The 243,793-nt window shown below is 42.8% G+C and overlaps 1 protein-coding gene and 1 pseudogene across 11 annotated transcripts; one reads left to right on the forward strand and one right to left on the reverse strand.

Annotated features, from left to right (window-relative positions):
- Positions 1 to 84,033: 84,033 nt before the first annotated feature.
- SH3BGRL2 (SH3 domain binding glutamate rich protein like 2) lies at positions 84,034 to 243,526 on the reverse strand. Of its 11 annotated transcripts, none has more exons than XM_070073841.1 (5): positions 203,888 to 204,035; positions 203,555 to 203,740; positions 200,656 to 200,816; positions 182,915 to 182,995; positions 117,544 to 117,933 (listed from the first exon to the last, which is right to left on the reverse strand). In XM_070073841.1, the coding sequence occupies exons 1-4, from the start codon at positions 203,981 to 203,983 to the stop codon at positions 182,941 to 182,943; spliced, it is 498 nt and encodes a 165-aa protein (XP_069929942.1). In that variant the 5' UTR covers positions 203,984 to 204,035; the 3' UTR covers positions 117,544 to 117,933; positions 182,915 to 182,940. The 11 variants fall into 11 exon arrangements, with proteins under 11 accessions (XP_069929943.1, XP_069929942.1, XP_069929947.1 ...); XM_051854527.2 differs by lacking the exons at positions 117,544 to 117,933; positions 203,888 to 204,035 and adding exons at positions 176,479 to 179,416; positions 242,992 to 243,526; XM_051854525.2 differs by lacking the exons at positions 117,544 to 117,933; positions 203,888 to 204,035 and adding exons at positions 176,479 to 179,416; positions 204,047 to 205,768.
- LOC127493296 (U2 spliceosomal RNA) lies at positions 187,072 to 187,251 on the forward strand (annotated as a pseudogene).
- Positions 243,527 to 243,793: the final 267 nt, after the last annotated feature.

Consider the following 243,793-nt stretch of genomic DNA (forward strand, 5'->3'; position numbering starts at 1 on the left):
TCCCTTTATCTGGGAGGACACTATTTCCAAGAACCTCCCAGTGAACTCCATTTATATCACAAGGCCAGAAAGTCGACCATTCCACCCTCTAAACCCTCCAGCAGCAGGTGGTTAACATGATTTATCACTTAGAGTTAGAGATCCAAGCAAAATGAAGGTTAGGTAGAATGGAAGCAAGAGAAAGTGGTGCTGGAAGGCAGTCCACAGCCTCTGCTACAAGTTGGGAATCCGATCACTCTGAACTGCTCTCAACAGCTCTGTGGCAGCTCTGAAGAGGACTGAGGTCAAACACCTCGGTTCATTCCAAATTCCTTCACCTTCTGCCCCTGCCCTGTGGATCTTGAGGTTTAGAGGGAAGGAGGGCATCAGAGAAAGGATGGTGATGTTCTAATGTAAAAGAGAAACAGGATGATGTAACACCATGCGCAACTCTTCCTCAAAAGCTGTCTATGTTTTTAAAAATTTTTACATGAATTTCTTCTGCAGAACATCTTTTTCTTTCAATTTTACTTACAAATTTGTTAGGAAAAAATTTGGGGGAGGGGTTAGACTTACTCTCCTGAAAAATGGTCCAAAGATAATTGCATTCAATTATACTTATTAATTTAAATCTCCATTTATCAAATGCTAGCATGCTAAGAAAACAGATAATTGACCTAAGACTTCTTTCACTGTGTGCAGGGTAATGTTTTAAACATCATGCAAAGATTTGAGTTGCAATTTTAAAATTACTATTTTCACAGCTGGCCTTGGTGTATCATGAAAATGCTCAAACTCATCTTCAGGGGAAAATAAATTTTTATGAGGTGAGAGTTAATGCAAGAAAAAGAAATATGCTTAAAGGATGCACTTTTTTGAATCAAAATAAAAATAGTTTTATTAATTCCATTGGAGAAAAATGTCTTCATTTGCAGAACATATAGTAATTATTGCACTCAACGGAGGGATGCCATTTTTTAAGTTTCACTCCTTTTTTAGTTGTTAAAATATTGATATCATGGTATCTTTGAAAAGAAGTATGCTTAGAAGTATGCTTTTTTTGGCCAGGAAAATCCGACTTTTATTTCATAAATAAAATTTCTTCCTGTGAAGGAAGAGGGGGGAGATGGACCCCTGGTAAGGAAGGGCCACAGAGCAAAGAGCTAGGCATCATCGGCAAAGGTCCCATGGGCATTAGGGAAGCGCTGGGGGCTGTAGTTGGGGTCTTCCTGAAGGCGTTTTTTTTTTATGTCAGACTGGAGCTGCAGCCTGTAGCTCTCCTTCCTCTTCTTTCATCTTTCACAGTTGAAATCATAGTACAGATTGCTGCAGTTCAGGAAATTTGTTCACACACATTATTTTATGTTATCTTTCAAGTAATGGGTCAAAAATTATTATTCCCATTAATAGATGGGAAAACTGAGGTTCAAAATGAATAAAATGACTTACCTTGGAGTGTTAGCTATGCAGTTAGGACAAACATTCAGATTGTGATATTCATTGTGACAGTTACTGGTGCCTGTCCTATTGTCAGGCACTGTTCTGACACTGGAAATACTAAGCTAATGGAAATCAGATGTGACATTTGTTAAGCACTAGGTGCTAGGCACTGTCCTAAACAATTATATGCATTACTTACTTAATCCCCTCGACAAAGCAATGAAATAGGGAACTACTGAAATCCTCATTTTCGGATGTGGAAACTGAGATTTCCAGATTGCGTGAAGTCATGGTACCAAATACAGGCAGCCATTGGCTTCTAACCATGTAACAAGTATAGGGCTTATGTTTATCTCCTCCCTGCCTGAGCTGGTCAGGAGGCTGATCTGTGCAAGGCGGAGCCACACCTTGAGGCACTGGCTGCTCTTGGCAGTGCTGCTGCAGTTTTTCATGATTCTCAAGTTACCACCCTGGAATCCAAGAGAGGGCTGAGCAGCCAGAGCACCTACCCATTACAAAGGCAGAGATGCTGAGGTATTTGGCACCACTGCCATTTCTTGCTTTTGCTTCCTTGTGCATGCTGGTTTAATTTTTTCTCACCGCAGACAGCGTTTTTCCAAGGGTAGGCATCTCAGTCACAATAATAGTTTCTGGGTTTTTTACTAATAGAGATCTGTCTTTTGTGGTTCTTGTCAGAAGAAATTACATGGAAGGATTCTGACTGGCCTGGCCTATATAAGAAGCCACCCTACGACCAATCAAATATGGCTAAGGAGACAGATGATGTAACACATGAGAGCTGATTATATGCAATTTGTGCACTTGACAAAGTGCCCAGCTGGAGGGCATGTGGGGTTTGGACACAAGCCCCAACTTTGCTCACCAAGTCATGAAGCAAGGAGTAGGGTTCTTTCCAGAGACAGGGATTCCCTTTGCTTTTCTTAGACACTGGGGCTTGCAACACTGGGCCCCCATAGGGCTGAGCCCTCTTTTTCACCTGAAGGCCCCCATTAACACGAAGTAGACCAATGGAAATTACGACTACTTCTGAGGGAATAATACATGTGTAGCATGTGGAAGAAAAGTTAAGTAATAATTTCGGAAGAAGGGGAGATACTGAACAGAGCAGAGAGAGGGAATTTAAGTCACTGACTACACTCTATTCTCTTACTTTGTAACATTCTCTTCAGAAAACCATTTCTATTGCATATGCAAATTTTAAAAAAATTTCCACAATCCAATCATGAAAAGATGATAAATGGAGACTGTAGTGTGAGCGAAACCCACTGCCGTCTCAAGGTCTGAACAGCACCTTGGAGAGCAGCTTGCTACTCCCCCAGCCAAATGCCATCTCTGTGGATAATTCAGAAGCTCCCTCACAGTGGATTTCAATTAAACAATGTCATGGTTTTCATGTAAAAAGACAGCCCAATATTTAATAGAGATGCCTGTTAGTCTCCACTGGAAAAGAGCTACTAAAAGCAGCTCTAGGTACATTAAAATGATATTTTTAGCACTAGGCTTGTGGAGCTGTAAAAACAAACTTGAGTGATTTCTCCTGGGTCAGAGCAAGCTTTTCTCTGGAATACAGAGAAATATGCGCATCCAGCATATTCTGCAAAGCTGTGGGCTGAGTGGCACTGGTCAGGCTGAGTGCAAGTAAAGATGAGTGGACAGAGGCCAGATTTGGGCTTGACCATCTGGGTGCTATCGCAATGCAGGCCATTGCTCATGCCAAGATGTAAAGGCCCTTAAAGTAGCTGTTCTGGGATATCCAGTTCCAAATGGCAGTGCTGGGTCTCATGTACACATAGAACTCTCAGGTGAGCTTTGCCATCCTCAACAGGTTCAGTACAGCACAGGAGAATCAGACACCTCAAGGCTGAAAAGACAAATTTGAGCAGTTTCATGTTGCAACATCTTCCCAAGTTTAAGAGGTGGTTGAGTTGGAGGCTTGCAGAGCTTGGCTTTCATTTCCCTCTCATACTCTCTCCAGCCACCCTTGTTCAAGAACCCAGGCCCATGTTCTGATTTAGAGCCTTTTTCTGCTCTTCCCTTTTGCCCCTTCTCCCTGGGAGTCTCTCTTTATGCAGTGAACCAGTCAGGACCTACAGTGGTGGAGAATGAAGGCAAATCAGCGGAGCAGAAAGGCCACAGCAAAGCCACGCAGGGCACAGACAGGAACGTGCGCCTTCAGGGTCCTCTCGCTTGTTTTCATTTCTCCTATTGCTGTTTTCCCATTCATCATCTACTTTCCAGTTTGCCTCTCTCTCTGCTTCATTACCCATGACCAAACCCTCCTTACGGAGTTTCTCTTGTCACAAAAGCCAAGAGTTTGTACAACATAGTTTAAATTTGATCATAATTTACCCAATTAAAACAACATACTCTTCAGCAAGGGCCTCAGGGGGTTCATGGGCAGTGTGCAGTGTGTGTTGGGGGGGAATCAGCAGGCTACACAAACCCACTGACGCTGCCCTGCCTGTCACCGTGTGGGGAACTTGTGCTGTGGTAAGCAGGAGTCATGTGTGTCACTGTAGGTGGGTGCTGTCAGAACCAGCACATGTTTTGCTGTGTTCTCTTTCCCTCTGCCACAGGAAGTAGTCACATTGTGGATGTGGCTGCACCCTTGGCGTGGATCCGAGAAAGACAATGTCTTGAAGGAAGACCACAGTGGACCTGCAGCAGGCTTGTAGTGTAGAGATATGAACCCTTCTTGCTTTATGCTACTCAGACTCTGGGGCTATTGGTTGCTGCACCCAAAGGCCACATCTTCACCACTGCAGTGTGGTGACACCAGTGTGGCCCAGCTGATACACTTCCTATGGAGTAGCCCTTATGGAAAACTTACAATGACTGCATAAAGTTGCAACTTACAATTCACTGAGATGGGGAAAGTAGGCCAGGAACAGAATATCTGGACTCAGCATTTTTGTTTTACTTATGTTCCAGACATGAAAGAACGACACCAAGTCAGTTACAGCGCTTCCCTGCAGGCTCTTCTTTTCCCTCGGGGACAGGAGTTGGCTAGTAATACTTTTTTAGTGATCTCTGGGGACAGGAACAATGCTCTCTCATTTTTTTGGTGTGTTGTATGCAAGAGCAAGTCTTTTCCTATTTGCCTGCAGCACAGCTGAAACAAAACTGCATCTTGAAGTTGACACGCTGAACGATTTGAGGGAAATGGAAGGGAAATGCATCACTCAGAAAATGGGACGACATTGGCTGGGCACAATCCTGGTCTAGTGTTTCCTGGCTCTCTCCCTCTCTCCTGAACAGGTGCAGGCTCTCTGCCCCTGTTCCACTCCCCACCCTTATACTCATGCCAATATCAGAAACGTCCCAGCAATCTCTCCACCTTAGACCTCTGGCCCTAAGGAGAAGGAAAATGTTTATGTTCCAGGTTGCTTACAAAATCTGAATTTTTAACATCTCAGGCCTGATCATTTGCCAAGATGCCCGATTTGGGAAGCATGTCTTCCCTTTGAGGGCGTTCCATCCTCATCTTCATATGATCTGATCCTGTGGCTCCAGTAAGACAATCACACAATTGTACTAGAAAGAGTAAATGGGCCCTGCCCTTGCAACAGATGCTCCAACACCTCAGAAGCAACCCGTGTAAAGGTTCCATTCTCACTGATGGGAAACCTAACCTGCACTGAGTAGTCCTCCCACACAGTGCACTTTAGCATCTCATTACCTCCAGGATTGCTACTGCAGACAAGCGAGGGTTGGAAGTTTGTGGGGAATCCTGGGGCCTATTGTACTCCTCACCAAGACCCTGCTGGCCAGAACCTCACAGCTCCATCCAAGCCCAGGGGAACCTGGGAAATGAACATTCCTTGTGAGCCCCAGAGGAAGATATGCCTTAGAGAACATGAAGCCGCATCTTTGCCATAGGACATTTTTAAACGTTTTAGCTAATCAGTCTGCAGCTATACCCCAGTAAGAAATATTAATAGCCCAGCCCAGGTGGGGTTATACTAAGCTCAGTCTGATTACTTTTCAGACTCTCAGAATTAAGGTCTTACATTCCTACTTTTATACGTAATGAATATAGGTCAAAATTGAGATTGTTAACCCAAAGAAATAGATCACTTATTTCTCAAGTAGGACATACTAAATAGCCCCAAGAAATGAATGAAATACAAAATATATTGAATGAAAGATCTGTTTCTCTAAGTGTTCTAAGAGAACAAACAGCATAGAATTTGCTTTCAGTGGTGTAAGAAAACATTACTATATCCCATTAAAAGATACATAATGTGGGGCCTGCATTGTGGTGCAGTGGATTAAAGCCCCAGCCTGCGGTGCCGGCATCCCATATAGGTGCCGGTTTGAGTCCCAGCTGTTCCACTTCTGATCCAGCTCTCTGCTATGGCCTAAGAAAACAGTAGAAGATGGCCCAAGTCCTTGGGTCCCTGCACCTGCTTGGGAGACTCAGAAGAAGCTCCTTGCTCCTGGCTTTGGATCAGCTCAGCTCTGGCTGTTGTGATCATTTGGGGTATGAACCAGCGGATGGAAGACCTTTCTTTCTCTCTTGCTCTACCTTTCTCTGTAACTCTTTCAGATAAATAAATCTTTTTTAAAAAGGCACATAATGTAAGAAATCATAGGTTTAAACTCTCACAGTATAATCTACAATATTAGGAAAGGAAGAATTTAATCTATGCATGAATTTGCCAATGAACTAGGAACAACTAAGAAATACGGAAGAAATGGACTCTTCTCCCAAGGCCAGACATTTTTGAAGCGTGCCTCATGGTTCAGAAAGGTCTTTGACATGGTACATGGTATCTGGGAAGGTTTTTATGGTGTTCCTTTTTTAGAATGACTTGAAATTTATTAATTGCAGATTTTTTTTCTGCCATACCCTATTCCTTTAATTGTCAATTCTATGTGAAGTTTTTCTTGATTCTGGGCAGAGTGAGTCCCTCCAGTCTGGGTAATTCTGCAGCATTGTGCTCTACTCTCTTTATCTTACCATGTTGCAATTTGTCTTTTCGTCTTTCTCCATCCATCGGCAGATATATAGTATGCAAGGACAGGCACTGGGTATTATTCATGTGTCTCTCCCAGTGGCCAACATGGCACCTGGCACATTGGTGCTATGCAATGTATACATCAATGGCATGGCATCTAAAGGCATCATTTCCCCATCATCCTCAGATTGTGCCTGTGTGCTTATGTGTTGTGGAAGGATGGGTTACAGTTACATCTGTGTAGCATAACATATGAAGGGATGTGCCAAAATGATACCTAACCTTTCAAAGTAGTTCATGGATTGAAATATAGAAATGGTTGCAGAGTGATCTGTGTAGGTAATGACACCAAGAAGAGGAAGCTTGAGGCTCTTATTTGTCAAGTAAGACTTCCCCTCCACATAGCAGGAGCCCCATAAATACCTCTGAGCCATTCCATTTAAAAACTTTTTTTCACTTTTTAGGTGAACAAGTTTCATGTATTTCATATGCACTTTTTTTAAGATTTATTTTATTTATTTGAAAGACAGAGTTACAGAGAGAGGTAGAGCCAGAGGGAGAGAGAGTCTTTTCATTCTGCTGGTTCACTCCCCAGATGACCGCAATGGCCAGAGCTGAGCTGATCCGAAGCCAGGAGCCAGGAGCTTCTTCTGGGTCTCTCACGTGGGTGCAGGGGCCCAAGGACTTGGGCCATCTTCTACTGCTTTCTCAGGCCATGCAGAGAGCTGGATCAGAAGTGGAGCAGTTGGGACTCATACTGGCGCCCATATGGGATGCCAGTGCTGCAAGCTGGAGTTTTAACCTGCTGCGCCACAGCATTGGCCCCTCATATACACTAATTTAAGAGCATAATAATACCTCCCACTCTATCCTCCCTCCTTCCCACATTCCCACTCTTCCCAGTCCTTTTTTTGTTTATTTGTTTCGTTATGGATAGTAGAATTTAATTTATTCTGAGCCTTTTAAAGCATTTTTGATGTTTTTCTTCTACTCACTCAACTATATCCACTTAATATGAGACAACTGAATTAAAAATTTAAAAATTAACACAGTAGATATTCTCAAATTTACAGAACATGGGATTCTGCTAATAAAATATTTAAGGAAAATTAATCTTTAAGAAACTTACACAAAACTCATTGCTTGGTACAACATGTTTTGTTTTATTGCTTTTTTCATTTTATTTTTTTAGAAATTAAGGTATATAAATCTTATGTATTTCATATACACAGGCTTAGAAACAAACTACCCAGCCTACCCTTCCTCCCACCCACACTCCTATCCTTCCTCCTCCTTCCTCTCTTTTTCCTTCTCTTAATTTGTACAATGATCTACTTCCAGTTTATTTTTAAAAAGAATTATTTATTTATTTGAAAAAGTTAGAGTAGGAGAAGCAGAGAGAGAGAGAGAGGTCTTCCATTTGCTGGTTCACTCCTCAAATGACCGTAATGACAGGAACTGGGCCAATCTGAAGCCAGGAGCTAGGAGCTTCCTCCAGGTCTCCCATGTGGGTGCAGGGGCCCAAGGACTAGAGCCTTCTTCCACTGCTTTCCCAGGCTGTAGCAGAGAGCTGGATTGGAAATGCAGCATATGGGACTCGAACAGGCACCCATATGGAATGCTGGAACCACAGGTGGTGGCTTTTCCTGCTACACCACAGTGCTGGCCCCTCAGTTTACTTCATAGTCATAAGATTAACCCTACACTAAATAAATAATTCAACAAACAGTAAGAAGAAGAAAAAAACACTGTTTCTCAACAGTAGAGACAAGGGCTGTAAACAATCATTGCATTTCAAAATGTGAGTTTCATTCCTAAACATTACATTTTTTGGTACTCTATTGGTTACTGCAGATGAGGGAAAACATATGGTATTTGTCTGTGGGGTACTGGCTTATTTCACGAAGTATAATGGTTTCCAGTGTATCCATTTGGTTGCAAAGGGCAGGATTTCATTCTTTATCACTGAGTAGTAGTCCATAGTGTATATAAGCCACAATTTCTTCATCCAGTCATCAGTTGATGACATCTGGGTTGATGCCATATCTTAGCTATTGTGACTTGAGCTGCAGTGAACAGAGGGGTGCAGATAACTCTCTCATGTGCTGATTTCATTTTGTTAGGGTAAATTCCCAAGAATGGGATTGCTGGGTCATATGGTAGATTTATTTTTAGCTTCCTAGGTATTTCCATACCGTCTTCCACAGTGGCTGCACCAGTTTACCTTCCCACCAACAGTGGATTAGGGTACCTTTTCCCCCACATCCTCACCAACATTTATTGTATGAGAACCATTTTGACTAGGTTGAGGTGAAACCTCATTGTGAAAACATTTTAATTTTTTCCTTAAAAGCACATGACATATTATACTCTCGAGTGGCTGGTCTATAACACTTAGGTATTTTTTTTTTTTTTTTTGCAGTTAAGATTTTTATTGATGAGAAGCACAGCAAAGTCTCAAGCAAATGCGAGCCCTCAGGCAGCTCAGCTTGCACACTGAGGCAGGTTACCTGGGGGCCACCTTTCGGCTGCGGGGGCCAGGGCCTCTGGCTGGGGCTGGCAGGCAGCAGGCACGCAGGAGGAATCTCATGATCCTCGGGCCAATCCTCCTGCCCAGCCCCTGCCGGCCCAGACTCCGGCTCCGACTCGGACTCCAGCTCTGCCTTGGAATCCGACTCTGCCTCGGACTTAGACCCGGACTCAGGCTCCGCGTGGACTCCCTGTGTCCCTGCTCCAGGATCCGGGAGTCCGGCTGCAGGGACATCTGGCTGGATCCCCCAGGGCCAGATGGCCCCGAGGCTCCAGCGTCCGGAAGCAGACCCAGGCCCACCAGGTACTCCTGGGCCTCTGGGTCCTCGGGAACCCCCAGGGGCTGCACCAGGGTCACCTCCTCGCCCTCGGCTCCTTCTAAAAGAGGGTCAAACCCCCATTGCTGGTGGGCGATTTCGCTGTGGGTCTGTCCCACGGGCCATGCTGAGGAGTGAGCTCAGGAGCTCCTCTAGGGCCAGGCTGGCCGCACACGGAAGCTCGTAGCCCCCCCTGGATGCAGTCACACAGCTCCACCAAGTCCTTTGCGCTGAAGGGTATGGCCCCCGCCAGCATGGCGAAGAGGATGACCCCCAGGCTCCACATGTCCGAAGCAAAGGGGTCGTAGGGCTCCTGTTGGAACATCTCCGGGGCACTGCACTCCGGGGTCCCGCGGAAGCCCTGCACCAGCACGTCCACGGGCAGATAGCTGCTGAGCCCAAAGTCCACCAGCTTCACACTGAGCTGAGAGTCCAGCAGCAGGTTCCCCAGCTTGAGGTCCCTGTGCGCCACCCGCTGCGCATGGCAGTGGCCCACAGCCACCAGGACTTGGTCAAACATGAGCATGGCCTCACACTCCGGCAGGCCGCCCCAGCCCATCACGTGCTGGTAGAGGTCTCCCCCATCCACCAGCTTCATCACCAGGCAGTGGTAATGGCCGACCCAGCCCACCTCCAGCAGCTCCACGATATTTGGATGCCTCAGGAGCTGCATGATGCTGGCCTCTTGCATCACTCGCCTGGTGCCGAAGGGGTCGCTGGAGTCTTCAAGGAATATCTTCACGGCCACCTGCAGCTGGCTGGACGCCTGGAGGACCAACACCACCGTGCGGAAGTTGCCCCGGCCCAGGACCGACAGCAACTGGAGACCAAGCTGATGCCCGGCGATGGCATCCAGACCCTCACGGCCTTCCAGGCTGGTGCCCCTAACTACACTCTCTGCACTGCTCTGCACTACTCTGTCCAATATTGCTGTCCATAAACACTAAGGAGCTAACCCTAACTACAATAACTAAGAAAATAAAGGGAAAACAAGGGGACTAACTTCTTTTTTTTATTTTATTTTTTGACAGGCAGACTGGATAGTGAGAGAGAGAAAGAGACAGAGAGAAAGGTCTTCCTTTGCCGTTGGTTCACCCTCCAATGGCCAGCACACCGCGCTGATCCGAAGGCAGGAGCCAGGTACTTGTCCTGGTCTCCCATGGGGTACAGGACCCAAGCACTTGGGCCATCCTCCACTGCACTCCCTGGCCACAGCAGAGAGCTGGCCTGGAAGAGGGGCAACCGGGACAGAATCTGGCGCCCCGACCGGGACTAGAACCCGGTGTGCCGGCGCCGCAAGGCAGAGGATTAGCCTAGGGAGCCGCGGCACCAACCCGGGGACTAACTTCTGATCTGACTATGGTGCCACACTACCTATACTAACTACACTAATCAAATACGGTGGCAAGACTAAGTCCTATCTAACCAAAACAGAACACAAAAACTAGAAAAACTCCAAAATAACAAACACTAAATAGCTACACTAACACTCAGAAATCTAGCCACGCTGTCTAGCTAAAGATAGGGAAAGCCAAAAATGAAAAAAACTGCCAAAAAAAAAAAAAGACACAATGGGCCAAAAAAGAAATAGGAGGGGAAAAAAAACCAACTAAATCCAAATGGGGGAAAGAAAAAACCAAATAGAACAAGAAACAAACAAACAAAATAGCACACCAACACCAACCAGCACAAGCGCACGCAAAGATGGGTCCAAGTCACACAGGTCACCGAAATAGCTCCCTGGTAAAGCAGACAAAAACCTGGGCCGCGCAGCCGCTTATATAGACATGTGGAATCCTGTCATCATAGGGCTGCTTATGAAGTCAGAGCGAGAAATGGACCAATGGCAGTCCGGCAAGGACTTGCACGAATTTGTATTTCATGACAGTTTGTCCTTATGAAGTCAGAGACGGGCGGGGACCAATCACAGCCACAGCTAATCCTCGGGGGTTTTCTCAACAAACTTCCTCCTAAACAAAATCAAAGACACCAAGAGCTTTTGGATTAGATTGGTGATATAGATTAATGTTTAAATTTGACCATTAAAAATGTAGGATGTACCTATGGCCTCTTCATTTCTGGTTTAAAGAGTGATAACAACTGTTGAGTCTTTAAGACCCTCAATTGTCTACAATCTAGATACACGTCATTGCCTTGAACCTCTGAATGACAGGTCTCAGAATGATGTGACAGCTTCTCTGGCATCATGATATCCTTGACAAAGTGTTCTGTTGCCCATGACACCATCAGACACAATATTCACATCAACAGGGCTGAGAGGAAGGGATCCGTCATAATCCTTTCCCCCCAAGACCATCACCAGATTTCTTGTTAGAAACCCTGGGGGGCCAGAATGTAGCTGTGTTGCTATAGTCCAGGTATGGAAGGCCAACCAAGTATCAGCTGCAATTTGAGCTGTAGCCTCCAAATTGTCCCTAGAATCGCAGGGAGAAATGGAGGCATTTCCAGAAGTCTCAGGGTTCCTGGGCTATTCTAAGAAAATGCCTTGAACTGAGTCATTGAAAAAGAACAGAAATTTATTCCTCAGTGTTTTTTCTGAGTGCTGGAAGATGAAGATCAGGGCTCCAGCAGACTTGATGTTGAGAAAGAACTCCCTTTCTGCTGCTGGCATGACTTCTTCAAGAGAAATGGTAAGATGGAAAGGCTGGTGGTTTGCTGTGGTTGATTGAAGCTAAGTACATGTATGGAGAGTGGCGTTGTAGTCCTTAAAAAAGTACCGCACCTTAAACAAACTCAGCAGTAAATTTTAAGGAAAGATCATGGCTTCCTGGGTGTCCTCAGATGGTGAAAGCACAGATCTCACCCAGTCAAGCCCTTGAGACAGACAGGTAGCCTATGGCTGACACTGGGGTCCAGAGGTTAAACCCTGCTGCACTATATGGTCATATGTTTGGAGCATCCTATATCGGCGCTTATTGGAGGCCTGGGTGCTCCACTTATAATCCAGCTCCTTACTATTGTGCCTGGGAAGCAGCGGAAGGTGGTGCAAGTATTTGAGTCTCTGCCACCCATGTGGGAGACCTGGATGGAGTTCTAGGATCCTCCCCTTAGCCTGATCCAGAGGTGGAAATTGTTGCTATCTGGGGAGTGAACCAGCAGTTAGAAGATATCTCTTTCTTATTCTCATTCTCTTTTTTTTAAAACTTTTATTTAGTAAATATAAATTTCCAAAGTACAGTTTATGGGTTACAATGGCTTTTCCCCCCCATAACTTTCCTCCTACCCGCAACCCTCCCATCTCCCACTCCCTCTCCCATAACATTCAAATCAAGATTCATTTTCAATTCTCTTTATATACAGAAGATCGATTTAGTATATATTAAGTAAAGATTTCATCAGTTTGCACCCACACAGAACATAAGGTGTAAAATACTGTTTGAATACTAGTTATAGCATTAATTCACATTGGACAACACATTGACAGAGATCCTACATGAGGAGTAAGTACACAGTGACTCCTCTTGTTGACTTAACAATTTGACACTCTTGTTTATGGCGTCAGTAATCTCCCTAGGCTCTTGTCATGAGTTGCCAAGGCTATGGAAGTCTTTTGAGTCCACCGACTTCGATCTTATTCAGACAAGATAATAGTCAAAGTGGAAGTTCTCTCCTCCCTTCAGAGAAGAGTACCTCCTTCTTTGATGGCCCATTCTTTCTGTGGGGAGCAGCCCGGACTGGACTGAGTTACTGGAATTAAGACTTATTCTATGCATCTGCTCTCCCACAATATGGCGCTGGGAGAGAAGTGAACAGCTTCCGCACAGCTGCCTCCAGTTCAACCAATAAACTGTAGGACTTGCTACTGATTGGAGGAGAGCAGCGTACTCGGCGTGTGGGCAGCCGAGTTAGGATTGGCGGAGGAGGACTATAAAGGAGGAGAGAGACGGCATGCACGAGGGAACATCTATGGGGAACATCTAAGGGGAACATCTGAAGGAACGCCTGTGCAGCCCCCAGAAAGCCGGCCGGCGGTGTGCCGCTCCCCTGCGGAAGTGGGGAATGTGGCCAGGGGGAACTGCCCTTCCACGGAGGTGGAAGGGATAGTAGCCAACCCGGGAAGAACCAGCAGCAAACCCGGGGAGGGCCGAGCAGACAAAAGAACAGCGCAGGGTCCTGTGTCGTTCCTCCACAAAGAGGGGGAGCGACACTTTCTACTGGGATCTCACTCGCAGAGATCTTTCATTTAGGTCCTCTTTTTTTTTTTGCCAGAGTGTCTTGGCTTTCCATGTCTGAAATACTCTCATGGGCTCTTCAGCCAGATCCAAATGCCTTAAGGGCTGATTCTGAGGCCAGAGTGCTATTTAGGACATCTGCCATTCTATGAGTCTGCTGTATGTCCCACCTCCCATGTTGGATCATTCTTTCCTTCTTAATTCTATCAGATAGTATTAGCAGACACTAGTCTTGTTTGTGTGATCCCTTTGACTCTTAGACCTATCAGTATGATCAATTGTGAACTGAAATTGATCACTTGGACTAGTGAGATGGCGTTGGCACATGCAACCTTGATGGGATTGTATTGGAATCCCCTGGCACATTTCTAACTCCACCATTTGGGGCAAGTCCAGTTGAGCATGTCCCAAATTGTACATCTCCTCCCTCTCTTATTCCGACTCTTATATTTAACAGGGATCACTTTTCAGTTAAAATTTAAACACTTAAGAATAATTGTGTGTTATTTACAGAGTTCAGCCAGTAGTATTAACTAAAACAAAAAAAATACTAAAAGGGATAAAGTATTAAATTGCACATCACCAGTCAGGACAAGGGCTGATCAAATCACTGTTTCTCATAGTGTCCATTTCATTTCAACAGGTTTCCTTTTTGGTGCTTGGTTAGTTGTCAGCGATCAGGGAGAACATATGATATTTGTCCTTTTGGGACTGGCTTAATTCACTCAGCATGATGTTTTCCAGATTCCTCCATTTTGTTGCAGATGACCAGATTTCATTGTTTTTGACTGCTGTATAGTATTCTATAGAGTACATGTCCCATAATTTCTTACCCAGTGTACCATTGATGGGCATTTGTTAATTATCCCTTTTTTCAAGGGAGAGAATGATCCACCATGGAAAGCAAGATACACAGCAGGCTCATAGAATGGCAGATGTCCTAAACAGCACTCTGGCCTCAGAATCAGCCCTTAAGGCATGTGGATCCAGCTGAAAAGCCCATGAGAGTATTTCAGGCATGGAAAGCCAAGACACTCTGGCAAAAAAAAAATGACCTAAATGAAAGATCTCTGCAAGTGAGATCCCAGTGGAAAGAACAGGTCATCAAAGAAAGAGGTACCTTTCTCTGAAGGGAGGAGAGAACTTCCATTCTGACTATGACCTTGTCTAAATATGATCAGAGTCGGTGAACTCATAGCCTTGGCAATTCATGACAAGAGCCTAGGGAGATTACTGATGCCATAAACAAGAGTGTCAAATTGTTAAGTCAACAACAGGAGTCACTGTGCACTTATTCCTCATGTAGGATCTCTGTCCTTAATGTGCTGTACATTGTGATTTAATGCTACAAATAGTACTCACACAGTATTTTTCACTTTGTGTTTCTATGTGGGTGCAAACTGTTGAAATCTCTACTTAATGTATGCTAAACTGATCTTCTGTATATAAAGGGAATTGAAAATGAATCTTGATGTGAATGGAAGGGGGGAGGGAGCGGGAAAGGGGAGGGTTGTGGGTGGGAGGGAAGTTATGGAGGGGAATCCATTGTAATCCATAAGCTGGACTTTGGAAATTTATATTCATTAAATAAAAGTTAAAAAATTATCCCTTTTTTCTTGTTATGGCTTTTCAATTCCATATGATAAATCAGTATTTCAAATAAAAGTATTTAAGTTCTCTTTTTCTCATTTACATGAGCACAGTAAACATTGCTGAAAAGTGAAATGGGGGGGGTTTATTGGTAACCTTTAATAGAATTATTGCAATTGTACTGTTCCATTTTCCCCTCTGTTATTGCAATGGTGTTTTGTCTTTGGCGAATTCCTTGTAAATATATTTTTCTTTGTTCTGTAAGTCAAGAAAGTCTTCTTCAGGGCATACAGGATAAGTTGGGATAACACATTTGAAAGCTCTAAGTAATTCTCTTTTATCAATGTGCACAGTGAATACTATTAATGCAAACTTTTGCATGGGCCCTGAAAATAGCCAATAACTCAACTTGTCAGCATTTTGATAACTACAGGTTTCAATTCAATATAAAGAAATATACGATTCGGTTTAGCAACTTCAAAAGCAATGAATACAAATGATGAACTCTCTTTTTCAGGCAAAGAGACTGCAGATCGCTACACACAGACACTTATTTCTAATAACGTCATTTCAATTTATGTCTCAGTTGCCTTATATTAGAAGTATTTGTCCAAGAACTCAACGAGAATTTAATCATCAATTCAGAGCTCCAGGCCCAACCTCAGGGACCAACTGAAAACCTTATCAGTAACTGGGTGGCAATGTTTCTCATCCTTGCCCTGTGTCTTCTTGTCTTCTTTCTCCACCTTCCTTCCAAGTTTATTTCTAAACAACCCAGAAATAGCTCTTTAGAAGAGAATTAACCATTTTTTAAATTTTTTTTTATTTGACAGGCAGAATTATAGACAGTGAGAGAGAGAGACAGAAAGAAAGGTCTTCCTTCCGTTGGTTCACTCCCCAAATGGCTGCCATGGCTGGCACTGTGCCAATCCGAAGCCAGGAGCCAGGTGCCCCTCCTGGTCTCCCATGCGGGTGCAGGGGCCCAAGCACTTGGGCCATCCTCCATTGCCTTCCCGGTCCACAGCAGAGAGCTGGACTGGAAGAGGAGCAATCGGGACTAGAACCCAGTGCCCATATGGGATGCTGGCACCGCAGGCAGAGGATTAATCAAGTGAGCCATGGTGCCAGCCCCGAGAATTAACTATGACGTTAGGGTGGTTGTCACTTGGGAGTAGTTTCCATCTCTTTTTTTAAAGATTTATTTTATTTATTTGAAAGATGGAGTTATATATAGAGAGAGAGAGGTCTTCCATCTGTCGGCTTACTCCCCAGATGACCGCAACAGCCAGAGCTGAGCTGATCCAAAGCCAGAAGGCAGGAGCTTCTTCCGGGTCTCCCACATGGGTGCAGGGACCCAAGGACTTGGGCCATCTTCTACTGCTTTCCCAGGCCACAGCAGAGAGCTGGATTGAAATAGGAGTAGCTAGGACTCGAACCAGTGCCCATATGGGATGCTGGCACCGCAAGCTGGGGCTTTAACCTGCTGTGCCACAGCACCGGCCCCTAGTAGCTTCCATCTTAACCTTCCTTCCCCGACCCTCTTCCCTCTTGAGAACTCAACCTAGTCCTCTTTTTTCCCAATTCCTTTCATCCTCCCCCAAACACCCTTATTCTGGGTGAAGAAGAACAGATGTCCTCAGACGGCCTAGCGCAGAGCTGCTGGCAGGAGGACTGCAGAGTTGCCAATGGAGTGTAAATCTTCTATTATTAGGCTGCTCTTCTGATTAGCAGGGCTGGTACTTTGGCTGCAGAGCCTTCCAGTTCTCATTGTTATGTCACTGGCAGGTATTACCTGCTCTCTCCCAACTACACCCAGCTGCAAAGGATGTGGGTCCCACTCCCAGGATACAGCCCACATTTTTCCAAGACATTATTAGAGTTAAGGGACTACATGCATTTTATGCTTTGTTCCTATGAGCTTCCCCGACAATCTACTTTAGCTGGATCAAGTGTTGTACTGCTTATGTGTTAGTCCCACAGCTGCCTCAATGCTTAACGTTTCCTTTCTCTGTGCTCCCATGCACATTGTGTTTCCTCCCCAATCTCTATTGTAATCATCTATGTACTCCTTGGATAGTGTATTAGGCTACAGGCTCCTTAAGGGCAGATATTTCATTTTATACTTCACTGTATCTAGACAGCCAAGCTAACATGGTGCTAGAAAATGCTCAATACATTCCATTGGGCTCATGCTTGAATAATCAAAAACTATAAATAGAAAGATCAGAGAAATGTTAGCTTGAGTATATCTCTTCTACATTTATAGATTTCTTGCATCTACTTTCTAAGGGGAATTTGTTTTGCATGTAGAATTAGCTCTGGGGCAGGTGTTGTGTTACAGCTGGCTAAGCTGTCATTTGGGTCACAAACATCACATATTGGCATGCTAGTTTGAGAACCAGGATATTCTGCTTCCAACCTAGCTTCCTGCTGATGTGTATTCTGAGAGGTAGCAGGTGATGGTTCAATAATTTGAGTGTCTGCCACCAGCCACATATGACATCCAGATGGAGCTCTAGGCTCCTGGCTTTGGCTTGACCCAACCTTAACTATTGTGAACATCTGAAAAGTGAGCAAGTATATGGAAACATTTTCTCTCTCTTTCTCTTTCTCTCTCTCTCTCTCTCTATCCCCCCTCCCTTTTAAGAAAATAAATAAATATTTTTACAAATTAAAATTATCGTAAGACTCTTGATCATAGCAAAATGTATCAAGAATAATTAGGAAGTGGAGATGGTTGAGTATTTGTTACTTTTTAAAATATAATGTACTTAATTGATTCAAATATAATTGTAATAATATCTAATTATAGCAACAGTTGACATAAAGTTCCTAAGAATTTCATAATTTCCCTTCCTGATACTGGAGGAGCTATCTTAAAAGATTCTTCTCAACTTGCCTTCAGTCCCCAAACTCTCCATCCAGCCTTGATTCTAGGACCACTGCAACCACGCCTTGCTAGCATGCTAACCAGGACTATTTGCTGTTTGAGAGAAACAACTAGCTGTGTTTGTTACAAAGAAAGTATAGAGAGAACATAAAGGAGTTGGGGACACCCTTTCACCCTATAAAACTTATAGGCTTTCATGAAACAGGTTGAGCTGCAGGTGAAGAACCTGCTCCACAATATTTCATACTTTGCAGCACAGAGCATTTCTGTACCTCACTGCCTTCAAAGTCCAACTTGGTTTCGGTCGTCCATTTTCTGTTCAACTGTATTTTCTGTCTTGTGGATGTTTTCGTTTCTCCTTCTCAATCCTCTAGATTGCACAAAGCTTTGAAATCCCACTTACAGATTCCTATCAGAATTGTCTCTTGACTACTAGATGAAAGGTGATTCCACCAACACTACTCTGCCCCTCCTATCCTACTGCACCACACCAAATTACTCTTCTTTTTAAAAAACTATCTCAAAATACTTCTATTTGGCCTTGGTTTTATGGATATTTTAATGAATATTGAATTTTGTCATTGTCCTTTTCTTTCATATACTTTTTCTTTACAATTATGTACTTTCAGTTTATTTTATACCCATAAAATTACCCTTACACTAAGAAATGTTTTAAGATTAATTAGTTTATTAATGAATTTATTTTGAAAATCAGAGTTATAGAGATAGAGGGAGTTACCAAGAGAGATCTTCCATCCACTGGTTCACTCCCCATATGGCCTCAGTGGCCTGGGCTGGGCCAGGCTTAAGCTGGGTGCCAGGAGCTTCATCTAGGTCTCCCACATGGGTGCAGGGGCCCAAGGACTTGGGCTGTGTCTGCTGATTTCCCAGCACATTATCAGGGAGTTGGATTGGAAGTGGAATAGCCGGGACTTGAACCAGCACCCATATGGGATGTTGGCATCACAGCAGAGGCTTTACCTACTAAGCCACAATGCTGGCCCCAAAATAACTAATCTTGATGGGTGGTGCTCAGGTACCCTACCCATTTAGCTTTCTTTACATTTCACCCAGTATGTAATCAAACAAAGCTTTAGCAATGGTGATATTCATGATGAATTAACTGACAGATGTAGAATCACATATGTGTGAACAACATATGAAAAGATCACTCTGTCTTAAAGCATAAGAGTAAGTAATGATGAAGACAAAGCTTTCATATTTCTGGCATTGTGTCTGTGTCTTAGCACATTACTCATGCATGATAGCCTATGCAGAAATTGTGCCAGATCTACTCTCAAAAATCTGTAATTATCACGTTTTTTCTTATATTTCTGTTAAGTTATGGATACATGGAGTGTAAACAGATTCTATTTTGTTCATTCAGAGAAATGAAACAGTTTTCCAGTTGCCTTATCCTTGAAAACAGAAACAACGATTTGATTTGATTTCTAAATGTTTAATTCATTGCCACAATCATCATCGTGTGGACTACAGATGGCAGACATACTTTCTAAAATTCGATTTCTAAGTCAACAGCATTTCCTTGAGGAGCTCTGTAGAGAGAACATGCAATATTTACATTCTTCTCTGTTCCTTGCGTTTTGCCCATGTTTACAAGAACATTTGGGAGGAGCCTAGATGAATGCAGGTGCATTCTCTCAAATGTGTTTAAGGAAAAAAACCAAACCAAAATACAGTCAAGGAAAACTCCTTTCTGAGAGAATCCTTTTATTAGATTTCTTTTTTAAAAATTGCATGTAGCTTACTCAGTCTTTTTGTAAGGACATGCTTATTATTTCCATTCCTAGTTTCTCTGTTCATAAATACCTAACCAAATACAGCTCACTTAATTAACAGCTCTCTAAATAGATCAACTTTGGTGCCTTAAGGAATTAGGCACTGGGGGATAGAAACTCCTGAGTTGTCTGGCAAAGCTCCAGGAGCAATGCATCGCATGCCTGTGCTGAAACAGGAGAACAAAACCAAATGCACACAACGGAGTACAGACAGAGACTACTGAGCACAAGAGAATCAGTGTAGAGAGCTGGCAAATGCCCTCTTCCTCTAGGTCTGAAAGGCTGGCTGAAGGCACAGTGTTGATGACTTCCAATGATGTGCACAGATTCAATTAGCTCAAAAAGCAGGCTGGGCACATATTAATAAAACCATCTTGCCAAAATGTCTGGGGACAATGATTTCAGCCATTGGACTCATAAGTGTATATACTATGACAATTGGAAGTGTTAAACAAAGAAACAAAATTTTAAAAAGTAACAAAGCAGATAAAAAAATCATGGAAACCATCAAGTTAATGAGTTTACTGGACATACAGTAATTTATACCTGCTTATAGCATGAGTAATATAGTCACATTTCTGTGGTTTGCTTCTAGCAACACTGATTCCTGGGCAGAAGGATACTGGGGCAAATGTTGTTGGAGAATCCTGTAGCATTATCTAGCTGTTATGCTTTTGGAATACACTTGTATATTTTGTACAGCCAAGAGTAAAGTGGAACAGATAAATGGGGAGTTTGAAATGTTTGTGAGAATAAATCACAGATTTTGTTCAGCCATTTATGTCCTCTGAATTTATTTACTCCTATGTTGAGCTGATATTTAACCAACAAGGATCAATTGGAGGGAAAAAGAATATATTTTTAAAGATAAATTGTGCTAAAAATATTATGGAAGTTGGATCAAGATGGCAGAGTAGGGAGGGAGCTTGCCGCTCCGGTCTAGGAGAAGATAGTTTTAAAAAAAGTAGAAAGGCCGGCGCCGTGGCTCACTAGGCTAATCCTCCGCCTAGCGGCGCCGGCACACCGGGTTCTAGTCCCGGTCGGGGCGCCGGATTCTGTCCCGGTTGCCCCTCTTCCAGGCCAACTCTCTGCTGTGGCCAGGGAGTGCAGTGGAGGATGGCCCAGGTGCTTGGGCCCTGCACCCCATGGGAGACCAGGAAAAGCACCTGGCTCCTGGCTCCTGCCATTGGATCAGCGCGGTGCGCCGGCCGCAGCGCGCCGGCCGCGGCGGCCATTGGAGGGTGAACCAACGGCAAAGGAAGACCTTTCTCTCTGTCTCTCTCTCTCACTGTCCACTCTGCCTGTCAAAAAAAAAAAAAAAAAGTAGAAAGAGTGCAGTCTCAGGGAAGAGTTAGGGAGAAAACAGTAGAGGAAAGTCTACACAAATTGGAGGAACACAGCAAACCTACATGGAGAGTGAGGACGTGCACAACTTAGGAAAAGATGCAACAGAAAAAGAAAACTACAGACCAATTTCCCTGATGAACACAGATGCAAAAATCCTCAACAAAATTCTGGTCAATCGAATCCAACAACATAAAGAAAGATCATTCACCCAAACCAAGTGAGATTTATCCCTGGTATGCAGGGATGGCTCGACATGTGATACATCACATTAGCAAACTGAAGAACAAAAACCATATGATTATCTCAATAGATGCAAAGAAAATGTATGATAAAATACAAAACCATTTCATGATGAAAACTCCAAGCAAATTGGGTATAGAAGAAACATTCCTTAGCACAATCAAGGCAACCTATGACAAAACCATGGCCAGCATCTTACTGAATTTAGAAAAGTTGGAAGTATTGCCCCTGAGATTCAAACTGGACAAGGATGCCCGCTCTCCCATTGCTATTCAATATAGTCCTGGAAGTTTTATCTAGAGCCATTAGGCAAGAAAAAGAAATCAAAAGGATACAAACTATTCCTATTTGCAGAAGACATGATTCTATATATATGGGATCCTAAGAGACTATTGGAACTCACAGAAGAGTTTGGTAAAGTAGCAGGATACAAAGTCAGTACACAAAAATCAACAGCCTTTGCATACACAGACAATGCTATGGCTAAGAAAGAACTTCCAAGATCACTTCCATTCACAATTGCTACCCCCCCAAAAAAAAACCTTAGAATAAATTTAACCAAGGATGTCAAAGATCTCTATGATGTGAATTACAAAACATAAAAGAAATAGAAGAAGATACAAAAAATGGAAAAATCTTCCATGTTCATGGATTGGAAGAATCAATATCAAAATGTCCACTCTTCCAAAAGCAATTTATAGATTCAATGCAATACCAATCAAAATACCAAAGACATTCTTCTCAGATCTGGAAAAAATGATGTTGAAATTTATATGGAATCACAGGAGACTCCAAATAGCCAAAGCAATCTTATACAACAAAAACAAAACTGGAGGCATCACAATACCAGATTTCAAGACATACTACAAGGCAGTTATAATCAAAGCAGCCTGGTACTGGAACAAAAACAGATGGATAGATCAATGGAACATAATAGAAATACCAGAAATCAATCCAAGCATCTATAACTAACTTATATCTGACCAAGGAACTAAAACTAATCCCTGGGACAAGGACAGTCTCTTTAACAAATGGTGCTGGGAAAACTGGATTTCCACATGCAGTTTGAAGCAGGATCCCTACCTTACACCTTACACAAAAATCCATTAAAAATGGATTAAAGACCTAAATCTACAACCTGATAATATCAAATTATTAGAGAACAGTGGGGAAAACCTGCAAGGCATTGGCACAATCAAAGAGTTTGTGTTTAAGAACTCAGAGGCACAGACAATCCAAGCCAAAATTAACAAATAGTATTACATCAAATTGAGACACTTTTGTACTGCAAAAGAAACACTCAGGAAAGTGAAGAAGCAACAAACAGAATGGGAGAAATTATTTGTAAACTATGCAACTGATAAAGGATTAATAACCAGAATATATAAGGAGATCAAGAAACTCAACAACAACAAAACAAACAACCCAGCTAAGATATGGGACAAGTACTTAAACAGATATTTTTCAAAAGAGGAAATTCAAATGGCCAACAGACACATGAAAAAATATTCAGGAACACTAGCCCTCAAGGAAATGCAAATCAAAACCACAATGAGGTTTCACCACAGTTAGAATGGCTTTCATACAGACATCACAAACAATAAATGTTGGTGAGGATGTGGGGGAAAAGGTACCCTAATCCACTGTTGGTGGGAATGTAAACTGGTAAAACCACTATGGAAGTTAGTTTGCAGATACCTCAGAAATCTGAATATAGTCTTACCATATGACCCAGCCATCCCACTCCTGGGAACTTATCCAAAGGAAATGAAATCAGCAAATAGCAGTCATCTGTACCTCCATGTTAATTGCAACTCTATCTAAGACATGGAATCAGCCTAAATACTTGTCAACTGAAGACTGGATAAATAAAGTATGATATATGTACTCTATGAAATGCTACACAGTGATTAAAATGAAATCCAGTCATTTGCAACAAAATGGATGAGTCTAGAAAACATCATACTTAGTGAAATAAGCTAGTGCCAAAGAGACAAATACCATATGTTCTCTGTGGCCTGTGAGAACTAATAGAGCACCTAAAAGGAAATCTGGAGAAGCGAAATTGACATTTTGAGAAGGAATGACTTGAAGGAATAACCTTCGTTTTGACTGTTGAGCAACAATTTTTTTTTCTTAATGTAGAATGCGACTAGGAATGGGTGGGGTAGGTGGCTATGGGGTGAGAGTGGGGATGGAAGGGCAGATATGGTGGGAGGAATCACTATATTCCTAAAGTTGTACTTATGAAATTTGTACTCATTTAATAAAAGGTTCCTTTGGGGGGAAAAAAAGATAAGTGGTGCTACTTAACTTCTTGCCTGAAACAAGCTGTTAAATGTTGCTGCATGGAGGCTGGCGTTGTGGTGTAATGGGTAAAGCCACCACCTGAAATGCCAGCATCCCGAATGAGTGCAAGTTTGAGTTTCAGCTGCTCCACTTTCAACCCAGCTCTCTGCTAATGGCCTGGGAAAGCAGCGAAAGATGGCCCAAGGGCGTGAACCACCGCACCTACGTGGGTGACCTGGAAGAAGCTCCTTGCTACTGGCTTAAGTCTGGCCTAGCTCTGGCTGTTGCAGCCATATGGGCAATGAATAAATCCTTTAAAAATGTTGTTGCATGATTGCTTATTCTGGTTGGTCCCCAAAAGCATCCTGGTCAGGGAGTTCAAGCTCTGTGCCTGACTTAGGAAAAACTCAAGGCCTGGCTACATTTATTCAGCAAATAATAATTTACTAAACACCTGCTCTGAGACAAACATTAACTTAGTATGTGTTTCCATCTAAAACAATGAACATGGGATTTTGCATGGAAATTTGGGAAAAAAGTGCAGAGAAAAAAATTATACTTTGCAGTTTTGCAAAGAAGTGATTGTCGCTGAAGTGTGCTGGCTTTAAAACAGGGCCAAGAACTAGAACCATGACCTACTCATTGCTTCTATTTTTTAGCTAGGTCCATATTTTAAATTTAAGAGATGCACAAGAAAAATCCGTATTTCTGTAATCTCTTGGAAAAAATCAGAGCCAGTGTTTCTGCAGGACTACACCCCATTGGGTCTGAATCATGACTTTCAAACAGGACTTGCGTTCTCTAATTCAGGACAGTCTCCCCATCCCCATAGTGAATCCCTGGTGCACTTACACCAAGAGCTTCACACATTCATTCTGCTTGCCTGTCAGGCCAAAGAGGCATTTAAGACATGTGTCTCAGAATTCCACATGACATTGTGTTAGGTCCTTTCTTTTTTTTTTTTTTTTTTTTTTTTTTTCTTTGACAGGCAGAGTGGACAGTGAGAGAGATAGACAGAGAGAAAGGTCTTCCTTTTTCCGTTGGTTCACCCTCCAATGGCCGCTGTGGCCAGCCTGAAGCCAGAACCCAGGTGCTTCTCCTGGTCTCCCATGCGGGTGCAGGGCCCAAGGACTTGGGTCATCCTCCACTGCCTTCCCAGGCCACAGCAGAGAGCTGGACTGGAAGAGGAGCAACCGGGACAGAACCCGGTGCCCCGACCGGAACTAGAACCCAGGACTAGAACCGCAGGCGGAGGATTAGCTTATTGAGTCGCAGCACCAGCCCAGGTCCTTTCTTAAAATCTGTGTGGTGAATCACCCACTTTGTCCTCTCTGTACCTGTTTCCTCATCTCTAGAATGGGCATAATAATAGAATACCTACCTCAGTGTTGATGTGAAGATTAAGCAACCTTGACAAAGTGCCTGCAACGTAAGAAGTGCTAGCAATGTACAAGTTATTGTTATTAATTAAATAGTTATGTTAAACAGGGTGAGGATCTCTTACCTGAAATGCTTGGGACCAGATGTGTTTCAGATTTCTAAGTTTTTTGTTTGTTTCTTTTGGAATATTTACATAAACACAATGAGATCTCTTGGGGATAGAACTTGAGTCTAAATGTGAAATTCATTTATATTTTGTATCACTTTATACACATTGCCTGAGGGTAACTTTATACAGTATTTTGAACACACCAAAGTTTTGAATGTTGACCATTCACCCGAGGTTGAGTGTGGTAGTTTTCACTTGTGGCACTATGTTCATGTCCAAGAAGTTCTGAATTCTGGTGAATTTCAGATAATAGGTGTCTGCATTAAGGATGTTCAACCTCCATAATTACACAAATGCATGTGGATTGACATGAGTTGATATAAAATCTTAAAAATGCAGAATTATTAATCTATCTGATATTTCATGATAAATTATTATAAGTAGTATAAGAGTGATCAGTAAGTCTTGATTTACAATGGTGTATCTTGCTGGTGTTCATCAGGAGCAGATACTGTGAAACTAATCAAGCTTAAGAGCCCCTCATTTTCAGGGGCCATTTCCAAAGGACTGAGAAAGACCCTAGAAATGTGTTCACATAATGTTTTTGTAAAAGTTGCCACAGAAAGACATTTTCCCTGATTGAAAAAATTGTCTCTTTCCATTCCAATATTTCCCTGGTCCTGCCTTTGGGTGTCAGAGACTTTAAAATAGCATGGGCTTGAGAAGATATGGCCAAATGGAGTTGAGCTCAGGAAATATGTATGTTTAAAGGAGCATAGCTATGTAGCTTGTAATCATTTCTGGTATCATTATTTACTGTTAGCCATCAGATACAGGAATGACTTTCAGGAATGCCACTGTTGTCCATGGTGCTGACTTACACAAAAGCAAACACGAAGTGTTCGGCTAGAGATTAAGCTGCAGTGTGAACATGTACTACCTATGTGGCTTTGGAAGTGGGAGAGCTGTGCAGGACACACAAGGCTTGATACCTGTGGACCCAAAGCTAGTCTGTTGAAATATCTTCCAACTACCAGGCAAGCGAAAGTATTACTAGAAGATTTGGCTGTCTATAATGACTAGCCAAAATCAAAGTTCTCACAGGGATAACCCAAATAATTCCAAACACACAATTTGAAATATTTGGTACATTGCTTTCTTTTTAAATGGGAGTTATGTAAGAGGAAACTTATGTAAGAATTACTGTGTTTATAAAACAAAACTGTGGCAGTGACACATGTACCTGGAATGTCTGTGTGCAGAGGTACATGTTTTATGCATTCTGGTGAATGGGATCACATATTAGCCTAGCCAATAAATATATATTATCCTGCAGTATTTCAGATGAAGTAACATATGATGTTGACACTGATATAGAAAAACCAACAAATATGGCAAAACCACACACAGATCACTCCCATCAGCTGTAAGATGGCATGAATAAAAGAGTGTTTCTGCCATAAAAAATTCCTACACTTATCCATTAGCAAGTCAAAGTGTACATTATAGGAGTAATTTGATTATTAATTTATGTAGCTTGATAAAATATGGAAGTAATTTTTAAATTTATTTGAATTATACTTTTATGTATTTTAAATTCAGGTTTGTACATTTGCTCAAATAATTGATTATATAAAAGTTTAAATAAAATGGAGAAAAGTGTTTTACTGGAAGTCACAAACCTATTCAGGAAGAAAGAAGACTTGCCTCAACTTCAGTATGTCAAAATTCTTTTGTTGTACCATAAATAAACTGAAATCTCTTATGGACAAAATCATGAAGATAAAGAAAAGCATCAAAGTAGCCAAAATTTTAAAAGATAATTTAAATTAAAAAATTAAAAAGGACAACTGAAGAAATAAACGTGTTGTGCAAGTTATAACCCTTTCGAAAAGAAAAAAAATGGATGAAGAAAGAAGACAGTAAGAAGAAAGGAACTGTACGTTCGATAAAGCACTCCAGATGGCCAACAGCAGCTCCATTTTGGTGAATAAACTGAGTACCATGCTGTCTTTTTTCTGTTCAGTTACAAAAGGCAATGATTTTTTTGAACACTGTAAAGTGAATGACAGATTTTTTTCAAAATTGTGATCCTAATAATATGTATGGAGGGCTAAACAGAACACAAAATATACAAAAAGACACAATCACAGACACTGTGGAAGAAAACAACTGTAAGTGGTTGGATTAGGCGTCCCTTGGGATCTTGAGTAGTCTAGACTGACACTAAAGGCTGTACTAATTGTCTGTAGACAGCTTTCAATGAGACAGACACAACTTACATAAGACAAATGCTCAGACTGAATGGCTGTGTGGGGAATTCTTTGAAGTTATGAATACACGGAGAACAAGGAGGCTGGGCTTATCTGCAAACCAAACAAAACACACCGGCTCAATGTCTAAAAGAATAAAGACAACTCAGTATTATCTCTGGAGTGCAAAAGATATTTATAGTTGTTAAATTTAAGTGAAAGAAAATTTACCTTTCAGAGTCATGATGAAAAATGAGGTTCTTAAATAATAGAAATTTTATGAGAATCATCTAATTGTAACCAAACCCAATACAGCCTTCTTTTCCCTTGCATATCCTGATGAACAGAAGCCATCTATTGAGCCTATGAGTTACTAAAGTCTCTACTCAAACAGATAAATAATACTTGCTTGTAAATTCCAGCAAATGGCCTTGAGAGAGCCAGCTGCATTTGCAAAGTCAGGATGATCAGGGGTTCGAATTTGCTGTAACAAAAAGCAAAGGGGTAAGAATAACTATGGGCATGATATGTATGGGCTCCAGGCTAGGTGGGCTTCACCCTGTTTAATGAAACACTAGAATCTCTTAACAGGATACTCAGCCTCTTTCAGATCTCAAACAAATAATGTTTTGTAGCTGCTTAGTTTTGCAGGACCTCCTGCTATTCCCTCTTATGACAAAGTCAAGCCATCAAGCAAATTCCCCAAGGCACTGTGCTGAAGTCTGAGATACTTTGTTATCAGACTCAGAACTGGCTTCAGCACCTGGCTAAGCAGCCCAGCTTCCTTTGCAGCCTCTTAAAAACCCCAGACTCTCCTCACTAAGCAGGACAATAGTTCTTTCTTTTTTAAATTAATTAATGGCAGAGTTAAGGAGAGGGGTAAGGGGAGAGAGAGAGAGAGAATGAGAGAGAGAGAGAGAGATTTTCCATCTGTTGGCTCACTCTCCAAATGGCCCAATGGCCAAGGCTAGACCAGGCCAAAGTGGCACTGTGGGTTAAGTTGCCACCTGAGATGCTGCCACCCCACTGAATGCTGGTTTGAGACCCTGCTGCTCCACTTCCAATTCAGCTCCTTGCTAATGTGCCTAAGAAAGCAGTGGAAGATGGGAAGGTGGGAAGATGGCCCAAGGATAGTAGTTCTTAAGTTGTCAATATACTATCATCCCCAGCTATCAATAGATTAAACCTTCTTTTTCCCTTACTCTCAAACCTTGTCCTCATTATTTTGAGTTGGCACCGGGGACATGGGCCAAGCTTTTTGTAATAATTATTAAATTCAATCCATTGTAGTACAAGGCTTTTTAAAAACATGAAAGTGAAAAAACAAATATGACTTACCTATCTGAATATTTTACAAAAAAATAGTGGAAATAATGGGTGACATGTGCAAAATGAAGTAGTAAACTAAACACCAAATATTACTCTACTAACAAAGATTATAGACTGAGTGTTACAAACTGAACATTCAATAGTAAATGTGCAAATTTGTTTCAAAGAAAAAATCTTGTGAATGGTTTTAAAATAAGAATCATCTAAGGTATTTTTTCAATCAATGAAATATGTACAAGTCAATGATAGCCTATGTTGAACCAAAGTAAATTTGGCCTAAACCAGCTTTCATAACTGAAAGATAAATTTGGTCAAGTGCAGCAACAAAGGGAGAAGAAAGGAAGAAGGGTGAGAGGGAGAGGGAGAGGGAAGGAGCAAGGGAATATCATAACATTCTTAGAATTGCACCTACAAACCGTACTGAATCTGTTAAAAAATAATTAAAATTTTTTTAATAAATTATTAAAAATAAGCCAGTAATCCCACTTTAAGGCAAAAAAAAAATGGTCAAGTGGCCTCCGTATAGCAAATTGCCACCTAGTTTGATGTGCAAGCAGGTGGCAACTTAAGAGTGTGCCCCTGTAGTCAAGCAATCATAGCCACTGAACTTCCAGCCAATCAGAGGCCAAAACTGCCATCAGGTTATTTCTGTAGATCAGTTCTTTTTCTCTGGCTATACATAAAACCTGTATGTGGTAGGGTGGGGCATTCTGAACCAACTTTGGTCTAGAATGCTGCCTGATTCCAGAACTTTTTCTTGTTCACATTAACTGTTAAATTGAACTGGTCTCAGTTTTTACTTTAACACCTGCCATCTGAAAACATTTGCCATCAGCTATGTGATCACATGGCCCTTATGAGAGATGAGGATTAAGCTGTGTGAACTCTTTAAAAGCATGAATGTGTAATATGTGTTGTTCCTTTCCTGTATTTTATCAGATTAAAAGTGGCATTTCAGGACCAGAAGGTTATTAATTACCCCATTATTTTGCAATGGTTTTCTAACACAGATTTTATTTTTAGGAATAGTTTTAGGTTCATGGGAAAATTGAGCAGGAGATACAGAGCTTTCCCATATACACCCTGCTCCTACCAATGCATAGCCTCTCTTAAGATCAACATCTCTACCTGAGTGATCCATTTGTTAAAACTGTTAACCTTAGTTGACACATAATTATCACCAGAGTCTATTGTTTACATTAGACTCACTCTTGGTGTTGTACCCACTATGGGCTTGGATAAATTTATAACAATGTGCATCCACCATTAATAGTGCCACTAGGAGGAGTTTCATTGCCCTAAGAATCCTCTGGGTTCTTCCTATTCAGACTTCCCCCGGCTTCTTGAAATCACTGGTATTTTTAAATCTTCCATAGTTTTTCTTTCTCCAGAATGTCATATAGTTGGAATCACACAGGGTATGGCCTTTTCAGATTGGCTTCTTCCATTTAGTAAACTAATTTCAGTGTTGGATGATAACTGGCTATCTGGGTATATCACAGTCTATTCAGGATTGAGGAGTATTTGGCCCATGGCCATATAAGGCCTGCAAAATCATTCGGTCTGTCCCTACCAAGGCAACCGCAGGCAGAACTCAAAAGTCAATGAGTGCACAGCAGGCTGATTTTTAAGTTGGTAATTCTGTATGGCTTATGAATGATGTTGTAATATCCAAATGGCCCTTGGTGGAAAGAAAAGTATCCCCACCTCTGAATCTGTACACACACTGAAGGGTATCTTGGGAACTTTCAAGTTTTGGCATTTATCAGCAAAGTTGCTATAAATATCCATGCTTGGGCTTTTGTATGAACCTAAGTTTTCAGTACCTTTGGGTTAATATCAGTTATCATGATTTCTCTGCTTAATGGTTAAGAATATTGTTTAGTTTTTTTAAGAAATTTCCAAGCTGTCTTCCAAGGTAGCTTCTGGTGCTGTCTGTTGTAGAATTTGGACCTTCTAATAGATATGCGGTTGTATTTCATCACTGTTTTAATGTGCATTTCACTAATAACATGATGGGTAACATCTTTGCATATTCTTTGGTGAGATGTTTTTAATGTCCAGTCCATTTTTAAATCAATTTGTCCATTTTCTATTGTTGAATTTTAAGAGTTCTTTGTATATTTTGAATAACAGTTCTTTATCAGAACACATCTTTTTTTTTTTTTTTTTTTTTTTTTTGACACAGTTATAGACAGTGAGAGAGAGAGAGAGACAGAGAGAAAGGTCTTCCTTCCATTGGTTCACTCACCAGATGGCCGCCACGGTCACGCGCTGCGCCCATCCGAAGCCAGGAGCCAGGTGCTTCTTCCTGATCTCCCACGCAGGTACAGGGGCCCAAGCACCTGGGCCATCCTCCACTGCCTTCCTGGACCACAGCAGAGAGCTGGACTGGAAGAGGAGCAACCAGAACTAGAACCTGGTGTCCATATGGGATGCCAGCGCTGCAGGCGGAGGATTAACCAAATGAGCCATGGCGATGGCCCTGAAAAAACTTTATAACAGGTAAACAGAAAGTCAAGAAACAGAAGTTAGCATTTTGGCATAGCAAGTTGAGCTTCCACATGCGGCACCGGTATCCCAAATGGGTGCCGGCTGCTTCATTTCTCCAGGTCTCTGCTAATGTGCCTGGGAAGAGCAGTAGAAGATAGCCCAAATGCTTGGGCCCCTGCACCCATGTAGGAGACTTACAAGAAGCCCTGGGCTCCTGGCTTCAGCCTGGCCCAGCCCTAGCTGTTTCTGTCTTTTGGGGAATGAACCAGTGGATGGACGATCTCTCTTTGTCTCTCTTCCTCTCTCTATAGTTCTGCCAGTCAAATAAAAAAGAAAGAAGAAGGAAGGAAGGAAGGAAGGAAGGAAGGAAGGAAGGAAGGAAGGAAGGAAGGAAGGAAGGAAGGAAGGAAGGAAGGACCAGAAAACAGGTTGGTTTTCTTAGTAAAACAAACAGAAAAAAAAAACCCTTCATATAGATCTTATAAATAATAGACTGCATAAAGCATGTGATAATTATGTAAAAAGTATTCACATTCTATAATTGCACTCACTGTCTCTATTTTATAGCCTTTTTCCTTATCATTAATGAATAAAAACTTAGAACATTATTAATCATTCAGAATTTAATCACTCAGACATAACGAAATTTGATGCTTTGATGCATTTTCTTTGATTGTTCAAAAAGAAATGCTCTCAGAAATCTGAATATAGCTCTACCACATGATCTAGCCATCTCACTCCTGGGAATTTACCCAAATCAAAAGAAACAGCACATGAAAGAGTTATCTGTACCTCCATGTTCACTGCAGCTCAATTCACAATAACTAAGATGTTGGAATCAACCTGATGTCCATCAACTGTTGACTGGATGAAGAAAGTATGATATACATACATATGGAATACTACTCAGCTGTAAACAAGAAGGAAGGAGGGAAGGAAGGAAGGAAGGAAGGAAGGAAGGAAGGAAGGAAGGAAGGAAGGAAGGGAAGAAGGAAGGAAGGGAGGGAGGAAGGAAGGAAGGGAGGGAGGGAGGGAGGGAGGAAGGAAGGAAGGGAAGAAGGAAGGAAGGGAGGGAGAGAAGAAGGAAGGGAGGGAGGGAGGGAGGGAGGAAGGAAGGAAGGGAGGGAGGGAGGGAGGGAGGAAGGAAGGAAGGGAAGAAGGAAGGAAGGGAGGGAGAGAAGAAGGAAGGGAGGGAGGGAGGGAGGGAGGAAGGAAGGAAGGGAGGGAGGGAGGGAGGGAGGAAGGAAGGAAGGGAGGGAGGGAGGAAGGGAGGGAGGGAGGAAGGGAGGAAGGGAGGGAGGAAGGGAGAGGAGGGAGGAAGGGAGGGAGGAAGGGAGGGAGGAGGGAGGGAGGAAGGGAGGGAGGGAAGAAGGAAGGGAGGGAGGGAGGGAGGAAGGAAGAAATTGTTTTTTGCAACAAAATGGATGCAACTGGAAACCACTACACTTAGTGAAATAAGCCAGTCCCAAAAAGACCTATACCATATGTTTTCCCTGCTCCAAGATAACTAATAGAGTACCTAAAATGTTGGAGTAAAATGGACTTTAGATTTGATGATTGTTTACAGCCTTTGTCTCTTCTGTTGAGGAACACTTTTTTTTCTTCATACTATTTGTTGAAATCTTTTACTTAGAGTAGAGTTAACTTTACAATCATTAAACTGAAAGTAGATCTTTGTAAAAATTGAGTGGGAATGGGAGAAGGAGGAGAAAGAAGGATCATCCAGGAGAGAGGGTAGGGTGGAAAGTGTTACTATGTTCCTAAATTTGTGTATATGAAATACATAAAACTTGTATAACTTAGAAAAAAAGAAATGCTATTTGCAAACATATTCAATTCTACATACAGCTAATTTTTTTTTTACATAGGTTTTGCATTTTGGATTTTTACAGTTACAATGAAAACAAAGCTTTTCCCAAATGGTTTTTAAAACACTTTTAGTGAAGGTATAGTATCTGCTTTGGGAGCCAGCTCTGTGGCACAGTGGGTAAAGCCACCGTCTGCAACACCAGAATCCCATATAGGTGCCTGTTTGAGTCTCATATGCTCCACTTCCAATCCAGCTTCTTGCCAATTGCCTGAGAAAGCACTGGAGGATTGCCCAGGGTTTGGGTCCCTGCCACCCATGTGGGAGAGCCAGATGAAGCTCCTGGCTCCTGGCTTTGGCTTGATTCAACCCTGGCTGTTGTGACCACGTTAGGAATGAATCAGTAGATGGAAGATCTCTCTGTTATTCTTTCAAATAAATAAATAAATCTCTTAAAATAATAATAATCTGCTTTAAATTTTATTTAAAGCTTGATTTGATAAATTTTAAAAATTCTCTATCATTGTATTTAAAGTTTTCCCATAATACTATGACACTGTGATAAACATCTTGAGACACACTGGCATATGCAGTAATTGATTTAACCTTGTTTGGTTATTTCTTGTCGCTCCCTGTCTTCGTGGAGGAACGACACAGGACCCTGCGCTGTTCTTTTGTCTGCTCGGCCCTCCCCGGGTTTGCTGCTGGTTCTTCCCGGGTTGGCTACTGACCCTTCCACCTCCGTGGAAGGGCGGTTCCCCCTGCCACATTCCCCACTTCCGCGGGGGAGCGGCACACCGCCGGCCGGCTCTCTTGGGGGCTGCACAGGTGTTCCTTCAGATAGATGTTCCCCTTAGATGTTCCTGGTGCATGTTGTCTCTCTCCTCCTTTATAGTCCTCTTCACCAATCCCAACTCTGCTACCCACACGCCGAGTACGCTGCTCTCCTCCAATCAGGAGCAGGTCCCACAGTTTATTGGTTGAACTGGAGGCAGCTGTGTAGAAGCTGTTTCCCTTCTCAGCGCCATATTGTGGGAGAGCAGATGCATAGAATAAGTCTTAATTCCAGTAACTTAGTCTAGTCCGAGTTGCTCCCAGTTGCTCCCCACAATTTCTTAGGATAGATGACTGGAAGTGGAATAACTGGACCTTGAGATAAAACAAATTTAAGATTGTTCATACATACTGCCAAAGTCTTAAAATGATTGCATTTTTATAATTGGGTTATTATGCAATTTCATAGACCAAAAGGAACAGTTCCTTGAGTAAAAGGATAAAATCAAAATTTAAGAGAGAAGTGAAAATATGCAGCCTGATGGCAGTGATGTGGGATGCATGAGTCAGCCAAGATGTGACAAAGGATCTTTACAAGTCCTGTTTCTTCAGCCAGAGTCACGCCCTCACATGTCCAGAGATGGGCTGTTCTGGTCTCAGGTGTGCCCTGCTGCTCAGCTCTTCACTCACTCATAAATGGCAACATGGGCTCCACTGGGCAGTTTCCCAAGAGTGCGGCACTTCCTGTCTCAACAGCTTTTAGAATGACAAGTGCCATTAACTCAAGACAGTGAAAATTTTAAGTTAAAAATTTTGGATGCATTTTAAACAGACCATCCTTCTTTTTACCACTACAATCACAAATCACCCTTCTCACTGTCTCTGGCAGGGTTTTGTAGCATATTAAGCCTTTCGAGTTTAAAATAATGGTTTAGTTTGATGGATGAACAGGAGTAGTATGGAAAAAAAAACAAGGTTGAAGGTATTATTTATTGCTAGACATATTTTTGTTTTGTCAACAGAAATGCAAGTGAACTTCATGTTCCGTGTACCTGGGGTGCAGATGAGTCATTAATCACAGCTGTCTTCCTAGGGCCAGGAGTTCCCAGCAGGTGCCAGCATTCCAGGGCTGCATAGTCCCCAAACGATCCCTCAGACAATAAGAACATCATTCTCAGCTCATGCTGATTAAAACCCAAGCTATTTTCATTTAGCTAGTCTCCTGGAGAAGAATTTTTTTTACCATTTCCTTAGTGCAATTTTCTTTATTGTTGGCCACCAGGCTTCCTTCTTAGCTTAATGAAAAACAGAAAAATAAGCTGAAAAGTTAACTTTTCCAGTAAGGAATAGCCCAGAAGCATATATGAATGGAAGCAATTGAGACCATATCCTTTTCTGAATTTTGAGTGAAGACCTGGAAGGCCCAGGTTACCACCTCTCTAGCTGCTTCCTCCTTCTTCTTCATGGTTTGTTTCTCACATGAAGTCAAATGGAATTGAAATGGAATGAATATTACTGCCTGAATCACCCAGTTCAGGACTGCCTCCTGAGGGTTATACTTTTTTTTTAATTTATTTTTTATTTTTTGACAGGCAGAGTGGACAGTGAGAGAGAGAGAGAGACAGAGAGAAAAGCCTTCCTTTTCCATTGGTTAACCCCCCAATGGCCGCTGCGGAGCCAGGTGCTTCTCCTGGTCTCCCATGGGGTGCAGGGCCCAAGTACTTGAGCCATCCTCCACTGCCTTCCCCGGCCACAGCAGAGAGCTGGACAGGAAGAGGAGCGACCGGGACAGAATCCGGTGCCCCGACCGGGACTAGAACCCGGGGTGCCGGCGCCGCAAGGCGGAGGATTAGCCTATTGAGCCGCGGTGCCTGCCAAGGGTTGTGCTTTTCATGTTACTTTGTCCTATAAAAGAACAGTAATCAAACTGTCCCACAGCTTCTCAGCTAATGTCTAATTTGTTCCCGGAACGTACCTTACACAGAAATCAAAGTAGTTTGCTAGTTCCTAAACTCCTGGTGGTCAGCAAAACTTAGTGGTAATGTTACGTATTTTTAACACATATGTATTTCTTGAGTAACCTTTTTACACATCACTTTAGGGATTTATTTTTCCCTTTTCACTCTTCTAGGCCCAACATGATCCGTGACTCACCCAACTCGAAAAAGTATTATTTGTCCTCTCAATGAAGACCATATGTTGCAAATACAAAGAACCCCAAGACTTAATGAAGTAGGAGTCATTATTGTGCTAGCATTTGAAGAGTGAATAGAGGTATTTTGTTTTAAGGGTAATGCTAAAAACTTGTAATTGAATATTAAAATACAAATAAAACACCAGAAAAGTTAAAAGGAAAAGGAAAAGAAAAAATTTAGAGGTCAATCTTTTTTAGAAAAAAAGATTTATTGGGGCCGGCACTGTGGCACAGCTGGTTAAATCCCCAGCTTGAAGCACCAGCATCCCAGTTCCGGCTGCTCCATTTCCCATCCAGCTCACTGGTAATGCGCCTGGGAAAGCAGCAGAAGATAACCCAAGTCCTGGATCCCCCGCACCCACATGGGACACCAGTAAGAATCTCCTGGCTCCTGACTTCAGATCAGCCAGCTCCAGCCGCTGCAGCCATCTGAGGAGTGAACCAGTAGATGGAAGATCTTTCTCTCTGTCTCTACCTCTCTTTGTAACTCTCTTTCAGATAAATAAAATAAACCTTTACAAAATAAAATAAAAATAAAAAGAGAGTATTTGTTTGAAAGGCAGAGTTACTGAGAGGGAGGGAAAGAGGGAGAGAGAGACTCTTCATCCTATGGTTCACTCCCCCAGTAGCTGCAAATAACAAGGTGTTAAACACTGAGATAGAATTAGGCTTGGGAGTTGAAGGCCATGCCCCCACCCCTTCATGATTTCACACCCCTACTTGATCCCACCTGTATACGCCCACCTTTTAATCACTTTTTTTTTTTTTTTTAATTTGAAAGAGTTACAGAGAGAGTGAAAGAGAGAGAGGTCTTCCATCCGCTGGTTTATTCCCCAGATGGCTGCAACGACCAGAGCTGTGCCATTCCAAAACCAGGAGCCAGGAGCTTCTTCCAGGTCTCTCACATGGGTGCAGAGGTCCAAGGACTTGGGCCATCTTCTATTGCTTTCCCAGGCCATAGCAGAGAGCTGGATCAGAAGTGGAGCAGCCGGGACTAGAACCGGCACCCTTATGAGATGCCGGTGCTTCAGGCCAGGGCTTTAACCCGCTGCACCACAGAGTGGGCCCCCTGTAAGAGGCTGGGGAGTGCACTGGGCCTGCCCCTACTCTCCTGTGTGCCATTTGGCCGCTTCCCACCCCTATTTGCTCACACGCAGTGCTATTTTGTGGTTCATTCCTGCCTGCACGGTTCTCTCCAGCTTATGAATTCTTGCACATGGCTGCTGATCTGCTCTGAGCCTGGTATGGAACCCCTGGTTCACCTTTCTGAAACCCCTCTCCCTTAAATAAAGCTCTCACATTCCCATGTATTTCACTCACTTCCCCAAATAAATTCTTAACTTTTACCACATCACCTGTGTTGTATATGTTTAAATTTAGAATGCCTCTCTAAGCTTGAGACAAGAACCCGAAATATTAATTTTAAAATATGCTCCCTGATATTATAAAGGCCAAATGTAGGCCCCACAGAAGTCAGGAGCCAAGAGCTTCATCTGGCTTTCCCAGGTGGGTAGCAGGGGCTGAAGCACTTGGATAATCTTCCACTGCCTTCCTAAGTGCCTTAGCAGGGCTGGAGGGGAAGTGGAGCAGCTGGGACTCAAACCGTTGCTCATGTGGGATGTAGCATCTCAGGCAGCGGCTTACCTCACCTCACCTTGGCAGCCTGGAAGTTTCCTCTTCTGCCTTCCAGAGGCCACGTGCCTCCAGAAGTAAGTCGGGCTCGTTTTCATTTAGAAAGAAGTAGTTTCTGCATGAAAATTGCATCTTGCCTCCACACCAAAAAGAGTTCTTGTAATCTCTGCAAGTATTGTTCACGTTGCCACCAATTAGTACAAGAGTGCAGACTTGAGTATGACTTGCTCCATTTCATTTGGATGTTAGAAAACAAATATTATTTGAGGTGGCAAATGATAAGAAAATGTAGCACTTTTTACATAAACACGGTGTGAATGTTTTCTAGGGCTGAACAATAAAATAATGTTAAGTTCTGAAACTCTTAATTAATGGTAGTTTATTTATTACATAGCATAATATCCTTACTGAAAATGCAAAAAATTTCAAAACAATACAGGGAAAATAAAAATTACTTTTAATATCATATCTGAAGTTTACAACTTGAAATATTATAGGGTTGTCTCATTACATTTGTAGCACTTATTTATAATTTTCAAACATTGTGATCATACAATACATATTATTTTGTAGTTTCATTGACAAGTCAACATCTTCCCACAATATTCTCCTAGGACATGACTATGAACAGTTACATAATAACCTGTCATGTTTTTGTATCACTGTTTAACAATCCCCTACTGATAGTTTCATGGAAGAAATAGAAAATATGAACTTTTCTATACCTTATTCTGAGAAAAGGTGTTACATAATCATGTAGGTTAGGACATTTGGAATATGTTCAGTTCTAATTCTTGATATTTAATATCAAAACTATCTCTTGTCTATAATTTCTTTAAGTCTATTACACTAATATTTTACAATGTATGTGGCTGGATTTACTGCAAGTGCTTCTATACATAACTTTACTGTGGAATTGGTATGTATGAAATACATTTCAACACATATACTTAATGTTTTTATTTTTGTTAGGTTTTGTTGTGGTTTTTCTCTTCTTTCTTTTTCTCTCCCTTCCTTTTCGTCTTTTGAAAAGGAAGAAGATCTGCCTTTTAAAGTTGGTAGGTGCATTTCTGCCCACATTAGATGGTAGCAGTCACCTGGATACACTTTAGGAAGATCACTTGCTAACGTAAGTACAGTTGATTCTCATTATCCACAGTTGCTTATGTTTTCCAACAGAGTCAGTGGTGAAACAAGTAGTTGGGACTGGCACTTTCTGATCTAACCACCCAGGTATTGTGCATTCTGTGGGAATGACCACTAAGAGAATATAAATGATATTCACGGAGACATAGCTGTGCACCGAAGATTAGGGAATCTTTTTTTTCTGCAGCATAGCATTTAAGGAATGAGATTGCTCTCCCACAATTCGCTATTGTAATCCTCATAGACTTTTTAAAAGCTGTGGGATTCTTTGAATTCTTTTGATTTCCTTCTTGTTGCTGCCCAAGGATTCCTGCCTCTTCCCAGCAGTGATTTTGCTGTCCTCCTGAGGCGTGGTGCTGAGAACACTCAATGGTACTCCTGCATATTTCTTTTCTCCAGTGGTGTGGGAGTCGTTTGTTTCATAGCAGAATCCCTCACCTTTCCCACGTGTGCATCCTGCCTTTCCTCCCCTGTTTCTGTTAAAACTTTTATTACTTGAGTGCCTGGAACGCGATCTTGGGCCTGTTTCTTGGTGATCTCTTTCACCCCAATGATTTAGATCTATGATTTTTAAAATTAGATCTCCAGGGCTTTATCTCCTGTCTCCAAATGAAATTTGAACTGTAAACCAAAACTATCCAAAAGAAAACTTTTTCTACATTCTCCACTCACGTTTATATCCCTTTCTTAGCTCAATAAAGAACATCATCATCCATCTAACTATTCAAAACCAAAAAAAGTGAGAGTCAACCTTGATTCCATTCTTCGCTTCATCCATTGTATACAGATCTGCAGCAAGTTCTAAAACTTCCCAAATATGCCCCCAAAGTTTTCCCTTCTCCCCATCTCCACTGATACTGTTGCCAAACACCCCAAACTGGTTGGAGGAATAGCTATGGAACCCCCAAACTGGGTCCACCTGCCCAACGTGCAGAAAACCAATCACTGACATCACGGTGGCGGAAGAAATTAAATATTTATTACAAAAGGCAGAGCCAGGAGCTGGGCAGCTATTGCTTAACTCCTGGGCTCCCTGAAGAGTTAGGGGTGAAGGTTCTTATACATTGAAATTGGGCCTGAAATGTGCCCAGTCAGCTCATGTCCAAGTTCCTGGTTGGTCAGTGGAGGTCATAACCTTCCTTTGATTGGTCAGTGATGCTGTGCTTTTTAGGGAATTCATGATGGCCAGGTGGGCTCCAGTTGGACTGGGGGTTACATGAAGGTGGCAGTTACATTCTGCCCAGATCTGGAATTCTACACAAACCACCCCAGGACAACACTGGCCATCAAGTTCTTATCTATTGGAGAAGCAAATGACTCCTTGAGTCCAGTGATTCGAACCTTGCAAGGTCAGCTAGATTACTCCCTCAGGTTCATGAATTCCTTTTGATAAAGGGCAGGCAAGGACACCTTGGGCTAAGAGAGACATGCAAGAGGCTGGGTCCTGCTTTTACATCATGGGGGTTCGGTTCCACTACTCCTTTGATCTTTGCCACCATAATTTCTTAGCATGATTATCCCAATTGACTCTCCCTGGCCACTTTGATTTCACCCACTTTTGCCTTCTTCTACCAAGCACACAGAAATGCTTGTTTGAAAATTTGGATCCTATCCCACACAGGCTTAACTTTCAAATGGCTCAAATACACCACTCACATAGCACCGCCTGCTTGAGGCATTTCCTCACATTTCTGATGATATCTGCCTGTTTCAGCCCTCCCCACACCCCCACACACGCTGCCACTTCATTCTCTTGATCACACTCACTCCCATCTGTATTGTTGTGTTTCTTCTCTTGTTTGCTTGTGTGTTGTCTGTAGGGCGCTTGACTCTCTTGTTCATTGGAGTATCATAGGATCTCAGCGCAAGTTGGGGGAGACAGTTGCTTTACAACAGACAATTGTTGAACAAACGAAAGGAAACCTTTTCAGGAAGCCCAAGCATAAAAAAGAGCTCAGAGCTACATTGCTGGAGTTGAACAGGAGGAGATGGGTGGGAACAAGGTGATGACAGAAGATGGCCCCCACCTGTCTCTCTTTTTTTCCAGCTATTCTAGGAGAAAAGCATAGAAACCAGGAGCAGTATGGGGAGCCAGGAGGCCAGCAGGTGAGAGCTGCCTTGATCAATAATCTGAAAATAGTCCTAAAACATTAATGAAATAAATCAGCAAAAATAGTAGCACTGAACTCCAGTGTCTATTCATGATTTCCCAGTTGCAAAATGTCTTTATCCCATTGACAGCCTCTTCAAATAGTAACAAGCAGAAACAATAACTTCTTTTGCTGCAGCCAAAGCATCTTTGTTGGATAGTTTTGTGAGAAGTGTTTGAATATTGCACAGGGCAGTCATTAGGCAGGCCAATCTGCCCTGAATCACTTACAAACAGCCTCCTACAGTGAGCAGTCATAATATTGGGAAGACAAATTGTATGCATGTCTTCTGGGATCAAGTTATTTATGTTATTCCTGAAACTGTAAACAGTTCACCTCCCAAGAAGTTACACTATTCAGAAAATTACATGTTATAAATTTCTTATTCTGAACATTAAGCATGGTATAATTTTAAAAATTAATTTCTCCTATTATCCAAAAATAGATAACAGAGTTTTCCTTTAAAATGTTATTTGTAAGGCCATCTTTCCCAAAATATGCATATGTCTTAATCCTGTCTTGAATAAATGCATGGCATTCTCAAGGGAATATGTCTCATTTGATAAAACCCATCTCACTGCTCCACACCACAACGACACATGAATCCTGGACAGCTGGCTACAGTCTCAGAAGACCCAAAGCTCTCTTTAACTTAATCTTTGCTTAATGAAAGAGTAATTGCTTTAGATCGTAACTTCCTTAGTTGTTCTTGAGATGCTTATAGTTAAGATGAGAAATTAAAGATTTTCCAGGTATTTTGTATTTTTGAATTTATGTAGAAACTTCATTATAAAATATAGATTTCAACTTTATCAAGTGATATTCTTACTTAAGTTCAGTACCTGCGAGCATCAAAGATAGGTTTCAGAAAACAGATCCTTGCCTTGTAAGGATAGGCACAATGCAAATATTGATTTGTTGACAGTTGAAAGTAAGAAAAAGAAGGAACTGAGAAAGGGCAAACTCTGGGTATTATATACGACTTTGCAGTCCAAGATACTGAAAACTCATCTCAAACTGGCTTAATCCTTAAAGGGGCGTTTACTGACTTAGAACTGAAACACCCAGGGGTAGAGCTGGCTTCAAATACAGCTGGAATTGGGGGCACAAGGGGTGTCACTGGGTTCATATTCTCTCCATCTCTTAGCTTTTCCTGCACCGTGGTGGCTTGATTGTCAGCTCTATTTTGCAGAACCTGCAACAACTTCCAGGCTTACTCTGTTTCTATCACTGGATAACACACGCCTCGCCCTCATCTGTCCTCGTGTCCGTGGGTCTTGTTGGCTCTCCATGAGGTGACTGTCACAGAGCAGAGGGGACTGCTAAGAGCCAGGGGAAATCCAGCCATCTGCAGGCCAAAGTTATAGGACAGGGACTCAGCTCCAGGGAAGGAGAACGTGACCCAGCTACTGCACCTGGGAGCAAGGCTGCGGGAATTTGGGCAAGCCTCCTTCGTCTCTCTGAGGCTCCTATATTTGTAAATAAAAACGTTTCATTTGCAGTGTGTTAATTATTGGATAAGATAGCATCAATAAAGCGCCTAACAGAACAGTGGTATTTTAATTAATGTTAAAGATGAGCTAATTCTATTCTATTTTCCTTCTGGCCTTGTAAGCCTACGCATTGCATAAGCAGCAATGACCACTGTCACCACTAGGTGGCAATCACGTGAAGGAAGGTAATGGACTGGCTTTCTGAGCGTGGAAAATTAAGAACTGGCTGAAAGGGCCAACTGGCTGTTGCAAGACAGGGTGGGGGACGGTGAGTCGATTCCTGCTGCACTGCAGCCAGGCTGTGTGACCTTGCTCAAGGTCCGAATTGATCTGTGGCCTGGGTTTCCTCAAGTGAAACTTGAAGGCAGATTCTCCATTTGGCTTTTAAATTGTTTTTGATTCTACAAAAAGCGAATCTTACATTTTATAGTATTAACTGTGACTATAATCTCAGAAGCCAAAGGCTGCTCCGAAATCTCAGCTGCTAATATACACTGTTAAAATATATGACTGTATGAGGCATAATCTATTCATTTATTCCTAAATTGTAGCTACCCCGGGGCACCTGAAAGGGTTGGTGTAATTTTGTGAGGTGACTGACTAATGGGCCCACAGAGATGCTCTCAAGTTATACTCAGCTCAGAAAATCATCCTTTGAGGCATGCAATCCGGAAACCTCACTATTAAAAAAAGTCACACTGAGCAGGCTTCAAAAGTATTTTTCAGTCATGTAATTACGTCTTAATGCCAGGTTCTTAAAATGACTTAGGAAAGAAGAAGCGGCTCAGAAAATCTCGGGTTTGAAATGTGTTGGAAGAATCTGGGGCAGCAGGAGGATGAATCAGGAAACAGTGACATTTAATTGGACTTAACGATGGAAAGGAATCTCCACTTTTGCATGATTCAAACCTTCATAACAAAGTTGAAATATGATGATGTGATAAAGACTAGCATTTGTCTGGTGTATCTGGGGGGGGGGGGGTAATTGTATTTTCTTAACACTGAATTGTGAAGTGCAAGGAAGTTGTGTGCTGGTTCCATCCTGATCAGTAGAAAATCCTTGTCAAAGGAGACACAATTGAAATTCCAGAGGTGTTCCCGCGGATCCTCGGTCCATGGAGATGTGGAACAGCCTCGTCTGAATACTTGACCTTTATTTCTCAGCATGCTCTCTTTTCAGGATAAAGCCTCCTGAATTCTTAAACATGGAAAGCAAGGCTGAGGATTTGTCGCTGAGTGTGGATCAGATGAGCTTTCAGGTTTCCTTTATGCTGTATGAACCCAGACTGTGTGCTTGATAAGGGGCAGGGATAATTAATTACCTGAGCTATTTCACTCTTGTTTGTGAGGTTTTTTTTTTTGTTGTTGTTGCTGTTGTTACTCTTGGGGGATCGAAAAGATTGAGAGCTGTTCTGGTTTCCGGTTTTTAAAAACTATGTTTATCTAATTGAAAGGTGGAGGGGCGGAGAGAAAGCCAGAGAGGTCCTCCATCCTCTGGTTCATTCCCCAAATACCTGGAACAGCAGGGCTGGGCTAGGCAGAAGCCAGGAGCCTGGAACTCCAGCTGGGCCTCCCATGGAAATACAAAGAACCCCAGCACTTGGGCCCACTCCCACCCTCCCACCGCCTCCTAGACTGTGCAATAGCAGGAAGCTGGATCAGGAACAGAGCTGGGATGCCACCCCAGAGATTCCGTTACAGGATGTGGGCATCCTAAACCAAGCCTTGACCTCCCTGCCGGATGTTTTGACCTCTCTGGTTTGCCTGCCTTTTTTACAGGCAGTAGCCGGGACTTGGAGATCCCTTGCCTCTGAGGGTTTGGCTGTGAGATCAGAGCAGAAAGCCCAAATTTCTTTAGGACATGAGAGAGCTTAAGAGACAGCATGGTGAACCCCGCTCCCAGAGTCTCCAATTCAAGTCTAGGGCAGAGTCCAGGAATGAGCATTTTAACTGTAAATATCCCCTTTAACACTGGCGCTGCTGCCTGGGCCCTGCACACTGAGAACTGCTGCGTTCAGATAACCTGCGAATGTCCCTTCTCTCTCAGCAGCTGACACCTGAGTCATGGACAGGGCTGAGCTGGAGAGTGTCTGTGTGCGCTGGGGACAGATGAACGCCTTTGTTCGGAGAACAGCGAAGCTGTTGGAAGGGTCACTCTCAGGGCCGGCATCAGGACACCCTCAGCTGAGCGCAGGTGAGAACGGGGCGAAGGAAAGCAGTTTGGCCCAGAGCCAGGAGAGCCAACCTCCTCTGGAGCTTTGCAGCACCGGTGACACACAGGGACCGCGGGATGTCCTGGGCACCCAAGAGATCCTCCAGACTTTTTGTACACACAGGCAGGAGGAAAGGAGCCCAAGAATTCAGGGAGAGGTTCTTGCCAACTCAGTGACACAGGACATGGAAGTCCTATGATTTGATTTGAAGACAGTCATGTGCCCTCCTGGGCCACAGCAGAGAGCTGGACTGGGAGAGGAGCAACCGGGACTAGAACCCGGTGCCCATATAGGATGTCGGCACTGCAGGTGGAGGATTAACCAAGTGAGCCATGGCGCCGGCCCCCGTTGTTGACTATCAAATTGCTTCTACTTTTCTCTGCCATAACTAATATCCTTTTACACTTCTCCTATACACAAGAGCAATTTAAAAAATGTATGGGAAATGGACTTAAAAGGTAAGTTTATTTAGATGCAGAGAAAATGGAAAACCACTGAATTTTTTCAGAGTATTCACTTTCCCTGAGGTTTTTTTGAAGACCCTAAAAATACACACACACAATTCCAAAAATTTTTGCACCAAAATAAACTTGTCTTTTCATTCTATTTCCATAAACCTTCAGAAGCACCCTTGTATGAAGACACTTTTGAATTCCACATCTGGAATGTTTGCTTGATGTTTTTTCACAGAAATTTGGAATTTTTTTAAATCTATTTTCATTTTGCTTGAAAGGCAGCCAGGGAAGGCCAGGGTGAAGCCAAGAGCCTGGAACTCCATCCAGGTCTCCCATGTGGATGGCAGGGACTGAAGTTTGAGCCCTCATCTGTCTCCCAAATGTGCACAATAGTGAGAAACTGGATTGGAAGTTCAGGAGCCAGGACTAGAACCAGGTGCTCTATTTATGGGATGTGTCTTAACGCAGTGTCTTAACCATTACATCAAATACCTGCCAATCTCACAGAAATTCTATCAGTTGGAGATGCATGTAAAACGGTTTTTTTTTTAGTATACAAGGACTTCTGAGAGTCTTCAGACAATCACCCAAGGATGTTAATTAGCCCTGTGGGTTGCTTTCCTCTAATTTCTAACTGAAATACACTGTTCTGAGAAAATGCAAGAAAAATGAGAGGAGAATGAATGATGAATTACTAATGCTGGTACATTCAGAATGAGTAGGGGCGGAGATGGGGTGAAAGGCCCAGTGACTTAAATCACTTAAAAGCACTCATTTTCTGAGGGTTGAGCATAGGGATGGAAGAGATAGAAGATGATCAAGGCTTTGGTTGAATCATGAAAGTATAGCTCATTGCAATCCCACTTCCCACTAGGATAGAGCAACAATATTCGTTGTCTTCTCCTTCTTCCTCTCTCTTATATTGGCCATTGGCTCCTGTCCCACTGACACTGTTGAGTTTGTGTCTGGGTTTAATAGGCTTTGTGGCGGATCACATGGAAGCTTAAATGCCATTGAAACACTATGTCTAGACGGAATAGACTTCTCTTTCCAAACAGGTGATTTAAATACCTGCTTTTGGTACCTAAGTACTGACCAGGAAGACCCTGGGTGTGGCTATAGACCTCAGATTGGAAAGATTCCAGCTATCTGACTTCAGTAAGCATAACTGAAACGGCTGAGCTTGAAGAGCAACTATGTTCTAAAATTTTGAAGAAATGCAGCAATATATCTATATTTACTGAAGTTCCTATGTCGGGGTGGTTTGATGACATGTTAAAAGGTGGGCTGCAACACTGTATTGTGCCCTGTCTTCTTTTGCCCTGTGAAACAAGGTGAGCCCCAGGGCAGCTCCTAGACAGGCGGAAGAGACAGCTAGAAGGCTCAGGCCATCCGAGATGGCAGGAGGCCAAGGGAGGGGGCTGGCACCACGAGCTGCAGGCAACTGTTAAATTCCTGACCTGGTTTTTGAAAATATTCAAGGAGAAAGCAGGGACACAAATGCCAGCTCTAGCACAGTTCAATAAGACCACGTTCCTCTTTTCATTTCTCTGTAGCTGTGTTCGTTTGAGCAGCAGGTGAAGTGCCTTTCCAAAGACTGTCATCTCCAAGGGAAGTCATCTGTTTTACATTAATTGTCCATTAGTCTCCAGGCCTCCATCCATTAAAATCCTCAGCCACTCATTACGTATATTGTGCCCGAGTCCTGCTGTCAGCTTTTCAATGCGGAGCTGTTTTTCTGCATCTGACTTAATTGCTCTAAGTGCCTGTTCCTTTGAGCACACCAATTAATGCTAACTTTCTTTCCTTGCTACGTTGTACAGATAAGCCAAGGTGAGGAGAGTTCAGCTGCTATTTACTCTAATTTATTAGGGACCTTTCTGATGTAGACTCACACGGTGGGTGTTTTGCTTCCATACTGCCCTGTTTGCCTGATGATTTCTGGATATATTTTGAAAAGACTTCGTTTACTGTTATGAAAATGCTCCATAAATTTACAATCCGTCCATGTTATTGTGATAAGGGGTTTAAATGCCGTTCGCTCCTGATTAAACATGTAATTTTTAAATGCATGTGGCACTCTGAAAAACAGCTTGGATGAAATTGACTTTACTGATGGAAAAATTAAGCTTTCATCTTTTCAAATTACGGCTCAAGGGGTGGCGGTACAATAATTTAATTACTGTTGCTCCCTTAAGAGAACTGATTTGCCTACCTTTAGACCCGTGGCTGTTGTTCTGGAAAACACACACACATTTAAAATGGATGAAGAACAACAATCATTAAGATAGCTAATCTTAGAGAAGCATTTAGAAATTTGTGATGAGCATGGAAGCAAATGAATCTATTATGAGGGACTCAGAAAGAAATAGATTAACTTAGTATCTTCAGCTATTTTATAAAAGAACTAGAAAATGGTTATGGTTTATTCCTTTCAAAAATTGTACCATGTCTAGAATTTTATATACTTTATTAATGCTAAAGCAGCCAATTAGTATAAATTCCTTTTAAGGTATCATCTAATATATCTGTGAATTCAGGTTATAAATAATGACTGTTGACATAAACTTAATTTGTTACAGATTTTAAAAAGCTTTACCAGAGTTTGGTTCCATCTTACAATTGTCTTTGTTAATAAATGCCCATGTTAATATCTGGTAAGAAACTGTATATTGATTTGCTTGACTAAATGTAAACAATACCCCACTCAAAAGCATCCAGACTGATTTAAGCTACTAGATACACTGAAAATTGAAGCCAGAATTTTGTGCTCCTTATTTCCTGTGGATCACTTTTACCATGAGCAAACTATTTAGAACAAAAATTAGCAACTGCCCCGGGAAACATTTAAAATAGGTGATGTCTGCATCTGAGACCCTCTGCGTCTTTCCAAGAGGGTCCCAATCTGGCAGTGGCCTCTCTGAACTCTTGTTACCCACCTGAGGGCCAGGCCTGTTTCCACTATCAAATGCTCCTGCTCCAGATAGGTATGAAGGTAACAGGATTTTGACAACTTCTGCGGTTATCTTTTTCATCTTCATCATCTTCATCCTCATCTTGATCCACATTTTTGAGAACAGATTTTGTACAGAGCAAGGGGAGGCTATCAGGGTCGTCCCACTCAAAATGTTGGCCTTGGCCTTGTGGATGGGTAACTTCCCTGAATAATTCTACGGGCTTTGTTTTCACATCATGGGCCTCGTGACCTCACCCAGCCCCACAGAGGGCTACTCTTCACAGTTCCACTTACAGACGAATTTGTCTCTGGAAAATGTGTTCAATATGCTACTCTACCTGTAGGCTGTTCCTCTAAAACTCCTATTTTTTTTTCTGAACCGTTTTCAGGAAAAAGAGCTCAGAAAAACACAATAATACCACTTAACAATTCAAAGACGGGGTTAGGGACTATAAAACCTGACACACATCCCTACGTTAATCTGATTGTGCTACTTCAATCTGATTGTTCGCTTTTACAGGATGATTTGTACTTGCCAATGGTGATTGTACTGGAGGCGCCAATTCACCAGGCCCACTAGAAACAGAATCTTGGAGGCTGCCTTATGCTGATTCTGAGCCATAGTCTATTACATCATCTTCGTTGTCATGGTTTCATTTGTCTGGGGTAGCAATGCTTCTGTCTGTCTGTGTGCCTCATTTTGACCTCACTGTTTTGATTGAATGACTGGAATGTTGTTCACACAGGTGAGATCATGCCTGAAAGGAAATTCTTTCTGAGACATTTACTCATCCACTTGCACGAATTCCCAGGTGCCTTTGTATCGTCACTCTGCCTTTCAAACAAATAAATCTTAAAAAAAAAAAAAAAAAAAAGCTAAGAGAAACCCTTATAAATGGCTGAACCTGAACCCTACTTGAGGAACACACACCATGAGCATGATGAATCATTACCCTAATCCCCTTCCTGTGACCTTGAGTGGAAACTGGGTCCTGTTGAACTGAAAGAATATGGTAAAGGTGATGATCTCTAACTCCTATATTCATGTTATGTTTCATGCCAAAGGTGAAGGAATTTTTCAGGAGTAATTAAGATGCCTAATCAGTTGGTTTTTGGGAAAAATTTATTTATTTGAAAGGCAGATTAAGAGGGGGAGAGAGAGAGAGAGATTCCATCTGCTGGTGCACTCCCCAAATGGCCACAATATCCAGGTCTCCCACATGGGACTACTTGAGCTATCTTCCGTTGCTTTCCTAGGCACATTAGTAAGGAGCTGGATCAGAAGTGGAGCTGCAAGCCTGGTGCTGTGGCATAGTTGGTCAAGCATCAGCCTGTGTGCTGGCATCCCATGTGGGTGCCTAAGTGTTCCACTTCCAATCCAGCTCCCTGCTAATACACATGGGAAAGCAATGGAAGATGGCCCAACAGCTTAGGCCCCTGTACCCACATGGGAGACCCAGAAGAAGCTCCTGTCTCCTGGCTTCAGAATGGCCCAACTTTGGCCATTGCAGCCATTTTGGACAGTAAACTAGTATATGGAAGACCTCTCTCTCTCTCTAACTCTACCTCTCAAATAAATAAATAAATCTTAAAAAAAAAAAAAAAAAAGAAGTGGAGCAGCTGATGCTCACAAAGGGTTCCAGTGTTACAGGTGACAGCTTAACCCACCGTAACAAGACTGGCCCCAGCAGTTGCCTTTAAGTTAAACTAACGGTAGTTTATCCAGGGAGGACCTTCCATGAAGTTAGAGACTTAAAACAGTATGGACTCTCCCTCTCCATCGCTGACCTGGCTGAAGCAAGCTTCATGAATTCTGCAGTCACAGGACAGGGCTTTTGCCAGCAGCCTGAATAAGCCTAGAAACAGATTTCTCCCTAGTCAACCCTCCAGGTGCGAATGCAGCTCCCCAATTTCTTGCTCAAGAGACCCTGTGCTACTGTAATTCTGACTTTCAAATAAATAAATAATTTTTTTAAAAAATAATCCTTTTCATATACCTTGGTCGTATCTGCTTTCTCTGCTACCTTTACATAAGTGGCTCTCTATCATCAAAAACTATTGAGAACTTCAAAGTGATCTTATTTATGTGAGTAGTGTTTATCATCTACCATATGAGAAATCAAAAATGAGCAATTTTTTATTTGAAAATGCACAAATACACATTCTATTAGAATGATGACATTATGATGAAGCCTCTAGAAAACCCTATTGTATGCTTGTGAGAGAGTGAAAGTAAAAGGTTAAATAACATTATAAGATGATTCTAAATGGAACTTGTAGGGAAGAAAGGATCTTAAGGACCTCTAGAAATCCCTAGACCACACACTGAGAACAAGTGCTCTTTGTGTCAGATTTTACCCCTTTTCTGTTTCATGATGCATGAGTTTTATTAATCCAATTCAAATGCATTTATGAAATGTATTTATGAAATGTATGGGAGAAAATTGGCTGCATTTGGCATTCCTTGTCTTGGGGATACTTCATTGCCCTGCTCTGCTCACCTCTGTGCCAGCCGTCCTACTGGAGCGCCTCGCTCTCTACCTCTGGCTTCCAGAAAGATTTGGCCAATGGGTGGCACCAATGGCAAGTGGGAGGAAAGGAGGAGAGCAAGATTGAGTTCATGTATTATCCTTCTCTTCCCTGCACTTAACAGTTTGGCGGGCGGCTCCGATCTTCCGTGGTCTAGCTCTCAGTTGGGCTCCAGCAACAAGGTTCCTTCTTTTTCCCTTTTAGACTGGAGATGGCACTAGTTTCTCGCTACTTTAACCTCCCAAGTATCTCCACACTATGTTGGCTCCTCTAATCCCATCCACATTAAATTTATCATGTTATGTCCTTTACTTTAACCCATTAAGTCTTAAGTTTTCAATTCAGTAAATACTTTAACACCAGTATTTCTTTCAAAGTTATCATGAATAGTATATTTATTGTTCAACTTAAGTTTTGATATGTGTCCTATAAATAGCATGATGGGACGTAATGGGTTAAGCTCTGTTTGACTCTCAGTTCCATCTGTTTTCTGAGGTATCCTCAGGGATCGACCTCAGACAAGTCCCCTCCACTTACTTAGCTGTCAGAATGAAGTGCCTGGGCAGCATGTCCAAAGTGGGTTCTGCAGCCCAGTCCCACTGTATTACATTGTGTATCCTGTGGCCAAATACGTTTGGGAAATGCTGAATATGATGTTCCCTCTTGGAAATCTACAATGTATGGTACCAAAGCAAATGCTCTGATATCTCTGGAAGGAAATAAACCTGTTGAACCCAGGCTTGTAAGTGAATAAGCCTTGTTTAACCCAGCTTTTCTCTAACACATGTAACTATGGAACCACGGTGTGTGTGTGTGTGTGTGTGTGTGTGTGTGTGTGTGTGTTGAAGGAAACCTGGTAACATCTAGAAAAATCTAGACCAGATCATCTCCAGATCCCCCAGGACTGCCATTGTCTCTTTCCATAGAGAGATATTTATTGCAAGTATTGGCAGCAGAAATATTTTCTAATGGTTTCTCAATTCTGAAACCCAACAACCCCCACACATGGGACTCAATTTATGCTGAGCACAATAATGAAATTCTGTTTCTCTGATCTCAGTACAATGTTGAGTTTCTCTTCTGACCTTGTTCTTGTTGTGGTAAAGTATTCTTCTCATTGAAATCAGGATTTAAGAAAGAATTTTGGAAATAGCTGAATGCAAATTTACATAAAGTACAATTATGAATCTGAGCACAGTTGCATCTTGTGGTGCAAAACTAGGTGGGGCACACCGAAACTTCCCAAAGGTTGCGGTTTGAATGCTCAGCATGACTGGAAGTCCTGGGGTCCCTCCTGTTTCCTGTTACAAAAAGCTGCCTTTTTCCAATTTTCAGTTTAATTAAATTTTAACAAATTCATTGTGACCTGTAGATGCAATTTTTTTGACAGGCAGAGTTAGACAGACAGAGAGAAAGGTCTTCCTTTTCCATTGGTTCACCCCCCAAAATAGCCGCTACGACCGGCACACCGCGTGGATCCAAAGCCAGAAGCCAGGTGCTTCCTCCTGGTCTCCCATGGGGTGCAGGGGCCCAAGCACTTGGGCCATCCTCCACTGCCTTCCCAGGTCACAGCTGAGAGCTCCTCTTTCAAGAGGAGCAACCAGGACAGAATCCAGTGCCCCAACCGGGACTAGAACCCGAGGTGCTGGCACTGCAGGCCGAGGATTAGCCAAGTGAGCCACGGCGCCAGCCGTTGTAGATGCAATTCTAAGAACATAATGATATTCCCTTCCTTCCTCCCTCCCTCCAGCCCATCCTCCTTCTGTCTTCGTGCACCTGGAGGAGACCTGGAGGAAGCTCCTGCCTTCTGGCTCCAGATGGGCACAGCTCTGACCGTTGCAGCCTTTTGGGGAGAACCAGCAGATGGAAGACCTCTCTCTCTCTCTCTCTCTCTCTCTGTGTGTGTGTGTGTGTGTGTGTGTGTCTGCCTCTCTGTAACTCTACCTTTCAAATAAGTAAATAAATCTTTTTTAAAAATAAAATAAACATCATAAATCACATCAGTAGAATGAAGAACAAAAACTATACGGTCATCTCAATAAATGCAGAGAAAGCTTTTGATAAGATTCAACACCCCTTCATAAAAAATAAAAAATAAATAAATAAAAAAACTCCACAACTAGGTATAGAAGGAACTGGGTGTAGAAGGAACATTCCTCAAAGTTGTAAAGGCTATATATTACAAACCAACAGCCAATATCATGTTGAATGGGGAAGAACTAAAACTGCCTTTTTTGATCCATTTCCAGGATAACCAATATGTATTCCCTCGTTTATTTTTATTGCCAAAGTCCCAGTATCAAGCACCCATCCCACCTTAATATGTCACAAAGGAGGGGATGCTATTCCCAGTTCCAAGCTCAAATCCTGGCAATTTTCTTTCCATTGATAAGTTTAAGGGTAGACTTGGGACCTACTTTTAGCCAATGGAATTGGTATGAAGGGTGGCTTGCTGAAAGTCTCACTTTCTCCAAACACCAGACCCACAACTCCCTTTTAGGTACTCGAGCTGGTTCCGTTCTCCATGTCTCTGTTGGGACTGCTGCATCCATTTTGCTTCCACAAGGTGAAGAGCTCGGAATAGACCAGATGCTGAGGACACGGAGCAGAGGATGGAGAGAAGACAGTGGAAAGCCTCTGGTTGCCTACCTCCCATTCTACACTGCTCAAGCCACTGGGAGTCTATATTTTACGTTTCTCTAAACCCAAATCTTGGGGCTAGTGCTGTGGCATAGTAGATTAAACCATACCCTGTGACATCGGCATCCCATGGGGTATTGGTTTGAGTCCTGGCTACTCTGCTTTTGACCCAGATCCCTGCTAATGTGCTTGGGAAAGCAGTGGAAGATGGCCCAAGTGCTTGGTCTCCTGCCACCCACGTGGGAGACCTAGATGAAGCCCCTGGCTCCTGGCCTGTCTCAGACCTGGCTGTTGTGACCACTTTATGAGTCAACCAGTGGATGGAAGATCTCTCTCTCTCTCTCTCCAATTCTACTTTTTAAATAAATAAATAATACTTTAAAAGGAAACAAATCTTTCTAACAGATGACTCCCCATTGTTTGCATTATTTTTATACAATTGCAAATGGAGTTGTTTTCTTTTTTCAAATATTTTTTTAGTTGATACATCATAAGTACATACTTATGGGGTTCAATGTCACATTTCAATACACATACACAATGTATAATGATCAGATCAGTGCAGTTGGCTAATCCTTCACCTTAGATACCTTTTCTTCATATCGGGAACATTCAGAATCCTCTCTACTAGCTAGTTTGAAATATAGAACTGGTTGCTGCCAACTACAGTTATTCTACTGTGCTATAGAACATAAGAAGTTATTCCTGCCACCCCACTGCACCCCTGTAGATGTCGCTTTCAATGGAACTATTCATGGCCTTTATTTTCCCCTACAGATTCTTCCCAGGGATATTCTGCGAATGTGCAGGAAGTAGCAGAAAGTGAAACCCTTTATTTCCTCACTCGCAAGCCTCCCATGTCCTGTGCCCTAGGCATGCTGTGCCGGTGCTGCCCTGGTGGAGCAGCGTGTTGGAGCAGCTCAGAATGCCGTCATGGATGACAGCACATGTCTCAGAAAGCCACCTACTGAGAACTGGCCTGGAAGACTTTGGAATGAAGACAGATACACGCACAGGGAACATTACCTCTGAAAGATTCCCTGGTCCGGTACCCCTTTGGCATTCACTTTTAGTTATTATGTTTACCTATACAGCTTATGTAAGTCTGGTCATTGTTGTATCTCTGTTTTCTCTGTTACTGTTGGAAGGTGGGGCCTTTATCTCTGACCTCTGTGTTCATACCTAACCGTGCAGTGTGAGCTATGTGCATTTAAGAAGTACTCTTACTTTCTCCCTGGTTAATATCCTTCCCTTTTGTGCTATAAGTAGAGAGGGGCAAGAGAAGATGAATTGCTTGCCCTCTTATCAGTCAGGATTCAATCAGAAAGCAGAAATCATCCTGGATTGTTTTGGTTAGAGAGAGTAGATGGAGGAATTGAAGTTCAGACAACGGTGAGAAGTGCTGGGTAAGTAAAGGTCGGAAAGTTGCTTTTAAGATGTCTGGAAATGCACAGATCTCCAAGGAAATCGCACCTGCTAGTGTGTACAAGTTGCCCCCAGTGGGTGTTTCTCAGGAGCACTCCAGGAAGCCAAAGATCTGAGTAACCGGTAATTAGCAACAAAGCAAAAACTGCTTTTTCTTCTATGTGCCTGGAACAGCTCAGGGGATGCTTCTCACGGGCCAAGTCTAACTTGGAGACATACGGGGAACAAACTGGGAAATAAGGCTGCTGGTTTTCCTCTGAGATTCAGAGAAGAATGAAGCATGGGTATCACAAGGAGGCCAATCTGTCAACAGACTGTCTCCCAGAGGCCCTGTCCCTCTCCGTTGTATTAACAGAAAATAAAACCAAAGAGCTAGTGGCAAATGACTATCTCTATGTCCAGGAGAAGATCACTCTGGCAAAAAGCATTTGATATTCAGTTAATTAGTGGAGTGTCTGCTATGCAGAAATGGAGTCTTTTCTTCTATTAAATTATTTCTTGTTCAAAATACAAGCAGGCGCCTGTGCTATGACACTTGAGCCGGATATATAGCAGCATTGACTGCATCAATGGTTTATTTGGAAGTCTGAGATCTGGAGCTTTCTTAAATCTTCAGCTCTAAACCTCACTACAGTTCACTAGAAACCTACACATATTCCTGCAGAGGTCTCAAGTACATATCAAAATGACAGAAACAATTTCAGCCAAGAAATTAGCAATTTCCTTCTTGATTTAAGCAGGAATTGATAGCTTTGGAGAAAAGTGACAATTCTTCTGAATTTACACACACATCCACACCAATGAAGTTTGCCCCGAATGCTCATCACATTTAGAGCTCGTCTAGTTTTCTGAGACAGACCTGGGATGAAAGCAAGAAAAAAAAAAAAAAAAAAAAAGGCGAATTGACCAGAAGCTAAATGCAGCAAGACAACATCTTGTGGGCTCTAGTTCAAGACTGTGATGTTCTCAGGAAAAGCCAGCTGCTTTCAGTAAGAAGAGAGTCCCAGGTATGGACCCAATTTCTGGAGACCCTGAGAGAAACCTGCGTATCTCTTTGATGCAGGGATCCTAGGAATCTCATCGCATCTTAGAATCCCTGCAGCCAACACATGAACACAAGAAAGCACTGGAGGTCAGAGGCCCACGGAAGCACATTTGGGTACATCCTAGGTTACAATTTGCTGGAAGCTGCAGTATGATTGAGGACTGACAGGACACAGACAGTGTTAAAGAAGTATTGATGCTTGGGGTCAATTATTCATTATTTTCCCTATCTCTCACACACCTTAGCAAAGATAACTGAAACAAGAGCATCCATGTGTCTTTGCAGGCAGGGTGATAGGCTTAGAGGCTGCTAATGACATTCCCCTTGGTAAATGAGGCCAGGCACAGCAGCCAGGTCACCTCAAAGCTGAGCTCTGCCTCTCAGGACCTGGCGTTTTGCAGCACACCTCCGCGTCTTTGAGCAAGGCTGTTGCCCAAATCCATGCCTTCTACCCCACTTCTGTACTGCTTCCCACACTGAGGCGCCTCTGCTGCCCTCTTCAGGAGTGTGGGCAAGCTACCTCGACCTTGACCCTTGAGCCTGCGTTTGCACCTGTGTCCTCTCCTAATTTGGCTCACAAAAGAGACTGAGGCATCTTGCAGCACCCCTTATTCTTGTTTATGGGCCCGTGGAAGTGAGCAGAGTCCACACAGCCAAATGCACCTACCGTCTTCAAAGTCCACTGTGAACTGGTGCTCATGCTGTAAGGTGATACAGGTTGAAATGAGTACTTTAGGGTTTTGAGTTAAGTGCTTTCTGCTTGTGAAATTGTTTTCTATATTTTTAAAGTGGAAGGAAACAGTATATGGAAACATATACTTCAGGACTTAAGGATTTGAAAAAACAGTCTGATTTTGGTAAATAGACTCCTTATAAGGGAAAATTAGTGTAATGATAAGCTTGACTGCACGGTATATTCAGTTTTGATGTGTGATAAATCATGCATGTCCTTCTTTGAAATTGTAAATGTTAAGGCTTCTTGTGCTAAAAGAGGCAACAGATATGTTCATCTGGGACTCATTAAGAGATCTGCCAAAAAAAGAGATTTTATTTTGAACAAAAGAATAGCAATACAGTAGCAACTATGCTATGGTGTTTGCAAATATTCTTATAGTGATTATCGATTCTTTGTATTAACGTTATTGGCTTGACTTTTAAAGATGCTGTTTTGAAAATAGTCATGAACATGTGTTTTGGGGGTTCTATTTCATTTTTGGTTTTCACATCTGCAATTGTGCTGCATCGTGTGCTCTGCAATGCTGTTAAGCCAGGATTATTGGTTAAGGCTCCAAATGAGTGGCAAATCTAACAGCACAAAGATTTTTCGGTGAGCGTGGGATGCCCTCCCAGTTCTGTCCCGCCCTCTCAGTCATGGGCCATCATCCATGAAAAGCATAATAAGAAAATGACAGCAAGTGAATAGCACAGCACAAAGTCAGCTGAACTATTTGTGAAGCAAGTCTATACTTGTATTTTATAAGCCTCACTTCTACATGCACAGAATTGTGCAAAAGGCATTGGACAAAGTAAAAAGAGCGCCACAAAAGGCAGACTGTGCTTGTTCAGCTCCCTCAGTAACCACATGGGGATCATCCCTGCTTTCCGAGACTATGGCCACCATTGCAGGGGACTCTCGATGCCACGTGTGAGGTGCTTTGCCAGGTGCTTTTCCTCAGGTGCCTCGGGACACCACGCAACAAACTAGGTAGTGCTCAAAAAGAATTTGTGTACCCAGGGTTTCGATCCTGGTTCCACCCTGTGCTGCTGTGCAACTTTGGGCAAGTTGTGTGCCCTCTCTGCCATTTTCTTCACATGTTAAAGGAAGGAAATGATAGCATCTCATGGGTTAATGTAAATACAATGGGTAGCACAAAGCTTCACATATGGAGATCACGCACCATGGTATCATTACTATTTTGTGAGTAGTTCCTGCATACAGAGTTTAAAATATACTTGAAGAGAAGAAGCCCTGTGAATCAGATAGAGAACAGTTCAGATTTGCTACAAACCACAGAAACCAGAGGCATTCATGAAAACGTGCTAGCCTCCATCTCAGAGCTTCTGGAAAAATCTATGGTTCTCAACATGTGGTCCTGGATCAGCAGGATCAACATCATATTATAATTTGTTAGAAATTAAAATTTTCAAACTCTTTTCAGGGGTTCCAAGATGGTGGAATAGGGAACAACATACTGTGCTAGGCTAGGGATAAATTTTTTTTTTAAAAGTGTAGGAAGTACATTCTCAGGGGATAATTAGAGAGAAAACAGCAGTGGACATTCTATCGAAGGAAGAGGAACACCATGGACTTGTGTGGAAGGTGAGGACAAGTAGCACAAACATTGACAAAACACACAACTCCAGCAGCCATGAGCTGGAGCGGGTGGCAACTTGGAGATGGAGGTGAGATCAAACTGCAGCAGCCCATGTTGATATAGCAGGAGGGAGAACGCAGCATGAGTCCAGCCGGGAGCCCTCAGGGCTGACAGGTACCTGAAGATGCAGCGGAAGTAAAAGGTGCATGTTTCTGTCACCCCATCCTTCCCACAACAACATTTGGCACCCAGGTGAGAGAGGGCAAGTGCCATTTTGGGTTTGGGTGGCAGCTGCCGAAGCTCTTGGGCATATGCACAGTAACTGGCTGAGATATGACATCTTCTCAGCAGTAGTAGTGACAGTGGCGGGGAAGGGCAATATTTGGCCAGTGGCTGTTATGTACACTTGTGGTCCAGAGATTCTTGAGGAGGTAAAAATTTGTGGTCCCCACTGACTTTGAGCCTGGCTGGGAGGATAGACAGAGGGCTAGGCACCCACGTAGGACTGTGAGGTGCCCCCCATTTTTGCAACATACCACAAGCTCTGGGTCTCAAGGTTCCTAGGCAGAGAACCTACAGACAGCTGGTTTGGGGAAACATCTGCCTCTCCGTGGACCAGACAGGTTGGTGGGGCAGAACGGAGCCTCTGTACCCAGAAACTGTTTGGAGCCTTGTATGCTGAGACTGTGGGGACTCAGTGGCTGCATGAAAGAGTGCAGGATGTAGCTGGGTATTTGGGCAATCACTGTGTGCAGCTCCATACACCCAGAGATCTCTGGTTACCTGGTTGCAGTAGGATCCATGCTCGGGGTAAGGACTGCACAGATCATTTGTGTGGTTCATACGATGGTATGGATGAGCGTTGAACCCACTAGGGGCTAAAACCCAAGTATTGCTCAGCTTGGAGGAGAGGAGGTGAGAGGGTGATCACACCAACAGAGGTGACTATGCCCCTCCTTATGTTGACAAGAGGTGATCTCCCATGACCAACTTGAGCATTATCCTGGATACTCTCCCAACCGTGGAGCACTGACCAGAGCTCCTTGGCCACACCCAGTACACACCTCTTGGTATTTACTGAACATGAAGACATTCCAATAAGCCAAAGAAGCATAGTTCACAGATAAAAACCATCGGAGGAAAAAACCAACAAGTATTTCCACAAATACCTAAGAATAATAGCAGGAATTCAATAAGCAAGAATAAGAAAGACATCATGACTCCCAAAAGGAGCACAACAACATTTAAATTTTAGAATGTGAAGATGTAGATGTTGATGAAATGCTTGAAATGGAATTCAAAAGTTTAATCATAGGATTACTCAAAAGGAATCAAAAGCAAATCCATGAACTAAAGAAATCCACACACGACATGAAGGAAAATTTTTCCCATGAAATTGAGATTTTAAATGCAATGGAAAGCCTTAGCAACAAGTGAGGCAGAAGTAAGAATATCCAAGCTAAGAGACAAGTCTTTGAAAAATTTTCAGTCAAACCAAAAATAATAATAATAAAAGAAGAAATTAGAAAAAGGAAATGCTGGAGATTTATGGGATATTATCATATGATCCAAAATATGGGTCTTAGGAGTTCCTGAAGGTATAGAAAGAGAGAATGGACTAGAAGACCTATATTGTGAAATAATTACAGAAAACTTCAGCAATTTGGTGTCCAAGTACAGGAAGCACATAGAACTCCTAATAGCTATGACCAGAAAAGAACTGCACAACACATTGTAGTCAAATATTCAACAGTAAAGCATAAAGAAAAGATCCTAAAATGTACTTGAGAGAAACACCAGATTAATTTCAAAGGAGCTTTCATTTATTAATGAAGGTGAAATAAAGACCTTGCATAATGAACAGAAGTTGAAAGAATTTGTCACCACTAGTCCAGTCTTACAAAAGATGCTTAAGGATGTGCTACACACAGAAACACAGAAGCATAGTCATCACTGTAAAAGAATATGAAGGCACAAAATTTTTCAGTAAAAGTACAAAAGAAATCCAAAGAAAAAAACGGGAATATTTATGGAAAAATGGCAGGGCCAAGTTGTTACTTATCAATAATCACCTTGAACGTAAGTGGCCTCAACTCTCCAGTTAAAAGCTACAGACTGGCTGAATGGATTAAAAAAAACAAGACCCATCTATTTTCTGCCTACAAGAAACACATCTCACCAACAAAGATACCCACAGACTGAAAGGATGAAAAAAGATATTCCACGCTAATGGAAAGCAAAAAAAAGGTCAGATGTAGATATCCTACTATCAGACAAAACACACTTTAAATCAAAAACTGTTAAAAGAGACAAAGAAGGACACTATGTAATGGTTAAGGTATCAACAGAACAGGAAGATGTAACTATATCAAATGTATATGCATGCAATCATAGGGTACCTGTCTATTTAAAAGAAATGTCAATAGATCTAAAGGGAGACATAGATTCCAATACAATAGTAACAGAGGACTTCAACATCCTACTTTCATCAATCAGCAGATCAACCAGACAGAAAACCAACAAAGAAACAACAGAACCAATCAATGTTATGGACCAAGTGGACCTAACTGATAGCTACAGAACTTTCCACCCCATAGTTGCAAAATACACATTTTTCTCATCAGTGCATGGAACTTCCTCAAGAATAGACAATATGCCAGGCCTAAAGCAAGTCTCAGCAAATTAAAAAAAATATCCAAATCATACCATGCATCTTCTTGGACCACGATTTAATGAAGCTTGAAATCAACAACTCAAGAATCTCTAGATCATATGCAAACACATGGAAACTGAACAACATGTTTCTGAATGAACAGTGAGTTATAGAAGGAATCGAAAGAGAAATCAAAAAATTTCTGTAAATGAATGAAGACAATGATGCACCGTATCAAAATTTATGGGAGACAGCAAAAACAATGTTAAGAGTGAAGCTTATAGCAATCGGTGCCTACATGAAGGAATTAAAAATGCACCAAATAAATGAGCTACCAATGTATCTCAGGGACCTAGAAAAACCAAACACAAGATTTGTAGAGGAAAGAAATAACTAAAATTAGAGAAGAAATTAAAAATTTAAATAAAAATACAAAAGATCAGTGAAATAAAAGCCTGGGTTTTTTTTTTTAAATAAAAAAAAAAAGATACACCATTGGACAATTAAGCAAAAAAAAAAAAAAGAGGCAGAGACATAAATAAATAAAAATCATAGATTATTTATTTATTAAAAGGAAATGTAACAACAGATACCACAGAAATCAAAAGAGGGGCCGGCGCTGTGGTGTAGCAGGTAAAGCCGCCTCTTGCAGTGCCGTCATCCCATATGGGCTCTGATTTGAGTCCTGGCTGCTCCACTTCTGACCCAGCTCTCTGCTATGGCCTGAGAAAGCAACAGACGATGGCCCAAGTGCTTGGGCCCCTGCACCTGTGTGGGACACCTGGAAGAAATTCCTGGCTCCTGGCTTCAGATTGGAACAGTTCCAGCCATTATGGCCATCTGGGGAGTGAACCAGGGGATGGAAGACCTCTCTCTCTCTGTCTCTGTCTCTGCCTCTCTATAGCTTATCTTTCAAATAAGTAAATAAATCTTTTTTAAAAAAAGAAATCAAGGCCGGAGCCACAGCTCACTAGGCTAATCCTCCACCTGCAGCGCCGGCACCCTGGGTTCTAGTCCCGGTCTGGGTGCCGGATTCTGTCCCAGTTGCTCCTCTTCCAGTCCAGCTCACTGCTGTGGCCCGGGGATGCAGTGGAGGATGGCCCAAATGCTTGGGCCCTGCACCCACGTGGGAGACCAGGAGGAAGTACCTGGCTTCTGGCTTTGGATCCATGCGGTGTGCCGGTCGTAACAGCCATTTTGGGGGTTAACCAATGGAAAAGGAAGACCTTTCTCTCTATCTCTCTCTCTCACTGCCTAACTTTGCCTGTCAAAAAAAAAAAAAAAAGAAATCAAAAGAATAATCAGGAATTACTACAAAGAGCTGTATGCCAACAAATTGGGAAACCTAGAAGAAATGGATAGATTCCTGGGCACATAAAATCTGCCAATATTGAGTCATGAAGGCATAGAAAATCTAAACAGACCAGTAACCAAAAAAGGATATTTAATCTATAATAAAGACCTGTCAACATAGAAAAGCCCAGGACTGGATGGCTTCACTGGTGAATTCTACCAGACATTTGAAGAAGAATTAATTCCAATTCTTCTCAAGCTATTCAGAAGAAATGAAAGGCAGGAATCCTCCCAAAGTCCTTCAATGAGGTTGGCATCACCTTAATTCCTAATTCAGAAAAAAATGCCACAGAGAATGATAGACCAATAGTCCTGATGAGTATAAATGTAAAAATCCTCAATGAAATGTTAGCTAATCGAATTCAACAACCCATCAGGAAGATCATTCACCCAGACCAAGTGGGATTTATCCCTGGTGTGCAGGGATGGTCCAATGTTCATAAATCAATAAATATGAAGCATCATGTTAGCAAACTGAAGAATAAAAATCATATGATTATCTCAATAGATGCAGAGAAGGTATTTGATCAAATACAACATCCTTTCATGATGAAAACCTTAATTAAATTTGGTATAAAAGGAACATTCCTCAATTAAATCCAGACAATTTATGACAGACCCAAACAGGGGAGTCAGCAATACTTGGAATCTTAAATTTCTATTCCCATCCCTTGTGTAGGTGAAAAAAGTATTGTATTATATTTAACTGCAAAATATTCTCCCCAAAGCTTGGAAGGAGTTGCAGGCAGCCCTGTATTCTCCACCTAGCAGTCATCGCTTTTCCTGCAGCATTGGAAGCTATAGAAACTGACAAATCAGCAACTAAAGCAGTGATATGAAACTGGCCTCTGAAAGTCCTCTCTCCTCTCTTTTAACAGAAATTCATTGCCTTACGGATGGAACAGAATGGAAAATCATCATCTGTTGGTTAATAAAAATCCCAACCAATGTCATGGAATCTGAAGCTCATTAGCCAGGACATATTTTTCTTCTCAGAACTGAGATGATGAAGGAGAGGAGAAAAGGAAGAAAAAGCTTTTTGAGTGGAGTGGTGTTCACGCACATTCATCAACTCCAATCCAATGCCTGATCTGTCATGTCTACCTTGGCACTGACATTCATGATCATGGTGATGATTTTTCTTCCAGTGTCTTGACATAATCCTGGCCTAGAGTCTCCTCAACCACTTCAAGGTGATTGCAGCAGTCAACTAACCAGTCTTGTCTTGGCCCCATTTCATGCTCCTACTGTTACCTGATTGGCTTTTCTGACAATCTCAGTGATTCCTTGCTGTTTGGAGCTTGAATGGCTGTGCATAAGAGGATGTATGTAATAGTTGTATGTATGATGTACACTCTCCACAGGTTTTTGAAGACCCATCATGAAAAGACCTCACTCTAATGCTAACTCTCATTTACATTGCTGCCCTTCAAATTGGCTAAAAATAATTTTTCAGAATGAAACCATACTTAGTCTGAGTGTCACATCTCTTAACTGTGAATCCTCTTCCTCACCTGACAGACTATGAGTGAACCAAACCAGAAGACTTAGTGTTCAAACGGAGCTTCTAGAATACGCTTTACACAACGTTGTTCTCAATTGTCATCTCTCTCATGCAAGTGTCAGACTGGAAAATGCCATCTTCTGTTTTACAGCTTATTCAGACAGATAGAGGGGGAACAATGTCTCTTCTTTGTGCTCTTTTAGGTCATGGCTTGGGTCCCTATAACAGATAAACAGGAGAAAAGCATTCAAGTTTATTTAATACGTTTTACCTGACATAGGGGCTTTCATAAGGAAGAAACAGTTAGAGCTGGGTGTTATAGCAGATTTGATGAAGTGCAGGCAGTTGTGGAGAAATGCGATAGGGCAAAGAGTAGCAGGCAAGCACAGCAAGCTGGGGGAAGCTTAGCAAGGCCTGTGCATTTGGATTCCTCTCTATGTCCCTTCATCATCAGAGACAAGGATGCTCTTTTCCTCTGGGGAGAGGGTGGGCGCTTCTCACACAAGAATCCTATGACCGCCTTCAGGGGAGGGTGAGAAAATCCCCCCTAGGTTTTCTGACTTGTTTAGGCAAGAACAGACAGGGAGAGTCAGAGATAACATCCTGCTTCTTCAGGCATTTTCTCAAATTCCTTCTGCTTAAAATATTCAGTATGTCAAGGTGCCACAGTTGGGAGCTGCATGTCCCCAACTCCATCTGGTGTGACCTCCTCTGAGTGTATTTCCAAGTTCCTAAGTTCAGGAGCTGCTTTGGTTTTTGTTCCCATAAATCTACAGCTCTCAATAGCCCTATCACTCTTTTTTTGTGATTTAGTTTATATGGTTACTATCCCCCACTAATGTGTAAGATCACTGCGGTCATGTGGTCTGCATTTCTAAGGCCTGGCCACTTTCTAGTATATGATGAATTCTCAATACTGTCTGCTGAAATGCAATGGAGGGAGAGTCGCACCAAACCCAGTATTTGATATTTAGGAAAAGAGATAGCCTTCAGGCCCTGACAGCCATAAGAACTGCATTCAAAATAGTCTTTGCCATGCAGTAAAATAAAATAACTGAGGAAGAAGATTTGGGGTAGCATGGAAGATAGCTTCTACACTGGATCATCCTGGAACCCTGGGAGCTACAGGTCTGAGATGTGAGTACAGGGGGCAAAGCAGGATTCAGCTCCAAGTCATCCTCCCTCAGTGGGCTTCATGGCGCAGCACATTCCATATGGCAGTTCCTGGGTTTGAATCCCTTCTTTGTTTTTGGTTTTGTTTTTGGTTTTGTTTTTGTTTTTGACAGGCAGAGTGGACAGTGAGAGAGAGAGAGAGAGAGAGAGAGAGAGAGAAAGGTCTTCCTTTGCCGTTGGTTCACCCTTCAATGGCCGCCGCAGCCAGCACACCGCACTGATCCAAAGGCAGGAGCCAGGTGCTTCTCCTGGTCTCCCATGGGGTGCAGGGCCCAAGGACTTGGGCCATCCTCCACTGCACTCCCTGGCCACAGCAGAGAGCTGGCCCGGAAGAGGGGCAACCGGGACAGAATCCAGCACCCAGGCCAGGACTAGAACCCGGTGTGCCAGCACCGCAGGCAGAGGATTAGCCTAGTGAGCCGTGGCGCCAGCCCCTTCTCTGTTTTTGATCCAGCTTCCTGCTAATGCATATCCTTGGAGGTAGTAGATGATGGCTCATGGACTTGGTTCTCTGCACCCACCTTGGAGACTCAATTGGAGTCCCAGATTCCTGGCTTTCACAGGCATTTGGGGAGTGAAGTGGTGGGTGGAAGATTTCTCTCTCTCTCTCTCTCTTTCTCTCTCTCTCTCTCTCTCAGTGCCACTCTGCCTTTCAAATACATTTTTTAAAGAGACCTCTTGACTGGCCTCTCTAAATATTACTCCTTCCCTGTCTCTCAAGCTCCTTATATTGCTTTGTTTGTCATCATGGTTCTCGTCAAAATCTGACTCTTATTATGCATCATCAGTCTATTGTCTGGTCCCCACTGGCATGTAAGATCCACAAGACCAGAATTCTATGGAATTCACATAATCTATAACAGCACCAGGCACATGGTAGTCTCTCGATAAATATTTGTTAAAATATAAAGAAAGCAATCACTTTTTCAGGAATCAATGAATCTAATTGCTGCTTGTTTCTACTTCTAAGGCTTTAATACGTGATGTTCTTAGTTCTTGAGCCAATAGTAGGAAATGAGATGAAACTAACAGCGACTGAAAACACAGCTGCCTGGGTCTTGAAGGGATGAGACCACCCTAAAGTCGAGCACTGGTGTTTGTCACAGTGACTTAGATCAAGACCTCTCTGTTCATTTATGTTCATTCTCCACTGATTCATCATTTACTCATGTGTTTATTAAACTGCTAAACTAATGTGACTTGAGCAGCTACCATGTGTCAGACTGTGCTGGGTGTACTGAGGCCACAATGCTTCCTTCAGGCCACACATCCACAGAACGTAAAGTGACAAGTGCTGTGGCAGACCTGGGACAAAGAGCTAAGTGATTGTAGCTGTGGGATAATTAATTCTTAGATAAGAAGGAGTTGCCAGGAAATATTTCACAAGTAGCTGTTTAAACCGTGACATGAAGGACCATGGGAATATTTCTTAACTTAATGGCTTAGTTTTCTCATTTGAAAAATGAGAAGTTTAAAATGGATAGTCTTTAAAATACTTTCTAGTCCTAGAATTCCTTGAATGATGTCTTGTAAGATGTGCCAAGCACCTCCAGGCATGCTCTGTGAATATGAAAATTAGGGTTGTGGCAGAAGAATGTCCTCATGCTTCCCAAAATACGTAGTCTTAGATAATACCAGTTTACCTGGTAAAATGTAGAAAATTATGGAAAACTTACGCTCAGTTTTCATTTAAGTGTTTTTTCCTAAATATTTCATTAACTTTAAATATAAATGGCACAATTCATTGGGATCTACCCTAGTTCATTTCTAAAGATTGTTAAAACGAATGTGCTTAACTCTCCCACACCAGGGAAGAAGACAATAGGAGCCGGTTAATTTCAACAGATTGCTCAGATCTGGCTAGGCCACCTACAGGGAACTCTAAGAAGATAACTCCATGCCACTTCCCGAGTATGTGTAAGTGGGGCAGCTCCCAACATTCCCAGGGCTGCACTGTGAACAATGCTATGTCCAGTGGCCTGTCAATGCTCAACAGACTGGTTATCATGAAATGTGGGCTGAGGGCTTCTTCAGAACAAGGGCATGCTGTGGTACTGTGTCTTTTTCCAAGTATTTAGGACACAGATCAAATGGCCTGAAATTCCCATAATCATTGGGACGGACTGGTTTTGTTTTTTGTATTCTAAACTTACATCTTTTTTTTCCAGGCGAAATGAAATTAAGTACCAACAATTAACGATTGATTTGACAACTGTTCTAGTCAAAACAGACTGTTCATGTGTTGTTTTTCTTGTCCCATTAAAAATTAACACTGGCTATTACTTTTGATTAAATTTCTGACTAAAAATGCGCTTCTGGACCTCGATTTGTTTATTAAACAGCAGAAAATATGTTATATATCTGAGGGACTTTCATTGCTTTATACAGTTTGGTGTTTGCTATTTTTTAATTTTTAAATTTTAATTGTTAGTTTTTAACAGATTTGTTGTGATTTGTAAGCACAATTCTAAAACCATAATGAAATTTCCTTACTCCCTCCCTTCTCCCTCTCTCCCTCCCACCCTCTTCCCTTCTCCCTTTCTTTTTTTATTGTTCTTGAGATAGTATATTTTAGATTTACATTATAGTAAAAAGACTTAATACTTCACCAAATAAGAAATTGAACAAGTAAAAAGCAAAAAGACCCTAGTCTAGTGGGAATATAGACAACAGCTATAAGCAGTAATTGAATGAAAAAATGGCCATTTCACCCACATACAGTAAATTTTAAAATAGCCACCAATCATTAAAACTATATTAGTATAACACTCTTAACCATTGGTTTGACAAAGGTATAAAACAAAATTTTACAAAACCACATTTGCAGCAATACTGACACACACAGATATTTCTTTCTTCTTTTTCTCTCTTTCCTTTTGATTTATTTTTTAAACTTTTACTTCCCTCGTATAAGGGAGGACATGTGGTATTTGTCTTTCCGGGTTTGGCTTAAGTGGAGCAGACAGGACTTAAACCAGTGCCCATATTGTATGTCTGTGCAGGAGGCGGTTTAACCTACTATGCCACAGCACTAGTCCTGAGAACCATTTTCAGTTTATCTTATAAGATTAACCCTACACTAAGTTAAGAATTCAGTAAATCATAATAAGAAAAAACACTGTCAGTCAACAGTAGAGACAAGTGCTGTAAATGATCACTGAATCTCAAGATGTCAATTTCACTCCTATACATTACATTTTAGGTACTCTGTTAATTACACAAGTCAGGGAGAACATATGGTATTTACCTTTTGGGGACTGGTTTATTTCACTGAGCACTGCAGTTTCCAATTGCATCAATTTTGTTGTGAAAGACAGGATTTCTTTTTTTTAACCACTGAGTAGTATTCCACAGTGTATATATACCATAATTTCTTGATCCAGTCATTGGTTGATTCACAGTATTTTGGCTATTGTGAATTGAGATGCAATGAACATGGGAGTACAGATAACTCTTTCATATGCTGAGCTCATTTTGTTAGGATAAATTCCTAGGAGCTTTGCTTTTGTTGTATAAGATTGCTTTAGCTATTTGAGCTCTTTTGTGTTTCCCTATGTATTTTAGCATCAGTTTTTCTAGCTCTGAAAAGAGTCATTGGTATTTTGATTGGGATTGCATTGAATTTACAAATTCCAATCATGAACATGGAAGATTTTTCCATTTTTTATGTCTTTTTCTTTCTTTAATGTTTGTAATTTTCATCGTGGGGATTTTTGTTCTCCTCGGTTTAATTCATTCCAATGTATTTAATATTTTGTAGCTATTGTACGTGAGATTTATTTTAGAAGTTCTTTCTCAGCCATGACATTGTTTGTATATACAAAAGCTATTGGTTTTTTGTGTTAACTCTATATCCTACAACTTTACCAAACTCTTTTATGAGTCCCAATATTCTTTAAGTGTAGTCTTTTGGTTCCCCTCTATATATTATCATGTTATCTACAAACAGTGATAGTTTGACTTCCTCCTTCCCAATTTGTATCCCTTTGATTAATTTTTCTTGTCCAATGGCTCTGGTTAAAATGTCCAGGACTATATTGAATAGTAATGGTGAAAGCGAGCATCCTTGTGTGAATCTGGATCTTAGTGTAAATGCTTTCAACCTTTCCCCATTCAATATGATGGAGGTTTTGGGTGTGTCATAAATTCCCTTAATTGTGTTCAGGAATGTTCCTAACTTAAGCAAATGTGCCCAATTTGCTTAAGGCTTTCATCATGAAAGGGTGTTGTATTTTATCAAATGCTTTCTCTGTATCTATTGTGAAAATCATATGGTTTTTGTTCTTAGTTTGTTCATGTGATGTATCACGTTTATTTATTTGCAAATGTTGAAACATACCTGCATACCAGGGATAAATTCCATTTGGTCCATTCTATTAGCTAGGGTTTTGTTTAGGATTTTTGCATCTATGTTCATCAGTGATATTGGTCTATACTTTATCTTTGTTGTGTCTTTTTTTTTGTTTTGGAATTAAGCTGATGCTAACCTCTTCAAAGGAGTTTGCAAGGATTACTCCCTTTGATTAGTTTTGAATTGCTTGAGAGGAATTGGAATTAGTTCTTTAAATGTCTGTCAGACTTCAGCAATGAAGCCTTCTGGTCTTGGGCTTTTCTTTGTTGGAAGGATGTTCATTACTGGCTCAATCTCCTTCTTGCTTATTGGTCTGTAGGTTTTCTATGTCTTCATGACTCAATTTTGGTGGGCTGTATGTGTAGGCTTTCTGATGAAAAATCAGCTGGGAGTCTAACTGAACATTATCTGAAAGTAATTTTGTATTTCTTTTGTGCACATTTTGAAATATTTTCTTTATAATTTATTGCTGAAAATTTGACTACAATGTGTTGTGGTTAATATCTTTTGTGGTTGTGTCTATAAAAAAATTCTATGTGTCTTGCATACTTGGATGTCACTTTCTTTCTCCAAATTAGGGAAGTTTTCTGTAATTACTGAATATGCCTTCTAATCCATTTTCTCTTTCCACACCTTCAGGAATTCCTGACTGAAAATTTTCAAAAGATTTCACTTCTAGCTTGGATATTCTTTCTTCTGCTTTACCAAGTCTGATGTTAAGGCTTTCCACTGTATTTTTTATTTGACATATTGATTCTTCATTTCTAATATTTCATTTTGATTTCTCTCAATTTCATAAGAAAATTTTTCATCCATGTCATGTATGGATTTCTTTACCTCTTGAATTTGTTTCTCATTGTTTCTGAGTAATCCTACAACTAATTTTTTGAATTCCAATGTAAGCATTACATCAATCTCTTCTTCTTCACATTCCAATATTGAAGTGTTGCTGTGTTCCTTTGTTGGGGTCATGTCGTCTTCCTCCTTCTTGTTTCTTGAATTTCTGCATCTATTTTTAGGCATTCATGAAAATATTTGTTGTTGTTTTTTCCTCTGATGAATTTTATTGTTGAACTATGCCTCTGTGGCTTAGAGGAGTGTCTGCTCCTTCAGCGAATACCCAGAGGCATGTGCTGGTGTGGCCAGGGAACACTGTTCAGTGCTCCAGGGTGGGGCATGTACTCAGGGTGAAACACAAGTTGGGCATGTAGATCTCCTCTCTTGTCAGCATGGGAGAGGGTATGATCACCTCTATTGGCATAATCACACCCTCACCTCCTTGCTTCAAAAATAATCAGTGCCTGGTGTTAGTCCCCATTGGGTGCAATACTCATGTGTGCTGCTGCATGAGCCACACAAAGGATCTGTCCAGTCCTCAGGATGAGTGCAGATCCTGCTGCAATGACCTGCTCCCGGCAAGCAGGGAGCTCTGAGCAGGTGGAGCCTCACACAGTGGTTTCCCTGAGACTCAGCTACACACTGTGCCCTTTTGTGCAGTCACAGAGTCCCCACGGTCTCAGCACACAAGTTTCCCACAGTCATGGGGTGCCAAGGATCCACTCCACCCTCTCAGCCTATCCCATCCATCGAGAAGCAGAGATGGTCCCAGAGCCAGCTGCCTGTGGGTGCTCTGCCTAGACAGTTTGAACCCCTGAGTCTGTGATATGTGGAGAGGTGGGGTCACCTCACAGTCCTACATGGATGCCCAGACCCCTGTCAATCCTCCCAGCCAGACTCAAAGTCAGTGTTGAACATAGATATTTTTCCCCCCTCTGGTAAAATCCCTGGATCAGATGTGTGCACATTTATTTATTTCTGTTCTGAGCCTTAGTATTTCTTGCCTCCTGCTGATTGTGGGTTTGGTTGGTTCTCATTTTTCTAAGTTTTCAAGATGCATCATTAAATCTTTAATTTGAGACATTTCTTTTTTTTAGTGTAAGCACTTAATGCTATAAACTTCCTTCTTAAAATTGCTTTTGCTTTATCCAAGAAATGTAATATGCTGTGCTTCCATTTTCCTTTATTTATTTCAAGAAAGTTTTTTATTTCCTTTTTAATTTCTTCAATTGATCATTCAGTACCATGTTGTTTAATTTCTGAGTATTTATGAGTATTCCATTCTTCTTCTTCTTGTTGATTTCTCATTTTATTCCTTTATGATCTGAGAAGATACATAGTATGATATCAATGTTTTTAAATTTGTTGATATTTGATTTGTGGCCTAATATGTGATCTATCCTAGAAAGTGTTCCATGTGAAGAATGTGTATCCTGTAGCTGTTGGATGAAATGTCCTGTAAATGTCTGGTAGGTCCAGTTGCTCAATAGTATGTTTCAACACTGATGTATCTTTATTGATTTTTCTGTCTGGATGATCTGTCCATTGATGAAGTGGGTGTTGAAGTCACCCACTATTATTGTATTGGAGCCTATCTCTCCCTTTAGTTCAAATAGTATTTGCTATATATGAGTGGTCTTGTGTTGGATGCATATATATGATTGTTATGTCTTTTTGCTGAATTTAACCTTTTATAAACTATAATGTCCTTCTTTATCTCTTTTTACAGTTTTTGATTTAAAGTCTGTTTTTTCTGATATCAGGATAGCTATGCTGCTCACTTTTCATTTCCATTTGCCTGATATATCTTTATCCAACCCTTCACTTTCAGTCCGTATTTATCTGTTTGTGCAGTGAGTTTCTTGTAGGCAACATATAGTGGGATTATGGCTCTTTACCCATTCAGCCAACCTAGGTCTTTTGGATGGTGAATTTAATCCACTTACATTCAAGGTTGGTATTGATAGATAAGAAGTAAGACCTGTCATTTTGTTGATTGGATAATGATTCTACCTGCTCTGTTAGTGAATTTGGTGATGTCATGTGGGATTTCAGTTGGTAGAATCTCTTTGAATGTCAATTTGACAAAATTCTCCAAAGTTGAAAACTTACAGAGCATTAGGTGAGATTGAGCAGAGCCTTACTGGGTGGGGGTAGAGGTGAGGGAGCTGGGGTAGCCCTAGCAGGGTAAGAAAGTACCCACACTAAAGTAAGAGTAGGCACAGGGGGTCAAAGGGTAAGTAGGGTGAGCTTTCTCATGTGGATGGGTGGCAGGAACATCAGTCCACTGTAGTGCATCAGAGTCCAAATGAGATGAGAATTACATCTGCACAATGTGGTGGCAACTTGGCACAGAGTGTCAGAGAGCAAGTGGGGGATGGCCCTAGGGCTGGGGTGGCCTAGAATAAGTCATCTAAAACCCAGTGGAAGCCCAGTGCAGGGATTCAGAGCCCTAATGAAGTGAGATGGGTGTCCACACACTGAGGGTTGGGAGAGGGGAGCCACAGGATATGAAGAATATCACATAGGAGGAATGATCAAATTCATCAATATCACATAGGAGGATTGATCAAATTCATCAATATCACATAGGAGGATTGATCAAATTCATCAATCCTTGCATATTGAGGATAATGTGATACAGAATTTTCACTATTGGAGACTGGAGTTATAGATGTAGAAAGAGAGAAGACTAGAATGAGCCTCATAATGTTAGTTTGGAAATTGAGATACTGATGTGAATTCATAGTTTTTAGTAGGCAGAGATAGATATAGAAAAATATGATGTAAAGTATATAAGTATATACATGTAAGTGTGTGTGTGTGTGTGTGTGTGTGTTATACACATATTTGCTAGCTCTGTCTACTGAAAAGGCATAGGAAGAATGACATTTCTAATGCAACGAGCACTTGTTGTACCTGTATATTGGTTTCTAAATACTTTTCTGTAAAATTAAAAAGAACCAAAAATCCTTAAATGGTTGATACTAGGGCTGAGACAGGGAAAGTAAAAGCCTATTCTTAACATCTTGTTACCAAGAAAACAAGGAAGTACTCATATAAAGATGAACAAAGCCAGCTTGAACTGACCAAATATGGGATAATTTGAGCATCAAAATAAATAATGATACTGATGGATTATAACCTATTGAATAAATTAGGAATTATGAGTTCATAATGATACATAAGTATAAATAAATTGAAAGGTTGAAGAAGGGGCCTGTGCTGTGGTGCAGTGGGTTAAAGCCCTGACCTGCAGTGCTAGCATCCCATATAGGACCTGGTTCAAGTCCCAGAAGCTCCACTTCAGATCCAGCTCTCTACTAATGTTCCTTGGAAAGCAGCGGAGGATGGCTTAAGTCCTTGGGCCCCTGCAACCATGTGGGAGACCCAGAAGAAGCTCCTGGCTTCAGATTGGCTCAGTTCCAGCCGTTGCTGCCATTTGGGGAGTGAGCCAGCGGATGGAAGACCTCTTTCTCTATCTGTCTCTACCTCTCTCTGTAACTCTGTACTTCAAACAAATAAAATAAATCTTTTTAAAAAATTATTGAAGAAGTGGATAAATACATGATTTCCAAAAACTTTCTCACAAAATCCTTATTAATTATAAGGGGTAAAGAGTCCGTGTAGAAATGAAATCAAACAAAGTTAACACCAACAGTAATCGGACAAATGGAAATCCTGCACCACGTAGTATGGTGTACAGAGAATACCATAGTCAAACTCCTGGGATGGCTGTCTAGGTGCACACATCAATCAGATCACGAGGGAACTTCAGACTAACTGCAACTGAGAGACATCTACCAAATAACTAGTCTTTAATCTTCAAAATTAGGAAGAAAAGCCAAGGAAATTGTCCAGATAAACAGAACTAAAGAGAAAGCTAAATGCAACATTTGATCCTGGATCGACTCCTGTTACAAAACTGGTGATATTTGAATGGAATTGAAGATGAATAATTAATCCATTTTAATTTTGACAGCTATATTTGTGGATGAATAGGAAAATGAACCTGTTTGTAGGCAATATGTAACAAAGTATGTTGAACTGGGGCATCAAGTCAGCAACTCATTCTCATATGGTTCAGGAAATAAAAGTCTTTGCAACTTTTCCATATGTTTGAGATTGTTTCAAAATAAAAAGATAAAAATGCACATAAAAATACCACTTTATTTTTATAAGGAAGATATATATATGTATATATATATATACACATAAACATACACAAGAAGGTTTTTATTCTATAGATAGTTACTTCCATATGGAAAAAATGTTATTATATGCATGTTAATGTCTATGGATGCCTTGCAGCAAAAGATAACATGCAGTAAGAACTCCATAAATGGAAGCTTGTTACTTTACTGCTATCATTCTTCATTACATAGAATCCAGCAAGATAACAGAGCCCAAATGAGCTGAAGAGGATGTTCCCAAGGGGTAGGTCAGCTTGGCTTTAGCAGGACATCAGTACGGGGACTGGGGTCCCACAACAAAGAGTCACAACTGAGTTCAGTACTCAAAATCAATTGCACAGATGCACAGTGCCTTCTTCTTCAGTCTATCAACCCAGCTTTTCTTAGAATATGTGTCTCAGGGAGCCAGCGCTATGGTGTAGTGGGTAAAGCTGCCACCTGCAGTGCCCACATCCAATACGGGTGCCAGTTCAAGTCCCAGCTGCTCCACTTCCAATCCAGCTCTTTCCTATGGCCTGGGAAACAGTAGAAGATGGCCCAAGTCCTTGGGCCCCTGCACCCACATGGGAGACCCAGAAGAAGCTCCTGGCTCCTGGCTTTGGATCGGCACAGCTCCAGCTGTTGTAGCCAATTGGGGAGTGAACCAATTGGGATGGAAGACCTCTCTCTCTCTCTCTCTCTCTCTGCCTCTCCTTCTCTCTGTGTGTAACTGTGACTTTCAAAAAAATAAATAAATCTTTAAAAAAAAGATATATGTCTCAGAAGTCAGTTCTGGAACTCATTGTGAAGGGAAAGGTGATCTAGTACCAATAGTTCCCCACCTTGAGTAGACATTACAATCATTTGGGGAACTCCAAAGATGCCCAATCTTGGCTCCAGACTTAGAGATTCTGACTTAGATCAATCTGAAATGGGGTCTAGGCATCGGCATTTTTTAGAAATTCCCTACATAATTCTAGTGTGCAGCAGGGTTAAGAACCACCTTGACAGTGGAAGATGCACATTTGGTCTGAGGAACCCCAGAAATGGACTCTTGAAATGGCTAAATCAGTGCTTCCCAAATACTATTCATTTACAGTCTAATTTCATGAGTTCTCACCACATCAGTGTTCCATGCATGCTATTAAATATTTCTCTTCTAATTTATCACATTTATTATAAAAATAATTTTTAGTACTATAAGTTATGGCTTTATATGCAAAATCAAGATTTCTTACCATAAAGAGAAGATAAAATACCAAAATTCTTCCCAAAATACCAAAATTCTTCCCAAATGCTATGACACTAAAAATCTAATTTTTTAGAAAAAAGCAATAGAATAGGAATAATAAGCCTCATCCATTAACACAGAGTGAATACTTGAACATTGGTTCTCCCATGGGATTAAAACTGTGGTGAGTCATTTATAAGTGGCACCATTGGTTTGGATCTCACCTATATGGAGGGGAAAGTGAAGTTCTAGGCCAGCAAGATGGTAGGACTAACATGTTGTACAAAAATGAAAAGGTCATAGGAATTATTTAGTATTTCTAATCAAAATATAGTTTGGGCTGGACTTTGTGGTGCAGCGGGTTAAGCTGCAACCTGCAGTGCCAGCATCCTATGTGGGCACCAGTTCAAGTACCAGCACACTACGTCCAGTCCAGCTCCCTGCTAATATGCAAGGGAAGATGGTTCGAGTGCTTGTACCGCTCCACCTACACGGGAGACCCAAATGAAACTCCTCGCTCCTGGCTTCAGCCTGGCCCAGTCCTGGCCATTGTGACCACTTGGTGAGTGAACCAGCAGATGGAAAATCTGTCTCTGCCTCTCCCTCTCTGACTCTGTAACTCTGTCTTTCAAATAAATAACATAAAATTTCTTTAAAGATGTATTTATTTATTTGAAAGTCAGAGTTACACAAAGAGAAGGAGAGGCAGAGAGAGAGAGATTCAATCTGCCAATTGCCCGCAATGGCTGGAGCTGAGCTGATACAAAGCCAGGAGCCAGGAGCTTCCTCCAGGTCTTCCCACATGGGTGCAGGGGCCCAAGGACCTGAGCCATCTTCCATTGCTTTCCCAGGTCACAGCAGAGAGCTGGAATGGAAGTGGAGAAGCTGGAACTTGAACCGGCACCCATATGGGATGCTGGCAATGTATGCGGCGGCTTTACCTGCTATGCCACAGCGCCGGCCACAAGGTAAATCTTTAAAAAATAAATAAAATAAATAAATAAATTTGAGGGCCAGCAATGTGGCTTAGTGGGTAAGGCTGCCGTCTGCAATGCTGGCACCGTACTGATCCAAAGCCAGAAGCTAGGTTCCTCTCCTGGTCTCCCATGCAGATGCATGGCCTGAGGACCTGGGCCATCCTCCACTGCACTCCTGGGCCACAGCAGAGAGCTGGACTGGAAAAGGAGCAACCAGGACAGAATCCAGCACCCCAACCGGGACTAGAACCCCGTGTGCCGGCACCACAGGCAGAGGACTAGCCTAGTGAGCCACGGCACCGGCCACTCCACTTCCAATCTAACTCCCTATTAATGGCCTGAGAAAAGCATTGGAAGATGGCTGAAGAGCTTTGTCCCCTGCTCCCCATGTGGGAGACCTGAAAGAAGTTCCTGGCTCCTGGCTTCAGAACCCCATCTAGGGAGTGGACCAGTGGATCCATGTCTCCTTCTCTTTGTGTAACTCTGACTTCCAAATACATAAGTAAATATTTTTAAAAATAGTGTAGAGGCTTTTGTTCAGTAAAATATGTCTTTGGCATATGGTTTTGTTCAGCATAAAGTGGTTTTAGCAAGTAACTGTGAATGGGTTCCTGGTACCACTGTGAACTAAAGGTAGAAAAATCAGCTGTGGTCATCGGTTCAGCTGCTGGGCTGTCACCTACTCGGCCTTCCATTTTGCCCCAGTCACACCCACATCCCCAGTCCCTAGCTACCTCTACTTGAAATCAGCAGGACATGCCAACAGTCTGGAAAGCTCTGACCAAACAGTTCCTGTTAGGCAGTTTTCACACAGGGGTGCCCACTTCAAGCCTACCTCTACCTCTTCCTTCTTTCTCCTTGGTTTTTAAGGAACTCCTACTTCTGGAATTCTAAGACTCTCCTGAACTCAGAATCCAAGGAGACAGCTTTCCCAGGCAATATTTTAAAACAGGATAGGCTTTCTCTCCCTCTTTCTATTCCCTTGGCCCTCTTCCCAACCCTACCTCTGTACCTAGGAGCTGAGTGTCTCATACTAGCCAAAGCTACCCCCGCCTCATCGGTGCACCGCGGGAAGGACCTATGAAAACAACTAGCCTGGGAAAAGCTGTTGACCCCTGTGGGATAAAAATAATCACTGAACTTGAAGTCAGAGAAAAATTCCTAACCTTTCTGATTTTGGTGTGCTAACCAACAACTCTTGTCTGGTCCAGCTTCAAGACTTGGGTAAGGAGAGTGGTGAAATAGAGTGGATGAAAGCCCTTTTAAAACTGTAAAGTGGCATGCACATATTAAGGATCACTATGAAAATGAGGCATACAGTATTTACATCAAACCAAGACTCATGTATTACAAATAGGACATGTTTCTAGCTTAAAACAAAGGTTCCCAACTTCAGCCATATGACATTCTGGGCTGGATGATTATCCATTGTGACAAGCTGTCCCATGCATTGCAGGTTGTTTAGCAACATGCCTGGCTTCTCTTTGCTAGATGCTAGCAGCACCTACTTCCCAGTTGTGACAACCCAAAGTGTTTCCATACTGCCAAATGCCCCCAGGAAGAAAATTGCCTCCAGTAGAGAACCATTGCTTTGAAAGTCAGGAAGCCCCTTCTGGAAGGCAATGTATTTCTAGAGAACTATACTAAGGTACTTCAAAAAGTTTATGTAAAAACTAATTAAAAGGTAAGTTTATGTTAGTGAAAAAATTTTTTTGAAATCATGCTTAGTGTTTTCATAATACGCATTTTCCCTAAACCTTTTGAAGACCCTTTGTACTAAAATAACCAGAAATCTGCATGAATCATTGGGGATTTTCCCCCTAAAAGCAGGACATTATAACTCGTAAAAGCTGAAAATTACCATAATGTCCAACAATAAAGAATTGGTTAAAATCATGATGGTGCAGCCATTAGACAGGGTGCTACACCAGAGTTAGGTTGCAGAGGCGTGGAGACTCAGAGTGTTCAGCATTCACTCTGTATTTTCAGCTTCACTGACAGGTAGAGGCTGGCTTGCCAGCCAACTCATTGATAACAGAGTGGGATCAAGTAGATTATTTATAGGTCAAAACAGTTATAAGTGCATGCGTCATCTTTCCTGTCCTTTTCGCAGCAACCATGGAGACAGTGTGTTGAAGCACCCTGGATCTCTGAGTCACTACTTGGAGGAGAGCTGCCCTGGTCAGCTATCTTGCCCATCGTGGCATTTGAATTATCAAGAAAAACAGAAATTGAGACCCTAAGTTGCCAGAATTTCTTTGTTAAGCATGTGTAGCTTCTTCCAACTAGCACAAATAGTCATAGAAGATTGAACTACAGAAAACAAAAAGGAAACAGTGGCTACATTTCAGTGGTGGACTAACCAAGGATTTATTCATTCATTCATTTCAGTAGGGATTTACCAAGTCCATGGATATCAGCACTGTGAGAGATACTGGGGTTTAATGATGAACATGATACTAGGTACACCTTGGAGAAGCTCACAATTGTTCCATATATTAGAAGAAAATGCATATGGGCTGTCTTCATATAAAAGCTGACAAAAATGAAGGCAAGGGAAGGGAAGGGAAGGGAAAGGGAGGGGACGGGGGAGGGGGAGGGAAGGTCCTAAATACCAATAGAAGAAAATTCTGCTTTTGTGGCCTGAAGTAATAGAAATAACTGGGCACGTCCTCCATTTCCCTTTGATGGTGCATATTTTGTACAATTTTGTACAATCTAAGGTTAAAAACACAGAGCTCCAGGATGTCCTGTCATGACTGCACAAACACATGAACATGGTTTGTAGAGGAGATTTCATTAGATTCTATAAAAATGTCACCTCTGTTTAGAACTAGATGCCTGTAATCTTTCTGCCCTATTTGCTGCATGAACATTGATTATTTTAGATCAAAGAAAACAGAGGAAGCCACTCACACTTCCCTAGTGTCTCTCTCATTAAAATTAATTATTTTCCCAGTTCAGTCCTCTTTGTTCACAATCATGTCCAGTGAGAGAAACAGGTCTTAAGAAACCCAATTATGTCGGAGGCAGTTTCAGAATCAGATAAAAGGGCTGGGTGCTGGGGCTTAAGAAAGATTTGGCTGGAAGTAACTTCCCGTTTCCCATAACCTGCCACATTAAGCATTCTCTTCTTTGGGATTCATTTTGAAAGCATGCTGTATTAAACACAGATATTTTCCAGTCTTAAGCTCTGAGATTGGAAAGAATGAGTATGATTCAAGAAAGAATGAAGCCATTTTCTGTATTACGTTCGAGCACATGATTTAATTACTGAATCAGCCAATAAAGGAATAACACTCCATCCAGTGAAGTATTGTGGTAATAGCGGGCAGCTGCTGGCTTCACTTGCTTTTATTTAATGAACTTATAAAATACATAGAAGTAAGAGCTTCAAACAGAAGCATTTGATTCTCGGGTCACTGGGGAAAGAATATTGATTATTATCAATGCATAAATCATGCCCAATTTAATGCTTCAGTAGAAATTATTTCACAGAAAGGACCTTGACAGCACAGCTTAATGTAATTTATTTTCATTTCCATTTGTTAATAGAAAATAAGAACTTTGTGTTTCAGAGACAAAAATAATGTCTTTAAAGTTTCAAAGGGGTGGTAACAATGAAAAATTAGTGCCATCTCTCACTCACAGGCTCATCCTGACAGAACAGGAGAGCAGTGATTTCACACAAATCCGAGAGGGAGCTGGATAACGGGTGCCAAGCCACAGTCAGATAGCAGGAGGGCTCCTTAGCATTGCAGAGCACAGTGGGGCGACTGCAGTTCATGGCCACCGATTACATCTCTGCCGAACAAATAGAAGACAGGAGCTAAGGCTCCGATCACAAAGCAATGACGCAGAGGGAACCATCAGCCTGATCGGATCAGAACACATTGTATGTATGTATTGGAATGCCACACTCTGCCCCTAACTATGTATAATTATTGTTAAAAAATGGTTTAACTTTTGAAGTATGGTAAATAATAAATATTTGAAAAAATAGAAAGAACTTGAGCCTCAAGACGCCTCTAGAGATCCAACGCTCCCTGTCCCTGACTTGGAACTTTCCTGCTTGTTCACCATGGGCTTGATGGTGCTGTTCATTTGTACCTGGAAAACAATGACAATCTCTCGACCCCACCCCCCGAGAGATGCAGAGCTGATGGTGCCCTTGCTGCGACTGAGGCCGTGGGAGAGGCACAGGAGGGTCTTTCCCAGGGACAGGGGAATGGTCTGTGTCTGACTTTTGAAGGATCAGGCAGCTGGGCAAGACCTCAGGACACTGGGGACTGACAATGAGATGGGAGCTCACCATGCCTTCATGCTGAAGGCATGAACAACTTGAATAATATGCAAAGTTTTTATTACTATAATTTTTACTTTCCAGGGAAGCATTGCCTAATATTTGCTGTACAATTCTGTATGCTCATTATAGAAAATACAGATCACATGAATTCAGCAGAATAAAGAAAAGTTTTAAACATACATATTCCCAACCCTGCAAAGAAATGATCATTGTTAATACTTTTAAGTCTGGCATTCTAGACTTTTTTTCTTGTTTATATATTTAATGCTTTATTCAAGGTATACATTTTAATTATTTTCAATTTAATTTTAAAATTTCAGTAGTATTTTTTTTTGACAGGCAGAGTGGACAGTGAGAGAGAGAGACAGAGAGAAAGGTCTTCCTTTTCCGTTGGTTCACCCTCCGATGGCCGCGCTGATCGAAGGCAGGAGCCAGGTGCTTCTCCTGGTCTCCCATGCGGGTGCAGGGCCCAAGCACCTGGGCCATCCTCCACTGCACTCCCTGGCCACAGGAGAGAGCTGGCCTGGAAGAGGGGCAACTGGAACAGGATCCAACACCCCGACTGGGACTAGAACCCCAGGGTGCTGGCGCCGCAGGCAGAGGATTAGCCTATTGAGACGCAGCACCGGCCAAAATTTCAGTAGTATCTTTTTATATCACTATGTAATATTAGATTGCTGTGCACTGTGCTATTGTGTAGCTATGTTCCTGTTGAATGAAATAAGACTATTTGTACTCTGTTATCATTTTATTCCATTATATGTTATCCCATAAAAAAATCTTCCACCCCTATCTTTATGCACTTCTTAAATTCCTTACTCAAAATAAATATGAGAATTAGAACTGATGTGCCAAAGAAATATGTTTTTCCTGCTTTTTATCCATATGGCCAAATATTCTCTAGGGGTGAAGCAGCCTGTAAAATGCCCCCAATGTCCTCACCTGTATTTACGGCCTCAAAAGCAGATGCTTGAGGTGGGATAGACTGATATCTCTACTCTGTAGTCACAAAAAGCTAAAGACATGTCAACAGCCCAGAAGTGAGCTGGAAACTTCAGCTTTGGGATGACTGTGGCCTTAGCCAACCCCTTCCGTTGTAGCATTGAGAAAGACTAATCCCTGGACTCAGCTAAGCTGCACCCAGATTCCTAACCCAAAGAACTTGTGATGTAATAAATGTTTATTGTTTTAACTTGCATAAATGTGCTCTCCAAAAGATTATCCTAAATATGTTTCTACAGTAGACTATCCTGATAATATCTCAAAAATGACATACAGGGCTGGTGCTGTGGTGTAACAGGTAAAGCTGCCACCTGCAGTGCCCGCATCCCACATGGGCACCGGTTCAAGTCCCAGCTGCTCCACTTCCAATCCAGCTCTCTGCTATGGCCTGGAAAACCAGTAAAAGATGGCCCAAGTGCTTGGGACCCTGTACCAATGTGGGAGACCTGGAAGAAGCTCCTGGCTCCTGGCTTCAGATTGGCCCAGCTCTGGCCATTGCAGCCAATTGAGGAGTGAACCAGCGGATGGAAGACTGACCTCTCTCTTTCTCTCCTTCTCTCTCTCTTTCTGCCTCTCCTTCTCTCTCTGTGTAACTCTAACTTTCAAATAAATAAATATTGAAAAAATTACATACATATGATTTCATTTCTCCCACATGCTCATCAACAATGTGCTTTTAAATCTTCTCTAGGCTGTTTGCATTTCTTTTGTTATTACCAGATCTTAATATTCCTTTTTTTAATTGAATTGCTATTTCACCTTCTTTGCCCATTTTCCTAGGTAGAGTTTATCTTTTTTCTTGCAAATATAAAGGTGCTTTATACATCAGAGATAGTTCAATGTCCAGTTCCACCCCCTAAATACACACACATGTACTCACAACACAAGCACATTAACTTTCTATATTTCTATTTCCATTTTCTGTATTTATTGAAAAGATCTTTTCCATTGGGGCCAACATGGTGGCTCAGGGGGCTAAGTCACTTCTTGCAACACTAGCATTCCTATCATTGTACCATCTTAAGACCCAGCTACTTCACTTTTGATCCAGCTAATGTGCCTAGAAGGCAGCTGAGATTGATCCAAGTACTAGGGCTCCTGCCATCTATGTGGGAGACCACATGGGAGTTCCTGGCTCCTAGCTTTGGCCTGGCTCTGACCTGGCTGCTGTGGGCATTTGGAGAGTGAAGTAGTGGAAAGAAGATCTCCCACTTCCCTCTTTCTTTCTGTCTCCCCACAAACCTGTTACTCTGCCTTTCAAACAAATACTTAAACTTTTTTTTACAGAGTATGTTTTGTTTTTCTGTCTTTGATATTGTACCTTTAAACTTTTCTTGCTTTTAAGGCACATTAATATTCTCATATTTTCCTCTAGTGTTTTTATAATTTCAATATCTATAAAAAACAGTTTTGCAGAATTAAATTTGATGCAAAATGTAATTTTCTGTTTTATTTTTCTTCCATGACAATCTGATGGCCTAATTCCATTTATTTAATGGTTTTTTCACAATAAGTTCAGGTATACCAAACACATTATATTACTTTTATGGTCTACAGCCACTTCTCCTTTTGTTGCTCTTTCAGTGAAATTTTTCTTAGGCATTTTTATATACTTCTTATAGGTATTTTATCATGGCCTCCCAACTCCAATTAATATCTTTGCAAGAGTAGCCATGGCTAAATATTACAGTTTTCTTTATAAAGATTCTGCCTACTTCATTTTGCATTTGTTCCTGAAAATGGTTGGTTTTTTTTTTTTTTAACTTTGATTTATTATGGTTGTGGCAATGGTGGCTGCTTTGTTGATGGATTTTAAGCTCCATCTGGTGAGAAAGTAGTTAGTTTTGCTTATCATCACCAGTACCTGGTATTGTTCTTGACTTGACATTCACTTCTTGAACAAATAAGTGGGAAATTGCCAATTTTCCATTATAGTTTTTAACATGTCATTGATAGCATTTGGCAAGCAAAGGGAATGTATATAATTGCACTTATAATGTTATGTTTCTATACACATCTAAAATATCATTAGAAAGTCTATAATCTGAGAAAAAATCCTTTGAGCCTATATAGAAAGAATAATCTTTATTAAAAAAAAAAGGGCTCTTTCAAATCAGAAGATACCTCAAGAAGAAGTAAGCAAAGTACATTTGTAGATGATTCTTAAAAGAGAAATGCAAATGGCCAGTATTAGGAGAAAATAAAGACAAACAAATAACAGTAGTATGGGAAATTACTTGTATCCATTAGATTGGAAAAGACTTTAATGTTTGACCAAAGTTAGTGTTGTCACAAGCAGAGAAACAGGTAGTTTGTCGCCGTATCAATAGATGGGATTCTCAACTTGGCTCTAAACTTTCCCTCTGTGAACAACAGTCTAGAAACGCGTGTGAAAATTTAAACTGCTGATTAGTAGGTGACTCCATCCTGCTTTCAGTAATTTAGCCTTTATTTTACCTTCATCAAAATTTAAACCTTTAATCTTGAAATAATTACATAAGAATGTTCCTCTAGAAGAAATTAATAAAACCAGCCATTAGGGAGCCATCTGCCTGGCTTAATCATTTTGTGTTGTTTTCGCATGAATCCAAGTCACTGTGAAGTTTTTATTCTTCTCCTCGATTTTTTTCTCCTCTTTTCTTCCCTTTTGAACACAAATAAAATAAGAGTGTTAGTTTAAAATGTTAACAAATGGTGATCAAGAGTACTGAAGGGTTGGTTATTATTTGTGTGTTCAGACATTTATATTTCTTTAATCATGATTGTGATTCATAATTCATGTTTGTTTTCCCTCCTTTTTTAGGGAAATTGAATCTGCTGTGCTTTGCTGTCATTTGTGCACATTTGAGATCACTCCTTTCAGAACCTAAGCTGGAACCCACGCCAGTGGATGGCCTGGAGGTCGTGCCCAGGCTTACCCAGAGCATTCCAGATTGATGTGACGCCTGTTCACCCTCGGTGGCCCTTTTAGCACTTTGAAGCTGCAGCTGCCGATTTCCTTTCCCTCAGAAGCTAGGGTGGGACACCCTAGGAGACCCAGATCCAGGAGAACTCTCTTCTGTACACAACCACCCCAGAATGGATGCTCCTTCTTTTATGTTACCTGGAGACGATGCCAACTTACAAAGTGACTGGAGATGACTTCAGCTCAGTTCTTCAAGGTAGATAATTAATGAATCTCACAAAGAAGAGCAACATTCATAGATCCCTTCAATCATTCCTCTACACTGTATGCGTGGTGTGGCTTGTCAGTCATGGCACTGCTGCCATCTTTGATTCTAACTACATAGGTTTCTTCATGGTTCTTCTAATTGGAACCATGTTCCAGAACTGATGCGGAGCAAGTTCTGGGGATGTTTGTTCTGTTCTTCATTAGAGATATAGAATATTCCCCATTGACTCCATATTCCTTTCTTCCTCTCCCTCCACAGTAGGGTTTTTCAACCTTAGCACTGTTCATGGTTAGGGCGCGATAATTTTTGTTGTGTGTTGGGGATGGGCCTGTCCTGAGCATTGTATGTTGTTTAGTAAGTATCCCTGATCCCTAGCAGTTAAATGCTATCAGCGTTTTCTCCCTAGTTGTAATGAAAATATCTCCAGGTATTGCTGAATGCTCCCTGGAGGACATCTCTACCAAAGCACCAGGATTCAGTGCCCAGTGACTTGCTGAATACATTTGTGTACAAAGCATAACCTGGCATTATTAAAAAAAAAAAAAAGAAAAATGGAGACAAGGAAGTAGAAAGAAAGGATAGGAAAGGAAAGCAAAGAGAGGAAGAAAGAAAGAGGGAAAAATGAAAAATGTAGGAAAGAAGACCTAGCCCAATATCTCAAGGTACCCACATTTCAAATAATATACCATACTGACATAAAAAAAGATCAAATACTTACATTACAGAATTGCACTTCACAGTCAAAAGAAAAGAAAGGTCAACTTTCAATTCCTCTTAGCCCAACACACCACAGTGCCAGCCCTATTTGATCTAGATTTCTAATGGTTCAGCATATATATTTGGAAAGCTCTACTTTTATCTGAGAGCATACAAAGAAGTAAGTCCCATTTTCAAGTGGCCAGTGAAGAAGAGGAGCCAGTGAGGAAGGTCTTTGCGATTTGGCAGGGCGGTACCATGGCTTGTGATGCTAGGGCATGATTGAATAGTGCCACCAATGCCATTTGGTTTGGCTCATAACCTGTAGTCCACAGGCACCAAGAGCCCCTTGGCTCAGCGCAGCTGAATTAAGAGTGAGGCATTCTGATGAACTGGGTTTGATTTCTGGCTCTGGTTGTTGACTCCAGCTTCCTGACAACGCAGACCCTGGCGGCAGCACTGAAAACTCCAGTAATTGGGTTCCATGGGAGCCCTGAGTAGAGTTACTGACTCCTAGCATTGGCCTTAGCCCAACTCCAGCCTTTGCAACCATTTGGGAAGTAAAGGATAGGATGAGAGTTCTGTGTGTGTGTGTGTATGTGTGTGTGTCTGTCTGCCTTTTAAATAAATTAATAAATGAATATATTTTTAAACTGAGTGCAGTTCTGTCTCACCTCTTTCTGATGGCTTCCCATTTCATTCAAAATGAAGTCCTTTTGTGTGTGTAGCCTGCATTGTCCTACATGATGTGGTCTCACCTCCCCCACCTGCTCCCCCTTGCTTACTCTGCTCAAACCTCATTGGACTTGTACTTATTTCTCAGAGGAAAACAAAACCTCCAGAAACTTTACTCTCCATAGACCCACACAGTGGACTCAGTCCCTCATTCCTTCAAGTCTCTCTGCTCAGATGTTTCCCTACCAGAAGGGCCTTTGCTGACAACGCGTCTGTATGGGAACACCCCACCCCCATCGGGCATGCAGTGCCCTGACCTGCTTTTTTTCTGCTTGGCATCTATGTTTATAAATGATCTCCTTGTATTGGCCACTAGGTTATTTTCTCACTGAAAGCTGAGACTCAAAAGCCTTTTTAAATATCACTACTTTTCAAAACAGCCTAAACAGATTTTTTGCCCGTTAGACTGCCTACATTGCATACCCTGTGAAACCTCAGCTGACAGCTGTCGCTCATTTAAAAGACAGGGCCTTTCAGTTGGAAGGCCCAGAGCTGCAGCGAAGTGTCTGAGCCTTCTGAGCCTAGCACCTGTCTACACTGCTGAGTGATGTCACTGAGTCCTCTGATCCCCTGCCTCCCTTCCGCTTTCCCTTGGTCTCCTGGGCCTGTTCTTCTGGCCAGTGATACCGTCACCCTGCATCTCTCCGGGCTGTCTCTTGCCATGAAAGCCTTCCCCTTTCCTGCACCCTATCCAAGCACCCCCATAAAGCTTATGAGAAATGGCCTCGCCTAGTCTCATCTTTTTCCCTCATCAGCTCCCAAACAACACCTTTTCAACCCCAAGACCATAGCCCCTTTATGCATTTTTTCTCTCAGCTCAATGTAAGTTTTGTTTACTGATGCATCCTCAATACCTGGGACACACCTCCATCTTACAAGATTGTAGGAAAGTGAGACACATTCATTAGAAACCATACTCCGGGGGCTGGCATTGTGGCACAGCAGGTTAAAGCATCACTTGTGATGCTGTGTCCCGTAAGGACACTGGTTCGATTCCAGGCTGTTCCACTTGTGATCCATCTCCCTGCTAACATGCGTGGGAAAGCAGCAGAAGATGGCCCAAGTGCTTGGGCCCCTGAATCCATGTTGGAGATCCAGAAGAAGTTCCTGGATCCTGTCTTTGGCCTGGCCCAGTCCCAGCCATTGCGGCCAACTGGGGAGTGAACAAAAAGATAGGAGATCTCTATCTCTCTCCCTTCTCTTTCTCTGTAATTCTACCTTTCAAATAAATAGAAAGAGAGAAAAAGAGAGAAAGAAAGAAAGAAAGGGTGACAGAGAACCACATTGCCTTTTTTCCTGGACTTGTGAAAGGGAAGCTATAGATGTCCTACAGTCTTCTGCATTCAATAAATTATATGAAATAGTCAACACTTTATTATAAAACAAGCCGTCTGTTGTATGAATTTGCCCAAATGTAAGTGGCTAATGCACTTACATTTCTGAGCACATTTAAGGTAGGCTAGGCCAAGCTCTGGTGTTCAGTAGATGAGTTGTTTTAATATCTTTTATACTTATACTGATATTTCCAACTCGTGATGGTTTTATTGAGGGACAGACTCATTGTAAGTCAAGCAGCACCTGCATGTGTATTGTTGAAACAGCAAATGAAAGAATGGGCTGTCGCTGTTCTTCATTTCCCTTCCTCCTGGTACCATTCCTTTACCCTTCTGCCTCATTACCTCCCAGTGATTAATCCTCTTTCACAAGACAGCAGCAGATTATGCAGTCAGCATTATAGTGGGGCAGATAAGAGGTCTTGCAACAGAGAAGCCACTCCCAGATAAGGAAGAGAGATCCAAGTCTCAGTACTCACAGATTTAGGAGACATTTCTATTCTCCAGTCACACGCCCGGCCAGCCTTTCCTTTCTTCCCTAAAGTCATGAGTCAGGGAGAGGAGGGGAAGCTGGAGGGCAGGACACCCACCCTGCTGTCCTACTTCTTCCTGCTGCTCCTCTCTGTGGCTTGCTTCTCACCAAGATTTACATCGAGGCCTCACCCTCTTAGAAGAGAGCAAAACCGTCCGCCTGTCTTATGGACAATGGCTGTACTGGAGAGGAAATCAGTCTCTATCCTCTGGGGGCCCACCTCTGCATGCCCTGTGATATTTGCTGGCAGCTTTTCGTGTGTCTCCTCTTTGGGGAGAATGCTGAGCTGTGCATTCATTGATAAAACCTGAGGGGAATTTCAGTTCATGCGGCTTAGCCCTTCCCTGTGTTACTCAGTACATTCTAAACCCCTCTGAGAACTCACAGGGGTGGCTGTGGTTTACCTGGGTGTGTACTGTGCACCAGCCCACATGCTCTTTTCAACAGTTCATTCCCAAGGCCACACCCTTGACTTTGTCTTCTCTTTGAACTGTTCTCACAGTGACAGCTGAGATTCTAGCCCAGGTACCCTCTGTTCTCCACAGCGTCTTCCTGCTCTGACAGCTGCTGCTGAGCCCCTGGCCTCCTTGTGAGGACCTCCCAGATCCTCCTGATGTAGGCAGGCAGATAGGAGAAATTAATTAGATTTGTGATTTTCTTAGGCGGAAGACCACGCCTTCACCACGCTCCTGTGTGATCTCATGCCCCTACCTGACTCCACCTGTATGCCCACCTACCAATCAGGCTACGTGACCACGTCCCTTTGGAAGTGGATAAAAGGCCTGGAACACGGTGGGCCCAGCCCTTCTTTCGCCATTATTGACCTTTGTTGCCTTTTGCTGCCCCACGCCTTTAGGGTGCATGGCCTTTGGGGTGCGTGGCCTTCAGGCTGCCCGCCCTCTCTGCCTTCGCCTCGCTGGCTCCTGCTAAGTTGCTTGTGACTGTTCATAACCAAATGCTCGCTGCTCATAGCTCTTGGCCTGCTCTCTGCTTGATATAGGCCCCCACTTAATTTCTGGACTTTTCTTTCTCCCTTAAAGCCCTCACTCCCCTATACATTTCTCTCACTAGAAACTTACCATGCTGCCTGGTCTATTTGAGCCAGGACTCAGAATTCTTCTCTTAATTTGTAGCAAGAACCCACACAACTGATTAATTTCAGAAATATTGATAAGCAAAACGATTTCACCCTCACCCTCCTGGTGCACCTGGACCGCAGGATCGCCTCCTTGAATCACACCACCCGCACCTCTTGCCCTTTCTTCCCTAAATCGCTCCTCTGCCATACCTGTGCTTCCTGTCGCACCCAAACAGCCTCATTTTCTCTCTGTCCCTACTCCAGCATCGCGCACGTTCTAGATGGCACACTGCTGCCTCACCTCTACACTGCTGCTGTCTCTGCTGGTCTGCTCATCCCCTTGCAGCAGGGTGGTAAACGCTCTCATCTCCTTTGACTCTAAGGTCAACCAGTCTACCCGCAGACCAGTGGAGGCTGCACCCTAGAGGAAGCACCATCTATGAAATAAGAAGAAAGGATTCCCTACACTAGAGAAATAGGGCATAGAAAGAGGACAGTAGGAAGGTGGCTCAGGTGTGGGCAGTGGAGCGCAGGACCTTCAGAGTCAGCCACAGTGATTCTGAAGCGGCGCAAAGGTTGCAACGTGCAGGTAGCTGAATGATTGAGTGTGAGGAACCCCAGCCTTAGAGAGAGAGAGACACCATCATAAGGCAAACACCCTGGGAACAAGAAAGAGCTCTGAACAGAGTGGGTCAAGGCCAGGCTCCAAGGGAAGAAGAGGGACCTAAATCTCCAAATATCTTTTCTTTCTATGGTGACTGCCACACAAAAACCTGGTTAAAGGCAGAACCCCACCAGCAACTTCAATACAATGTGGTGTCCTTTCTGCCTCTCCTCGCCTGCACCCCTCTTCCTGAGGTCGGGAACAGCCAAGGCCGTCAGACCATCAGAGCCACCTGGTGGCTGCAACAGCAACTACAATTGCCGAGCCTGCAATGCCCCATTGGTTCCTTCCTACAGGTGTACACAACCTTGGGTAAACCTGAGCTTGAGTAACCCACGCAGTGCACAGTTTGATCACCTGGCAGTGGAATATGGAAGGGGAGAAACTTGGAAGGAAGGAAAACATTATTAAATGGAGACTTCCACTATTTTTAATACTAAAGGACAGGTGACATTTTATACATGTCATTCTGGTGAAAAAATGGACATATTATTTAACACTCCTCTCTTGGACTTCAGTTCCTTTTTTTTCCTCATCAAATCCTTCCATCTTTCCCATCATGAACATAAGTGAACTCCCATTCTAAAAAAAAGAAGTAAAATTTAAATGGTTATTCCTTGACATCACTCTCTTGTCTTTACAAAAAAAAATTTTTTAGGAGCTGGCACTGTGGCACAGTGGGTTACACCACCTGCAATGCTGCATCTCATATAAGCACACGTTTGAGTCCTGGCTGCTCCACTTCTGATCTAGCTCCTTGCTAATGCACCCAGTAAAGCAGCAAAGGATGGTGCAAGTCTTTGGACCCCTCCTCTGTATGGGAGACCAGATGAAGCTCCTGGTCCTGACTTTGGCCTGGCCCAGCTCTGGCTGTTGCAGCCATTCAAGGAGTGAACCAGTGGATGGGAGATATTCTCTCTCTCTCTCTCTCTCTCTCTTTCTGTCTCTCTCTCCCACCTCCCTCCCCAAGTAACTCTGACGTGCAAATAAATAAAATAATATATAATGTTTTTTAAATCCTGATATATTTATTTGAGAGGGAGAAGGAAAGGGAGGCAGGAAGGAGAGGGAGAGAGAGAGCTCCCATTTGCTAATTCACTCCCCTAATGCCAGTAAACAGCTGGGCCTGGGTAAGACTAAAGTCAAGAACCAGGAACTCAATCCAGCTCTCCCATGTGGATTTCAGGAATCCAATCACTTGAGCCAGTGCTTGCTACCTGGCACTAGGAACAGAGGCAAGCAACAAACCCCAGCATTCTAATGTGAGATGTGAACATCTTAACTACTAGGCCAAACACCACCCATCCTTTTGAAAAATTGTGGGAAAATATATGTAACAAAAATTCACCATTTTAATCATTTTAAAGGTATAGTTCAGTGAAATTAAACACATTCACACTGGTGTGAGCAACCGTCACTGCCACCCATCTCCAGAGCATTGCTTCTTCCCAACTCTGCCCCAAATGACCGGTAACCCCCAACTCTCCTCCCTTGGCCTTGGATAGCTGTCCTACTTTCCTTCTCTGGGACTATTCTCTTCCCACCTCTGGGCTTTGCTGGAGAGCCAGGGTAGGGGGATTTGCTCATTTCTAGGCAGTGGTAGAATATTTAGGGAATCTTCATTTCTTCTTTATAATTCTCTGATTTTTTTGCAATAAAATATGCTAATTTCATTTTTTAAAAAGAAGAAAACATTGATGATCTTTTGGAAAAATAGATGGGTAGGTGTTTCCTAAGCAGACAGCTTGGGGTGTGGGAGAGGACACTCCAGGAAAAGGGAGTAGCAGAGGTAGATACGAGTGGGAGGGAGAGTGACCAGGGCCATGTGAAGTGAAGTGCAATGTGATCCATGTGAAAGGGTTTAGGGGTGACAATGAGGAGCGAGGGGTGGAGAAGTAAGGCTGTGGGAAAGATGGGCAGAGTAAAGATTGGGGAAACTTGGCTTGTCATGCTAAGCAGTCTGCCTTTGTAGGCAACAAAGATTTAAACCAGGGGAAATGCTTGAAAAGAGATTGCATAGAAATGAAACTTGGGTGTATGGATTGTGGGAAATTTGGAAGGAGAGGGAGAAGGAGTGGGGAAGGAGGAAGAGAGAGGGAAGGAAAGCGATGCGAGGTAGGAGACTACCAGGACAGCCCAGGTGAAGGGCGCCCATGGACCGAGATGGGGATGAGGGATAGAGAGAAGTAAATGGAAAAGAGGGGCATTAGGAACGGGAACTGGGAGGACTGAGCAACCCCTGGCCAACTGAGAAGGGAGGATGGAGGAGGTGTGTGGCTTGAGTGAGTGACTGAGCAGATGGTGGTGTCCACCACTGAGTTAGAGAATGAAGGAACTGGATCAGGCTGGGGGAGAAAGTCTGCAAGCTCATTTTGGGATATGTGGAGTTCTGCATTCCTGGGAACCTTTCAAGAGAAGGGAGCAGTTAGGTAGGTAGATGTTCAGGGAGAGAGCTTGAAGTAACACCCTGACAGTAGGGACTCCATTTTGGAGCACCTGAGACTCTATTCTGGGAAGGCTCACCTCCCCCACCACCACCATGGTGAGACTCTGGTCTGAAACTCTGATCTAAAACTGCATCACACTTGGCAGAGCATAAAAACCCCCTAGCATGATTGTTCAAGCTCAAAAGCAGATAGGCTGCACCTGGGTTAACGATAAAAATGTAATTTGTCTATGTCCTACATATGATTAAAACCAATATTTGGATTAATGTCAAGACTATAATTGATATTGTTAAGATTGTAACTGGTATTGTCAAGATTATAATTGATACTAATTTCGCATAGGTTTTAGGTCAGCTTGACCCCAGTAACCATGTATTCCCCCTTGATCCTAGCAACCATGTATTCCTCTCCCAATTTTGAGATTTTTGCCTTTAAAAACCCTGCTCCTTTGGGCTTTGGAGTCAAGAGTTCTTTAGGGCATGAGCCCACTCTCCACCACTGGCAATAAAGGACCATCAAATTTTATCAGTGTGTGGGGCTCCTCTGTTTGCACTCGCTCAGGTACAACAAGCTAATGAGGGACTTGGAGATGAAAGACATAAATGAAGATTGGAGGGACTGGCACTGTGGCATAATGGGAAAAGCTGCTGCCTACAGTGCCAGCATCTGACATACGGGCTGCCAGTTCAAATCCCGGCTGTTCTATTTCTAATCCATCTCCTTGATAATGGCCTGGGAAAACAACAAAGGAAGGCCCAAGTGCTTGGGCTCTGCACCCACCTGGAAGAAGCTCCTGTCTCCTGGCTTTGGATCAGCGCAGTTCCAGCCATTGGTACCATTTGGGCAGTAAATTAGCAGATGGAAAATTTCTCTCTGTGTGTGTCTGTCTCTCTGTCTCTCTCTAATTCTGCTCTTCAAATAAATAAATAAATCTTAAGCCTGCTGTGGAGATCAAGGAATCAACAGCTCAATAATCAGGCTTCAGACAGAACAGAAAGAAGAGAGATCCCAGGTCCCTTGTCAGGTAAGGTGACCCCCTGCCTGCCTGCCTGTCCTCCCCATGTGTCCTCAGCCCACATCTGAATTCCTGGGCATGATTGTCTGACTGTGCAGCCTGTTTCACATACCGCGTCTTAAGGGGCGGGGAGGGGGGGGGTGTCAGCACCTCCGCCAAAGTCCCAGGGTTTCTGAAAGCAGCCTCTGAGGGCAACTGAGAAGCAACAATCAAGGTGGCGAGCACATGGGAGAGAACTTCAGTCCAGGAGAGAACTTCAGTCCGGGAGCCTGGGAAGGAAGTTTTAAGAAGGGAGGGACAAGTAGTGCCAAATGCCACACACAGGGCCAGATCCAGCGAGATGAATGAACTTGGTGACTAGGAAATCCTGGGTAAGTTTTGGTACTAGCATATCTGGGGAGTAGAAGGGATCGCCAAGTGCAGCAGGGGTGGGGGGTGGGGGTGAATGGGGAGGGAATAAATGGACTGAGTACTCATCACTTATATCCTGCTTAAGTCCTGTCTTCAAGAGAAACCTACTCCTTGCTCTGTGTCTCCCAACCAGGGAACTCGGTGGTGTCACAGTGGGAAAATGGTGATGGCTCTGGGCCCTACATGGTGGGGACAGGGACTGGCCAGGGTCAGAACATGGAAAGCAGAGAAAAAGGGTCAAGAGGGAAACCGTGCTGCAGTGAGGTGCCAGAGCGGGAGATCACAATCTGTGGTGCGGCAGGTGAGGCTGCCACCTGCAGTGCCAGCATCCAGTGTGAGTGCCGGTTCGATTCCCCTCTGCTCTACTTCTGGTCCAGCTCCATGCTAATGTGCCTGGGAAATCAGGGGAAGTTGGGCCAAGTCCTTGCACCCCTGCACCCATGCGAGATACCTGAGAGAAGCTTCTGGCTCCTGGCTTCAGATCAGCCCAGCTCCAGCTGTTGTGGCCATTTGGGGAGTGAACCAGTGTACAGGAAGACCTCTCCTCTCTCTGCCTCTGTCTCTCTGTAACTCTGCCTTTCAAATAAATAGATAAATATTTTTAAATGATTTATCTATTTATTCGAAAGGGAACGTGACACACATACACAGAGAGAGACACACGCAAAGAGGGGGACGAGGGAGGGAGAGAGAGAAAGAGATTCTCCATCTGCTGGTTCACTCCCCAAATGGCCACAACATCCAGGTGTGGGCTGGCCAGAAGCCAGGAGCCAGGAACTCTATCTGCGTCTCCCACATGGGTGCTGGGGCCCATATTCTTGGGACAGCTTCCAATGCTTTCCCAGGCACATTCGCAGAGAGCTGGATCAGAAGCAGAATAGCCAGGACTCAAAGTGGCACTCCAGTGTGGGATGTTGGCATCACAAGCTGCAGCTTAAACCTCTGTGTCACAACACCTCTGTTTTTAAAAAATGTATTTGTGAGTGTGTGCCTATGCATAGAATCAGCCATATTAGATTCTATATTGATTGTCATGTGACTAGACCTAGCACAGCGAGTTCTGAGGAAGTTCGTTCTGGAAACTGACTTCCACTGTTTTCTTTAGTAGGACCCACAGTCATCTGTGGAAGTGGAGTAGTGGGTTGAGGTCACGAACAAGCAGCCAGGTGACAAGCGGCTTGCAGAAAAAAGCTTTTCTGTTTTGATGTTTATTTAGAAGTTATATACTGCTGGTTTTTCACAGTGACTACATTTCAGAGAAGTGTACGGAAGCATTATGTAACTTGCAGTGACACTGAGCAAAAAAAAGTGTAATCATCTAGGAATTTGGCCATTGCTAAGAATAAATGGAAAACAAATGACACTTCCAGGATTCAGGATCCAGAGAGTAATTATGGGGAACTTTTATCTAAGTGACTTCCTCTGGTTCAGAGGAAGTCAAGGAAAGTTCTAAAAGGCCTGGTTAGAGGAGCATGAGCTAGGACAGGGTATACCAGATGCCTGCAGGGTGCTGGGAGAGGATGTATGTGAACAAGGCAGCTGTGCCTGCCATATTGAATCCTTCACACAACAGATGGCAGGAACCGTATAGTAAGGACTAAGGTGTGGTTTACTACCCTGAGAGCTTGTGGACACAAGGTGGCCAGAGCTTCCGGGTTTTATGTTATCTGTTTTTATGCAAAATCTCTTAATTTCAAAATAATTATAGTTTCATTTCTAAAACTACTTTTCAAGACTGTATTGTGGGGCTGGTGCTGTAGCATAGCAGGTAAAGCTGCCCCCTGCAGTGTCAGCATCTCATATGGAAACCAGTTGAGTTCTGGCTGCGCCATTTCCCATCCAGCTCTCTGCTATGGCTGGGAAAGCAGTAAAAGATGGCCCAAAAGCTTGGACCCCTGCACCCTCATGGGAGACAGAGAAGAAGCTCCAGGCTCCTGGCTTCCAATCGGCGCAGCTCCAGCAGCACCGGCCAACTGGGGAGTGAACCAGCAGACGGAAGACCTCTCTCTGCCTCTCTCTCTGCCTCTCCTCTCTCTATAACTCTTTCAAATAAATAAATAAATATTTTTTAAAAAAATATTCCAAGTCGAGCTCACACCAAATACACAGAATTTGGCACTTGGATCACCATTTCCCACCCTGATTCTCTGTAGACATTGCTTATAAATGGGATTCGATGGTCTGAATGTTTGTGTCCCTCCCAAATGCATATGTTGAAATCCTACCCCCAAGGTGGTGACACCAGGAGGTGGGGCCTTCAGAATATGATTGGGTCGTGAAATCTCTAACCTCATTAGGGTATAGAAGAGGGACCAGAGCGCTGCCCTGTCCTGCCCATTCCACCAGGTGAGGGCACACTTAGAAGGTGCCAGTGGTCAGTAAGATACGGAATCTGTCAGCACCTTGCTACAGAACTTCCTGGCCTCCCGAACTGTGAAAAACTAATTTCCCTTTATAATGTGCCAGACCATTGTATTTTCTTACAGCAGCCTGATGACACTAAGACAAGTATTAAAGATATTGCAATAAGGCCGGTGCTGTGGCTCACTAGGCTAATCCTCCACCTTGCAGCACTGGCACACCGGGTTCTAGTCCCGGTCGGGGCGCCAGATTCTGTCCCGGTTGCCCCTCTTCCAGGCCAGCTCTCTGCTGTGGCCAGGGAGTGCAGTGGAGGATGGCCCAAGTCCTTGAGCCCTGCACCCCATGGGAGACCAGGAGAAGTACCTGGCTCCTGCCATTGGATCAGCGAGGTGCGCCGGCCACAACATGCCGGCCGTGGTGGCCATTGGAGGGTGAACCAACAGCAAAGGAAGACCTTTCTCTCTGTCTCTCTCTCTCACTATCCACTCTGCCTGTAAAAAAAAAAAAAAGATATTGCAATAATCCAGATTTATCTGGAACTATGACACAAGAGTTCCTTTGCCATTTACAAGTGTGTCTTGCCCTTACATTGTTTCCTTGAGAGAAGCCTACTGCTTGCTCTTGTCCTTTCTTCCTCCTAGATTATTTCTCTCTCATCTGGAGCCTGTTCAAATGGCACCTTTATGTCCAGTCTCCTTGAGGAGTCCCAAGCCCAACACACGCACCAGCACATGTATTCTTGTTTCGGTTGTTGTTTTGTTTCTTTCTTTTTTTTTTTTTTTTTTTTTTTTTTTTTTTTTTAATTTTTGACAGGCAGAGTGGACAGTGAGAGAGAGAGACAGAGAGAGAAAGGTCTTCCTTTTGCCGTTGGTTCACCCTCCAATGGCCGCCGCTGCAGCCGGCGCACCGCGCTGATCCGATGGCAGGAGCCAGGATCCAGGTGCTTTTCCTGGTCTCCCATGGGGTGCAGGGCCCAAGCACCTGGGCCATCCTCCACTGCACTCCCTGGCCATAGCAGAGAGCTGGCCTGGAAGAGGGGCAACCGGGACAGAATCCGGCGCCCCGACCGGGACTAGAACCCGGTGTGCCGGCGCCGCAAGGTGGAGGATTAGCCTATTGAGCCACGGCGCCGGCTGTTTTGTTTCGTTTGTAAGTTGTTTCAGGAATCCCACTGTAGGAGAATTAGCCACCAAAGGTAGAAGGTACCCTGAGACCAAAGAAAGAGGCAGACAAACCCAGGTTTACACAAGTGGTATTTATTAGAGACTTCTCCACAGAAGTGTGTCTTGGCTGCAAGACAGAGGATCCCTGGTCCACAAAATAAGAACAAAGGTATGCTGTGGCTAACTGGAATGCTCATGGATTTTCTCCGGAAATGTTAACATTCCAAACATTAGCTAAGGAAAATTCCAGGCATCATTATGCAGCACGAATGCTCCTCAGGTTATTTTAATGATTGTGCTTATCCCATAGAGTTGGAGATGACTATCACAGTCACCTCACCTCAAGGTCAGGAGGCAGCTAGGACTCAGATGGCTGGAATCGTGGCAGCCCATAGCCTAACAACATGAAGACTGCTCTCACTGCTAGGCGCTTCACACACATTGTCCTACACATTTAATATCTTACGGGATGCAGAACGGAAGATCATAGTGTATTAGGAGGTTTATCACAAGGACTTAACTCAACTAGTCCCAAATCCGTAGGGCAGGGGTTAGGACTAGGAGGCTGGGACTCTCCTGCACAGGCTACGTCTGCTGACCACAGGCAGCAGCTGACTTTCCCCAGATGAAATCAGACCCACCCTGATTACTCAGGACAGCCATCCTAGTTTAAAGTCACATTTACAAAACACCTTCACTAGAACAGTTGAATAACTGGGACTACAGCATAACCAAGGCTATAAAAACACAACCCCCAGAAAGATATTTTAAATATTTAGCGTACTCTAAGCACTATCTTGCATATTTTAACCAGGACACTCTTGGACTTCTATGGTTGTGCCTCGCTTGTAGATGAAGAAATTAGAATTCAGAATGTGTAAATGATTTCCTAACATTTTGCAACTAGTAAGTGGTAGAGGTGGAGTTTGACCTAAATAATCAGACTCCAAACCCAGCCAGCTGAGCCATCTGCCCTGCTACCTCCTTGGAGCAGAGCAGGATTGAATGCCTTGAAAGCTGTAGCCAGCTGCATTTACTTTTATATTCTTAACACCTAGCCTGACATCTAATAGGGATCCAATTGAATTAGCTAGCTGATGTATAAAACTTAAAATATTCTGTGTTCCCTCAAGGAAAGATCAATGAAATCCATTTAGTGGGTTCCTCAAACTGAAGACTCCTAAAAACAATTGTCTTAATTTCTATTAAAGTGTTCTTTGGTAATTTAAAGGAACTAAGCAGTTATTTAGTTCAGAGCTGAAGATTTTAGCTAAAATATCACAAGCTAGATTTTTTTTTTGCTAAATTGCCTCTCTAATTTTCCACAATGTGACTTTATCCCTTTATGTATAATATTAAGCCAAATTTCATATTTAATTAAAATTCAATATCTTTATGAGAACATAGATGCTATTTTCTTTATGAGTTCTTAGCAAATTAGATAGAACATGCTTAAAGTTGTTTCGTGACAAAAAAACAAAATTGGGTACTGTATTAAACTATTTTAATGCATATGGTACAATAAAAAGTAGATTTGTGGGGCTGGCAGCATGGCTCACTTGGTTAATCCTCTGCCTGCAGCGCCAGCATCCCATATGGGTGCCGGGTTCTAGTCCCACTGCTCCTCTTCCAGTCCAGCTCTCTGCTGTGGCCCGGGAAGGCAGTGGAGGATGGCCCAGGTGCTTGGGCCCCTGCACCCACATCAGAAACCAGGAAGAAGCACCTGGCTCCTTGCTTCTGATTGGTGCAGCGCAGGCCATAGCGGCCATTTGGGGGATGAACCAACGGAAGGAAGACCTTTCTGTCTCTCTCTCTCTCTCTCTCTCTCTCTCACTGTCTATAACTCTGTCAAGTGAAAAAAATTTTTTTAAAAAATTAAAGATTTGGTCCTTGTCCTGTGCTCCTGGTATACAACTCCAAAAACCTTTCCAATCTTCAGAATAATAGGTATGTTTTGCATAATGAGATCATTAGTGGCTGGAAGCCCTTGAGTAGTTTCAGGATGGAGACTGATCACCAGAAAAAAACAAGTTTTGATTAGAAGGTTGGAACTTTCAGCTCTATCCCAGTTTCTGTGGAGGAGAGAGGAGCTACCAATTGAGTTCATCTCCATTAGCGTATGATTTAGCCAGTCACGCTGAATGCTGAAACCATTATGACAACCCTGAACAACCAGGCTCCGAGGGCTTCCACTCAATACCTAGCCCTGTGCATCTCTTCCATTTGGTTGTTCTTGAGTTCTAGCCTTTGTAACAAACCAGCTATATCAAATTAAGTGCTTTCCTGGGTTATGGAAGTCTTTCTAGTGAATTACAGAACTTGAAGGGTTTTTGGGGAACCCTCAAGTAAAAACTGGTCTGTCCAAAGTGAGGGTGGCCAGTGACTTCTGATTGGCATCTGATATGGAGGCATCTTGTGAAACTGAGCCCCTAAATTTGTAGGATCTGATGCTAACTCAGGGTAAATCTTATTATAAAGGAATTGAACTGTTAAACATCCATTTAATATCAGGGGTATTATGAGTAAAAATGGTTCACTGACAATAAATCTAAACATAATTAAACAGCAAAACACATTCTATGCAGCTCATAAAATTTCTTTCAATTAAAAAAATATAAAAGTGCAATTAGTTGTATTCTGGATAATCCAAGTAGGAAAGGATCTCACAAAAGAAGCTAAAAATATCGTATTTTATATAAAAAGCTTGGTTGCAAACTCAATGGCAATTGCTCCTCTATAAGAGCAAAAATTTGAAAGACATTTTAAGAAGACTTGAGAAAACCCCCAAACCCTAGAATCTTAGAACTGGAAAGAGACCTTTCCCTTTCCCTAGGTCCCTAGTACATGGGACAGAGAATACCTAGAGGGCCAAGAGGATAAATTAAGTATGCTGCCTGCCAAAAGGCTTGAGTGAGAGCTCCCTGAGTAGTACAATTGTGTACCCCACCCCCAGTCCTGCCCTGTCAGTCTTCCTGCCCACCCAGGACGACTCTTAAAGAGAAAAGTTGTTGCAGGGGAGTGCCTATGACCCTCCCTCACCTCATACACACACACACCAACCAACCATTTGTTCTTGACTCATTTACAGTTGCTCTTTCCTGCCTCACTCCCTCATTCCCAGATGTATCCCAGTCCTCCAGAGACCCCCTGCTGAATTTGGGACTCTGGTTACAGGATTACATTCTGCTCTGTTTTCTCTCTTTTTTGTTGCGGTTGTTGTTTTTAGGAATTTGGGAAGTTCAGTATGCACTACCACAAAATATGGCACTTGGACTATTCCCAGATGTGCCAATCAAATCCAACAACACATCAGAAAGATCATCCACCCAGACCACGTGGGATTTATCCCAGGTATGCAAGGATGGTTCAACATTTGCAAATCAATCAATGTGATACATCACATTAACAAACTGAAGAACAAAAACCATATGATTATCTCAATAGATGCGAGAAAACATTTCATAAAATACAACACCATTTCATGATGAAAACTAAGCAAATTGGGTATAGAAGGAACATTCTTCAACACAATCAAAGCAGTTTTTGACAAAACCATGGCCAACATCTTATTGAATGGGGAAAAGTTGGAAGCATTGCCATTAAGATCTGGAAGCAGACAAGGATGTTCACTCTCACTATTGCTATTCAATATAGTCCTGGAAGTTTTAGCCAGAGATGTTAGGCAAGAAAGAGATATTAAAGGGATATAAATTGGGAAGGAGGAAGTGAAACTGTCCCTATTTGCAGATGACATGATTCTATACAAAGGGGATCCAAAAGACTCCACTAAAAGACTACTAGAACACATAAAAGAGTTTGGTAAAGTGGCAGGATAATAAATTAACACATAAAAATCAATAGCTTTTGTATACATAGACAATGCCATGGCTGAGAAAGAACTTATAAGATCAAATTCATTCACAATAACTACAAAAAAATTAAATACCTTGGAATAAATTTAACCAAGGACATCAAAGATCTCTATGATGAAAATCAGAAAAAATTAAAGAAAGAAATAAAAGAAGACCCCCCAAAATGGAAAAATCTTCCATGTTCATGGATTGGAAGAATCAGCATCATCACTGGGGAGTGAACCAGCTAATGGAAGACCTCTCTGTCTCTGCCTCTCTGTAACTCTGCCTTTCAAATAAATAATTAAAATCTTAAAAAAAATGAAATCCTGTCTTTTGCAACAACATGGATGCAACTAGAAAACATTATGTTTATGGAATAAGCCAGTATCAAAAAGAAAATACCATATATTCTCCCCAATCTGTGGTAACTAATAGAGTAACTAAAGGTAATCTATGGAAGTGAAATTTATACTTTGTGATGTGATGACTTTGAACAGCCTTGTCTCAACTATTGAGGAACAATTTTGGTTTTTTTTCATCCTATTTGTTTACTTAGTATAGGGTTAATCTTATGTGTATAAATTTAATTGAAAATAGATGTTATTTAAAAATTAGAATGAGAATAGGAGAGGAAGGAGGAAGAAGGGTGGGAGTATAGGTTGGAGCGTGGGCCCCTGCACCCATGTGGGAGACCCAGATGAAGCTTTGGGCTCCTGGCTTCAGCCTGACAGCCCTGGCCTTTGCAGCCATTTGGGGAGTAAACCAGCAGATGGAAGACCTCTCTCTTTCTGCCTCTGCCTCTGCCTCTCTCTGTGGCTCTGACTTTCAAACAAATAAATAAATCTTACAAAAAAAAAAAAAAAAAACTCTTGCTCCTCATTGGCTTCTTCTGTGACATCTCAGTGGACTTGTCTCCATGGCACATAGGATTTCCCTAGCCATCCTGTAGCTGGAGTAGGCCTTCCTTCCTACCATGAGACCTGTTCGTCTCACCATTCTGTCTCACTTCTCATAGCAGGGATGATTTTCTAAACCTTTCTTATATATTTATATTTGCATTATAGATTGTAAGCTTCATCAAGGCAGGAACCTTTCAAAACTCAGAACCTAGGAAATGAGCCATTGCAGAAATAAATTAAGCTCATATGAAATTTTGGAGGCCTTGCACCTCTAATACCCCATAGCATTTCCCACCAGCACTGTTGCTAATAAACTTATCTCTGCCTGCTTGCCAACCAAGTCAGAGCTGTACTGCTTTCTAATCTATGTACAACATTGAAGGCGGTCATTTGGAAGCCACATAGAGACCATTCCCCGAATGATCTAATTTTTAAAAATGTGTGAGAACAGAGAAAGCACCTGTATATTCACACATGATATTGTTTATCAGTTAGGTGTCTAATATGACAGGTGCTATGTTAGGCACTGGGTAACATAGGATATACATTTCTGTGTCCAGATATGTGTGAAGATGTAGTAATGAGAAATGTAGACAAAGACCTCTATCTCCATCTAGACATAAGTACGCAGATATTCTTCAGAATCAACAAAAGGACTGGAGTCTCAAACAAATTGAACAAACTCACAAACTTAGGAATGAGAAGAAAATGTGGGAGAAACAAATTCTAATCTTTTTTTTAAAAAAAAAAGAGATTTGCTTATATATTTGAAAGTCAGAGTTACAAAGAGGCAGAGGCAGAGACAGAGAGAGAGCTCTTCCATCCACTGGTTCACTTCCCAAATGGCCACAATGGCCGGAGCTGAGCCGATCCAAAGCCAGGAACCAGGAGCTTCTTCCAGGTTCCCATGCAAGTGCAGGATCCCAAGGACTTGGGCCATCTTCTACTGCTTTCCCAGCCCGTAGCAGAGAGCTGGATCAGATGTGGAGCAGCCAGGACTCGAATTGTCATCCATATGGGATGCCAGCACTTCAGACAGTGGGTTTACCTGCTATGCCATGGTGCTGGCCCCAAATTCTAATCTTGATTGCTAACTCCTCAGCCCTAATGCATAGGGTTTTCATAAGTAGTGGGTAACATGATCGTATAAAGCTTTGCCCACAGAGCCTGACATAGAATATGTTCAGTAAAAGCTGTTTCTGGTGATAGTTTCTACTCATTGTATGATGTATCTTATCTGACATTGTGGCCGGGATGGCCTATATTTAGGGGCAACTTCCCTACAACTTCCTACACTTCCCTACACTATAGCTTCCACCTACTTCAGGGTCCTGCATCCCAGTCCTTTCCCAGTCCCTGAATAGACTAAAGAATTTAGAAGAAAAGGGTTAAGGTGCCTAACGTGTTACTAGTTTGGGGAGCTAATCTGGACTATTTGTCAGTGTCACCCACACTGCTCACTCTTAGCCACTTTCAGAGTGTACACGAAGGACTTTGCATAAATCAACATTTTTCATTTTATTTATTTATGAGGGGAATGAGACAGAGAGTGAGAGAGAATTCCCCTCTACTGGTTCAGTCCCCAGATGCTCACAGAGGTTGAGGCTGGGGCACCTGGGAACCAGGAGCTCAAGCCAGGTTCTGCCATGTGAGTGGCAGGAACTCAACTACTTGAGTCACCGTCCCTGCCTCCCAGAGTCTGCATTAGCTTGAAGCTGGAGTCAAGAGCCAGAGCTGGAGGTTAAACACAGGAACTCGCACGTAGATGAAGGCCAAATCCGCACACCCAACCAACTCTTATAATCTTCAAGGTAATCCTATCTGTGGCAGCCGCTCTGTTCAGTTTCACAAGCTGTACACTGCACAACTCTTGGGAGTTCTATTCACATAGAAAATCAAGATATGAAAGCAACTTCTATCAGGCAAAAACAACAAAAACAAAGGCTCTAAGAGACTAAATGGCAAACCTAACTTAGACATCACCTACTCTTGGAAGCTTAGCTGGTGGCCATAATACAATATATGAACATGCATACCCATATATTATTCTCAAATATTTTTAAAAATTAGGCTTTCAGCGAGTGTACTCCATTTGGCTTTGCAAACTGACTTCCTTCGTGAGTGTTACACATACATTAGAAGGCAGAGCAGCTCTACTTGCCTAGCAAACAAATGTATAAATTAACTGCCATCTATGCTAGTGAAAGCTGGAGTTTAAGACCTAGCCTTATGGAAAGCTACTAGGAAAAACTGTCAATTTAATAAAACCTCAGGGGGCCAGCGCTTTGGCGTATCAGGTAAAGCTGCTGTCTTGCATTGCCAGCATCCCATATGGTTGCTAGTTCAAGACCCAGCTGCTCCATTTCTGAGCAGCTCTGTGCTATGGCCTGGGAAAGTAGTAGAAGATGGCCCCGGTGCTTGGGCCCCTGCACCCGCGTGGGAGACCTGGAAGAAGCCCCTGGCTCCTGGCTTCAGATTGGCACAGCTCCTGCTGATATGAACATTTGGGGATTGAGCCATCAGATGGAAGATTCTCTCTCTCTCTCTCTCTCTCTCTCTCTCTGCCAATGCTTCTGCCTCTGTAACTTTGCCTTTCAAATAAGTAAAGAAATCTTTTTTTTAAATCCCTTAATAAAATAGAACCTTAGTTACAGCAGAACTGAAAAGTTTGTCAGTTCTTCTATGCAACCTTGAATCTTGCAGCTCTTGCACAAGTTATTGGCATTTAGAAACTAGATCATAACCCTCAGTGCAGAAGAAGTATCTTGTCTCTCTCCGTATCCCTGGTTCATTGAAAAGTGTTTGTCATATATTAGATGCTCAATAAATCTTTGGATTGAATGATAATAAAGGTAACACATTAGTAAAGCTGGCTTTATTGAATTTCAAATCCCCAGATTGGTTGGATTTCTACTCCCCACTGTACCACAGTAACTTTTAACCTGGTGTAACAAAGTTTACTAATGTCACAGATATGTCAATGTGACCTTCCAGAAATTGCATTCAAAATTTTATGCATGTCTATATTTGTGACTTTTTTTCACTAGTTAATACCCGTAGTTTTTGCCACATCTCTACATGCTTCCATGACCCAAACAGACTAAGAGTCACCATCCAGTTGTGTCTAACTTTTGTCTGTGACAGTTCCCCAGGGCTCTGTTAGCAGTCAGTCGTCCCATGGTCAGCCCCGTCAGTCCTCCTATTGCTCTGACCTTGATGTACATCATTTACCCAGCGAACAATGCGCCAACACATGATTTGTCCCTTCCCCATCTGGTGGTGATTCCTGCCCTTTCACCTTTGCTTCTCAGTGCCTGAGACTTGAATCTGTTACTGCATTTCTGGATGAATGGATTTTTTTCAGCTTTTGTTGTTTTTAATTAAGGAAAATTCCCATAATATAAATTAATTGCTTTAAGGTGTTCAGTTAAGTGCCATTTTAGCACTTTCGCAAGGCTGTGCAAGCATCATCTCTGTCTAGTTCCAAAACATTTGCATAATCCCGGAAGGAAATTAGATACCCATTAGGTGTTCTTTATTATTTCCTCACTCTGTCACCTGGCAACCACTAATCTGTTTTGTCTATGTGGATTTACTTACTCTGGATATATATTTTATGTGAATAGAATCATACAACATGTGGGCTTTTATGACTGGCTTCTCTCGATGAATGTACTATTTCCTGGGTTCATCCGCGTTGCAGTATGTGTTAGTGTGAGAACTTCATTACTGTTCCCATGGCTGGTGCCTACCACACTTTGTTTGGCTCCTCTGCAGTTGACAGATACTCGGTTGTTTCCATTTCTGAGCTGTTGTGAACAGTGAACATTTGTGCTGTTGTGCTTATTTGAATACTTGCCTTCAATTCTTTGGTATACATACGAGGGTGCTTCAAAAAGTTTGTGGAAAAAATAGAATGAAAAGCCAAGTTCATTTTAGTGCAAAGAATTTTTGAACTCCACATACAATTTTTCCATAAATTTGCATTTCCTATAAATTTTTTGAAGACCTCTAACACTTGGGAGTAGAAACACTGGGGCATAAGATGCATCTGAAGGCTTCATTCTTTACAGTGCTTTAACAGCATTTTCAAATATTTATTTTTTAAAATGTCTCTATCCTTTTAAGCAGCAAAAGAAAGAGCCACTAATTAGGTATGCTGAAAGAAAATTCAATTCACTACAAATTATCTAGGAACTGTATGCACCATTCCGGCCATGGAGAATCAATCCTGCTCAGGGAACTAATGAGCCCTAGCTTCTCCATTAAATTGGTGCCTGTCATTTAAAATTATACACGGATGTATACATACCTGCATGTGGGGTGATTTATGTATGTATAAATAGAACACGTACCCAGTATTTTTAAAGCAACTCATGCACTATAAACTACAGACTTCAAATCTGTCTTCTTTACTTACACCTTTTATATTTTATTACAGCCCTGATTTACAACTCTTTCATTAATCACCAACGGCAATAGCATGCAAATCCTTGAAGTGATAATCCACACCAGAAACAGGAGTAATTAAATCATATCTGCACTTCTGAAATCAAGCTTATACCTGTCTCTCAATAGCAAGAGCCCTCCAACACTCCACCCCCAGAGGATATTAACATGTTCGATTCTTCTTCCACTCTCCCTCCTCAGTGTTGACATACTGCTTCCATTGCAGCTATTAAGGCTACTAAGCATAGCCACGGGACAGGATGCTAGACTCCCAGTGGCTCAGATGAGAAGAAAAGCACAGATGAAAGGAATGGGCCACGATCTCTGTAGGCAAGTCTGGTGGCGTGTGCAAGCGAAGGCAAGCTGCCTCCATGGGAACACTTGGATGAGCAAGCTCGTTGATATCAAGATCCCAGTCCCAGCACACAGGGAGATCTAGACGTCTCCAGAACGGTCGTTTGCTTTTGTTTGTTTTTATGTTCTATTCCACTGTGTGTTAAAAATGCAACTTCCTCTCCTGACCAGATTTTTAAAACAACATAAGAGTGCTTAAAAAATATAGGGAGAAAACACTGGCCAGAGGCAAGGGGTTAGGGAGGGGGGGAAGGGAGGTCTGCACACTGGCGATGGCAGTCGTGTCCAGTGTTCAGGGGCACTGCCACAGGACCGACCTCATCACATATGGTGTGTCGGCTCAAATTTCCAGTCAAATGTTAATTCCCATAATTACAATGTTAGAAATATGGAAGCTTAAGAATGATGGTCAATAGAGATATTTATTATAATGCCTCGAAAGATATAGATGTTGAAAATTTTTAGAAGAAAAATGTATGGGGTGATTTTAGAGGTACCAAAAATTTCTCACAAAGGTCCAGTTTAATTTAACACAGATTTTAAGGTCATTACTGCTTTAATTTTTAAATTTTCTTTGGGAGTTCAGAGTGGCAGATTAAGTGGCTCTGTCCTACACAAAATTTTGAGGAACATAAGTTTACCTTGGGGGCTCCAGCCTCTGTATTTGACAAATCTTTTCTCTGCACTCCTGTAATGTCCTCTGTCTTCAAGCTTTATCTATTTTCTTAAGAAAAGCTAATCTTAGAAAGGAGCTGATAAAGTCAATCCTGCTAAGATATTAATGACTGGAAATTGACTCCCAGGGGTTAGTTAAGCCTTAAGCCAACACTAAAAAAAAAAAAAAAAATTCTGATAGTACAATTTTAATCCAAATCACTTAAACTTAAAAATATAGTATTTGAAAGAGACTGGCAGTTTTTCCCCAAAGCCTGAGTTCCACAAGTGAAATATCATGACTAAATTCTGTATTTATAAATGAATGTCTCTAAAATCTTTTTATCCTCAGTGAGATACATATGATAAAATACCAATGTGTGTTTACATTTATTACAGTACAATTTATAATAACAAAGCAAAAATGAGGAAATAAATGTTCATCCACAGGAGAACAGGTAAATGATTGAAATACAGTGAATTATCATGCAAGCTTTATTTTTTGTTTTGATGAGCTAAAAATGATCAAATGAGGTTGATATTTGTTTGTTAAAATGATAAAGCTCTCCCAAAACATTGTTAAATGGACACAATACATTTAAATGGTAGCTGTGACAGTACAAGTGAATCTACCAGTTCTTTTTTGTTTTTAATTTTTTTATTTGAAATGCATTTTAACATAAGTAGTGCTCCCAAAATAATGTATTCCCGTGAACCCATTCCCAGCCTTGGCAGTTCTTACCATTGGCCTTATTTCCTTCAGCATATGTTTATATAGTATATATTAACAAAAATCCGGGTAAATTTGGATTCCCTGTGCCCTTTATCTCCTTTTCCTTGTACCTTATTCAACTCTTGGGAAGCATGAGTCAAGAGCGTCCGGAGCATGTTTGTTTTTATACTTTTTTACCCATGTACCTGTATGTGTAACATGGAAGCAGTGTTCTTGCTTTTGTGTCTTCTGAAATTTGCATAAACTCAATGACTTCGCTGACTTTTCTTACTCCTCTATTACTCTGAAGCTGGTTTTCGTCACTCTGCATTCTTTTTGAGTGTGACTGCAGTTGTGTTTTTTTTCAGAAGGTAGATGCTCGCTTCTGCATGGCAGCTTCCTGGTGGCAGCCACAGGCTGCTGTTCATCACATTGACATCCGGAAGGAAGAACTAGGAACCAGCGGGGGCAGGCAGGATATTTGCTTTTTCTTTTACTTCCTCTAAGGAATTTGAAATTTCACTTTCGCTGTCATTTTGGTAATCAAATTGTTTTCTGAATGAGAAAATTTCTTTCCAGTTGATGTGGCAAGGGAAGTGCCTATATTGTGGCAGGTTAAATGCTTTTCCCCTGGCAACATGATATGTCATGTTACCAAGGTGGACTGTGACTCTGAGGGACCTCATGTCTTATGAGAGCAGCAGAACTTTTAGAGAAGTTCCAGGTTCTAAGGCCTGCAGAGGAGGTGGGGGCAAGAGATTGCAAAGAGGAGGGGGGCAGCTAATTGCTTTTTGGAAAACTGCCCAGTGGTAGTGCCATTAACAGGGACAGGGAAGATGACTGAGTGGGCTGCATATTACATGTACAGAGCAGAAACGTTGGAAAGGAAGTGAATATATCTCGTTTCAAGTCCTAGTTCTGCCACTGATAACCACATGTTTGATCCATTCGCATAACCCTCTGGTTTAAGTTCTTTCTGTCAATAAAATGAGAAGATCAGACTTCTTCATTCATTCATAAATTTGGTAAATGTTTGTTGAACCTCTAGTAGACGCTGGGTATGCCAGGCACTACATAGGTCCTGGCAATATAAAAGAGAACAAGATGGAGTCTCCTTCCTCCAGAGCTGCCAGCCTTGAACTAGAGACTGGCTCACATTCTGGGAACTGAGCCACCAACAGCTAGAAATAGGAAGAGTGCCAACCAACAAAGGAGTGCTGGGAATTTTCCTGGGAAGATTGGATGGGGCTAAGTCAAAGATCAGATGACAGAAAAAAGAATAATTACTCTGTCTCTGCAAGGGTCCTGGTCCCCGCACAGAAAAGATCCCCACTTTCTCGGAACTTGGGGGGCATGGTTTCAGCTAAGGAGCAACAGATGTTTCAGAAGCACCGCCAGAAGAGGAACACCACTTGATAATATGCAGGAGATGTGTAATGTTTGGATCAAGTTCAACAAAGATAGGAAATTTCATTTGTGTCTTAATCATGTATGCCTTGATAATCGCTTTAATTGTTTTTAAATGTATGAAATTTAAAATGACTGACACATAAACTGAATTACAATGGATCAAATGGGGGGTGGAGTGGCTTTTGGATGAGAACGCTCCCCTTTCATGTTGGAAGCGCCAGTTGGCTTTGCAGTGATGACATGAGTGACACAGAGGAGGTGTCTGTGTGCAGGGGCTGAGGGTTGTCTTGGGAGTCAGTTCTCAGACCTGTCAAGGAGGGACTTCCCTACCAGCAGTAGAGCCAAAGTTGAGGATAAACAGAGAAGCACTGATGGACCTCCTGGGACGCAGCTTGGAGGCCCATGAGATTGAGAGAGTTAATGAATATCTTATAAAACAGTGATAATAATAACCAATTCCCAGGTTTGCCATGAGGGAGAATTAGTTTTAAAATGTGTAAAAACATAGTATAATCTACCAGGGGCTTTAATAATTATTATTTGATTGGGGGATTTTGGAAGATATATGTAATGCACTTTCTAGAAGTTCTTTCATTCCTTGGGCTTGTGAAAAGGCGCCACAAGCCAATTGGCCATATCCATTTCAAGTCTTTTGTGAATAACCACCTTGCCTATTGGTTTGTGAGAAAGACTGTCACTCCCAGAGTGAGTAACACATGATCTAGTATGGCAGAAGTCTGGAGGTATTTAGCAAACTATGAACTTTACTAAATCTAGGTAGGGAATTCAGATGGGTGTTTAAATTAGGAACATAAACACACACACACATAAATCCCAGAGCCTTAAAAGCCCTTATGGGATGTGGCCTATGATGAGAAGTTTGGAATTGTAATCTTTATTTTTCTTAGCTCTTTTTCTATTATCCCTTATTTTAGCAAATACATTGTCACATCTGAAGCTTAAAAAACTATGTCCAAACTCTTCCAAGCTAATAACAGCTATGGCAAAATTGCACAGAATCTTTTTTTTTTTTAGCACTCTTACATCCTTTGTCACAGAAAACACATTCTTTGTCACAGAAAACACAATCTTAGTAGCTAGATGTTTAGAGATAAATGGGCCCCAAATTAAAACACTTTTGAAATAACATGGTTCTTTTTTTCTGTAAACACGGTCAAGAAAAACAATTTTCTAGCCCAAAATAATCAATAGCCTCAAAAGATTTTCCAATATTCTAATAATGGAATGGCTTCTGCATACATTACTCAAATTTAACAATTTGCAGTCATTATTTAAATGAGAGACTTGAGGATGTTGGCAATTTAGGAGATGTCTGAATAAAAGAAGCCATTTGGACTTTATAATTATTCATCCCAAAAGAAAATTATGGGGTGCTTCTCTGTGTTTCTCAGAGCAAATGGAATAGAGAAATGAGAAAGAAACAATATGAAGAAATTCAGAAAATAAAAAGAGGAAATCTCAACTGAAGATAACAAGTTTGCCGTGGTTTGGGCAATAGGTTTTGGCTAGTGTTTGAGAAGAGGTAGTTTTTTTTTTTGTTTTTTGTTTTTTTTGTTTTTTTTTTTGTTTTTTTTTGCATGTTGTTGGAGGCACACACATATCTTGAGAGAAAGTTCCAGAATGAAATGGATCTCCTTTGGAATTATTGAAACCTGAGGTGATGTGGGAATAAACTCAAAACCCAAATGCTGTATCAATGTGATAGCATTTCTGGAAGAAGGTCATGGACCAGAGCAGCACAAATCCTAAAACAAAGAGCAACTGGAACAGGGTCCAGTTAGGAACCGGCTGTCCGGGTTCCCAACCAGCGCAGGGAGGAGACAGAGGAGAAATGACATACAGCAGCTATTCAATGGCCCAATGGAGCAACTTCGCTTATCCAAGCACAAAAATGAAAGTTTCTGAGTTTTCCCCCCAAGAACTACTACTCTATTGACAACCAATGGGCATGGCTTTGTTCCCAGTGAGCAGTAAACTTCCTCGAAGACACAGCAAACTGTTTCCATAACTTGCCCGCACGCTTGTTTATTAAACCAGGGTGATTTTCTTTGCTAGGAGTTAATTTTCCCCTATTAAAAGTTTCCATCTCGGCCAGCGCCGCAGCTCACTAGGCTAATCCTCCGCCTGCAGCGCCGGCACACCGGGTTCTAGTCCCAGTTGGGGCGCCGGATTCTGTCCCGGTTGCCCCTCTTCCAGGCCAGCTCTCTGCTGTGGCCTGGAAAGGAAGTGGAGGATGGCTCAGGTGCTTGGGCCCTGCACCCACATGGGAGACCAGGGGAAGCACCTGGCTCTTGGCTTCGGATCGGCGCGGTGCACCGGCCACAGCGGCCATTGGGGAGGTGAACCAACGGAAAAGGAAGACCTTTCTCTCTGTCTCTCTCTCTCTCTCTCTCACTGTCTAACTCTGCCTATCAAAAAAAAAAAGTTTCCATCTCACAATCAGTTTAAAGATTCCTTCCCACGCACCTCCCCACCATTGTCTACACAGGTTGGCTTGAGACTTCAGAAGCTTGGACAGGAGGACAGGAGAGGGTGTTGGCTGAGGGAGGATGCAAAGGGAAACAAAACTGTGTCCTTATGAGCTCCACAGAGAAAATGGTTTCCCTTTTATAGGTATCCTCCAGGGCAGCCTTTCACCCACGGGAATAGGTTGCCTTGCTTCTGCTGCAGATATACCTTCATTCTCTAGACTCTTCCCAGGCACACCCTTGGTGCTTTGGGGACAGTCTTCTTGTTCTTCACCATTGCAGAAAATGAAAGCTTCGCCATGCCAGCTTTCTTTTTCCCATTTGGAAACACCAAGGCAAGTCATCAAGCAAACACTCAACCAGTAAGTAAGAAGCCATTTCTCCTTTCCATACAAGTCTGTAGACCTTAAAAACAATGCTCTCGGCTAGAGAATCATTTGAGACCAGTGTGTACCAAATGCAGGGTGGAGGGAAGTGTCCACTCATTGCAGAGAATAAGGTAGTGCATTGCCTTTGGAGAAATATTTAAAACTAGTAAAGCCAACTATAAATACGTCTGTTTTTCTGTTATCACTATACATCAACAATTTTGAGAAATGTCAGTGATAAAACATTTCTCCCCACAAATATCTCTTGCTGGTCTAAGTTCTAAATAATTACTGATTATTTATGTGTATGTGCTTTAAGTCAGTACATTTTCATTCCTTATTATTTAATAAATAATTATATTCCACATGGAAATTAATTTGGAGAAATACCCATTAATCAGTTGGATCCTAACACACATAGAGTTTTAGTAACTTAAAGAGTAAGTTCATAAAGAGTAAGGTTTGAGCCGGCGCCGTGGCTTACTAGGCTAATCCTCCACCTTGCGGCGCCGGCACACCGGGTTCTAGTCCCGGTCGGGGCGCCGGATTCTGTCCCAGTTGCCCCTCTTCCAGGCCAGCTCTTTGCTGTGGCCAGGGAGTGCAGTGGAGGATGGCCCAAGTACTTGGGCCCTGCACCCCATGGGAGACCAGGAGAAGTACCTGGCTCCTGCCATCGGATCAGCGCGGTGCGCTGGCTGCAGCGCGCCGGCCGTGGCGGCCATTGGAGGGTGAACTAACGGCAAAAGGAAGACCTTTCTCTCTGTCTCTCTCTCTCACTGTCCACTCTGCCTGTCAAAAAAAAAAAAAAAAAAAGAGTAAGGTTTGATGTGGATCCAAACATTATAGTACTCCATATTCTTACTTTTAAGGGGCAATTCAAAATTATGATGATAGCATGTAGAGAGAGAATAAATAGAAAGAAATATAATTATTTCTTCAAACTTCAAACCTGCTATACTTTTTGGCCCCTTGGAGTCTTTGTGTCTAAAATGTAAAGGACATAGGCAGTGTAAAATGTGAAGTTTGGCATAGCTGGTTTGTACACTCAAATCTAAGTTTCTATATGCAATATTTTCCTGAATTTCAATAATATCTTTTAAGGGTTTAAATATAGTCCTATTTTAAATTGCAGGATAAAGAATAAATCCAGTCTATTAGGAATCAAGTCAGTGGTGCCAGCTAGTAGTGGCAGATATCTTTAAAAGGGCAGTACTGGGCCCGGCGCCGCAGCTCACTTGGCTAATCCTCCACCTGCGGCACCGGCATCCCAGATGGGCACCGGGTTCTAGTCCCGGTTGCTCCTCTTCCAGTCCAGCTCTCTGCTGTGGCCCGGGAGTGCAGTGGAGGATGGCCCAAGTGGGCCCTGCACCTGCATGGGAGACCAGGAGGAAGCACCTGGCTCCTGGTTTCGGATCAGTGCAGCGCCGGCCGTAGCGGTCATTTGGGGGGATGAACCAACGGAAGGAAGACCTTTCTCTCTGTCTTTCTCTCACTGTCTATAACTCTACCTGTCAAATAAATAAATAAAAATCTTAAAAAATAAATAAAAGGACAGTACTTTGGAATTATTGTTCCAGCATTCTGCGTGTTTCTTCACACACTGATCAAATGTGAAAAGCTATCAACTGCGTTCATATGAAGATGACAAAGTTGAAATAAAAGAACCATTCTGAGGCTTCTTTGCTGTTGCAGGAAGATCTGCTGAGCCCACAGAAGAGATGTGTTGATATCAGCCTCCATTGTGGCCAATGTTACAGCGGAGTTGAAACTATGAAAGACACAGTGGAGTTAAGGCCCTTTGTGGGTCAAAGGAATTACTCCTGATGTTTATGCATATTTTATGTAAATAATCCTTTAATTTTTGCAGAGCTCATTCTTTTGGAAGTGGCCATTTATGGATGGCTCATTTGACAACTTTGGAAAAAATTGGTTCATTCGTTTAATTCTCACCTCAATGATAGAACACAGTACAGAATGGATCTCTAATAGTGAGAATACCCTTTCCAGATTAGAGGTCATGCTCATTATGGAACTGCATGGTCCAAACAAGTCTGAAAAGTCGATTTCAACCTTCAATGTGTTATGCAATCCAAAAACAAAGCGGACCCAGGAGGATTAATTAAAAATTTCTCTCTGTTACATGCAATTTTTCTTTCCTGAATTATTTTTCTTTCTGGTATGAAGTTTGAGGTGAGTTTCATAGGACTCCAGAATATTTTCAGACAGCCAAAATAAGCCTTGAACAATGGGCAATGAAACAACAAGCTTTAAAAGCATTCCTTAAAGATCAAAATACAGAAATTCTTAAGAACATTGTAATTATGCCACATAATATTAAAGGGCCACAAATTCACTAAAAAATGGCATATAAATGAAAAATTCTGAACTATTGCAAATTCAGAGAGAAATCTTATCTGAGCTTCTCTTATCTGACTGTAGCTATTTTTCTAGAGTCAGCTGCCACAAATGCCCAAACTCCAAAGGAGGTCTCCAGCCAGAAAGGTAACTGACTTGGACAGTGGGACATTGTCAAGTCTCATTAGAATTTTCCACACTTTGAAGCCCTAATCCCACTACCCCACCTGCCTGTTAAGCCAGTTTATAAACCTGTATCTCTAGATGTTCGGGAAACTACTCTGTAGAGGAGTCCACAAGTATGTTTGGTGTATCTCCTATTCATCTATTATTAATGAATTCTGAAGTTGCTTATCACTCAGACTTAAATTTGTAGAGGAAAAACTTTTCTTCTTAAAAATATATAAGCAAATGGATGCTTACATAGAAAAAATCTCATTTTAAATAATTCTGGGGCCGACACTGTGGCATAGTAGATAAAGCCTCCACCTGCGGGGCTGACATCACTTGTGGGAGCTGATTGAGTCCTGGCTGCTCCACTTCTGATCCAGCTCCCTGCTAATGGCCTGGGAAGTCAGTGAAAAATGGCCTAAGTGGTTGGGCCCCTGCACCCATGTGGGAGACCCGGAAGAAGCTCCTGGCCCCTGGTTTCAGATCAGCTCAGCTCTGGCTGTTGCAATCACTTGGAGAGTGAACCAGCAAATGTAAGATTTCTCTCTCTGTCTCTCCCTCTGTCTGTAACTCTGTCTCTCAGATAAATAAATCTTTTTTAAAAATAAAGGATAATACCAGGAGAAATGATAAGAGATCATATTTTGCTAGCACATACTAAAAGTATTAGGATTTAACCATTTCATTGTTCTTACCAGAAACTATACATTGCATGAAAGAAAAGGGTCAAATAATGTCTCTGATGTTTTCTGAAGGATTTATTTATTTTATTTGAAAGTGAGAATTATAGAGAGACAGAGACAGACAGGGTTCACTCTCCAAATGGCCACAAGGGCCAGGGTCAGGCCAGGCTAAAGCTAAGAGCCAAGATCTTCTTGCAAGTCTCTCACATGGATGCAGGTGCCCAAGCACTTAGACCATCTTGCACTGCTTTCCCAGGCTCATTAGCAGGAAACTGGATCAGAAATGGAGCAGCCACCAGCACCTATATGGGATACCAGTGCTATAAGCAGAGGCTTAACCCACTGTGCCACAGCCCCAGCTCCAGTGTCTCTAATTTTTGTGCCAGAAGAGAAATTTCAAAAGTATTTACAAAATAAGATTTAAATATACCTGAATTTACTAATAAAGATAAATTGTGGGGGGAAAATTGACTGGGGATATTTGAAAGGTGCTAGAGAGATTCTAAAGAATAAATTACATGTTCACTATTGTAATTTCTAGAATTTATTGTAAAATGAGATTTTTATGTGACTCTGATCAACTGACACTTAGACTTAAGACTTTTCCCTACTGTTTGTATGAGTTTACTTTGAAGAGTTTATGGCAGGGCCAATGTTGAGCATATGAGAATTGGTTCAAGTCCCAGATGCTCTATTTTTAATCCAGCTCCCTGTTAATGCATCTGGGAAAGCAGTAGATGGTGTCCCAAGTACTTGAGCCATGGCTACTAACGTGGGAGAACCTGATGCAGTTCCAGGCTCCTGGCTTCAGCTTAGCTTCTTAAGCTTTTTCCACTAGAACAAAGTCATGCAACACTACACATTATACATTATATGACAGTAACTTACAGATGTTGTCAATAGAATCAGAAGGAGAACACATTTAATCTTTAAGGAACCCAAATAACTTAAAATTCTATATAATACCATAGAAAAATTCAATATCCAAGGGGCATAAGTAGAATTAACTAAGATTTAACAAGTATTGATTTCTTCATTTAATGTAATAATTTTGCCATGTAGAGGAGGAGGGTACAAAATAATGATCCATACTGGTGTCTATCCTGTAGGAGATACCCTAGGTGTGCCAGAGCTGAGGCTGGCTCCTTCCTCTGCAGCCTTTTCCCCCAGACTCTCCGCTTTCCCCGTCTGGACCAGCTTATTCCGTTCAGGGAGACTGAGGTGGAAATGGAGGCTTAGTAGATGTAGAATAAAGCAATAAGCCTTTACACGCCTCTAATCATTCTTTGTACCAGAATATGAGAATACTGAGCAACTTTTGTTCTCAGAATTGGCTTTTTTCTCAATTCTGAAAACAGAAACTATTTTGACCAGCCCCTCAAACCACCACACAGTTTAAAACAAGGAGATCAGCTCTTGAATCACTTTTTTTTTTTTTTTTTTTTTTTTTTTTTTTTGTTATTGAGAAGCAAAGAGAGAAACAGATGAATAGACACAATAATGGGGCCTGGGCCAGGGTCACCACAAGTTGGAAATGCAATCCAGTTCTCCCGTGTGGATGACAGGAACCTCTGCCTCCAAAGTATATGTTAGCAACAAGTTGGGATCAGGAGTTTGTGCTGGGTATTGAACCCAGATACTCTGATGTGGAACCTGTACGTTTTAGCCAGTGTCTTAACTGCCAAGCTGAACACAACTCCAATTGTTTTTTTGTTTGTTTGTTTGTTTGTTTAACCTGATTGTACCAGAGTGGCATTGTTTAATATGAAACATTGATTTTTGTTTAATGGCACAATTTTGAGTCTTTCCCTAATAATGTTTTTTCAGTTCTCAGCATTTTGCACATCACTTCAATTTGTAGTTGTAAAATAGAATGGCAGAGAATTTTAAAACATGTGAAAACATAACCTTAGTACACAGAAGAAAAAATAGGGTGAATTAACTCTTCTTTCCCGCACCTTCAGTATCAACAGAATTTTCCGGCAGTGGAAAACTTGCTTCTATTTCCTGTTGAAATAGAAATGTTGCTGATATGCACAGTGCTATTTTTGCAAAGATATGTATTTATTAAATTAGGTTTAGAAACTTGAGACTACATAATATAAATGCTGTCTGAAATGGTTCAGAGTTGCTCTCAGGCAAGTCATATTCCAATTTCTTCATCTGCTTTTTGCTTCCCCAGGTCAGAAGTGTGCAAGTTTGAGGGTGAATGATTTTCTCTGTGGCTCCCTCCTGGGGAGAAGTCATCAAAGCAGCCTGCAAACGAGCAGCCTGTGTTCCCTGGTCGATGAACCAGAAGGCTGGGCAAATGGAAGCCAGCTTCTATTGTTCTCTTTTCCTCCTGCCACTGGTTGGTAATTTAGGGACTTGAGATCAGTGTGTATTTGATTTTCTCTGGGTAAGCTAACCCATCAGGTGGAGCCCTTGGAACAGCACTGCAGAAAAGAGAAAGAAAAACAAGATAATGAAACTTAGGTGTCTTTTGATTTGGAAGGAGGCTTGCACTTTGTTTAATGGTTTCTTTTTAACACACACTGTGGAAAAAGAAAATTAAGGTTTCTGTATGTCTGCTCTCCACTAAAAGAGAATACTGGTTCTAGTTCAGTGACACAGAGGCAGGAAGCTTAGTAAGCCGAATTTAATCAATGTTGATATCTTCCTAAGAAATATTTTTAAAATTATGAATCTTTTCTTTGTTTAACAAAGGCTATCTGGATTTGTTTTCTTCTATTTTTGTTCAATCCCCAAATGTTTAAACACTGAAAATTCAAAGGGAAAAAAATCTCAATCATAAAGGGGATAGAGAATGGTCTTGATCTACATAATGAGATCTTTTTAACTTGGGTTATATCAACAATTCTAGGTCATTTCCCTTATATTTCTTGAAATATCAATACTTCAATGAAATATACTGGCCTGAAATAAACATTTTCACAATTAATTAAGAGTGGCTTACAGTTCTACAAGTCACAGACTATTTGGAGTGAATGGCTCAAGATCTTTTTTTAATGCGTTAAACATGGCTTTCTAGTCTATGTTTGCCATTATAAAGAAACAACTGAAGTCTCTCCCTCTCTCTGTCTATAACTCTACCTCTCAAATAAATTAAAAAGAAACAACTGGGGCCGGTGCTGTGGCGCAGCAGGTTAAAGCTCTGGCCTGAAGTGCCAGCATCCCATATGGGTGCCGGTTCAAGAGCCGGCTGCTCCACTTCCAATCCAGCTCTCTGCTATGGCCTTGGAAAACAGTAGAGGATGGCCCAGGTCCTTGGGCCCCAGCACCCATGTGGGAGACCTGGGGGAAGCTCCTGGCTCCTGGCTCCTGGCTTTGGATCGGCGCAGCTCCGGCCATTGCGGCCAACTGGGGAATGAGCCATTGGATGGAAGACCTCTCTCTCTCTCTCTGCCTCTCCTCTCTGTAACTCTGACTTTCAAATAAATAAATAAATAAATAAAAATCTTTCAAAAAAAAAAAAAAAAGAGAGAATCTTGGGCCCAGTGACCTCCAGATCTCCTCTCTCAGGACTGTTTCCTGAAGTCCTGGATTCATCACCAACCCCAGTATCACTTCCAGCTACCTGAGCACTGGTCCTCTTTTTTCAGCTTAAAAATCATTTTAACGTTTGCAACTTACAGCCACAATATGCAGACCAATAATATATGTGCCATCTTTATAGGACTTATTTTGTAAATTTATTTATATACATACAAAAAAAGACACTTCTTTTGTTTGGATGTGCAATTGAAACAGTCCTGTTAGCTTTGGCAAATGCAGAGACCTGTTAGAATCACCATAATCAAGGCAGAAAGTGCCATAATATTTTAAAGTGCCCTTTGTGTTGCCTTTCATAGTCAATGCCTGCCTCCAAACCCAAGCCTTGGGGACCAGCGATCTGTCCTCCCTACCAACAGCTTTGCCTTTTTCCAGAATGTTATATAAATAGAACCACAATGTAGGTGGATTTTGTATCTGGCTTCCTTCACTTAGCACGGATATTGGCAAACTTTCTCTGTAAAAAGACAGGTAGTAAATATTTTCAGCTTTGCAGGCCTTGCTGTCTCTGTTACAATTATTCAACTCTGACATTGCAGCATGAAAGCTGCCACAGACAGACATAAATAGATGGGTGGGGCTGGAGCTAGCCTGCAAACCAGCGAGTTTGCTGACCCCTGACTTAGCATAATGCATTTGAGGTTTTTCCATCTTATTGCCTCTATTAATTGTTTGGTCCTCTGATTTCTGAGTAATAATATTCCATTGTGTGGATAGATCACAGAGCATTTATCCATGCAACAGGGGACATTTGGGTTACTTCTATTTTTTGGCAATTATGAATTAAATTGTGCTATGGCCACCAAGTGTCTCCCAAAATCCATATACTGAAACTTAATCACCAATATAATTGTATGAAGAAGTGGGGCCTCCAAGAGGTGATTAGTCAGGAGTGTCTCACCTTTATAAATGAAATGAAGGACCTTACGAAAGAGGTTTGTTGCAGGATTTGGTGCTTACTCTCCCACCAAAGAGGACACAGAGGTCATCCCCTCTAGGAGATGCAACAAAATGCTACCCTACAATCAGATAGATTAGGCCCTCACCCCACACCAGACCTACCAGAGCCTTACTCTTGCATGTCACGGTTTCCAGAAATGTGACAAGTGAATTTCTATTTATAAATTGCCCAGCATCGGGTATTTTGTTACTGCAGCACAAATAAAACTAAGACAAACTGCTCTCAACTCTCATTTACAGGCTTTTGTTTAAACTTAAAATACCCAGAAGTAGGATTACTGGACTATATGGTTTAGTTTTATAAGAAACTGACAGGGGTCAGCACTGTGGCATAGTGGGGAAAGGGGCCATCTGCAGTGCCGGCATCCCATATGGGCACTGGTTCATATCCCAACTGCTCTATTTCGATCCAGATCTCTGCTATGGCCTGGGAAAGCAGCAGGAGATGGTCCAAGTCATTGGGCCCCTGCACCTGCATGGGAGACCAGGAAGAAGCTCCTGGCTTTGGATCAGCACAGCTCCGGCCATTGCAGCCATCTGGGGAGTGAACCAGCATATGGAAGACCTCTCTCTCACTGCCTCTGCCTCTCTGTAATTCTGCCTTTCAAATAAATAAATCTTTAAAAAAAGAAAGAAACTGATAAACTGTTTTCCAGAGTGATTGTACATTTTGCATGCCCACCAGTGATATATGACAACTCTGCTTCTCCTTTTTCTTGCTGGCACTTGATATTGTCAGGTTAAAAAAAAATAACATTTTATTTAGATAAGGCAATAGTCAAAGTGGAAGTTCTCTCCTCCCTTCAGAGAAAGGTACTTCCTTCTTTGATGGCCCATTCTTTCTGCTGGGATCTCACTCACAGAGATCTTTCATTTAGGTCATTTTTCTTTGCCACAGTGTCTTGGCTTTTCATGCCTGAGAAACTCTCATGGGCTTTTTAGCCGGATCCGAATGCCTTAAGGGCTGGTTGTGAGGCCAGAGTGCTGTTTAGGACATCTGCCATTCTATGAGTCTGCTGTGTATCCCGCTTTCCATGTTGGACCGTTCTCTCCTTTTTAATTCTATCAGTTATTATTAGCAGACACTAGTCTTGTTTATGTGATCCCTTTGACATTTAATCCTATAATTATGAACAATTATTAACTTAAACTGATCAATTTGACTAGTAAGATGGCATTGGTACATGCCATCTTGATAGGACTGAATTGGAAGTTCCACTTTGACTATGGCCTTATCTGAATAAGATTGGAGTTTGTGAACTCAAGAGGCTTCCATAGCCTTGGCAATTCATGACAAGATCCTCAGGTGATTACTGACATCATAAATAAGAGTGTCAATTGTTAAATCAGCAACGGGAGTCACTGTGAAACTATTCCCCATGTAGGATCTCTGTCCTTAATGCATTGTACTATGCGTATTAATGGTATAACTAGTAATCAAACAGTACTTGATATTTTGTGTATCTGTGTGGATGCAAACTGTTGAAATCTTTACTTCGTGTATATACTAAGTTGATCTTCTGTATATAAAGATAATTGAAAATGAATCTTGCTGTGAATGGGATGGGAGAGGGAGTGGGAGATGGCATGGTTTCAGGTGGGAGGGAGGTTATGGGGGGAAAAGCCGCTATAATCCAAAAGTTGAACTTTGGAAATTTATATTTATTAAATAAAAGTTTAAAAATAGCATTTTAATAGGATTATGATAGTGTGCTTTTAATTTGAATTTCCCTAATGAATAGTGAAGTTAAGTGTCTTTTCAGATGCTGTTTGTCTTCTGAAGTGAAGTGTCTATTCAATTCTGTTGCCCCCCACCCTTTTTTACTGGATTATTTGCTTTCTTTTGGTGAAAATTAGGTTTTTTTTAACATATTCTAGATACAATTTTTTGTCATATGTCTGATTTTAAATATTTTCTTTCCATCTGTGGCCTGTCTTCTCATTCTCTTAATAATACCACCGAAAGACTCCACCTCCTAGTACCATCACTTTGGGGGCTAGAATTTCAACATAAGAATTTGAAAGGGACATAACCATTCTGTCCATAGCAAAGAAAATGACAAAGAATTTCTTTGTTTTACAGAGCAAAAGTTTTTAAACCTTGATGGAGTTTGATCAGTTTTTTTCCTTTACTGTCATGATTGTGGAAGGATATTTAAGATCTCTTTATCAATTCAAGGTCACACAGAGTTTTCCTTATGTTTTCTACTGCAAGTTTTATAGTTTCATATTTTACATTTAGGCTTATGATACCTTTTAGGTTAATTTTTATATGAGTTGTATAACATCATTGTCCTTCTTTTTCCATATTTTTGCCAATTGTCCTGGCTAAAAGACTATTGTTTGTTGAATTATCTTTACATTACTTACAAAAATAAATTGATCATATTTCATTGAGTCTATTTATGAGCTCTGTCTTCTGTTCCATCATCGTGCATTTTGATGGTATTACACAATCTTGATTTCTGCCACTGTAATAAATCTTGAAATCAGATCATATGGATAGAATCAGACAGGCAGCTCTGTTTTACCATGTGTGGATGGTGATTCTCACAGTCAACTTTTTTTTTTTTTGTCTCGAAGATTTAATTTATTTGAAATGCAAAGTGAAAGAGAGAGGGAGAAACAGAAAGAGAGAGAGAGAGAGAGAAACTTTCATCTGCTGGTTCACTCCCCAAATGTTCATAATGGCTGGAGCTGAGCCAGGCATAAGCCAGGAGCAGAACTCCATTCGGGTCTCCCACATAGGAACCCAAGCTCCTGGGCCATCCTCTGCTGCTTTCCCAGGTGCATTAATAAGAAGCTAGTTTGGAAGCAGAGCACCTGGGACTTGAACTGGATCTCCAATATGGATTGTTGGTGTCACAAGTGGCAGCTTAACCTTCTACGCCACAAAGCTGGCCACCACATTCAGTTCTCAAAGCCTCTGTGCACTAGCCATTGAGGGGTGAGACTGAGGCTTGGGCAGTAAGGATGTCTTATAGTTTGAGTAGAATATGGTTCCCAAAGTTGTGCAGACATTTAATCCCCAAAGCCATAAACTAACGGTATTAAGAGGATGGAAACCCAATTCAAATATGGTCTTCAGGAGGAGGGCCAGTGGGAGGTCCTTAGGTCCTTGGGGGTGCGTCCTTAGAAGTGAGTTCTCACAAGAGAGTTGGTTACATAAACCCAACTTGGACCCTGCTCCCTGGCTCTCCATGTGATCTTTCCTCCGCACATACCCTTCCATTACCAGCCTCTGGCCTCACCAGACAGCCAAAGCCAAACCAAGGCCCACTCAATCTTGTGCTGTGAATTTACAAAACCATTGAGCCAGAATAAATCCACTTCCTTCATAAGTAGCTTAGTTATTTCATGGTAGTAACAGAAAGCTGACTGTTGGAAGGCGGATCATAGTTTGTCTTCAGCTCTTCACTAAGCTACTTTAGCTTTGCTCTGCACATGTACAATTTGCTGGTGGGCCTGGGATGCGTAAACACAGAGAATTAGGGAATCCCTTGATTATAAATCATAGCAACCGGGGCTGTCACTCAGTTCTGTCAACCAGTGATAGCCTTGAGTGAACTGAAGAGAGAAAAGGACCATAGGACTAGCATTTTCTGAGTCCTTTGACTAAAGACCTGAGTTTCTCTGGGATCTTTACTGCTGCAGCAAGGCCCCTTCACAAATTGGGTTGGCCAGAAGGCAAAGGGAGAAAATGATGGGGCGTGGAGGTGGGGACAAAGGGTGTTTCAGTCTCTTTGAGCTCCTATGACAAATGAGCATAGAGCAGGGGGCTTGCAAACAACAGAAACCCATTCCTTCCAGTTCTGGGGTGCAGGTGTCAGATCAGGGTTAGTGTGGTCGGGGTCTGGTGGGGCTGTCTTCTGAGCCGCAGACTACAGACCTCTCTGTGCATCTTCACGTGGTAGAAGCCGCAAGGCAGCTCTCAGGGTCTCTGTTGAAAGGCACTTAACGGCACCTAATCACCTCCACACCTCCTAACACCATCTCTTTAGGAGTGAGGATTCAAACTCGTGGATTTCAGGGCACAGGACAAAGGAGTAGAGAACTTGCCCTATACTATTCCCCTGGATCCTATTTCTAGTCCTCTGGCTGGAAAGAGGAAGTCTCTCTTGTAGTTTTGGCTGGCAGCACCCACTGTGCTGATTTCAGATTTGACTCACCCTCAGGTCACTGCTGGATGACAAAGGAAACAGCACTGTGCTGTGCTTCAGGTGTGACTCCTCTCCCCAGTCTGCCTGCTCTTAGTGATTTGTCAGAGTCCTCAATAGTTACTTTCTACATTCTGCCCATTTGGTTATAATTGTGAAAGACGGATTGTAGCGGACTAAATCTTGGCCAGCACTGGAAGTTCACATTGCTTATTTGTTTTTAAGATTTTCTTATTTATTTATTATTTGAAAGTCAAAGTTACACAGAGAGAGGATAGGGAGAGAGAGAGAGAGAGAGAAGGTGGAAGAGAGAGAGGTCTTCCATCCACTGGTTCACTCCGCAATTGGCCACAGTGGAAGGAGCTGCGCCCATCCAAAGCCAGGAGCCAGGAGCTTCTTCCAGGTCTCCCACATGGGTGCAGGGTCCAAGGCCTTGAGCCATCTTCCACTGCTTTCCCAGGCCATAGCAGAGAGCTGGATTGGAAGTGGAGCAGCCGGGGCTAGAACCAGCGCCCATACAGGATGTTGGAGACTCAGGCCAAGGCATTAACTCACTGCACCACAGTGCCGGCCCCTCACATTACTTATTTTTAAGGTTAGTCCTTAAACTTATTACATCATACTAGAAATTACTAAGTAAATGTTTCCCCACTTTTCATTTGGAAACTCTCATTTTTATGTCCCCTTTCCCTGCTTCTCATGTCCCATTTGATCAGTTCCTGTGCCCTACTCAGATTGAGCACTTAATCATTGCACCTGTAGCCCGAGCAATCTTTATTGCCTTTCTGTGTTTGATTTGGATAGTAGAATAGAGTGCTAAGTTTGAATGAGAAAGCACTAGATTATTAAAAATAAAGATCTTCTGTGGACTTTGTATTTCTTCAGGAAATCTGATTGCTTGAAAACTAGCAAACGTTCAGTTTTGCTTCATTTTCCAGCTGTTATTGGTGTTCTTCCGGCATGAAACGTGGAAGGACACACCAGAGGAGAAGGCAGGTAAGCTGATCCATGATTGCATAGTCTACTTTCCCATCACGCATGTTCCCAAAGCCTCTAACACATCCACAACGGACTGTGCTCCAAATTCCCCACCCCTAAAAGTGTAAATCAAGATGGGTGAACTTTAGTCATTTATGGGTTGTTTGACCTTTGATAATTTACTTAATTTCTTGTGCTTAATTTACCCATTTGTCAAATGAACTCACTGAACTACAAATCTCTTAACCCTCTCTTTTGCAGTTCTGACAGTCTACGAATTTACAAGAGTAATTGGAAATAGACCGTGCCAAATGTGAAACCCCAGTTAGATAATCACTCATCAGTTACACCTTTGCGTGCACTGCGGAGGTAGGTAATCAATATGATTCCCATTTTTAAGAAGAGCAACCATGAATGGGTAAGTAATACAATATTTCTGGAGAGTGAGTGGCAGTCCAAATTAGATAGTGATTTGAAAATGTGTGATCCGCAGTTAAGCTAAAGCCTGGGCCTGACTGAGTCTGGATTCATCACTGCCTTGGGGTCTCACTACTGGGTTCATAGTGAGACTGTGAAAAGTCGAAAGACTAAAGATGATTGGCTAGAGACAGCATTCCCTGGAAAGTGGAATAATTAGAAAGTTAAATGCAGCCGTTTCCTCCCCTTGATAGGAGCTCAGGAGAAGAGAGAATGAAATTTTACAATGTACTGAGCAAAGCTGATCAATTTGGCTAAAAAGAATTTGAAATTAAAAAGAAAATTGATTGGGGAAAAACATCAAATAAGCACATGAAGAATTGAAAAATCATCTAAGCTTTCATAAAGACAATCAGAAAGTCTGAGAAATTATGACAAAAATTAACAATACATGAAAATATTAATTTTAGACAAGCTTGTTAGGTTTTGGCCAACATTAGCTGCTCCTCTCTCCTTTCCCTCCTATGTTTTTGTACTACAGAAATTCAGGTAAGCGATATTATCGTAAGCGTATTCCCGGCAACTTACTTTTTCCACAACTTAACTCATTGCTCTAGTTCATTGCCAGGACCTGCTGGACTATTTGCTGTTGAACAATTATGTATACATTCTCTTTTTGGTAATCACTGTTTACTGACTTATGCTATTGCAAACACTGATGTCTTGTTTCTATCAACTTATTTGCATTTTGTTTACCCTTGGCTAACCTCTTGCTCTACTTTATCTCTTTTTATGATGAATTTTGTTCTTATTCAGGCCTTATGGATCCATTTCTCTTTGCATAGTAAATCTTTACTAATTCAATGAGGATTTATGGGTTGTAAACTTTCTTGTTGTGGGTCTGAAAATATCATTTTTAAAAATCTCTCTTTGGGGGGCTGGCGGTATGGAGTAGTGGGTAAAGCTGCCACCTGCAGTGCCAGCATCCCATATGGGAGCCAGTTAGTGTCCCGGCTGCTCCACTTCCGATCCAGCTCTCTGCTATGGCCTGGGAAAACAGTAGAAGATGGCCCAAGTCCTTGGGCCCCTGCACCTGCATGGGAGACTCGGAAGAAGCTCCTGGCTTCTGGCTTCAGATCAACCGAGCTCCAACCATTGTGGCCATCTGGGGAGTGAACCATCGGTTGGAAGACCTCTCTCTGTCTACCCCTCCTTCTCTCTCTGTGTAACTCTGACTTTCAAGTAAAATAAATAAATCTTTTTTAAAAAATCTCTCTTTTGGAGGCAGGCTTTGTGACATATCCAGTTAAGTGACTGCTTGAGATGCCCTCATTTTGTATCAGAGAGCCCATTAGAATCGCAGCATCTACACTTCTGATCCAGCTCCCTGATGATGTGCCTGAGAAAGTAACAGATGACAGTACAAATACTTGGCACCCTGTCACCCATATGGGATACCTGAATGAAGTTCTGGGCTCCTGTCTTCAGCCTGGCTCAGTACTGGCTGCTGTGGACATTTGGACAGTGAACCAGAGAATTATTTCTCTCTGTCTCTCTCCCTTTCTCTCTGTCACTCTGCCTTTCAAATACATTTTTAAAAATCTCACTTTTGAATAATAATTTATCTAAACAATAAAATTCCATATTGACAGCTATTGTCATTTTAGTACTTTAATACTATGAATTCTGTTCAGTTTCATTGTTGCAAGTGACACCATGCTGTCAGTCTAATTGTCTTTCCTTTATCATCATAGCTAATGCTTGTGGAATGCCTACTCTGTCCCAGTCACTTGCACTTCACAATGACTCTTTGAGAAAATATTTCCATGTGAAACATAAGGGACCAGAGCATGTAGAACTGATGTGTCTTGGTCAATGTCCACAGGCACTAGAGGTAGAGCTGGGGGTGTCTGTCTTTGTAGTAGTAGTACTCTGAGTGTGCCTTTGGATCAGTAAATCATGTCCTTCACCTTTGGTCAATTCTGAGCTCAAATCTCATCACATTCTATTTTGAAGGTAGGTGTTATTCCTACCTCACTCTTGTCAAACTCCTTATGGATGGTTGTGTAGATGACACACCACACAACTCTGGGGGCACTGTTCACAGCAGAGGCTATGAGTCCTTATTTTCAGCCAATTTACCTATGAAAATTTCCTCAATTTCCAAAGAATCTATGATTAAATAAGGACATTTCCACATCTTGGTGAATTAGCTGTTATACCTCCAGTGCTCCTAGGAAAGGAGTGTTTCTGATGACTAACTGCCAAGTTATTCAGGTTGATCTCAGTTTCTCAAACAATAAAAATGTTAATGATGATAAGAATGGGCTTGCTTCACGTGTCATGCTCTACTGTCTTAAAAATGCTTTATGTACATTATTTAACCTGATTCTTCTCACAATCTTGTGAGATATATCGTGTCATAATACCTTGCTTAATAGATAAGGAGGCCAGATCTCACAGAAATCAAACAGCCTATGCATAGTTACAAAGCTATTCAATGTCAGGTGGACCCATGCCTTCTGAGTCTAAAACTGCTTAGAACTGCTATGTGCATAGCAAGGCCCAAGAGCCAAGGAAGACCTTTGGCAATCAGTGAGGTCCATTGTTCTCCCTGATTTGTCATCATTATGATTAATCTTACCATACAACAAACAGAATCACGTTGACACAAAATCCCTGGTACAAGTGTTGATTTGATTTGCAATTGTTTTCCATAAACATCACCAGTGGATTCATCTGACTGAAAGAAAAGTCTAGGCACCATAGCAAGGCATACATAGCCTTTCACATTGTCCCAGTCAATTTTCATGTGAACCCTGCTCTGGGTACTATAAATTTCCACATTCCTGAATAACCTGAACCATTTCGGAGCTGACATTTCTCTTGTCTGGTTTCTGCCCCTCCCTGGAGCCCGTGGTGCAGGAGCCAGCTATGAGATGGCCATGGGTGAAATAACGTCAACTGTGACTTCTCCATCGATTTTCCCCTTTTCTGTGTCTGCTTTTTTGTTCCCCGTGATGAGCTCCTAGAGAATGCGCAGTTCTCATTGCCTGTGAACCCACAGTTCTTACCAGGACTGGAGCCACACATACTAAGTGCCTAACATTTTGTGAGTGAATACATTAATCGGAACAAAATACTTTCAGATATAATATGTTAAAGAAGCTTTGTAATTTGAAAGCACTTTTGTATGTCAGTATCAATCTGTTTATTTTCAATCTGTTTATTATCAGTCTGCTCTCTGAAAAGTGCTAAGTACTGCAATAATACATGTCGACTGAATAATGATCAAATTCATCCAGAATGAGTTAGTGGATCAGAACAGTGAAATCATGCAGTATCTCCATGGGAGGGGTATAATAATACCTAATCTCACTATAAGGCTTAACGCCATCCGTTTCATGGACAAATAACGCTTAGCTTTACTGACATTTATATCTGTAAGCTCACAAACTTAATCCTTAAAAAATGTAATGGAAAATGTTCAAAATTTGTCAGGGAATCTGAACGAAAACATACACACAAATATAACCTGCCATGTTAGGTATTAATTTCATCACTTCCGATCAGGGAAAATAAAAATCAATGTTTATCATGGCAACCAATGAGGAATGGTGGGGGTAAATGGGCTCCCTGTGTGCATTCGTTCTGAGGAGAAATGAAACAAAAGGGATCCACCAGGAATTACAGCTGTGGCGAAGTTGATTAACCTGCATGCACTGTCACAGTGTGACTGAAAAATAGCATCAGATCCGTGAGGAGCTGCCCTTCCGGATGCTGTGCGCCTTGCAGGACCAGCAGGCAGACAGCGCTGCCGCAGCTCAGCGATTTCATTGCATATATACAATGTCAGCCAAATGCAACAGAAAAGACTCAGAATAAGGGCTGCACTCAAAAGACAACCAAGCCATAAATGACAGAATGGCAGTTTGGGAGAGCCCTGATGCAAGAGCATTTCAGTTCGATAAGTGTTAGAAGAGCTGAGACACTAGGCATTCCTTTCCATTGTCAGTCTGACCAGAGAGATTCCTGTCTCTCTGTTGTTTTTGTAAGCAGGCAGGAAGAAGAAACATGAGCAAATAATCAAGGAGGGGAAAAAAACAGAAAAATTCTGTTTCACTCCTGGCCCATGTATACTATGCTACAATATACAAAGAATTTCAGAGCTACAGGGTAGCCTTCGGAGATAGAAAACTCCACCATGTGGCTGTTTGTGCTGCTCTATTTCCCCTCTCCATGCAGCAGATCTGAATGAAACTCCTGCTAGGGTTATGGAAAGGATGTGAAGGGTGCAAGTCACATCTCTGCTCAGGTAGCCTTGTAGGACTAACATGCAGTTTGTCATTACCAACTGGCTTGTAGTTGGAAGCTCTAATAAAAGAGCGTCTGGCTTTTACTTGAGCACATTTCCCCACACACAGTCCAGAGAGCTCTTTGTTACGCTGAATTCCATTGTCGTGGTGTTATCTTGGAGATATTTATTTGGGGAGGTATTGAACATATTTTGGGCCACAGGAATGCTGTTTAGGAAGTGATTTCTTCAAGTGCCTTACTTAGCATTAGTATCTATTTCAGCAGAGAGCAAGAGATAGGGGTGTTTTATTTATACATTCAGATTCAGCCGTATACTTATTTCTTAAAAGTCTGTATTGATCTGGTATGCTCCCAGGCCACTTGAGAAGTCTCTGTGAGGCATGTCCAGGAAAACTGACTTACATTAGTTCAGCAGCTGGATACTAACCCTCCTTAGTGTCAGTTATAAGGTAGTAAATTATAAAATTGTTCCAGCTTTCTTTCTAATGCAATCTTGAAAATGAACATGGTTCCAGAAGAACATAGGCTAAAACATCTACAAAAACGGAAACTAAGTGGGTGTTTTTCCTCTTGTGGGGGGCTTTGTGTTTGTGGGCTTGCAGGGCAAGCATATTAGCATCTCACTTCACAGGATGGCTCTGGGCCCTGGAGAAGGTAGGAAAACACCAGCAAATGTGCGTACTATGCATTTGGGGTGGGGGGCAGTGCTATTTTAAATAATTCTCTGAAATGTTCTAGGCTACTTGATAATCTGCCTTTCTCTGTGTTGACTATATTTTCACATTATGTGGCATTTGGAACAAATACTTCACTCTACATTGTTATACTTGTTTAATTCAATTCAACACTTTTAAGAGTTTTACTTATACTCTTTTCAGCTGAGAAATGTGTATCCCCATGGTTGTATGTTAGAAGGTCTACAGACAAAGCATACACCATGGGAAGTTTCTGGAGTATAAGTGTTACAAAGAAGTCAAAATAAGCATTTTTATATTAAAATTACTAATATTACATGATATGGTTGGATGTAAAATTCACATTAATTTTTTAAGACAAAGCACAACTTCAAAGCAATTCCATTCTAAAGCGGTCTGAGGCCTACCTTCCCCTGCTGTAAGTCATACCTGGGGAGAAAATGTGAGAACATTCTCTGCAAGATAAGTTGTTGGGCCCAGAGCACTGGGAAGTACAAAGGATTTGGCTATGGTCTTTGTACTCATGGAGCTTACAATAAGGAAGCAGACAATGTATTCACCACAACACAAACAGAAGGACTCCAGGGGCAGATCAATTCTGATCAATGCAAGTGCCATGTGGGCGCTGGTCCTTGGGGAGGGCCTGGGAACACAAGCAGAATTTCAACAAGTGGATTCTGAGTCGGATTTCCAGGCAGGACAGTCAGCTTGTGCAAAGGCACAGAATCTTAAGTTTGGAAGGTAGATCTGAGCATGTTTGTCTCATGTGTCTGGAACATAAGATAGAGGAATCAGGAAAAAAAGATAGAAGGTTGTACTTAGGGGCCCGGCGCCATGGCGCACTAGGTTAATCCTCCGCCTGTGGCATCGGCTTCCCATATGGGTGCCAGTTCTAGTCCCGGTTGCTCCTCTTTCAGTCCAGCTCTCTGCTGTGGCCTGGGAAAGCAGTAGAAGATGGCCAAGTCCTTGGGCCCCTGTACCCACGTGGGAGACTGGGAAGAAGCCCCTGGCTCCTGGCTCCTGGATCGGTATAGCTCCGGCTGTAGCAGCCATATTGGGGGTGCACCGACAGAAGGTTGTGCTTATATGTAGATTTTCTGTGTTTATCCTTTACAGGAATCTTCCAGTGAAGATTAACTTTGAAAAAGTCAGTTATTTCCCTGTGTATCTGCAAAAATGATTGGATTTTGAAATTCATTTAATTGAAGCATGAATACATGTTATCTTTCACAATAGATCAGATGAGCTTTTTTTTTCCCTTCATTTGCACACAGAGGGATTTTGTTTATTCTGCAAACGTTCAGGTAACACCTACCATTGCCAGGCAGGGTGCTGGAAACAATTGGCAAAAGGTGCTTCTCCCTCCTGCCACTCAAAAAAAGCATAGAAAACCTTCTCTCAAAGAAGCCTTGAGTCCAGCTTTATTCAAACATCCAGGCTCCTCTGAGCCCCCGAAATGATCTGGTCTTATCCCTGTTGAGAGGAATCCCGAGATGATTCTCGGTCCTTCTATCAATCCCTTCCAGCTGGGGCTTGATCTTTGGGTCAGGTGAAAAACTGGTCACCGTGATGTTGCCAAATACAGATGGTTACTCCCAATACTCTCACCTGTGTTTCTACCCCAGGAGGAAGGCTTCTCCTTAATTCTACTTTCCCTTATTCTGAAATTAATCCTTGGTTTCCTGTGAATAATACTGAGAAATTTTAAATGTTGAAAAGCCAGAATCATGACCATATTTAAAATGTTTCATTCAAGTGAAGAGAACAGCTGTTGAGATGGCAAATTATTTCAGCATCAGGAATATTAACACTGACCCACAGGAAGGTCATAGAAGGACACAGATGGCAAGATTAATTGGGAACTTCTTGGAAGAATTCCAGTTGCCTGACACAGGCCGAGAGGGTCAAAGCAGAAAGACTGACCAGGCCAGAGGGTGATGCAGAGTGGGTGACCGCTTGTTATGATCACTACAGCCAGGGCCTGTGCCTCAGCTTTAGAAGGCAGAGAGATCTCAGCATTCTCAGACCAGGATGAAGTAATTCAAACAAAACAAAACCAAAAAACAAATGGCAAGGCAGAAGTTCCTCAACTATTACCTACAAAGTCAATTTATGAATCTTGAGCTTCACATTTTTTAATGATTTATTTTTATTTATTTGAAAGGCAGTTATAGAGAGAGGTAGAGAAAAAGAGAGAGAATCTTCCATCCGCTGGTTCAATCCCCCAAATGGCCACAATGGCCGGAGCGGGGCCAATCTGAAGTCAGGACCCAGGAGCCGCTGAGTGGGTGCAGGGGCCCAGGGATTTAGTCTATTTTCTACTGCTTTCTCAGGCCATACCAAAGAGCTGGATTGGAAGAGGATCAGCCCATATGGTATGGGATGCCGGCATTGTAGGTCAGGGCTTTAACCCGCTGCACCAACTGTGCTAGCCCCACAGTCATTTTTTTAAAAGACTTATTTATTTATTGGAAAGGCAGAGTCACAGAGAGAGAGGGAGAGACAGAGATCTTCCATTCCCTGGTTCACTCCCCAGATGGCCACAACGGCCAGGGATAGGCCAGTCTAAAGTCAGGACTCAGGTCTCTCACATGGGTATCAGGGACCCAAGCATGTGGATCATCTTCTGCTGCTTTTCCCAGTCATTAGCAGTGAGCTGGATCAGAAGTGGGGCAGCAGGGACACAAACTGGTGCCCATATTGGATGCTGGTGTCACAAGCAGCAGCTTCTATGCCACAGCACCAACCCCAGAACTGTTCCCTTCTTTTTCTTTTTCTTTCTCTTTCGTTTAAAAAGATTTATTGATTGATTGATTTGAAAGTCAGAGTTAGAGAAAAAGAGACAAAGAGACTGAGAAGCTAGGAGCTTCTTCTGCCTCTCCCACATGAGTGCAGGGGCCCAAGCACTTGGGCCATCTTCTACTGCTTTCCAGGGTGAATTGGCAGGAAGCTGGATAGGAAGTGGAGCAGCTGGGACAAGAAACAGCACCAATATGAGATGCCAGCATTGTAGGCAGCAGCTTTACCTGCTACTCCAAAACGCTGGTCACAGGAGCATTCCTTTCTAATGGCTGGTCATACACAGCCCATCAGAGCACCCCATCTGAACACAAGAAGGAAGCCCTCTGCTGCCCCAGATGAAGTGGCATAGTGTTGGGTACATGAATTTTGGAGACAGATCTGAGTTTGAGGTCAGCCTAACAGTTCACCAAGTAACCCCTGGGTAGTCAGATGTTCCCTCTGAAAGCCTCCGTTCCTCACCTGTGAGATGTTAGGTGACTAGCAGTAGTAGCTAACCCCTACTGAGCAGCTGTGATGAACCAGGCTTGTTCTCAGCGCTTCATAAGCACATCTCACCTGACAGCTACCTTCAGGGGTGAGTGCTTTCCCCAGTTTTGCAGGTGAGGAAACATTCATTCTCACTGTGATGTCTTGAACCTGTCCGATTGTGTGGCAATGGGTTTTGCTTTCCAGAGGAGTAGTGAATAAGTTACTCACTGGGTCATGTGAACCCAGAGGAGCAAGCAGGTTGTGGAAAGGAAAGTGAACCATGACGTGGTGCCCCAGGAAGGGGACCAGGTGTCATGGGGCTCCTGGTTTCCTTCAATATCTGAAATGAAGCACACAGCTCACTATAGGGCAGAACTTTATTTTCTCTTCTGCTCTCCAAATCTCCACCTGGTCCATGAGAGTGAGTTATATTCTCATTTAAATGTTGCTATCCTTATTTCACATGAATTAATAATCCTGACTTCAATTTGCTGAGTGCACTCACAGCCTGCCGTCTCTGGTGCATCTTCTCTTACTGACTAGCAGTAAGATCCAAAGCATGGCTGCCTTCTCTCTTGCTTTTCCTATGTCCTGGATACAATTATATTACACCAGTTACACTTAGTCATGGAAATTAATTTATATACTGGACAAGATATTAATATTTGCCAGATCATGTTTTTTTCTTCTATGAACAGCACGGGAAAAACACTCAAGTTTTCAAGTAATGTATACATCACACACCCAAATAAAAATAAACCTGAATAAGGTGGTGTTATGGACTAAATCTTTTTGTTCCCTCCAAATTCATATGTCCAAGCTCTAACTACCAATGTGATGATATTTGGAGATAGGCCTTTGAGAGGTGATTAGGTTTAGATAAAGTAATAAGAGTGGGACTCTCATGGTGGCTTAATTCTCTCTCTCTTTCTCCCTCCCTCAATCCCTCCCTCTCTCCGCCCCCAAACTCCCCCTCTATCATATAAGGACACAGCAAAAATGTGTGGCTCTCTGTAAACCAGGAATGCAGCCCTCACCAGAACCTCATTGTGCTGGAGCCCTGATCTTGGACCTCTGGTCTCAAGAACTGTGAGAAAATACGTTTCCATTGTTTAAGGCACTCAGGCTATGGTGTTTTGTTCCTGCAGTTTGAGTCGACTAATACAGTGAAGAGAGCATCTAACTTTGTCTTCCTACTGGAGCTACCGAATCCTAAAGATAATTACCAATTGTTTTAGATGTAAGCCATTTCCTGGGTATGTCAAGGCCAGCAGATCAGGAGATAAGTGCCATTGGAAAAAGGGGTTCAGATATTCAAAGAGAAAAGAGCACACCATGCTACAGGGACGGCATGGAGAGACACCTGGGTTGGTCAGGAGGCAGGGGAGAACATGTGGACTCTATGGGACAGAACTAGTGAGGCAGAGAAACCACCTGGAATTGGCTAGTTGCATTATTCCCGTGGGCTCTGGTCTATGGGGATTGTCCCCAGTTGTCCACTACCTGGCCCTGAGATGATTAGCACAAGTGGTCAGAGGCCCAGAGTGTGAGAGCCAGGAAAAGAGGAGGTTGGGGAGTGTGGGCTCTGGCTTGGCTGGTTTGAACTGGAAGGCACAGTCCCAGCAAGTAGTTCATCAGCCGTTGATGTAGGCTAATCCTAGGAGGAGCAGGCCCTCCTGATCAGCGAGGCCCTGAGATATCAGAGCAACAGAGAATAAAAGGCATAGTAATGCGCTAAGGAAGGCTGAGTTGATGTATACATTAATAATAGAGAAGTTCATTCATTCAACCTTAATAAGGATCCCAAAGGAATTAGAACTTGATGAAGAGAATAACTGACTGAAGACCATGTGGAATAAGAGCATAGACAAATTACTGTTCTAACTTCCAATGTCAGTTCACGAGGCCTCCTCAGACCCTTTAATAGCTCATGCTACAGGAAGCTTTCTCAGGTTTTCTTCTCTGCTTCAGTCCTGATGTCTCATCATCTGCTAATTCTCTTTTTCTGCTTCCCATCAGTCTGTTGGATTGGTCACTCCTTTACATATTCCTTTTAACTTATCTATGTCTCTTTCTCTTATTCAACAACCATTAAAAACTTAGATTTGGGGGCCGGTGTTGTGGCTTGCAGATAAAGCTGCCACCTGCTATGCCAGCATCTCATATGGGTGCCAGTTCATGTCCCAGATGCTCCACTTCTGATCCAACTCCCTGCTAATGGCCTGAGAAAGCAACAGGTGATGGCCCAAGTACCTGGGCCCCTGCCACCCATGTGGAAAACCCTGAAGAATCTCCTGGCTCCTGGCTTTGGCCTGGCCAAACCCACGCAGTTATGGCCATCTGAGGAGTGGACTAGCAGTTAGGAGATCTCTCTCCATCTCTCCCTCTCTCCAACTCTGACTCTCAAAATAAATACATGTATCTTAAAAAAAAAAAAAAAACACTTAGACTTTAGGAGTTCAGACTCTCCTAGTTCTATTTATACGGTGTTGTCAGTCTATTACTAATGTTCATTCTCATGAGTTCCTGGTGAAAGGCCCAATAAGAGTTACCTAGGAATCCTGATGACTTGGAGAGTGACAGAATACTCTAGGTTCATGCCTTGTACAAGCAGATTGTATCTGGTGCTTGGTCATGAAGCACATTTTCCTCTATCAGCCTTAGCATTTTACCTCCCATACCTGGGTTGAATCTTTGGAATCCACCTGGCCTCTGCTCTTCTTGCCATGCACACTCGTACTGTCTGCTGAGCTCTCCTAATGCTACCGAGGCATTGGTGTGCTGTCGTGCGGTGACCGTTTCTGGTTAGGGGCATCATTCTCCCAAACCAAATTCTGCATTCAAATCCTCTTTCAGCCACTCACCCAATAGGTAACATTCAGCAAGTTTACCTAACCTTCATAAGCCTTGGTTTCTTCCTCTATAAATGAGGCTCATAATAATAATACTAGCTCATAAGGCTGTTGTGAGAATTAATGAGGCAGTGTACACAACACACTAACCACAGAACCCGGTTCATCATGCATGCTCAGTAATGATCATAATCACTACCACAGCTATCCCAGCTTTGCTCTTCCTGAGGGTCTTCTTGTATGTTGCTTAAGGTCATTTTCATAAGTTATTAGTCTCATTCATTATGTTCTTTTTATTAGTTTCATTGCCAAAATTTAAACTTTATTTCTTAAGTGTAACCACCTAGTACTAACTACTCTATCTACAATTCAGAGATCCACTTAACCTGAAGTTTTATAAATTCCTATAAATCAGAAATATAGTAAGTAGAGGGCTGCATTATGCCTCATGGGCCCTTTCTTCAGAAAAACATGAAAATTAAATTTTATGACTGAATTGATATAAAGACAAATATAATCCAGGGTGAACTTATTATTATATTGATTACTATGTTCATTTTTTTTCTTCTGATTTTAGGAGAAATTAAAATCAGAAAATGTCTGTGCACCTGAAAGTGTTGAGGACTCTCGTGCTGCTGTGTCCGAAGCTCCAGTCAGTACTCATGAGTCAGTGGACTCAGACAACAATGAGATTCTCATTTATCCACAAAAGATAGTTAGACCCAAGTGGATGGCCAAAGCCACAATTAGTAGTACCAAACCTATGTATTATGTATTTTCTCTATCAACATACCTGATAAGGTTTAAATTATAAATTAGGTAGAGTAGGGGCCGGTGCAGTGATGTACCTGGTAACGCTGCCACCTGCAGCATCAGCATCCCATGTGGGCATGAGTTCGAGTCCTGGATGTTCTACTTCCAATGCAGCTCCCTGCTAATGCACCTGGAAAAGCAGTGGAAGATGGCTCAAGTGCGTGGGCCCCTGTACCCATGTGGGAGACCTGGAAGAAGCTCTTGGCTCCAGGCTTCAGATCGGCCCAGCTCCAGCTGTTGTGGCCATTTGGGGAGTGAACCAGCAGAAGAAAATCTCTCTCTCTGCCTCTGCCTCTCCTTCTCTGTAATTCTTTCAAATAAATAAATAAATAAATCTTTGAAACACAAAAGATTATATAGTTTTAAAAAAGGAGTACTTTTTAAAAATTAGGCAGAGTAAAAGATTAACACTAATAATAAAATAGAAAAATCATAACAATATACTGTAATAAAAGTCATACAGCTGTAATCTCTTTTTCTCAGAATGTCTTCCTGCACTGTATTACATTTTCGGATAGCAGTGGACTTCAGGTAACTAAAAGCACTGCAGGCAAAATTACAGATTAGGGGAGACCACTGTATTTCTGCAGACACAGCTGAAGACCATGCTGTAGCTCTTCTGCTGATGGGGACAATCGAGCTCCCACCAAAATCCTTCTGGTGGTGAAATATGATGAACTGATAACAGAGCAGACTCTCTTGAGGCTTCCTAGTTCAAGACCCATGGTTCACAGACGTAAATTAAGACTCCACAGGGCCATCACTGTGGCTTAGTAGGCTAAGCCTTTGCCTGCGGTGCTGGCATCCCATGTGGGTTCCTGTTCTGTCCCAGCTGCTCCTCTTCTGATCCAGCTCCCTGCTAACGTGCCTGGGAAAGCAGTAGAAGAGCTGAAGTGCTTGGGCCCCTGAACCCACGTGAGAGATCCAGAAGAAGCTCCTGACTCCTTGCTTCAGTCTGGCCTATCCCTGGTTGTTGAGGCCATTTGGAGAGTGAACCAATACCTGGAAGATCTCAAAAAAAAAAAAAAAAAAAAAAAAAAAGGACAATTGAGGTGGGCACTGTGGTGCAGTGGGTTAAGCCGCTGTTTCAGACACCTGCACCCCCATTAGAGTGGCTGAGAGAGTCCTGTCTGCTCTGATCCCGCTTCCTGCTAATGAACATCCCAGGAGGCAGCAGGTAAAGGCTCAAGTTCTGGATCCCTGCCATCCACGTGGGAGATCTGAATGGAGTTCCTGCATCCTGGCTTGAGCCTGGCCCAGCCCCAGCTATTGTAGGCATTTAGGGAGTGAACCAGCAGACAGAAGACATTTCTCTCTTCCTCTTTCTCTCTCTCTCTATCTCCCCCCCACCATATCACACTCTCTCCCCCCGCATCTTTCAAATAAAACAATAAGTAAAATACATAAATAGAAAGGTGGTTTCTGTGAGCATCCACTTCTAAGTTGATAGTTATTTTCTCTCAGCACTTTAAAGTATTATTTCACTGTTTTCTCACTTTCATTGATTTTGTTGGGAAGCCTCCTCTATTAGTCTAATTTTATTTTAATCAGTTCCTTTTTTAACATTTACCTATTTGGAATTTGTTCAGGTTTTCTAGGCCTGAGAATTCTCTAGATTCTTTGACAAACCTCTCTGTGTCATTTCACATCATTATTACTAAGCAAAAATTAGCTTTATTTTTCTGATCTAGCATCTCTTTGGATTTTCTGGACCTAAGAATTTGAGCCTTTCTACAATTTGGAGATTTTTAGGTCTCTTCTTGGCTGTTTCCTTTCCTCCGTTCTATTTTCTTCTTTTGAAATTCTGGATTGAATGCAGTTAAACCTCCTTGCTACAGCACTTCCTTTTATACATTTTTGTTTTATCTCTGCCCTTATTCTGAGTAACTTCTTCAGATCTGACGTACAGTTCACAATCTCCTTTTAGCTAAGTCTAACTGCTATTTAACTTGCCCACAGAGCTTCTCGTTTCAATCATTACATGTTTCTTTATTTCTGCAAGGTCTGTCTTTTGAAATTGCTTGGTCTTTTTGCAAATCTCCTGCTCCCATTCATATATCCAATACTTTGAAATAGTTCCATAAGTACATTAAACATACTTATCTTAGAGTCCCTCTTGGTTATGGTGGGCTTTTTGCTTTGGAATTTTGTGGTTTCTAATTTGAGCTCGTATTCCCTACTCATGTTCTGCAAGAATGCTATTGTATGCAGGGTTTATAATGCTTACAGCAGAGAGAAAATTCCTTTTCCTACTGCTGTTCACACTGTGTGGAGCAGGCTCTGCACTTAGTCCCGCTCCCAGATAACTTCCCCAGGTCACTTCCACCCCACACAGGTAAGTGGGCTGCTCATAGTAGCCCTGGAAAGCATCCCTTTAGATGGGGCTTCTCTTTAGGGACTGACATCTCAAAAATCAGGGAGCTTGGGGCCTGCGCTGTGGCATAGCGGGTAAAGCCGCCGCCTGCAGTGACAGCATCCCATATGAGTGCCGGTTCAAGTGCCGGCTGCTCCACTTCCAATCTAGCTCTCTGCTGTGGCCTGGGAAAGCAGTAGAAGATGGCCCAAGTCCTTGGGCCCCTGCACCCACGTGGGAGATTTGGCTCCTGACTTTGAATAGGCCCAGCTTTGGCTGTTACGGCCATTTGGGGAGTGAACCAATGGATGGAAGACCTCTCTCTCTCTCTCTCTCTGTCTCTGCCTCTCTCTCTCTAGCTCTGCCTTTCAAACAAAATGAATAATTCTTAAAAGAAAACAACAGCAAAAAAAAAAATAAGACAAGAAAAGGGAACTAATTTATTGAGTATTTTATGACAAGGCCAAATTGATTGCTTTTTAAAAAAATTTATTTTATTTATTTGAAAGGCAGAGTTACAGAAAGAGTGGAAGAGAAAGAGAAGAGATCTTTCCTCTACTAGTTCACTCCCCAAATGATCGCAACAGCTAGCGCTGGGCCAGGCTGAAGCCAGGAGCCAGGAGTTTTATCCAGATCTCCCATATGAATGCAGGGAGTTGGATTAGAAGTGGAGATGTCAGGATTTGAACCATTACCCATGAGGGATGCTGGCATTACAGGAAGCAGTTTGATATACTGAGCCACAACACCAGCCCTGAATTAAAAAAAAAAAATCTGGAAAGTAGTGTTGCAGTGGATCCGTTCTGAGAGGAGGAGCGTGGTGAGGGCAAGAGGCACAGAGTCACCACACAGATCCTGGGAGTTGGGTGAAAGCAGGCCAGAGGCAAGCAGCCTGCAGACTCGTTTATTTCAGTCGCTACAGCAGCTTATATAGCCAAGGCAGCCAATCCGGTCAAGGGGCGGTCTATGCCCCAACCAATCACAGCCTATTGCCAGGCAGTTTCCAAAGCCATCCAATCACAGTCTGTTGTCAGGCAGGCTCCATTTTCATGTGGTTTCTGAAGCCATCCAATCACAGCCTGTTGTCAGTCAGGCTTCATTGTCATGTGGTTTCCAAAACCATCCAATCACAGCCTGTAGCCAGGCAGTTTGTTGCCAGTGGCCATCTTGGCATGGCCTTCTCATTTCACCACAAAGTAGTACTTATCAATCTCTAATATCTTGAAGACTTCAAGAACTCTATACATCTCCACCTTGCTAAACAACTCAAACAACTAGGGAAGCCTAGAGCCAATTGTTCTTCTTAAAGATTTGTTTTATTTCAAAGGCAGAGTTACAGAAAGAGAATGGAAGAGACAGAAAGAGAGGTCTTCCATCTACTAGTTCACTTCCCAAATGTCTACAATGGCCAGGGCTAAACCAGACGGAAGCCAGGAGCCAGGAGCTTCTTCCAGGTATTCCACATGGATGCAAGGGCCCAAGCACTTGGGCCATCTTCCACTGCTTTTCACTGGTGTGTTATCAGAGAGCTGGATCAGAAATGGAGCAGCTGGGACTCAAACTGGTGCCCATATGGGATGTCAGCACCATAGGCGGCAGCTTTACCCACTATGGCACGACGCCAACACCAGAGCCAATTGTTTTTTTTTTTTTTTTTAAGATGCATTTATTTATTTGAAAGGCAGAGTTACAGAGAAGCAGAGGCAGAGAGAGAGAGAGAGAGAAAGAGAAGCGGAGAGAGAGAGAGGTTTTCCAACTGCTGGTTCACTCCCTAGGTGGCCATAACTGTCAGAGCTGGGCTGATCCAAAGCCAGGAGCCAGGAGCTTCTTCCGGGTCTCCCATGTGGGTGCAGGAGCCCAAGGACTTGGGCCATCTTCAATTACTTTCCCAGGCCATAGCAGAGAGCTGGATCAGAAGAGGAGCAGCCAGGAATAGAACTGACGCCCATATGGGATGCTGGCACTGCTGGCAGCAGCTTTACCCACTGAGCCACAGCGCCGGCCCTGAGCCGATTGTTTTTGTTCCACAACTTTGTTGTGAATGCCAACACGAACTGGGCTCTTCCAAGATCCACACCCTTGGGTCATCTGTGAATACCACACCCTCTGGCAGCATGTAGCAAGTAGCCTGTCAACAATAATTCCAGTTTTTCTAGAATACACAGGTTAATTAGATTTTTGTAAAATTTTTAAATGTTTGGCTTTGCAACTTAAGAAACTATGTTTGTCTACATTGATTAAATATCCATTCACATTTCTGAGAAATGCCCACTCAATAGTTCACAGCTTTCTTAATTCAGTTAGATCAATACTTTTTCATACAACCAGGGATATTTCCATAGGAAAACTTCCATATGGGTCACTTCCATGTCAGCTGATGAAATCAGCACTTAAAATGAAATATTTAGCTCAAATGGAGAGGCATTAGGAATAACAGCTGTTGTGTTTATCTACTTGGTGAAGAAACAGCTGGAATCGATTCAGCATTTGGACACACGACTGAAGATGTGCTTGCTGTGGGGTGTGTGCTTTTGAGGGAGAAGGGCCCTGCATTTGTGTACAACTGAAGTGGAAAATGAGAGAGAACATTAAAAGCCAGGGACTGTCTTTGGTGACATTATAGGTGTGAAGAGTAGGAGCTTTGAAAGCTATTGATTACAACACAGCCATGATAAACTACAGAGCTTTAATTAAATTCAGCACACTGGCATCAAAGCCTAAGTCCTGATCTTGTCCTGAGTTTTAGGAATCGAGTATTAATAGAGTCTCTTTGGGCATTTAAGTGGCCTGCATTTATTGGGTCTGCACTTCATGTGTGGCTATTTAAATTTAAATGAATTAAAATTTAAAATGGTTTGAAATTCAGTTCCTCATTCTCACTATCCACATTTCAAGTGCTCCGGGGTTATATGTGGCTAATGGCTGAATTGGATTCATAGGTTTAAACATTTTTGGCACCATAGAATATCTCTTGGACAGCATTGTATGACAGTGAATGGGCCAATGAACACCTAATATTTGAAAGGGAAGAAAAGATAGTGCTTTTGTAAAACGCTGAGCCAGTTTTTTTTGTTGTTTTTTGTTTTGTTTTGTTTTGTTTTGTTTTGTTTTGTTTTGTTTTGTTTTAATTTATTTGAAAGGCAGCATTGCAGAAAGGGAGAGACAGAGAGAGGTATCTTCCATCTGCTGGTTCACTCTCCACATGGCCTCAATGGCTTGGGGCTGGGCCAGGCTGAAGGCAGGAGCCAAGAGCTTCTTCGTGGTCTCGCACATAGGTGTAGTGACCCAAGCACTTGGGCCATCTTCTGTTGCTTTCCCAGGCATGCTAGCAGGGAACTGGATTGGAAACGCAGCAGCTAGAACTCATGGGTGCCCATGTGGGCTGCCAGTGTTGCAGGTGGTGGCTTTACTCACTATGCCACAGCACTGGCTCCTGAACCAGTTTTCTTAAAGAAGAGATAGTCTTTATTTGAGGGGAAAAAAAAAAAAAAGCAGTGAAGTAACCAAATGACATTTTAAGTGTAAGGTCACAGTTCAGTTGGATAATGATTGGATTTCTGGGACAATGTCCTATTCTGTAATCTTCAGTAAAGTCAGTTTTACTCTGGAAAATTTACATGGGTGGCAGCTTCTTTGAAGAGCTTGGTGAACTGGCTATATTTCACAGTGGGCAGCAGGATGTAAAAGAGAAACCTGACATAAAGAAGGAGTCAGGAGGATGGGGAGGCCAGGAAGCATATGTAGGTGCTTCAACAAGTTCACAGAGGGCCAGGCGTTGTGTCACTGCAGGTTAAGCGGACTCTTAAATGCCTGCACCCTGTATGGATGGAGTGCCTGAGGTGGAGTCCTGCCTCCACCTCTGGCCCAGCTCCCTGCTGAATTCTTGGAGGCAGCAGATAATGGCCCAAGGACTTGGGTCCCTGCCACCCACGAGGAGTTCCTGACTGCTGGCTTCAACCTGGCTAAGCTTCAGATGTTGAAGGCATTTGAAGAGTGAACCAGCAGTTGAAAGATTCTCTCTGTCACTCCACCTTTAAAATAAATAAACGTCTCTCTCTCACTGTCCACTCTGCCTGTAAAAAATAAAATAAATAAATACATACTTTTAAAAATTGTTCATGGAAAATACATATAGTTCACAGAAAATGAAATTAAAAGATGTTTATTTTGATGTAAGTGAAATAGTATATTTGGGGAGGTGGTCAAAACAGTCATGGAAAATGCATATTATGAAAGGACTATTCATGGATTTTGAAGTTTGTTTTGTACCTAGAATAAACTTATCTATTAAAATTCTTTTTCATTTATTTATGTTTGAGAGCCAGAGAGAAAGATACAGGCAGATAGAGAGCTCCCACCTACTAGTTCACTCCTCAAATACCTGCAACAGCTAGGCCAAAACAAGGAGCCAGGAACTCTATTCATGTCCCTTACGTGGTGGGCAGGGACCCAACTATTTGACCCATCACTGCTGCCTTCCAGGGTCTGTAAGAGCGGGAAGACGGAGTCAGAAGCCAGAGCCATGACTTGAACCCAGGTGTTCCCATGTGGGACACAGATATCTCACCTGGCATTGTAACCACTAGGCTGAATGCCTGCCCCTGAACTTGACTTTTAATTCTATTTTCACATACTTTTGGAGTGCCCCCATGTAGTCACCAAAAACAGAAAGGAAACTGAGGGATAATGTTGAATTTCTGTAGGCTATGGAATTAGGCTCAAGTCAGTTTTACTTTTTACTACTTTAGCCAAATTTATATTGCTGATGTCTGGGCTATATTTAAGTGTACACTTGGCTCATCACATACATGGGTTTCCCATGGGCATTACAGATTCAACCAATTGCCCTAATACAGATGGAATAGACTCAGAAAAAGATGTTTTTTTGTTGCTCACACGTACTATGTAATTCGGCCTACGATGTTAGCATCCGTACTGAACATGTATTAACCCCTTTCCTTGTCTTTATTTACCAAACGATGCAGTCTAATGATTATTTACATAAAATTTAGTAATCTAGAGGTGACTTAGTGTGTAAAAGATGCACATAGGTTATACACAAATGTTGCATCAATTTCAGTAAGGGATTTGTGCATCTGTAGTTTGGCTAACTACAAGGCATCCTGGAACCAATCCCCTGCAGATGCTGAGGGGTGACTGTTGCAGTGCATTAGGGGATGCCAAATTGCAGTCCACCAGTAAAATAAGGACAACCATCTGTTATTTAAAAGCTCACAAGATAATGTTTTTTTATACTTTTAAATGATTGTAAAAAAAATCAAGAGGCCGGCGCTGCGGCTCACTAGGCTAATCCTCCACCTTGCGGCGCCGGCACACCGGGTTCTAGTCCCGGTCGGGGCGCCGGATTCTGTCCCGGTTGCCCCTCTTCCAGGCCAGCTCTCTGCTGTGGCCAGGGAGTGCAGTGGAGGATGGCCCAAGTGCTTGGGCCCTGCACCCCATGGGAGACCAGGAGAAGTACCTGGCTCCTGCCATGGGATCAGCACGGTGCGCCGGCCGCAGCGCGCCGGCCTTGGCGGCCATTGGAGGATGAACCAAAGGCAAAGGAAGACCTTTCTCTCTGTCTCTCTCTCTCACTGTCCACTCTGCCTGTCAAAAAAAAAAATCAAAAGAATATCTCATGACACATAAAATTTATATCTAATTCAAATTTCAATCTTGATAAAAATTTTGCTGGGACATAGTCACCTCATTTGCTTACATATTATCTATTGCTGATTTTGTACTGAAATAGAAGTGTTGAGTGGTTATGGTAGAGACCAAATGGCCTGCAAAAATTAAAATATTTACTGTATGACCCTTTACAGAAAAAGTCTGTCAGTCCCTAAACTATGTCATCAATAGTGACAGAAGGGATTTGCATACTAGATATCACAAAAATTGAGATTAGGGATGGGTTATGCCAAGGTATACCTTATGAGAAACCAGAACAAAACAGAAGACTTTATCCAATGAGAGATGATGCGGACTAGTGAATTACCTAGCAGGGGGAAAAATCCCCAACAAATGTAAATAGCTAAATGTCTTTTTACATTTTTTAAAGATTTATTTTATTTATTTGAAAGACAGAGTTACAGAGAGAGGTAGAGACAGAGAGAGAGAGGGGTCTTCCATCCACTGGTTCACTCCCCAAATGATCGAAATGGCCAGACCTGAGCTGATCTGAAGCCAGGAGCCAGGAGTTTCTTCTGGGTCTCCCATGCAGGTGCAGGGGCCCAAGCACTTGGGCCATCCTCTACTGCTTTCCCAGGCCGTAGCAGAGAGCTGGATCAGAAGTGGAGTAGCCAGGACTTGAACTGGTGCCCATATGGGATGCCAGCGCTGCAGGCTCGGGCTTTAACCTGCTGTGCCACAGTAGCTAAATATTTTAATGATAGTGTTTAATAATAAGAATAAGAATGTTTAATGATAGTGCACTAAGGCAATCATTTAACCTTCTGAGGATCACATGTTCCTCACACCTCATAAAGTTATTTCAGAGTTCAAATGTAAAAATATATGTATTTAAATAGTTTGCATAGGAGTATAATGTATAATTCCTACTGATAATAAGTATGATTAAGAAATTGAATCGGGGGCTGGCGCTGTAATATAGTGGGTTAAAGCCCCGGCCTGTAGTGCCAGCATCCCATTGGGCACTGGTTGGAGTCCCGGCTGCTCCACTTCCGATCCAGCTCCCTGATATGACCTGAGAAAGCAGTAGAAGATGGCCCAAGTCCTTGGGCCCTTGCACCTATGTGGGAAACCTGGAAGAAGCTCCTGGCTCCTGGCTTCGGATCAGCGCAGATCTGGCCATTGCGGTCAATTGGGGTGAACCAGCAAATGAAAGACCTCTCTCTCTCTCTCTCTCTCTGCCTTTCCTTCTCTCTTTGTGTAACACTGACTTTCAAATAAAAAAAGAAACAAACAAACAAAAAGAAATTCAATCCTTAGTGCATACAGATTAAAATGAGGGGCAACATTTCACAGGGGAGGTAATGGACAAAGTGTTCTGAAATACCTAATAAGAATATCACTGAGCTGCAGCCGGGGCCAGGTGCTCTCCCCACAGCAGCTAAATTCCAAGAATGCCAAGCATTCAGCTGAATGAGAAGCTGCTACTCACAGGCTGCTCCACCTCCTTCAGCCTGGGAAAAAGGACAAGCTGTCTGTTGGACTGCAGGCAGATGCAGACTAGTATCTTCGATATAGACTAGCATCTTTGATACAGACTAGCTTGCCACCAGATGTAGCAGGTCAGAAGGTGAAGTAGGCAGACATACAGGCTAAAATCGATTAGATTTGTGAACTGGAAGGCCACGCCTTCACCATGCCCTTGTGTGACCTCATGCCCCTACCTGGCTACACCTGGGTGCCCACCAGCCAATCAGGTTAATTAACCACTCCTCTTTGGAAGTGGGGTAAAAGCTTGGGACATGGTGTGTCTGGCCCTTCTCTTCTTCCCTAGCCTCTTGCCAGGAGGGGGATTGCTGTAGCCCTGTGCCTCTAGGGCGCATGGCCTGACATGCCCTAAGCTTCCTGGCCTAGATGCTCCTCCAGGTGGCTGGTTCCTGGTGCTCGGTGTGAACCTATATTTACCTCTCTCTGAAAGCTCTCACTTTCCTATGCACCTTTCTCACTAAATAAAAGCCTAAAATGTACCATGCTGCCTTGTTTATCTGTACCGGTATTTAGAATTCTTTAAATATTAGGCAAGAGCCCTCTCAGGCTTATTAATATTGGGGATTTATTAATAGGCTCATGGTGAAATCGTATGGCACCCCGAATTCCGGTAGCATATGTGGCACCCCAGATAGCACTTCTGAGGAATTCTAAGGAGCCACATTTTTGTGTAAATTTTAGGGGGGTCTTGTCCAATTTCAAAGGCACCATGTATAAACTAGGAAATGGCTCTCACCAGATACCAAATCTGCTAGTGGCTTGTGGTCTTGGACTTCCAGCCTCCAGAACTGTGAGGTATAAATTTCTGTAGTTTATAAGTTACCGACTCTGTGGTGCTTTGTTACAGCCCAAATGTACTGAGCCAGCCATCAGTGCTAAATGGGGAAGCTCTGAGTCCCACTGTTACCATCACGTGCCACAGCCTCTCAGATCTTCCCTGGAATCCCTGGAGAGAAAAGGGTGGAGGTGGGGCTCAAGAATGCATCCAGCGCAGGATCTCTACAATTAGGGAAGCTGCTGAGAACACGCGCAATGCAGCAGTCACTCACCCTCCTTTCAAAAGATCACTTTTGACCTAAGGAGGCGTTTCCCCTCTCAGCATGGCAGCAGTGTAGAGTGAAACAGTGACTGAGCCCTGGACAGGTGGCCACATACCACTAGTAACGTGGGTGATGGCAGGTGATTTTCTTCTCTAAGATCATCAGTCCACGAGCAGGCGCCTAGGGACTGTCACGTTTCAGAAACCTCATTAAATGGCTAACAGCAGATGCTCCTGTCTTTATACTGCCCTTGAGAGCCAAGATTTCATCATTCAGGTTGATGAGCGGCTCTAAACATTTTGGCTCATACAACAAAACAAAACAAACAAAAAAAAACAACAAAAAAGGGTTTTTTTGTTTTCTTTTAAATTTTATTTATTTATTTATTTATTTTGAAAGAGTTACAGAGGGAGAGGGAGAGACAGACAGAGAGAGAGAGGGATTTCATCTGCTGGTTCACAGTCTCCCACGTAGGTGGCAGGGTCCCAAGCACTTGGGCCATCCTCCACTGCTTTTCCCAGGCTGTTGCACGGAGCTGGATCTGAAGTGGAGCAGCTGTTGTATCAGTTGTAAAGAATAGATCCCAAGAAATACTCACATTGGTGGCAGCAGTATAAAAGTGCCAAACCTGCCCTCTTTTAGATAAAAAAAAAAAAATTTAAAAGGCCACTCCCACGTAAAATCCTGAGGGGAAAGTCATCTAAGTTTACCATGCGGTTGTTTATCAAAAGTAGAGGAGGAGGGTCTGAAGTTTCACTCTTGGATGTAAGTCAAGATACTGCACAGAAGTTGTGTAAAATCAGTCCAGAAGTTCAGTGTTGCTTTTCTTGCTCAGTGATTTTAAAGAAATTGAGTGGCTCCAGTGTGATTCTCTTTCTTTTCTGATCTGCATTCCCATGTCCACCCAAGGCATGCCTCTCTGCATTGGCCTCCATGGTGTGTGCAACAGTGCCGGAGGTATTTCTTTAATGATGTACCAATGTTTTGTGTGGATCGCAAGTGCAACATTCCTCAGTTCTTTCTTCTCACAATTGTTATTTAAAGAACCAAGTATCCGGGCCAGCACCATGGCTCACTTGGTTAATCCTCCGCCTGCGGCTCTGGCATCCCATATGGGCGCCAAGTTCTAGTCCCGGTTGCTCCTCTTCCAGGCAGCTCTCTGCTGTGGCCCAGGAAGGCAGTGGAGGATGGCCCAAGTGCTTGGGCCCTGCACCCGCATGGGAGACCAGGAGGAAGCACCTGGCTCCTGGCTTCAGATCGGCGCAGTGCCAGCCGTAGTGGCCATTTGGGTAGTGAACCAACGGAAGGAAGACCTTTCTCTCTGTCTCTCTCTCTCTCACTGTCTAATTCCTAACTCTATCTGTCAAATAAAAGAAAAAAAAAAAAAAAGAACCAAGTATGGGGGCCTATGCTGTGGCACTGGGGGTAAAGCCTCCATCTGCAGGGCTGGCATCCCATATGGGCACTGGTTCAAGCTCTGGCTGCTCCACTTCCAATCCAGCTCTCTGCTATGGCCTGGGAAAACAATGGAGGATGGTCCAAGTCCTTGGACCTCTGCACCTGCGTGGCAGACATGGAGGGAGCTCCTGACTCCTGGCTTCAGACTGGCATAGTTCTGCCTTTCAAATGAATAAATAAAGCTTGAAAAGAAAAGAAAGAACCAAGTATGTATCGTATGAAAACATTATGACCATTTTTTCTGAGTCTAAATAAACTCCAAGGTAACTGTGTTATGGGCTAATTTAATCCAAAATTTAATATTTCAGGTTCTTGCCATTTACTTAGATAAGATCTAAGCACCAGTTCAAACGAGACATGCAACATGGTAAAGTGTAAGATGTATGAAATACACAGGAACAGGAAAGAGTAAACGGGGAGTTCCACACAAATTGATTCCAGGGAGCAGGCCAGAGGCTGCAAGCAAGAGGGCACACGGGTGGGAGAGCAATGCAGGCAGGAGAAGGGCATGCCAGAAGCATGGGCCTAGGTCTCTCATTCACTTCTAAAAGGGGCGTGTTTACATAGTCTGATTGACAGGTGGGTGGATACAGGTGAGATCGTGTAGGGAACAAGGGGTATGGCCTCCAGCTAATGGGCTTAATCCTCCCTCCCTCATCAGTCCCATATCAACTGGACTTAAACAAACAAAAAAAAGTAGAGCAGCCAGGACACAAACCGGTGCCCCTATGGGATGCTGGCATCGTGGGCTGCGGCTTTACCTGCTAAGCCATGATGCTGGTCCCCAAACGGTTTTGTAAATTGAGGAATAATTTTGTGAGTTTTGTGGGTAGATTGGCATTGGATATGGTTTTTAACAGGAGTCATTGAGTCTCAGTGGTGAGGAACTAAAGAAGACCTTTCTGCCCCCTCAGTGACCTCTGATTTTGATAAATCAGACCAACTTGGAGACTCAAAGCCAGTGTTATCTGACTTGGAGGCGCCTGTCAACAGTAACCATGAATGCATTTGTCATCTGGATGAGAATAACATGACTAGAGAAGAAGTATAAATAACAATGATTAATGATTAGGATGCGTCCTGTGGGGGTGAAAAAGAAGATAACCATTTATCAGAATGATCCGGCATGCTTGAGGAAATAGCCTTGTTATAAAAAAAACAACCTCACTATTTCTTGGTGAGCAGAACTCATTGTCTCCATGTATCATGTATAAGCAGATTTAACGTAGATGGTGAGATGTGGACTTTACAGGTGCATATTTTATGAAGATGCACAAAACTTCTGCGCCTCTCAATAGTCAATCCACAGCACTATAATGCACAGGTATCAGCAGCACTAGAATGGAAACACAGTTCCAGGTTGATTTCTGTAGGATAGGGTGATTACAAAATAAACTAACTTCTATGAAGAATAAAAGGGTACAATGACCTAACATCACATGATTTATTTCTGCCAACATAGAGTGAAGATAAATGGTTCCACCTAAAAATAAAATGTAACTGGTGTGTTGGAGAAAGTGAATTTAAAAGCAGTTTCATTTTCAATTAAAACATGAACTTTCTGGGTTAAATCTTCCCCATTATATTTGAATGTGATTCTGCAGGTAATCAGAATTAGATTGCAAAATTCTAGAAAATTCTTCCAATAGTAAAATTAAAAAAAAAAAAAAAACTTCAAGGGCATCTTATGATTTGATTATTGTCTTTAGCCCTTGCTCTACTACCGTGGAACAATGGTTTTTTTACCTTTCACCTGTTGAATATTATGGTTAGTGGTCCTTAAGCCTGTGATTTTAAAGTAAATTGAAATTATGCTTTTTGCAAAAATTAATGAAAAAAGGAAAGAAGGAAGGAAGGAGCTTGAGAGAGGGAGAAAGGGAAAGAGGGAAGTATGGCTATCTTAGAATTGTATCTATGAAATAGATGAAATCTGTTCTCTATACTAATACAATTTTTCTCAAAAAATTTCAATGGTGAAGACAAATTACTAGCTTGAAAAAATTATTTCTGCCTCTTTCAGAATAAAATAAAACACCTTGAATGTTCAGGTGCTTAAGAAGGTCCTTTTTAAAATTACGGAGTTCAGGTCAGCTCATGCACTGAACACTAATCCGTGGTGAGTAGTTGTTCTGGTACTTTCCCTAGTGCCATGAATTCAACAACGGGGCTAGGTGAAAATAAGGGAATCCATTTACTCATCTGCTGAAGCACCACTTCCTGAACCCTAGTTAGAGGGCAATGCTTAAAACATTTTCTTAATAACCAGCTTATTATATCTGGAGTTGGGGCATTGCCATTGAACAAACGTTTAAATGACTAAGAGAATTTATTTTGGGTAATTATTATTTTTGATTATGAAATATCTCTCTTTTCTCTGCTTAAGATGTGATTGCTCTAACAGAAATGTTAATTTTAAAGCAGAAAATCAGGGAAACGAAAATGAATACAGAGAACCTCATATTATATAGGTTACAGATATGCTTGTAGTTGGAGTTTAATCTTAAACATAATTTATCTAATAGTCACTTTGGGCTTGGGGGTTGGGGGAAGTATCATCTTTCTTTATAAGCAACAAAAAGGAGTCCAGAGGTAGAAACCAAGACATATGGCACAGGTGCCTATCACTGCTATAATGGCCAGGTGCTGGCCATTGAGATGGCTAATGGTAGACTTGGTGTACAGGGTCTCTGCTCAATCTGACAGAACATAGAGTTCAACAGAGACTAGAAACATCCCTATCAGAGACTAGAATAGTCCCTATAACATTTAAAAAAAAAAAAAAAAAGATGCTTTCTAATAAACAGAGAATCCTAAGACATATACTTGACACACATCCTGGGAGTCTATAGATCCAGAGAATGCCAGCTTAGAGTGCCAGCATCACAGTTCTATATTGTAACATAAAGTCTTACTCTTTAGGGAAAATAAGCTATTGTTACCTAGCTGAACAAATCAAACTTTTCATCTAATGTTCTAAGGTGGATTCTTTTATGGGTCATGGAGCATACACAAACTAAGAACACAAAATTATGTATAAAAGTATGTACAAGAATGGGACAAGATATCACATCAAATTACAAATTTTAAAAGTGGCCCATACCAATATTTCCAAATCCAGAAAAGTTACATATTTCTTATAATTAAATGTCTAGAATATCTACATTTTTGGTCATGTGTCCTTTGATCACATTTTCATATGAAGATCATTTTGTAGTTCAATTGGTAGAGGAAATAGAAGTAATTAATTTCTTCCTATAGCACAGTTGATTGAACTTTTTAAAGATTACGGGTAGCTTAGAAAAGTTATGTCTGAAACAGCATTGTGGTGCAATGGTTTAAGCCAGTGCTTGTGGTGCCAGCATCCCCTATTGGAATGCCAATCTGTCTTAGCTGCTCTGCTTTCCACACAGCTTTTTTTTTTTTTTTTTTTTTTTTTTTTTTTTTGACAGGCAGAGTGGACAGTGAGAGAGAGACACAGAGAGAGAGAGACAGAGAAAGGTCTTCCTTTTCCATTGGTTCACCCCCCAATGGCCGCCGCAGCCGGCCGGCGCACCACTCCAATCCGAAGGCAGGAGCCAGGTGCTTCTCCTGGTCTCCCAAGCGGGCACAGGGCCCAGGCACTTGGGCCATCCTCCACTGCACTCCCGGGCCACAGCAGAGACCTGGACTGGAAGAGGGGCAACCGGGACAGAATCTGGCGCCCCGACCGGGACTAAGAACCTGGTGTGCCGGCGCCGCAGGCGGAGGATTAGCCTAGTGAGCCGCGGCACTGGCCTTCCACATAGCTTTCTGTTAATGTGCCTGGAAAGGCAGCAAAAGATGGCCCAAGTAGTTGTGCCCTTGCCATCCATGTGAGAGATCTGGATAGAACTCCTGGCTCCTGGTTTCAGCCTGGCCCAAACCTAGCTGTTGTGGTCATTTAAGAAGTAAACTAATGGGGCTGGCGCTATGGCGGGCTAACACCCTGGGCTGAAGCGCCAGCATTCCATATAGGTGCCAGCATCCCATATGGGTGTTGGTTCAAGACCCGGCTGCTCCACTTCCAATCCAGCTCTCTGCTATGGCCTGGAAAAGCAGTAGAAGATGGCCCAAGTCCTTGGGCCCCAGCACCCAAGTGGGAGACCTGGAAGAAGCTCCTGGCTTCTGGCTTTGGATTGGCACAGCTCTGGCCATTGTGGCCAACTGGGGAGTGAACCATCGGATGGAAGACCCCTCTTTCTCTCTCTTGCTCTCTCTCTCATTCTGCCTCTCTCCCTCTGTGTAATTTTGACTTTCAAATGAATAAATATTAAAAAAAAAAAAAAAGAAGTGAACCAGTGAGTTGAAGATCTCTCTTCCCCATCTCTCCCTCTTTCTGTGTTGCTCTGTCTTTCAAATAAATAAATAAATCTTTTTCTTAAAAAAAAAAAAAAGATTTAAAGATTTGAAAGTCAGAGTTACACAGAGAGTAAGAGACAGAAACAGGGAGAGATCTTTCATCTGCTGGTCCAGTCCCCAGATGGTCACAATGACCATAGCTGGGTCAGGCCAAAGCCAGGAACTTCCTCTGGGTCTCCCACATGTGTTCAGGAACCCAGGGACTTGGGCCATCTTCCACTGCTTTCCCGGGTACATTATGGAGCTTGATGGGAAATGTTGCAGCTGGGTCTTTTCTTTTATTTATTTATTTATTTATTTTTTATTTTTATTATTTTTTTTTGACAGGCAGAGTGGATAGTGAGAGAGAGAGACAGAGAGAAAGGTCTTCGTTTTGCCGTTGGTTCACCCTCCAATGGCCGCCACGGCTGGCACGCTGCAGCCGGTGCACCGGGCTGATCCGAAGGCAGGAGCCAGGTGCTTCTCCTGGTCTCCCATGGGGTGCAGGGCCCAAGCACTTGGGCCATCCTCCACAGCAGAGAGCTGGCCTGGAAGAGGGACAACCGGGAAAGAATCTGGCGCCCCAACCAGGACTAGAACCCGGTGTGCCGGTGCCACTAGGTGGAGGATTAGCCTATTGAGCCGCGGCGCCGGCCGCAGCTGGGTCTTAATCTGGCACTTATGGGATGCCAGCATCACCACAACACTGGCCCCCAAATAAATTAATCTTTAAAGAAAAGTTTTGTCTAACTTTACAACCCAAGGGGAAATGCCTATATAATTTTTAGGAAAGCTCTATCTAATTCCTTATATATGTATAGTAAGATTTCAGGGCGTTTCAAATTTTTTCAACACTATAACTAATCAAGTATTCCACAAACTCAATTTTGTGCGTAATTCTGTCTAGAACCATCTGACTATGTCAGGACATCATGTCTCAGAATTGTTAAGTCCAAGGCAGTATGTTGGGAAATATGAAATATGTGATGTCACATGTAGAAATAAATCCTCAGTGATCTACCTTAGGGATGTACTTCCAAACATAGGAAGTCTAATAAATTTTACTTTGCACAGTTCCCATTAAAAAAGTGTATATTGCTTTTATAATAATGAAAGTACTTCAAAAACTAGAAATAGAATTAAAAGATAAGTTTACTTTTAGTAAGAAACATGAAATTCATATACATTAGGGGGTCTTCAAAAAGTTCATGAGGGGCCAGCATTGTGGTATAGCAGGCTAAACTTAAGCTACCTGCAGTGTCGGCGTCTCATACGGGCACTGGCTCAAGTCCTAGATGCTGCACTTATGATGCAGCTCCCTGCTAATGCGCTTGGGAAACCACCAGAAGATGCCCGAAGTACTTGGACCACATGGGTGCAGGAGACCCAGATATAGCTCTAGCTCCTGGCTTCGGGCTGGCCTGCCTCTGGCCCTTGCAGCCCTTTGGGGAGTGAACCAGCAGATGGAACATCTCTCTCTCTCTCTCTGTCTTCCCTTCTCTGTAGCTGCCTTTCAAATAAAAAAAATAAATAAATTTTTTTAAAAAGTTTATGAAAATGTATACTATGAAAAATTTACATCGCTGCTAGGGCTCCTCCCATAGTCTTGAAAGGGGATCGTGCAAATCAGGGGCCCTGAAGCTTAACAATCATGTCTAGATTTTTCTCTGCTAGCTATTAATCCAACCTTAGACTCTCAGTTTCTCCAAAAAAGACTTAGTGTTAGCTGGCATCTCTTAAAGCCACATGACAGTGAGACTAGAATACCATAATTAAGCATGGGGAGCTTCCCCCAAGGTATCCTAGGTTAAAGTCAAAATCACCCCTATTCAAATCAGTGCGAGCAATTCTCAAATGGTACACCTCAATTTTCACTAAATTTACATAGGTAGTCCCAATAGGGGAGGGGAAGATAAAGTTATAACTACACCAGAAAGATATATTCTTAGCCACACTGGGGAAAGTCTTGGCACTCTGTGCTGTTTCTGAGCCATCACTTAACACAGTACCTTTAGGTTTCTTCTTGACACAGAAAATTACTTCCATGTTATCTAGGCCAACATAACTTGACCTTGACTGGAATAGGTAGTATCGGGATCAGTTGGGTGTTTTGCTGAGTCATCTCCTCAAACATTTTAAGATCCTCCAGTGCAGGGAGACACAAAGCCCTAAGGCCTGCTACTGAGAACAAGGAGTAAGAGGAAAGAATCTTTCCTGTGATGCCTCAGTTATCCATGCAGTGAAACAAGCCAGCCTAATACCTAGTGGATTAAAAAAACCAATTTCTGATTTCTAGTGACTCAGTAGGAGGCTTGACCAGGATGGGAAGTGCTGCTCCGTGTGTGTGTGGTAGCTGGAATTTCATGTGTTCAGCCAGCCTCAGCTAGGGGCTGGCTTGGTCTTACTTTGGTCTGTCACATTCAGTAGTCTTGAAGTGAGAAAAGTCAGGGAAATAGATTCAATTCATGAGCTGGAGGCCACCCCTACCCCAGCCCTTGCAATCCTATCATCAATCTTAGATGACCCTTCCCAAGATGTACCTCCCCTTACCTGGGACCTGGAGGCGGTACTATGTAACTACTCCTCTTTTTGAAGCTAATAAAAAACCTGGTGAAGGCAAGGGGGCTCTTTTTCTCTCTCTCCATCTCATGGATCCAAGAAGAACACAGCAGGGTATGAAAGTCCCCTTGTTATCTTTCCTGGACCACTCTACCTATAGGGAGCCCTCACGTGCCTGTACAGTCTCATTTTCTAAATAAACCTTATCATACTGTATGCTTTGCTTGTGTCTGTATCTAGAATTCTTCTCTAAGTAAAAGGCAAAAGCCTGGAATATTAATTTAGGCCCAAGCTAGCCCACAACAGTCTGACTTCTATACGTCATAGCTAGAGTCCAAGACCGTGAAAGCCAAAGATGCCTAGGCCTGAACTTAGAATAGCATCACTTCCACCACATTGTCCTGGCCGAAGCAAAGCCACTAGTCCAGCTGATTCACAAAGAGAGCAAATAGACTGTACATAGACTCTATACTTCTTTTTTTTAATTTATTTTATTTTTAAAATTAATTTATTTTAAATTTTTTATTTTATTTTTAATTAATTTATTTTTTAAAAATTAATTTAGAGAGAGAGACCATACTCCCATCTGCTGGTTCATATCTGCAATGAACCAGGACTGGGCCAGGCCCAATCCAGTATGTTAGTAAAATGGTACCATCTTCCTAAGCACAGCCTGGCTTACTAGAAGTCAGGTGACCAAATGGCCCAATCACAAGCGTCAGCTCCACCCCCACCCTAGCAGGATTTGCTGCTCCCACTTCCTTACCTCTGCAAAGCTGTAGAAGCCCTGTTCTCCCAGTACAGGCTGCTGTTCTCTCATGCACGGAGGTGGCCTGTCGGGCTTCCACCACCTGACGACACAGCTTTCCCCTTACTCCGGTGTTCGGTGTGTTTTGTGGTGGCCTCTCCTTTCACAGTGACTCAGTCTGGTTCGCCCATGAAAGTGAGAGACCCAACAACTTGAGCCTGCTCCCTCCCAGAGTCTACACTGGCAGGAAGCTGCAGTCAAGAGCTGAAGCAAGGAATCAGACTCAAGCACTCCAGTTGGGAGCCGGGTATCTTAAATACAAGGCATGCAACATCAGCGTGTAGTTTTAAAGACCAAAAACAAACATCCCCTAAACATCCTGCAAAGCATTGATGAGAAAGGACTGCTGAGGCCCATCTGAGAAGTGTCATGTCCAGAGCTATGAATCCTATTGACCAGGTCAGTTTGACTTAGGTGATGTGCAGCACAGAATCTATATTTATCTTAGCCACCTGGAGCAATCTTGTGTGATCCTTTATTTTTACGCATACATTTCTTTTTGTAAATATTCCCAGAAGCTTGATTCTCTATGAGAAATTTGTCCCCACTCATCTAAATGAGCCCACCTTTTTGGGCCAAGCAAATGTATGTTCACCATGTAATGATGAAGGAAAATCCATGTCGTTGAATATGTAAGTTCGATTGTGAGGAGTCAGGTTAATAGGCGGTTGGGTTGGTCCTGGTGGAAGATGAGGAAAGGAGAGTTCCTCTAAGAGAGTACAAAATGCTTGCTTTTCCCAAAAGTTGTCTTCAGCAAGTCCCACTGCATATTTCTCCCCAAAAGCTGCTTTTAGCAAAACAAAACACCTGCCCCACTCCTTGGGAGCTTCCAATGTTATCATGAGAATAGCGAGGGAGTGGTGATTCCACCCTTCTGAACTCCCAGTTTACTGTAAAAACAAGTTACCTTTGCCCCCCTTCTGATGGCTCTTTTGTTTTCTCATGAGCAAGCTAGACAGGACAGACCAAGATTCCAAAGGTGGACTCTAGATAGGTTTTGTGTCCACCTTGTAACTGATTGTTAGCTGATTGTCAGTTTCTCCAAAATTGTGCTTAACTTCCCCCACCTCCCCAACCACCAGCCCCTCAGGTTTTGCGTCTCTTGCCCCACCCCCACCCCCCGCCCCTCCCCGGCCTCTGCAACTGAAGGTTTCTGACTTAACTAAAACTTGCTTTTCTCTCTCTGCCTTGTCCACGTGGAAATTCTTCCATGTGAGACAAAGAACCAAGGTGACCTTTCTCCACCACCATTTGACCAGTAACACAATCAAGGATTTGACCACTTTGGAACATGTCTCAAGATTCTTTAGAAGTCTTCAGGGCCTAGGTTACTTTTATTCTGCCCTGAATAAATTTCACATTAACCTTTTTTTACAGAGCCTAACTATTTCCACTGAGAGGTCCATGACAACCTGGAGTTAGTTTTTTTTCAGCATGGTCAGCTCTCTCTGTGGTTGGAAGTTAGTCCCAGACACAAGGACAGAGCTCAAGAGAAAGAAGCCTGGCAATATGGCTGGGGATCCAGCCATGACTAACATGTTGATTTCAGTTATCAATTCAGTATTCTCTGTTATCATTGCTTGAATTGAACAAAAGAGGTTATTCTCACTTGCCTCACATTCAAAATCTGACTACAGTTAGCAACAAGTGCTGATTATGTGAACTGATAGTGGTTTCCAGGCTGCCCAGTGAGAAGGACCACACTGGAAAAGTGGTGGAAACAGCAGGGAGGAAGTTTAAGGATAGAGGCTGGTAGCTGGATGCAGTACAGGTGACTCCCATTACATGCACTGTGCAAGGGAGGAGGAAGCATGTAAACTGGGGATAATAATTAACAGACAGTGTTAAAGCAAGAAGACCACTTATGGGAGGTCTCCCTGTAGGGCTAACATGTGAATTAAATGAATTAGCAGTCAATTAAGAATCTTTCATTTATTATGTTTAATTTATAGGAGGAAATTTTTGTACAAAATGAATAAAAATAGACTCCTACAAGTATATCAACTACTCCGTATTTTTTAGTTTTAATTACTTTTAAAACTAGGAACACAAAAATTATGGAACAAAAAAGCAGTATCTCCAAATCCAGTTTCAGTGATTTATTGTAGAAAGGCAGCAGGTGAAAATCAGAGCCGGGCCATCCAGGTGTTTGTGAGGTTCTGCCTTTCACCTTACCAGCCTTCCTGTGGCTTTGCTTTCTGGGTACATCCTAGGAACAAGGTGGTTTGTTTTTTTTTTTTCCTGATACTAAAAAAACAGCCCTGGGGATTATGATGAATTAAGACAAACTTAATTGAGGCTTGATGAAACCCACCCAGTTTCTAATGCACTAGAGAATTACACCTAGGAGTGAAATGCAAAGTGGGTAATGGATCTATTACAGAGTGTCCAACTCATTGTTGAGCACAATCAGCCAACTGAGAAGCTATTAGATACCTAAGACAATAGTAAGGCTTAACGCTACACCTGCTATTAATGACCACAATTTGAAAAGGAGAGTCAGTCCTTTCTCCAATATTTATTTCCTATTTTGCTGTTTTCCTTCTGTAAAATCTTCATAACACCTCTAGTATCTCTGATTTCCACTTTCCCCATTTTACCTTCTTATTTCTTGGAGGCCCATGTTTCAGTTGGCTTTCATAAGATTTCTGCTGAAGCATCCTCCTATTTAAGTGGTTGACTGCTTCCGGGAGAGTCCTTAAAATTGCACCTGCCACTCTAAATCCACTTGTTCCAACTGACAATTTTGTTTTACTAACTTCTACAGGCATTGCTTTCCCTATTCCATTTTCATTCACTATCTTTCAATTTCAACAATTTCTGTATTTTTATATATAAGGAGCTCACCCAAAGCTTCCAGAATCTCAAATGCAAAGGATGCTTTTGTAATGTTTGTTTAGCTTGACCTTCCTTTGAGACTCTAGTTTCCCTTGGCTCTCCATACAATACTTTCCTGCTGGTTTTCCTGCTTCTTGGGGTGATCCTTTCTTGCTTTCTGGGCTTCCTGAACTATCTTATCACAGCCACTGTGTTGTCCAATGGTGCACTTATCCAGGTTGTCTCACCTGCACCTCAGGTAATCTCAAGATGTCCAAACACAGCTTCATTATTCCCCCTATTTTGGCTAGTTGCATCCATCAACCAAGCCAGAAACTTTGAGTGTCATCTATCACTCTGCTGTCTCCCCAACAGTTATTGAGACATCTCCATGGCTATGACCCTAGTTCAAGTCCTTAACATCCATGAATTATTGATTGTTGTTTGCTTGCTTGATTGTTCTTTCAATAACTTAAAGATTTTTCTGGCAGGAGGTCAGCATTGTGGCATAGTGGGTTAAGCCACTGCCTGCAATGCCAGCATTACGTATGAGCATTGGTTCCAGTCCCAGCTGCTCCACTTCTGGTCCAGCTCCCTGCTAACAGCCTAAGAAAGCAATGGAAGATGTTCTGAATGCTTGCACTCCTGCCACCCACATGGGAGACCTGGAAGGAGTTCCTGGCTCCTGGCTTCAGCCTGGCCCAGTCCTAGCAGTTGTGACCATTTGGGGAATGAACCAGTGGATGGAAGCCCTCTCTCTCTCTCTCACTCACTCTCTGTAACTCTGACTTTCAAATAAATAATTAAATCTTATTCTACAAAAGAAAGACTTTCCTGGCAGACTCTCCAAGAACGAATAGGTTAAGGGTCCCTCCACTGTGTTTCAATAGCATCTTCATTCTGAACATCTTGCAAGGGTATTATCCAACATACAGAATAACACAACAGCTTACATATAATTGTCTGCATCTTTGCCCTACAGCGGACTGTGGATCCCTGAGGCTAAATTGCCTTCCTCTATTTCTTGGAGGCCTGGTACAATGCCTGGCACAAAGTCAGTTTTCAGACATTTGTTCGTCTCCATGCTTCTTATCAAAATCTTCTCCACAAGCGGTGCACATAAAGAACTGAATGGGCAGGAGACTCAATTCGTGACCCTCCGTTTCCTGGGCACCTTCGCCTATCTTCTGTCAGTCGGTGGAAAAGGCTGCAGCGGTGGATTAGTCCACTTTCAAAAGATAAAAATCAAATAAAATTTCCATAATCACAGGGAAATAGATGTTTTACAAGCTCTTTAGTTTGAAATGGTTCAATAATATCACATTTGTTTCATATTTCTTAACAATTCACCTTTGAGTCTTTATCATGGTAATCTTTTATTCTTAATGAAAATCTCACTAAAATTTTCATGAGGCTAGTGTGAGAGCACAGACTATATTAAGGGCCTTATGAAAAATATATTAGACATCTTTCTCTAAAAATTGTCTTTTAATATTCTCACTGGATCATCAGTTGCTTATCTTCATTCTAGCTTTATAGCTTTTTCCCTCTTATCATTAGAAGTGGCTAATAAAAAGGTAGATTAAAATCTACTTGGCTGATTGATCAGAGTTGAACATAATTTCCTATACTACAAACACTGAGAAGCAACACTGATGTGAGAGATCAACCTTTTTTTTTAATTCAGCCCAGAACAGATATGATCAAAGCAAAAAGATTGATTTTATTTATTTGAAAGGCAGAGTGACAGAGAGAGGAGAGAGAGACAGAGAAAAGCAGATCTTCCACAATGGTCAGGGCTGGACCAGACCAAAGCCAGGAATCTGGAGCTTGGGTCTCCTACATGGGTGCCAGGTGCCCAAGTACTTGGGCCATCTTCTGCTGCCTTCCCAAGCACATTAGCAGGAAGCTAGATGCAAAGAAAAGCAGTTGGGGCTGGAATCAGCACTCCGATAGGAGATACTGGCATTGCAATGGTGGCCCAATCCACTGTGCCACAACACCAGCCCTGGAATAATTTGTCTTTCTTTGTTTTTAAGTATTTATTTATTTGAAAGGCAGAGAGTTACAGAGAGGCAGAGAGAGAGAGAAAGGTCTTCCACCCACTGGTTCATTCCCCAAATGGCCCGAACAGCTGGAGTTGGGCCTATCTAAAGCCAGGAGCCTGGGGCTTCCTCCTGGTCTCCCACATGAGTGCAGGGTCCCAAAGACTTGAACCATTTTTTACTGCTTTCCCAGGCTATAACAGAGAATTGGATTGGAAGTGGAGCAGCCAGGACTCGAACCTGCACCCATATAGGATGCTGGCACTGCAAGCAGTAGACTTACCCGCTATGCCACAGTGCTGGCCTCAGGAATAATTTGTCTTAACACACCTGAGTCACGAGGTGAAGTGTTATCCCCTGCCGCTTCCAACAGCACAACCTAACATCTTATTAACTGTGGAAATTGCTGAGCTATATTACATATTTGTATGATTTTGCATTTACTATTTGCTATACCTAAAACTCCCTATCTTACCCATCTGGCTAACTCTTCCTGATTTATGAGACCTAGCTCAAATGTCTTTGGCTTAGGACACCAGAACAGATGGTCTCAGCTGAACTAGCCTCTTTGAGCTATCTACAATTCCAATCTTTTGTGCTGCTGCAAATTTGATTTACTTCCATGATCATGAACCCCATCTCATCAGAAGCAGGGGCTTCCTATGTTCAGTGTCGGTTATACGACACCTGCATAATGTCCTCCCCACCCCACAGATGTCCACGTCCATACTAATACCTGGCACCTAGAAATGTATTGCCTTACATTGGCAAAAGTGACTTTGCAGATGGAAATAAGGATCTTGAAATGGGCAGCTTATCCTTGATTATGTGAGTGGATCCAATGTAGTCACATGGGTCATTTTAAAAGGGAGTCAGGAGTGTCAGAGAGGAGCTACAACACAGAGGCAGAGGGCCAAAGGATAAAACCTCAAGGCAAAAATGCATGCTGTTTCAAGGAGCTGGGAAAGACAAGAAACATTCTCTCTTGGAATCAACAGAAAGGAGCACAACCCCACTGACATCTTGACTTTAGCCCGTGAGTCCATATTGGACTTCTGACTTCCTGAACTCCAAGATGTATGTATTTATTTTTAAAAATTCATTTACATTTCTTCTTTCTTTTTCATTTGAAAGGGAGAAAGAGAATCTTCTGTTTTCTGGATCATTTCCCAGATACCCACAGAAACTAAGGCTGGACCAGGATGAAGCCAGGGGCCTGGAACACAATCTGGGTATCCACATGGGTGGCAGGGACCCAGGTATTTGAGCCATCATCTGCTGCCTCCCAGGACGTACATTAGCAGGAAGCTAGATCAGAACTGAAGAAGCTGAGACTTGAATTCAGGCACTCCATTGCAGAATAAGGACGTCCCAAGCAATCTAACTGCTGTGCAAAACACCTGCCCTTATTTGTGTTGTTTCACACCATTAAGTTGGGCAATTTGCTACAGGAGCAATAGAAAATGCATACAGTGCTCAAATAATGTTCTTTAGCAGAATGCAAGAATAAAAAGGTGCCTCTGGGCTCATCTTCCTGAATATTCTTTATTTCTCTTCTCTGAGTGGCAAGGTACCTTTCACACCCATAGATGTTCTGTCCCCAGTGATGTCACACCACCAAAATACAAAGACACATCTAATTACATATTTTCTCCTGCCAATTGGTGCAAGATCCTGTGGCTGGTGTTGTGGGAAATCCTATTGGGTCTGCTTTACTTTAAAATGATCTACAACTCCTTGAGAAGAGCACTGCAATTAGGTCAATTTGAGCATTATGCCCCTGGCCATTCAATGCTGCCCTCCAGGTCTCTCCCCTCCCACCCTCTGAAAGAGGCCAGGCATGCCCACCTCCTTCCACAGCCTGCATTTCCTGGATGCTTTTGTAACTTTCTGAAATACTGCAAAGCTTTCCCTTCCCCAGGCCTCCATTTACAATCGAATGTAAGTAATTATCATGTACTTTAAAGTCTATTTTAAAAGATAGACTGCATCTTCACAGCTATCTTCACAGATCTTATTTGCCATGGGGATGGTTAAGAAGCAACACAAAGCACCTGCTGTAACTTGTACTGAGCCATCAGTCCTCTAGGTGTCGCCACCACCCAAGTGCTGTTAGCTGTGTACATATATTTCGTATTTTTTTCAAGTTTATCTAGGAACACACACACACATACACACACACATATTAATCACAGGACATCACCATTGTCCTCTGATCCATCCTAGCTCCAGTTTTCTGTGCAAAATTGAAACAGAGAAAACTATGCATGCCCCTGGTTATCTTTAAAATTTATTTTATTTATTTGAAAAAGAGAGAAAGAGGTATCTTCTGTTCATTTGTTCGTTCTCCAAATTCTCACTACAGCTGAAACTGTGGCAGGCCAAAGGCAGAAGCCCAGAACTCAATCCAGGTGTCCCACGTAGGTGGCAGGAACCCAACCATTTTAGCCATCACTTGAGCCTGCGAGGTTGTACATATAGGAAGCTGGACCTGAGAGCTGGGATTTGAACTTGGGCACTCCAATATGGAATGTGGGCGTCTTAACTGCTACACCAATTTCATTCTTTTACATAATTTTATTCTTTGGTTCCCTATTCCATATTACCACTAGATCATCTTGGATTGTGTTTGATTTCTAGAGTATTTATTAAAGGTACTCCCAGCTCAGTGGGCACACACACAATTTTGTTTACATAAGAATCTTCTCTTCCACCAGATTTGAACACACGTTCAGAGGGAAGTGAGAGTTGATTTTGTTTTTAAAGCAGGTGAGAAACAGCAAACAATGAAGGGCCAAGGATTCTGGGAACCACTTGGAAATGTCCCTACTTAGTGACTAACACTTGGTCCCTTCCTATTCTAAAACTTGTCAACGTGTAAATGTGAATCTTGGGCATTTTGAATGTGAAACAAGAGTGTTACGTGGGAGAATTTTAGAGGAGTTTAAAGGCTAGAAATCAACCTTCCAAAACAACTTTTCTCTACATTCAGAAAACTTGCTTGTCTGGGTTTTAAAACAGGTGACAAACTTTGACAAAGCCATCTGTTCCATTTTTCCTCTTTATGCTGGAAGTGCCTCCTTTGTACATGTCCTTATTTATGCTATGGCATCGTTAATACTTTCGTGACTTTATTTGCCAGACTCTTCTTGTTATTGATTTTGTAATTACTTCATTTCACTGTGATGATTGCTGTAGGTCACATTTGGTATCCTGGGCCAAGATTTAAATTGAATCACTGGAAAGAAAAGTCTATTTAAAATTTTATTTTAATTTTATTTAAAAATTTTTATTTAAAAAATTGCCTTGTACTAGACCTGGTTGCTCTTCTTCCAGTCCAGCTCTCTGCTGTGGCCTGGGAAAGCAGTGGAGGATGGCCCAAGTGCTTGGGTCTCTGTACCCGCGTGGGAGACCGGGAGGAAGCACCCGGCTCCTGGCTTCGGATCAGCACAGCGCTGGCCATGGTGGCCATTAGGGGAGTGAACCAATGGAAGGAAGATCTTTCTCTCTGTCTCTCTTTCACTGTCTATAACTCTCTCTGTCTCTCTCTCAATATCTGAACTCTGCCTGGCCAAAAAAAAAAAAAAAAAAAAAATCCATTGTCTCTTTTTCAAACATTGTGATTTATTAGAATTAAAAATCAAAACAGGGATCCACTAAGAAATGTATGTATGTATATATACACATAGCTATCAAAATGAGGGCTTTCCAAATCTTACATTATATATTTATGCAGTTTCCAATTGCTTAGAATATAACCAAAGTTACTGTTAAGCAAAGAATTTTGACTATAACCAAGATTACTGTAAGATAAGAGAACATGCTGTTTTTATCATCCACCCACTTGCTCTACCCAAGAAAAATACTGAACAGCAGTTAGCTCTTATTAAGGGCTATATCTGGTAACTGCTGAACTGTCAGACTTCTGTCAGGCTTCTAAAAGCAACTCATACTGATTTCTGACTTCAGATCTAACATTAATAAGGAGCCTGGGAAGACCCAGGTTTTTTCTTGAACAGAAAATCAACTCAAAATGTTGTGGAACACAGGGTCCAGAGGTCCCCAGCTAGATTTACTCCATATTCTTGTCTCAGCATGAGAGGTGAATTCAAAGCAGAGAGAGACAGATAGGGCATAAGTAAGAGGGCAGGATTTATTTAAGATGGATACAGTACACATTCGGAAGTGAATATGGGCAGCCTCCCTCCATGAAGACAGAAGGGAATCTGCTCCCACACAAGCTCAGTAGCCCTTTTCAGTGGGTAGGGGGTGGTACCCTAATTGAATATACAAATGGGGCAAAGTCTGGGAGGGTCTTCAGTGTGTGGTGGTCTCTGGGAAGGTTTCACCTTCCCAGAAGTCTCCACCCGGAGCACAGCAACCATATGGTCATCATGGTGTCTTGTGCATGATGAAGGTGAAGGTCAGGTGCATCATAGGAAGTGGATGTGCCCAGCCTGCAGCCATGCTGGAGTTAAAGAGAAATTCTAGGGGTAAGCTAAGACAGTGCTCTAAAAATAAGCTAGCGCATATCATCTGAATAACTGATTACATGAGACTCATTTTTATAAGCTTTAAGTATATAGTCATCCCTGTAGAGAGTGGTTCCAGGAACCTACAGATGCTCAAGTTTGCTATAAAAAATGGTGTGGTATTTTGCATATAACCTTTGAACATCCTCCCACACACTCTAAATCAATTCTAGATTACTTATAATACCTAATTCAATATAAACACTATGTAAATAGTTATACTGTATTGCTTAGGGAGCAGTGATAAGAAAAAAGTCTGCACATATTCAGTGCAGATGTAATTTTTTGCTGAGTATTTTTGATTCATGGTCGGTCGAATCCTCAGATGAGGAATTTGAGAATACGAAGGGCACCATACTTTAGTGCCATGTTTCTTCCTTGAAATTAAATTTCAAGTCTTATGGCAATGCATATAGAGCCACAAAGTAAGGATGGCTGGGAGCCTGTGTGCTCTTCTCTGGTCCAAGTCCTAACCAGGCTCAACCTTGCTTAGCTTCCTAGATAAGGGTGCTACGGCCATAGACCTGTGTGCTATTCTGAACCTGCATCTTCCAGAAACATTTTATTGGTGATGGGCCACTTCCAGCTTAGCTAATACCTGAATAGCTAGCTTCCCACAGTGAAGTTTGGGACCCTTAACAGCAAGGCCTCCCACTTGTTATCTATACTTTTCAAAACAATGACAGTCCTTTGGCTCTTAAGGAACATGACTAATTCTAGAGATCACTGAGAGAATCCTTTGACAGAATAATTTCATTATATGATAGTAATCAACTTACTGCATCTTAGCTCTGAATTCACTCTTCAATGACTGTTCCATGATAATGGACAGAATCCCTTCAAACATTTATCTCGCACAGTGAGCAGGATGTTAAATTCCTCAGTAAAGGGCACTGAAGGGCCACTGTAGGAGGAAGAGGGTTGTGGAGTTTGGCTGATGCCCTTTGTGTGGGCAGCTTCATCCCAGCTCAAGGTTCCGGAACATGTGGTCCTTAAGAGATCTCACACCTCTAGCCTGGTCACGTACTGCACTGGTGTCCCTCTCACCCCATGGCTTGCACTGTGGACAACTGCTTCCTGCTTGGCCAGCCAACTTCTCTGCCATGCAGTGGGCTGGAATTCTGACTTCTCCAAGGTGTGACGTCCAGCCTCTTCCCTTCCACATTTGTGTGCCCTTGGGTACTTTCCAACACCCCTAGGGTAAAATGTAGTTTCCTTATAACAGATAATCACTTTTTTTCAAAGCTTGGCAATTCTTAATATTTAACTTCCTTGGTTTAAATCACTACTTTGGGATAAGCATTTGGTGCAGCAGCTAGGACACTGCTTGGGATGCATGCACCCCTTATCAGAGTGCCTGGGTTCCATTCCTGTCTCCACTTCTGATTCCAGCTTCCTGCTAATGTGCACATTGCAGCACAGAGTGGGGGGGGGGGTGCGTGAGGGGGCAGCATGTAGCAGATGATGGCTCAAGTAGTAGGGTCCCCTGTCACCCACGTGGGAGACCCAGATTGAGTTCCAAGCTCCTGGTTTCAGCCTGGCTCAGCTCTGGCTGTTGCAGACATTTGGGGAGTGAACTAGCAGATGGAAAGTTTTCTCTCTCTCTCTCTCTGCCTCTCAAATAAATAGCTACTCCTTTAAAAATTAAAATAAGTCACTGTGTGTGTGGTGTTTACTTCCTGACTGATCTTAGACTGGCACAAAGCATTTCAAACTTCCTAACTGTCTGAAGACAAGAAGACATAAGGAACCAAAGTTCTAATAATATCATAAGAAAAAAGTAGACTTCAGTACTTGGCCATATATTTAATTAACAAACAGACTGCTGATCACATACTAATTAACTGTGTATTTCATGTGATGAGTTCTTTTATATGACAAACTGATTGTACACAGGTACAAAAAAGACATACTAGTAATTGCTTTCCTAGTACAAAAATGACTCTGCCCAAATAGTATTAAATACAAAACATCAACAAGATCAGCTTCTGAGATAATGAACAATAGATACGTACATTCACAGGGAGGTTACAAAAAGTACTATACTTTCAGCAATGTTATGCAAACATGGCTAGTGTTAAGGTGCAGGGGGCTAAGCTGCTGCTTGTGGTGCCTGCATCCCACATCAAGGTGCTGGTTTGAGTCCTGGCTACACTGTTTTTGATACAGCTCCCTGCTAATGCACCAGGGAAAGCAGCAGAGGAAGGCACAGGTATTTGGAACCCTGCAGTCCTATGTAAGAGCCCTGGATAGAGTTCCAGGCTCCTGTGTTCAGCCTGGTCCAGCCCTGACCACTGTAGTCATTTGGGAAGTGAACCAGTGGATGGAAAATTGTTCTCTGTGTGTCAAACAAATACATTTGAAAAAAAAAAAAAAAAAAGCATGCAAGCACAAAACAATACTCAATTGTCAATAAACTCCAGAAAGCAACCTTCACACAATTTTTTAAAAACATGTTTGGCTTTAACTGGTGATTAGTGATTATTCTGTTACTGAAAAGAGAAAGGACTCATTCTCTCCTTTCTCCCACATTCACCAGGTAAAGACACAAGACAGGTAGAAAGAGGAAAACATGGCTTACTAGCACAGAGTTCTTAGGCTGTGGTTCAAGTTTATCTGGTGACTTTACCATGCAAAAGATGTTTTATGAATGAGAACAATGACAACATACAAAAAGGTCTGTCCAAAAATGGGATGAAAAGATAATTTTCTTTTGGTGCAAAAAAATTTTTATGACGCACGTTGCTTTTTCGTGGCATACATTATCTGTGAACTTTGTGACAATTCCTCCTATTGACAATACTACCAAATACAGGACCTTTGCACAAGGTAACTAAAAGCAATTTACAGTGATATTGAAAACAGATCTTCATCAACACTTGAAATCCTCATGCTGCTAAAATGATACACCTCGGGGAGAGAACTGTCTCTTGAGGGGAACACCAGGCATCCAAATTCCTTTATCACCACCTTGTCACTCTGTTGGCATCTACCTGATTCCAGCTGTACCTCCGCTTGATTAGTCCGTGCTGCAGATTAGCTGTGTGCAAGTTGTAGGGGCTGGGAAAGCTGCCCGAGAAAACTGGGTCACCCTGGAATGGTTTCACTTAGGGGGCAGCCTGGCACCCTTAGCGAGTCAATGACAGGGAAGGGGTTTCCCACTGCTGTCATTCAGAAGTCCTTTGCAAATTGGAATGCTGTCTAAATACATAACTGCTAAAATTGTTTGCACAGGCGCCTTCTGACTAGGATGGAAAACCTGTCAGTAGTCAGCTCATCACTGATGATCGGGGTGCAGTAACAATACATATTTTCTAGGCGTGTGAACAGCACAGCAAGGAACACTGCAGCCGCACTTGCTCCTGCTGGTTTCCAGTCTGGGGAGTAAAAATACTGCTGTTGTCATCACTCGTTACCCATACAAGCTGGTTTGTGTGGCTGGGGGCATAACGTTGCAGAGTGGCTTATCACTAAAGACAGAAAGAGAGAGAAAGGAGAAGGCACATCTGGGCAAGGGTAACCGGGCCAATGGCAAATTCAGCAATGTGAGCCCCAGATTCGGATCTTGGAATCAGTCTTGGCATTGAGCGTGGGCTGTCCTACAGCCCAGAATACGTCTTTCAACCTACTGATATTATTAGTATATGACATGAAATAGAACAGGGAGAAATTAAATGGGATAATAATGTCAATAAACTAAATAAAATTAGCATGAAAAATTTCTACATTTATCTTGCATAAGTTGTTCTCATCATGCTAAAATCCTACATGATGTGGGTAATTCATCAGAATGATAAATAACATGACTCGATGGCACAGTGGGTTAAGCTGTCACCTGCGAAGCTGGTATCCCATATCGGAGAGCCAGTTCGAGTCTCAGTTGCTCTGCTTCTGATCCAGATTCCTGCTAAAGGACCCAGGAAAGCACCGGAAGATGGCCCAAATGGGACACTGCCACCCTCCTGGGAGACCGGGATTGGAGTTTCAACATCCTGGCTTCCCCTTGTTGCAGCCATGTGGGGAAAGAACCAGTGGATGGAAGATCTCGTTTTGTTTCTCCCCCTCTCTCTATCATTCAGCTTTCCAAATACATAAATTTTTTAAAGATTTATTTATTTATTTGAAAGTCAGAGTTACAAGGAGAGAGGAGGGCAGAGAGAAGAGAGAGAGAGAGGGAGAAAGAGAGGTCTTCCGTCTGTTAGTTACCTCCCCAATTGGCCGCAACAGCTGGAGCTGTGCCGATCCGAAGCCAGTAGCCAGGAGCTTCTTCCTGGTCTCCCACATGGGTGCAGGGGCCCAAGGACTTGGTTCATCTTCTACTGCTTTCCCAGGCCATAGCAGAGAGCTGGATTGGAAGAGGAGCAGCCAGGTCTCGAACCGGCGCCCATATGGGATGCGGGTGCTTCAGGCCAAGGCGTTAACCCACTGTGCCCCAGTGCTGGCCCACAAATACATCAATCTTTAAAGAAACCAAAAAAAGGCCCACAGTAGTATGAGAAATAGCTACATAAGACATACATGGTTGGTTTCTCTTGGAGTTGCAAGGGATTCCATTCAATCACTTTCTTGTTTCAGGAAAGGATCCCAAACAAATACCAAAACAAAAACCCCAATTCTCCACTTACTAAGTACTGACGCCTTCAACATTTTAATAGCAAAAATAATACAGGGTTTCCCTCCAAGTTACTTTGCTAAGAGACTAGCAAAAAGAAAATGGTTAAAATCTCCGGGCAGGGAAAGGAAGAATTTCCCCCTTAATACTCAAAGCAGTCTGCTTTACTCTTCAGCAATGAGACCAGAAAGAAACTTTCTGAAGGCAGATTATCCATATGTTCTCATGAGCTTAAATGAGTTTTACAGACGCACAGAATTAACATTTTAGGAAATCTAGGACTAAATCCTATTAATATTCATCACTGTTCTGCAGATTATAGATGGTATCTTCGTGATTCATTAAATTTCTTTTTTAAACAATGAGAAAACATGCAAAAATGTCACTATGACTTATTCCACAGTTATGGACCAATTCAACAGGAGACATCAGCTTTATAAGATGCTACAGTAACAAGAGACTGGACACAGAGAAGTCAGTGTGACAACACACAAATGTTACTCTTATTCCAGGAAAGAAAGAACCTCCTCTTTCAATAAAAAAATGCTTCAAGCCAGAGGGCCACAAAATCAAAATGAGAAAAGCCTTTATCTTGGCAGCAGCATTAGGAAATTATGCTCCCAAAGATGTTCACATTTCTTTTGAGTCCAACAAAGAAAGCAGACACTTTGCCAAAACTCAAAAACACCCTTTAAAAGTATTTATTTCTATACAGTAAATTTAGGTAAATGGTTGGTACAGAACAGTATTGTCCAGTAGAAATAAAATGCAAAATGTGTATGTAATTTTAAATTTTCTAAAGGCCACATTTTTTTTAAAGATTAATTTAATTGAAGGTCTGAGTTACAGAGAGAGAAGAGACAGAGAGAGACATCTTCCTTCTGCTGGTTCACTCCCCAAATGGCTACAAAGGCCAGAGCAGGGCCAGGCTGAAGCCAGCAGCCAGATGCTTTCTCTAGGTCTCCCATGTGGGCACAGGGACACAAGGACTTGGGCCATCCTCCACTGCTTTTCCCAGGCTCATTAGCAGCGAGCTGGATTGGAAACGGAGCAGTGGGGTCTTGAACCAGTGCCTATGTGGGATGCTGGTACCACAGGTTGTAGCCCAACCTGTTGTGCCACAGCACTGGCCAAAAGGCCATATTTTTTTAAAAGTTAAGATTTTAATATTTAACTCAATTTATCCAAAAGATTATTTCATACATAATTAATGTAAAAATATAAAATTAAAAAGACTTAAAATGTTCTTTTTTAAAAAATCTGTAATATTTATATTCACAACACATCCCAACTCCAACAAAGCACATTTCAAGTGTCCAGTAATGTGGTTTGTAGGTGCTACACTGGACACCAGAGCTTTTGCTTTTTTTTTTTTTTTTTTTTTTTTTTTTGACAGGCAGAGTTAGAGAGAGAGAGAGAGAAAGGTCTTCCTTTTTCCATTGGTTCATCCCCCATTGGCCGCTACAGCCAGCACGTTGCACCAATCCAAAGCCAGGAGCCAGGTGCTTCTCCTGGTCTCCCATGCGGGTGCAGGGCCCAAGCACTTGGGCCATCCTCCACTGCCCTCCCGGGCCACAGCAGAGATCTGGACTGGAAGAGGAGCAACCGGGCCAGAATCAGGCGCCACGACCAGGACTAGAACCCAGTGTGCCAGCGCCGCGGGTGGGGGATTAGCCTAGTGAGCCGCGACGCAAGCCAGCTTTTGCTTTTATAACATTAGTGATGACAGATATTTGCATTAGTGTTTTTTCAGTGGAAAGTTTGGTTACGGTGAATTTTATTGGCCAAAAATGATGCGTATTACAACAGTTGTGGAGTGCTATTTTACAAAAAAGTCCAGTCCAGGGCCGGCGCCGCGGCTCACTAGGCTAATCCTCCACCTTGCGGCGCCAGCACACTGGATTCTAGTCCCGGTCGGGGCGCCGGATTCTGTCCCGGTTGCCCCTCTTCCAGGCCAGCTCTCTGCTGTGGCCAGGGAGTGCAGTGGAGGATGGCCCAGGTGCTTGGGCCCTGCACCCCATGGGAGACCAGGAAAAGCACCTGGCTCCTGGCTCCTGCCATCGGATCAGCGCGGTGCGCCGGCCGCAGCGCGCCGGCCGCGGCGGCCATTGGAGGGTGAACCAACGGCAAAGGAAGACCTTTCTCTCTGTCTCTCTCTCTCACTGTCCACTCTGCCTGTCAAAAAAAAAAAAAAAAAAAAAAAAGTCCAGTCCAAATCTTTGTTTCTATTCATTGTCAGCAATACCAAGTTTCCATTGAATACGCTTTCAAATACTGGGGTTCCCAGTCTGTTAAAAATGTTGTTCCTTCAGTTGGCAGGAGCCTCAGAAGAAAAGACTGCATTCTCATTTCCCGTTCTACTGACCAAACACACACAGCTACAAACGTGCTGCCAGCACAGTCCACTTGGTTATATGTAGCATGGTGCTGACCCATCTCACTCAGTGTAAGGCTTGTGTAATTATGGGTACAGGGTCAATGCAAGCTCTTGAGACTTAGAGAAATAACTTTTTAAAGTGTTCTTTTCAGTGTCACATTGCTCTGACCTATTGATAAAGCCCATCACATGCTGACTTACTAAAGAAATGTGCATCTATGAACACACAGCCTATGTAAAGATTTCCTTCTGGAGAAACTTTGTTGCAGAAAACTAAACTGCAGCATTTATGCCATGAATTTCCTACCAAATAATTGGAATTGATGAGTCTCAAAATAGCATCAAGGGAGGAATCTTCTAGAACACAGAGACATTCACAAAGTACTTTTGTTGGCTGTCTACCAACAAGTTGGAAATTTCCACATGAGAAAATATATAACATATGCATCAAACTTTCTTTTCACCAAAGAGAGTAATGAATCACGCGTTTTTCATATTTCTGAAAATGGCATCAGATTTTTCTACTCTAAATCTGGATTCTCTTCACTTAAGTAAGTGTTGACTGACAAAAGGTAAATATAAAGAAATTTTTAAAAATAATTAACTAAAAACAAAAGTGAATAGGAAAAAGGTATGAAGATATGGTATAAAGTAAGACATGAAGAGAGATTTTCCAAGAGAAAAAAAAATAGTATTCTACAGTAAAACATACTCAACTTACTGATAGTCAAAAATATGCAAGATTGGGCTGCTGCTATGGAGTAGTGGGTAAAGCCACCACTGTGATGCCGGCATCCCATATGGGCACTGGCTCATGTCCTGGCTGCTCCACTTCTGATCCAGCTCCCTGATAATTGCCTGGGAAGGCAGCAGAAGATGACCCAAGTTCTTGGGCCCCTGTACCTGTGTGGGAGACCCAGAAGAAGCTCCTGGCTCCTGGCTCTGGCCTGGCCCAGCCTATGCCATTGTGGCTACCTGGGGAGTAAACTAGCGGACAGAAGATGTCTCTCTTTTAAAAAAATATGCAAGATGAAACTACAATAAGATACATTTTACACTCCCCAGCTAAGCGAAAAATTGAGTCTGATGATCTTTCCAGGGCTAGTGTCCTAGCAGGAACCTTAAATTAATGACATGCCCTTATTGCACAACCCAGCAATCCAAGGTAAACATTCGCTCTTACGTATGTGCACCAAAAGTCTAATAAAACTTGTTATATGTTCATAACGGGCAGGTGTTTTGACGCAGATTAAGCTGTCACTTGGGCTGCCCACATCTAGTATCAGGGTGCCAGTTCAAGTCCCAGCTACTCTGGGTTCCAATCCAGCTTCCTGCAAATGTCTGCAAAGGCAACAGAAGATGGCCCATGTACTTGGGCCCCTGCCACCACATGGGAGACCTGGATGGAATTTCTGGCTCCTGGCTTCGGCATGGCCCAGCCCTGGCTATTGTGGGCATCTGAGGAGTGAACCAGCAGATAAAAGATCTCCCTCCCCTCCTCCCCCCCCCCCCACCAGCCCCCTTTTCACTCTGTTCTCCAAGAAGATGAAAGATAAGTAAACATCTTAAAAAATGTTCATAGTAACATTTCCTTTTTCTCTTTCAAAGAAACAGTTCAACAATCAGCAAAACTGGAAAAGGGAGCAATTATGATATATTCATTCAATGAGCTAATATTTAACAGTAAAAATAATCCCCATTGTGATGAACATAAAGAGACAGAAGAATACATCCAGTTTAATTCCATTTATTACTTTTAAGGATACATACGTGGAAGTACAATGATCAAGGACAGGAAGGCTGGGAGCAACACAAAATTCAAGATGAGGGCTCCCTTTATTAGACAGGGAGGGAGACAGGTTCAAGAGTGAGCACACATCTCAGAAGGAAAGGCAAGAAGGTGGTGGCAGGCACACGGATTTACTATTGTTGTTAGTGCTCTTTATCCTCTAGTTTCTATGTGTGAGTATGTATGCCTATATATTCCTTTGCATGTATGAAATAAGAACGGGAAGGTTTTTTCAAAGAAAAAAACTACGTGTTTTATTTCAGATGCCAAACCACTGCCTGCAGCACCATGAGCTCCACTGTTTACCTCGGCTGGCTGCAGCTGCTGCCTTTGTATCTGTTTCCTCTGTCCCTGGGGGAAGGCCGCTACTGCCCTGCTCAGATGGTGCCCATGGCATTCTAAGGGCTCAGTACATGCGTATAGGAAAGGATGGCCAAACCACGAAGACCAGCAAAACTCTAGAAATCTGCGTCACAGTTGGGTGGCAATCACTTTGCTTTTGTGATTTCTTGGTGTAGCACGTTTCTGCAAACTTACAGCCTGTTCCTTTGGATCCCTTCCTCCACCCTCCCTCTGTCCTGCTGTTTAAGGTTTGGAATAGTTCACTGATGAGCTCAACGTCAACCTAGACATCGTCTTCAGAAACCATGTTTTCTTCTGCTTTCAGGGGAGGCTCCGTTAAAGGGCAATGGCCACTCTGTTCTTATTTCTTGCATGCAATTAGGGAAACATGTCCACTAGCCTGGGGCGTCCGCGTACTCAGGAAACCACATGGTCATCCATTTGAACCAGCCCAGGGGCTGAGAGATCCACCTCCGTGCTGGTCCGGCTGCTGCCCTGTGCAGGGCCCCTTGAATGGACACAGGATCCGTTTACATTTTCACACCTGAATCAATCTGCAGTTTTCATGCATGGGGTTCATGGATGGGAAAGAAAAAACAACACAGCTCCCCAACTAAACAGAAAGGAGTCAGCCAAACACAGAACTAAAATGAGAAAAGGTGTAAGAAATGGTAAGGAACAAAAAACTCCATTTTCAGAAAATGTGTTTTCTGATATTTATTCCCCTTTAATGCTGAATACAAAATCTGAGATTTCACCAACGCCCTTAGAGACAAACACATACAAACTGAAATCTAAAACAGTAACTATGCAGATCAAAGTGGACCCCAACATGTAAGAAAGGCTGTCAAATGAAAGTATTTCTAGAAAAAGGCAAAACCCCACAGTAAAATCAAACAAACAAAACAGAACAGAAAGAGGCTTTGGTACCTTTCAATAACAGAAGCCGAGAATAAGTTTAGTTCATTATTAAATTCAGATAATATAAAAACTAGCTATGTTGGAGTGTTGAATGAAAATCTACAAAACAGAAAAAAATCTACAGTATATTAGAGTCTGAGTGGGAAAAAACTCTTCCTTTTCTCCTCTTGACTTCAACAAAACACCAGTACTTGGAAAAACAAGTATTTTCTGGTCTCCATACACCCAGCCAAATGGCACTATGTGTTTACCTTTCAAATGGCATAACTTGATTTTTAGCAGCAGTTTCCTTTTTCTAAACAAACCTACTACAGGAAATTAAAAAATTCTGTCTTAAAATGCCCTTGAAATTACACCTACGCCTGCAGTCCCCATCTGTTTATTTCCTAGGTTTTTAAGACCGGGATCATCAAAGTCTACAGGCTGCTAGATAAAGGAGGGAGCAAGGAAACAGCTATTATGTATTTGGAATTCAGCTGGTAAATGAGTCCAAGCAAGAACACAGTCTTCTGAGAGCACAGCGAGGTCCCAAAGGGTAACACCTCAGTGCCCCAGGAGCCTGTGTGCTGTGGGCAAGGCCCCACGCTGTGCTTCTAGCTCATTATAGGAACAGTGCCACCTGAGGCCGGACTCTTGGGTTTTTTTGCTCAACATCAAAACACCCCAAATTAGGGAGGGGTCGTGGTATAGAACTGTGATAGTAGTTAGCACCACCATTTACCTAGTCTGTTTAATACAATCAGCATTCTAGGTATACCAAGGTTAACTCAAAAGTTAAGAGCCAAACAACTCTGGGGAGCTTTCTTTGTCTAGCAAGCATGGTATGCATCCTATAATCCCAGAATTTAATTTGCAAAGCCTCAACCTCACTGAGTTGGTTCTTAGAACTCACTGGCAGGAGCAGACTAAATGCAAGCTGGGTCATTACAACACGAAAAATTGTAAACTGCTGTATCTTAAAAAGACATTCTAAACCTTAACAAAAGACTCACATGCTCAAACACAATATCCAGTTAGGAAAAACAAAAAATCCCAGATAGTTCCTGGCATTTATCAAATGGAATCTGACCCGGATCTTGTTTAACGTCAACTAACCAGTAGTACCTACGAATAGACAACAGCTTTCCTTGGACAGAAAAGTATGGATCACACATCTGTTTGAGTGAAGCAGAACTGCCATGCTTTTCTTCTAGCTGCAGTTGTGGAGTTCGGCTTCAGTTCTTGAGAATTACTTTGAGCAAGACATGGGCAGGGTGAGGGCACAGGTGACAGGGCTTTCATTCTTCTGCTCTTTCCATTTCTATTAAATTCTCTGCTCAGAATCATAAGGAAAGGCCCAGCATCAGGATGCTGGGAACAGAAGAGTATTTTAGGCGACACTCTGAGAGCATCTTGTTCAAGGCTGTTCTTATGTTTGGCAACTTCAAACACTCAAAATGTAAGCATCCATGTTATAGAAACATGGGTGCAGAAAGGTAGCCTTCGCCCAAATGAAGTAGACATGTTGTGTGTTTGCCAAGGACGATGCAGAGTTATTCCCTGGACAGCCCCTTTGTCACATATGTCACTCTGAAAACTCAACTTGTGCTCATACATGCAATGAAACCATCAATCTACACGACTGGAGAATCCAAGTTGTACATTGGACAGAAATGTCAGCGAAGTAGGGCAACAATGAAAAATAACATAGGAAAACAAATTCTACAGCAATATTGGGATCTTTTAATATGCTTCATCAAGGGTTCACAAAATATATCTAACCAAGATCTTCCTTTCTCAAAAAAATATAATCCCTTCACAAAATAGAATAAGCAGCTATTAGTTTGGGGAGCTGCATTTAAAAATATATGTGCACTCAGATATAAAGAAATTGCTAGACTTGAAAATGCCTTAAGATACTAGTCAGATAATTTTCCTATAAATTTACTATCTAATTAATGCACCTCTTAAAATATATCTTTCCAGTAGTCTTAATGTGTTTAGGTAAAATTTTCCCCTTATAAGAGATAGAGAAGCATATGTATTTTTCCAAAATACTGATTGCTTTCATCCCTGTAACTTGGTTCTCATCACAAAATGTTGCAACAATAATTTTTAGGATAATCTATAGGAGCTTGAGGCTTTATAAGGGAATGTTTCTTTCCATTACCAAAAGGAGTCTAGAATGTCTAACTTTTTCAAAGGTGTTACTACAAAGCACTGAATAGTAACTTTAGGGATTGTGCAGCAAAAATCTCCAGTGCCCATGGTCAACAGCACTGCTTTTCAAAATTTCTGATCCAAAGATTTGAATAGCCTGGCAGACTAACTTAAAGGATATAGTCCAGGCAGCTTAAAGAGAAGTGACTGCATGCAATACTGGCATCTACTATAACCTAGGACAGATCCAACATTTTCCCTCTGATGGTGCCACCCACTTATCTTTTCATCATTAAGGGAGCACACCTGTAACAGGTGAGAGTAGTTTCATGAGGCAACTGCAGGCAAATCTAAAAACGAGAAAAAATCCACCACCGTTCTGATTTGGTTTAAAGCAATCATGCAATCCCCATTATACCCACATCTTCCAAAAACACCTTTTCCGTGGCAAGCAAAGATACTGATGATGCACGTGGCTTTTGTCACAGTGATGCATTAGGTAAGCAGGTGTGTGCTGAGTACCAGGGGTGCTCCAAAATGCATCTCCGTCATCTTCCATTTCTTCTCTCTAAGATTCTGCCTATATATTAAATAAAAAAAAAAAAACAAAAAAAAAAAAACCAAACACTACTTTTTGCATTGAATTGATAATAAAATTCACCTTTGGCAGTTTTTTGTTGTTGTTGTTTTGTTTTTTTTTAAATACCAGGAACACAGATGTTGGGAATGACAGTAAATCATTCCCATGTAATTGATAAGCGCGAACCTTGGATTTCAGAGTTAGTGCCTGGAGTTCAAACACACCCACCTGACCTGCCAAATACAGAATTGGAAAGAACATCGCATGTTTCCAAAAACCTGCTGAGACTCCTCTAAAAAGTAAAGTTCTACCAGTGCATGGGTTGGGGGTGGGAATTAGTTCAGGGGGTCTGTAGAGTTGCCGGTTAATGGTAACACAAGACTACACCTGTTAGTTAAGTCACCAACCCAGTTCCTCAAGTTGACACCTGGCCAGAGGAGGCCCCCACACCCAGCTCTACCTCTAGCTGCTCAGGGCCTGGTGTTTACCAACTGTTACATATTGAAGATCACGCTGAACTGCAGGGATCTAAAAGCAAAATCTTCTAATTCAGACCTTGTTCATTAAGTAACAAACGTCGCTGTTTTCTATGTAAAAATCACTAGTGAGGACTTCTTTTCTCAGGGATAGGAGGGATCATGGTGGATTAGCCACCGCCAGGACCAGCCAGTCATAAGGGACAAGGTTCTTCTACGCCTACCTGGGCCTTCCACACCTTCCAGCTTCTCAAGGGATGTAGGCAATCTGTATTTTAAATATTAGCAACCTATTTACATTTTGTTAAGAATTCTGTGCAAGACAAATAACATATCCAATTGTGGTCTATATGCCACCATTTGGTGACCTCTGACCTTCCCCTTCCCCTGTCTACTTTTGAGAGCAGCCCAGAGGCTCACTGCACTTGTGCCTGCTGAGCTATGAAATGTTCCTTTCTTACTGTGTAAGAGTGAGGGCAGACTCTAAACGCATCTTCATATGTTTCCTGGTAGGCTTTCTAGCAGTTTTTTGTGTCTACTGCAGAGGAAGTAGGAAAGGAGATGAAAAATAAGCTCTCTCTGCATCTTTTAGTACAGTAAATCTGTGAACACTCTGTCAAGGCCTTAGACTGTAGATTGTACAATGAATTATTACCAAGTTGAAAAATAAATGAATGGAAAGGGGGGAAATGCTGAATTTTTTTTAATGTTATCATTTCTCCTTCAGGTCTCACCCTAAGTTCTTTCCACACCTGTAACATCCACTTACAGTCTCAGGAGCTCCTCCCTGTATTTCCCTTCTAGCTATCTGCGTTCTCAGGCACATAGCAGGGAGCCAGATTGTAAGTGGAGTAGCCCAGACTCGAACCACTGCCCAATTGGGATGCTACTGCTGCAGGCAGCAGCTTAACCTGCTACACCACAGTGCCAGCCCTGAATTGTTCTTAAACATATTTTCACTTCTCTCATATAAGGATGGAGTATGAGCTGCCATTAACCTTTAAGGCTGCAAATGGTACAGGACAGAAAACAGCAGATTGTGCACCATGGACTTCCGTCCCGGTGCCATGTGCTCCTGCCCAAGGGTGGCTCACTTAGGCACCTGACAACAGTGGGCTGAATGGGCGGGGAAGCCGCCTAAGGCTCACATTGCTTTTGGAATGGTCTACTGAAATCAAATCAAGCTCAAGAGCATCAGGACCAACCTTAATGTGATGACCACAAGCTATGTGGGAATGTACACTTTACAGATAATAGATTTTTTTGAGAAATTTTTTGAGAATAAAAATGTCAGCCACCAAGTCTCAGTGGAATCTATATCTTTGGGGAAAATAAGAACAAAGATGGCAAACACATGGCATTTTTTTAAAAAGTTTTTGCATAGACAATGAGGCCCACTGGGATTTATGTACCCACCAGATGACCCTTACTCCATTTTTTTCATTTCTTTGAAGATAAATCTGGGTTGTTGAATGTCTTTGGATGAAAAAATATGTTATAAAAATACTCCAGTTTCCCAAAAAGTATTCAAACGTCCCACTCTGCAAGAATAGCTCTAAGAACCTTTAAATATTGTATGTGTGGGTTTTGCCTCTGCTTAAACATGTGCATAAAAACCACCCACAACCATCTGTGGACTGACTGATGTACAACCAACCTCAGCTGTGCACTGCAGGCGCTGGTGTACAGTTTACATCATTCATGGCCTCTGTCTTTTTCCCACAGGTATTCCAGAGATGGTACAAATCCTGGGTAGCCTAAACAGACTTATTACTTATAGATATCAAAGATCCTAGCAATGTACTTTCATTTCAATTGTAGTAAAAATAGCCTCTTTAGAATCTGGTCTCCAATTGGAATACAGTCAAAACCTCAATTACCATGTATAGAAAGATTGCAAAAGAATATGCAAAATGCCAATGAAGGCAGCTCTCAGTAATTTTTATTTTCTACTTCATATTTTTTGTATTGTCCCAATTTTCTTAAGTGAGCCTCAGCTACTTTTATAACCAGAAAATAAAGGATTTTTAAAAAGAAAATTTCAATATATTGCCCTACTTCATATATAAATGTTTTGAAGGGTTGGAACGTAAGGGAGGGTAGGGTGAGAGGTATCACTATGTTCCTAAATCTGTTTATATGAAATACACGAAACTTGTATAACTTAAATAAAACTAAAAAAAAAGGAAGTGAACCCATGTGCTTAATAAAGTTGTGATCACATTCATCATTTCTAGAGATAAAACACGAGTAAAGCTGGATCCTTAGGTTTTGCAAAGCCATGTAACTTAACAAAATGGTCTTTAAAATATTCTGATTGGTTTAGGAACTGCACCTTATTTTTCCAAGGTAGACCATTTGTTACTGTAGACCATCTCCTATCTAATGTTAATAAGTTAAACATGTAGAAGACCTTTCAGACAAGGCTTTTAATCTGCTATTTCAAAAAATATAAAGTGTGGTCAACTTTCAGTGTCTGTGAAGGGCTGGTTCCTGGAACCCCAATGGGTACCAAAATCTGTGGATGCTCAGGTCCTTCAAATAAAATGGCACAAGGTTTGTATACAACCTATGCAATCCTCCTGCACATTTTAGATCACTATAGACTATATAACACCTAAGATAACATATGCTCTATATAAACAGTTGTTATACTATTGTTTAGGAATAATAGTTAGTTGAATTTATGAGGCTGAACCCACCAGAATGGAAGGCTGACTGTGATGTAAATTTGCAACTTTAAATAGAAAGTACCCACTGCTTTTTCTGATCTTAAATTCTCCTTGGAATAGTGGGGTATACATTAGCACTCTGATTTATGGCAACAATGGACAACTAGAAAGGAAAAAAATAATAGGCTTCTTTGTGTGTTTTAAAACTGGATCGTCTCAAACTAATGCATTTAGCAAAAACTGAACATTTAGGTGACTACCTGCATTTCTCTAACACCTTCAATCTCAATCCCTAAAAGCAATTCAAGAAGGATGAATTCTAAAACAAGAACAAAAAAAGATTTACTTACCTTTGATGCCAACCGTGGTTTCAGGCCTAAGAATGAAAACACTGTGTTGCTTTCCTTTGATTCAAAAAAACTGTCATAATCCTAGGAAAAAGGAGAGAGAAAAATAAAAGCAATAAACAAAAACAATTATCTTCATATTTGGTGCTTTTGACAAGGTCTTTAAATGAAAAAAAATGCACACTCTCTGTCCAGGCGAGTAAAATAGCTACATAAATCTGATGGATTTAATCATCTAGAGCCTAAAAACTGCTTTGAGTGTGATGATGAATACAACCAGCTTCTAATCGAAAGCCCGGTATAAGATTAAAATGTAAAACACTTGACAACAGCAATAAAACAGGAATACACTCCTTTTTCCCCAAGTGCCAAACATTTATCCATGTGGAATGACTCTGACCTAAGATTTCACTCTAAGTCGACAATAAGGAAGGCTCGTTTCCAATTCCAGTCTTGACATTCTGTTATCTAGGGCTTTAAAAAAAAATCCTTGGGTAAACAGAAAGTCGTAAAGGTCTCCATGTGTCAATGTGAGTGCTTCTATTCTGCTTTTGAAGTTTTTCACATTCTTTGAGACGGTGTCTTCAGAGAGAATAAAAAGATCAAATAAAAACGAGAGGAAACTATATTCTCTATAACACTTATCTTCGCCTCAGACACAGAACCATTTTTCTCTCCCTATTTTCACAAGAAAAGCCAGCAGGGAATTTTGGTCAATATGTTCATCAATTATTTCTTTTCAAAGGTTTGCCTATATCACACTATATTGCTTCTAAGTTGATATAAAGCAGTCTTAACATTTGGTAATTTGACAACTTTTTCCCAAGGATAAATACCGTAAGCAGACAATTATCATGGTCATTTTTAGGCACTTGCTCTGTGCTTGGTGGACTGTGCCATTTAATTTCTACCATAGCCCACCAAATTGGAAACCAACTCAGAGCACAGAGTTTGACAGCCAGTAAGTGGGAGAACTGGCAGTTGGGCCCTTGAAATTCATCCTTTTGTTCTTCTCTGATGCATCCTGCTCAAGAGGAAATCAGGTCCAGGGCAGCCTATATGCCAGAGTCACTGAATTCCTAAGGCTCATTATCAAGCCAAGTCAATGGCATCACAAGGACTTTTGAAAGCGGTCTAGAAATCTAAAGGAGCTAACAAGTTGAAGACTCGAGATTTGCTTCTTGCCAAGTACTCTGAGCAAGGAAGCAAAATGATCCAGTTTCTTCACGAAGATATCTAAATCACTGTGTGGAGAGTGGTTCAGAGTGAGGGCGGCAAGAGTGGAAGCAGGGAGAAAAGTTAGGAGGGCACCTGGCAATCTAGGTCAGAGCTGGAGGCAGCCTGGACCAGAGCGATAGCAGCGGAGAAAGAAGAATGTGGGGGAGAGAGTGGGTCTCGGCTTTCTGATCTGAGGGAAAAGCAGACCCGAGGAAAGGCTGGAGCTGCGTTTCCACGTGGTAAGTTTGAGAAACTGAATGGGACATCAGCTGGGCAGCTGGGAGGTTTCCTGGTGGTTCTAGATATTACACATGTCATGGAATTTATGAGAAAAGTTGTAATCATATCAGAGAAAATATGATCCTAACTATGTCATAGATCAAACAGTCTAGGTTGGATACATAATGAAGGCAAATGCACATGGACTGAAAATGTTGTTATACTTTTTATCACAAACCTATTTCCAAAGAGTTGAGTAATATTTCACTAATCCAGGGTCAAAACATAATGGTATTGAAACATATTCTCACTACCTGACAACTGATTGTTATTTACAGTAAGATGAGGCAGAGGGCTAAACTAAAGCTAGATTCTATTCTATTCTTTCATATACCCACCGCAAGAAAATTATACCCATTCTGCCTCTGCTCAGCCTAAATTCTACCACTAGGGAATCTCATTCTAATTAAAAATCACATGTCTAGCTCGGAACTCTTATGAGCCCTGGTTCCATAAAAGTAACAAACTGCTTATAGACTTTATTTTCTTTAAGATTTACTTATTTATTTGAAAGTCAGAGTTACAGTGAGTGAGAGAGAGAGAGAGAGAGAGAGAGAGAGAGAGAGAAGAGACAGAGAGAGAGATCTTCCATCCGCTGCTTCACTCCCCAAATGGCTGCAAGAGCCAGGGCCGGGAGAGGCGGTAGCCAGGAGCCGGAAGCTTCATCCGTTCTCCCATGTGGGTGCAGAAGCCCAAGGACTTGGGCCATCTTCCACTGCTTTCCCAGGCACATTAAAATGCAGGGAGCTGGACTGGAAGTAGAGCAGCCAGGACACACACCAGCACCCATATGGGATGTTGGTGCTGCAGAAAGCATCTCACCCTGCCATGCCACAGTCTACTGACAGATTCTTAAACATAACGGATCTAAACCACAATTCACGACCTTCCACCCTATACCATGGGCCTCTCAGAAAACAGCACTGCCATTTAAAAGATTCCAAAAAGTCAAAAACCAAGGAACCACAGGACTCCTTTCTTCCCTCTGCCACTATTTTATATACCTCTTAAGCCTCTCCATGTGTCTGCATCTGTCTCCATCACCCTAATCCAGCACTTTTTTAACTGCACCTATTTGTACTCATTCTCTCAAGTGAAGACAGACGGGTGTTTGAAATGCAAACGTGGTACTGTCTTGGTCCACTTAAGTCCTTTGCTTTAACACTTCTCATTGCTTGTACAACACAGACTAAAATCCTTCATGTGGTGCTCGAGGCTCTATGTGGGCCAGCTGAGAAGCTCCTCAGGTTTGAGGAGAAGGTAAGTCTTACCCTTCCACCGGTACCACCACTGTCAGGTTCACGGATTCCTTTCTGGGAAACTGAGTGGGCTGTGCTCTCAACTAACTCTGGTTGCAATGCCCAGCAGCCTACTGAGTTAGACAACCTGGATCCACTCATTTACCCTCCTCTGACTTTCTTCTTGTCTGTATCAGACACTGCCAGAGACCCCTGAAACTCCAGAATTCTAAGAAGTAATGGAGATTCCAGTGGAACTGCTGTTACGTGGCCCATCAGCGAATCCAGGCAAAACATCCAACGGAGGCATCCTGTGACTGCAGATATCTATCGGAGAGTTTGCCACTCTCCTCTTTAACTGAACAGGAAACGGAAGAAACATTAATTAGACAAACACACTGAGGGTTAGAAATTTAGTCATCAAATATTATCCCTGTTCTTGAGTTTCAAAAGCGTGCCACCTGTTTCTACTTGATTAGAAGTCTTGCTGTCAGTGGTAAATGCAGAAATAAAAAATGAGAAGAAATGCCTCATTCAATCTCTATAAATGCACTGATTCTATTTTCTAAAGAATGAAGTAGGGGCAGGTGTTTGTCTAACGGTTAAGAAGCCCATGTCTCGTATCAGGTTGCTTGGGTTTGATGCCTGCTCCAGCTCCTAATTCCAGCTACCAGAAAATGCAAATACATGTGATTTCTCAAATAACTGGGTCCCTGATACCCACAGAGAAGAACTGGACTGTGCCTGTGGCTACTGGCTTTGGCCTCTGGTTAGTCCGCACCATCGCAGACATTAGGGAACAAACCAGCATATTAGAACTTTCTCTCTGTCTCTCAAATTAAAAAAAAAAAAAAAAATCGAAGTGGTAACATAAAAAAGTTATGCATACAAAACAGAAAAAGGCAAGTTGCAATGAGACTTAATGTCTCTATTTCAAGTTTCAGTGTTTATATTAAAAACCTTACTTTCAAAATGATCACAATTCCCCAAATCACAAAACTAGAAATAAAGCGTGCAACTTTCATCTGTATAAAACACCTATACAAATACATTCATGTAGAAAAACTATGTAACATTATCAATAATCCATGAACCACAATGAACTAACTTTTCCTATAAGTTTTAGCCACCAACAAAGATATTTAGATGTGTCAGATATTCAAAAATCTCAGAATGGAATTTCTTATATATATAAAGGAAAATTTCTAACAGTATTTCTCTCATAAAAATGATCAGCATTATTTCCATTGTATAGGCCTTTAACTCAATACCTTACGTATCATCATAGCCAGGGGGCTTCTTACCTGAATACTGAATTGGATCTAATCAACAGTCGAGAAATTTTCACTTGAAATAGTTATAATTACCTCCTGCCTAGTGATAAATGACTTATAGGAAATAATTCTTAAAAAGTTAATATTAGATATTGCTTCTTGGCCTTTTGGCTAAGATCAAGTGTAAAAAGTTAATATTAGATAAATACCTGACACATACCAAGTAACCAATAATATCTGTCAAGTTAGTGGGTAAGTTGTGTTTGCTAAGGACTGACATGCCATATTTTAGGCAATATTGTGCTAGCAGCATAGCCTGAGTTAATCCTATTTCTACTCTATGATTTAATGGTTTTAAAAATTGTATACGGGGGGCGGGTGCTGTGGCGTAGCAGGTAAAGCTGCTGCCTGTAGTGCCAGCATTCCATATTGGCGACGGTTCGAGTCCCGGCTGTCCCACTTCCCATCCAGCTCTCTGCTATGTCCTGGGAAAGCAGTGGAAGGTGGCCCAAGTCCTTGGACCCTCACACCTGCATGGGAGACCTGGAAGAAGCTCCTGGCTCCTGGCTTCAGATCAGCCAACCCAGCTTCAGCTATTGCAGTCATTTGGGGAGTGAACCAGCAGATGTAAAACCTTTCCCTTTCCGCCTATGCCTCTCTGTAACTCTGCCTTTCAAATAAATAACTAAATCTTTAAAAATATATTTAAAAATTGTGTAGAAGTAGGTGTTGTGGCACAGTAAGTTAAGTCACCACTTAGGATCATGCACAGAGTGCCTGAGATCCAGTCCTGCTTCTGATTCCAATGCAGCTTTGTGCTAAGGCACCTGCGAGGCATCAGATGACACCTTGTGATGGCTTAAGTACTCCAGTTCCTGACACCCATGTGGGAAAACCAAGTGGAATTCCTGACTCCTGGCTCCTGGCTCCTGGCTTTGGCCTGGCTTTGGCCTGGCTTAGGCCTGGCTGTTGCATGCATTTGGGGAGTGAACCAGTGGATGGAAGATCTCTCTCTCTGGCTCTCTGTTGTTGTGCCTTTCAAATACATAAAAATGAATAAGTAAACAGCTAAAAAAAAAAGTGTAAAAAATTTACTTTCTGACATAAAAAGCTTTTAAGTGGCCTAATAAATCCTAAGGCATGCAAGAGGTTAAACTAGTTTATTTGTCTTGCTTAAGGAAGGAGTAGAACTAATAATTTACAATCTGGACCTCTTGATAGTTAATCAGTCCTTTCATAGTAAACTGTGTGACAAAAAAAAAATTAGAGTAATATTGTACTAGGAATTTAAAAATCACAGCCTGTTAAGATTTAGTTTTTTTCTATCATGGCCTTTGATATTCTCCAACAAGAGACAAAAACTCTGCTTTCTCATCAAATTTGTTTCACTATCAGGCTTACATATTTTAAAAAACGTATTAGGTTTCCTATCCCAAAATGTAAAACTAACATAGTTATTAAACTCACTTAAGGTTTCCAAACAGGCATGCTAAATTCTTACACAGGACAGGGCTTCCCAATGACAAGCCTTCCAATGACCAGGCCGTCAACCACCTGCAACTACGGGACACAACGACAGGCTTTGCAGGAGACAAACCCACCGGCCACATTCAAGATAGAACTTCAGCTTCAGAGCTTGTGATTATTCTACATTTAAGACCAAGGATGAAGAATTCATTTTGTTTCTAATGCCAATTGCTTATAAAAGGAAACATTTCTGAACTGTATAGATAAATTGCTGAGCTCCCTTCCTCATTATGGGAACTTGTATCCATATGTTATAATTTTCATAAGGATAATCAAGCTAAACAGCTGGTTTTTTTTTTAAAGGGAAAGAAAAAAACAGGTCTTCCATCATCTATACTTTGATTTATGTTCAAGTGAAAAATCAATGTCAAAGACATTGAAAAACCAGTGTCAAAAGACATTCATAAGCTCATGTTTAAATCTCAACTGATAGAGTTACCACTAGTCTCATTCTTCTACCAAGTGTGCTTCAGGACATTCTCTGTGCACTTGGATTACACAGTTACGGGTAAGCAAGCACTGGAGACAAAGATCTGAAAGTTCTTTGCCCTCTTAGTGTCCCTGAGAGAACAGTCAGGAAAGCCCACAGCAGCCGCTCTGAAAAGCTGCATTGCTTCCCGCGGTTCCGCTGATGACAGTTAAGTGACAGACCCATATTATTTCCACATGCCAAGCGCACAAGCAAACAACGGTTGCAGGGAACAAAAACAGGACGTGGTCAATAAGGGAATGATGGCCGCCATCAGTTCTAAATGAGTCAAAGTAAGAAAAGAACATTTCTTTAAAAAATAAGACTATAGAAGTTGCTGCTGCTTTGCTTAAAATAAACGGCGGCTCCTTTTGCTGAGTTTCTTTCAAGCCTGAGGGTAGCCTCTGAGCAGAATCTCTTCATTTCAGGAAAAAGGATCATCAATGCTATATTCTATTTCATGAAATTTTGATGCAGAAAAAAAATATAGTTGACAATTCCAGTCCTGGTAAGAAATAAAATGTAGTTCTCTAACAGTTTCATTCAGCGATTTTTATGGCAAACCACCAAAAATATGAGCAAGCCCAAAGCTGAGGATTTCCAATGTCTAAATCCTGTGTAATACTTCTAACCATACCGGTTCAAGATGGCTGAGTAAGCAAATACACCTGCCTCTTCTCTTACCCACGCACCAACTGAAACTGGAGGAGAACACAATTTTGGGGAACTGACAACAGAATCTTAGGAAATATCCAGAATGTATAAAGCAAATAGAACTGGGCCACTAGAGAAAACAGCAGGGGAAACCACAGCGCAGAACAAGAGAAGAGCAATTCTTCCCCAGGAAGCCCCAAAGAAACGGCAAGCCCGAGACCATGACCAAGAGCGGTCTGGAGCAGGCAGCGAGGGGGCACCTCCAACTACGAAAGAAAGCAGTTACGATGGCTAAGGAGGTATTTCTCCCGAAGCCCAGGGCACCCAAGAAGTGCTCTGGGACACCTTCTGACTGCCCCCCAGAAACTGCTGGGGAGACTGCAGTGGCCTGAGAGAGGCGAGCAGAGACTGTGATCACTCTGCATCCCACAGCACAGAAGGCAGAAATGGAAAGGTTTATCCTGGAGGGACACATCCTACCCTTGCTGCCTGAGCAACACACTGTGGGGTTCTAGCCACCTCTCTGCTGCCACCCACCACCTTACTCAGTCTGATTTAGTGGCCCCACTCCAACGGAGATGGATCTGTGCAAATACAGGGAGAACACTTGCTGGCCTCTGAGAAAGAGAGAGAGAAAGAGAAAAGAAAGAGAGAGAGAGGAACCAATGTCCAGAACTCTGCTAGAGGCTAGAGAACATGGTGATGAATTACAGAACACAAGCTTTTAATATATTTTTTTATTTATTTGGCAGGTAGAGTTCTAGACAGTGAGAGAGACAGAGAAAGGTCTTCCTTCTGTTGGTTCATCCCCAAATGGCCACTATGGCCGGAACTACGCTGATTCGAAGCCAGGAACCAGGTGCCTCCTCCTGGTCTCCCATGCGGGTACAGGGGCTCAAGCACTTAGGCCATCCTCCACTGCCCTCCCGGGCCACAGCAGAGAGCTGGACTGGAAGAAGAGCAACCAGGACTAGAACCCGGTGCCCATATGGGATGCTGGTGCCACAGGCAAAGGATTAACCAAGTGAGCCACGGCGCCAGCTCCAAGAACACGAGCTTTTTAAAATGCTTTCAGCTAATATCCTAGGGAAGATCAAAGAAGATGGTGCATTTACCATACAAGAACCAGCCAATACTTTTTTTTTTTTTAAGATTTATTTATTTATTTGAAAGGCAAAGAGAGGCAGAGAGAGAGAGAGAGAAAGAGAGGTCTTCCATCCACTGGTTCACTCCCCAGCTGGCTGTAATGGCAGGAGCTGGGCCAATCCAAAGCCAGGAGCCAGGAGCTTCTTCCTGTTTTCCCATGCAGTTGCAGGGGCCCAAGGACTTGGGCCATCTTCCACTGCTTTCCCAGGCCATAGCAGAGAGCTGGATCAGAAGTGGAGCAACTGGGACTAGAACCGTCGCCCATATGGGATGCCGGCACTTCAGGCAGTGGCTTTACCTGCTACACCATAGCATCGGCCCCTAAGCCACTATTTTTAAAGGAGTATATCAACAACAAAGGGCTCCTGAAAATTAAATTTGACTGCAAAATTTAAAATTTGATAAACAGATTGAATAACAGAATGGCATAGAGCTAAAAATCAAGTTAGCTATTGAAGATCAAAGTTAAGAATGCTTCTCAGAAGGCAGAGCATCAAGACCAAAAGATGAACATTATTACATAAATTAGGAGTACTGATAGTTGGAACATAAAGGCAAAATGTCATCCAAGAAAAAAATTCCTGCAGTTGAAAAAGGGAAACAATACAAGGCAGGAAATATCTTTTTAAAATCTAAGAAACAATAGAACTTCTTCCAAAGTAAAAAAGATAATAGTTTGCAAACTGAAAAGTCTCAACATGGGGCAGATGCTTGGCACAGCAGTTGGGATACAGCTTGCGACACCTGCATCCCATATCTGAGGGTCCATGTTCAAGGCTTGATTCCAGCTTCCTAGAATGCACACCCTGGGAGACAGCAGTTGATGGTTCAGGTACTAGTAGGTCTTTGCCACCCACACAAGAGATATGGATTGAATTACAAGAACCTGGCTTTGGCCTGGTCTAGCACTGGTTGTTACAGGCATTTGGGGAGTGAACCAGTGGATGGAAGATGTCTCTCCATGTCTCTCTCTCTTTATCTCTCTCTCTCTCTCTGCCTTTCAAATAAAATGAAAAAAAAAATTTTTTTTTAAATTGAGTTCAAAAAGACTATACCAAAAGGAAAAGTCCTACCAGTTGTTCAGCAGGCTGAGTTAAAAACTAAAAGCACACACTGATGGAATTCCAGAACCCCAAGTATACCCTAGAACTTTTCCAAGAGGGAAATAAAACGACTTTTAAGAACCTAATCCAGCAGTTATGAAGTCTTCCGATCAATACCATGAATATGGAGCAGGGCTTCCTAAGGGAACATGATTGCAAACCAAGAACTTTATGTCCAATGAAATTATTCACTAAGAATGAAGGCTGGGGCCAGTGCCATGGCTCACATGGTTAATCCTCCCCCTGCGGTGCTGGCATCCCATATGGGCACCAGGTTCTAGTCCCAGTTGCTCCTCTTCCTGTCCAGTTCTCTGCTGTGGCCCGGGAGGGCAATGGAGGATGGCCCAAGTGCTTGGGCCCCTGCACCGCATGGGAGACCAGGAAGAAGCACCTGGCTCCTGGCTTCAGATCGGCGTAGTCCCGGCCGTAGCGGCCATCTGGGGATGAACCAACATAAGGAAGACCTTTCTCTCTGTCTCTCTCCCTCACTAACTCTGTCAAAAAAAAAAAAAAAAAAGAATGAAGGCTAAATAAAGATTAAAAAGTTAAAGCATTTAGAAATTTTACCAGGTAGGCACATCATGTTAACAATTTGTTTTCAGATGGTAGTCCAAGCAAATAAAAACAAATGTTAAGAGAGAAAAGGTATGTCCCTCTGATCTTTGCCAGACAAGTGTTGAGTTGGAGTGAAAAAGAAGTTAAAATTATTAAGAGGGGCTGGCATCATAGCACAACAGGTTAAGCTGCTATTTCTGACAGTAGCTCGTATCAGAGTGTTGGCTCAAGTCCTGTAACTTCACTTTTGATCCATCTTCCTGCTCATGTGCCTGGAAGGCAGCCTAAGATGATCCAAGACCTTGGACACTAGCCATTCATGTGGGAGACCCAGAAGAAGCTACTGACTCCTGGCTTTAGCCTGGCCCACTCCTGGCTTTTGTGGCCATTTGGAGAGTACACCAATAGATGGAAGATCTCTCTTTGTCTCTGTTCCCACCTTCTCTCAGTTGCTGTGTCTCTCAAATCAATAAATCTTTTAAAATCTACTAAAAGACTCCCTCAGGTCCAGTGTTGGGACTCAGTGAGTTAAGCCACCAGCTGTGACACTGGCATCCCATATGGGTGCCATTTGAGTTCCAGTTGCTCTACTTTGAATTCAGCTCCCTGCTAATGTGCCTGGGAAAGCAGCGAAAGATGGTCCAAGTCCTTGGGCCCTGCACCCACATGGGAGACCTTGAAGAAGCTCTTTGCTCCTAGCTTTGGCCTGGCCCAGCCCCACTGGCTGTTGAGGCCACTGAGGAGTGAACCAGTAGATGGCAGATCTCTCTTTGTTTCTGTCTCTCTCTCTAACACTGACTTATAGAAAATAAATCTTAAAAACAGAAAGTGAGAGACTCCCTTGGATACTGACATTTGTGTCATTCTCCGTTAAGCCACAGGCATTTAGTAAAAGAGGATTAAATGCCCTCCCCTAAGGCTGCTCACACTACCAAACAGTTGTGTAGGAAATAGTATTTATATGATTATAACAATATATTTATATAACAGGTATAGTTACAGAAGAGAATGTGACAAATTATAACAATATTGTGTCTGTGTTCATATAACACAATGGGAGGCAGAATGAGAAAACTTTTGTCAAGTTTTCCTTCATCTTTCAAACAAAACTATAAATACTGTCCAAGGTTTACAATCAAGGGATTCAGATATTAATATATGAAACACATAGTAGTAACTTAGAAACTGACAGAGCAGAACTTCATGGGAAAATGGAGGCCACACATGCAGGGCACAGCAAAACCAGCTTTCCCTCTGACCCCTACAAACGGGCTTTGTTGTCTGAACGCTGAGAGTAACAAGGCCTCACTGTCTTAACAGCTCTGCTCTCTTCTCACCAACCTGAACTGTATACATTCAGAGAGAAAGAGGAATGTTCCCAGAAGGAAACGCAGCCGTTTGCATGTCGGTGGAGCTATCCTGCTAACTACACGATTGAGGTGGCCTCCAAGGGCCTGGGTGAGGGAGGCTTTCAGCATTCACGGCACAGGCCATCATCTTCATGAAAGTCACAGACCACGGATTCATGACTGAGAACATGGAGGCAAGCATCTCGGTACGGTGAAAACAGGAGATTAAACATTTATAGACAGAGGAGTAAAAACGGTGATTGTCCAGAAGAGATAAAACGTCAAAGACCATCTAATTAAATTATTATGCTCTGGGCAAAGAGCTGATCAGAAATCAGAGACAAGGAAGAATTTGTGTCACTCCTTCCCTGCTACTCGACTTTGCTTTCCTGGTAAAGGGGAGGCAGCCACAGCCACATATTTACAGTAAAATGTCTGATGGAGAAGGCTCTCTTTGATTAGATGACCGATCTTTTAGACAGAAGGCCTTGGAACAGATTTTCAAATTCAGATAAAAAGCATCCTACAAAAATTCAGGCTGCAGGCTAGGTGAAACTTCTAATAGAGATGGTTTCCCAAGTAGATTTTGTTGTAAAAGTTTAAAAGGTTGACACATTTGGCTTTAACCTTTGTTAATAAAATGGGAGTGCAGCATGGTTTGGTCCAATAGACTTCAAAACATAATCACAAATACTCAGAACCCTGACAAGACAAAACCCAACACAAGGGGGTGGCACCTGTGTAGGAATTCACCCCTTTATATAGCCAATGTTCACTAGAGATACTCTGCTTTTAGCATTCTGTTGAGCACCTGATACTGAGATAAACTGGTCTCAGAGCATGCTGAGGGTACATATACAAAACTTGTAAACAACTGAAAGCAAAGACATCAAAGAAAAAATTCTATGTGAGAAATGTCATAACAGCAGTAAAGGGAACAACAACCAAGAATCTGAATTAGGGAAAGTGTAATTATGCACAGCTGAATTGAACTATTTAAAAAATTATTTATTTTTATTTATTTGAAAGGCAGGGTGATGGGGAGATAGACTTTCCACCCACTGGTTTACTCCCAATGCTTGCAATAGCCACGGCTGGGCCAACCTGAAGCCAGTGGCCAAGAATTCCAACCAAGTTTCTCACAAGTGTGGCAGGGACTCAGGTGCTTAAGCCATCACCTGTTGCCTCCCCAGTGCACACTGGCAAGAAGCAGAGGTGGGACTGAATCCAAGGCACTCAGATATGGGATGTGGAGACCCAACCAGCAGCTTGACCCACGGAGCCAAAATGCCTGCTCCTGAACTGAACTGAGTTTTAAGAGAGAAAGAAGACTGAATTATGCAGGATGTACAAATTACAGGATTCAGTTACCAACCAATTAAGATCTGAGGTGAGAAAAGTGGGTATGCGAGTGAGTTTTGCCTTAAGTATCATGTAGAGGACGTAGCTCTTTGTCCTAAATAAATGACATCCACATTTTAGAAACCGAGCTCAATCTCCCATGGAAAGCAACGAGAACGTTGGACTCTACCTTTCTTTCCTTTCCTCTTATTGACTCTGAACAGAGTGCCATTAACACATTATTACTGCCCACAGGCTCCACGGGAGGCCACAATTACTGCCCATCACTACGTTCCACTCCATTCTGCCGGGGGCACTTAGCCGTCACGAAGGAGAGTGGGAAACAACTAATCCAGTGCTCCTCAAATGTGACTGCCAGAGAACCCGAGAGGCCTAGGGAACTGTGAGTGGACCGTCTCAGGTGGAGGTAAACCATACAACAGACTGTGAGCACAGAATGGTGTTTGTATTTTTAAGGGTTGGGGGAAAAAAATAAAAACTAAGTAGAAATGAAAACAAAAAGAATACAGAAGAGAACAATGTGGCCTTTAAGCCTAAAATATTTCTAGGTGGCCTAAGATGCCAATTTAGAGAACTGAAGTATATATTTTAATTCAGCCTTTGCAAATGTGAAATTCTCTTGTGCTGTTTGAGAATTCATGGATGAAACATCCTGCCCCATAGTACGTGTATCTGTGTTTGTTTTGCTATTAAAGATGTTATTTTTGTAGTGTGCTCAAAAATCTTCAAGTCAAATGGACATTCTGGACCACTGGGCAGCCTTCATTCTGTGACTTTGGGTCAAAGAAACCCAACACTGATTGTGCCAACAAACATGTAGTAAGCACCTCATGTTACTTGTCCTAAATTTGATTTCATCAAGTGACTTTCTTGACTGTGGTCCCAAATTCTGAGATGACCAACAATAACCCCATATCTCTTGGTAACTACAGAACAAAATAGGACTCTAAGGGCAGAAATAACAGTGAAACAGCCTAAAATTCAATTTAATGTACTCTCCAAAACAGCTTGAAATATTGTTTCAAATGGCTAGAAACATATTAAATAACCTGATATAGGGAAATGATTTTATTAATTATGATCCTCCACCTAAGGGAATGGTATCCAATCTCTAAAGACAGACTTACAATATCCTAGAAATTATTTTTGCTGAGACTAAAGCATGGCACAAAACGATATATATATAGCAAGATGTGATTTTACAAATATGTAGTTTTTTTTTTTTTAAGATTTACTTATTTATTTATTCAAAAGGCAGCGAGTTACAGACAAAAAGGGAGAGACAGAGAGACAGCAAGAAAGATCTTCCATCTGCTAGTTCCCTCCCCAAATGGCTGCAATGGCCAGGGCTGGGCCAGGTCTATGCCAGGAGCCAGGAACTTTATCCAGGTCTCCCAAATGGGTGCAGGGGCCCAATCACTTAGATTATCTTCAGCTGCTTTACCAGGCACGTTAGCAGGGAACTGGATTGGAAGCGGAGCAGCCAGGAATCCAATTGGGTCCATCTAGGAAGCCAGTGTCTGTATAGCAGGCAGTGGCTTAACCAACTACTCCAGCTTACCTGGCTACACTGCAAGCTGTCCTGTACATACTTTTAAGAGAAAATGCATCTCTTAAATGTTGCATCTTATTTAAAAGGCAAAACTGATTGTTCTCCTCTTCTTTCTCATTCTCATTTTTCAAATTATATAATAATAATGCTGGGTAAACCAACCAATTCAGTATCAAAACTTTTAAATACCGCTTTCGAACAATCTCTTCTGAACCCTTGATCAAAGACAGCATTTTATGGTATATACATGGCATACCACACAGCCTTAAAAGGAATAAAATCTTGTCACATGCTACAACATTGATGAACTTTGAAGATATTGCTGTAAGTTAAAGAAGGCGGTCACAAAAGGACAAATACTGTCAAATGGACTCCTATAAGGGATCTAAAGTAGTCAGACTCATAGAGGTACCAAGAAGAATAGTGGTTGCCAGGAGCTAGGGAAGGAGGTGGCAGGTGGATTTAGGCATGAGTGAATGTGGGAGAGGGGGCACAAAACCCTCATCCGGGGGAGGGATCTGGGACCCTGCTCACTGCCAAGAACCATCCAATGCTGTCTACTCTGTGGTTTAGCTGGTGGCTAAAGTGTTCAGATAAAACGGGAACTCATCCAAACCAGAAAAGTCTAGTTTATGGCACACGTGTAGTGAGACCCAGTTTGACACTGAGTGACCCTGCTTCATTACACATTAGTATAACATGATGAGCATTCCAGCTTTGCCCTCACTCCCAACCACCACAGTGGGCATTCCCCATGCATGCTGGGAAGCCACAAGGCAGAGAGCTCAAGGTGTGCAATGCCTAGATGTCAATCAAAAATGCCAGTTGCGAGCATCACCGCCCCATCTCCAGTCAATGCCCCTTATTCTTTAGAGATAAATTCTGGGGCCAGCCCTGTGGTGCTGTGGCATAGTAGGTTAAGCTTCCGCCTGCAGCACCAGCATCCCATATGGGCACTGGTTTGAGTCCCGGCTTCTCCTCTTCCAATCCAGCTCTCTGCTATGGCCTGGGAAAGCCGTAGAAGATGGCCCAAGTCCTTGGGCCCCTGTACCCGCATGGAAGATCCGGAAGAAGCTCCTGGCTCCTGGCTTTCGACTGGTGGAGCTCTGGCCATCGCAGTCAACTGGGGAATGAACCAGCAGATGGAAGACCTCTCTCTCTCTGCCTCTGCTTCTCTCCCTATGTAACTCTGACTTTCAAATAAATAAATAAATCTCTTTTTTTATTTGACAAGTAGAGTTATAGACAGTGAGAGAGAGACAGAGAGAAAGGTCTTCCTTCCGTTGGTTCACCCCCCAAATGGCTGCTACAGCCAACGCGCTGCGCCAATCCGAAGCCAGAAGCCAGGTGCTTCCTCCTGCTCTCCCATGGGGTACAGGGGCCCAAGCACTTGGGCCATCCTCCACTGTCCTCCCGGGCCACAGCAGAGAGCTGGACTAAAAGAGGAGCAACCGGGACTAGAACCCAGCGCCCACATGGGACGCCGGCACCGCAGGTGGAGGATTAACCAAGTGAGCCACAGCGCTGGCCCAAAATAAATAAGTCTTAAAAAAAAAGGGGGGGGGGGGGAGATAAAGTTCCAAATCAGAGAAAAAGAGCAAAAGAGCACCATGTTTCATCTCAACTGGCCTATTCCTCCCTTGGAACATACTTTATAATAAACTTTGCTTTACTGTCCTTGCTTTCATCTCTCTGAACTGTGATTCATTACTCTGTCAGTGAAAAAGAATCGAGGCGAGCTGGCTGCTGCCAGTAACAGAGGCAGGGGCAATTATTCTTCACAATGTGAAGCGTTTCAGTGTTGCAAACTAAAAAGGTTCTAGGAATCTGTTTTACAATAAGGTGAATCATCTGATACCACCACTCAATTATACACTTAAAAATGGTTAAGACAATTTTACTCATGTGTGTGCGGTGTTTTTTACCAGAGTAAAAATGCTTTTAATAAAAAATAAAATGACAAAAATAGAGGCAGGCCTTTGATCTAGCAGTTAAAGATGCCTGTGTCCCATATTAGAGTGCTGGAACTCGAGTTCAAAACCCAGTTTGCACCCATGATTTCAACTTCCTGCCAGCGCAGATCCTGGGAGGCAGCAGGTGGTGGCTCAAGTGCCTGGGTCCCAGCTTTAACCTGGCTAAGTCCCAGACACTGCAGGCACTGGATAAGTGAGCCAAAGGATGGGAGCGCTGTTTGTCTGTCTCTCTCTTGTGAATACCTAATAAATAAATAAAAAATAAAATGTTTATACTGAAAAAAAATCTTTTAACAAAAAGAAAATATATAAAGCAGCAACCATCTGTTTGCTGAATATGGAGGGAAAAAAGACATGAAAGGAGAATAGATATTTTCCTTTTAAGTAGATAATAACAATTTTCGTTTCTGGTGCACTCTATGCATGTCGATTCCACAGAGAGAGAACAAAGATTGAAAACCTGTATTGGGGGGGGGAGGCTGGCTCCATGGTACAGTAGGTTAATCTTCCTCCTGCAGTGCCGGCATCCCATATGGGTGCCGGTTCTAGTCCTGGCTGCTCCTATTCCCATTCAGCTCTCTGTTATGGCCTGGGAAAGCAGTAAAAGATGGCCCAAGTGCTTGGGCCCCTGCACCTGCATGGGAGACCTGGAAGAAGCTCCTGGCTTAGGATCGGCACAGCTCCAGCCGTTGCGGCCATTTGGGAAGTGCACAAATGGAGGGAAGACCTTTCTCTCTGTCTCTCCCTCTCACTGTCTGTAACTCTACCTCTAAAATGAATAAATAAAATCTTTAAAAAAAAAAAGAAAAAGAAAACCTGTACGGGAGGCTGGCAGCAGCATTCCAGCATAATGGATTAAGCTGCATCCCATATAGAGTCCCGGCTGCTCCACCTCTGATCCAGCTCTCTGCTAATGTGCCTGGGAAAGCAGCACAAGATGGCCCAAGTGCTTGGGTCCCAGCCACTCCAAAGGGAGACCCAGATGAAGCTCCTGGCTCCCAGCTTCAGTCTGGCACAACCCTGGCCGTTGCGCCATTTGGGAAGTGAACCACCAGATAGAAGATTTGCTCTCTCTTATCCCCCCCACCTAATTAAATAATAAATAAATCTTTAAAAAAAAAAAAAAAAAAAAAAACAACTCTGTACATAAGTACCTTAGCTTCCTAAACCCAAACCAGACATTAAAACCAATTAGAAAAGCCTACAAGGTGGCATATTGACTTTTAGAACCCTATCAGTCACCTTCCCAGAGAAGACTCTCCCTTATGACACACCAGGGAATCAACAAAAATAGCCAGGTTTTGCCGGCTTGGATTTTTAACTGAAAAGGACTGTGGAAGATTAAGAGGAAAGGAGTTTATAGTGCAACAGAGGGAGAGCAACGGAATCCACATTAAAGCTAAAGAACCAGTTCTGAACAAAGAAATTTCAAAGTCTGGGTAGCCAGGAACACACCCAAGCCACACCCTGGGATGGGATGCATAAGGACAGCAGCCACACCTGTGCCTGGCCCCACTGCTGCTGCTACAAACCCGTGTTTCTGCTTCATCTCCTGTGTTAAATTCTGGAGTGGGAAGAATGGATTGGTCATGCCAAGAAGCTTCAGTTCAGTGGGAAATCCTCTCGGTGGGCAGGACAGTCAAGTGCAAAATGGAGAGAAGGCAAATGTCCACAATGGTGACCTACCAGGTAACCTAGCAACTGCTTACTGTCTTACATGCCTAGCTCATCCCTTTCAAATAAAGTAATAAGTTTCTTGCTAATTCTAAGAAATAAAAGAATGTGCAAGCTTTCTTGATCCTATTACCTGCAAAATGCTGGGTATCTAAAGGTTAACTAACCAGGTGAGACCACTCAAACTGTCACCGGGTTAAGCAAGGTGCACCGGGCAGGGGGCACGGATAAGGCCTATGGTCTAATGCTTTTGTCAAAGTCACATTTCTTTGACCTTGCTAACAGAACAGACTATGCTAGCAGTGGGTACACCAGCATCTGCTGTCACCCCCACCATGGGACTAACACTGCTCGTTTAGCTCCTAATGTACCTAGGAAGACAGCAGAGGGTGGCTCCAGCACTTTGGTTCCTGCCACCTCTGTGGAAGATGAAGTGGGAACTTCTGGCTCTTGACTTATGTCTGGCTGTTGCTAGCATTGCAGGAGTGAACCACTGAATGGAAGATCTCTCTGTATCTCTTCTCTCTGACTTCTAAGTAGATAAAAATAAACATTTTTAAAAATTCAACGAAAGAATTAAGAGGTAAATTAAATCTCTCAGAAAAGAAAGCCAAAGAAGTAAACAATAAGAAAAAACATAAGAACACAATATCCAAATTAACAGACATGCAAGACAGAAAATAGGGGAAAAATAAAGAGGAAAATGTTGAAAGACAATGTAAGAACATGTTTAGTAATTCAATCATACACTTTCTTAGATTATAAGGACATACTGAGTACTCAGCACAATGAATGTAAAATAACACACTATGTAATTCATCAAAAATATTCAGAATACACATATGAATAAGATATCTTAAAAATTAGCACAGAAGAGGGGCTGCCGCTGTGGCCTAGTAGGTTAAGCTTCCGCCTGCAGCACCGGCATCCCAGATGGGCACTGGTTCTTGTCCCAGGTGCTCCCCTTCTGCTCCAGCTCCCTGCTAATGGCCTGGGAAAGCAGTGGAAGATGGCCCAAGTGCTTGGACCCCTGCATTCAATTGCGAGATCCAGAAGAAGCTCCTGGCTCCTGGCTTTGGATCGACCCAGCTCCAGCTGGTGAGGCCATCTGGGGAGTGAACCAGCAGATGGAAGACCTCTCCTTATCTCTCTCTCTTTTTCTCTGTAACTCTGCATCTCACATACATAGTAAATAAATAAATCTTTTTAAAAAAATTAGCACAGCATAAACTGACAAAAATGAAGGAAAGTGGCATTAAATATCTCAACTGCAGCACTGGAAACTAGATGATAACAATGCAATACCATCAAAATTCTTTCCAACCTAGAATCCTATACTCAGAAACCACTAGTCAACTAAAAACCAGAACACAGACATTTTGACACCCACAAAGACTGAGAGACACAAAACCGCTGGATTTTTGTTTAATCCTTCTAGCACTGTTTGCATTATAGCTTTCCTCTATGTAGAACTGTACGGCTTACATATCCAATTATTACCTCAATTTGCTCTGTATGCACAAGAGTGCATGTTCTATCCTGTGTAATCATAAATAGTAACACTCTTGGTTTTCACACACACTTCTCCCAATAAAATATCAAATACAAAATCGTGACATAAAAATTACCCCAAAACAGTAAGATTTTTTTTTCTTCTATTTTTTGACAGGCAGAGTGGATAGTGAGAGAGAGACAGAGAGAAAGGTCTTCCTTTTGCCGTTGGTTCACCCTCCAATGGCCGCCACGGCTGGCACACTGCGGCCTGCACACCGCGCTGATCCGATGGCAGGAGCCAGGTGCTTTTCCTGGTCTCCCATGGGGTGCAGGGCCCAAGCACTTGGGCCATCCTCCACTGCACTCCCTGGCCACAGCAGAGAGCTGACTGGAAGAGGGGCAACCAGGACAGAATCCAGTGCCCTGACCGGGACTAGAAGCCAGTGTGCCGGCACCGCAAGGCGGCAGTAAGATTTATTTTTATGTAATAATTTATTTAAGAAGATACTTAGAAATAGTTGGGGCCAGTGCTGTGGCATCCTGTTTGGTTCGAGTCCAAGCTGCTCCACTTGCAATCCAGCTCCCTGCTAATGCATCTAGGAAAGCAGTGGAGTACAGCCCAAGTTCTTGGGCCCCTGCACCCACATGGGAGACCTGGACGAAGCTCCTGGCTCCTGGCTCATTGCGGCCATTTGGGGAGTGAACCAGCGGTCAGAAGACCCCTCTCTCTCTCTCTCTGTCTCTACCTCTCTTTGTAACTCTTTCAAATACATAAAAAATAAATCTTAAAAAAGTCACAAATACTCTGTGAAGAAAGACAAATGTTACCATTTCTTGTTAAAGGTGATAAAACTGAGGTTTAAGGAAATCAGTAGCTTTCCAAAGGTGTCACAGCCAAGGTAAGGGAGTACCTGAACTCAAGTTACAGTCAGTGGCGTGTTCAGGATTCTCCTCACAATGTACATGGGACAGTCTGAGCAATCCTAGCAATCTGTTAATTTCTCATTCTGCCTCAGCACACAGGGGAAGAGAACTATTTCTTTTGAAGCCACGAAGAGCATTCTTATCCCTTCCCTCCAACCGAATGAGAACCCTGCTATTTCTTTCATCTCAAACACCCGGCACTGCAGCCCCTTCTCTTCCTCCAGGCTGTTCTTAAAGAACTGCAGTCCCCCAGTAAACCCTGACTTATGTTCTCAGAGAGATAGCAAAAACAAAGTGCTAACTTACTCATCAGAAAGAAGTTCATATTTTCCTAACCTAAGGAGTAAGAAGGTGGTTAGATAATTAGACAACAGTGACTCCTTCTCATAGGCTGCATATACCAGGAAGGCATCGAATAAATGTCAGAAGTTCACAGTGATCTCTCTGGCTCATTATTGCAAAATGCAGCTCACTAATTTACAATCACCTGTTATTTATATCATAGATAAAGATTCAAGAATCATTACTCCTCCCACTCTGCCCCCCAAAATGTATTAATCAAAACAGACGCTTCAAAATTAATGGCACACATACACATAAACACACACACACACGCAGCTTCTCTTCCTACCCGAATTTCCAAGGCAGAGAGAGAGGAAGACCAGAGACGCACATGCACTCACATTCACACACCACACAACTACGCACACACACATTCTGGGACCTGGCACTCAGCCCCTCTGAGGGTCAACCCCGCCGGACTTGTGGACCTGATAGGGACACTGCGGGAAGAGATCCACGGCACTGTTTGCGAGCACCAGAGAAACAGCGCGGCGGCATGGGGCCACTTACTCCACAGTATCGGTCGCCGTTAAATATCTGCGGGGGCAGCGGGTTGCCCTGCGCGGGCTTCTTTTCCGGGGGTACGTTTTTGTACATCCATTGCCTCTGCTCTTCTGACATTGTGATATCCACCTCCTCAAACTCTATCTTGTTGGCTTCCAGAAATCTCACCACATCTTGCTGCTTCTTCTTTATCTAGAGAAGAGGAGACAAATAAGGAGGAATGTTCATCGGAAACACCGGTACACATTTCCGAACGGAACGAGCTGTGATTTCTCACTGTGAGAGGTCCCTGACAAGGAGAGGGGAGACGAACACGGATGCCGTGCGCTGTCCACGCACTGAGTGCCCAACACGGGACTGGGCAAAGCCCGGCACGGGGACTCCTTCGCCTGCATTCCCCAGCACTCTTGAGACACGGCTCTGCGCAGGCTGCATCAGGTGGGAGGCGCACTAAGTTCTCAGCGGGCCGTAACCACGCACCATCCCGGCCTCCCGCACCTGCACAGGAAGTTGACATTTCCAGTCACGGATGCTCCCTCCGGCCCAAAACCACGCGGAAACCACGCCTGGGCCCGTCGGCGACGGCGACATTTCACTGATTCACGAGCGCAGCACATTTGTATTCGCCGCAGCAGCCTCCTGCCGATATTCCACGGCTCTAACCACGATCATGAAAGCATCCTTTCATCAATTCGCAAGAGGAAAATGTTCTCTAAGGTGAGAGTAAACCACCAGCTCCATCTGCCTTTGAACTCTTGTTCCTTAACCCTTTTTATTCCTCTGCTCTTCTCGTTTCCTTCTTCAGTCACTAGGGGTCAGGGGTGCGCTAGAGGAGCTGCCGACGCCTGTGCAGGTCTTCAAAATGTTCCCACCTCCTTAATTTAAGGGCAATGCCTCAACTAATTTAGGTGGGATAATGTTCAGCGTCTTCAACGGCATGTAAAACATAAGAAACGAAGCTTGCCCTTTCTATGTGATTTTCAGAACTCTACATACATAACAAAACTGAAGTGGTGAAGTGGTTTATAATGTCCTGGGAGAAGACCTAGCAGCCATTAGACCCTCCCTCACCCCCGTCAAGGGAAATAAAATGCTTGAAGAACAAACTCTCACGTACTGATGGCCCCCACAATCCCCGCCCCACAACGTCTCTGTCCCTGAACTTGGAAATCGGCCACCTGCTTATTGTAAGCAAAGTGATTCTGATCACAACAGGGCTGAAGTCTATGGGCGTGACTGGTGTAGACAAAAATAGAATGCTGGCAAAATATGCCAGGTTCCATGATATTTTAAGATGAGAGAATGTATAGTTATAAATCCAAATTGATAACGGGGTTATCTCAATTTCTTGAAGTAAGCCATTTCTAATTTCTGAAAAAGCTTTCCCCTGTCTCTAATACACAGTTTCACAGACATGGCTATGATGTGGGGTAAGTCAGGGAGATAGATTAAGTTCATGGACTGGAGACCACACCTCCCTCCACCCCCAGGTAATCCTATCCACCTACCTGTCAGATGGCCACTTCCCCAGGATGTTCCTCCCCTTACCTCGGACCTGGGATCAGTACTATGTAACCACTCCCCTTTTCTAGGCTCATAAGAAGCCTGGTAAAGGGGAATGGGTTCCCCTTCTCTCTTTTCTGTCTCTCTGTCTCTCTCTCTCTCTCTCCCCTCCCCCGTCGTGGACCCTAGCAAGCAGGGTGTGGAAGTCCCTCTTTACCCTTCCTGGCCAACCTTCCCTATATAAAGCCCTCATGTTCCTGTGTATTCTCGCTCTGTAAATAAACCAACACGCTGCGAGTTGTCTTTGTGCCTGTACTTAGAATTCTTCTCTAAGTAAAAGACAAGAGTCTGGAATAGGAATTTAGGCCCAACCTAGCCCACAACAGATACATTACTTAAAACTGCCCTACAGGGCGAAGGTTCTTGTTCTTGCTTCACAGATGAGGAAACTGAGGTCAAAAGTGATGACCTGGGCTTTCTTTTTCTTTCTCTTCTTAAAATTTTACTTAAGAGGCAGAGAGAAAGAGAGAGAGAATCTCCCACCCACTGGTTCATTCCACAAATGCTCTCAAGGCTGGAACTATGAAGTCAATCCAGATCTGCCATGTGGGTAGCAGGGACCCAACTCCTTGGGCATCACTGTGCTTGCCAGGGTCTGCGTGAGCAGGAAGCTAGAGCAGGAGCTGGAGATGCTAATGGAACCCAGACCCCGATATGGGACACAGGTGTCTCAACCACTGGAGTACACACATACCTGTGTTTACTTGTTTTGAACGAAGTCCTGCAGCTGCTGTGTGTTCCTGTGAAAATAATTATGTCATTTTCCTGTTTAAAATCCAACCCCCTGCCCTGCCACTGCCCTTAAAGAACATAAACACTTCTTAGCACAGCACAATCTCTTCATGACCAAGCTTCTTTGAGTATAAAAACAGGATTTGCATTTGTAAAAGTCTGGAAATCATAAAACAAACAGTGGCCTATAATTCTACTACCCAGGCAACCACGTTGAGAAACAGGCCTAGCCTTTCTGTTCATGTACACCTCTCTATATCCAGTGCATTTCCATGATAATGATCAAAAAATGAAACCAGCACATACTCAAACCTTGTTTCTCAATGTGTTTGCACACACTCACACACACACTTCTCAATCAATCATCTACCTGAACCTCAAAACAGGGCTACTTATAAAACTCACACATTCTCAATGCTGGGATACAGCCAAGACACATACACAACTTCCTTACTTCCCCAACCCCTGCCCTATACCCGTAAATGCGCACACACATGCACACCCACCACACAATTTATTGCGGAACATAATCCCCTTCCTTTCCTTTCACAGGATAACACCTGATAAAAATAACTGCATCCTGCCCTTTTAATTAACAATGCATCATGAGCACCATCCTAATCATTAAACATTTTTCAAAAGCATAAATTTTATTATCGGTCCAAAACCCTCATCATGTAGATGTACAGTTAACTGTCACTGTGCCACTGGACATTTAGCATCCTTTTGACTTTTGCTACCAGATGTAACATTATGTAGAAAATATCTGTAAAGGCCACTCAGGCTGCTTTAGCAAAATACCATAAACCAGGCAGTATGAATAAGAGAAAGGGGCTTCTCCACGGTTCGAAAGGCTGGGATGTCCAAGGTCAAGGCGCTGACAGATGGAGTGAATAGTGAGAGCTTGTTTCCAGGTTCATAGATGGTACCTTCTTGCTCTGTCCTCCCATGACAAAAAAGGCAGCTCTCTGGGGACTCTCACAGGGAACCAGTCCCACTCATAAGAGCTGTGTCCTCACGACCAAATCACTTGCCAACAGCCCACCTCCTACAACCACCACATTGGTCATTAGGTTTCAACATACGAATGGGGGGGGGTGTCACATTAATATCATAGCCACATCTTTATTTATAAATTCTGCATCTCAATATTATTTTAGGTCAAAGCATGATAAATGAAACCCAGGCGTCACAGGGCACACACAATTTACAAGTTCCTAATGGATCCCAAGCTAAACTGTTTTCAACATGTCCATACAAATTTATACTTCCATTAGAAGTATCTGAATGTGTCCAGGTCTCAACACCCCTCCGCCCTCATGATCACTATCTGAAAGCCAAACATAAACGTTAATCATAGATACTAAAATTCAAGTACATAAAAAACATCAATAATGCTCAAGAAAAAAAAGGATGGTTCTTTGTTAATGGTGATGCCTGACATAAGGAATAAAATGTAAGAACGATCTCTATTTTAAAAGAGGGAAGCGAGGAAGTCATGCCCAGACTTGTATTTCAAAGGCATCACTTTAACACCATACAGCTTTTTTTTTTAAAGATTTTTTTTTTAATTTATTTATTTGACAGGTAGAGTTACAGACAGTGAGAGAGAGACAGAAAGGTCTTCCATCCGATGGTTCACCCCGCCAATGAACACTACAGCCGGCACTGCACTGATCTGAAGCCAGGAGCCAGGTGCCTCCCCCTGGTCTCCCATGCAGGTGCAGGGCCCAAGCACTTGGGCCATCCTCCACTGCTTTCCTGGGCCTCGGCAGAGAGCTGGACTAGAAGAGGAGCAACTGGGACAGAACCCGGCGCCCATATGGGATGCTGGCGCCGCAAGCGGGGGATTAACCTAGTGCGCCACGGCACTGGCCCAACACAATACAGCTTTAAAAGAAAAAGGGGAAAGCTCTGTAATACTGATAATACTGTTAGAAAAAAAAATCTCCCAGAACAAAAAAATTGAGAAAAATGGGAATATATTTATATTTGCTTATATTCATATTTTGAAAAACCTCTTTAAGGGGGCCAGCGTTCTGTTGCAGCAGGTTAAGCTACTGCCTAAAGCACAGGTATCCCATATGGGCACCAGTTCCAGTCCTGGCTGCTGCACTTAGGATCCAGCTCCCTGCTAATGGCCTGGGAAGGCAGCAGAGAATGGCCCAAGCGCTTGGGCCCCTGGAACTATGTGGGAGACTCAGAAGAAGCTCCTGACTCCTGGCTTCAGCCTGGGCTATTTCGGCCATTTGGGAATGAACCAGTTGATGGGAGACCTTCCTCTCTTTATCTCTTGTCGCTCCCCCTCTTCATGGAGGAACGACACTGAACCCTGCCTAGGCTTCATATCCGAGTCACGGCACCATTATGTCGCTCCCCCTCTTCCTGGAGGAACGACACAGGACCCTGCGCTGTTCTTTCGTCTGCTCGGCCCTCCCCGGGTTTGCTGCTGGTCCTTCCCGGGTTGGCTACCATCCCTTCCACCTCCGTGGAAGGGCGGTTCCCCCTGCCACATTCCCCACTTCCGCGGGGGAGCGGCACACCGCCGGCCGGCTCTCTCGGGGGCTGCACAGGTGTTTCCCTTAGATGTTCCTGGTGCATGCCGTCTCTCTCCTCCTTTATAGTCCTCCTCCGCCAATCCTAACTCGGCTGCCCACATGCCGAGTACGCTGCTCTCCTCCAATCAGGAGCAGGATCAGCTCCTGGAGGTCATCACTCAAGTTGGCAAGAGGCAGCTGCGTAGAAGCTGTTTCCTCCTCTCCCAGCACCATATTGTGGGAGAGCAGATGCATAGAATAAGTCTTAATTCCAGTAACTTAGTCTAGTCCGAGTTGCTCCCCACAATCTCTCTCTCTCTCTCTCTCTCTAACTTTCAAATAAGTAAAATAAAGCAAAAGAAAAGAAAACATTTTGAAGGTCATGTCAGAAACTAACCAAAGTGACCATCAAGAGGCTGCAGCAGGAGGAACTGGGTGAAGGGACGACAAGGGAGCAAGATTTTACTTCAAAATTTTTGAACATTAAATATGCATTGATATTCAAAAGAACAGAACTGGCTAATACTACAGCAAAATTGTTACCGGAGAAGCAAAGGGTCCTTGTCTTCACGCAAGAAAGAATTCAGGTGTAAGACAGAGAGTAGTAGAAAGCAAAATAGCGAGGTTTATTAGGGTAGGGACATCTGAAAGAACGGATGGGCATCTCTCCAAACAGAACCTGAGAGAGTGCGCAGTGCACATTTAGGCTGGGGCTTTTAAGGGGATGGGTCTTGCCTTCCCTCCCCCTCTCCTTCTTCTCCCAAACAAAAGGACTTGTTGGATGTAAATACTTAAAAAATCTCTTCAGAATCCCCCTGCCCACCCCTCCGCCCCATGAAGTTATTACACAGGGGAAGCCTGGCTGACATCACCTCGCCTTAGAGGAAGGATGTTTATCAAGCCAGGTAGAAGGGGCAGGACCCCTGGAAGGTCATCAGGATCCAGGCAGGACATTTGAAGTGCAAACACTGGGCTGCACCTGGAAGGTTATCGGGATGATTTTGAGATGCGGATGCTGGACCTAGAATGTCAATTCCTTAGGCCTTTGTCACACACACATACACTCATTTCTGACTTCCTACCTAACAAAATCACCCCAGTAAACAAGACGGGAGAAATTTAACCTAGAGAAGGAAATTTTCAAGGCAATGTTTGTGGCATTAGTACCAGGAAGGAAGATGAGTCACATGAGCACAGGCTGTTATTAAGACCCGCAGGAGAGTGCAGAGGGGAAGGAGGCCTGGCTCAGCAGGCCGGGACCTGTGAGAAGGCATCGCCCCCTGCTGGGCGGGCCCCAGGGAATAGAGAGACTTCCCTTGGGGCAGCAGGAAGCCTTGACAGGGACTTGGTGTGCTGGCCACAATCCCAGTCAGAAAAACAGTAACATACACAATGGTTTCCGTCGACAAAGGGTTTTATTCTCCCCATGTTTCAACTTCTCCAAAACAAAGTACACCTTGCCACTGACATTAAAAAGAAATTGCTGAGGAAATGCAAAAGAAATCAGCTAGAACCGTCTCAGTCTTCACCCATATGGATCTTCCCATGGGTGAAATGCACCTGTAATATACTAAGCTAATCTTCTGTATATTAAGATAATCGAAAATGAATCTTGATGTGAATGAAAGGGGAGAGGGAGTGGGAAAGGGGAGGGTTGTGGGTGGGAGGGACGGTATAGGGGGGAAGCCATTGTAACACATGAATCGTACTTTGGAAATTTATATTCATTAAATAAAAGATAAAAAAAAAAAAAAGAAAAAAAAAGAAATGCACCTGTAAGGGGAATGCTTTTGTATTTAAACACATTTAGAAGCTAGGAGAGACAACTGCTGGTGATTCACCAGGGAACCAGTCTCCCTTTCCTAGTAAGCTAAGTCTGGTTTTGTTTAGGAGAGCAATGTGCTTAGCTATAAAGCTTTGTTTACCCTACAGGGGATCACAGGATACAGTTTAGCCAAGAGCTGTAAGGTGGAGGGCCTCGAGAAGGCTTCACTTAATGAATAAGACACAGTGCAGTGCCCGTGTGCCCTTTCCCTCTCTTCTTCCCTGCGGAAATGCAGACATGGGGCCTGGAGGCACAGAACCCATGTCAGCAATGTGAAAACAAACACCATGCGCTAAAGATGGTCACGCAGAAAGCCAGGAGCCCTGATGACAATTGGCAGCTGCCACCCAGCCTCTCCTGGCACAGCCGCCTGTAAACTTTTCCATTTCAGACAGATAAACTAATAAGGTGAGTCACTCTTCACCCAGGTTTCCATAGCTTGCCCCCAAATTCCCAGCAATTCAGGAAATTCTTAATTGCTGCTTCTGGTGTCTGCAGAAATGGGGTATCATGATGAAGGATTCAAAATAAAAGCTATTACAGCACCGTAGAGCCTGAAAATAATAGCTGTAAGCTATAAATTTAATATAATTGAGTGAATATTTGTTACTGGGTAAACAGATGAATTTTCATTATTTTCTTCATAAAGCTACAACCAAGGCACTGGAGCTAAAACAGGAAGGGAGTCTCAAAAGGATGAAGGCTGCATTTCACTTAATCATTCAGACACATGGTCTTCTCACACACACACACACACCATTCAAAGCAATTAAAAGGAACAGATCCTGTAAATCCCTGGGGATAGACAGGGAAAGGCAAAATATGGCCCTGGGGCCCAATCCAGCTGGACTGACTACTTTTGTATGTCCTACAGCCAAGAATGATCTTTATATTTTTAAATGGGGAGAAAAAAAAATAACGATAATATTTGAGGTTATATAAAAAGTATATTTTTTTCCATTTTTTATCTTTTATTTAATGAATATAAATTTCCAAAGTACAACTCATGGGTTACAATGGCTTCCCCCCCCATACCGTCCCTCCCACCCACAACCCTCCCCTTTCCCACTCCTTCTCCCCTTCCATTCACATCAAGATTCATTTTCGATTATCTTAATATACAGAAGATCAGCTTAGTATACCTTAAGTATGGATTTCAACAGTTTGCTCCCACACAGAAACATAAAGTGAAAAATAATAGATGATTTTTTTTGAATGATGATGAAATCAGATCAGACCTATTGTCATGTTTAATCCCAGTGAGAGTCAAGTTGGGAATTGATAATTTCTTATATAAAAAGTATATTAAATACACATTTCAGTGCCATAAATAAAGCTGCCTGGGAACAAAGCAACACCTATTTGTCACATAACAGCAGAGTTCAGCAGTTGTGACAGACTTATGTGGTCCCCAAAACCCAGAATATTTACCAACTGCCCTTTACAGAAAAGGTTTGTTAACCTGTGGGCGGAGCTCACAGAGCCTCCAAGCTCACTTTCCCCTGACCACCAGCGTTTACATCTTATTATTATTATTATTATTTTGACAGGCAGAGTGGACAGTGAGAGAGACAGAGAGAAAGGTCTTCCTTTTGCCGTTGGTTCACCCTCCAACGGACGCCAAGGCCAGCGTGCTGCGGCCAGCGCACCACGCTGATCCGATGGCAGGAGCCAGGTGCTTTTCCTGGTCTCCCATGGGGTGCAGGGCCCAAGCAGAGAGCTGGCCTGGAAGAGGGGCAACTGGGACACAATCTGGCGCCCCGACCAGGACTAGAACCCGGTGTGCCAGCGCCGCAAGGCGGAGGATTAGCCTAGTGAGCCGCGGTGCCAGCGTTTACATCTTGACCAGTCCTGCCAGGGCTCTCCAGGCCCCTTCAATGCTCCATGTTTCAGCGCAGCATTCTGCGTGTTTTATGTGTTTGCTTGAATACTGCTAGAATATACATTCCCATAAGGAAGAGGATTCTGTGTTTGGCTCACTGCTGCATCACGGGAAGTGTGTGGCACACAGCAGACATCCAACACCGGTCTGTTAATGAGTAGGCAGCATTTTCACAAGCAGAAGAAGGGTGGCAACCAACTCACAGCAGTGTTCATTTTTTGTAAGGCCTCACCTTCAGAGAGCATCTCTAGCCACCTCGCTCAAGGTTTATGGCCTGAATTGAATAGCATTTACTCATCTGTTTCCTTATTTTTGTTCTCACCCCTCTCTCCTTGGGCCAGCTTAGGAACCGGCACACAGGAGACCCTCAATAAATATTAACTGAATTATCACCCCAGGGCTGCACATCAAAGATTTCCAGGCCATGTTGGAGAGAAGCCATGCAAACCAAGTTGATAATTTAGAAACAAATGTAACTGCAGGCTACCCCCAAAGGGAATGTGGACCAAACATCAGAATTTGACAAGCCTAAAACTGAATGAATTTAAAATCCAGTCCATCAAGGGTGCTACATCTAACTACAAAAGGCCAAATATTTCAGAAGAATCTCTAAACCCTAAATGCAAAAACAAAACAAAACAAAGTTTCACTTCTAACTTTGACAATGATCGAAGAAGAAAGTTGCATGCATGCAACTCATGTTTAAATGAATCCTATTGTTCATTTTAAAAACTGCATATGTAAGACATTGTGTGTTTTATTTCGCCCAAATGTTTTCATTAAGTTGATCCATCTGCAAATGAGTGATAACTGAGAATTAAGCAAGTGTGTTGGTATTTCCCTGACTGTGCTAATGTCGACTCCAGTACCCTCAGCCATTTCTCCCACGGAGATCCAGGAGCTCTGAAGCAAGGGCCTCAGCTGTGTTTTGAAGCAGCCCTTTTGCAGTGTGTGGATAAGCCTTTCCACCTTGTCAGCCTGGCCCTGGGGTCTGCTAAGGACCCTACGGCCTGCACTCGGGCTGCGATGACCCACTCCCACAGGCGCCTGGGCAGCAAGCTGTCTGCGCTGAGCTGCCCAGCTTGCTGACGCAGCATGACCACCCAGTGACCCATGGAAATCTTACTGAAGATGCTGGTAGCTTTCACTGGCAACCTCCTGGCCCCAGGAATCCCCCAGGACTGGATCAGAAGACAGACTAAATAAATTACATTGCACTTGACTCAGACCTGCCTCCCTGCTCGTTGGCACTGACCTCTAAGTGAACTTGCATGCTTCCACTGCCTCTACTCTCTCTTTAGGATTAGTTCTTTGCCAGGAGCTGCCAGTTAACTTACGTAGTTAAGCACCCCTGTCAGATTGCTTCCATAGGCCTCCACACATGTCCAGCCATGTCTGAATTCCAAAGTGTTGCACCTCAGCACCGTAGGACTTATTAGTAAACAAAGACACAATCAATTTGAATCAGATAATTTTTTAAGATGAGATTTAATATGAACAATTTTGAGCAAATGGGTTTAACCAAAGAAAATGAAGAACTGATAGAGGTCAGTGAGGAAAATGGAAAAACAGACTCTCCTAGTTTTAATTTGGTCCTGTCAGCTGGGCAACCTTGGAGAAATTAAATTTAGCTTCTCTCTTAGCCTCAGTTTCCAAACCTGTGGACCCAGCTGTATCTTCTTCCAAAGTTTCACTACAGAATTAAATAAGAAAAGAGCTAGGTAGTAATGTGTACTTGCTCGTTTTATTCAAACACATTAGCTTTTCTTTCCTTGCCCTAGCTGTGGCCTCCTGCACACAGTATAAAGTGACATGTGGCTACGTTCAAAGGCTTCATGTATTTGAAGCAATGGTTCTTTATTTTACTGACTTTCACACTTCAAACACACAGCTTTCTTTTTTTGTGACTGGAGGTAGACCTCAGGCTGATTAGGCCTTTTATGAATCTCAAATGAAAAGGCAGAAGAAAAAAAAGAAAGATTTTCTTACAACTTGACCAGATTTATAAAGGAGGAGCTTTACTTGGAATGGAGGGAGGGAGCGCAGACAGAGGGCCGTAAGACAATTCTTCTTTTCAAGTAAAAAGCAAGGAAAAGACAAGAGCCCTCCTTTGTCAAAGACTCCCTCCAAAGATTGAGGAGGGTACATCAAAGCTGTAAGTTCATAGCAGATTCTTTAAACAATATCTCACTCTTGGATTCATCACCACATTGGCTCATTGTCTGCACTGTGTACTCACAATGATATCGTAACTATGGACTCATTTTTAACATCTTTATTTATTTATTTGGAGAGATAAAGAGAGGTCCCATCTAGTGGTTCACTCCCCCAATGTCTACAACAGCCAGGACGAGGCCAAGTTGAAGCTGGGAGCTGGGAGCTGGGTAGGAAACCACTTACTCGAGTCACCATCTACTGCCTCCCTAGGGTGCATATCCGCAGGAAGCTATAATTGGGAACAGAGCAAGGACTCAAACCCCGGCCCCTATAGAGGACATGGGTGTGGTAACCACCAGGCCAAATGCCTCCCTGGGACTCATTTATACTGTCACACAGATAATACATATAGAACAAAGTATCATACATGTGGCTGGTTAATCTTCAGCCTGTGGCACTGGCTTCTCATATGGGTGCCAGTTCTAGTCCTGACTGCTCCTCTTCTGATCCAGCTCTCTGTTGTGGCCTGGGAAAGCAGTAGAAGATGGCACCCACATGAGAGACCCGGAAGAAACTCCTGGCTCCTGGCTTCAGATCAGCTCAGCTCCAGTAGTTGTGGCCATTTGGGAAGTGAACAAGCAGATGGAAGACCTTCCTCTCTCTCTCTCTCCCTCTCCTTCTCCCTCTCCCTCTCCCTCTCACTGTCTGCAACTCTACCTCGCAAATAAATAAATAAAATCTTTAAAAAAAATAAAAAAGTATCATGGCAGGTGCTAGACTAGTTATCCCAAAGCCATTCATTATGTCTCCCATGAAGGCTGTAAAACCATAGCTCTTTTTCCCAACCTCACTTTCAGCTACTCAGCAGCCATGTGACTGACCCAGTGTTGGCCAGCGAGGTGAGGTAGGAGCCCAAGTCTGCTTGGTGGAGCCTCTGGATGAGGCTTTGTTTCCCTGCTGCAGGAAGCAAAGATGCTAAGGCCCTTTGTCCTTGATGTTCCTTCTTGCTTGCAACCCAGGTGTGATGGCCAGAGGTACAGAGGCAGCCTTTCCACCATAAGGTAAAAGGATTGGGAAAAGGCCAAGAGAATCCCACCAAGTGCAGCCTCCAGACAGACCAGGACAAACCAAACACTTCCATGTGCCTAAGTTCACATTAATCAGGTTCTCCATTACTTGCAGGTGAACACATTCCTAACTGAAACACTCAACCACACATTTCATGGAGCATGGGAATGGGGCAAGGGTGTGCAACAAATCCCAACAAGCAATCTGCTGTCAAGTTCTAATGCTATTTTACTACACATGAAGTAAGTTCTGTGTCTCCAGTTTCTATTTCAATTTATCTTACTCAAAAGCAAACAGCACGTTACCCAGCCAAAGATAATAATTAATGAGGCCATCTTGTAGCGACTGAACGAAGCTTGAAGTTTTATTTTGGAGAACCAGAGCATCAGAAAGCTAGATTTTAAATACAGGAAAAATTTTGAAGGAACCATTAATGTATCTCATAAATTAACACAGTTGTAATGACAGAAAAGGCTGTTTATTTTTGTTCTTATTTGACAGGTAGAGTTATAGATAGAGAGAGAGACACAGAGAGAAAGGTCTTCTTTCCGCTGGTTCACTCCCCAAATGGCCGCTACAGCCAGCGCTGCGCCGATCCGAAGCCAGGAGCCAGGTGCTTCCTCCTGGTCTCCCATGCGGGTGCAGGGCCCAAGCACTTGGGCCATCCTCCACTGCCTTCCCGGGCCACAGCAGAGAGCTGGACTGGAAGAGGAGCAACCTAGACTAGAACCCAGTGCCCATATGGGATGCTGGCACCGCAGGTGGAGGATTAACCAAGTGAGCCACGGTGCCTGCCCAAGGCTGTGGTTTTTCATCTATGTATCATTAGCTCAATCTCTGGGACTTACTGAGCATACAAATGTTTTGATGAAACAAACATTACTGAGATTAAATTAAAAAAGAGTTACAGAGGGAGAGAAAGACAGAGAGAAAGAAGTCTTCTATCGACTGGTCCACTCCCCAAATGGCTTTAATGGTCAGAGCCAAGCAGATCTGAAGCCAGGAACTTCTTCCGGTCTCCTCCGTGTGTGCCAAGGACCAAGGACTTGGGCCAACCTCCACTGCTTTTCCAGGCACGTTAGCAGGGAGCGGGATCAGAAGTTGGAGCAGCCAGGACTTGAACCGGTGCCCATATGGGATGATGGTGCTGTAAGCCAGGGCTTTACCTCTCTGCGCCACAGCACCTGCCCCTAAATAAAATACTTTTAACATTTTCTTCTTTTTAGTCAATTTTTTGGGACCTATTTCCTTGCCTGACTTGCACTGGTTTCTTTTTTCCATGTTTATATTGTTATATTACTCTTTCCATTTTAAATATTTTTGTTTTAAAAAAAACTAATTTCATTACCCAGAAGTATTTCTTTTTCATATTACTTTGCAGGGATTCAACATTTAGAAACACATTTTAGATAGTTAACATAATAAATACATGTTTTGAGAAAGGGTGTTTTTAGCTGCATTACAAATATTTTGTTTGCATACTCTTCATAGTTATCTTATTCATGCATAAATTCTATTGAATACTTATGCTGACATATTTAAACACCATTCTAACACTGGAAATTTAGGTGTTGTCTTAGTCCATTTTCTGCCACTATTAGAGAATATCACAGACTGAGGAAACTATAAACAACTAAAGTAGATCTAGCGGGGCTGGTGCTGTGGCATAGCAGGAAAACCTGCCTCCTGTAATGCCAGCATCCCATTTGGGTGCTGTTTTGAGTCCTGGCTACTCCATTTCCGATCTGGCTCACTGCCAAGGCCTGGGAAGGCAGTGGAAGATGGCCCAAGTCCTTGGGTTCCTGTACCCACATGGGAAACCCAGAAGCAGCTCCTGGCTCCTGATAGACACAGCTCCAGCCATTGCAGCCATCTGGGTAGTGAACCAGCGGATGGAAGACACACTCTCCCTCTCTCTCTCTCTCTCTCCCTTTGCCTCTGTAACTCTGCCTTTCAAATAAATAAATAAATCTTTTTTTTTTTTTTTAAAGAAGCAGATCTAGCTCATAGTTCTGGATTCAGAACAGCTTAGTCAGTTAATATTTGCTTCTAATTCTTTGCATCATTTTTAAATGGCTGCGTAGGACAGTACTAAAATGAACTGTAATTGAAAAAGTAAATAAGTCTACAGAATTTGCTACCTCAAATTTAGTAACTTTGTTTTTCAAAAGTATGCTTAAATTTTTAATTCCATGTAGTTACTTGTTCATTTTAAAGGACTAAAATCAGTGTCTTCCAAGGCCCTCTCCTCAATTCCTCCACCACCAGTTACAACAGCCCTGTACTCTCAATTTCTTAATACGATGACATCATCTCCCTTTCTTTCACCTTCATTCTTTCCTTTAGCTGCTAAGTCCTAGAACTTCTACTCCTCATATCTTGTCTATCTCCCCACAATACCTTCAGGAATTTCTTCACTGTCCTATCCACTCCTATCCAAACGCAGACAAAAGCGTTCTTCTCAAGTACAAACTACTGCAATCCCAGAATTCCGCCATTCCTCCGAGGCTCTTAAGAAAAGTACAATCTCACAGTCTACTGGCCCTAGATTCCCAGGCCTTTCACCAGCCTGCCGCTTCCCACCTTCAAATTCCTGGAATCTTGAGGTTCACTCCTTTCAGAATTGTCTGTAACCTTAGAGCTCTTCTCTCATGCCATCAACCACTTTCTCTCTTCTCTAAATTGTACAAACTCATTTTGCTTGGGAAGACTTCTAAACACACACACACACACACACACACACACACCCCTAAGTCAGAAGACTTTGGTGATACCTTTATTTTCCACCATCTCTGACATTTATATTCTTTGTATAGTCACTACAGGTTGAGTGTGTGTCCACACATCAGTATCCGTGCTCTTGGTATGTTGGGTGTAGTGTGTCTTCCAAAGAGTATTTCCCACATACTGTATGCTCAAATGTCACTCAATACCTTGTCTCCAGAGCTGAGAGAAGAGATCCAGAGGGAGGAATGTGGGACTAAGATTTACCTACATTATCAGAAAATCAAGAAGTGTAAAAGATCTTGGCAGTGGCTCCAACACCCACTAACCTGCGCAACCTAGACCTAGACACCTGGATATGACCCTTGAGACTCTCTGATGACACAATCAACAAAAAGTCAAGGCTTTTTGTCCTCTCTGATTTTTTCTTGAATCCATTAATTTTCACTGCCACTATCCTACACCACACCATCATCTCTCCTCTAAAACTTCTCGCTAAGTTCTTCTAGCTAGACTCCCCCCAAACATTTTTTTGCACAAAAGCTAAATATTTTTTCACACCTCTGCCTACACATCTTTCAGTAACTTCCCATTATCCTTACAAAGAAGGCAAACATCTGTATCCAGGTCCCAAGGGCCAGCAGAGATGAAAGCATCACCTCCTCCACAGCTTCAGTGCTGCCTCATACTCCCTCTGCAGCAACGGCTCGCGACCCTCAGGTGAATCTGCTTAAAGCACGAACTAGGGAAGGGAAAGCTCCCAGAATTTGATTCAGTAAAACTGGAGTGGGACACAAGAATCTGCATTTGTATCTTTAAACTATGGAACATTCTTTGGCCATAAAAATGAAGTACTGGGACCGGCACTGTGGTGTAGTAGGTAAAGCTGCTGCCTGAAATGCCGGCATCCCGTATGGACGCCGGTTCAAGTCCTAGCTGCTCCACTTCCGATCCAGCTCTCTGCTATGACCTGGGAAAGCAGTAGAAGATGGCCCAAGTTCTTGGGCCCCTGCACCCACGTGGGAAGACCCAGAGGAAGCTCCTGGCTCCTGGCTTCAAATCAGCACAGCTCCGGCTGTTGCGGCCAATTGGGGAGTGAACCAGCAGATGAAAGACCTCTCTCTCTCTGCCTCTCCTTCTCTCTCTGTGTAACTCTGACTTTCAAATAAATAAATAAGTCTCTAAAAAAAAAAAAAAAAAATGAAGTACTGACACACATTACGACATGGGTAAACCTTAAACATATGCTAAATGAAAGAAGCCACGTCCAGAATACGTGACTCTACAGACAGAAGGAAGACTGGAGATTGCCCAGGGCTGGAGTGAGCAAAGTGGGCACAGGGAACTGATGGCTAACGAGTATGAGACCTCCATGAGTAATGCAAATGTTCTGAATTGGTGATGACTGACAACTCTGTAAACATCCTGAAAGTCACTGAACTGCACATTTCAGGGGGTGAATTGTATGTCAATTATATATCAATTAAGTTGCTTTTAAAAAGCCTAGAATTTGCACCCTAACAAGTTCCCAGGGGGGAATTCATGGGTCAAGTTTAAAGGGTCACTGCTTTAAAAACTGACACACACAGGTCCCTTCATTGGCTGAACTGTATCATTCTTACGGCATTAGAATTCCACATAAGGTGGTCAACATTCCATTAAGCTTCTTCCTGGTCCTTCTCCCTTCTCCTAGCTAATTTCAACCTGCTCCTTCTTACATGGCTTCAGCCTTTAGGTCACCCTCTTAAATAAATCCCTGACAGATTAGGCAAAGGCTTCTTCATAAACATTTGCACTGTGTCCTTAATTACTCCTTTGTAACATTAATTATGCTTTTAATTAAGTAAGTAGTAAGTTCCTTAAAGTGTATCTCCCCTGCTAGGAGGTAAATCAAGTTCAAAGGAGAAGGAACGTCTGCTCTGCTCGTCTGCTCTGCTCGCAAGCCTGGCGGAATCTCAGTAGGTGTCTGCACTGGCAAGGACTGAAAGAAAAGGGATTCAAGTGTAACGCCATCACCCTCAAGCAGGCACAGGACACTTCCAGTGCCACCTGCCCCTCATCCAGATGTACACCACGTTCTCCCAGAAGCACTTCTGCTGGATTCCATGAAGCTTGGAAAAGGAAACAAGAAGAGAAACCAAGATAAAGCATTCATGCACTCTGGTTTACTTCAGCTTGCTTCAGGCTTAGTGGACCCAAAAGAATAGTAATCAAGTTGGAATAATGACAGTAGGTCAAGTTAGGTTCTATCTGCATTGGTGGGAGTGGAACAGAATTTGCAAACAAACAAATAACAACACCCAAAGATTCTCAACCCTGTGTCACAACAGACATATTGTCAAAAACAAACAAAAAAAAGCTCATGAAACTTCTGTTCATTTATTCAGTGGAAAGGACTAGAAATTCACTGGTTTTCAGTAAAAATAAATCACTGTGTGGCCATATAACACCAAATGTTCCTGACTTTCCTTTTAAACCACCACTGAGTTCAATCATATTTCACAAATAAGACACATAAAACAGAACTTTAAGCCACAGTATTTCTTTTTTTTTTTAACTTTTATTTAATGAATATAAATTTCCAAAGTACAACTTTTGGATTATAGCAAATTTTCCCCCCATAACCTCCCTCCCACCCACAACCATCCCATCTCCCACTCCCTCTCCCATCCCATTCACATCAAGATTCATTTCCAATCTTTATATATAGAAGATCAATTTAGTATATACCAAGTAAAGATTTCAACAGTTTGCACCCACACAGAAACACAAAGTATAAAGTACTGTTTGAGTACTAGTTATGCCGTTAATTCACATAGTACAACACATTAAGGACAGAGATTCTACATAGGGAGTAAGTGCTCAGTGACTCCTGTTGTTGATTTAACAATTGACACTCTTATTTATGACGTCAGTAATCACCCAAGGCTCTTGTCATGAGCTGCCAAGGCTATGGTAGCCTCTTGAGTTCACCAACTCCCATCTTATTTAGACAAGGTCATAGTCAAAGTGGAAGTTCTCTCCTCGCTTCAGAGAAAGGTACTTCCTTCTTTGATAAGCCACAGTATTTCATAACATCTATGTTAAAAAATAAATAATTGTTGCCGTGGCAGCAGGTAAAGCCGCCGCCTGCAATGCCGGCATCCCATATGGGTGCTGGTTCTAGTCCTAGCTGCTCCTCTTCTGATCCAGCTTTCTGCTAATGGTCAGGAACAGCAGTGGAAGATGGCCCAAGTACTTGGGCCCCCGTACCCACATGGGAAGCCTGGAGGAGGCTCCTGGCTCCTGGCTTCAGATTGGTTCAGCTCTGGCTGTTGTGGCCAATTGGGGAGTGAACCAGTGGATGGAAGACCTCTCTCTCTCTTTCTCTGCCTCTCCTCTCTCTCTGTAACTTTGACTTTCAAAGTAAGTAAATCTTAAAAAAAAAAAAAAAGTAACAACTGATATGGAATGTTTTCTAAAAATCTGGAAAGTTAATGAAAACATTTCTTCTTTCACAACACTTAAGTAATAAAAACATTCTCAACTTCTCCTCTTCTGTGCATCCACAGATAAGGCATAGTTGCTCATCCATTAAGAAGTGGAATGTTTCTCTATCTCTTAAATCTGAGTTGGTCACATGACTTGCTTTCGTCAAAGAGGATTTAGCAAACCTGATGCAAACAAGAGTCTTAAAAAGCACTCAAAGCTCCCACATTTTGCTGTTTATTAGAACCCCAAGAACAAAAAATGCAAAAGCTTGAGTTAGCCAGCTAGCCAATGAGACATCCTTGTTCAGTCACCCCCATCACTCGGGCCAACAGCAGCACAACCACCCACCACCCCCAAAACCTGCTTCTGCCATCCCCAACGTGCTTCCCCAATCTTTGTTGGTTCCATGTCCATTCTTTCCTAAGTTACTCTTAAATTCTCTTTTCCAAGCGCCAACTCTTTCCAGATAGGACTCTGAATGATACACCATTCCTGGTTATTCTATATCCATTCATGTCTCAAAGCCGTATGTATGTATGTATTATTTATTTATTTTTCCACATTAATTGACCAGCCTGAGATCTTTAAGTACCTCCTCTGGCAACAGAATAAAACTCTCACATGAAGACTGGCATTCGGCACTTGGAGCTCATTACAACTTTTTCACACCAACTTATTTAATTACTTTGCCTTTCTCTGTGTTTAGGTCCTCACCATAGTGTCTGACCATAGTAACTATTCTTTGGTTCTCTCTGATCCCCTCACCTTGGATATCCTCCTGCTTTCTCAACATTTAAGGCCTACTTTTCCTAGGAGGCCCAATTTAGAGCCCACTTCTCCCATAACACCACCTCAATCCAGAATATTCTCCACTTACTTCCTCTGAATAGCAAAAGAACAGGCTACCTGTATTCATTCAGCTGCTAAGAGCTACTGGGTACCTACTCAAGCACTTTTGAATTGGAAAGTAAGCACGATACACTACAGCTCGTTGATTTTAAGGTACTTTGCACACTGCCTCAGCGAAGAATTGAAGTTGCAGTAGATGGGAAACTGCCAGTGCCTAGACCATGATCCTCAAATGAGTCATTCATCCTCCAGCTATTTAATATGTGCCAACGTACTCATCCCACAGGACAATAAAACCAAGATGCAGAGACGTGAGCTATGTAAGTCACCCCAACAATCCAACACGTCAGCAGCAGTCTCAGGACTGGAACCCAGATCAAAAAAGCAGTCCACTGTCTACTCCTCAATCTGCTGCATGATCTGGATTTGGGAACTGGGAAACCAAGAATCTTTTCCCGTGGATTTCATTTCCCAAATGAAAATACAAAGCCTAAAGCTCCCTATATTATTGCAAGCAATTAGTTTTCAGATGTTATCAAGGAAGCAGAAAACATTCAAAAATTAAGCACTCTAGGAAACACACGAGGTATCCAGAGCTGCAAAAATAGCAGGAAGAAAAACTCCCAGAAGCATCTCAGATCAAAATGATGAGACACTGAGTAGAAATAAGTATTGATACATATTTTATTTTTTTATTCAAAAGTTGAAGAAATGGGGAGGGGAGAGGTTTTTGACCCACTGGTTCACTCCCCAAATGCCCGTAACAGCCAAGGTTGGGTCATGTTGAAGCCAGGAAATGGGAAGTCAAACCAGGTCTCTCGTGTGAGTAGCAGGGACCCAAGGACCCGAGCCATCACCTCCCACCTCCCAGGATGTGCACGAGCAGGAAGCTGTCTCAGAAGTGGGCAAACTGGGGCTCACACCAGGCACTGTGATAGGGGATGCGGCGTCCCATGCAGTGCCTAAACTGCTGCACCAGAGTGCCTACCCCAAAATAAATATCTTTAACACGGGCAAAGAAATAGTAGTAAAAGAGGGTTTATAGTAAAGTGACAGCTGGAGGCTCCGCAAACTCAAGCTCCTCAAAGCTTCCAAAGGCATGGGCACAGGTCCTGGCCATGGGCTGAGCAATCAGCTTCACAACCTCATACCCTTCTGATCAGCAGGTGGAGCGGAGACCACAGACCCAGCACCACCACTACACAAGCAGTGTCAATGGCACAGACCTTCTTGTACGCAAAGAAAATGCAAATGAGCCAAAAGGCACTCTCCTTTGTTTCTTTAAGGAACAAAAATCACAAAAGCTGCTTTATGCCAAAGGCATTAAAGTGTTTACAAATCTCAAGACCAAGGACACAAAGAGTTTGACATATTAGGTCTAAAATGTATAAATCAGTTTCAAATGAGCAATTAGTCAAAATTATGGTCCAAGGGTAAGCTATCAGAAAAGTTTTCTGATGGGCATCATCAGATGACTAGAGGACTAAAACCACGTGGACAGAACAAACAATATTAAAATGCCTTTCTAAAAGTCACTCCTATCCCAAAAATACCCACTGTATCCTCCCACCCCTACCTCCCCAATCCATTCCTTTCTGTATAGAGGTTTTCCAGGCATTCGCTCATCCTGAAAACATTGAGAATCAGGGCTAACTGTGTCAGGCACCCTGAGAAACCTCAGAAGCCAACTGTGCCTACCCAGTGCTTCTCAGTTGGGGCAGGGGGCCAGGAGGCAACGACTAGAGACATTTCCGTCGTCACAACTGGGGGAAGGGAGGGAGTAGGCCATACTGACGCAAAGAGGGTAGAAGTCAGGGATGCTGCCAGACTTGTATGATGCACAGGGCAGCCTCCCACAACAAAGAGTTGTCCCACCCAAAATGCCAGTAGTGTCAAGACTGAGCCACTCTGACTCACCCTAACCACGGCCTTCTTGGATCCGCCCCTTCACCAAAATCTCATCATACCCACAGTCATCACCACAGCTGGTGTTATCTCTGCCCCTTTCCACAGCTTAGCCAGAAACTCTCCTGGGGGTGACAATAACTGTCTGCTCCACACCTGCACCCCCACTGGTCTCAGCCTGGCAGCTCATTCATCTCCTTTCTCATGCAATTGTCTCATGCAATGTAGTGGCTCCAAGCAGCTTCCCCTCTGGCTTGCGTTTTGTAAAATCCCCGTATTACTTAGTGATGTGAAGCCACAATAAAACATTAGCAGAAAGGTGGAATTAGAGATGTGGGTGGCTGGATTTTACTATTTGTACATTTCCTGTCAAGATTACATGTTTACTTCCTAAAGAAAAAAGCCAGCCAAGTATAAAATATGAATTTACGGTGCCATTATTTTATGAAATTCCGTCTGAAAATTATATACAGCTCTTCATGTGCTTCCTGATAATTAGAGGATACTCTGTGGAAGAGCCGCTCCAGTGAAACCCGCTGCGATCATCAGAATCCTCTCCAGTAAGGAGGAAATCCTGCTGAGGTCAGGATTTTCCATACACAAGCTTCACAGGCCTGCAGCCAAAGGCCATGCCTTTATCTACGGCCGCATCTGTGTGCTCTGGAGTATGCTGTGGCCATTTTCCTATCACTCAGTTCTCAACTGTGTGAAAATGAGCCTACGAGAGGATGGAAAAACTACTTGCATTCACATGTGAAAAATAATTTAGTGAACCAGAGATCCTTTTCATAATTACATGTGACATAATGTATACTTATATAACTGGCTCACATTTCCAAAGCGGACATAAATGGGCTTACCTAGAGACAGTCTAGATGGTAACCATGCATTCTCTGCACCTGTCCTGGGTGGGCCATGCCAGCAGCTGTCTCCTCCCTGCTGGGCTCCTGAGCAACTGTAGTGTGCCCTGCCTGCTGAAAATTCTAGCCATCTAACTTCCACTGTGCACTCAAGGTCCTACACAACACATTGGGAACGTCCACCTCTTTCTCAAATCTCTACAGGCACTTGCCCCTTCCACAGGTGCCCCTGATTCCTGAAGCGCAGATAAGCTATTTTCCAACTTGAGTGGGCTTCTAAATTCTAGTATCTGCGGCTTATATTTCTCTGCATCTTCAGCCATGTAATTCTCCATTCCATCTCAACTAAAAAGAAAAAGTGAAGAGATTACAAGTACAGAAGAAAGAGAAGACACATAGAAGAGCCAATAGACTTGCGTCGCCGGCACACCGGGTTCTAGTCCCGGTCAGGGCGCCGGATTCTGTCCCGGTTGCCCCTCTTCCGGGCCAGCTCTCTGCTATGGCCCGGGAGTACAGTGGAGGATGGCCCAAGTGCTTGGGCCCTGCACCCCATGGGAGACCAGGAGAAGCATCTGGCTCCTGCCATCGGATCAGCGTGGTACACCGGCCGCAGCGCGCCAGCCGTGGCAGCCATTGGAGGGTGAACCAACGGCAAAAGGAAGACCTTTCTCTCTCTCACTGTCCACTCTGCCTGTCAAAAAAAAAAAAAAAAAAAGAGCCAATAGAAAGAAAAACCCAAGAGTCTAGAAGGTTCACTCAACAGGTATCTGTGAGGTCCTGTGATGGGCCAGATGTTGTCCTAGGAGCTGAAGGAACACAGGTGGTAAAACAAGCCCTCTACTTTGTGAGTTTAATTGGGAGGCGGGCAGCATTTGCCAACAAATAACTTCAATATGAAACTGACATCAACAGACTGACTGAGCTGGGGCCGTCAAAAGGCAAGCACTCCCTGGGAAAGGACTGCAAAGCCCCAGGGAAATGTAATCAAAGAGTAAAACCTACAAAGATGGAATACCAAATGAACAGCTCCTGGGCTGATGAAAGAAATCTGTAGGTATGACAACAGAAGATAGAGAAGGGATTCGGAAGGCAACACAAGAGTTGCAATGTGAAACACAGAGTTAGAGCAAATAAGTGTTTGTTATGGTGGTTAAGACATCATTTGAGATGCCTATGTCCTGTATCAGAGAGCCTGCTCTGAGTCCGAGCTCCAGCTGCCAATCCAGCTTCTGGCTCATGTGTACATGAGTGGATGATGGTCCAAGTACATAAATCTTTGCTACCCACATGGGAGACCGAGGTGCAGTTCCAGGTTTGGAATAGAGCAGTCAGGACTTAAACCAACACACTCCAGTTGCAAGCAGCAGCTTCACTGGCTGTGCCACCATGCTGGCCCCGGCTCCACTTTTGTACTTTGATGTGCTGCACTGCCATTTTCGGGGTCGATACACAAGTCTGCTATTTTACTCAGCACCAAACAGAGTGCAAAACTGTGCTTCTGGAATTCTTCAGTTCTGCCTTTGGAAGGCAGCTGCCACTTCTCAAGAGCTTCCCCTGGTGACTCCCTCTCTTGGGCTCTGAAGACTGCAGCCCATGTCATGAATTTCCTGAGCCCTGGAGGGCAGCCCCCTGCCAGGCAGAATGCAGAGCCAGTTGCCTCTCCGTGGCCTTGCTCTTCCTTCCAAGTCCCGGGTTTCATTCCCCAGGGGAGTTCTAGCATTTGGATATCTAAATGGATGCAGCATTGCAATAAAATTATATTGAGTAACATGGATTCATGTCATTTGTTTAAGAAGCAGTAAAATAAATCATGTCTCACAGTCGCTAGGTTTCCAAAGCAGACTTCCATGTACACATTCCTCTCCCAGTCCCCTCTGGCATCATCATAAACTCTTCATTAGCTTTGCGTTTTTGATGTGCTACAGAAACTATTCTTTTACATCCATCTCATAAAATGCTACATGCCAAGCCTCTGATAAGAGACCCGGGGAGGAAATAAGATAAGCGGAAGAGTCACTGGTCTCGAAGAACCAAGAGTGGGAGGGATTGAGGCCCAAGAGTGGTCCCACAGGCTGCACCACGGAGTGCTGGGGAAGAGTCCTCTCCGATTGCAGGGCGCAGGAGGAAAGGAAGGGAGAGGGGGATGCACCATGGGGAGAGCGCCCCAGCACTGGGCTCTGCAGAAAACAGGGGAATCTGACCCATCGCAAAGCAGGGTAAGCAAGGTCAGGGAGAAGAAAGTGGCAGGAGAAAGAAATGGGAAGCAGTCAGAAGAAGGCTGAGAGAAAATGCTGCAAAAGTAGGTCGGAATAAGGGCCCACAGCGGGCTCTTGGTGCAGCGGGTAAGCTGCCACATGGCATCCCACATCAGAGAACTTGTCCAGGGGTCCTGGCTCCTCCACTTCTGATGCAGCTTCCTGCTCATGTGCACCCAGGGAAGTAGCGAATGATAGGCCCAGTGACTGAATCCCTGCCACCTATGAGGGAGACCCGGATGGAATTTTAGACTTCTGGCTTCAGCCTGGCCCTGCCCTGGCTATTGCTGGCATTTGGGGAATGAACTGGCAAACAGAAGATTTGCCTGTCAGTCTCTCTGTCTCCATCTCTCTCTTTCAAATAAAATGAAAACAAATAATTGTTATTTTAATTTTGCAGAAATAGAAGTTTGGAGAGGGCAGGGGAGGGTGCCGAATGGGACCACAGAGGGTCCAATGTGCTAGGCCAAAAAGTTAGGCCTTGACGCTCTGAGCTCTGAAGGGTTATTCTAGGTTTTCTGATTCAAATAAGTAAACTCAATCTTAACAGGAAAATGGATTTGATTTTTCCCCCCTATAATGCAAAAGGAATTCAAAAGGTGAATTATTAATCGTCTCATCCTTGTTAATTATCTCTTAGCACCCAGCTCACCACTAAAACCCTGCTGCACTGTGGAACTAACTCTACAGCACCTACCTATTTTGCTCTCTCACCATAGAAAAGACATACAAAGGGCGAAAGACGTCTCAAGTCTGAAACAAAGAACGAAACAGGTGTTCAAATCAAATTCACTTCTTTGACATCAGTTCCAGTTCATAAGCTCAGACAAAATATTCTGTAAAATTCCTTTTAATTTCCCACATGAGCCTTTTATCTGAATGAAGTTTTTCAGAAACTTAAAAACAGCCACCCTCCCAACTTGAGATCGCTATTTTTCTGTCTGGCTCTGATTCTTCGCTCTCATCTAGATAAGCGTAACTTCCCTCACGGCTTCCCCACAAGGCAGGTTAAACTGGGGGTTATATTTCATACCACTCCCATGACTGCCCTCTGTTCTCTGTGCTTCTTTTCTCCCCACTCAGATTACGAGTTCTTTGGTGGGCGGACCACGCCATACACTCAGTCTGCACCCTGAATGTGCCTACCCTGGGCCACAGAAGGTACTCATAAACGCACAGGAACCAATTAACTCTGCCAACCACCGAAATCCGTACCCCCGACAGACTCAATTCTGTGTTGACCATACTGGTCTCTGTGTGGAATGAAAGTAAAAAATTTAAATTCCGAGCCGGCAGAGCACTTTAACAAAACCAAAGGCAGTTCTTAAAAAAAAAAAAACACCCTCCTCAACATTAGGGACATGCAAAGGAAGATTATCCTGAGGCCCTTCCACACACTCACTAAAATAGCTATATAAAAAGGATGGACAAAAATAAGTGCTGGCAAAGATGCTGACTAATCGGAACCCTCATAAGGTACTACCCAGAGTGTAAAGAGGAGTAGCCCCTTTGGAAAACAGTTTGGCAGTTCCTCGAGAACATAAAACATGGAGGCACGCAGGACCTACCACTTCCACCCCCAGGCCTGGGAGTATAACCCAGAGAACTGACAGCGCATGTTCTCGCGTGTTCAGAGCAGCATTATGCATAATGGTTAAAAAGTGAACACAGCCCAAAGAGCAAACAACCAATGAACAGATAAGCAACAGTGCTGTATTTGCACAACAGAGTATTACTAAGCCATGAGGAGAAATGAAGTGCTGACACACCCTACAACACAGAGAGTCTTACACCAGGCTAAGGGAAAGAAGCCAGACATAAAAGCATTCGTGTCGTATGATTCCATTTAAATAAAATGTCCATGGACTCAGTAAGCAGATCCCATGCCACCTAGGGCTGGAGGGCAAAGTACTGGTCATGGGCACAGGCTTTCTTCACGGGGTGATGGAATGTTCTGGAATTAGACAGTGATGAATATACTGAAAACACTGAAATAAACATTTTAAAACTGAGTTTGATGGGATGTGACTTATATCTCAACTAGAAAACATCAATAGCAAACGATGAGGAACCCAAAACCCACAAAAGCTAAGTTTCTTCTCCAAAGACAGGCTGATTAAATGGAGTTACCAGAACAAGATTTCAAGTCCCCTGCTTTCCAATGCAGTACTCTAGCCCCACAACAATCCACTCTACAAGTATGAGGACTATGGACCACGAGCTTGAAAGCAACAGACAGGGGACATCTGGTAATGTCGAGACATGAATGGTTGTCATAACTAGAGGGCTAAAGGGGCTGCCAGCACCCAGCAGGTAGAGACCAGGTGTGCTGCTCTACGTCTCCAGTGCACAGGACAGTTATCCAGTAGGAAGACCTGTCTCCCTCCCTCTCTCTCCTCTGTCACTCTGCTTTTCGAACATATAAATATATCTTTAAAAAAAAAAGGAGAAGCCGGCGCGCGGCTCACTAGGCTAATCCTCCACCTAGCGGCACCGGCACACCGGGTTCTAGTCCCAGTCAGGGCGCCGGATTCTGTCCCGGTTGCCCCTCTTCCAGGCCAGCTCTCTGCTGTGGCCAGGAAGTATAGTGGAGGATGGCCCAAATGCTTGGGCCCTGCACCCAGGATAAGTACCTGGCTCCTGCCATCGGGTCAGCGCAGTGCGCTGGCCGCAGTGCACCGGCCGCGGTGGCCATTGGAGGGTGAACCAACGGCAAAGGAAGACCTTTCTCTCTGTCTCTCTCTCACTGTCCACTCTGCCTGTCCAAAAAAAAAAAAAAAGGAGAAAGAGAGAGTTACCCAGACTAAATTATCAATAGTGCTACTGATGAGAAACCGTGGCTTCAGGTATGATCAACTTCACTGTTCAGGTTTTCAAGGCATTGTGTTCAAGCGTATAATGACTTCAGAGCAGAAGTTCTGAGACGAGTGACTAGGGTCTCAGCACCGCTCTAGCACCGGGCTCAGTACAATTTTCCCCTTTACAGTAGTCTCACAAAGAGCAGAATATTCAAATCCCCACAGGAGTCGGCGAGTTGACAGGCATGAAGCCAACAAGTACCTGATAACCACACACACACACACACACACACACACACACACATATTCCTTGGCTCCCATTCTTCCTGAAACACAAGAGGCACTTCAAAAAGTTTCTGCAACTTTTTAAGAAAGATGGATTTATTTATTTGAAAGTCAGAGTTATCAAGACATAGATCTTCCATCCAGTGGTTTACTCCTCAGGTGGCCACAATGGCCAGGGCTGGGGCAGGCCAAAGCCAGGAGCCAGGAGCTTCTTTCAGGTCTTCTACATGGGTAGCAGGGGCTCAAGCAATTGGGCCATCTTCTGCTGCTTTTCCCAGGCCATTTGCAGGAAGCTGGATTGGAAGTGGAGCAGCCAGGACACAAGCTGGCATCTATCTATATACGATGCTAGCATCACAGGTTTTACCTGCTATGCTACAACGCTGGCCCCAGTGCAAAATTTTTTAAATCTATGTCCTATGCAGGGCCTTCAAAAAGTTCATCAAGAAATGTGTATTGTGAATTTCAATTGGAGGGGGGGTCATCAAATTAAACTTAGCTTTCAATTCCATTTTTCCACAAACTTTTGAAGTACCTTATATGTCTCTCAATATAATTTTATGGTTTCCCACTTTTGATCAACATATTCTGTCTCATGAAACAGGAAACTGGGATGTTAAATAGCCTTGTAGACCCAAAGAAATGTTTTCTATTATTTAGCAAAAGCTCAAGAATAAATAGGTCAGAGCTTGAGGGGGCTGTGGAAACCCCACAGGTACATGCCCTGACGAAGGCGCCCCCACTACTCGGCTCTGGTAGATCCACCCTTTGACAGAGCAGCCCCAGGATCAAAGGATCCTCAGATGCCTCAGAATGAGTGGGAAATCCAGATGATGTTTTTGTACGAGAAAGAGTTTTCTCAGTATTTAAAATATTTTCTAAAAAAAGCTGTAAAACACTGTTGACTCAAAAAAAAAAAAAAAAAAAAAAAGGAGGTTTTCAGACTTTGCAACCAGATCATGACTTGTACCTTCACTAACCTTAATAAAATGTCAGTTTGGGGTCCTCCTGAGGCTATGTTCCAGCTAACTTGGACCTATTATCTGATTATCGGGACAATTTCTTTCCTCAGTTAGATCTTAACAGTTCATTTAAAGCTGAAAATCTCCAAAGACCAAAAAATTATTACCAAACTAAGTTTAAATGATACTCATAATAATAAGAATGGCTGCCATTTCATTAAAGCCTCAACGACTTTACAAGTAGAAATTCTGAGACCCAGAGATGTGTAAGGATTTATGAAGCCACTGACCTGTTAGAGAACAAGAGCCAGAATTCATACCCAGGTCTATCCGATCTCAAAGTCCACTTTCTTTCACAAATTGCCCCACTTCTGTTACACAAAGCTTATAAAGTGCTCTCAGTAGCACATGTAGAGTCTGACCTTAGAGGGAGGGCTGACATTAAACCATGCACAAAGCTCTGGGAACAACTGAACCAGACAGATGAGAAGTCTCAGTAGCAACTTCGTGACCACTCCAAGATGACTCAGGGTCCCTGCTGAAAAGGACGAGGGCATACCTTCCACCACCACCACTTGTCCCAGCAGACCACATGGTGCCCAGAAGGCCCCACTATATTGACTATCTCTGCCCTTGACCCATCTCTGTGTTCCAGCCATCCCAACCATTCTCTCTTCCCCTAGTATCCTTCCATCTCATCCTGCTGTCTCCAGTTCAACACAGCATGTCAGTTCTACCCAACTTGACACACACAACAAGAGGCTCCCATTTAAAGAAAATCACACACTTAGATTCAGGACAAGCATGAAAGTCTCCTTAGAGCACTGCCTATTCTCATTTCCCTTTAACCTCTGATTCCTTGCTCTGGGATATGGCCAATGGGAAGAAGATGGCACACACCTGGGTGTCTGTACCTTCTAGGTTCTATGACAAGGCTATTTAACATCCCAGTTTCCTGTTTCATGAGACAGAATATGAATGCTACTATATTGAATTCTTTTAAGGAACACAAGTAACGAAAACAAAACCCCTAGAACTTCCTGTCTGTGATGTGAATGGTAGTGACCAGTATTATTATTATGAAACATTAGCTTTCCGCTTCAACCATACTCCTAAGCTCATACCAGCCTCTGCAGAAGCAAAGCCATTGCTTTCATGTGCCCTAAGCACCGTGCTGCAATCATAGCAACGTGGGAGCCCGGCACTGCTGTTGAGGAGCCCTGCCCCATCCCGTCTTTAGCCTGAGCTCACAAGCTGTGATGCTGACCCACTTGCTGGGTTTGTACACCCAGGTGCACACCAGTGTGCTCAACAGCTCTTCCATTGGTGGACAATGGAGGTCGTTTTCAAAAGTGCTAAACACAAAATGAGAAGAAAAGGCTCCGAATCTAGATTTTTGCCACTGACCTGAAAGATCACAGCCATGGTACTTAATTACCCTGTGCCTCAACATTCTCATCTGCAAAATGAGGATAAGAAATTGCAGTTGGTTGGACAACTGTAAGGATGAAGAAACCTGCAGGAAAAATCCTACTACATTTCTGGGCCCAGGAAATAATCATGGCTCACCTGCCCTTTCGGTGCTCCAAGAATCAGCACAGTGAGGCCACTGAATGTCTTTTTCCCTCTCCTGTCTCCATCACATTTTTCCACAAAGTCCCCTTATGTATTTTGCTGTCACCCACCTGCACATCTTTGACACTGGAAAGTGCCCAACCTATGCTTCACGAGCATTCAAAACTCAGTGCTCAGTCTCACCATGACGATCCTGGGAAATACCATCCACCTTCATTAAACATGCAAGTCCTGGCCTTCTTTGCCATCCACCCCCTGCAGATTTGGAATGAGAGAAAAGGCAGGTGTCTGCAGAGCATAGTACCCACTGGTTCAACTGGGTTTCTCATATTCCTCTTCCCTGTGATGCATGGATTCAAAATACTCTAAATCCCGTCACACTAATCTGCAAGACAGAGTCCAAATGCAGAGTCTAAGACAAAGATAGCAAATATGAGATATAAGCCCTGATCTGCCATCCTCTGGTGCCAGAGGAGGCAGCGATGATCAATCACACTCTTTTCCTGCCAATCCCTGATAAGGCTCCAAAACCCCTCTCCCAGCTCTTCAGGTAGCCACTGACCATCTGTCAGAGCTGTCACTTGGGATGACATCTATTTGCTATGTTTGGGAAGCCTTAAATCAAACCAGGATTCCAAAACCATGTACTATGTACCACAAAGAATATTGGCCACTTGCACAGTGGTTAGTTAATATGACTTGAGAGATTAATACACAATATGCTAGGTACCTATAAAATACTTTAAAATTACACTGGAATCTTAAGTGACATATTTGGAGAATGACCTGCTCAAATTGTAATTTTTTTATTAATTCAAATATAAGTAGAAAATCCTTTATACCTAAATTTATGAAAACTCTTCCATAATTATGTGAACATGCATCCTTTGCTTAATCACACATAATTTTCTGAATGGTTACAGATCCTACATAGGTCAAGGTCATCTTTTTTTTTTTTTTTTTTTTCCTTAGAGAGACAGAGACAGAGAGAGTGCTCATCTGCTGGTTCACTCTTCAAATGCCCACAATGGCTGGAACTGGACCACGTCAATGCCAGCAGCCAGAAAGTCAATCCAGGACTCCTAGCTGGGTGGCAATGAACTCACTCACTTGAGTCATTACCACCACCTCCCAGGATCTGCTGGAGTCAGGAGCAGAGCTGAAGCTGAAAAACAAACCAGGGTACTTGGAAATGGGACATGGGCATCACCCAGCATCTTAACTGCCAGGCTAAACCTGCCCTAAGGTCATAATGTTTTTGTTACTATTACTACTACTTCTCCTGAAGATGACGATGACATGATAGGAATAGGTTACATACCATGAGTACTGTGTAGCTGGCACTCTGCTATGTGCCTATGTGGAATCATTCATTACTGACAGCTCACAGCAGCAATCCTATCCGTAAGGCACCATTCCTACCCACTTCTACAAATGAAGAAGCTGAGGTTCCCTGCCTAAGGCCATGTCCTTGGAAAGTGACAGAGCTGGGATTTGGGCTCAGCCCTCCCTTAATCATGATGCTTTCCTCCACCTCCACCCCAGTGATGGATTTCCCATGGATGAGAAGGAGGTGAGAGGGTTGGATATAAACTAACTCCAGAATTAAGCAAATCAGCACATACTCCACCCAAACACTCAGCTAGTAAGTAGTTTTTCACAAGAGAACAGTGCAACCCAAAAATCCTATCAATGGAAGATTCAGGCTCATTCAAGTGATCAATTCCCATTAGAAGAACTGCACCAATGAATATACCTATTACAGCACAGAACTAACGTCCTTCAATCCACATGACCATGTCACAAATGAAGGAGATCACACTCCCACTCCTTGTGTAACCCACAAAGGAAAACAAACTCAAAAGCTATGTTGGTTGCTGTTTTTCATTTTGCTTTTAATATTAGATTGGTATGTGGCAATAGCTGCTGACTTTAACTATGTTTGCAGTTACCAAATACCACTGAACTGGTCTCTTTTATTCTCAGCCCTTCACTCTCAAGGCCACTAGATCCAAAACAAAAGGTCATTTCCAGAACTGGGCATCACCAGCAGGAAATAGAAAACATGTCACAAAGTAGTTAGAACCCTCTGCCCAGTCACCACCACCATTTCCATCTCTGCTTGGGGAGTTCAGAGGGCAGTGCTGGCAGAGCCCCACAGAGATCTACGACAAAGCAGACACACCCTGATGCACACCTCGCCCGCCCGCTCTGCTCTTCGTCTCTCAGGGGTCACTTCCAGGAAATCCCCTCTTGGGGTTCTGCCAGATACTGAGCCAGCCCCAAAGAGTCAGATCCCCTTCGGAGTAAGCGCTCAAGACTAACAAGGCATTGTAATCCATAAGTCGTACTTTGGAAATTTATATTCATTAAATAAAAGTTTAAAAAAAAAAAAAAAGACTAACAAGGGATCCAGATTCAGGACAGCAAACTCTTAACAGTCTCCCTGGGGTTGCACCAGCCTCAAAGTCCCTAGGCTTCCACATGGGTGAAGCCCCATCTACCTGCACACTGGCCTCCAAGTTCAGCTTTCTGTCCTCCTGCAAAGCTGTCGTGAGTCCAGAGGGAAACATTCAATTAAATTTAATTAAGTGTTTTTCTTAGGCTGATTTCTGTTTTAGAGTTTGGGGGAAAAAACAATCAAACATAAGAGATAAGAACAATAACCCTTTAAATTACCACAGCTCAACTCCCGAGTAACTAGCCAGTGTGGACAGATAAATTCACATAAGCCTATTAAGAGGAGACAAAAGGGAAGCTGTACTGCCTTAAATTAGATTGCTCAGTAGCTAGTCAGTACAGGCTTCCAATCCCTAATCCACACTCCCCCTCCCACCCACCTCCATCTCTCCCACTCACCTCAATCATTCTCCCAAAACAAGACAAGGGACAGCTGTCTAAACCACACCCAACAGAAAGGCACAATGACATGTTCATAAGCTACAACTAGGAAAGGACCCAAAAGAGACCATCGTACATAATCAGAAGTACAAACTGTTCTTGATATATTAATTTGTCATTCCATAGAACACAGCAAATTTTCATTAAATCTCTAATTTGGAAAGCTAATGTCCTGTTTTGCATAATAGATAAACAGTACAACATAGAATTAATCAAAAAAATGAATACAGTAATGAGATTGAAATCAGTTTATAACTCTGAAGCTAAACTAACACTCAATAAAGCAGTTCCTGCTAAAGTGGCTAGCTAACGGCTCACAGGGCTCTTCTTCTGAGTCAAAAGCTTGAATGGGGACTTTCTAAAAAACTGACATCCAGGGGCAGGCATTCAGCCCAGCAGTTAAGACGTCCATGTCCCATATCAGAGTACCTGGGTTTGCTGCTGGGTTTTCTCCTCCTTTTTTCTTTTTTCTTTTTTCTTTTTCCTTTTTTTTTTTTTTTTTTTTTACAAGCAGAGTGGACAGTGAGAGAGAGAGACAGAAAGAAAGGTCTTCCTTTGCCGTTGGTTCACCCTCCAATGGCCGCTCCAGCAGTGCGCTGCTGCTGGCGCAACGCACTGATCCAAAGCCAGGAGCCAGGTGCTTCTCCTGGTCTCCCATGGGGTGCAGGGCCCAAGCACTTGGGCCATCCTCCACTGCACTCCCTGGCCACAGCAGAGAGCTGGCCTGGAAGAGGGGCAACCGGGACAGAATCCGGCGCCCCGACCAGGACTAGAACCCGGTGCGCCGGCGACGCAGGCGGAAGATTAGCCTAGTGAGCCCACGGCACTGGCCTAGGTTCTCCTTCTGACCCCAGCTTCCTGATAACACAGATCTGATTTTTAAACCTGTATTTCAAATTGAAATATTTTAAATTTACATATATCATGATCAGTAAATCATGCTATTTTTATTTTAAAAAATGAAACAGTCACTAAAAATCTACTTCTATGTTGTCATTCATTTCTGAGGCAAAATTATTTTTTATAAATTAAACATGAAAAAAATAACATAACATTACTTAGAATTAGTATTTCATACTGTTTCCTGCTAAGCTGTTGAGTTTTTTACAATAGTTGCTTTCCTTTTCTGTGTTTAAATTTTTAATTCAAAAAGTTCAAAAAAATGAAAAATGGGAGAAAAAAAAACAAGTCTCATGTGATCTTACATTCTGGCAGTATGGAATCCACCATGTGTTTCAGACTGTAAATATCTGTCAAAATTTCATTTTCCTGAAGACAGGCCTAGTGGAGAGCAGGTTAAGCAGCGGCTTGGGACGCCTACATCCAGTATGGAGTGCCTGGTTTGAGTCTTGGCTATGCTGAGCTTTGGATCCAGTTTCCCGCTGATGTTCCTGGGAAGGAGACTATGGCCAAAGTACTTGGGCCCCTGCCACCCACATGAGAAACCCAGAAGGGGTTCCTGGCTTCTGGTTTCAGCCTGGCTTACCCCCTGACTGCTGTCAGCATTTGGGGAGTGAACCAGTGACTGGAAGATCTATGTCTCTCTCTCCCGTTGTCACACTGACTTTCTAATAAATAAACATATATTTTTTAAATTTTAGTTTCCTCAAATAGACTGAAATATGTATTTAAAGTATCCAAGTGCAAACAGATTTAAAAGCCCCTAACTTCATAAAGGAGTCCATTCCCTTGCTACTATGCTACACAGAATGGGAAAAAATATCAAGTTTGGGAAATATTAAAATATATAATAGAACCAAAGTTGGGCCTTCTCTTGGGATACTGATAAATCTCTCTTTAAGGCAACAGAACTTATACACAGACTTTAATTGCATATAATTCAGTATCCAGGTGCAGACTTCAAGATTCAAATAATTTGCCCATAGTCTTTTCAGTGACGGGGGAGAAATTCCATCAAGCAGTCTTTTTCGGGGTTTGACTGTGTCTCCCCAAAGGATTTTGAAGTCCTATATTCCTATGAATGTAACCCTATTTGAAACTAGGATCTTCACAGACTACTGAGTTAAGATGAAGTCATTAGGGTGAGTTCTTCTTCAGTATAACCATGTCCTTATAAAAAGAGGAAATTTAGACAGACAGACACCGGACACAAGGAGAAAATCACGTGAACAAGAAAATCACAGAGCACCTAAGGTTGCCGGCAGGTGCGGGCATCTGGAGTAGCAGTTAAGTCACTGCCTTGGATGCTAGCATCCCATACCTGAGCGCTGGGTGCAAGTCCTAGCTCCACTGCTGTTGAATCCGCTTCCTGCGTATGTGCAGCCTGGGAGGCAGCAGATGATGGCTCAAGTATTTGACTTTTTCTCTCAGATGTGGGAGACCCAGACTGAGCTCCTGGCTTCTGGCTTCAGCCTAGCCCAGGCCTGGTTTGCTGTGTGCATTTGGGGAGTAAACTAGTACAGAGAATATCTCTCTCTCTCTCTCTCTCACTGTCTCTCTGACTTTCAAATAAAATGAAAAATAAGTAATTTTAAAATGTTTCTAGAAGTTGCCAGCAAACCACCAGAAACTAGGAGACAGGCAGTAATAGTCTCCCTCACACTCCTCAGAAGGAACCCACCTGGCCACTGTTTCAGACGCAGCAGTGTGGGACTCTCTCATCTGTGCAGGATGGCAAACATCCCCGATACTGTCATTCTCTCAGGGTACAATGGGTCACGGGAGAGAACTCCTGTTCTAGAAGCTTCGGAGCCACATGCCCACCAGGGTTTGACTCAGAATCTCGACATTACTTGATATGAGCTCAATCAGCTATTTCATTTAGCTTCTTCATCTGCAAAGTAAAAAATAAATACCCACACTGCTGCACAACTCCACAGATCAATTTCCAAAAGAGCACAGGCATAGCCTCACTGGCTCCTCGAGACATGAGAATAGCTTAGGAATTAGTATCATCCACTCTCCATGATCACATTCAGACTCTAACTGCTTTGGGATTCTTGCCTAAGGCTTCCTGACACGGCAAAAATTCACTGAACACACTCTGTAAGGAAGCAACAGTCTCACTGGTCATTGCCATGTTTAAAATCATCATAAAGCATGCAAAGCAGTAGGTATCCATCACAATCACGAAGGGCAGGGCAACTGCAAGCAGTTTCTGCATGTTCCTCTCCCCTATCCACCCTCACCTCAACACACTGCAGCAGCCTTGGACAAAGTTTCAAGTTTTCTGACTCTGCTTCCAACTCAGTCGGGTCTCTGGCTCCCAGGGACTTCAGCTTTCCAACATGCAGGAATATACTTCTGGCTAGCTCACTGCACCCTGTCCCACAGACACACCCACCAAGCCAGCACGAGTCCTTCCCTCTCTCTGATGAAATGGTTTGCAACCCAAGGTGACTTAGCTGAAGAGAGACAGCACTGATCTGTGCCATGCTGAGACAGAGTCTGTATCTGTTTCCTTGATGTCCTGACACTTGGCCCCTCCCACCTAACACAGACCTGTTACTTAGTTTTCAGCGATTGTTTGATAAGACATGAATCAATCAGTGCATTAATCAATACATGGATGAAGGCATTCAGGAAATAGAAAGCTGGCTTCCAGTTACATCTCAGCCCTGTCCTGACGCACTAGAGGAAAATCACTAATTTTTGTGTCCAAGTTTCCTTTTCTATAAAATGACGTGATTGGACTTCACTAAAAAATCTACTTAGGTGCGCTTCCAGTTCTCACAGACTCCAGGAACCTTAATGAAGGGTCAAAGACTTTATCTGCTTTTTGAGAAACCGTACGTAGTCAAGGCAAGTAGGACTGCAAAGACTCCTCTGAAATCACATACCAGGCATCCCTGCCCACCACACAGCATCTGGTTCCCTAAGGGACAAAAGGCAGCAGACAGCTCCAGATACTGAACACGTCTTTGAGAAGCTGAGCACCACAGAGTCTGTTACCCTGAGCTGCTTTCAGACTCACCTTTTCCTGAAGAGAGGTCCACAAGGACCTCTGCAGCCCACCTCCTCCTACCCACGGCCCCTCCCTCTCCAACCTGAGCAAAACGGGCTCACAAACTCTCCCAGGTTCCAAATCTAACTCAATTCTGCTCTCTGCCATCTGCCTCAGGCTCCCACATGCATATTTTATGATTTCTGGCACATTTCCTCCTTATCTGACATCCCGCACTGCATCCCTCTGCTGCCTATATTATTTCTATCTTTGGTAAGAATGTTCCAGAGACAGGCATGTGCCCTTGGACTGTCCTTTATTACAGCTGGTTTTACCTTTCCTATCTTATCTCCTTCCCTAGGAATTCCTTGAGGACAGAGACCACACCCTCTGTTCTCTAGTTCCTAGGTGAACAAGGACAGACCATTAGAAAATGCTTGTTAATAAGTGAGTGATATAATTGACTAATTTCAATACTTTTAAATTTAAAAAAAGTCTCACATTAATATATTTCTGGGACAAAGTTACCAAAAGCCTCCACCTTCCAGTATATGAACATCTGCAAACGTCCAGAATGAATTAAATATTAAAATAACCTTTTTTATGGATACACTGCTTTTTATAGAACCGAAATAAAATGTTCCTTCATGACAACACAAATATCAGTTGCCCAAGAAATTTGATTTTCAGGTGCCCACAGGATAACACAGGGGCTTCACCTGGAGCTGGGGAAGAGAAGAGGCAATGACCCCAGGGCGCAGGTTCCAATTCTTAAAGTGGAAGAGCTCAGATGGATATGCAGAAACTTTCCCTAAATAGACTATTTAAATCGATAGCTAATCAGAATGGAAATCTCTGGGCCTTACTTAGCTTAGTCTAATTCTTGTCACTTACATTTCTTGTGGTTTAATAAACTTCTGCTAAAACCAAACTGACTTGTTCTCCCATGCACTTGCTGGTGACAGTTTGGCACGGAATAAAACGGTGCCAACAGCTAACACAACACTGCCAGAGGGAAAATATGACTCTGCCATGGAGTTTAATATAACTTAATGCTATACGCTCCACTAGCCTCCACAACCCAATAGCTGACCGATATCTTCATTATTTCTTAAAAACCACTATTCTCGCCTATAATCATAAATGTAACATTGCTAAAAATACGGATATTATAGAAGAACTCTACAGACAGATACAATTCATGAGGATTGTCTAAGACCTGAACTGACTGGGTCTTCAAAAAGCATAATTGCTGTTTATGGGCTTTAAGTATGTAATAACTGAGTATGCCTTCCAGCTCAAATGAAACCATGTCAGAATACACGGCATGAGGACATGAGAAGCAATGAGGAGACTGGAGACAGCACTGTTCAATGCCCCAGAAAAGGAATAAAGTCACTTTGAGGCTAATACAGACATTGTTTAAGTAGAAGAAGCTGAGATAACAATTCATCTTTATTTGCTCAACTGAGGAAGTCATAGCATTCTAAAGCAGGAGTGCAATGCTGAGTTATTCATCAAATCCTGCACTTTACACAAGAGAAACTCAGGCAGAGATGGAGCACTTCATCCCGCTTCCAGCCCTCATCACTAAAACTTACATCGCTAGCCCACACTAAAACTTTTAGGAAGACATCTAACATTAAATTTAAAAATGAAGTACATAGCAGATAGGCAATTCCTCAATTGTAAACATGACTGAAGAAACAGAAATGTAGGATTCCAGAGCTATCCTGATACACTACCTACTGACAGCATAAGTCAAGTAATTACCTTGACTTTGACTTTCTCCCAGATGCCTGGGCTCAATTCTATGAAGCATCCATTCTGCAATCAATAAAATGCTATGCGATTCGAACAATTATTAAAGAACGCAAGTTGGCAGTGAAACCAAAATCCGTAAGCATTGTCAGTAAGGGGTGCATCTAAATAAATCTATTCACGAAACAGTACAGCTTTCCAAATCCATGAAGTGTAGCTTCAATGAGGAAACCTACAAAAGGCAGGTATGACTAAGCAACCACAAATAACCAGAAACACCAGAAATGGTCAGGAGTGTGAGGACCAGAACATGCCTGCACAGAGAGATAAGCTGGAATTTCCCATCTATTGTTCCTACTGCAAACAGGACTCTTTGTAATATAATGTTGACTTATTTTTAAGTAAAAAAGCTTCGGCAGTTTGTCGGCATTTTCAAACAATATTTTGTTCTATCCTCTACTCCACCCACTTATGAAACAAATTTGGGGACAATCTGGCTGAGCTACTGCACAGGCAACTGGCCAAAGCGAACTTCAAACAAATCAATATTGCTCTTTTTGATGTATCTGATTAAATATCTCACACAGGAGCCTATTAAACCTATAGTTTACACTAAGGAAACCAAGTCCCAATGATCATGCAAACACACATGTTACATGTCTTAGTAGGCTGTTAAGTATCCTACAGAATTGTTCCTTAAAGTCTGACATCTCTAGGTACCTAACTTCTTCAAAAAAAAAAGAAAAAAAAACTTCCTTAAAGATTTAAGAACCACCACCAGGTACAACAGCCTAAAAATAATTAAAGATCACACATTACAGACTGCCACTATGAAATTTACCAAGCATTACAGGGGAGACACCAATACATACTTACATAAAGATGTAAAAATACTTAGAGCACCCTAGTCAAAAAAGTGTCAAAGAGCGCTGGCACAACAGGACAAACCTGGTTTAGCATTCTTTCTTTGCGCAGGTATGAAACTCAAGAAATGTACTTGGTGGCCGGGAAGGGAGGGTGGAGAGCAATTCCCCACTGAAACTTGTTCCATTCAGGAGACAGGTCAGAAAACCAAAGCAGGCTTAATAATAATAATAATAATATAACCTGGCTGAATGTCCCAAACAATTTGGGGAGGAACAACCCCCTCCCCAATTTCCTGAGCCACACAAGGGCGGGGGGCTCCCTCCAACTCCCTTTCCCGCCACGCAGCGCGGGCAGGTGGGTGAGCGCAGGGGCCCCCACCCACCTCTCCTCCCCGCCCTTCTCATTGTCCAAGTGCGATGGATCACCTGCCGGGCGCGGGCTCCGGCCGGCCGACGTGCCGCGCGCCGGGACGCACCGGGGGCGAGCGCCGCGCGCAGCCCGCGGGACCCGCGACCCCGGCGCCCCGCGACCCCAGCCGGCTGGGGGCCCCCGCCGTGCTCACCGCCACGAAGCCCGAGGAAGAGGCGATAAACACGCGGATGACCATCCTGTCCGTGCGCCCGGGACTGAGCCTCCACCCTGCGGGATCCCGGCTGGCAGGGGCGCAGGGGCTGCACCCGGCTTAAGCCGCCGCCGCTGCCGTCGGAGAAGATCGCGGGGACCTGGCTCCCTCCCGCCCGGTCCTCAGATAAAAGCCCAGCGCCGCCCCGCCGCAGGCTGAAGCGCGAGGAGGGGAGGAGGGAGCCGGCTGCGGGGCGTGATGGGAGTTGTAGTTTCCTCGTCTCCCCGGAGCGCTCGGTGGACCGAGCTCCGTCCACCCCCCTCTGGATCCCCTCAAGGCACGGGTGGCTGGAGGGGACCCTGGGGCCGGGGACAAGCTCAGAGTTGGGGTGGCGAGGATCTTGGCGAGAGGAGGAAAGCCAAGTAGGCAAAAGGGCTAGGTCCAGAGTCCAAGCGTGGGTTGTGTGTTGCGGTTTGCTGGTGTGAGCATCTCCACCCTGGAACGCCGAAGGACGCGGTCGTGCCGCCGAGACCCGCCGTCTCAGGGCGCGTGCAACCTGCCGGGTGGGCGCGGCGGGTTTGCAGAGGTGGCGGCGGCGGTGGGACTGGACTCGCCTGTTTTCCCAGCCCCGTACGGAAAGGTGATTCTTTCAAGTAAACGAGAGGTTTTCTCCTGGAGACGCTGAACATTAGAAACCCAGATGAGAGCACAACTGATATTTTATTTTTCTTAGCAAAACTGTAATTGTAGTCGAAAAAATAAATACCTAGCGAAACGAGAGTCCCTCTATCAGCGTCGAGAA

This window comes from Oryctolagus cuniculus, chromosome 5 (genome assembly GCF_964237555.1).
Source record: "Oryctolagus cuniculus chromosome 5, mOryCun1.1, whole genome shotgun sequence".
Taxonomy (NCBI): Eukaryota; Metazoa; Chordata; class Mammalia; order Lagomorpha; family Leporidae; genus Oryctolagus; species Oryctolagus cuniculus.

Coding starts and splice junctions, on each gene's coding strand:
- SH3BGRL2 (XM_070073841.1), bottom strand. CDS start 203,983: ATGCAGCCTGCGCAGAGCCGTGTCTCAAGAGTGCTGGGGAATGCAGGC. Junction 203,741..203,887: donor AGTCCCGTGTTGGGCACTCA/GTGCGTGGACAG, acceptor CCTCTTCTCTAG/ATAAAGAAGAAGCAGCAAGA. Junction 200,817..203,554: donor ACGGCGACCGATACTGTGGA/GTAAGTGGCCCC, acceptor TTATCTACTTAG/AAGTCAGAGAGAAGAGATAC.